The sequence below is a fragment of the Medicago sativa genome, chromosome 2, assembly GCF_051527215.1.
Source record: "Medicago sativa cultivar Bolivia chromosome 2, Bolivia_mono, whole genome shotgun sequence".
Classification (NCBI taxonomy): Eukaryota; Viridiplantae; Streptophyta; class Magnoliopsida; order Fabales; family Fabaceae; genus Medicago; species Medicago sativa.
The window spans coordinates 83,390,417-83,678,774 of NC_140750.1; the positions used below are offsets into that span (position 1 = coordinate 83,390,417).

Genomic DNA, 288,358 nt, shown 5'->3' on the forward strand with positions numbered 1-288,358 from the left:
TTGTTGAAAGAGTTAGAAATTACCGGATGATTATGTTACCAAAAAAATAGGCTAAATCAAAATATATCACATCAATTTAAAATGTATAATATGCATATATTTTTTCAACTCAGCATAACATTTCTGTATTTTTCTATTGTCAAATCCCACCAAAGATTAAAAGCGAAAGAATTTGAAATAATAGAGGTTGAATAAAAAAAAATATGAAAGCGAATGACAATTAATAACTAAAATTTAAGATAAAAAATTAAATAAATGACACCCAAAAACTAACAAAACGAATCATTATAATGTTGCAGCTTCTGTGAGAACCTATATTGGGTTGTATCATCATATTATGCTAAGAGCAACCACAAAAGTGAGATTGACATCACATCTTTACACAAAGTCCTTAGGCATCAAGTATATGGATAATCTCCTTTATATGTTGCTCAACAACGGCCCTTGCATCTAATGTCGAATTTTAACTCATGCTTGACACATTAACATCTCTCTATTAAATATAAGACTCTCTGTGACCGTGATCCACCACCAAAAACCACTCCCTCTCCCCCACAATTATGAATCGGGATACGATATCACTGTTGGGTGTTCCAGGGGAGTGAGCACTAATGTGAATCAACACATTGCATAAAGAGCAACCACAAAAGTGGTAATGATACAACATCTTAATCCAAAATCTGAATTAGTTTTTTTCACTTATTTGTTGTTCAACCTCTACTTTTTAATTCAACGCCGGCTTTAACCGACACTTAATATATCACGATATTTTATCCCTTAAATATGACGAAATTCTAGCCCGTGCTTGGCACGGGTGTCCATACTAGTGAAAGTTAATTTACAAATCGCAATTATATTCTCTATAATTGTGTGAGAAATTAGTTAATGTCATTAACTATTTTTTTAAAGGGTATGACTTACCTAGAAACCACAATTATATTCTTTATAATTTGAGAGAAATAAAAACATTAACTAATTTTTTTTAAATGGTGTGAATTTTTTTAATACGGTTTTTGAGAGAACTATAAAAAAACATACAAGAATTTTTGTTTTGTTGCTTATATATAATAAGAAAGGAAGGTCTTTTGAACTTTTACAATTCTTCCCTAAAAGAGAACCTCATTTCAATTCTTTAATGGTTTAATCGCACCAACTTGAGAGGTAACTTAAGCTTGTACATAAAAAAAAAAAATTGCTATTACATTCTCGATTCGATAATTAATCTCACAATCGATTAAAAAAACATATAATTTACATTATTTTGTCTGTCTGATGTGTTGATTAGATAAATTTGAGTATTGATCGAGAAATTGAAAAACTAATTAAAAATCTCTTTAAGTTTAAAAATCGATTACGAAAAGAAAACTTAATTTGAGGGTGATTCGGACCGGATAAAGAAAGATGGGTGGGTTAATGAACAAGTAGGACATCACTTTGTCTCTTTAGAAGTGGGGTGGTCCTTACAAATACTCTAAAGCTCACACCGGTGTTTGATTTAGTAGGAATGTAGGTTTTAGGGATAAAAAATGTGTATTTGCCATTGTGTCTTGGTCGATAGTATTTATAACCGATCAAATAAATTCCTCTCCATTTGTCTCACATCTTGCCGTGGAATTAAGGTGGGCGAGAAGCCTTAAAGGTCTAAAAGATGTCAGAATTGAAGTCTTGAGTTGTGGTTACTTGCAGATTAGATCTTCTCCCAACTCAAAATAGAGGTGAACGCTCAAAAGTGTGTAACAAAATGAAGAAAACAAGTGATTATGTGAAGAAAAAGCAAATGCTCTAAAAAAAAAAATCATAATTTAAATTCTTTATAAGTAATAGGCATGTTCAAAAAGTTTAAAAGACCGAGCTTAATTAACCATGAATCAAAATGAATTGACTATTGTTGTCGTGCTTGAAAGTTACTTCATGAATTGACTATATACATCTCATAATAGGAGCTACATTTGGTTGGGCACAGACCCAAATAAAAATATTTGAGCACACACATAGAAGCAAGAAAAAATTAACGAAAAATAAAATTACAATATATCAATTGATGTGAATGAATACTTTTTATTTCATTTTGTTACAGTAGAAACTCTTTAATTTAATACTCGGTAAATTAATAAACTCTCTAAAATAATAAATTTGTCCGGTCCCGACTTGGGCCAATGTAAAAAATTGAAAAACTCGATAAAATAATAAGATAATAATTTTTTGGGAGATCCCTTTATAATTTTCGGTCCCAAAAAAATCATAAATTAATAATTCATAGAAACTGAAAAAAATATATTAAGAATACATTGAACACATTTGTTCCTCTTGTATACATTTCCTGTACTTCAAAAGTCATTATTGATTTCCAATGCATATGAACAAAGTAGTTACTAATTTACGTTGAGTCCCAAGATTCGCTGCAACGTAATTCTAAGAGGCATAGACTAATTTGCCTTTTTGTTTGGTATGTACAGTATAATTACTTAAAAACTCTTTAAATTAATAATTATTAATTTATCGATAAATTAATAACTCTCTAAATTAATAAATTTCTCCAGTCCCGACGTTATTAATTTATAGAGTTTTAACTGTAGTTTTATGTGAGTGTGTCCAAATAACATGAAAGACTTTCTCCTCTCAATAGTTAATCTCTTTGTTTTCAATTGATTATACTAAAAAAAGGGGAAAATTACACTAACCTCCCTTAAGTTCTAACCAAGTGTTACTCACCTCCCCTCCACTTTTTTAAAAAGACTTTGACCTCCCCTCACACTAACTCCGTTTAATCACCATTTCAAGAACAACAAAAAAATCTTCCATTCTCAATATTTATTTTTATATGAATATCACTTCCATTTTTCCTGCAATTGTTTGATGAAGAAATAAGTATGTCCAGTTTCTTAATTCGCAATGAGACTTGCCAATCTTGTCATGAAGATCCCATTCTATGGTGGAACGGATACAATAGCAAACCCTCTAAACCTAATTTTTAAGATCAAGGAACATTGTGTGACTATGCTAGACCCTATGTAATCATCAATTTAATTTAGCATTAATCCTTTGTTTATACCGTTAATTCCATTACTTTGATATTATTTTCTTAATTGAAATCTGTTGGAACAAAATGTGTTTAACAATGAACCTTAAAGAGTTTTGATGATAACAAGGTATTAAAAATTGTAAATTGGACTAGCTAATATTTGTTCAAGTGTACAGGACCACAGTTAAAAAGTTACATCATTAATTGGTTCTGAATGAGCAAATAAAGAGCAAAAGAAAATGAAGCTTAGGTGATTCTGAAGGCAATACGCTCCTGAAAGTAAAAGCGCTCCTGAAGTCAAGCTGCTCCTGAAGTAAAGCTGCTCCTGAAGAATAGTGCTCCTGAAGACAAGAGGTCCAGAAGCAACATTATCAGAAGCTGCATCATCAGAAGCTGAAGAAGCTACATCATCAGAAGCTGCAGAAGCTGCATCATCAGAAGCTGCCTCATCAGAAGTCATTTCACCAGAAGCTGAAGATCAACTGGATTTGCAAAACATTCAAAGATTAAAGAATCTACATTGCAAAAGCTGTCTATTGGTTTCGAAAACACAGCAGAAAATCAGTGGAACATTGCAACGGTCATTTCAAAGGTGTTTGAAGGCATGTGCTTGCAATTTGGACGAAAGCGTTGACATTGTACTTTGTACGAATTGTACAACCACGTTCTCCACTACTCTGTTTTGTGTCCACGCTACAAGACAAGAAAACAGCTCCAGAATACGGTCTCGCCTGTGTTGAGGACAAAATCCTTATTTGATGTTTTAAAGATCACAAACATTATATATGTTTTTAACTTGTTATCTACTAATATGTTTTGTGAGAATTGTTTCATGAAAGAATGTTCTTGTTAAAGAGAAGAACATTCTAAGCTTATAAATAATCTCACCAAAAGCAAAGAGCAAAAAGACACGCATACACTTTCTGCTACAGCACTTGCATCATTGAAGGCAAGAAAATATTGTTCCCTTTGTCTCACTAAAAAAGGATAGAAAGATACCTTTGATAAATGACTTTAAGGAAGCAATCTAATGAAAAGGAAAGGCTTGACAAACAAAAAGAATATTCAATGACAAAAGGCCAAAGACTCACGTGAGTCTTAAAGAAAAGAAGAAAGAATCAAAGCTGCACAAGAAGAAGGTTCTGGTGAAGCTTACAACAAACAAAGAATGTTCTCAAGCTGGTCTGCTGAAAGTACAACAAAGATAAAGACAAGTTCACATGGCCACCACATCACAGCTGGTGATCCTTTACGTGTATGCTTGCTGTAAACAGCTGGAACTCAAAGAATGTTCTCAAGAACATTCTGCAACTCACAAAGAGTTCATTTTTTGCATCCTTGCACTTCAAAGAAGAAAACACACGCACATGGGATGTTTCATGGAAGGACAACACAGCTGGTTCTGTCTTTAATTCATGAAGCTCAAAGCTTCTATAAAAGCAAGCATGCCTCCACTTAGTTTCTCAAGAGCTTACAAACAAGAATACATAATCTCTCAAAGCAAAATCAATTGCCTCTCTCACGTGAATATCAATCAAGAATATTCATCAAAGTTCTTCAAGCTCTTCAACTACATACAAACAAACTTCTACTCTTACACTAGATTTGGATCATAATCTTTTAAGTTTGTTTTTATCATAATCTCAAACAAGTGTTGAGAAAATAGGATCCACAACCTAAACCTCTCATAAACAATTTGTATTTAGATCTCAAGTCTATTGGGCTTAATAGTTTGAGATAGGACTGATCTGGTGTGATCAAGAATTGTGACTAGACTGATCTGGTGTGATCAAGAACTGTAGTGCTACTAAGGACGATTTGGTGGCTTGAAACTATAGTGGAAAAATCTCACACTAAAAGTGTGGGGACTAGACGTAGCCCACGTTGGGTGAACTAGGATAAATCTCTTGTGTTCTCTCTCTTCTCTTATCTCTTATATTCTGGCCGTCACATATAACTATAACTAATCATATTAATTTTCCAGAGTGTTCTGGTCCTTAAACTAAAATTAAATAATTAACTTACTACTTAATTAATTATCCAGAACCTTCTGGTCCTTTATCGCTTTATTTATTTCAGTTATATATCCAGAGTATTCTGGTCCTTTACTGCTTTATTTATTTCAGTCTTTTATTCCAGAACTATCTGGTCCTTTTACTTATTTTATTATCCAGAGTTCTCTGGTCCTAATATTATAATATTCTATTATTACTCACGTAACACTAACCAAGAACTTTCTTGAGCATACATATACTTAATTTTCTTTTCAGAATTAAAATTAAAAAGGGTCACAATTCAAACCCCCCTTTCTTGTGACGTTTATTGCTACTTCAATTGGCATCAGAGCCCGGTTCCAAACAAAAAACACTTAACACGTGTTGGAAAAAGATTCAGAAAGAAGCAATGTCAAAAGAAAAATACATACCAGAAGGTCTCTCATGTACTAGACCACCATACTTCAATGGTAAAAACTATTACTATTGGAAAGGAAAAATGGAACTATTCTTAAGATCTCAAGATGTGGATATGTGGAAAATAATAACAGACGGAAACCATATACCTATGACAACTGATGATATTACTAAAACAAAAGTAATTACACCAGAGGCTTCATGGACAAAAGAAGATAAAGAAAAAATACTCTTAAATTCTAAAGCTCGACTCTTTCTATCATGTGCACTAAGCATGGAAGAAAGTGAAAGAGTTGATGAATGCGATACTGCAAAAAAGGTGTGGGATACTCTCAAGGTTCATCATGAAGGAACAAGCCATGTTAAAGAAACAAGAATTGACATTGGTGTTAGAAAGTTTGAAATCTTTGAAATGATTGAAGATGAAAACATCGATGAAATGTACTCTAGATTCACATCTATAGTCAATGAACTAAGATCACTTGGAAAAACTTATTCTACCCACGACAGAATAAGAAAAATACTGAGGTGTCTTCCAACTCAATGGAGACCCATGGTCACTGCAATCACTCAAGCTAAAGACCTAAACACTTTAGCTCTTGAAGATCTCATCGGATCACTAAAAGCTCATGAGACATTACTTCAAGAAGATAAACCAATAAGAAAAGGCAAAATGATCGCTCTAAAAGCTTCCCAAAATGATCAAGAAATTTCACCCACACAAAATGAAGAGATCAAAGAAACCGAAGAAGAAGAAATCATTCAAGAAGAAGCAGAAGATGAACTAGCACTCATCACAAAGAAAATTCAAAGAATGATTAGAAGAAGAGATCAAATAAAAAGATACTTTCCAAATAGAAAAGAAAATCCTAAAGGAGATACAGACAAAAGTCAAGTAACCTGCTATGGATGCAACAAACAAGGACATTACAAAAATGAATGCCCACTAAACAAGAAGAGTCAAAAGAAACCGCCCTACTCAAAATCCATGTTTACATGGGATGATCTTGAAGAACCAAAAGAAGAAGACATTGAAGCAAATCTTTGTCTAATGGCAAACTCAGAAAATGACGAGGTATTTCTCTTTGACAAACCTCTTTTAGATTTTACTATTGATAACGAAGAACAAATTATTACTAACAATAAGGATCTAGAAAATACAATTGATAGTCTATTATTCGACTCAAATTTCTTAACAAACAAATGTCATTCTCTACAAAAAGAAGTTCTTGAGATAAAAGAAGAAAAAGAAAAACTTCAAGTCTTGAACGATAATCAAAAGAAAATCATTCAAAACTTGCAAGATTCATATTTTCAAGCAACTGAAAAAATCAAAAACCTTAGCAAAAATAAATTTCCAGAAACTTCTAAAGTTACTGAAAATGATTTGCTAAAGATCGAAATTAAAGAACTCAGAAATGATCTTAATCATTTTATCAAATCAACTGAAACATTTCAAAATATTATGGGTTCTCAAGCAGGAATATTTGATAAAGCTGGTTTAGGTTTTGATATTTCCAAAAACCAAAAAATATATGAAAATTTCTTTATACCTGAAAAGGATAAAATGAAATGTTCCTTTTGTAACAAAAATGGACATCTTGAAAGGTCTTGCTTTCATAAGAAAAGAGAAACAAGACTAGAACATTCTCATCAAATGAACCCAGAACATTCTCAAGAACATTCTCTTAGATTGAAAAGAAAAGAATGTTTATATTGCAAAAGAATAGGTCACTTAGGAATAAATTGTTTTCTCAAGATTAAAAATCTTGAGCTTAAGAAAACTAACCACAAAGGACCCAATTCATCATGGGTACCTAAGGGACAACTAACTCAAAATGCAGGAATCCTCTCAAAATGCAAGGAAAAAGCCATGGTACTTGGACAGTGGTTGTTCAAGGCACATGACAGGGGATAAACAATGTTTCATCTCCTTCGAAAAGAAAGAAGGAGGACTGGTTACCTTTGGAAATAATGACAAAGGTAAAATTAAAGGTAAAGGTATTATTGGTAAGAAAAATACTGCAAAAATTGAAAATGTTCAATATGTTGAAGGATTAAAACACAATCTGCTAAGCATAAGTCAATTATGTGATAGTGGTTTTGAAGTTAGTTTTAAAACCAACATATGTGAAGTAAAACAAATATCCTCAGGAAAAACTTTTTTCACCGGTTCTAGAATAAAAAACTTATATGTTTTATACTTAGATGATCTTCCAGCCGAATCATGTTTTATGGGTTTTGAAAAAGACAAATGGATTTGGCACAAAAGAGCTGGACATGTAAGTATGAAAACTATTTCAAAAATTTCTCAACTTGATCTAGTTAGAGGGTTTCCAAAAATAAATTTTGAAAAAGATAAAATATGTGAAGCATGCACAAGAGGAAAACAAGTTAAAAGCAGTTTTAAACCTATAAATGATATTTCTACTCAAAGGCCTCTCGAAATTCTTCACATAGATTTATTCGGCCCTGTTAGAACTGCTAGTCTAAGTGGAAAACAATATGGATTTGTTATAGTTGATGATTTTTCCAGATATACATGGGTGTTATTTTTAAAACATAAAGATGAAGCTTTTGAAGCATTTAAAACTTTTTGCACATTAGTTCAAAATGAAAAAGAGTTAAAAATCATTTCTGTAAAAAGTGATCATGGAGGAGAATTTGAAAATGCATATTTTAAAAACTTTTTTGATGAACAAGGAATATCACACAATTTTTCATGCGCAAGAACTCCTCAACAAAATGGAGTAGTTGAAAGAAAAAATAGAACATTACAAGAAATGGCAAGAACAATGATTAGTGAATCAAATGTAGAAAAATATTTTTGGGCTGAAGCCATAAATACTTCTTGCTATATTATAAATCGTGTCTCTATTAGAAAAATCTTGAACAAAACCCCATATGAACTTTGGAAAAATAAAAAACCTAACATCTCTTATTTTCACATTTTTGGGTGTTATTGTTATATTTTAAATGATAAAGAAAATCTAGGAAAATTTGATTCAAAATCAGATAAAGGAATATTTCTAGGATATGCAACAAATTCCAGAGGATACAGAATTTTTAATCTAAGAAACCAAACTATGGAAATTAGTATGCATGTTGTCTTTGATGAATTCGATGATCTAATAATTAACAAAGAAGATGAAGAAGAAATTTCTCAAAAAGAAAATGAAGACAATCAAGAACAGTCTCCACAAGCACCACCAAGGAGTTGGAAGACCATTGGTGATCATCCTCCTGAGCAAATCATTGGAGATACATCTGATGGGATAAGAACAAGACGATCTTTTATGAACAATGATGGTAACATGGCAATGATATCACATATCGAACCAAAAAATATAAAGGAAGCAATATGTGAAGAATCATGGATAAATGCCATGAAAGAAGAACTATCTCAATTTGAAAAGAATGAGGTATGGACTCTTGTTTCTAAACCTAAAGATCAAAGTGTAATTGGAACAAGATGGGTCTTCAGAAACAAACTAGATGAAGAAGGTAAAGTCATTAGAAATAAAGCTAGACTTGTTGCACAAGGATATAATCAACAAGAAGGTATTGACTATGATGAAACTTTTGCTCCAGTGGCAAGGTTAGAAGCAATTCGTATTCTTCTTGCATATGCATCTCATAAAAACATTAAACTTTTTCAAATGGATGTTAAAAGTGCATTTTTAAATGGATTCTTAAATGAAGAAGTTTATGTGCACCAACCTCCCGGTTTTGAAAGCACAAATAAACCTCATCATGTCTTTAAACTAACAAAGGCACTATATGGTCTAAAGCAAGCTCCTCGAGCTTGGTATGAGAGGTTAAGTACATTCTTAATCAAAAATAATTTTTCTAGAGGAAAAATTGACACAACACTTTTTAGAAAAGATGATAAAACAAATTTTCTTATTGTTCAAATATATGTTGATGATATTATATTTGGATCAACAGATGAAAAAATGTGTGAAGAATTTTCCGGTCTCATGCAAAGTGAATTTGAAATGAGTATGATGGGAGAATTAAGATTTTTTCTCGGTTTACAAATTAAACAAGAATCAAATGGAATATTTATCTGTCAAGAAAAATATATTAAAGATCTTCTCAAAAAATATAAAATGAATGAAGCCAAAATAATGGTAACTCCCATGCATCCGTCTTCAAGTTTAGACAAAGATGAAAACGGAAAAACTATTTCTGAAAAAGAATACAGAGGCATGATTGGATCTCTGTTGTACTTAACTGCTAGTAGACCAGATATTGTCTTTGCAGTTGGACTATGTGCACGTTTTCAAACATCTCCTAAAGAATCTCATTTAACTGCTGTAAAAAGAATTTTTAGATATCTAGTTGGTACTACTGATCTTGGCCTTTGGTATAGAAAAGGTTCTTCTTTTGACTTAATAGCGTATTGTGATGCTGACTATGCTGGAGACAAAATCGAAAGAAAAAGTACAAGTGGTGCATGTCAGTTTCTTGGAAATGCACTTATCAGTTGGTCATGTAGAAAACAAAACACAATCGCTTTGTCAACCACTGAAGCAGAATACGTGTCAGCAGCAAATTGTTGCTCCCAGGTATTATGGATAAGAAATCAACTCGAAGATTTCTCAAAAAGGTACACAAATATTCCAGTATTTTGTGATAATACTAGTGCTATAAACTTATCAAAAAATCCCATTCAACATTCAAGATCAAAACATATTGAGATAAAACATCATTTTATTCGAGATCATGTGAATAAAAAAGAAATTGAATTAATCTTTGTTGCCACTGAAAATCAATTAGCAGATATATTCACTAAACCTCTTGTAGAAGATAGATTTAATTTTATTAAAGAAAAATTAAATATTATTCAAAATCCTCATAAAAAATAGGATGTTAACTCTTAGAATGTCTTTAGAACATTTTTTATATGTGTACTTGTGTGGGGCTCACGCTCAAAACTTGTTTTTGTTATAACTCTCTAGTTAAGTGAACTAAATCATCATTAGCCTACTCTAAAAATAAATTTAACACTGCCCAAGGCAAGTTTGATGCTAATCACATCACTAAGTAAGGCCCACCTGAACTCTCTATTGTTCCCAAAACCACTCTCAATCAAATCATGTTGTACTTCCTTCTCTCTTCCCTAAAACGAAACTCTTTCTCTTCTTCTGCAAAACTACCAAACACAAAAAATCCATTATCTTCTATAAAACTCCAAACCCTCTTCCATAAAAAATCAAACTTTTCACTCTTACAACAATGGCAAGAACAAAAGGAAACCATGCAAACTTTCGAACTCCTTCACCATCTCCTTCTCCACCTCGCTCTCCTTCACCACCCTCACGGCCATCTTCGCCGGCAAATCCTCCACCGGCCTCACCAGAATCCTCAGAACACCAAACTCCAACTGAAGCTACTCCTCACACCTCTCCCCAGAACGAATCAAAAAACAAACCTTCTTCAAACCCTAACCTCATTAAAGAACCTTCTCTCCAAAATCCTTCAACCAAACCCTCTCCTCCAGAACAAGCTGTTCCTTTATCTTTCTTCCTACCACCACTCTTCCAAGCCATAGCTCCAAACATAAATCAAACACCCCCACATCTTAAAACTCAGGCAAAGAAGGCAAACTCAGCTCCATCACTTCGTCCACCACTCGTACGAAGAAGATCCAACAGGTTACTATCTGCAAAAGGAACGAAGAAAAAGGGAGAAGCAGATAATACTGTTTATGAAATAAGTGAATCAGATGAGGAAATTTCTCAACAACCAAACCCTAACCCTATTCCTCAGAAAACCGCTCCAGCTGCTGAAACGACTAATCCACCTACAAATAATGAAAACGAACAATATCAGAATGATTTTGTTGAACCAGAACCAATCTCTGCTGAAGTTGCCTCTGAGAAACCTCCTTCTCCAATCGAAACTCCAAAGGAAGTTCCAAAGTCTCCTGTGCAACAAAAGGAAGAAGCTCAAGCTGCTCCAGAACGTTCTAGAGAAAGCGCTCGAATCAGGAATAAGGGAAAGAGAAAGCTCACTGAAGACTCAGAACCTTCTCCAATCAAGCAGTCAGTTTCAAAAAAGGGTAAATCTCATAATCTATCTGTGTCTAAGTCTAGTCGCATTCCTCTAATCAATCCTGACTTAACCAAAACTTTTTTTGACAAATGGGCATCTAGACCTATTGGGGTAGGTAGATACTTTGATTTTGAAAAACTTCAAGATGCTGAAATCTTTGTCAAACAATATCCTGATGCTTTAGGTTGGGTTCCATTCCTACAAATTAGGGAAAAGTATTACCCAGAAGCTGTTCAAGCTTTTTATTATATGGCTGAATGCTATCCAGAAAAGAATTTGATCATTTCTCACATTAAGGGGGTCAAGATTGAAATCAACTTAGAAACAATAGCTAAATTATTGAACATACCTCTAGAGGGTCCAGCTGTGTTTGGTGATGATTGGTATGATATACTTCATCTAGATCGTACTACTGTTTTTGATACAATTTACCAACCAAATGCAACTGATTTATCTTATTCAAATCTGTTACACACCACACAAATCCTTGCAAATATGTGTCACAACAGCCTTCTTCCTAAGAATGGCACTTTCAATCACATCTCTCACAATGACATTCTGTTAATCTATCACATGTTCACTGGAGAACAAGTTAATCTCCCATTTATCATTCTCAAAAATATGATGCTTGCTGCTAACTCCACACACAAAACAAGCACTGTCCCATATGGAATGGCCCTATGCAAAATCTTTAGGTTACTCAAAGTCCCTTTGCATGATGAGATGTCCAGTTTCAAAATCTCAACATTTGGACCTAAAAATGTTCACCAAATGAAAACCAAACCTGAGTCTGTAACTCCTTCTGTTGAAAATGTGTCTCAATCTCATGGTCTCAAAAGGAAAAGTCCAATCTCTATGGAACACCTTTTGAATTGTCTCCAAAATGAAATCACAACTCCTAGCGAAAGTTCTCATGTCTCACAAGAACATGCTAGGCTATTAGACAATTTTGCCAAACATCCCATTCTTCCTAAATTTCAAAATTTGGATGCAATGAAAAGCTTCTTTGCAGAAGCTGCTCCAGCAAATAAATTTCCTGTTGCTGCTCCTATCTTTATCTCTCCACCAAGGCACAATTATTCAGCTCTTTTTCGATCTGAATCAATAGACAAGTTCTTTGCTGATCCACCATTCTATGACTCTTCTGTTCCTATGAAATCTGCCTCTCCTTCCTTTAATGTTCTAACTGGGGCTTCTCTTCCTCCTTCAATGAATGAGCGCCCTCCTAAGCGTTCAAAAATTGAGAAAAACATTAGAAGGATTAGGAAAGACATTCTCAAGCTGTTTGAATTTCTGCATGGTATTATGAATCATATTGTATATGATTCCATGGAAAGAACTTTGATTAGGCAATGGTTCACAAGTCTTGCTGCAAGATGGGGTGTTGATGCACCACTGGCAAATCCATTTCCTCCACCACCTGCCATGCCCATGCCGGTCCCTTCAGAATCATCTTCATCAGATGGATCTTCTCCATCATCTTGATTCTCTGATGCATTCCCTCCTTTTTTATGTGACAAAGGGGGAGAAAAATAAGAAGTACTTTTGCTATTTGGAATGGTATTGCTGCGCACTTAATGTATACAAGGACATAAGAAGTACTTTTGCTATTTGGAATGGTATTGCTGCGCACTTAATGTATACAAGGACATATTTTTTAGGTTGCTAGTTGCTTCTTAGAATATGTTGCTGCCTTGTATTAATATTCCATGTACTTCTGCATTATGCTATGTTATATTTTGTCTTTATGCTATTTTGCTATCTTATGTATTTGAACCTTGTTGGACTTAAAATATGTATCAGCATCATTATATGAATGCAATGTTATTTCGGTTCAAAATTTGCATATATTCTCAAGTTATTTAAAAAATCTTGAATGCTAAAATTGAGGGGGAGCTATTGATAAAATTATTTCACATTATTATCAAAATCTCAATTTCTAAATATCAAAATCAAAAACAAATTATAAATGTTTGTCATCATCAAAAAGGGGGAGATTGTTGAGGACAAAATCCTTATTTGATGTTTTAAAGATCACAAACATTATATATGTTTTTAACTTGTTATCTACTAATATGTTTTGTGAGAATTGTTTCATGAAAGAATGTTCTTGTTAAAGAGAAGAACATTCTAAGCTTATAAATAATCTCACCAAAAGCAAAGAGCAAAAAGACACGCATACACTTTCTGCTACAGCACTTGCATCATTGAAGGCAAGAAAATATTGTTCCCTTTGTCTCACTAAAAAAGGATAGAAAGATACCTTTGATAAATGACTTTAAGGAAGCAATCTAATGACAAGGAAAGGCTTGACAAACAAAAAGAATATTCAATGACAAAAGGCCAAAGACTCACGTGAGTCTTAAAGAAAAGAAGAAAGAATCAAAGCTGCACAAGAAGAAGGTTCTGGTGAAGCTTACAACAAACAAAGAATGTTCTCAAGCTGGTCTGCTGAAAGTACAACAAAGATAAAGACAAGTTCACATGGCCACCACATCACAGCTGGTGATCCTTTACGTGTATGCTTGCTGTAAACAGCTGGAACTCAAAGAATGTTCTCAAGAACATTCTGCAACTCACAAAGAGTTCATTTTTTGCATCCTTGCACTTCAAAGAAGAAAACACACGCACATGGGATGTTTCATGGAAGGACAACACAGCTGGTTCTGTCTTTAATTCATGAAGCTCAAAGCTTCTATAAAAGCAAGCATGCCTCCACTTAGTTTCTCAAGAGCTTACAAACAAGAATACATAATCTCTCAAAGCAAAATCAATTGCCTCTCTCACGTGAATATCAATCAAGAATATTCATCAAAGTTCTTCAAGCTCTTCAACTACATACAAACAAACTTCTACTCTTACACTAGATTTGGATCATAATCTTTTAAGTTTGTTTTTATCATAATCTCAAACAAGTGTTGAGAAAATAGGATCCACAACCTAAACCTCTCATAAACAATTTGTATTTAGATCTCAAGTCTATTGGGCTTAATAGTTTGAGATAGGACTGATCTGGTGTGATCAAGAATTGTGACTAGACTGATCTGGTGTGATCAAGAACTGTAGTGCTACTAAGGACGATTTGGTGGCTTGAAACTATAGTGGAAAAATCTCACACTAAAAGTGTGGGGACTAGACGTAGCCCACGTTGGGTGAACTAGGATAAATCTCTTGTGTTCTCTCTCTTCTCTTATCTCTTATATTCTGGCCGTCACATATAACTATAACTAATCATATTAATTTTCCAGAGTGTTCTGGTCCTTAAACTAAAATTAAATAATTAACTTACTACTTAATTAATTATCCAGAACCTTCTGGTCCTTTATCGCTTTATTTATTTCAGTTATATATCCAGAGTATTCTGGTCCTTTACTGCTTTATTTATTTCAGTCTTTTATTCCAGAACTATCTGGTCCTTTTACTTATTTTATTATCCAGAGTTCTCTGGTCCTAATATTATAATATTCTATTATTACTCACGTAACACTAACCAAGAACTTTCTTGAGCATACATATACTTAATTTTCTTTTCAGAATTAAAATTAAAAAGGGTCACAATTCAAACCCCCCTTTCTTGTGACGTTTATTGCTACTTCAATTGGCATCAGAGCCCGGTTCCAAACAAAAAACACTTAACACGTGTTGGAAAAAGATTCAGAAAGAAGCAATGTCAAAAGAAAAATACATACCAGAAGGTCTCTCATGTACTAGACCACCATACTTCAATGGTAAAAACTATTACTATTGGAAAGGAAAAATGGAACTATTCTTAAGATCTCAAGATGTGGATATGTGGAAAATAATAACAGACGGAAACCATATACCTATGACAACTGATGATATTACTAAAACAAAAGTAATTACACCAGAGGCTTCATGGACAAAAGAAGATAAAGAAAAAATACTCTTAAATTCTAAAGCTCGACTCTTTCTATCATGTGCACTAAGCATGGAAGAAAGTGAAAGAGTTGATGAATGCGATACTGCAAAAAAGGTGTGGGATACTCTCAAGGTTCATCATGAAGGAACAAGCCATGTTAAAGAAACAAGAATTGACATTGGTGTTAGAAAGTTTGAAATCTTTGAAATGATTGAAGATGAAAACATCGATGAAATGTACTCTAGATTCACATCTATAGTCAATGAACTAAGATCACTTGGAAAAACTTATTCTACCCACGACAGAATAAGAAAAATACTGAGGTGTCTTCCAACTCAATGGAGACCCATGGTCACTGCAATCACTCAAGCTAAAGACCTAAACACTTTAGCTCTTGAAGATCTCATCGGATCACTAAAAGCTCATGAGACATTACTTCAAGAAGATAAACCAATAAGAAAAGGCAAAATGATCGCTCTAAAAGCTTCCCAAAATGATCAAGAAATTTCACCCACACAAAATGAAGAGATCAAAGAAACCGAAGAAGAAGAAATCATTCAAGAAGAAGCAGAAGATGAACTAGCACTCATCACAAAGAAAATTCAAAGAATGATTAGAAGAAGAGATCAAATAAAAAGATACTTTCCAAATAGAAAAGAAAATCCTAAAGGAGATACAGACAAAAGTCAAGTAACCTGCTATGGATGCAACAAACAAGGACATTACAAAAATGAATGCCCACTAAACAAGAAGAGTCAAAAGAAACCGCCCTACTCAAAATCCATGTTTACATGGGATGATCTTGAAGAACCAAAAGAAGAAGACATTGAAGCAAATCTTTGTCTAATGGCAAACTCAGAAAATGACGAGGTATTTCTCTTTGACAAACCTCTTTTAGATTTTACTATTGATAACGAAGAACAAATTATTACTAACAATAAGGATCTAGAAAATACAATTGATAGTCTATTATTCGACTCAAATTTCTTAACAAACAAATGTCATTCTCTACAAAAAGAAGTTCTTGAGATAAAAGAAGAAAAAGAAAAACTTCAAGTCTTGAACGATAATCAAAAGAAAATCATTCAAAACTTGCAAGATTCATATTTTCAAGCAACTGAAAAAATCAAAAACCTTAGCAAAAATAAATTTCCAGAAACTTCTAAAGTTACTGAAAATGATTTGCTAAAGATCGAAATTAAAGAACTCAGAAATGATCTTAATCATTTTATCAAATCAACTGAAACATTTCAAAATATTATGGGTTCTCAAGCAGGAATATTTGATAAAGCTGGTTTAGGTTTTGATATTTCCAAAAACCAAAAAATATATGAAAATTTCTTTATACCTGAAAAGGATAAAATGAAATGTTCCTTTTGTAACAAAAATGGACATCTTGAAAGGTCTTGCTTTCATAAGAAAAGAGAAACAAGACTAGAACATTCTCATCAAATGAACCCAGAACATTCTCAAGAACATTCTCTTAGATTGAAAAGAAAAGAATGTTTATATTGCAAAAGAATAGGTCACTTAGGAATAAATTGTTTTCTCAAGATTAAAAATCTTGAGCTTAAGAAAACTAACCACAAAGGACCCAATTCATCATGGGTACCTAAGGGACAACTAACTCAAAATGCAGGAATCCTCTCAAAATGCAAGGAAAAAGCCATGGTACTTGGACAGTGGTTGTTCAAGGCACATGACAGGGGATAAACAATGTTTCATCTCCTTCGAAAAGAAAGAAGGAGGACTGGTTACCTTTGGAAATAATGACAAAGGTAAAATTAAAGGTAAAGGTATTATTGGTAAGAAAAATACTGCAAAAATTGAAAATGTTCAATATGTTGAAGGATTAAAACACAATCTGCTAAGCATAAGTCAATTATGTGATAGTGGTTTTGAAGTTAGTTTTAAAACCAACATATGTGAAGTAAAACAAATATCCTCAGGAAAAACTTTTTTCACCGGTTCTAGAATAAAAAACTTATATGTTTTATACTTAGATGATCTTCCAGCCGAATCATGTTTTATGGGTTTTGAAAAAGACAAATGGATTTGGCACAAAAGAGCTGGACATGTAAGTATGAAAACTATTTCAAAAATTTCTCAACTTGATCTAGTTAGAGGGTTTCCAAAAATAAATTTTGAAAAAGATAAAATATGTGAAGCATGCACAAGAGGAAAACAAGTTAAAAGCAGTTTTAAACCTATAAATGATATTTCTACTCAAAGGCCTCTCGAAATTCTTCACATAGATTTATTCGGCCCTGTTAGAACTGCTAGTCTAAGTGGAAAACAATATGGATTTGTTATAGTTGATGATTTTTCCAGATATACATGGGTGTTATTTTTAAAACATAAAGATGAAGCTTTTGAAGCATTTAAAACTTTTTGCACATTAGTTCAAAATGAAAAAGAGTTAAAAATCATTTCTGTAAAAAGTGATCATGGAGGAGAATTTGAAAATGCATATTTTAAAAACTTTTTTGATGAACAAGGAATATCACACAATTTTTCATGCGCAAGAACTCCTCAACAAAATGGAGTAGTTGAAAGAAAAAATAGAACATTACAAGAAATGGCAAGAACAATGATTAGTGAATCAAATGTAGAAAAATATTTTTGGGCTGAAGCCATAAATACTTCTTGCTATATTATAAATCGTGTCTCTATTAGAAAAATCTTGAACAAAACCCCATATGAACTTTGGAAAAATAAAAAACCTAACATCTCTTATTTTCACATTTTTGGGTGTTATTGTTATATTTTAAATGATAAAGAAAATCTAGGAAAATTTGATTCAAAATCAGATAAAGGAATATTTCTAGGATATGCAACAAATTCCAGAGGATACAGAATTTTTAATCTAAGAAACCAAACTATGGAAATTAGTATGCATGTTGTCTTTGATGAATTCGATGATCTAATAATTAACAAAGAAGATGAAGAAGAAATTTCTCAAAAAGAAAATGAAGACAATCAAGAACAGTCTCCACAAGCACCACCAAGGAGTTGGAAGACCATTGGTGATCATCCTCCTGAGCAAATCATTGGAGATACATCTGATGGGATAAGAACAAGACGATCTTTTATGAACAATGATGGTAACATGGCAATGATATCACATATCGAACCAAAAAATATAAAGGAAGCAATATGTGAAGAATCATGGATAAATGCCATGAAAGAAGAACTATCTCAATTTGAAAAGAATGAGGTATGGACTCTTGTTTCTAAACCTAAAGATCAAAGTGTAATTGGAACAAGATGGGTCTTCAGAAACAAACTAGATGAAGAAGGTAAAGTCATTAGAAATAAAGCTAGACTTGTTGCACAAGGATATAATCAACAAGAAGGTATTGACTATGATGAAACTTTTGCTCCAGTGGCAAGGTTAGAAGCAATTCGTATTCTTCTTGCATATGCATCTCATAAAAACATTAAACTTTTTCAAATGGATGTTAAAAGTGCATTTTTAAATGGATTCTTAAATGAAGAAGTTTATGTGCACCAACCTCCCGGTTTTGAAAGCACAAATAAACCTCATCATGTCTTTAAACTAACAAAGGCACTATATGGTCTAAAGCAAGCTCCTCGAGCTTGGTATGAGAGGTTAAGTACATTCTTAATCAAAAATAATTTTTCTAGAGGAAAAATTGACACAACACTTTTTAGAAAAGATGATAAAACAAATTTTCTTATTGTTCAAATATATGTTGATGATATTATATTTGGATCAACAGATGAAAAAATGTGTGAAGAATTTTCCGGTCTCATGCAAAGTGAATTTGAAATGAGTATGATGGGAGAATTAAGATTTTTTCTCGGTTTACAAATTAAACAAGAATCAAATGGAATATTTATCTGTCAAGAAAAATATATTAAAGATCTTCTCAAAAAATATAAAATGAATGAAGCCAAAATAATGGTAACTCCCATGCATCCGTCTTCAAGTTTAGACAAAGATGAAAACGGAAAAACTATTTCTGAAAAAGAATACAGAGGCATGATTGGATCTCTGTTGTACTTAACTGCTAGTAGACCAGATATTGTCTTTGCAGTTGGACTATGTGCACGTTTTCAAACATCTCCTAAAGAATCTCATTTAACTGCTGTAAAAAGAATTTTTAGATATCTAGTTGGTACTACTGATCTTGGCCTTTGGTATAGAAAAGGTTCTTCTTTTGACTTAATAGCGTATTGTGATGCTGACTATGCTGGAGACAAAATCGAAAGAAAAAGTACAAGTGGTGCATGTCAGTTTCTTGGAAATGCACTTATCAGTTGGTCATGTAGAAAACAAAACACAATCAAAAACTTGCAAGATTCATATTTTCAAGCAACTGAAAAAATCAAAAACCTTAGCAAAAATAAATTTCCAGAAACTTCTAAAGTTACTGAAAATGATTTGCTAAAGATCGAAATTAAAGAACTCAGAAATGATCTTAATCATTTTATCAAATCAACTGAAACATTTCAAAATATTATGGGTTCTCAAGCAGGAATATTTGATAAAGCTGGTTTAGGTTTTGATATTTCCAAAAACCAAAAAATATATGAAAATTTCTTTATACCTGAAAAGGATAAAATGAAATGTTCCTTTTGTAACAAAAATGGACATCTTGAAAGGTCTTGCTTTCATAAGAAAAGAGAAACAAGACTAGAACATTCTCATCAAATGAACCCAGAACATTCTCAAGAACATTCTCTTAGATTGAAAAGAAAAGAATGTTTATATTGCAAAAGAATAGGTCACTTAGGAATAAATTGTTTTCTCAAGATTAAAAATCTTGAGCTTAAGAAAACTAACCACAAAGGACCCAATTCATCATGGGTACCTAAGGGACAACTAACTCAAAATGCAGGAATCCTCTCAAAATGCAAGGAAAAAGCCATGGTACTTGGACAGTGGTTGTTCAAGGCACATGACAGGGGATAAACAATGTTTCATCTCCTTCGAAAAGAAAGAAGGAGGACTGGTTACCTTTGGAAATAATGACAAAGGTAAAATTAAAGGTAAAGGTATTATTGGTAAGAAAAATACTGCAAAAATTGAAAATGTTCAATATGTTGAAGGATTAAAACACAATCTGCTAAGCATAAGTCAATTATGTGATAGTGGTTTTGAAGTTAGTTTTAAAACCAACATATGTGAAGTAAAACAAATATCCTCAGGAAAAACTTTTTTCACCGGTTCTAGAATAAAAAACTTATATGTTTTATACTTAGATGATCTTCCAGCCGAATCATGTTTTATGGGTTTTGAAAAAGACAAATGGATTTGGCACAAAAGAGCTGGACATGTAAGTATGAAAACTATTTCAAAAATTTCTCAACTTGATCTAGTTAGAGGGTTTCCAAAAATAAATTTTGAAAAAGATAAAATATGTGAAGCATGCACAAGAGGAAAACAAGTTAAAAGCAGTTTTAAACCTATAAATGATATTTCTACTCAAAGGCCTCTCGAAATTCTTCACATAGATTTATTCGGCCCTGTTAGAACTGCTAGTCTAAGTGGAAAACAATATGGATTTGTTATAGTTGATGATTTTTCCAGATATACATGGGTGTTATTTTTAAAACATAAAGATGAAGCTTTTGAAGCATTTAAAACTTTTTGCACATTAGTTCAAAATGAAAAAGAGTTAAAAATCATTTCTGTAAAAAGTGATCATGGAGGAGAATTTGAAAATGCATATTTTAAAAACTTTTTTGATGAACAAGGAATATCACACAATTTTTCATGCGCAAGAACTCCTCAACAAAATGGAGTAGTTGAAAGAAAAAATAGAACATTACAAGAAATGGCAAGAACAATGATTAGTGAATCAAATGTAGAAAAATATTTTTGGGCTGAAGCCATAAATACTTCTTGCTATATTATAAATCGTGTCTCTATTAGAAAAATCTTGAACAAAACCCCATATGAACTTTGGAAAAATAAAAAACCTAACATCTCTTATTTTCACATTTTTGGGTGTTATTGTTATATTTTAAATGATAAAGAAAATCTAGGAAAATTTGATTCAAAATCAGATAAAGGAATATTTCTAGGATATGCAACAAATTCCAGAGGATACAGAATTTTTAATCTAAGAAACCAAACTATGGAAATTAGTATGCATGTTGTCTTTGATGAATTCGATGATCTAATAATTAACAAAGAAGATGAAGAAGAAATTTCTCAAAAAGAAAATGAAGACAATCAAGAACAGTCTCCACAAGCACCACCAAGGAGTTGGAAGACCATTGGTGATCATCCTCCTGAGCAAATCATTGGAGATACATCTGATGGGATAAGAACAAGACGATCTTTTATGAACAATGATGGTAACATGGCAATGATATCACATATCGAACCAAAAAATATAAAGGAAGCAATATGTGAAGAATCATGGATAAATGCCATGAAAGAAGAACTATCTCAATTTGAAAAGAATGAGGTATGGACTCTTGTTTCTAAACCTAAAGATCAAAGTGTAATTGGAACAAGATGGGTCTTCAGAAACAAACTAGATGAAGAAGGTAAAGTCATTAGAAATAAAGCTAGACTTGTTGCACAAGGATATAATCAACAAGAAGGTATTGACTATGATGAAACTTTTGCTCCAGTGGCAAGGTTAGAAGCAATTCGTATTCTTCTTGCATATGCATCTCATAAAAACATTAAACTTTTTCAAATGGATGTTAAAAGTGCATTTTTAAATGGATTCTTAAATGAAGAAGTTTATGTGCACCAACCTCCCGGTTTTGAAAGCACAAATAAACCTCATCATGTCTTTAAACTAACAAAGGCACTATATGGTCTAAAGCAAGCTCCTCGAGCTTGGTATGAGAGGTTAAGTACATTCTTAATCAAAAATAATTTTTCTAGAGGAAAAATTGACACAACACTTTTTAGAAAAGATGATAAAACAAATTTTCTTATTGTTCAAATATATGTTGATGATATTATATTTGGATCAACAGATGAAAAAATGTGTGAAGAATTTTCCGGTCTCATGCAAAGTGAATTTGAAATGAGTATGATGGGAGAATTAAGATTTTTTCTCGGTTTACAAATTAAACAAGAATCAAATGGAATATTTATCTGTCAAGAAAAATATATTAAAGATCTTCTCAAAAAATATAAAATGAATGAAGCCAAAATAATGGTAACTCCCATGCATCCGTCTTCAAGTTTAGACAAAGATGAAAACGGAAAAACTATTTCTGAAAAAGAATACAGAGGCATGATTGGATCTCTGTTGTACTTAACTGCTAGTAGACCAGATATTGTCTTTGCAGTTGGACTATGTGCACGTTTTCAAACATCTCCTAAAGAATCTCATTTAACTGCTGTAAAAAGAATTTTTAGATATCTAGTTGGTACTACTGATCTTGGCCTTTGGTATAGAAAAGGTTCTTCTTTTGACTTAATAGCGTATTGTGATGCTGACTATGCTGGAGACAAAATCGAAAGAAAAAGTACAAGTGGTGCATGTCAGTTTCTTGGAAATGCACTTATCAGTTGGTCATGTAGAAAACAAAACACAATCGCTTTGTCAACCACTGAAGCAGAATACGTGTCAGCAGCAAATTGTTGCTCCCAGGTATTATGGATAAGAAATCAACTCGAAGATTTCTCAAAAAGGTACACAAATATTCCAGTATTTTGTGATAATACTAGTGCTATAAACTTATCAAAAAATCCCATTCAACATTCAAGATCAAAACATATTGAGATAAAACATCATTTTATTCGAGATCATGTGAATAAAAAAGAAATTGAATTAATCTTTGTTGCCACTGAAAATCAATTAGCAGATATATTCACTAAACCTCTTGTAGAAGATAGATTTAATTTTATTAAAGAAAAATTAAATATTATTCAAAATCCTCATAAAAAATAGGATGTTAACTCTTAGAATGTCTTTAGAACATTTTTTATATGTGTACTTGTGTGGGGCTCACGCTCAAAACTTGTTTTTGTTATAACTCTCTAGTTAAGTGAACTAAATCATCATTAGCCTACTCTAAAAATAAATTTAACACTGCCCAAGGCAAGTTTGATGCTAATCACATCACTAAGTAAGGCCCACCTGAACTCTCTATTGTTCCCAAAACCACTCTCAATCAAATCATGTTGTACTTCCTTCTCTCTTCCCTAAAACGAAACTCTTTCTCTTCTTCTGCAAAACTACCAAACACAAAAAATCCATTATCTTCTATAAAACTCCAAACCCTCTTCCATAAAAAATCAAACTTTTCACTCTTACAACAATGGCAAGAACAAAAGGAAACCATGCAAACTTTCGAACTCCTTCACCATCTCCTTCTCCACCTCGCTCTCCTTCACCACCCTCACGGCCATCTTCGCCGGCAAATCCTCCACCGGCCTCACCAGAATCCTCAGAACACCAAACTCCAACTGAAGCTACTCCTCACACCTCTCCCCAGAACGAATCAAAAAACAAACCTTCTTCAAACCCTAACCTCATTAAAGAACCTTCTCTCCAAAATCCTTCAACCAAACCCTCTCCTCCAGAACAAGCTGTTCCTTTATCTTTCTTCCTACCACCACTCTTCCAAGCCATAGCTCCAAACATAAATCAAACACCCCCACATCTTAAAACTCAGGCAAAGAAGGCAAACTCAGCTCCATCACTTCGTCCACCACTCGTACGAAGAAGATCCAACAGGTTACTATCTGCAAAAGGAACGAAGAAAAAGGGAGAAGCAGATAATACTGTTTATGAAATAAGTGAATCAGATGAGGAAATTTCTCAACAACCAAACCCTAACCCTATTCCTCAGAAAACCGCTCCAGCTGCTGAAACGACTAATCCACCTACAAATAATGAAAACGAACAATATCAGAATGATTTTGTTGAACCAGAACCAATCTCTGCTGAAGTTGCCTCTGAGAAACCTCCTTCTCCAATCGAAACTCCAAAGGAAGTTCCAAAGTCTCCTGTGCAACAAAAGGAAGAAGCTCAAGCTGCTCCAGAACGTTCTAGAGAAAGCGCTCGAATCAGGAATAAGGGAAAGAGAAAGCTCACTGAAGACTCAGAACCTTCTCCAATCAAGCAGTCAGTTTCAAAAAAGGGTAAATCTCATAATCTATCTGTGTCTAAGTCTAGTCGCATTCCTCTAATCAATCCTGACTTAACCAAAACTTTTTTTGACAAATGGGCATCTAGACCTATTGGGGTAGGTAGATACTTTGATTTTGAAAAACTTCAAGATGCTGAAATCTTTGTCAAACAATATCCTGATGCTTTAGGTTGGGTTCCATTCCTACAAATTAGGGAAAAGTATTACCCAGAAGCTGTTCAAGCTTTTTATTATATGGCTGAATGCTATCCAGAAAAGAATTTGATCATTTCTCACATTAAGGGGGTCAAGATTGAAATCAACTTAGAAACAATAGCTAAATTATTGAACATACCTCTAGAGGGTCCAGCTGTGTTTGGTGATGATTGGTATGATATACTTCATCTAGATCGTACTACTGTTTTTGATACAATTTACCAACCAAATGCAACTGATTTATCTTATTCAAATCTGTTACACACCACACAAATCCTTGCAAATATGTGTCACAACAGCCTTCTTCCTAAGAATGGCACTTTCAATCACATCTCTCACAATGACATTCTGTTAATCTATCACATGTTCACTGGAGAACAAGTTAATCTCCCATTTATCATTCTCAAAAATATGATGCTTGCTGCTAACTCCACACACAAAACAAGCACTGTCCCATATGGAATGGCCCTATGCAAAATCTTTAGGTTACTCAAAGTCCCTTTGCATGATGAGATGTCCAGTTTCAAAATCTCAACATTTGGACCTAAAAATGTTCACCAAATGAAAACCAAACCTGAGTCTGTAACTCCTTCTGTTGAAAATGTGTCTCAATCTCATGGTCTCAAAAGGAAAAGTCCAATCTCTATGGAACACCTTTTGAATTGTCTCCAAAATGAAATCACAACTCCTAGCGAAAGTTCTCATGTCTCACAAGAACATGCTAGGCTATTAGACAATTTTGCCAAACATCCCATTCTTCCTAAATTTCAAAATTTGGATGCAATGAAAAGCTTCTTTGCAGAAGCTGCTCCAGCAAATAAATTTCCTGTTGCTGCTCCTATCTTTATCTCTCCACCAAGGCACAATTATTCAGCTCTTTTTCGATCTGAATCAATAGACAAGTTCTTTGCTGATCCACCATTCTATGACTCTTCTGTTCCTATGAAATCTGCCTCTCCTTCCTTTAATGTTCTAACTGGGGCTTCTCTTCCTCCTTCAATGAATGAGCGCCCTCCTAAGCGTTCAAAAATTGAGAAAAACATTAGAAGGATTAGGAAAGACATTCTCAAGCTGTTTGAATTTCTGCATGGTATTATGAATCATATTGTATATGATTCCATGGAAAGAACTTTGATTAGGCAATGGTTCACAAGTCTTGCTGCAAGATGGGGTGTTGATGCACCACTGGCAAATCCATTTCCTCCACCACCTGCCATGCCCATGCCGGTCCCTTCAGAATCATCTTCATCAGATGGATCTTCTCCATCATCTTGATTCTCTGATGCATTCCCTCCTTTTTTATGTGACAAAGGGGGAGAAAAATAAGAAGTACTTTTGCTATTTGGAATGGTATTGCTGCGCACTTAATGTATACAAGGACATAAGAAGTACTTTTGCTATTTGGAATGGTATTGCTGCGCACTTAATGTATACAAGGACATATTTTTTAGGTTGCTAGTTGCTTCTTAGAATATGTTGCTGCCTTGTATTAATATTCCATGTACTTCTGCATTATGCTATGTTATATTTTGTCTTTATGCTATTTTGCTATCTTATGTATTTGAACCTTGTTGGACTTAAAATATGTATCAGCATCATTATATGAATGCAATGTTATTTCGGTTCAAAATTTGCATATATTCTCAAGTTATTTAAAAAATCTTGAATGCTAAAATTGAGGGGGAGCTATTGATAAAATTATTTCACATTATTATCAAAATCTCAATTTCTAAATATCAAAATCAAAAACAAATTATAAATGTTTGTCATCATCAAAAAGGGGGAGATTGTTGAGGACAAAATCCTTATTTGATGTTTTAAAGATCACAAACATTATATATGTTTTTAACTTGTTATCTACTAATATGTTTTGTGAGAATTGTTTCATGAAAGAATGTTCTTGTTAAAGAGAAGAACATTCTAAGCTTATAAATAATCTCACCAAAAGCAAAGAGCAAAAAGACACGCATACACTTTCTGCTACAGCACTTGCATCATTGAAGGCAAGAAAATATTGTTCCCTTTGTCTCACTAAAAAAGGATAGAAAGATACCTTTGATAAATGACTTTAAGGAAGCAATCTAATGACAAGGAAAGGCTTGACAAACAAAAAGAATATTCAATGACAAAAGGCCAAAGACTCACGTGAGTCTTAAAGAAAAGAAGAAAGAATCAAAGCTGCACAAGAAGAAGGTTCTGGTGAAGCTTACAACAAACAAAGAATGTTCTCAAGCTGGTCTGCTGAAAGTACAACAAAGATAAAGACAAGTTCACATGGCCACCACATCACAGCTGGTGATCCTTTACGTGTATGCTTGCTGTAAACAGCTGGAACTCAAAGAATGTTCTCAAGAACATTCTGCAACTCACAAAGAGTTCATTTTTTGCATCCTTGCACTTCAAAGAAGAAAACACACGCACATGGGATGTTTCATGGAAGGACAACACAGCTGGTTCTGTCTTTAATTCATGAAGCTCAAAGCTTCTATAAAAGCAAGCATGCCTCCACTTAGTTTCTCAAGAGCTTACAAACAAGAATACATAATCTCTCAAAGCAAAATCAATTGCCTCTCTCACGTGAATATCAATCAAGAATATTCATCAAAGTTCTTCAAGCTCTTCAACTACATACAAACAAACTTCTACTCTTACACTAGATTTGGATCATAATCTTTTAAGTTTGTTTTTATCATAATCTCAAACAAGTGTTGAGAAAATAGGATCCACAACCTAAACCTCTCATAAACAATTTGTATTTAGATCTCAAGTCTATTGGGCTTAATAGTTTGAGATAGGACTGATCTGGTGTGATCAAGAATTGTGACTAGACTGATCTGGTGTGATCAAGAACTGTAGTGCTACTAAGGACGATTTGGTGGCTTGAAACTATAGTGGAAAAATCTCACACTAAAAGTGTGGGGACTAGACGTAGCCCACGTTGGGTGAACTAGGATAAATCTCTTGTGTTCTCTCTCTTCTCTTATCTCTTATATTCTGGCCGTCACATATAACTATAACTAATCATATTAATTTTCCAGAGTGTTCTGGTCCTTAAACTAAAATTAAATAATTAACTTACTACTTAATTAATTATCCAGAACCTTCTGGTCCTTTATCGCTTTATTTATTTCAGTTATATATCCAGAGTATTCTGGTCCTTTACTGCTTTATTTATTTCAGTCTTTTATTCCAGAACTATCTGGTCCTTTTACTTATTTTATTATCCAGAGTTCTCTGGTCCTAATATTATAATATTCTATTATTACTCACGTAACACTAACCAAGAACTTTCTTGAGCATACATATACTTAATTTTCTTTTCAGAATTAAAATTAAAAAGGGTCACAATTCAAACCCCCCTTTCTTGTGACGTTTATTGCTACTTCAGCCTGCATATATGTTCCTTTGGATAAGGAATGGATTTCAAATTGGTTCTTCATAGGACAACAACCAAATCAGGCAAAAGATCATTGGTGAAAGATCAAGCTTCAACAACGACTCTTTGGTGTGCTGGCAATTTCACAACGTCTCTTTCACACCTCTATATAAAGGAGTGAAGACCTAGAAATTTGGCAATGCAAGAACGCTGAACGAAAGACTCACAACATTTTTACAAGTGCCAAACCTCTGCTGAAATTGTTCTGCATTCACTTAGAATTTCTGTATCTCAAAGTCATATCTAAGAAATTCTTAAGTCCATTGAGTCTGTATCTGATTTGTATTGTGAGCACCTCTGATTGTATATCAAGTGTTCAACCTTAAACAATTTTCTGTGTAATTTTGTTTAGTTAGGAAGTCTCTTGTAGTTGTGCTTGAGCAGGAAGTCTCTTGATTGTGTTCTTGAGCAAAGGAAGTCTCTAGCTGGTGTGCTTGAGCAAAGGAAGTCTCTTGCTTGTGTGCTTGAGCAATTGTAATCAGATATTACTCATAGTGAAATCTCCTTGGAAGTGCAAGCAGGGGGACTGGACTACTTCCGGATTGTGGAAGGAACCAGTATATTTGCTTTGTGTCGTTCTTCTTCTCTCTCTCTGTTTTATTCCCACTGCATTTAGATTCTGATTATCACTTCAGAAGCTGTCTCACTTAGCTTCTGATCAGTGTGTTCAGTTTTTAGGAGAAACGAAGAATTTTTCAAAACACAATTCAACCCCCCCTTCTTGTGTTTTTCTCACCTTCAAAATCATCTTTCATTGGGTTAATTAAATCAAAATTTCAATGTTGGTAGAAATCAATATAGCAACATAATTGGTGAAAGCATACAAACAAGATCTCAGTGTCTAAACATCCATGGGAATGAAGAGAGCAACGACATGTGACGGAGCAAAGCTTAAAACGAGGGCAAAAATGAATTAGGAAGGTGACGAGACTAGTGATTAGAAGACAATGATTTAAAAGTTAGGAATACACCTATGTTTCAGTTTTGAGAGGGAATGCCAAAATGTTACAAACTCATTACTATTCTAATCTTGTAAGGTTTCTTAAATGTTTGGTTGATGATATTAATGGATTGACTCAGATTCAACAATGAAGGTTTGACTTTGTCCCCACAATGTTAATAGAAGATTCTTTAAGAAAAAGTTAACGGAAAAATTAACTGTTAATAGAGAAGAGGGTGATTGTCTATTTGATTAAAAGTTAAAACTTAAGGGAGGTTAATGTTAGTTTTGAAACTAGAGGGGGTGTCGAAGTCGTTTTAATAAACTTTAAGGGAATTGAATGTAATTTTTCCCTAAAAAAACTATATCCCAAGGCTATAGATTCTTTAACTCTTCCAAATCGTACGAAATGTTGAGTTTTTTGAGAACTATTAAACTAACTAAAGCATATAAGTAAATTATAAACTAGAAACAGAAGAATAACCGTGAGTAAAAGATAGTTTGATTGATTGGTGTGTGTAAAACGATATTTACAATGAGTATTTAGATAAAATTTGTCTCCTAAGGATCGTGGGCCAAACAACACGATGTATTGCAAACACCGTTTGTGTTTTTTTTTTTGCTTTCTTTGGATGCTTTCATTTTCTTTTCGCATGTTATCCATTTTTCGACTCGGTTGTATTAATTTAGGCATCTTCAGTCTTTTATATTTTAATTCTGTGATAAAAAAAAGTTTTTAGTGAAACAATATTATAACAGTAAGGGCTATCCTTTCTCTTCATCGCTATATTAAAATATACAAGTTTGTAAGGATTTGAATATGCATCACAAATATGAGAAACATTTCTGGCTTAGAGATTGAATGATTAATTTACAACATACTGAGTGATAGCAATGACACAAGTGATTTACTAGCTAAAAAGGATGCTCATAATGATAGTATATTGATCTATATAATGAAATAATGAATTCTTAAGATATCTTCTATATATTTAGAAGTGTATAATTGGACTGAACAAATTATTCAAAAGAAAATGTAATAATTGCACAAATTTAATTTTTTTTCTTTTCTTCCTAAAGCATATATGTGAACTGATATTGGAAAATGTAATAATTGTACAAATTTAATTTTTTTTCTAAAGCATATATGTGAGCTGATATTGGAGTAGGGTAAATAACGGTCTAATAACAACAGTACACAAAAAAAGGTAAAAAATAAAGGTGAAACAAAACTTGAAACTAGAGAGAGAGAGAGAGAGAGAGAGCAGAAACAAGAATATTATAGTTCACTATGATAGGGAACACCTGTAGAGGGAATCCAAGAGTCAGCATCCAAGAGATAGGAAGCAGTGAAAGGGAGTGCTTTGTTTGGGTTGCCAAGAACTGTAACACCAGGCCAATCCACTCTACCATCAGTGTTAGATCCAGGTCCAACATTCTCAAACTCAACATAAGTAACTTTATCAGTGGGCAGACCAGACATCCCTTCCCAACCTCTAGGATCAACCATGGAATCTATGAAACAATGCAATATAGCCACTGTAGAATATGCCCTCCAAGGACGACCTAATGTTGCATGCACCTCTGACTTTCTGTTCTCATCTTCAGGTGACATGGTGAATTTACAACGTTGGAATGTGAAACCTGTTTTTTCATATGGACTTTCACGTGACTGTGCGGTGAATGTCACAAACTGTCGATAGCGTGCATAAACCATGCAGTCTTGAAATACAGCGGCAGCGTTGCCGTAGATGAAGTCGACAGTGCCATAGATTTCACAGTTTTTGTAGAATTGTCTACCGGAAACAGCCCATAAGGTGTCTTGGAATCCTTGGATGGAGCATTGGAAAAATATGCTGTTGTTTGCCTCGTTTCGAACAGCCACTGCAGCGCTTGCATCTAGCTCCGCTGTGTTCACAAATCCAATGTTTTGAGCCATGAACCCTTCTCCACGAATGTCTGCACGATTCACACACAGTCTCCAATCAGAGTTTGGTTATGCTTATAAGTATGGATCATCACTAATTTATCCACCTCCTTCTTTTTGTCATGGGGAAAGTTTAAATTTTCCATTAGGAAAATATTTCATAGCCACAATGCCTCTTTTGGTAAATTACTTTTTTTAAGGCTGATATTTTGATATAAAAATGTATTATAAAATATGGATTCCAAGACTAGCGTGGTATAACTCTAGCTTGGAGGGAAATTCCAACAGTAACGTAGTTATGTAACAAAAATATGGATACAGATATTCACCAAAAAAAATATGGATACAATTTAAAAACTACTAAGAGGCAATGCCTGCTTATTTTTAATTTTTATTAGCAAAACTAATTAATTCACTGCAGCTAGGATTCAATTCTCAATAATAATAATCAAGTAACCACATGGATCATGTTTTCACTACAGTCAACCTTCCACACAATCACACATTCGGGATATTGTTTTGTTCGATCAATCAAGATTGGGTTGTTCAAATTCAAGTTTGATATTTTAAATTATAAAATAATAAGTTCAATTTGTTTTTCTTTTAACTGTTTGGTCAAGATATAGTTTGATTGCGTGAATGTGTGTGATCACATCGACTGCAACGAATCAATTCCAACCACATGCATCTAATTGGACCAGGTGGCACAGCTATAAGGTGATCACTTTGGCGGTCACAATCTTAAATAAAAAATATTTCGGCACAAAAAAATACGTGATTTAATTCTTTATTCTCTTGTATAATTTTTATTTGTTTTGCAAGTGTGCCTACTAGGCAAGATTTTTCCAGATGTAAGACCCAATTCGGTTATAGTTTTCCTTGGAGTAGGTTGCCAAATATCCAATTAAAATTATTGTTTTAGGTTAAGTATCACATCTAAGGTAGTTGTTGAGCGTTTGCACTTGTTTTCTACATTTTGGGGTGCGGGGTCAGTAATCTAATTAACATATTTACCAAATGTCTTTTCTTCTATATGATGGACGAACCTGCCACTCCTTTTAAGTTGCTGCATACAGGTATAACTCCCCTCCAACCCTTAATATTTTTCCTTTTAATATAATCTTAGTCTTGGTTTATCAACAAGGACCTCATTGAAATTTGATTAAATTCTTGATTGAAAAATTAATCAACAAAATATGAGTGAAAATCAATGACACCCAGTTTCATATAACGAAAAATCGTAATCATCAATCAAGCTACAAGTAAGCTATGATTTTTCATTCTCCAATATATTGGACACACATGTACTTGACTCTATTTCTCATCCAAAGCTTTGGATTTTGTAACAGTCACACTGTTCACTTTTCTAAATCAAGCTGGATTAGTTGATTTTTGCTAAATGTGTGATATGGTGATACCGTGATACCAATATATATATATATAGTTTTTATCCTATTAATATATACACCTATAAGCAAAAATCTACATTTTAGATTCATTCATTTAATGATGCACATGGTCTTTATTATAGACCACATACATCATTAAATGAATGAACCTAAAATGTAGATTTTTGCTTATATTAGTGACCAGAGGGTGTATTTAGCTACTCCAAAAAAAAAAGTTCAGAGATAAGATATTAAAAAATATTGATGGTATACGTGATATATAGTCAATTATTGATAAATTTAACTTCTTAAAACTCATTGAGCTCAACTTTTTTTTTAGGCAAAATAGAAATATATTAAATAGAAAGAAAGAGATACAAAGACTGAGGGACATCAGACTTGACCCAGAAAAAAGCCAAACAGAAATACTTCGTGATAAAAAAGTCCAACTAGATTAACTCTAATCTATCCTAACAAAAATTTGCTAATTATACATGTGTATCCTAGCGAACCCGCATAACTCTTATACATAACTATTGTTAGTTTTTGTTTTCTTTGTTGTCTTTTCATTTAATATAAGTAAAAATGACTGTGAATTTATTTTTCTTATTGATTAAGTTTGATATTTAATTTTAAAATTATATTTTCTTTTTTTCTTTTTTATAAAAGTTATTTTTTTCTCTTTATATTCGACTCCCTCGTAAAAATTATCATAGCATCGTCGCTGGTACCAAGGAATATCTATTTATTTGAGGGATGTCGTGGCACCTTTGGCTCCTTAAAAGGTTTGCAACACAAGTTAGTGACTTATTGCTATAGGTGTCAAATGGGTTGACCCGGTCTAGCCCGACCTGGCCCGAGAGGCCCGACTGCATAAATGGGCCAGCCCTGTTATAATTGGGCCGCAGATTCTTGAGCCCGACCTGGCCTGTGTGGGCCATGGGCCAGCCCGGCACGACCCGTTTTATTTTTTAAAATTTATTTACTCCTTTTATGTATTTTTATATATTAGTTACTCACAACTATCTTTTGTTAAAATATGATTGGATGGTCATAGAAGTGTAAATAATTTTTATATTAACATTGAATATTAATTAAACTCTAGATTATTCATTCTATTTAATCAAATTAATAATTTATAAACTTTATAATCTGAAAACTTTGAGCTAAATTCATTCATTTTTATTAAGTTTACTTATTTAGATTTTTTTTTATTAATAAGTTTTAAATTAGTTAATATTTTTTTCAAAAATATAGTATTTTTTAACAAAAAATCAAATGGAAATATTGATAATGGACTGGCCCAAAACCCGATGATCCGGTCCGACCCAACCCCTTTTTTAATAAGTTTTAAATTAGTTGATAATTTTTTTCAAAAATATAGTGTTTTTTAACAAAAAAAATCAAATGAAAATATTGATAATGGACTGGCCCAATGCTCGATCAGCCAGTCCGGCCCAACCCTTTTTTATATGGGCCAAATGGGCTTGGGCCAAAAAAGCCCGAGCGCATTTGGGCTAGTTTTTTTCGGCCCGACCCAAAATATGGGCTAATGGGTCGGCCAATTTTTTAGAGCTCTACTTACTGCCTAGGTATAAGATCATGTCCAATAGAAAGTTGACGAATATAGTATATGAAGCCTGCATCCCTCTCTCTACATGGTTTAGGTAGGTTGAGACCCTATCAATTTCTCAAAAGAAATGGAGGTCTCCATTAATTAATGAGAGAGAAATACACATTAAGAAGATTGGTTTGTTTCACGTGGAATCCGTATTTGATGTTTGTTCATCAATATCATTTTTGTATGTCGATGAATATAGTATATGAAGCCTGCATCCCTCTCTCCACATGGTTTAGGTAGGTTGAGATCCTATCAATTTCTCAAAAGAAATGGAGGTCTCCATTCATGAGAGAAATACACATTAAGATTAGTTAAAATTTGATAATAACCACTTATATCTTGCCTAAAATGATGACCGATGGGCGTGTATACTCATTTTTAATCAACAAGCTCTCGTCCAATCCTACTGTGGGGTTCGAGAGAGTTAATTTGTTGGGAACGCTATGGGATAGTTATGTTATGCTCCTTCAAAGGTGATAGTGTTCTCCATGCATGTTCTATGAGTGGTTTGTAATAAACTCATTGGATTGGATTATTAGTTTGTGTCTCTTTTCTATTGTGGGCGTACTACTAGTTGTAATCTTATCCATTATCAATTTATATTAATTTTGCCATTCAAAAAGAACTTGTATACTTTACTCACTCTAAATTAGTATGCAATTAATACAAAGAAGAACTAAAAGGTAACGGAAGGTTTTCGACTCTGCACGTATTATTCATGATTTTAAGAAATTGAACATGAGTAAAGTTCACAAGCAATTAACAAGAAGAATAAATATAAATAAATATAAAAGTAACGTAAGGAAATTAAGTGAGGATAAAAATGATGAAAATATATAGCGTACGTACCTATGGTGGAACCATTTTGGTGAGCAACAAGTATTGTGTGGTTTGAACCATGACCTAGGAGCTTAATATTAATCTTACTCGGTGGAATGAAGATGTACTCTTCATAAATGCCTGCTAAAACGTGAACGATGTGAGGTTGGTGACTCCAATCAGGGGCATTTCTGATAGCTTCACCCACACTTGTATAATCTCCACTCCCATCCTTGGATACGATAATATTAATTGTACCATTGGAACACAATGCTTTAAGGAACAAGATCACCAACACTAACACTGCTGCTGCATCCATGCATATATAGTTTAATTGATTATATATCCATAGTTTTATATGGGAGGTGCATTGTATGTACATATAGCCATATACTAATTAATCAATTAACTTATGTTGGCTCTCCAATTGCATATTGCATTAGTATATATATATATATTAAGGGAAAATAGTTAGCTCAACCTCTCTCACCTTCATAGGGAGCCCAAAGAGCAAGGTTGGCGGCTCTAACCGAATTACACTCTTATCTCTAGAACGGAGATTTTTTTATTTTTTATTGAAGCTATAATGTAACCACTCTTTTTTTCCCTATATATAATTATTAATTAGGGAAGAGTTCAATGAATATATTTTGGGGTGCTAGAATTATCCAATGAATTTGTATCCAATAATGTGGCAAAGAGTTGATGAATGGTGGTGGCTGAAAACTATGTTTTTTTAATTGAGTTTATGAAAACAATGAGCTTAAAAAAATTGAGGAACTGAATAGTTTAATGGTGGTATTAATGAATTAACGTTATTAGTATGCTACAAGTACAAATCAGTTGGTATAATTTAAATGAACTCGATCTTGAATCGTAAAGACGTTAACAAGTAGTATTGACGATCATTCGTTTTCAAATGAACATTCCTATACAACGTTACTTGGCTTCCGTCCTTTGCTAGCTAGTATATATGATCTTCTTCTTCATTTTTCTTAGTTTTGAAATATTCTATCATTATTAATTAATTATTGTTTGTCCTCTCAAAAAAAATTAATTAATTACTTACAACCGTTTGTCAGTGAGGCGTTTGGTCCAATCCATTTACTATTATGATGGAGATCCCTTGTGTGATTTGGATTTGGATTTTGATTATGAAAATTAATCTTCTCAATTTTCAAATTGCTCTTTACTTCAACCGGTGTTGGCTCAATAACAGCTAACTGTCGTTCGACTTTTCAACAATAGTTAAGGGTCATTGAACACTTTTAAAATCGGTTAAACTGATATAAAAAGTAATTGAACTATTCCAAAAAGTCTTCAATGACATTCAGCAGCATTTAAGCGTCATTGAACACTTTTAAGATCAGTTAAAATGATATAAAAAGTATTTGATCCGCTCTAAAAAGTATTCAATGACACTTAACTTTCGCTGAAAATCCAAACTGTATTTAATTACCGTTGGGGTATGTTTTTGAGAAATTTGAGAAGTGAGAAGAGTAATATTTTTTTTTAGATTACGAGCAAAAGGTCTAGCAAAGATCAAAGGCCCATAATGAGATCGGGCCGCAACGACAAAGGAAGAGGCCCTCTAAACAGAGATTGGAAATTGTGATGATGGTGAGTTGTGGTAGGCAAAGAAGTAAAGAAGGATAAGAACAAGGTCCGGTGGGGCTAGCTAGCTGGCTGCAACTTGATTGAGTGAGTTAGTGGAAGATGCAAGTTCCTTTTTTCCTTTTTTTTTGGTGAAAGATGCAAGTTCTTTGGTCATATGAAATTGGGGTAGGTAAATGAAAAGAAAAGCATCGATCGGGTGGGTTTAGAAGGAACCCGGCCTCATAATTTGGATTGATCATCGACCCCACTCACCAACCCCACTCACATACATTGCAATATCAACCAATAAGAAATGGGAATTGCTTTATAGGTCCTTCACATTGCGATTTATCAAATTGTAATTCTTGACCTTATAAAATTTAGGCTTAATTACTCTTTTGGTCCCTTAACTTATTTTTTGGTTTCGTTTTGGTCCCGTAACTATTAAAAGTTTCGTTTCGGTCCCTTAACTTATTTTTAGGTTTTCTTTTGGTCCCTTAACTATTAAAAGTTTCGTTTTGGTCCCTTAACTTATTTTTTTGTTTCGTTTTGGTCCCTTAACTCTAATACATTCATCCTAACATAAAGGACCAAAGTGGTTGACGGAGGAAGAGTTAAGGGACCAAAACGAAACCAAAAAATAAGTTAAGGGACCAAAATGAAACTTTTAATAGTTAAGGGACCAAAAGAAAACCCAAAAATAAATTAAGGGACCGAAACAAAACTTTTAATAGTTAAGAGACTAAAACGAAACAAAAAAATAAATTAAGGGACCAAAAGAGTAATTAAGCCTAAAATTTATTAAGAATTACAATCCGATTGTTTTTTATCTTCATCAAAGCTTAACTTTTGATCGATTTATGTCAATTTGAGGATCTATAGAGGGAGGTGTATCAACAATTTCAACGTCCAAAGTCCAAAGCTAAAGTAAATATAACCACTCATATTGTACCTCACCTCACCTCACCTCACCTCACCAACTATCTTCTAATCTCCCCTTCACCAACTTTTTTGGGTATAATTGTTTTCATTTTCCATCTCTACCCCCAACACATTTCCATAAATCTCAAATTTGCCCCTCACCAACAACAATTGCGGAGCCGTAATCCTTTGCTATTATAAATAAACAAACAAACATTATTAAACTCTAAAGCAAAACATTGGTTGTTTACTAGTTCTGTTCTGTTGTGTCGGGTTTCCAATATTTCAACAAGTTTGATTAGATACATTTCACATATTCCTCCTCCTTCTTCTTCATCTCCTAATCTTCAATTCAATTAAATGGCATCATCATCTAAACAAGAAACAACGGAAATAATATTCAAGTCGAAACTTCCAGACATATACATCCCCAACCATCAACCTCTTCATTCTTATTGTTTTGAAAATCTCTCCGAATTTGGTTCACGTCCATGTCTCATCAATGCCCCCACCGGAAAGGTCTACACCTACCACGACGTCCAACTCACCTCCCGTAAAGTTGCCTCTGGTCTCAACAAATTGGGACTCCAACAAGGTGAAGTCATCATGATACTCCTCCCCAATTCCCCTGAATTTGTCTTCTCCTTTCTTGGCGCTTCTTATCTCGGCGCCATAGCCACCGCAGCCAATCCTTTCTTCACGGCTGCTGAGATTGGAAAGCAAGCAAAAGCCTCCAACAGCAAGTTGATCATAACACAACAATGTTACTACGACAAAGTCAAAGATTTGTTGAACAACAATGATCATCATAAGGTGGTGGACGTGGTGTTGGTAGACTCTTCTTCTTCTTCTGCCATAGATGATAATAACAATGATCATGTGCATTTCTCAACGCTGATCGAAGCAGATGAGAATGATCTTCCTGATGCAAAGATCCAGCCAGACGATGTGGTTGCGCTGCCATATTCATCAGGAACAACAGGTCTACCAAAAGGGGTGATGTTAACACACAAAGGTTTGGTGAGTAGCATAGCACAACAAGTAGATGGAGAGAATCCAAATCTATATTACAGCAGTGAAGATGTGATACTTTGTGTCCTTCCTCTGTTTCATATTTATTCACTAAACTCTGTTTTGCTCTGCGGACTCAGAGCAAAAGCTACCATTCTCTTGATGCCAAAATTCGACATAAATGCATTCTTGAATCTTGTTAACAAACATGGAGTAACAGTTGCACCGGTTGTTCCTCCGATTGTATTGGCAATAGCAAAATCACCAGATCTTAATAAGTATGATCTGTCTTCAATTAGGATATTGAAATCAGGTGGTGCTCCACTTGGTAAAGAACTTGAAGAAACTGTTAGGACTAAATTTCCAAATGCAATTCTTGGACAGGTAACTACCACCTAATTCATTCATTTCTTTCTTGTTTTTACATTTCTTATTCATTCCCTCACGCCACGCATTTTAATTCTTTTTCCTGCACTTATACGTTAGGGGATATTTTATTACTTTTCCATCCTATACTACAAATTAAACGAAATTGTTGCACCGAGATATCAGATTTTCATGATTATGACACAATCAATGAAAATGAGTAGCTAGCTCTCTATAGATTGCCTTTCTTCATTCATGTTAAAATTTGCATTTTCCTTTAAATTATTCACTGTGATATAATTTTACTGTATTTTTTAGAATTAAATAAATGACAACATAGTATTAGTATATATGACAGTAAATATTTTACGTTTTCTTACATCAATATCATATAGGATATTCTCATTCTTAATATCAATAAATTTACTCATATGACCAGTTGTTTGTTGTTTTTTATGGTTACATGTCAATGCCAACGCCTGGTTACATCTTTATGTTTCACATCAGTTTTGACCTCAAAAATCATGTCTACCTAAATTATATTGTGTGTGTCTTTAATATGAAACTGATAGCTCACCAACGAAATAATATATGAAACTAATATAAGTTCTTATGCATATTTTTTCCTAGATTTCTGTATGATTATTTAGTACTAGTTTGTGATCATGCTCGTGTATAATATTTTCGATTTAGATCATCTAAAATGAATATTGTGTAAAATGAGAAAAATCAAAATGATTGTTAATTTTACAAACTTGTTATTTTTTTTTTGTCCGGAATTCGAACCCCAGACCTTGTATATATTATGTATTGTCCTTACCAACTAAGCTAAACTCACGGGGACAACAAACTTGTTATTTGTTATGACGTAGGAATATCTAAAATAACAAACTTGTTATTTGTTATGACGTAGGAATATCTAAAATATTTACCGATAATGTGTGTTATACGAAAACTTCTATGGTCCTGACCTCTATGGTTCTGATTTAAAAAAAAAAAAAAAAACATGTTTCAAAGCATAGTTTCAATGATTATTTTTATTTTTTTCATTTTTTATCGGGAAACAACAACTATTTTGTAGTTCTTTTTATAATTTTTTTGAAAGGATCGACTTTTTAGTTTTTAGTACTTGAAATCACTTCTAAATATATTTTTGAGTTTATTGTGAATATTGTAACTGAATATATATAAATTATGTAGAAAATGCTGAAATTGACTAAAAAAAATTATTTCATATCAAGATAATTTTATTTAATGAGAAATGCTAATGAATGTCTTTAGGGCATTCTTTAAAGGTTTAAAATAGTAAGTTAAGACTATCTTCAATGGTGAGGCCTTAACCATTTAATACCCGATATCTAATAGGTGCCTATAAGACCCAACAATCTTAAGTGGGACTCACACCATTTTAATACTCCCTCCGATCCTTTTTATAAGAAGAAAAACCAAAAATCATCAAAACCAAGACAATCATTATTTGTTATACTTTTTTGAATGTTTTTACTAATATACCCTCATAAAAATTTGTGAAGTATTAAATAGACCCACTAATATTGAAAAGACCAACATTAAATGAGGGCTAGAAAAGTTTTTTAAACAATAAATGTACCTTAAAAGTTGTGACCTTTTCTTATAAATAGTACCAAGATTTTTTTTGAAAATTTTCTTATAAATAGGACTGGAGGGAGTATTAAAAAATTTATATGTACTAATATAAAGTTATTGATAGTTGATTTGTGCGTCCCATTATATTTAGGAAATTTGTGTGAGATGTTGTTTTGGACGGGTTGAATGCTTATTAAGTACTACTATTAAAAAATTATAAATGAGTGATGTGTACACGTGAGATCCATTTAAGTAACAAAAAATGAGGTCTCCATTGTGGATGCTTTAATAATCTTAAAACTTTGGAACTTGTGTATTCAATGTCTTGAAAATTGAACTGTTTGACTTTTTAGTTAATAGTAATTTATAATTGGGAATCCTGAATAGTGCCTTTAGGGCACTCATTAACAAGACATTTATTCAATACTTCATCCGGTCACTATTATAAAAAAAAATAAATTAAAATATACATGATTAAATTTAATGTACACATTTCAATACATTATTTTACATTTGAATTATTAAATTGTGTCTTAAGGCACAAAGTTAGCATTTTCCTCGTTTAAATATAATAAATGGAACATTACAGGGATACGGAATGACTGAGGCGGGGCCAGTGTTAACGATGAGTTTAGCATTTGCTAAAGAACCAGTGAATGTAAAAGCAGGTGCATGTGGAACTGTTGTAAGAAATGCAGAGATGAAGATTGTGGATCCTGACACTGGTAAATCTTTACCTCGAAACCAATCTGGTGAAATCTGCATAAGAGGCGACCAAATCATGAAAGGTGATGTATATATATCATTCTATTAACATTATTCATCCACTTTCCAAATTTAATCATTTCCTTCTTTTAAATTAATTTAATATACTTTGGGCTTTATTATAATCTTGTTTTAATCTCGTTTTTAATAATAGGAAAAGGGGTGCTATCACAGAATGCACTGTTAATCACCTAATATACTTTACTTAATTAAAATTTATCTCAATTTATCATTTTTTACACAATCACATTTCATCATATATAGAATATAAATATAAATTACTTAATAACTTTTTTGAAAAAATGTATAGAATATAAATATAAATTACTTAATAACTTTTTTGAAAAAATGTGCATAATGTTTGACAACGGTATATATGAGAATGAGGTACAAAAAGTACCTTTTAAATTATCTCATCCAAATTGGCACCACAAGAAATCGAACCTGCGATTTCGAGAGGTCTCAAACCAATATCATCAGGTCAACCCAAGTGGATTTAAAGTACATTTTACTTAATAGCTAAATCATTCCTTTAGAACGAGTAAAAATTGACTAAATTAGGAAGAAAGATAGCACTCAAAACTACCCATTTCGCCTCTTTTATAAACACCTTTTGAAGAAAAACAAACTATATAAAATGGATTTTTTTTTATAAAATTAGTTCAATTTTTTAAAAAATCCTGTAAAAAAAATCTATTTTTTGAGAAGCTGCTCTTAACAGCTTCTCATTTGAAGTTGTTTTTAGATTCTGATTTTTTTTTAAAAAAAAAATTGTAACAAACATATGCAAAACTCTTAAAAGTGATTATTTTTTTTAAAATAAGTGATTTTTTCTTAAAAAAGCTATAACAAACGGACTCTAAGTCCCAAAGGTATAAATAAGGCTTTCGCTGACGGATACCTGTATTAATTATATTTTACAACTGCTCTGGAGAGTTTGAACTCAACACATTGATATTATTAGACAAAGCTCTTACCAAGCTAGCACTTTGAAATATTGGAAACAAAGGTTCTTTTTAGAGGCGTGAGAAATCAAGGTTAGCCAATTTGGATAAATTAGGCACATTAAATAAGCTATCTATTTTATATATGTTAACACATTTAAAAGTGTTAACCAATTAAATTGTTATTATAAATTTTTATACTAGTTAACATGACACAAGAAGTATTTAAGGGTTGCCGAATATTGAAAGCGTGTAGTTAGATTAGAGCGCAACATGAAATGATTGATTGCAAAGGTAGGTTGAAGTGTCCTCTCTTCGTGGGATGTTGTTGACTCCAAACAAAACAATTCAGCTCCACTTTCATGTAATGTAATAACCAAAAAAATGTATGTAGACACATACATACCAATCTTTTTTTTAATAAATTAATTATGAAAAATTTGTATTAACTATATATGAACAAGTGAAAATTGATTAATTAAATAATGAAATGATGCAGGTTATCTAAATGATCGAGAGGCAACAGAGAGAACCATAGACAAAGAAGGTTGGTTGTATACAGGTGATATTGGGTATATTGATGAAGATGATGAGTTATTCATTGTTGATAGATTGAAGGAATTAATCAAATACAAAGGATTTCAAGTTGCTCCAGCTGAACTTGAAGCTCTTCTTCTCTCTCATCCCAAAATTTCTGATGCTGCTGTTGTCCCGTAAGTCTAGTCTTTTCTTATGCTATGAAATTTCCATTCATATTATTAATTCAATTCAATTCAATTCAATTCAATGTTTATTTATTTACCATTCATGCATGCATATGCATAAATTTAAATTTTAGAATGAAGGATGAAGCGGCTGGAGAGGTACCTGTTGCATTTGTGGTGAGATCAAATGGTTACACTGACTTAACTCAAGATGAAATTAAGCACTTTATCTCCAAACAGGTTCTTTTTCTTCCTTTTAACTTTTACATGAAAATACATAATTTTTGGGAGGTAAGGTCTCGTTGAATAAACTTAAATTGCATAATGAATTGACTAACAAAACAAAAAGTTAGTAGGAAAAATTGATTAAATATAAGGACATGAGCTTGTGAGTTAAGATCTTAGAGCGGGTGCATTAATTACCTACTTGTCACCTAATTTATGTATGTACTTCTCACCTAAATGTTGTGTGTGAGGTATAGCAACTTTCTTACACTACATGTTGTGTGTGAGGTATAGCAACTTTCTTACACTACAAGTTTAGCAAATTAATGTTAATAATTGAGGTGTTTGGGTTTGATATTACAGGTGGTGTTTTACAAAAGAATAAATCAAGTATTCTTCATTGATGCAATTCCCAAGTCACCATCAGGCAAAATCTTGCGCAAGGATTTGAGAGCAAAGCTAGCAGCAGGTGTTCCACATTGAAAATGTTCCTACACAACAAACGTGTAAAATGGGAGATTCATGTGGCGCTTGATCGCTTTACGTATATTCATAAGTCAACCATATCATGTATAAGTTACAAGTTCCTTCAAAAAAAAATGTATAAGTTACAAGGGTGTTCTTCTTATCTTATTTTAGAAAGAACTATTTTGTAATATGATTCAATCATATTATACGTCCATAAGCGGAAAATTTGGGGTTCGAACCTCCGTCCCAACACATAATGTTATTGGTAATTACTAATTGAGTTGCATTTACGAGACACTTTCATTTCTATGATGTCAATATATATATATATATATATATATATATATATATGGGTTAATTAAGTAAATGGTCCCTGTAAATATTCAGAATTTTGTTTTTAGTCCCTACAAAATAAAATCACATTTTTAGTCACTATAAATTTTCCATCAGCATTTTTAGTCCCTATAAAATTTTTCCATCAACATTTTTAGCCCCTGTCAAAAATTTCCATGGTCCCTGTAAATATTCAGAATTTTGTTTTTAGTCCCTACAAAATAAAATCACACTTTTAGTCCCTATAAATTTTCCATCAGCATATTTAGTCCCTATAAAATTTTTCCATCAACATTTTTAGCCCCTGTCAAAAATTTCCAACAACATTTTTGGTCCCAAAAATGCTTAAGGAAAATGTCACAAGGAGTAAAAAGTGTGATTTTATTTTGTAGGGACTAAAAATAAAACTGTGAATATTTATAGGGACTAAAAACTTAATTAACCCTATATATATAGTATATGTGTTTTGCTAGAAGACACCTTTTATGAAGGCGTCTTTTAGCAAGTTATTCTATGAGCAGACACCAACTAATTTTTATGAAGGTGTCTTTTAGCAAAGTTATAACTAAAAAGTGGAAATCACACCTTGAGGTGTGGCTTGCTAAAAGATACCTTCATGGGTGGCTTTTAGCAAAACCATATATATATTACAAAAATAAAAAGGTTTTTCCTTGAAATTTTTTTCTTCTCTCAAATCTTTTAGGCTAGCGAATTTGACCAATTAGAAAATCCCTTCCCCAGTGACTTTTCATTAAATATCTAAGCATACATCATGCACACCATACCAATTTATATCTAAATTCTGGTATTAATTTAAAAAGGGTAGTGTTAACTTGTGCCCTTAGGGCACATGTTAAGAAACCTAAAAGAAGAAACTTTTTATAAAATTTTGTGCATTTAAATGATTAAAAAGTTAAATATTAAATGTAATGCACACATTCCAATAAGTTTTTTCTATATTTGAATCATTAACTTGTGCCTTGAGGGCACAAGTTAACATTTCCCATTTAAAAAATGTTAACGAGTGTCTTCAAAATATTTTTGGTAGTAACAAATTTTGTAAGGTTGTTAGGGTCTCATGTATAAATAAAGTCTCTTGAATTCATTATCCATTGAATGATCATGTTATCAATCAATGAAGTATTTCAATAGTATCTGATAACTAATTCTTAAAAAGAAGTGCTAGCAACCCGTTCATCATCTTATCTTATTAATTGAAATTTAATCAAGTTCCACTTAAATATCCTACATAAATTTTTAGGATCTATATACATTTTACCCAATAACCTAATAAAAAAAATGAAGAAATCACACCATTCACCACCAAAAATTGTAAGGGTCGGACATTTACCCCGATTGCGAATAAGCATAAAATACTCTTATTTTGTATCACGTCAAGCAAGTTTCACGGTCGAATTAACTATATTACTTACTAGCATATTAGTCCTAGAATTAAATCACTTAATAGAAAATTAGTCTCTGACTTGTATCACTTACTAGCAAATTAATCCCTAAATTGTCCTCGTGAGCTTAGCTCAGTTGGTATGGACAATGCATAATATATACAATGTCGGGGTTCAAACCCCGGCCACCACAAAAAAAAAAAATCCCTAAATTATATCATGATTGACAAAGCATTCCTTACAAGTTAACACACGGACCAAACTGACCTACATCATTCAAAATCAGGGTCTATTTACCTATTGGTAAATTTCAAGGGGGTAAATGCTCGACCCCTACAATTGTATGGATGAATTGGCGATTTACTCAATAAAAAATAGAGTTGAAGCGCATGTTGCTAGCATTTCTAAATCTTAATAAATGTGTGAGAAGTCTAATCATTTCAAAATAGACACTACATAGCAAAAAAAAAAAAAAAAAACACTTTGCAATGATTGGTTACTTTGCCGAAAAGGCTGAAGATAAAATTTTATGTTAAAATGAATGAAAACTATGGAGATGAAAATAATACAGATTAAATCATCCACTCAAAATTCAATATAGTATACAATGCTAGACACTTCCAGTACAGAGCATTGCCCCTGATCACTTCATGGTTTCACATGCCATGTTGAATGCTGAAAGCAGGCTGAAGATTTTTTTTTGGGGAAATCTTACAAACACACTGCTTATTACTATTCCAAGTATATAGGAATAGAAAGGCAACATGTACAGATGCCATTGCCAGGCCAGCACGCTATTTAGTCATCACCTGCATATATATCAGTAGATTTTCTAAAGATCAATAAACAGTTCAAATTTTATTAGTAAATTTCCTCAAGTAGAACTACCATTCATCTAGTATTCAGATTGAGTGTTGCAAATTGACAGTATCAAAAACGTGGACCGGCACTTGACCAAAAAAAAATAAAGTGGACCGCCTAGCTTAGGAATACACTATATTTACCAAAATGTAAACTCCTGTCTTTACTATTAAGGCCTAAATGATGGAAATTGCTGAAGAGGCCCCATGCATTGCTTAAAAAAAAAACTATCCAGAACTTACGTTCCGATAGGTTGGGCAATTTGGGGGGCCTGCACAGTGAGAACCCTAAATGATTAACACCAACGCAAAGTTACATATTCTACAAACATAGGTAGATTATATCATATAGGAGCACGGATTTGGGGAACAAATTTCCATAGGCATGGTGCATGGATGTGTAGGGGTTCAAGTGACTCCAGTCTACCAAAAGTTGGAGATACGATTCTGATTCTATCTCTAATTCTAAATGTGAACATAGGACAAGGAGGAGGGGGGGATGTATCTATTCAGCTCAAGCGTTTGAAAAGAAATCCCCCCAACTAAAAGATAAAAGAATTTCGTGTTTTTTTAAATCCATTTATCTTCAAATTAGTTGGGCAGTAATTAAATATTTCAGTTCATAACTATCCAAGTTTTTACTAAATTCATCCCTTGTTCCTTTCTGCTAGTTCTTGCTTGTTCAGTGATCAAATGACATCATACCAAATCTACGTTCTCTATAGTATACACGAGCTGCGCTGATGGTGCAGCATGTTTCCTAACAGACTAAATCCAAGTACAGAAAGTTCATACCAAAGTCCAAAGAGAAAAATATATGCATATCTTGAAAGGTGATAAGGAAAGAATCAGGAGATAACAAACTAGGCATTCTAGTTGTTGAAAGATATCTTAGCCATAGGAGAATTAGAGATTCATCTATAGCTTCTGTCCCGTGATAAAGTCTACACTATGAATCTAGGCAGTATATAATCAGTAAACTCACCACTTTTAGGGTCTACATGTACGAAAAAACTGGCAGCAACTATAAGATAGCATAGAATAAGCATCAAGCCTTTAAAATAATTTGAGGTTCCTTCCTGTAAGGATAAAAGCAATGTAAAGATGGTTGTCGCAGACATAAATAAAAGTGGTAAATTTGAAAAAAAATAAATAAAATATACAAGACATAGACGAAGAAAATGCAACAAAAAGCTTATGCATAGACTGAAAAGTTACTTGACCCTTGACAACGAAGAGTGAGAAACAATCATATATAACCCATTTTAAAACCAAATTGAAAACCAACATTGATGCTTCTGGACACATGTACTAAATCTACGTCACAAGATATTTGCATTTAAAAGGACAAGATGCAGAATGAAAATACCAGAGCAAGAGAAATAAGATAATATTCCATATAATTAAATGAGATATTGAAACACTAAACATGCATTCTCATGGGAGATGTTGCTCCATTTTCCTGATATCCAAAAAGTAATGCATTTTTATATAGATTATTCTATTGAAGTATCTGGTCTATTCATATATCACTTTGTTTCAAGTATCTATCGAATACCGAAGAGATATCCAATGCAGAAAGCAAGTAATGATACAAAACAGGTTTTGAGAAGAAAATGAATTCAGAAACATGTGAAGGAATCCAATGTGTGTGAATGCCATTCAAAGAATCAACAAACGAGTGTCTAACGCATGTGCATAGAGAGGGCATAAGGTATTAACTAGTCAACTTAATCCATTCTCTCACTGGATTATGGAATTCAGTATCACACTGAAAGCACAAAAGCAAAAGAGTAATAATTATTACTTTTGCCTAATTTTTGAATTAGGTTTCATAAGCAATAAGCATGTAAGATACTTCATATGAGTTTCCTATCGAAGACATGATAAATAATCGAAGACATGATAAATAATTGAATGAACTCAGAATTTTCTTAGGCCCTCTATATCTCTAGTCTGTTAAATAAGCTTGGATCTCATCCCAAAAGCTAGCTCAAAGGAGGAGGGTACTCAAGCATATTTATACACTCGACAGCCCAAGAACCTAAGCGATGTGGGACTAACAACAAACTACAAACAACTTCAAAACCAACTTCAACATAGTCATTTGGAATTAACATTCTACTTCAATATGTAAGACATGAATTTTTTGGTTTGGCTAAACAAGTTAGACGAGAACTAACTAATATCCATTAATTCCTTATAAAGTGAGGAACATCAACAATTGCTGTCAAGAAAATTTCATAGGGGTCAATAAGAAAGCAGCACATACCTGCATCATAAATGCAACTACCAGCACAGTGATAAAAAGCGTGGCAGTCTCAAAAAGTTGGAAATTCAAGTCCATTTCTTTTCCCATGCACCATCCAACAACCACACAGAAGGGGATCTACAAATTCAAAGAGAACAAGAATCAATTTTTTTTCCAACAACCATCATCCCGTTTTAAGAAGTTAATTAATAAACTTGAGACATTTTCCTGTGAGATGGATAAATACAGGCCGGTTTATTCACATAATAGTATAATAAATTAATAACCCCCAAAGAACTATTTGTAACAGTTCAAGGCCATACCACAAACATCGATATCTGGGTTGATGATCCAACAGCAACTCCAATTGTGATATCCTGTGGAAAAGTTGAATCCATTAACGGATTAAACAGTATTCATGGAATAAAATATAGGCTATGAAAGCCACTTACTAGCTTGTCCTTTACAGCAAACATGATAGCACTTGCATGCTCTGCGGCATTTCCTACAATTGGAAGCAAGATGACGCTAATAAAAGCCACTGACATATTCAATGATTCAGATGCTCCCTGCAATAGACCAGTAACACAAGATGCTTATGGATCAACAAGGAGTTCTTCATTGTCAACAAGGACAAGAATGAATAGATGTTTCAGTGGTATATAATCTCGAATCAAAAAGCAAACATAGCTCGCAAAGAAATCATTAAATTTCTGTTGCCGTGTAGTTTTTGGGTGGGTAAGGTTTATGGGCAAGGATTAAATTAAACTGTGTTTAGACCCTTCCTCCTCTGTTTCCATATTTCCTTTTCATGACTTTAGAATCCTGCCTCATGATTTCCAATAATACTCTGTTTTATAGCATGGGCCAATGTGGATGTGGCAGGAGTTGCTTCCCTTGGGAATGGTCCAGAGTCCATTCATACCAGGACCAAAAATAAAAGGCTGATAAGGAGAAGAGGTTATCTATATATGAATAGTATAATTGCAATATTAACCAAAAGCAGCTTAACCAACAACAGATTAAATTTACGAGTCGAAATACAATGTGTGGTTCATAAAAAACAGTAAACAAATGACCACAAATACTTTCTGATAGATCATTAGGATTTTCTATGTTGGATAGTATAATAGAATTAATTTATTGAAATCTTAGTGAGCTGGCCTAGAGCTGCTAGTCCTTGATCTGATCTAGATCTAGATTTTAGTACAATTATGAGTAAAATGTCGACATTTATATCAGCATCATTTGATAAATGAAACTGATTAGTGAATAAATACCACTCTCCACTATTTCACCCAATTCTTAAAAACTCAATGCCATATCAAAAGTCATCATCACTCTTATGAACCAATCCCATCGTTTCTTCTGAATAGTACCAAAAATATGGAACTCCCTTCAACTGGTGTAAATGGTTAGTTTTATTGTATCATGTAACAGTGTGTTAGGTGATGTTGAGCTGGCCATACATGCTTCTTTTATTTACCCAAAATTATGGGTATAAATGAGTTTTTACTTTTCTTTATTTGATCTTTGACTTTGACCAAGGTAAACCCATAGACATTGCACCGACACGATTCTATGGTGTAATTGGACATGTTCTATGATTGAAGTTTTATGCTAAAATAAAATAACATGAAGCGAACACTAAAAGGAAAAAATTCAACATTCCACGAGAATAACAAAAGCTTAATGATTGAGAAATTCTGAAAGTGACTGTACAGCTATACCTCTATGGCATCCACAAGGTATCCAGACAACACTGATACCCATACCGTCAAAATTGCAAGCCAAATTATCGCTTCCGATTGAGTTAACTCAAGTTCTTCCTCCTCGTCAGAGTTTTCACTTGTATCAACTTCCTGTAAAAGTTTAAGGAGATTAACTGTGAAGGGACTATTGTATAATAGAGAAAAATGGCATGCCATAGGCACAAATTCACTTGCATAAACTTCTATGTTTTGAAATATATATATACAATAATAATAATGTTTTAGTGTTTTTCTTTTGTACTAAATGCAACACAAATCCACTCACACTGACATCCATCAAAATGCAAAGTCGCATACGAATTAGTGATACTATGTAGTGATAATTTAGGAGAGAGACATAGGGGTTGGACTGATATTATGTAGTGACACATGGGTTTAACTCCCTCATTAACAAAATAACAACTAAATTTTTTTTATAAGCAAATATTAGTGGTTAGCTTGTCAGGGGAAAGGGCAAATTGTTGGCAGCAACGATAAAACCCTGGACCTCCTTCAATATCCCAAACCCATACCATTGGGCTACACTTTCAGGAACAGCAACTAACATTTGTCATTAAAAATAAAACTATGTAGTCTGATTTGAGTAAACAAAATTCAAAAAAAAAAAAAAAAAAAAAAAAAAAACTATGTAGTCTGATTTGAGGAAACAAAATTATATGATAAATGATTATGGCCTTAAGGTTTCCCCGTATCTTCAAGTCTATCAACATTCACTTCGAGTACTAACCGCCAAATAATGCATCTGTATCACTTCTCTCATTTTCATTAGTTTTACATCATTCATTTGGTCAAACTCTCATCAACAACAGCAACAACCAAGCCTTATACCACTAAGTGGGGTCAGCTACATAGATCAAATTACGCCATAATGTTCTATTATAAAACATATTTGGATCCAACTCATTAACCTCTAAATCTTTCCTAATAGTTTCTCTTATAGTTTTTCTAAGTCTTCCTCTACCTCTTTTGGTCAAACTCTCATCAACTAAATAAATATATAGATGAGAAATGCTAGGGTGACACACTCCAGTTAGAATTCGCCACATCATCTATTTATTTTATTATTTTACCTATTAACCGGTTGTATAGGTTGAGAAAATACATCTTGTTTTGGAAATTTATCCACACTATTCACACACAAAAAACTGCAACGCTCATCACTCTCAGATTCCATGGCCCCTTCCAATATTTCTCACACTCATGCTGCCATTGTCTCTGTCAAGCTCTTATGGTCGATTTCTTAAACATCTTTAGTCGTCGTCGTTGATCTCAAAGAACCCATTTACAGTCCATATCAAATAGAAATAAAAGATTCAAAATATACCCAAACCTATATGCAAACAAGGGTACCCAGATCAGAAGTCTTTAATGGGAACCTTTTAATGGGATTTAATGTATCAGATTTTTTATTCATCCCTAACTTTCAACTGAAACATGGCTGTAGTAAGCGAATCAAAATCTTAGTTGCATAGCAGCCGCCGCCAGATTTTCCGTCCTCACCTTCTCTCTTAAATTGGAAAAGATTCAAACATGTTTGAATTGAAAAATGATGTGAAGAAAGATTGTGGAAACTGAACTTCAAAAATGGGGTAGTGAATTTTTTCAAAAGTAAACAGAACGTTTCTTCTGGATGCAATTTTTTTACAGGTCTCATCTCATTGTTGAATCCTTGAACTTGAAGAGATGGTGGTGGGAGGTTTAAGTGCACAGGAAGATGAAAAACTTTTTTTTTTAGTTAAAATCAAAAAATAATGATTGATGGTTGAAACCGGTACAAATTATGGAGTAAAAAAAGTGAATAACGTGTCGAATTACAGTTTCAGTTTGTTAAGAGAGTGTGACCTTAGCATTTCTCATATCTGGATATAGTGTTCCAAACAAAACCTCTCAAAAGGCATCCTTAACTATTGACCCTATTTTAATCCTTTGTTTGTGTTTGAGGGCAGGCAGTAAGTTTTAACATTGTTGACATACACACATAATGCATCCTTAACTATTGACCCTATTATGATAGTGGCCTTAAGGTTTCCCCTTATCTTCAAGTCTATCAACATTCACTTCGAGTACTAACCGCCAAATAATGCATGTGTATCACTTCTCTCATTTTCATTAGTTTTACATCGTTCATTTGGTCAAACTCTCAACATCAACAACAACAACAACAACAACCAAGCCTTATCCCACTAAGTGGGGTCGGCTACATGGATCAAATTACGCCATAATGTTCTATCACAAACCATATTTGGATCCAACTCATTTACCTCTAAATCTTTCCTAATAGTTTCTCTTGTAGTTTTTCTATGTCTTCCTCTACCTCTTTTGGTCAAAATCTCATCAACTGAACATAGATGAGAAATGCTAGGGTAACACACTCCGATTATAATTCGCCACATCATCTGTTTATTTTATTATTTTTACCTATTAACCGGTTGTACAGGTTGAGAAAATACACCTTCTTGGGGAAATTTATCCGCACTATTGACACACAAAAAACTTCAACGCTCATCACTCTCCCAAATTCCATAGCCCCTTCCAATGTTTCTCACACTCATGCCGCCGTTGTCTCTGTCAAGCTCTTATGGTCGATTTCTTAAACATCTTTAGTCGTCGTCGTTGATTTCAAAGAACCCATTTACAGTCCATATCAAATTGAAAGAAAAGATTCAAACTTTACCCAAACCTATATGCAAACAAGGGTACCCAGATCAGAAGTCTTTAATGGGAACCTTTTAATGGGATTTAATTTATCAGATTTTTTATTCATCCCTAACTTTCAACTAAAACATGGCAGTAATATGCAAATCAAAATCTTAGTCGCATAGCAGCCACCGCCGGATCAGATTTTTCGTCCTCACCTTCCGTCTTAAACTGGAAAAGATTCAAACATGTTTGGATTGAAAAAAGATGTGAAGAAAGATTGTGGTAACTGAACTTCAAAAATGGGGTAGTGAATTTTTTCAAAAGTAAATAGAACGTTTCTTCTGGATGCAATTTTTTTACAGGTCCCATTGAATCCTTGAACTTGAAGAGATGGAGGTGGGAGGTTGAAGTGCACAGGAAGATGAAAAGCTTTTTTTTTATAGTTAAAATCAAAAAATAATGATTAATGGTTGAAACCGGTACAAGTTATGGAGTAAAAAAAGTGAATGACGTGTCGAATTATAATTTCAGTTTGTTAGAGAGTGTGACCTTAGTATTTCTCATATATGGATATAGTATTCCAAACAAAACCTCTCAAACGGCATCCTTAACTATTGACCCTATTTTAATCCTTTGTTTGTGTTTGAGGGCAGGTAGTAAGTTTTAACATTGTTGACATACACACATACAAAATATATCTTTCATTGTCCAACTCTACTTGGACTTGTACCTTGAATTTCTCGCCTGTAAAATAAGGCCTTACTAGAAAAATGGATACCAGTAAATGCGCAACGCTTGTTAACGCACAGGAAAAAGACAGGATTAAATAATAAGTTAATACCTCACAAATAGCATATATACAAACAATTTCTTAAAAGGAACAAAAAAATTTGTTAACAAATATGAATGGCTTCACCTCAAGTACGTCATCACGAAGTTAATTGTACATGACAAACCTAAGATACAGTTGTAGAAAGCAAAGTAAAATGTGGCAAAAGAAGGAACCTGGTCAACTGGAGTATAAAAATTGTGTTGACTTCTAAGTTGAAAGTAAAGGTAGCTTGCATAGGCCACTAGCATTATGCAGCTGCTAAATCTTGATAGAGATAAGACGGACTTCCCAAGATGAACTTCGGAGTGAGTGAAATGAAGCACGGCGGGAAATAGTATTCCCATTACAGCCATCAACAACAACCCTGAGTTGACAACAGCAGCTGCCTGTAGGAAAGAGAAGTCTGTGAGTAAGCATGGCATGCAAAGAAACAATAAGATAGATAGATAAATACCTTGTTGAAAACCTGAAGTTTATTGTAGTGAACAATCCCACCAGTAAAGAATGCACATCCAAGGACAAGAAGCATATTGGACAAGATAGAACCAAGTAAAGATTGCTGAACAACACGAATCATATCGCTTTTCAAAGCATAAATAGATATAATCATTTCAGTTGCATTTCCAAATGTTGCATTAAGTAAACCCCCAAGTGTTGGTCCGGTGTAGAAAGCAAGTTGCTCGGTAGCATAACCTAGACGTTCAGCCAAAGGAGCAATACCCAATAAGGCGAAGGAAAAGACCCAAACATGTTTTCCGCCAGAGAAATAGTGCAGGAAGATGGCCAAAGGACCAAAGGGTAGTAAGATGTTGATCTTAGCTTTGATTAAGACGATATATATACTTTTGCTGATTCGTCTGGTGAGGGAATGGTTGAAGAAAGAAGGAGAAGATGATGATGATGATGATTTAGGTAAAGAAGAAGAAGAATCGAAATGAAAAGAGTGTGGTTTAGCAGAAGAAGAAGAAGATGTAGCAGTATTAGCAGATGAAGGTGAAGTTGAACTGAAAGGAGTCTCTTCATCGAAATCAGCGTCCATCTTGTCACCAGCAGATACAGAACCCATCTGGTCAGTGAATAAGAAGATGAAGTATGTTTAAAATTCAAACAACAGATCAGATCAGATCAAACCTGTGAAAGTGTAAGCCAGGGTAGGGTAGGGTAGGGTAGTCTATTAATTGTGATACAGATGGAGCCCACAGCAGCAGCAGAAGTATGTATCTCGATGAATCTAATCTATCAAGCACTTTCTGTGTTGTGTTGTGTTGTGTTAATAGTGTGAATCTGGGAATGAATGAATGAATGAATCAATCAATCTGTGATTTAGGGGAAGAAAGAAAATCCAAACTAATTAGCGTTGAATGGCCTGCAAGTGGGAAGGAAGTCAGTCGGTCACACCTGCGATGCGATGCGATGCGAACCGAGGAAGCTTCGCCGAAATATCACTCAACCATTTTTTTTCTTTTTCCTTTTTTCTTTCTCTAAATTATTATTACTCCGCTTAATTTTCTTTCTCAGTCTCATCTTTTTCCTTTCTTCTCCTCTTCTCTTCTCTTCTCTTCTCTTCTATTTTTTTTTATTTTTTAATAATAATTAAATCCACATACCCTTCTTTCTAAATCTAAACCACTTCAATTTTATTTACTAGTACTAGTACTCGTACAATTTAGGGAGCCTTTTTATCTATTACTATATATAATAACTAGAAACATATATGTGCTCTTCTATTTGTATGTGTCGATAGAATATAGGATAATATAATTTTGAAATTCTTTTTCAAAGATAAGCTAGTTAATTGATTATGTGCATAGTTGTAAGCTGCAAACTCTTGTAAAAGTTTTTTCCATTCTAACTACCAACATTGTCACTTGTATGAACTCATCTTATTTTAGTATTCTTTACATGGATAATAATGAAATAAGTTTTCCTTGATTTACATTAGGAACAAGATCATTCAAATAATTCTTGTTTGCATTACAAAAAAAATTGGATTATTGAAATTGTTAGATTGATTCACTAGTAGTATGAGTGACATTTAACATGAAAGTTTCCTGCGGGAAAGTTAATTTTAACTATTGATCAAATAAAGAACACTCTTTTATCATACACCCACAACACTGGATTTGTTTCCGCACCACTATTCTCCCCCACCTCAAAGACTTCGGTTACGGCAGAAAGAGACAACTCACTTCCATAACTGATTCACAATTTGCCATCACCCCCAACAAACACTCTTTTTTTTGTTGTTGAAAAAAGACAAAAAAAATTGGGGGAAACATTAGGATGACGGTAATGGTAAAGTGTGTAGATAAGAAGAAAGAACTTAAATAGGTATTCTAATAAAGATTGATGAAAAGGGGGAAAATTGATTCCTGGAAGAAAAAAAATAAATTCATATTTGATTTATGTTTTAATTGTTAATTTTACTAGGAATTTATTTTAGGATCTGCATTCAAATTGGTTACATGATTTTGTTTTCATTCTATTGATTTTGAAAGGAAATTACTAATAATTCTATCAATGTATATGTTTAAGGAACTTTTTTTTGGGATGTTAGATGTAATGGGATCAACATGAGGGGAAGAAGCTGAGGTAACGGTCTATGGTTTCTCTAAATGAGAACTGCTAGGGGAAGTCGCTTCAACACACGCTAAAAAACACTCACGCATACAGGTTGCCACGTCACGCTTTTTGTAAATGAGTAAACCGGCAACCGACTCTCCTTTTTGTAACACCCCGTTCTCCCAACAACGTAATATTAATAAATAAAATCAGAGTAATCACACAACGGAGTGTCACACTACTTTTCAAAATTTCATAAATAGGAAATATCTATTTATTTAAATACCAACGTTTAGAATATCTTAATAAACTGCAGCGGAATAGTTCTTTAAAAATATAATTTCAACCAAATCCTACGTCAACGAAATTATTGGCACAAAGGCCTCAACGTAATAGACATTATCCTCAACAATAATAAATCCAACAACGAGGTCTTTTCAAAATATGATACATAAAAGAAATGAAGAAGACATTCGCGACGATCCCCATCCTAATATGTATCAGAGCCCTAGACACTTGAGCCAATCAACCTACAAGCCATCATTACCTGCACATTACTCACGGTCGAGGCAACATATACGCAGAAGGGGTGAGAAACTTATCCAATAATAATAATATATAATTCATTATATTAATGAAAACAACAAAGCATATCACAACAGACATCATTAATAATGTATATAAATAAATACATAAGCAACAACATAATTATTTTCAGCAACAAGGTACAACAACAACAACAACATTATCCACAACGACACCGACAACTCGACAAATTCGACAACGACAACAACTCGACAATGCTACAACGACAACAACAACCCAACAATGCTACGACAACAACAACTAATGCATCATGCAGGTGGTACCAATCTACGCGCGTTGAATGCTAAGCATTCCAGGGCATAAGCCCCCAACAAATTGGATGGTTAAAGCATCCCAGGGCATAAGCCCCCAACAAGTGAATGATAAACATTCCAGGGCATGAGCCCCCAACGGGTGAATGATGAACATTCCAGGGCATAAGCCCCCAACAGATGTGAGTATGCAAATGGACTCAACTTGTGTATATCAACATACAACTTCAACAGCGACAACAACAACAACGACAACAACGTATGTGCCTAAAACAATTATGACACACTCCCCAACTTCGACATTAGACGATACAACAACTTCGACAATGGAACAACAACTTTTATTATACAAAAGTGCTTACACATACATTTCATATAGTACAACCTTCGATAATAATATATTCACTTCATAAACATGGCTTAATAAATCAAGGGAACCTATTAAAATAATTAGAATAGACCCCTAGTGCTCTAAACAAAATTCAAAAAATGGCCGTACAGGACCAGGGACGCTTTCGCGACAGAAGGACGCTTTCGCGTCCTCTACAAAAAGGGGTAGGACGCTTTCGCGAGCGAAGCACGCTTTCGCGTCCAAAATGTCGTAACTCAGGATGAGGACGCTTTCTGCACGCTAATGGGACGCTTTCGCGTCCTCAACAATTTGGTAGGACGCTTCGCATCAAAAGGACGCTTTCGCGTCCTCCACAAAAATTTCTGGGCAGCTACAAGGTGTGGACGCTTTCTGGACGCTAATGCGACGCTTTCGCGTCCTGCTTCAGGTTTCAGAAAAATTGCGATTTCAACATAGTTTCACCCCAAAAATCCTAGCTTTGATCCCTTAATCACCCAAATTGGTTTACAAACATGTTTACAGGTTTAGTATACATCATAGGGGTAAAACAACCTATATTCATACAATTAAACAACATGTTTTATTATAAATCATCATCTAACATAACCTCTCAAACCCTAAACTCAAGAACAACAATTTCATCAATTTTCAAATTATATATCAAGATTATTGAAAGGAATCCCACCCTTACCTTAATTCAGCAACACCAAACGACAAGCTACCGCAATCGATTCCTTCCTAGCTCTCTCTTGGCCTCTTCTAGGTTTTCTCTCCAAAACCAGTTTTCTTCTAATGTTTTTACGTGAAAATGTTTCTCTCCCTTTTTCTTTCTTTTACTTCAAAAATATCTCTCTTTTCTTTTCTCACCCAACTCCCTTAATTTCTATTAATTTCCACTTAATTCTCATTAACCAAAATAAATACTATTTCTATAATATTTCTATTTCTCATATTATTTCTATCAAATAATAACAACATTCATTTAAATAATACACAACCCCAATATTCATATAATAAAATAGCATCATAACATATTTCATATAAAATCATATAAAACATATATTTCACATAAAATCATATATATATATATATATATATATATATATATAGCAATTAAAGTCATATAAAAATATTCACACATCTACTAAAATATTAGAATAAAAATGGGGCGTTACACTTTTCACTCACTCTCTCTCTTTCTAAGCACAAACCGCTGAAATAACCAGTGACTAATATGCAAAACAGAAACACACAATTCCATAACGATGGCAAAATTGAATCTTGTTTATCAAATCTCATGTTGTCAAGTGGAACAAACACACTCAACTCAGTTTCTCCCATATTTCCTCAACACAACCAACGTCATCATCAACTATTTGGGTTATTCTAATTCTAATTTTGAACATCTAGGTTCCTCTTTTTGCCTTTGCAAAAGAGATGTCTTTCAGAAGTTCTACGAAGAAAGTCAATTAAATGGCTCTTTTATTCCTTTGGCACTTAACTTAAGTATGGAACCATTGCGACCATGATAGAAAGTCGCTTGCTTGTTGCCAAACCCTTGTCCTTTCTTTGTTTCATCTTTATTTGAAAATCAATCTCTAAACCCATCGTCTTTATACACAACAAATTCAAGTTCTAATTCGTTCACTTCTTTGGTGAACCCTTGTCAGAAGAGTAAGAGATAGACACAACCACGACAGATTAGAAATGTTTATTTGATTGGAAATATCATCAAAAAAAATTTTAAGGTATCCTTAAATCATAGTTGGAACAATTATTAAAAGAATGGGGATTCAGGTTACATTGCAAGAACTGTTAGATTTTCATTGAGTATGAGAAGATGGAAGTGGTGGGGTTTCTTTTTTTTGGGACAGAAAGAGGGGAAATTAAAAGGGGTGAGCTTTTAGATTTTTTGTTTTTTTATTAATTTAATAATAATAATAATAAAGTTAAGACAGATAGAACCAGTTATCTGGTCAAGAATTTAAAAGAATGGGTGACGTGCCTTTGATATATAATTGAGTGAGTGCTTCTCCGCGTGTGTTGAAGCGACTGCCGCTAGGAGTTCTCTTCTCTAAATTTCTCTAAAAAGGCTAAGAGTTGAGGATAATGTGGGGGAGAGTAGTGGTGGAAGATGGTGAGGAAACAGATCTAGTGCTGTAGGTGTGTGATAAAAATGTGTTCTTTATTTAATCAAATGGTTAAAATTAACTTTTTTATTGTGGGAAACTTTAAACCTTTTCCATGTTAAATGTCACTGGTAGTATGCAAATAATCAAGGCATAAAAAGATTCACAATTGTCAAATTTATATAACATATTGAAATTCTTGATAGTATAAAGATTGCAACACTAGTTGATATAAGTCTTGCTGCAAATTGGTTCACCTTCCATACAAAAAAAAAGTTGGTTTTATTAATGTTGATTAAATGATTGATTCACGATAGAATGATAATGAATATATAAATGGTTAAAAATCTGACTGACTTGTTATAGTTTTCAAAAACCTCTTTGTGGACAACATTGGTTGTTGGTTTTGATGATCACGAATTAACATTCGTAATCCCTCCTTATTTTTCACTCTTAAAAGTGCCACATAAAGTTTATTGTCGCTGAAAACTGATCCAGGGAAACAAAGACTGACATTGTAAAGTGATTGATCTTAAGATTTGTTGATTGTCATGTCATATGGTAATATAGTTGAAAACTGTATTCGGTTGAGTTCAAAAGGTCATGGTGATTGTGAACGCGACATAGACATTCTTGAAATGTCGACTACATTTCAACAATTTTTTCTAGTTACTATTTTTGTCTTGGGAATATGTTTTGTTAGTCTTTTTACAATCAATCGAGTACCATTGCATAACCATGTTGTCTAACGTAAATTCCTCAAAAGCGTATTGGTGCTCCCGTTCATCCATCATCTTGTGATTAAAGAGACCTGATATCCCAAGGGAGTTGTAAAATTCAGGTGTAAGTACTTTTAAACCTTTATTTCTTTCAACCTTATCAAATGAGTCAAAACGGATGGATTTATTCCTTTTCGTTGTCTACTTATAAAATAAAATAAAAATCAATAAGTAATTCATAATTACAGTGTATAAAAATGGCTTAATGTAATTTCAATTATCCGGCATTGATGATAGTACATAATCATTTATTTGTTCTAGTTGTTCAATGGTTGATACCAAATATACATCTACTTTGCAAGAAATCCACATTATTAAAATTTGTCGAGAAGTTGGGATATGCACATTGAAGTATGCCTTTTATTGGGTAATTAAATTGTGAAATTAATTGAGGCATATAAGTTTCAGTTTATTATCTTGAGGCATATCAATTAAGTTGGAATATGCACATTTGACGTCCGTATGGTGTTGGATTGCGTTTATTTAAGCCTTCATCTTGATTGACTAATGGTGAATGCATTCTACGAGAGGGGAATCTTGGATTCTCGTTTTTCCCCTAAGGCAAATTTTAGAGTCTAGATCATCCATTGCTGTAATTGTTAGAGGGTTTTCTAGTTTCAATGTTATTGTTGGTTGCATCACGGTTGTCACATCTGAGTTAATTTGGGAAGTTATTTGGTAGACGTTGTTTTTTAGTTACAACCATGTTATGAAATCTTAAGGCCCGGGTATTTGTTTTAGTGATATTATTATTATTAGTATTATTATTGTAAATAGTGTTAATTTTTTTTGTAATTTTAAGTTTGAAATTGACGGTTAAGATTTAAAATCAAGATTGTGGTAAATCCTATTATTTGCATTATATATAATTTTGTGATAAATCTTATTCAGATAGCTTACCCTCCACTAAACACTAGAATGTGTTGTGGTCATGTGCAGATTTTTTTTAGTAATTTTCTAAATGATTCGTCACGGTTCAATAGGTTACCCTCCACTTAAGTTTTTCTCTACCTGACTTGCACTATATGAAGGGAGAATAACACGGGGGGGGGGGGGGGGGGGGGGGGGTTGGATTGTGTTGGTTTTTTATGTTTTCTTTTACTTGGTGTTTAATATTGGTCAGGTTCTGAGGGGTTCAAATTCAGGCATAGAGTCTGAGTGCAGCGGAATAACATAACACAAAGATAAAAGACGGAGAGAGAGAGAGAGAGAGTAATTTATACTGATTCCTCCCACAACACATGAGTGGTTCAGTCCCCTTGCACTTCCAAGGGATTTCCTTATAATCTCACAGATTACAATTGCTCAAGGACTCTTCCAATAGACTTCCAATTACTCAAGCTCACTTACATATTAATTGAGGCATATCAGTTTCAGTTTATTATCTTGAGGCATATCAATTAAGTTGGAATATGCACATTTGACGTCTGGATGGTGTTGGATTGCTTTTCTTTAAGCCTTCATCTTGATTGACTAATGGTGAATGCATTCTACAAGAGGGGAATCTTGGATTCTCATTTTTCCTTCAAGGCTAATTTTTTAGTATGGATCATCCATTGTTGTCGTTGTTAGAGGATTTTCTAATTTCAACGTTATTGTTGGATGCATCACAGTTGTCGTATCTGAGTTAACTTCGGAAGTTCTCTGGTGGACGTTATCTTTTAGTTATAGCCATGATGTGAAACTATAAGGCCTAAGTATTTATTTTATCGAGGTCTCGTCTCTTTAAAATTGTCTTTCATCGAGGTCTCGTCTCTTTAAATTTGTTTTTGACAAACTTTAATCTAATATTATTATTGTAAATAGTGTTAAGAAAACATGTCATTTTAAGTTTGAAATTGATATTTAAGACTTAAAATCAAAATTGTGGTAAATCCTATTATATTTTTATACAATTTTGTGATAAATCCTATTCGGATAGGTTACCCTCCAGTCAACACTAGAATGTGTTGTGTAATTTTTTTAGCAATTTTCTAAATGATTCATCACGGTTTATTAGGTTACCCTCCACTTAAGTTTTTCTCTACCTAATTTGCACTACCACCTTGAACCACCAACCCACCGCCGTGTCCTCCTCCACCGTTCCAAATAACATAATTATTTCTTGGATTTTCCTTTCTTCCCATCCAGATCAAAGCATTATTCCCACCAACAATTACTAATAAACTCTAGATACCCAACAAAAAACATTTGCTCAAGTTTTGAACAATGTTTGTGACATCTTGGAATTCTGGCACGTAGTGGACATATGTCGTATACGATGTCAAGACATCAGAAATGTCGAATGTAATGTCCCGACATCGTAACAACACAAATAACAATAAACAATAAAAACATAATGTAAGGTGCAGGAAGGAAATTACACAATGTATTTGTTAACCTAGTTCGGTGCAACGTCACCTACATATGGGGGCTCCAAGCCAGGAAGGAAATCCACTATAATAGTATTAGTTTGAAGCCGGCATAAACAACCTCTGGTTTAATAGCTTCGCACCTAATCACTACCCGTGATATTTCTATCGAAAACACTCCTAGATACGAGACCCCTCTCACTTCTCTCAACCACTCACTAGTGATAACAACAAATACAATCAAAATGGAGACACCCTCCGAGAAACAGAATCCACTCTTGCTTAAAAGTTTACAAGTGATTCACAAATACAACTCAACTATCAGTCCAACTCAATGCATCAAGATGATACAAAGAGAGGCTCACAAATAAATAGGACAAACATGAAACCTTAAATGGCTCTTTTCTCAAATGACGGTTTCAGTCCTTTTACAACTCAACTAAACAAACCATCTATGTGCTTTGAGAAACAGTGACAGTAACCATAGGGGTACACAATAAAGTGTAACAGCCCGTTTTTTGCTAGAATTATTTTAAGGCTTAATTACATAAATGGTCCCTTAACTTATTTGTTGTTTTCGATTTGGTCCTTTATCTTTAAAAAATTTCAATTTGGTCCCATATGTACACCTCTGTTACTACTCTTGGTCCTTTCCGTCAATTGCCCGTTAGTGAGGCACACGATGCGAATCCCACGTGGCACATATATAAGGAATTTTTTTTTGAGATTACAGATCTAGTTTTTTTTTCCTTCTTCCTCCTTCTCTCATCGTTTTCTCCTTCAAACACAAACATATGCACAAATCAAATCAGCTTCAAACACAAATTCAAATTCGAATATGAGAGATTAGGCCCTGCTTCATTCACTGTCCATACAATTCTTCATCTTCACAATTGTTCATTTTCTGTAAAAAAAATCATCTTCGTTCCTCGCCGGAAACCGCCAGATCTGGTACTGCTTCTTCTTTTCCGTCATTCTCTTTCGCTTTCTCTTCCTCTAATCTCTTCATCTACACCCACCACCGTTTTGTATTCCCATTTGAAGCAGAATCAGATATGAATTAGGGTTTATGAAATGGGAAAAGGGTTAAAGGTGAAAACTTTTAAGACCGCCATGAAAATGGGTTTTGTTTTCCAATTGAAGCAAAACATCTCCAAGCATTCCTTCGATACTCCTCTCAAAGACTCCTTTGAATCTTCAACAACCAAAATAAGAAGAAACATTTGGAACACAACAACAAGACAAAGAAACACAACAACACAAATCCATTGAATGTAATCTAGCTTCTTGTTGAATAACAAAAGCATGATCTAAACCTCTGTGAAAATGGGTGCTGCTCTTTTTTATCAAACAAACTCCTTTTTTCAATGGGATCATTGATTTGAGTGAGCCCATTTACAGTCCCATCAAATTTCAACTATGAACTTTAAAAAAAGGGTCAAGCTTTACCAAACAAAATGGAAAATTGCATGCAAATAAAAGACATCCAGATGAGAAAACTTTAACGAGGCTTGAATGCAAAGGAAGTGGAAGTGAAAAAAAGAAGATAAAGATTGAAACTTTGAGAAGGGTAAGGGAGTGAGGATTGAAGAGATTGGTGGCGAATCAAAAACATATATAAATGAATCTTCATCTTCTTACCTTATACTGTATCTGGTTTTTTTTTCTCCTTTTGAGTATGGGTTGAGTAGATCCATTGTGTTATGGTTATTGGTTAATTTCGAAGAAGAGAAAGAAAGGGTGGGTGAGATTAGTTGGCCAAATGTGTTAAATTTGTGTGTACAATACAAAGATTTTGCAGAAAAATAATTTAGGGTTTGTAATTGGAATTTTGATTGAAAGGGGAAGAAAATGAGCAACTAAATCTGGGTTCCAAAAAAAACTGCCTTATATAAGTGCCACGTGGGATTGGTCACGTGTGCCTCAGTAACGGACAATTGATAGAAAGGACCAAGAGTAGTGACGGAGGTGTACACGAGGGACCAAATTGAAATTTTTTAAAGTTAAGGAACCAAATCGAAAACAACAAATAAGTTAAGGGATCATTTATGTAATTAAGCCTTATTTTAATTATTTATTATGTTTGTTTATATGTGCTTGCGTATGATTATTTTCCTCCGTGTGTATTTTAAATGAACATATGTACTCATAGTAAATTATTATATTTCTATCTTTGCACAACAACTTATGATGATCAGATTAGGCAAGAGTATCAAATCGTTTACCAAGTAATAAAGTGATAGGTAAAGTATCGTATCCACAGGGATTTCTGTTTCGTCAAAACAATTCGTGTTACTTATTTGAGAACAAAATAATATAAAAGAGTTGAGGGGTTAAAGATTTGCAATTTTTATCTGTTTGCAATATAGCAAGTTACCTGTTTTGGTTGCAGAATGTTAACAACTATTATGATTCTTTGAATCCCCCTATTCATTTGTTGGAATTAATTAAGGGTTAATTAGTCCTTATAAATATTCAGAGTTTTGTTTTTAATCCCTACAAAATAAAATCACACTTTTTAGTCCTTGTGACATTTTCCTTAAGCATTTTAGGGACCAAAAATGTTGATGGAAATTTTTGACAGGGACTAAAAATGATGATGGAAAAATTTTATAGGACTAAAAATGTTGATGGGAAATTTTATAGGGACTAGAAAGTGTGATTTTATTTTATAAGGATTAAAAACAAAATTCTGAATATTTACAGGGATCATTTACTTAATTAACCCATTAATTAACAATCAAGTCGCGTTCAGTTATTCTAAGTAGACTATCTAAGTGATGAGTTCTTCGGGACGTGGTAACCTAATCGGTTTATCAAGTTGCACATGATGGTCGCATGATGATCCTTACGTGCAGGCCGAGTCTTACTCTCTCGGTTGATTTCAGTATATCCCTCCGCCTGTTGAGTTGCACCTGTTGGTCACACGGTGATCCTTATGTGTGGGGTCTTACTCCCTTAGAGGCAATTGAAACATAAACTTAATATGATGTTCCTAAATTTCCAAAGGTACGATGTCCAGTGTTCCTAAAGGTTTTTCGATCTATGAATCTTAGGAGTACATAGCGCACTCTCTCTCTCTCTCTCTCTCTCTCTCTCTCTCTCTCTCTCGGTAATTCTACAAATGGGCAGCCATATCAGCATCTACCTTAGCAAGGTGCGAGGAGAATGGAGTTACTGGGCTCATTTAAGTCATGAAGTAACTTGTTTCCTTAATTACTAAATTTTACTCAATATTAGTAATGTCACCTCCTAAGTACTTACTACCAGGGTCCACTCGCTTTCGGTTTCAATAGTTACTAACTAATTACTTCCCAGTTATACACATATTTTTAGTAACATCTTAGATATACATATATAAATATCACGATATAAATATCAATATTAGGCACTGTCACTACCTAAGTGCCTAAACTAGGGTTGCGCTCCAGAGGAGACAAATCTTACACACTACTGTAAAACTAAATAGCGAACAGTTGCATAACTCTCAGGAAGATTGGCCCATTCTTTTGAGAAGTAAAATCTTCAGAGGCAAGAAACCTATTTCTTATCATGTATTCTCATCCATTTGGAGCAATGTCAAAGTAGAAACTCAACAATTTTAGCTAATTCTTGTTGGAATGATACATTGTGTGGTCCTCCTCTTTCTTCTATTGATCCTTCCATCAGTCAACATTTGGAATCAAAAGTGTGTGACTTCATCTCTGATTATAAATGGAATATTCCATTTTCTGTTTTACTTGCCTTTCCCAGCCTGCCTCAATTTATCAATCACATTATTATTCCTAAGCTTCAATTGCAAGATGAACTAATTTGGAAAGGTGCTCCTTATGGCAGTTTATCATTTAAAGAAGCTTTCACATTCAAATCTCCCTCTTCTCAAAAGCTGCAATGGGCCAAAACAGCATGGTCCCCTGACATCACCCCTTCAAAATAATTTTTGGCTTGGAGAATAATGCAAGACCGAATGCCTATTGATGAGAAATTAATGTCTAGAGGATGTTCCATGGCTTCTGTTTGCAGCAATTGTTTCAGAGAAGTTGAGTCAACAATGCATGTTTTCTTCAACTGTCCATACGCTTCAAAGCTGTGGACCTGGCTTGCCTCCATCCTCAATGTCAATCTGCATTGCAATTCAATAGAAAACCTTTGGAAGATTGAGAAAAAATTCACTAATGCTCAATGTCAAGTAGTGGTAACAGCTGGTATTATTAATGTCCTAAATGCGATCTGGCATTCTAGGAAACAAGAGAGATTTCAGGATAAGCATTTTTCTTGGCAGATGGCTATCAATATGGTGGTCTCAAATGTCTCTTTAACAGGAAACAAAACCAAAAGGGCTGCTGCTATTAATATGGCAGAATTTGAGTTGTTGAAAGCTTTTAAAATCCAAATTCATCCTATGAAGCCCCCCCTTGATCAAAGAAATACTCTGGCTGCCCCCTTGTTTGAATTGGATCAAAGCAAATATAGATGGGGACATGACTAAAAATCCTACTAAAGCTTCGTGTGGTGGTATTTTTAGAGATTCATATGTTGTACTTAGGGAGTTTTGCACAGAACCTGAATACAACTTCCTCCTTCAATGCTGAACTGATAACTGCTATTATTGCCATTGAAACTGCTCACTCAAAAGGTTGGCTCAACTTATGGTTGGAAACCGACTCCCAATTGGTCCAGCATGCTTTTGGGAACAAAACTCTGATTGCTTGGGAGTTAAGAAACATATGGTGCAATTGTATAGAACTAATGAAAGATGTGAATTTTGTTGTTAGTCATATTGATAGTGAGGGGTACTCTTGCGCAGATGGTTTGGCTAATTTAGGACTATATCTATCTGCTTTTGTTTGGTCCCCCTCTCCTCCTGACTCTATTTGCTCAGAAATTTTGAAGAATAGGCTAGGTCTCCCTAGCTTTATGTATGTTTCTTCTTGAAAAGGTGTAGACCTAGTTCCCCTTTTCCTTTGTTACTTTTTTCTTTTATCAATGAATTGAGTAGTGCTTTTTGCACTACTTTTACTTAAAAAATAAAATAATAAATAGCGAACAGAAAATAACTGAATAAACGACTTTAAATTAAATAATAATTATCTAAATAAAATAGAGGTTCATCTTAAAACCCTAGCCTAAAAAGATTTAGTTACCTATGGTAATTAAAAGCAAATTACAAAAGAAATAAAACATACCCTAGAAAAATTTGGAGAGAGAAGAGAGAAACTCCTCCTTGAAAGCTCATAGTGCTCGCATTCTTCTTGAACAACCTCACTTCTAAACGAGAAATTGTGAATGAAGAATGCAGTATTTATAGGGAGAAGTTGGCCAAAAAACTGGGATTTTTCCCACAAAAAAGTAGGAAAAAACAGTTTTGGCCCGCAGTACTCAATGCTCGAGGCGCACAGCTCATGCCCTAGGCGCATGAGTGTGCAGCCCTAGGGGCATGGCCTGCCCTAGGTGCATTTGTGATTTTCAAATGTAACAAAGACAACAAACCATATTTTCCTTTAAAAAAACATATTTACATTTTTCAATGACAACAATAATATAACAAAAAATTTATCGTTTTTAATAATATCAACAATATAAAATTATTATTCAATTTTTTTTAAGGGTATAATTGAAATAACAAAAAATTCAGCCCAAAATCTCCCAAAAGGAGCTATTTTCTTTATATATAGTATAAATATATATAGTACAGAAGATAATATAATATTATATATAAAGAAAGAACATGGATTTGGATTGACTTTTCCCATTTCCAATTTTACCTTTCATTGAAATTATTTTATTCACAATTTTATCCTTTTTATAAATATTACTTAAATTATTAATTAAAATACGAACAACCTCACTACAATAGGAACAATATTATTTTTACTGGTGTATCAAGAAAATATGATATTTTAGGTAGATTATTTATTATTCCAATATTTTTGTTGATACCATTTAAAAATATAAAATTTTATATTAGAGTTGTTATATTGTTAGTGTAATTTAAAAAGATAAGCATGTTACAATTTGAAATCACAAACATCTATATGTATAATTTTAATCAAAATCGAACTAATTTTATAAAAAAATATTGATCATAATATACACGCATTAGCGTGATAAAAAAGTGGACAAACACGTGCCCATTTGAACGCTAATATAGTATAAATAAAGAGAGGTTTAATAGGTCAATTGGTCCCCTAATTAATTTCAAGTTTTCATTTTGATTCCATAATTCATAAAACTCATGTTTTGGTCCCTCAAAATTGTCTCTGTTAGTCAAATAAATCTTTTATGTTAACTTTAACCTCAAATGTCTATGGTGGACCAACATTATAGATAGTCCACCATAAACATTATTAATTTTTTAGTTTTAACTCTTTGATCTTTTTTAAGAGAGTTGACTGTTAGATCATGCAAGTCTATTGCATCATCTAGTGAATAATCAATAGTTAATTTTTTTCTCCATTTCTTCATCTTTTTCCCCAACTTCTTCATACAATCTTCAAGAACATTAAAAAAAATAATCCAGAAATAAAATACCCAGAAATGCAGTACACAAATACTCAAATTCAGAAATGCAGTACACAAATACTCAAATGCAGTCAACTGTCATGTGGAGTTTATGGAAACACCGCAATCTCAGGGTTTGGGACGATGTTACAGAAACAGGTGCTGTGGTTGTAGAGCGTGCTAGGAACATGGTCATCAATTGGCAAATGGCGAATGCTCCGGATGTCCTTGCATCCACTTCGCCGTCTCAGCATGCAATGGCTGCGAATATGGGAGGCTCCTCCTCACACCAACATAACAGAATCTTGTGGCAGCCCCCTACATCAGGTAGATATAAGTGTAATATTGATGTGGCTTTCTCTTCTCATCATAATCGTACAGGTATTGGCATCTGTGTTCGTGACTCGGAAGGTAGTTTTGTTCTGGCTAAGAATTTCACATATCCTTATATAGCTTCGGTGGATGTTGGAGAAGCTATAGGGCTGCACTCTGCTTTGCAATGGCTGAGTGATATGCAGCTTGATAATGTGAACTTTGAAACAGATTCTAAATTTAACAGTTGATGCCTTCCTCTCTACGTGGAACGACTTGTCTGAATTTGGTTCTATTATTTCTTCATGTCGTTCTTTATTTCGTAATTTATTCTCTAACTCTAGGGTGGAGTTTGTTAAGCGACAAGCCAATGCGGTGGCTCATACTCTTGCACGAGAGGCCACGTGTTCAGCTAGTTCCGCTGTTTATTATGAAATACCCACTTGTATTGAATCTATGATTATCAATGAAATACTATAAGCACGTTTCTTTCAAAAAAAAATACTCAAATTCAGAAGAAAAAAAATTATCAATCCATAACCATCATCAACCTTTGATCGTAACGCAAACACACTATTATATTCAATAACATTATAAAAAGACCTTTGTACCAAAAAAAACATTATAAAAAGAGCCATAAACCTCTGCACGAACAGAAACGTAACTTGTGATGTTTCGCTATTGATTTTCGAGAAACCCACAACCTTGGGCATGAGAAACCCTTCATTGATTTTTCAGATTTTTTATTTTCATGTCCATTGCACCGTTGCAATTTGTGATGTGATTTTTTCCTTTTAATTGATTTTTTGTGGATTATAAATAGGATGAATGAATATTTACAAAATTCGGTATCCTTTTCAAAATTTCCTTTTCCCAAATTGAGTGAAGCTAATAGGGTTTGAGTGAAAAGAAAATGACACATTGAAGAAAGGTGAAAGTCATAATAAAGGTTTCAGTGAAATCAACAAGAATAAAAAAAAAGGGGATTGATTACAGAAGGGGTTTAGAGAGAGAAAAGGCGAGTGGTTTTGGTGTGGTGGTAATGATGTTGAAATGAAGGATGAAGATGAGATGATCAACATATTGAACATTAAAATTTGAAGATAATGAAGAAATCTGAAAAATTATTGTTTTAAAATTGGGAATCGAGGGTATTTTGGAAAATTAATAGGTGATTTTTGAAGAGGAAGAAGAAAGGAATTTAATGGTGGTTTTGGTTTGGCCATATGACCTCGGATGACAGCTCTATGGCCTCTAGAAGGGGGTAGCACGGTGGCAATAATGGTGGAGAGAAGAAAACTTCTCTCTATGGTTATGTTTTGAGAGAGAGAGAGAGAGAGAGAGAGAGAGAGAGAGAGAGAGAGAGAGAGAGAGAGAGAGAGAGAGAGAGAGAGAGAGAGAGAGAGAGAGAGAGAGAGAGAGAGAGAGAGAGAGAGAGAGATAGATAAAGGAACCTATGGTGTAGTGTGCGTTTTTTTTTGAAGAAAATAAATTAAACAAAATTTATGAAGGTCTTTTGTGAAAGTGTGAAAAATAGTGTGGAAAAAAATGGGTAATTTTTTTAAAGAAGTTGAGTGATTGGGATGTTGTTGAGATTTAAGTCATGTTTTTTGTTTGGGTTTTTCTGGATATTTTATGAAGGTTGATGATGAAGATGATATGAAGATTAGGAAGAAGATGAAGAAATGGACAAAAAAATTAGCTACTGATGGTATACCATAAGAGACAATGGACCTTTACGATCTAACAGTCACTTTTTGATAAAAAAAAAAAATTGAATGGTTAAAATTAAATGAATTAATAAGGTATATGGTGGACTATCTATAATGTTGGTCCATCATAGACATTTGAAGTTAAAATTAACAATAGGGATCAAAACATGAGTTTTATTAATTATGAGACCAAAATGAAAACTTGAAATTAATTAGGGGACCAAATGATCCTTTAAGCCATAAGATATAGACATAATAAATTATAAAATAAGGATAAGGGTTGTTTGTGTTGCATCCAATTAGGTTCCAACATAAGGCCCACGGATGGAGACGGGTGGACCATGTGAATATCTCCATTCTCCACAAGCTAAGCATCTATCAAGCTTGATATTGTTTTCTAGAGTACAAAATTTGCAAGACCAAACTTTAAACTTTGAAACATCTTTTTGCTTCTTTGTTCCACAGGCTTCACATAGCAATAGCAATGGCTACAATAAACCAAGTCATCAGCAGGCAGTAGCAGCAACATTCAATTCTATTCAATGAATAGGAGTGCCATTTTTTAAAAATAAATATCTTAATTACTAGCTTTCTGATTATCTGTTGGACATTGTTTTAGGGTCCAAACGTAGTAAATTAACCAAAACAAAAAACAGTTAACATAATAATGTTTAAGAAAAGGTGTGAAGGGCAAAACAGAAAAACTAGTACTTGACAACTTTATTCTTCCATGGTCACAAGACCAAATCAATAGTGTTTGCACACACACACATAAAAAGATGGTCATTAAAATATTCAATTATTTTTTTTATCAATTTCCTCTTTATCATTAAAAAAATATTTCTTTATGTGTGTGTGACCAAACACTTTTTATTTGGTCATGTGACCATATTAGAATTTCTCACTTTCAAGTATTTTATAGATAATAACTGTCACTTGATATGGTTTTCAACACCGTCTATGATCAAGTTTCTTTTTTGTTTTTATTATGTCACTCAGCAACCCTAAAGTAAAAATATGGAGAATCATGCGACTTCTGCAGCAGTTGGAAGTATTAATAACAAAACTGATATGCTAAATTGTTTGCATGGAAGAGAAGAAGAACCTTACATTACATCCCAGACCATGAGACTCTGTTACCCTTTTACAGCTTAATTAAGATGATAGAATCTTGGGATTGGGGGTTTGGGCATGTACTAAAAAGACTTGTGGTAAAGTATAGATCAAATCAAACCATTATATTATGAGAGATATGATTTATATGCAAATGGTTTATCTTTAGTATACAATGGTTATTGTTGTATCAATCTCATAATTAAACAAATAAAATATACTGTACCTCATTTAACAAAGTGCAAGTACTGCACTGCCATTTCGCTTCCTTGGTCACTGCAGGTTGAACATGTAGAGTTTGATGACTAGGTCTCTCATAAGGTCCGCAGGAACTTCTACCCTCCGGAATGTAAGTGTCGCCGCTGAACCCTTTGACAATCAGTTCTTCACATTCCTGCGGTCAAATAGGATCTGACTGAACTAACTATATATGCAATCATCTAATATGAATATGATCAATATACCAATAAGAGTATGCACACACACACACACACACACACATATATATATATATATATGAAAAGATACCAAAGCATCAATATTATCAAAATCGGGACTTTACTTCAAGTCGAAAGGGAGTAGCAAAATCGGGACTCGTAAAATCGCAATCAAAATCGAAGGATTTTACAAGGACTTTTGTAGAATCGATATAGGATAGCAAAGTCGGGACTCATAAAATCGCAATCAAAATCGAGGATTCTACCAAAACAGAAATAATGTTAAATATGTTATATATTGCATATAGTCATAAATGACTAAAGTTCAAAGTCCACAAAATACATATACATAAATGTGGGGGGAAGTGAAAGAATGAAAAAGAAATTGCCTTTTGGGTATTTATAGAACGGGTCATGGATTCAAATCGGGTCAATTTACGAATCGGGTCAAAAATTGACCCTTATAAAAAAAATGAACAAAATCCTTCAAAATCCTGCGATTTTGAATGGATTTCACGATTTTGTGCGATTTTGTGCGAATTTGATAGGATTTTGCCTGTTTTTGGGACTTTGCTATGGATTTGAGTCGTTGAAGCTACGCAAAGTCGCAAAAACCAGGATTTTGGGACTTAAGTCGCGTTTTTGATAACAATGAATATTATTACCTTCCTGATTTCATCCCAAAGGTTATAAAAGTGAGCATTGTGAGGACCGTATTCATTATGGCAAAGCTCATGTAACATGGTATCGAGAACCTCTTCATATGGGAAGAAATCCCAGTCCCGATCAGGCCTCCGCAGTCTGAGCCTAACTTCTGCACCCGCCCCTATATTTTCCCCTAAGAGGGATGGATCGGCAGGACTGTATTCAAAAGTAGGGTAAGCGTGTAACAAAAAAAACATGAAGTTGAAAGCTAAGGAGGTAAATAAAAGAGCAAGTACCAGAATTCAGAAAGAAGCTCAACTTTCCATCTTCTTTCAGCCATAATTGGTTGCACCTGTTTAGCTACTTTTTCAAGAATCTTCCTGGCTTCATCTTCACCAATTTTGTTGAGAGACTTAATTTCCCATACTTTGTTAAAATCACTAAAATCCATGTTAGCAGCTGGTATGAAAAAGCTTATTATAAAATCAATTTGTTATAAACCTAAGAATGAGTTATCATAGTATAGTATACTGCTATAAAAAGAGGTTCGCGAGTGATGGGAGTTTGATTCTATTCTATTTCTATGAATTACATCCAATTTAATTCAAGTCATTGTTATCTAAAAGTGGTTACGTGAATTTCTTAATTTGTTACGTTGAATTTGGTGAGATTTGTTACTAAAACAAACAAAAAAAACACTAAAATCAATGTAATTGTTATGAATATAATAAGTGGATGTCCACAAACCCTTATACTTATCTCTTTAATGACACCATATTACTTATCCGTTAAGTCACACTTATTTGTACTTATCCGTTAAGTCACACTTATTTGTACTTATCCCCTTAAGTACTTAACTCTTAAGTCATATCATTGTACTTCTCTGTAAATAGAGACCACATGTAACATATTGTACAATACAAGAGAATAATATAATCATCTATGTTTCTCTCTTCTTCTCTACTTCTCTTTATTCTTGTTCTTATTCTAATAGTTTCATAATAGTAATCATTTAATTAAATTAACAAAACTTTTTTTAATATTTTTTTAAATATATCCTTGGACCTTGTAGGAAATTGTAAAACATTAAACACACGCATTATTAATATTAAAATGAGAAAGAAGGTAGAAAAATATATTTTAAACAGTAACTACAACTTTTTTTTGACAAGAAGAAACTTATTGCATTTCATTCATAATAATAGTAGAGATACAAGATGGAATCCTAATATGAATATGGAAACTAGCATGACGCAACGCCACTCTAGCAAAGCTATGAGCAACTTCGTTGGCTTGTCTCCGAATGAACCTAACATCAGAGGTTACTAAATCAGAAGCTAACAGACGTCTACAATCATTAATAACTGCGCTAAAGTTAGAGACGCCACTTTTACTACCATAAAGACTCTCTACCACAGTTTTAGAGTCAAGCTCAAAGTCCACAATTCCTAGTTGCAGATCGTGAACCCAATACATTGCTGATAATAAACCCAAAGCCTCACCCAAGTCCACATCAAGGAGCGGAGTCATCCATTCAGTCTTGGCTAAAACAAAGCGACCTTCTTCATCTCGAATGCAAACACCAATACCGACCCGATTCTGAGCTTGAGAGAAGGACGCATCAACATTACAAGTAAACCTGCCGGGACTTGGTTTGATCCACTTCGAATCATTCGGGGTGTCAGGATTCTGAGGGATAGGATGTCGAATATTCTGAGCATTCCTCCAGCTAGTAAGAAGAGAACCTGCACAAGCACAAATAGCTTGAGCTGTTTCAGTAATGTTGTTCCATACCTTATTGTTTCGATGCTTCCAAATACTCCAAAGGGTCACACTGAAAACTTGCTTTTGCTGCTGATCCAAGTGTTGTAGGATAGCAAACACATTGGTTGGGAAGCTGACATTAATATCAAAAACAGCCATCAAAGGGCTCCATAAGCCAATACGTTGCCAACAAAGCATACTTTTACTGCACATAAAGAACAAATGAGTGCTATCCTCTCCAAAATCATCACACACTGCACACCTATCAGTACACTGAACTCCTTTAGATTGCAAACGGATTCTCGTGGGCAAGCAATTACGGCAAGCTCGCCAAAGGAAATTCTTAACTTTTGGGGGCAATTTTAAACTCCAGATACAATTCCATTTACCCGGCACACGATGTTGAACAACTGCCACATCATGATTCAGAATATCCTTATAAGCACTTTTAACTGAATAAGTACCATCCCTTTCAAACTTCCAAACAGGCACATCATGAGTTACCGAAGGAAGCAACGGAGTGTTAAAAATATTTCTAGCAGTAACAGTGTCAAAAAAAGTATTAATGAGCTCCATATTCCACTGTTTCATGGGTGTAATCAACAAGTCAGAAACATTAACTACAACTTAAAACTGTGGTCCTTTAAAAAATCATAAAAATTGTAACATTTTCTTATAAATATGACCAAATTTTACTTTTTTTTTTAGAATAATAAAGACAGGAGGGTGTATCATTTAAAAATTGTTGATTTTTCTTTTTATATAAATTAGGTATCCTTCATACGCAATTGCGAAGGCTAATCCCGCAATGTGGGGCCCAAATAGGCTTATAAAGATAATCTACTCCTATAAATATTAAAACTAAAGTCCACTGCTTTGCCTAAAACATCACCCGATCTGACTCTTAATCTCACTAATTTGATCGGTTTCATGGTCAATTTGCTATTAAATAATAAGAAAATAAATAATATATTATGACATAATTATAAGAAAACATTTTATTTTCTTCACTTAATCTCACCATTTTTTTCCTTATTATATCCTTGATTAATTTCCTAATCTCACTAATTTTCCTATAAAATAAAAAATATTTAATAGAAAACACTACATTAATGTTAATATATATTTTTAAAATAGTTACGAATTTTTAAAATTTAATCATATCCATACGTGAATGCAAATATTTAACGATGTTTCACAGATAATATAAAAAAAATATTTAATAGAAACACCACATGAATGTTCATATTTTAAAAATAGTTACGAGTTTTCAAAATTTTATCACATCAATTTTCTCATATCGACACATAAAAAATTGCTTCCACAAATAATAAAATAAAAAATTTGCAACACGTGCAATGCAAATATTTAACAGATTTTTGCATATAAAAGAAAAAAAATATTTAATAGAAATATTACATCAATGTTGATAGCTTTCAATATCTTTAAAAAATTCACAATATTACCATTACAATTTTTTTTTATAATCAACGCAATGTCACGCGACATGTGCGAATGCACGACTCTTATATCCAGTATGCAAGTAAACTACTCCTTACATCTCAAATTATAAATCGTTTTGGAGAAAAAATTTGTCGCAAATTATTAGTCACTTTACAATATTAATTAAGTATCAATGTTATTTTTTCAAGGAAAATTCTATGGTGAAGTCATGAGAATGACTTTTTTGGTGAAGTTAACACCGTAACATAAAAAATGTAATAAGTAACACCTCACTGTTTGTACAATGACATCAAAAGTTCAGTCCTCGTAGTATCATCAATTCATCAGATTAACAAGACTACACTTAATCTAATTTTATCCTACCTTGTTATAAGCGTAACACCCCACAAAGTATAACAGTTAAGACTATCACATAATATCATCAACTATGCTTGCATATTAAAGATTCCGACAATAAAATAGTACTTGTAAGTCCAAGATGTTGCAAGCATTACTAGATGAATTACTATTGATCATTAATCAGTAATCAACAATTTAAAAATGAATCAAACATTAAGAACAAAATTAACTTTTTCAAAAAAGTCAGTTGTCTGACTGCACCATAGAAGCTCTCTTTTTTCAATTATACTCTTAACTATTTAATACTCTTTCTTCTTTCAATTATTTAAGCTATCTTTCCAATACCATTAAAGAAAGATAATTTTGTAAAATTACTCATAAATTCTCTTCAATATACACAATTGATTATATTTGTTAATCTTTATGAAAATGTCAAATCAACTTTTAATTTATGACCGAAACAGAACTAAACTATTTATGGTGTTTTCCAAGAACATCACCCCCTCAATAAGTTTCGGATCAAACCCCCATGGTTGAAGTTTGGATTCTAACCAAGTGATCTCTCGTTAAGGGTACCTACTAGACTATTTAAAAACTTAATTCATATTAATGTTTTTATTTTACGAGCAATCATATTAATGTTTTTAAATACCTGATCTTACTTGTATTTCAGTATTTGTTTTTATAATAATACGTTTAAATTTACTAAAAGTAAATGTAAGTTAACAATGTATTAAAAAATACGCTTCATTTTGAACCTTTATTTAAAACGTTTTTTTTTTTTTTGAGGGAAACCTTTATTTAAAATGTTGTGAAGAGACATGTTACATATGTACTAGACTTTTCACCCGTGCTGCCGCACGGGCCGTATATAGTTCAAAACATTACTTGCACTTTTTATTAAAAAATATAGGTGTGATATATCATAAGGTATAAGGTATGTTAAAAGAACTCATGTTGTACATATGTAAGTTAATTTGTTTAGTATAAATAAGCTTTTCCCTATCAGTATGTATTGTTTGAAATGAGCGTATATGAGTCTGAAAGTTAGTACATACTTGGAATATAAGGGATTACATGAGTGTAGGTCTTAACATGCTTTAGATTAGAAAGCTGCTAATTAATACATACTTGGAATATAAAGGATAACCCCAACGTATCTGTCAAACTGGTAAGATGATAAAGTTGCCAATTAATTGACCAAATACTAATATATATATTAATTGGTCTAAGGTGTACATGTTTTCAGCAAGAAAAAATCTGTCACGGAATGGCAGAACTAACTTAGAGTAGACATGAGAGAAGCAATGTGATACTAAATGCATTTCAAATCACCTGCGAATAATTCAAAATCAAGTTTGAAATCTCAAATCCTAACTGATGAAGATTTTCTTTTATATTTTGAGTGAGTAATCTAGGCCAAGTGGACTTTTATTGACTATAAGCTTTAGGGCTCAACTTGAAGCAACTTGAATAAGTTTATTTTACAAACAAAAAAGAATAGACTGCAAAAATGTTGTGCACTGTCAAATCAGTGAGCCTAGAATTGGCAAAAGTTACAACCCATATATAGTTGATAGGTACAAAAAATACAGACTCACATGATAACTACCAGAAAACTACAAAATCACATCCAACATCATTTGAATTCAAAAACCAAAACATGCTAACACCTAAAAACAACACCATATTGTCAACTAAAAAACCAATGCCAAACAAATCTGCAGCAGGACCATAAAGCAACCTCATCAATAATTGATGAAGAGAACATGAACTACAACCATGCAAATCAAAATGGTAGCTGCACAGACTGCCGGAAAACCTAAAGTGCACAACATGCATAAAACAACATGAAAGCCAGCCAACACCCAAAAAACTCAAAGATACCTGCAGCCGAAACAGAAAAGTGTGAAATTCACCAGCATTCCAAAACAAAAACCCAGTAGCTACCTCAACGTATTTGATATCAGAATAATACGTGCAATAGAGATTAGTACTTAAGGATGAAAAGAATGGAAAAATTAGACAAATTCAATGAACAATCTCATCCATAATTCAAGAATCGTACATTGAGTGGTTAAATACACATTTCTCAACCAAAAAAATGTCATACTCAGTAATAACTAATAACAGCCACACCCTTGAATATTAGATTTTAGAGTTAAACCCAAACATTTGTGTTTTCTGTCTTAAAATAATGAGGAATATTCATTTAACGTACTTGTGCACATACACCATTTTCATGTTGAAATCGCAGTGAATATCACCAACGTGTATATTACCTGATGTACACTCGTTAATGCAAGGATATATTCAAATTGGGGCTGAACAGAGACCTCTTTAACAGATGGGGCTGAAACATGTTGTCATTGACTTATGCAGCCTGAAATAAAGCAAAATGAGACTATTAGGTTTCTATTTCCTCTGAAATAGAAAAGGTAAAAACGAAGAAGCACTAAAAGAATAAGAGAAGCTGTAATAAAGAAAAACAAATTCTTAATCAAAACTTTTTAGAAAGTTGTCGAATATTAGCAAAATAATATAATTAAACAAACATCATAAAAAATAATGGATGAGCAAGGTTATATCATAATTGCACAATTCTTGTTATTTAGCCACTCACTGGTTCCGTATAGAAAAATTCACTCCCAAGGTTATATTATAATAGGAGGCAAAATTTCTTTAAAAAATCAAAGCAATTATAATAGTACTATGATTTTAGGTACTTACATGTCACTGGATATCAAATTTATAGATATTATAAAACCATCCTTTTTGATCAGTGGGAATCAAATTAATTATTAAGAGGAACCATCTTATTTTTACCTTAACTCTTAATCTCTAATAACAACAAATTATTTTCTAAAGAGTTGTATGTGGTAGGCTGCAAGCAGATTATTTTGTATAAAAAATAATCGCATGTAACTTGAAATGTAATGAAAACTTTATCTCAAAGTTGTTGGGTTCTAATAAAGCTACAGACTACATGTGCACCTTAAGCAACATTTAAGTAAAAACCAACACCCAAAGTATAAGTTAAAAACACATAGTGCATAAGCAATTTTATGGAAAACAAAACATTACTATGGAGTAGTATTTTAGGTAAAACTCATCTGCCAATTCTTTTTCCTTTGCCTCTGCTAGCGATGGAGCATAAGAAAAATAAACTCAAATGCAGATACTCAACAGCCAGCATCTCTACGACAGTTTCTGCTAAAAAGTATCAGTTATTGCATCAATTCTACAAAGCTACTTCTCCCTGTTGACTTCAGAGAAACAATAAAACACAAAACATTGTAGGAAGAATCTTCATCCAATAAACTCTGCTTAGATCCATATCAATTCTTTCAAAGGAAAAATCCAGAACATGGTATATCTAAAAAAAGTTACCCAGATAAAGAAAATAATTTCAAGGTCCATATTTTATCTCTTCTCAATCTATCGAATAGTAGTGCTGAAAGTTGAATTCAGAACCTAAATAAAAGAAAAGAATTCATTGAACAAAAGAATTCTTTTTGTAACCCAAAAAGAAATAAGTTGTAAAAGTAAAATCAAAATCCAATGATGCATTCAATCAAACATGTAAAAGAAGAAGTGAATATAGCCTTAAAATGATACAACCAGCAAATCATTTTCCAAGATACCAGATGCTACAATTTGTTTCTCTCTCTTTTTAGAAGAAACAGTAGTCTTAACCTAATCCTGATAAATTTCTCGATGGCTTTAAGCAACCTATTGATGTCCAGTCTTATTAACATATATGAATAACTCATAAAATCCATAATGTTTCAACTATATTTAACACAAAGATCAGATTTGATGCTTAAAATATACTTGCAATGCCTATGTCGAATTCCAGTGGTATGTGTCAGTTTCATCAAATCATTTCGTACGGTCTTGCACACATCTGAACTGGTGATGTTATAACAACGGGATAGAAAAGTAAGTTTACGCAAAAAAGTAGTCTATAATAACAGAAGTATGAAAACTGCTGCAGCTTTGATAGGAATATGGAAACAAAACAGAATCTGACAATAAACAACCTTTCAAGTTGATAAGGGCATCAAGAGAATCTTGGTCTTTTGCAAACATAACAAAGTTTTCCAAACTCGACATAATGATCGTGAGAGAAAGGCTTGATCATTTGTTTCAAAACAGAAGGTATGTATGTTAGTATGAAACACATTCACCCAAAGTAACATAAGTCAAGCTTTGCTCATTTAAATAGCATGAGCTTTCTCTAATAATTAAATGAGTTAGTTGGGAAAGTATACAAATGAGCTTTCTCTAAGCATTCAATGCAGGCGTGCTATCCCTCTTTAACCTAGGTGTGCTATTGCTTTGCTAAATCATATAGATTCACATATAATAAAGGAGAAACAACAATAAACATACTAAGGACATATTAGAGGTTGTGTGAGGCATGATTCCAAATTCCTAAATGAAAAATAATTAGTACCAAACAATTAATCATTATCATCGCATATGAATTTGAAGAATCTCTACTCACAGGGAAGAAAGGAATGTGATTACCATCACCAAGATGTGTTTCATCATCATCATCAATCCTCAGCATTTTCAAAGGTATTACGTCCGAGTGATCTCAAAGTCGTAATTCTACAAACAGAGGCTATCCTCTTTATAAAAACTCAAAATTTGAGCACTCTGCAACCAAAACACTCAAATCACAATATAAGCCAAAAAAACAAAGCAACAAAAAAAATACAAAAAGAAATAAAATATTAAAATGTTTAGGTTTTTCAAATTCACACCATGGTTTGAACTTAGTGGAGGAAATTGAAACCTTATAAAACAAAATTAAGACTCTATCATATGAATACGAATAATTCTTAGGACCATCACAAAACCTTTTGGTAGCAGAAACAGTGTCCAGCATGGAAGATAAAATCCTATAACTTCTCAGCAATTTTATGTTCTCATCTACATACTTCGACAACATACTCAGATAGCTTTTCTCATCAATGTCCAATTTTCGTTTAAGAAAAAATAAATAATGATAAATCGAAGCTTCCAGAATGAATCAATCCACTGAAGTAATGAAAAGGGATAATAAAGAAAGATCAAATGATTGAAGCAGAAGAAATCAAACCTGTAAAGATTGATTACCATGTGTTAATGAGGCTGAGAAATTGTTGGATGGCCAAGCTAGAACCTATCTCCCTCCGTTAACTCCACACCGCGATTCCCTCTCTGTACCACCGCAATCCATCGCGATCTCCTCTCACTGTTATGTTGCAGTATCACATAAACTAAATTGAAGAATTACAATACAATAAATTGAAGAATTACAATACAATACTGAATAATCATACACAATTCAGGAAAGAAAAGGAAGAAAAAAGAGTTTCCTTACCAAATTGCCGCCGCGTTTGGCAGAACTGCTATCGGAGCAACGACACCGCCATGTCTAGAACCACCGTGTCTAATCAATAAGTGTATGCCCTAACTTCACTGCCATGTCTGATCGATTAAGATGAAGATATTTTCGCTTCTTTCTTCCGCCGCCATGTCTGTTTCGGTTTTCCTCTTCCGCCGCCGTCGGATTCACGTTTTCTTTCGCTACCGATCGAAGTCTATATTCACCGCATGCCATCTCAATTTTCACGTGATGCACTTTGTAGTGAGTAGGGAGAGAGTGAGTGTTTGGATTTGTGGAGGAAAAATTTGAAAATGGGAAGAGGATGAAGAAGATACAGTTCTCAGAGAGAGAGAGAGAGAGAGAGAAAATTTTAGGGTGGAGGTTAAAATTTCAACAATAGGGTTAAAACAGTAAATTGTAGCCATTAGGGTTTTGGAAAAATTAGGGCTTCAAAATTGGCTTGGGACAACTTTTATATATAGATAGATAGATGTCTGATCGATTAAGATGAAGATATTTTCGCTTCTTTCTTCCGCCGCCATGTCTGTTTCGGTTTTCCTCTTCCGCCGCCGCCGGATTCACGTTTTCTTTCGCTACCGATCGAAGTCTATATTCACCGCATGCCATCTCAATTTTCACGTGATGCACTTTGTAGTGAGTAGGGAGAGAGTGAGTGTTTGGATTTGTGGAGGAAAAATTTGAAAATGGGAAGAGGATGAAGAAGATACAGTTCTCAGAGAGAGAGAGAGAGAGAGAGAGAGAGAGAGAGAGAGAGAGAGAGAGAGAGAGAGAGAGAGAGAGAGAGAGAGAGAGAGAGAGAGAGAGAGAGAGAGAGAGAGAGAGAGAGAATTTTAGGGTGGAGGTTAAAATTTCAACAATAGGGTTAAAACAGTAAATTGTAGCCATTATGGTTTTGGAAAAATTAGGGCTTCAAAATTGGCTTGGGACAACTTTTATATATAGATAGATATTTGAACACTTTACATATGTATATTTGAACACTTGAAAATAATTTATATTTAAATACCATTTTGTTTATTATATATATTTATGGAATTAAAAGTTGTTGTTTATTGAAAAAAAATCATAAATAAAGTGATTCTATATTCAATTGAGAGGCTTTGATCCGCTGCTTCCATCATTCCATCTTCTTCATGTAAACCAAGTGAAGAGAGAAAAATAATAAAAAACAGAAAGTTGGAGATAAATTAGCGGAGGAGATGGTCCAAATTCTTCAATTGAGTGCGGGGATGGCAATGGGTACCCTATGGGTAGAGTACTATAGTGCTCATCCCCATATCCATGGGTAGAGTACTATGGTGCTCATCCCCATATCCGCATTTGTAAAAAATACCCGTACCCGTGTCCGTATCCTCGTGAGCAACAACTTTAGTGCCCTTCCCCATACCCTATGGGTACCTAAAGGGCCCATACTCGCACCCATTACCAGCACTTTAACTATGAAAAGACAATAAAAACATCATAATTGAAATAAAACTACGGTCTAAATTTTTTAAAATTTACTCAAAAAATAGTTCGAATCGTAGTATTTAGTGAACTAAAAAACATCCAAAATATCCCTAAACAATTGTACACCGGCATGATGGAGTTGTCATTATATTAAGTACTCCCTCCGTCTCACAATATTAGTCGTTTAAGGTTTGTGCACGGTTATTAAGGAAATGATTAATTGTGTTGATTTCAATGGTAAAATTAGTAACATTTACTAAAACACCCTTATTAATTGTAGTTAGTGGAGTAGTTAAGTTGGATGAAATTCAATAAATAAGGGTATAATAGTGGAAAAAAGTAATAAATGCTGCATTGGTATTGTAAAGTGACAATTATTTTGAGAAAAAGAAAAAATGCTAAAGAGACAATAATTGTGAGACGGAGGGAGTAGTTTTTTTTGTTTAAGTTTAGTTATAGGCTTAAATAGCTAAATAAATTAATTAATTATACACAATAAATAAATAAATTATTTATGATATTATATAAATATGTATATGCGGGGTTGCGGGCCTGGGCAATATAGTACCCTTACCCGTGCCGTGCCCATACCCATTAAAATTTGTGGGTATTACCCGGACCCGTGCCCATACCCATTAAAGCGGGGTTTTACCCTGCCCATCGTGGATATTTTTTGCGGGTATCCATTGGATCTGGGTCCAATTGCCATCCTGAGTGCATCACACACATCTGAGCTAGGTCTGTGAATGAAAATTTGTCTTCTATCAATCACCAAATTTAATAGGTCAGATGACATCGTATTTTTCTATATAAAAAATGGGTCTTGTTAATGAGTGTTTCCGGAGCACTCTTTAAGCATTTCTTATTAGAAAATTATTTTTTAAAAAAGTTAATAGTTTAATTTTCAATACATTAAATACATATGTTTTTATAAAAAAGTTACTATTTAAGACTGTTAACAGGTGTCCCAGAGGCACTCGTTAACATCTCCCATAAAACATTTCACTTGTCTCATAAGTCTCTCATAAAGTCATAATTTTTTTTTATAACAAATGATTAATTATGTTGATTTTAATGATAAAATAAATTATTTTAACTAAAACACTTTTATTAATTATTACTAGTTAGTGAAATAATTAAGCGAATTGAGATATACTAGTAATAAACAATTGTATATTAGTGGAAGAAAATAAGATGGTTGAAAATAATTATTGTTTCATCGATATTTTAAAAGTATATATAATTTGAGATATATAAATGTTAAAAATAAGACCGTAAGAATCCATTTGAATTGGTCTGATGGTGTTAACTTGAAACTATACTCTTCAAGATATAAGATTCGATTATCTCTTATGTTGATTTGAGTGACTTAGTTTAGCTTTCTTTTATTTAAAAAGAAGAAGAAGAAGAAGAATGAAAGATAATAGTACCTTTGTCAATAAAAGAAAAGGAGTGAAAAAGTACCTAACACTTTTGTCGCCTTTATTTATGTTATTAATCTTCTCAAGTTACAAAATGCCAAAGTAGGCTTGAATCATCATCCATGGATGCAATTGTGGTAAAGTTTGTACTTAAATGAGTAAGGCTAACATTAGCACAACTTTTTAACCACTTACTTATATTTTATTCTATATTAGAGACCAAAGTGCAGGACACGGTTCATGTGACAAAATTCTTTGTTTAATATTTTTTCTTCAAAGGAAGTCTTTGTTTAATTAATAAATTAATGAAAGCAAATCTAAGAAACTGGAAAATGCAACATTTGAAGAAATAATATGGGCTTTCTTTCTACTAAAAAAAATCGAAAATCCACCCAACTTGTTTTTGTTTGGATGTAAACATAAAGAAAGGTCCGCATATGACTCTATTATGGTCTTTCCCACCTGACTTGACTTGACCCAGTAGGAACCTGGTTGGTTTAGTGGAATAATAACTCCAAACAAATTGAGAAAGTGAAGTGTGGAACCGGGAAAAAGGAGGAGTAACTAATACTAATAAATACAGTCAAAAAGTTAAGAAGAGAACAAGATATGAATGTGAATGGCAATGCATGTGAAGAAGTATAGTAGTAAGTGTGAACTCAGAGAAATAAGTACTACTCCCTCCGTCCCAATTTATTTGACCCTTTGGCTCATTTCACACAGATTAAGAAAAATATATAAATAAAGGGAAAAGTGAAATATATTGTATTGGGAATGATAAAAGTAGTATTATTTAGTGTTATATTGTATTGGGAATGATGAAAGTTGTATTGAAAATTGAAATGAGTCAGTTATTTTGGAACACTTTTTTTTAGAAAATGAGTCAGTTATTCCGGGACGGAGGGAGTAGCATTTATGAGAGTAATGACAAACCAATGAGACAGATACAAATACTGACACAAATACAGACACAGACAGACACCACCGCTTCATACAAATTATATTATTATTAACACTTCTGCTCTTCTCTCTCTCCCCCTATTGCATTGCAAAAAAAAACCATGAGACTTGTTGTTCTCTTCTTATTGCATGTGTATTCTGTTTGTGCACTCAACTCAGATGGGGTAGCACTCTTGTCATTCATGTCCCACTGGACATCAGTAGTTCCTCCTTCCATAAACTCAACATGGATTCCATCTCATTCAACACCATGCTCATGGGAAGGTGTCAAATGCAACCCTTCCACTCACCGTGTAGTCTCTCTCAACCTTTCCTATTGTGACATTCATGCTCCACTACGACCTGAAATTGCTAATTGCACACACCTCACCTACTTAGACCTTACTTCTAACTACTTTACCGGCCAAATACCTTACTCATTCGCTAACCTCCACAAACTCACCTATCTCAGCCTTTCTGTTAATCTACTCACTGGTCCATTCCCCCATTTCTTAACTCAAATCCCTCACCTTCACTTTCTTGATCTCCATTTTAACCAACTTACTGGTTCCATTCCAACTACTATTGCCAACATCACTCAACTTCGCTACTTGTATCTCCAAGAAAACCAATTCTCCGGTATAATCCCATCATCCATTGGGAACTGTACTCAACTGCAAGACTTGTATTTCAATGAAAATCAGTTTCAGGGTGTCATCCCCCACACTAGTCTAAACCATCTTCTTCGGTTAAATCTTGCCTCCAATAAACTAACAGGTATCATTCCATTCGGTTCTAGTTCCGCTTGTCAAAATTTACTGTTTTTGGATATTTCATTCAATGCTTTTAGTGGAGGCATCCCCTCAGCCATTGGGAATTGTACTGCTTTATCACAGTTTGCTGCTGTTGAGTCTAACTTGGTTGGAACTATTCCATCCTCCATCGGTCTGCTCACCAACCTTAATCATCTACACCTTTCTGAGAACCATTTGTCCGGTAAAATACCTCCTGAAATAGGTAACTGCAAGTCTTTGAATGGATTGCATTTGTATTCCAATCGACTTGAGGGAAACATTCCAAGTGAATTAGGAAAGCTGAGTAAACTGCAGGACCTTGAATTGTTTTCCAATCAATTGAGTGGTGAAATTCCACTTGCCATATGGAAGATTCATAGTCTTGAGTATCTGCTTGTGTATAATAACAGTCTTTCCGGAGAACTTCCTGTGGAGATGACAGAGCTCAAGAACCTCAAAAACATCTCATTGTTTAACAACATGTTCTCTGGAGTCATACCTCATAGTTTGGGAATCAATAGCAGTTTGTTGCAATTAGACTTTATAAATAATAGGTTCACCGGCAACCTCCCACCCAATCTTTGTTTTCGCAGAAAGCTAAGCGTTTTGAATATGGGCATCAATCAACTTCAAGGTCGCATACCTCTTGATGTTGGAAGATGCACAACTCTAAGAAGGGTCATTCTTAAACAAAACAACTTTACTGGGCCTCTTCCTCATTTCGAAACTAATCCCAATCTGTTATTCATGGAGATCAGCAACAACAAAATCAACGGAACAATTCCATCAAGTTTAGGAAACTGCACAAATCTAACAGATTTAATTTTGTCAAGGAACAAATTTAGTGGGCGCATACCACAAGAGTTAGGAAACCTTGTGAATCTTCGGACTTTGATTCTTGATCACAACAACTTAGAAGGACCTTTGCCATTTCAGCTGTCAAATTGTACCAAAATGGACAAGTTTGATGTGGGATTTAACTTCTTAAATGGTTCATTGCCATCAAGTTTGCAGAGGTGGACAAGGCTAAACACATTAATTTTGACTGAGAATCATTTTAGTGGCGGCATTCCAGATTTCTTGTCGGCATTCAAAGATCTTTCTGAACTAGGGCTTGGTGGCAATATGTTTGGTGGGAGAATTCCTAGATCGGTTGGGGCATTGCAGAATTTGATCTATGGTTTGAATCTAAGTTCTAATGGGCTGTTAGGCGACATTCCTGTGGAAATTGGAAAACTGAAAACTTTGCAATTGCTGGATCTATCTCAGAACAATTTGACAGGAAGCATACAAGTTCTTGATGACCTCCCTTCATTGGTTGAAATCAATATTTCATACAATTCTTTTCAGGGTCCTGTTCCGAAGATGCTAATGAAGCTGCTCAATTCTCCCCTGTCATCATTTTTGGGGAATCCTGGGCTATGTATCAGTTGCTCACCATCTGATAGCTTGGTTTGCTCCAAAATCGGATATCTAAAACCATGTGATAACAAAACAGTTAATCACAAAGGCCTCAGTAAAATTGCAATTGTGATGATAGCTCTAGGATCCTCAATATCTGTTGTTTTGCTTCTTCTGGGATTAGTTTATATCTTTTCTTATGGCAGAAAATCTAAGCAGCAAGTCCATTTCACCGATAATGGAGGTCCTTCGTACCTTCTTAACAAAGTCATGGAGGCTACATCGAACCTAAGTGATCGGTATATTATTGGAAGAGGAGCCCATGGAGTTGTTTATAAAGCCCTTGTAAGTCAAGACAAAGCGTTTGCTGTAAAGAAGCTGGCATTTGCTGCCAGCAAAGGTAAGAACATGAGTATGGTCAGAGAAATTCAAACCCTTGGACAGATTAGGCATAGAAATCTTGTCAAATTGGAAAACTTTTGGTTGAGACAAGATTATGGTCTTATTCTGTATAGCTACATGCCAAATGGAAGCCTTTATGATGTATTGCATGAAAACAAACCAGCACCGTCCTTAGAATGGAATGTACGATATAAGATAGCCATTGGAATTGCGCACGGCTTAGCATACCTCCATTATGACTGTGATCCTCCCATAGTGCACCGAGACATCAAACCAAACAACATACTTCTAGACTCTGATATGGAGCCTCACATTGCCGACTTTGGTATTGCCAAACTTCTGGACCAGTCTTCTACATCAAACCCTTCCTTGTCTGTGCCGGGCACAATTGGTTATATTGCACCAGGTAACTAATTATTGATTGAATGTTTCTTTTCTTTTCTAAATTCTCATATGGATGATTAACATGTTTGTGTTGGCTTGTGACAGAGAATGCTTATAGAACAGTAAGTAGTAGGGAGTGTGATGTGTACAGCTATGGAGTAGTTTTGCTTGAGCTGATAACCAGAAAGAAGGTAGCAGATCCGTCATTTATGGAGGGTACTGATTTAGTAGGTTGGGTTAGATTGATGTGGAGTGAAACAGGAGAAATTAATCAAATTGTTGATTCAAGCCTTGTAAATGAATTTCTAGATACCAATATAATGGAAAATGTTACCAAAGTGCTTATGCTGGCTTTGACATGTACTGAGAAGGATCCACGCAAGAGGCCAACAATGACAGATGTTACCAAGCAATTATCAGATTCCAATCCACAGAAAATAAGTAAGAAGGGCTAGTTTTTCAAAACATATCTAATTTCTATCTATGATCATGATATTGATAGGGATAGTCCTTTTGTTGTATGCACTGTGCTTCAAATTTTGTCGGCTGGCCCTTTATCTGGTGAATACTATCATAATACTAGCTCTTGTTGAAACAATGTTATGATCTTGAGTTGAGATAACCTTTATTTATTAAACCATGTTTTCGTCCATTCAAAACAAAAAAAAATCTCATTTTAGCATTATCATTAGAAACTGCAGATATGTAAATCCATATCAGCATCGCGCGTAAGAGTGATATTGCTCCTGTTAATTAATTCTTTAAATTTGTAAGTTTATAAACATGTTTGTCAATTAAATAATTGAATAGAAATATGAGACATCGCACACAGTTGTTTAGTGAATTGTGTTTTAAGTCTAATATATTACGAATACTGTATTTGTATTGATAAATTGCAGAAAGAGTTACCTTATTTGAACACACAGAATGCAATAGTATATCAACCTTCGTACAAAATACACTCGGGATCTAATTATTTTTCAAATTAAGGTGAGAGAAAATAACAATGTTTACACTGTTGAATGTCAAATTGTGTGTCCATAAAACATTTCTCGTGAAACTTATGAGTCCGTTAACTAGAATTAATTTGAACAGAAATGGAAACTCATTTCTCAATGTACAGAGATACCAATCGCACAACAAATGGTATGAAAACTCATTTGATTCAGAAAAAAACATAACAATTCAAATTTTAACTATTGGAATTTTGACAACGATCCACTCCACCCTACCCAAAAAAAAAAAAGGGGGAAAAATGGTAAATGCATTTCAGAACTTGTCAAAAATTTATATGATTGTATATATGTTGAATATACAGTATATTAAAGTCTAAAAGTGACCTGATTGCTATATATGTTGAATATCCAGTATGTTACAAGTTCTAGAAAGAAGACTCAGCTCGGCAATATGTACGGTCCTGTCAGTCGTTAGTTAGCTTACTATGAATTGCAGGTTATAAGTTCTGCAACTCATTATGCAGTACGAGACTTCTTCAAGCGCCTAAACACCCTCAAGATGGACCGTGACATTGGTGTTTTGGGAACTGGAATTAATTTTCCAATAACCGCAAGTGGCCAGCTGTTGGAAGGAAAAATCAGCCGGTTAGTAATATCATATGAAGCTAAGATATATTGAGAGGGAAGAATGACTATTAATTTGTGATTGTAAAATGATTATCAATATGGATAATCAACCTTCTACAGTTGAGTGTACTAACCTGACCAGCCCAATACCAATACAAGCAAGCCACTGCTGCCAATTCAGCCTCACTGTTGTTGCAAACTTCCCAAGGAACTCGATGATGATTATCTATCAATTTAACATAGAGACATAGATGCATTCAAAATGTTGCTAACTAAGAAAATAAATAAAATAATGAATGATATGCCTATTTACCTGAAGTACAAAAGTCACTCCCACAATTCCGACGAAGAGATGGTTCTGAGTCACTCCTTTGAAGACATTCATCCCTTCTGGCTTTCGAGCATTGAATTCATTGAATATCTGTCAGTTGAAACATTATAAAACTGTTAAATAAGAGTTTGATGAACTAACTAGATTATAAGGTTCTTGAAATTGTATAGGGGGAGAATACCACTTGATGATTCCAACTAGCCTTTATTAGATATCTAATAGTGGAATAGAATGAAATGGAATAAAGTTACCATTTCATTTGTTGGATATTTTTGTGAAAAATATAGACAGAGAAAAAAAAACGACTCCACCCCTTTCATTCAAATTTAGGAGGACAATGGATAAAATGCGATGTAATACAATCCATAATGTTCCATTTCACTCTTTTTAAACGATCCAAACAATGGAACATACTATGATTACATTTCATTTATTTTTACCAATCCAAACATAGTATAAGAGAGTCTGGTAGATGAGAGAATGAAGAGGGGTTTAATCCATAAATCCCTGAGAAACCCAATTACACAATAATAAGCAAGGGCATGACCAAATATCTCAAATTTTCATTAACATGTACTAACTTGGCACATGACGAATGCGTTGAAAATTATAGTATTCTTCAATTTTAAGTCATGTGTCTCAGATTCTTCATGTAGAATACTTTCACCAGCAAAGTTAAGAACCAGAAGAACAGTCACTTGATAAATAGCCTGCAATGCCAAATTGATTATCGTTAAATAGTAAGATCTTTAGTTTCTTCTACTTCCAATTCACTGATGATTTTAAAAGGTGTCTGAGGAATCAAATATATTTTACCTGTACGAGCAAGTTCCTCCACATGATATTTGTTATAAGAGGTTCCCTGCAAGCCAAACATAAGATCATACTAAAATTGCGCAAAAGGTTAGTTCAAAGCCCAAATCAACTATAAGCTCAGTCAGCAGCACCTCTATTATATAGAAATGCCATCATTTTAAATTCAGTCGATTGAATAAACGTAAAAATGGAGGGAGTTTCACAATAAACATGAGGAAAAACAATTCAATTTACTCAAAAATAAAGATGAAGACACAAGGGTGCACGGTGTAAACTCAGATAATCACATGCTTTATTGGTATGATGAAGAACAGTGAGTTCCTTTCTTCTCACTCTCACTCATTATCATGCTTTTTGGAAATAAAGAGTTCAGGGATTCATGGAGAATGGCCAAATTTTCTGTGATGTATTTCGTTGGACTTGTCACTATCAATACTATTTTATGGGGAAGAAAGATTGTTTCATTGCATTCTCTGTGAAAAACTCATAATGTTTAATAGAGCGAGCAACAAGTGATAGATTTGTGTGTTTTCTTTTATGTGCTAGCCAGCACCGTGCAGGTTCAAGAGTACTAACTATTAAGCTTAAGCTGCAAATATAGTGAGGAAGCCAATCAATCCAAACCTTCGGCCAACTGGTGATCTGTGCATAAGACTGTCAGTTGGTGGTTCAGTAGCCAGAGCAAGAGCCCCAAGTGTGTCCATAATAAGGTTGACCCACAGAAGCTGTACCAAGAACATGTACATCAGATGTGACTCTTATTTTTAGTTTGAATCATACACACAACAAAGCTCAACAAAAGAGGGTGAGGTACCTGTACTGCGGTTAAAGGAACACCACCAGAAGATATAGCTGCCACAACATTGATAGTAAGAGCAGCAACATTTACAGTGAGCTGGAACTGAATAAATTTCTGAATATTTGCATAAACAGAACGTCCCCAACGAACAACCTATACAGAGTGAATGGCACATCTTAGACAATGAATAAAGTGCATATGACTCCCCATTTTTATTTGTTTAAAAATAAAAATAAAAATGGCACGGCTGTGTCACTTTTTGGTGCTCCAGGTCCATTGATCCAAGCACATAACTACAACTCCGTTTGTCTCATATTAAGTGTCTTTTAAAGTAATGTACACTTCTTAAGAAAATCATTGAGTGTACCAAAATGAGTTTTTTTTTTTAACTAAAGTACCCTTGTTAATATACTAGTAAAAGTTAGTGGAGTAGTTGTGTGGATTGAGGTGCAATAAAAAAGGTAAATTAGTGGATAAAAAAAATTAATGCTTATAGTGATGCTAACTATGCGGGGTTGATTTTTGTTGATAGGAGATCCACTAAAAGGTACTAGTACTACACATTTCTATGAGGAAATTTTGTGACTTGAAGGAGTAAAAGTCAAAATGCAGTATCATATCACCTTCTGGTACTAAAGCTGAATTTTGAGTCATAGTACACAGCATTTGTGAATTACTTTAGCTTAGAATTATTTAAGAAGACTTGAAAATCAAATGGTAAAGACCTATGAAGCTCTACTGTGATAACAAGTCAGCAATCAATATAGGATGTAATCCAGTTCAGCATGAACAAACTAAGCTATCAAGGTTGATAGACACTTCATAAAGGAGAAGCTCGATAGTGGGCTGATTTGCACTCTGTATGTGTGCTCACAAGGTCAACTTGAAGATATTCTCACCAAACGAGCGAGTAGCTCAAATTTTTAAAACACATATTCATTCAACTTAAACGGTAGTTTTGTAAATAGCAGATTTATGTATGTTTCCCATTCGAAATAGGAGCACTCTAAGTCTTAGGTTCATCTATGTTAGAGTCATGTACTTGGGGAGTTCAGGAAGTTGCACTTGTAATTATTTCTCCTTATAAACATAACATGTAATTAATCATGAAGTGTATATAAATATCATGGTTACTGAGTTTATTTACTCACTCAAACATAATCAGAAAAATCTGTTTTCTTATTTTTCCTAATTAACATATAAGTGAAGGTAAAGAAACAACTGCATAAGAAATCCATATGACGTTTTACTTGTGCATATGAAGTGGTGTACCAATCACAGACAGAAAAGAAAAAAATTAATTTACTACTGCTGCTAAACCGAATAATTCATTACCTTCACTACTGATGCAAAGTTATCATCCAGGATTATAATATCTGAGCTTTCTTTTGCAACTTCAGTTCCTTGGATGCCCATAGAAAGACCAATATCTGCCTAAAATGCAAAATAGTAAAACAAGATATCAATTTTTTTTTTTTTTTGAAGGAGAACAAGATATCAACTATAATAAGAACAATAGTATCATTGTAGATATTTTAATTTGTGAGCCCATTTTAAATAATTTGATGATTTGTATTTTAGCATGTCTACATATATTTTAATTTGAATGCAGCGGTGTTTTTTTTTTAGGTGAACCGCAAATTAACTAGAAGATAGATCTCTTAATTGTCTGTCAACTGTGTCGAATCTTGTTAGTATATGATATTCTTCGTAATAAAAATTCGCTACTATAGTTTATATTGTAGTATGAATTTATAATTTATACATTTTTTGAAATAAGATACGGCAAAATATCCTCATCAAGTGTATGATTTGGTCGACCTTTATAATAGAAATAGTTGTCTATCTCTTTATGACCATACACTATGAGATAAATATCTCTTCAAAACCAATATCTTTATTTTCCTTACATCATTTGAATAATTGAAGCCTTATATCCCGATATCGAGCTACTCTCTTTAGCTTTGAGTCATCACACCCAATTGTTTTTCAAGGCTTGTCTCCCTTTTAGTAGCTCAATGAGATCATATGTATGGTTCTTATGCAAAATATTGCATCTCCTCTTGCATAGTGTTCACTCATTCTTTCATATCATTGTTAGCCGTAGCTTCTACATAGCTTTGAGGTTCTCTTATTCTTTAAGTGTTGCATATTCATTGAAAAATATTTAGTAGATGGTTGTCTCTGTCTGGTTTACCATTGTAGTTGAGGTTAACTAATATGATTTTCCATAATAGTTGTGTATTATTAGTCTTTGATGATTCCTATACCAAACTACTCAAAATTGTGTTTGAACACATCATTGGCTTCAGTATGATTTCTCTGGACAGATTGCCCCCCTAAATCATCATGGCGTACCATAGGGGACGACTTCTGATTACAACTACTGTTTGACCTTTGACTAAGTTTTCTCATACTGTTTGGAATATTTAGCTGCCTGATCCTAAAAAATATAACATCTCTACTTCTAAAAATCTTCTTCTTCACAACAAGGTCCCAAATCGCTAATCAAACTTGTACCTTTGATAAATCGACTTTTTGGTCTCTGCATCGAACATAAATTATTCATAAAATGGAGGTACTTTTTCTTTACAAGGCATTATCAGTTTTCATTTTCTTTCATATTTCCATTGGTGTTTGAGTCATAACTCCAAGTTTGAGTCACCATGTACAACATTAGCCTCACCTTTGCATTATGCATAATCTGTCGAGTAATGGGCCAAGCAACAAACAATAGAGAATGAACATAGCACCATGCATATTCTTAACAAAATCAATATGGCTTTTCTATATATGCATGTTTCTAATTCTATCATCTTCACTTAGCTTATTTTGAGCTAATGTGTACTTTTTCATCACTCACACTTGACAGACAGTTAGGCTTCCCCCTAGGTTGAAGTCTGAGTACTATGCTTTATCTCAAAAAATTGGGTCAATACTCAATATCTCTCTCTCAGGGTAAAACGTGTTCGAGTACTCAACTTCATCACTAGATACCCAGCAGTTAGTTAACGCTATTTTGTAAAATATTGGATTTAAGAATTAAAATTGAATAAAATTCAAATATAATCTTAAAAACATTGTATTTTTAACCATCAAAAACTTAATTAAGTCAAAAAAATAAATTAACAAAAATTCATCGAAAAAATTGTAATATTTCTTTACACTAGTATCAAGTAACTTATTTATTCTTTGGAGTTTTCAATCTGAATACTGTACATCCAAGAAATATACAGACCTCATGAAGAGCAGGGGCATCATTAGTGCCATCTCCTGTGACGGCAACAACTTCACCTCCTTTTTTCAGTGCTTGCACGAGCAAAAGCTTGTCATTTGGAGATGATCTTCCCATCACCTATATATATTTTGCAAATAAAAAGTGCAGACAATCAAACCCGAGGGATTAAATATATAGTATGGATCACTAGCTTGAACGGTATTCCTTGTGTAGGATTGATTATTTAATGGATGAATAACACTCTATAGTACATATATCTTATGAGTATAACGAGAAATCAAAATGAAAGAATCATACAGTTATTTTCTTAGCAACTTGTTCCCTTTCCTTTTCAGAGAGTTCACGGAATGTCTTTCCTTCAATTATATTTGGCTCAACTGCATCTTCAACTGAAACCAGTATTCCACACTCCAAAGATATTGCTTTTGCTGTTTGAAGATTATCCCCAGTAACCATGCGTACCTATGGGTTCACAGTTCACACACATACGATGTGTTGGGATTTCTTGATTTTAGATTTTCGAGAAATACTCATGCAAGTTATGAAGTCAAAGCCATGTTCTAACACTGTCCTTAATGATTTCAATGAAATGCAATCTAAATATGACGATATCTAGTTGTTTGATTCGATCAATATGAAAACTTAACCTTAACACCAGCCTCAGTGCATAATCTCACAGCCTCTTTGACTCCAGGGCGACAAGGATCCTGGACATTCAGATGAAAGAATTTTAGAAGGAATATACAGGATTAATTTGAAAGAATAAAGACAAAGCGAGCTACAGAACATGATACTTAACAACAACATATTCTGTACTAAAGAATAATTTCAACCTCACAACTTGTGATATTAAAAACTATCTTAGTAGCTACCTACTATAATGATTGAGGACTAAATTGTTCATAAAGTTGCAAGTTATGGGGGAAACAAATTTGTAACACATTACAGGTGAAAGAAACTTGTGTTTTACCTTTATTCCAACAATAGCAAGCAAAACAAGTTCATGATCGGGTAAGGACCACTGGTCTAAATCCTCCTCCTTGGATGGAATTTTGTCCAATTCGTATGATCTGTATGCAATAGCAATACAACGCAAGCTCTGGGCAGCCATGTCATCAATTGCCTTTCTGAAGAATGCCTGAAGATTATTAAATGAATATTACACATTTAGAATAGTGCTGAAAATATTATGAACTGCTATCAGTTGCTATATTTTAGGTACTGATATATAATTGCATACAATCAGATTAACTTGACACAACACTATAACCTCATTGATATTAATAAAGTTGTTAGGTGGTAGCCTTGCGTGTCGGTGTTTAAATTTGGGTTAGCTATCAACCAAAATAAAATGTTTTTCATATTTCCATTTTGTTCGGTTCAATGATATTAATTCCCTCAAACTTTCTATGACTTGAAGCTGCTATTCCTAACCTTCTCTTCTTCAATAGATTGCCGCTGACCATTTGAATCAAGATATTGGGTACATGTTCCTAGAACTATCTCAGCAGCTCCTTTCCAATGTATATGCACTTCAGAGTCCGCCTGCCAAGAAGATTACAACAAACGTTTCTGATTAGCACATGAAAGCCGATGGAAACCAAAAAAAATGCAGGTGCGGAGACTAAATAGGTTCAAAAGTGAGAGCAAAAATATCAAAAGCACAAAGCAATGGATATTTATGTCTGATAAATATACATTTAATCAAAGGATGAGTTGGTAAACAATTTTATCAAGTGATTACCAGTTTCACAGCAACACCACCTCGCTTTTTCTCAGAATTAAAGGGGAAGACATGGAGAATCTTTGATCTTGATCTGACAAGTTCAAAATTCATTCCCAACTGCCACGAGAATTCAATAAGTTTAACTTCAAATCAATACGTTAATCAAGGAATGGAGAAGAAAATAAAAAAGAAATAAATGAAAAAAACAGGGAGGGTACCTTCACAGCCCAAGATAGAATTGCCTTCTCTGTAGGAGATCCTGAAATCTCTGTCTCTCCACCATCCTGCCAAAGCAAGTACACCACAGTCATAGATAGCAATGCTAATAATTCTATGATGCAAACATTCATGAAATAAGAATCACAATAATCAAGATTCTCAAATAATAAATCCAACCGACCAAAAGAAACTGTTGGTGTTGGACAATAACGAGATCCTTAATTGGGGTAATCAAGTGCCAAATATCACAACATAATAGTTGTTAAAATTAAGTACAAAGGCAAGACATACCTTAGGAACGAAAATATTGCCTGTTGTATTTTGTGCTATGCCTTCATTTATCAGAGATAAAACTTCTGGATGCAATTTTGACGAGTCATCTGGTGGATTTAATTTCTCCCTCCCAGCAGCATATGCCTCAACTACAGTCATCTACAATTCCAAGATATAAGCCACTGTCACATCCTGATAATTCAAGGATTCTAAATAAATAAAAGCCTATTAGATATATTAAGCATGTAACAAAATTATGGACATTGTTAACTAGTTTGTAGCTCATTAGGCATTGGGTGAGTTTCAATCCTTTACTATGCCATCTTTCTCTTATACCTATGTGTTTGCACCTCTAATGTAACCAAATGAAAAATTGAATAATTCATTCATTGACCAGTAGATCTGTGACGAGTTCCTTATCTTTCTTTTTCTTTCCATATTATATTTAAATAAATTAGGTTTTTAAATTGAGCCTAACAATTTATAAACGCATTTCAGGCCTTATCTTTATTCTATGTGGGACTTGAGTTTTCCCCAATAAAATACATAATGTATGCTTCTCCCGACCATATAGAAGCCCGAAAAACGCCAACGGTATTAATCTTTGCAGTGATACAGTGTTTAAATTTTCGGAAATCTAAAATTTGTTTGCTCAACAAAAACATAAATGGACCACATGTAAGCTGAAAATTCTAGAGAGAAGAGATTATCAATCTATAATGAATCTGTTGAAAATATATTCTGATATATGTACTTATTGTATAGGCATATCATATCAAGTAAATAGGGATAGAATCGCCTGTATTTATATTTGTAATTTTTGCTTTGAGCCTATAAAAAAAAAAAGACTTCGCTGTGTAGTTCAGACACAAGGTTTAACCATATGTCTGTCTCATTTTCACTCTATTTCAACAAAATCCAATACCAATGTGAGCTGCATCAATTAAATAACTCAAAGCATTTGTTCACAAGAAAAAATCTAAATTATGGCATGAGTCCTCTTGGACTATCCAATCCTCCGATCACAGAACCCACCTGGTTTAAGGTCAAAGTTCCAGTTTTATCACTGCAAATTGTCGTAGCAGAGCCCATGGTTTCGCAGGCTGATAGCCTTCGCACCTGTATCATTGTTAGGAAATGTTTTAACGCTAAATATCACAAATTGTTACAAAAATTACAAGAGTATTGGAGAAAATAAGATACTTACCAAAGCTTTGTCTGCCATCATCTTCCGCATCGAGTATGCCAGGCTGTCATTAAAGTTGATGAGATTGTAAATTACAGAGATTAGAATAAACGTCAGCCAGGTTAGTTTTTGGCTACATCTTGCATTGTACAACGAAATAAACTAGCAACATGTACTCACGTTAAGGTAACTGCTAAAGGTAAACCTTCTGGCACTGCGACAACCACAATTGTTACCTGCACGACTCTATTTAGTTGAGAAAAACTATTACAAAAAATTAAAGAAGAAAAAAATAATGTATTTAACATTAGTTATAAATCACACTTACAGCAATGGTAAAAATTGCGATGAACCCTTCTACAACTTTGTCGATCTTAGTCACCTTATAAACAAATTGCACTTTTCCATCTGAACCCGTTGTATGGCCAGAAAAGTATCTAACATTCCAAAATCATTACAGAGCTGATCAAAGTTGTCATCGAGCTTGCATCAATAAGTTAGTACATCGAAAAGATCAATCTATGTTTACCTTCCCAAGAGAATTACAAGAACAGCTATAGCTACAGTAAGCCCAACAATACCAACAAAAGTTGCTACTCCATTCAATCGTACCTATTACATACCAACAAAAATAAGTTTTAACATATAGGTGAAGTAGGTTTCTTTAAGTACAGCCAAAGCAACAGCTTTTATCCTTATTTGTTTTGTATAGGGCAGGGGAAACCTGTAGTGGAGTCTCTTCTCCAGTGTCCTCTGAGATAGTTGCCATCAACAATCCCCACTCAGTATTTATACCAACACTAGTTACCTACAGATGGAAGCATAAAAGTGTCAAGGTATAAGAATTGTAAAAGAATTTTGTGCTTGTGCTTAAATACCATAAAAACATAACAACAAAGTCTTTTTCTGCCAATTAAGAGTAAGTCGCATGAATCAAATGACGCGATGATGCCATGTAGTAAGTCATGTTTAAAGATAAACTTCTAAAGAAAATATTAGCATTCATGCAGCTAAAGAATAAAATGAGCAGCAACAAACTTTATAAGTCAGAAACCTGTCGCACTATAGTTATTCAAATACTGAAAATAATCATGCCTTTACTCATCAAATAACAAGCAGACTAGCAGAAAGAATATAATTTCATATTATACCAGCATAGAACCAACTCCATCTGCTACTTTGCAGCCTGACATAAAAAATGGTGCTTTGTGATCCTTGTGAACCTACAGAACACTCGATGCTTAAAACTCAATAAGGATTAAAAACTAGTAATTAGGTCAATAGAAGATACCAGGAACATACAATCTTGCTTTCACCAGTCATGCTGGATTCATCAATGGCAAGTGAGTGACCAGTAATTAAAACTCCGTCAGCAGGAACCTGAGATATCAATAGAGTAATTAATGTAGAACAAAAATAATTCAATTACCAGAGAAAAAAACTAAGATTTACTCAAATTCACCTGATCTCCTATTTTAAGGGGCAGTACATCACCAACGACAATTTCAAATATCGATATTTTTATTGTTCTGCCACCTCTTATGGCCTGTAGCAAGTTTATGAGTACATGATCGATCAGTTCAGCTTCCACGTGATGTTATTTTTTAATAATATAATAATTTTACACACCTCCAATTGTATATTTTGTTTTTCTGCATTCAAGTTCTGAAACTGAAGAGATTGCCGATAATCACTGACAGCTGACAGACAAAAGTAGCAACATAAAGTTAATATAAATAAAGTAAGAACCTTCCAAACCTCTTCCTTAGGGATTTTAATATTCTTTATAAATAAATCATACCAATCACAAAGTTGTTTCATACTTGTCCCTTTTAATTGTTTACACACTATCAAATTAAAAGATGTGATCAAAAGTATGACGCGATTCACTCAAGTGATACATTTAAAATGTCTTACATTCGTAAATTAATTGATGCATGAGGTTAAATATAACATAAGTTGTTAGGGGAAGGGAAAGGTGATTTTGACTTCTATAGAAGTGGAAGTAAAAAGTTTATCAAGAGAACATTGATTAATAAAAACAGTGTTTCTTTTATAACGGTAATGGTTCATGCAAGACACCAACCAAATGTTGGTCAGGATTAAATACATATATATATTCATTAAAATGTTGATTCCAATACCTGTAACTACAATGACAAGTAAAACTGCAAAAGCAATGCTTCCTCCATCCAACCATCCATCTTCCCAACCCTGGCCATTACAAAAAAAGATAAAGGTAAATCTTCAAGGAGGAAATAAACTTAAATAGAATGAAAGAATAATTGCAATGAAACCAAGCACTGCCAAGACAGAAAGAAGGCAAAGATTCCAAAATAAAAGAAGTAATATATACAAATAACAAAATGAAAAATTAAAAAATACAGTGAATATCTATTGTGAACAAAATACAATCAGTTCACTTTTTCGTGTTATGTATATGCAGTTCACCTTTTCATATGCTCCAAGCACTAATGATACTACAGCTGCTATAATCAATATTATAAGGGTCAGATCCTGCCAAGCTTCCCATAGAAACCTCTGTAAAACAACTGTAAAGAATTAGTACCAGCACAGGAATTAACTCAACAATGTTAACTTTTTTAAAAGAAAAAAAAATTAAAAATATCACATACCCAAAGACTTCTACCCTTTTTCCGAGGATATGTATTAGTTCCAAATGCATTTTTCCTCTTTGATAGATCATCGTCATCTCCACTAATCCCTTTATTCAAATCTGACTTTAGAAAACCTGATAAGCCTTTAACCTGAATAAGACATCACTACATTATATTATCAGAAAACCAGACGGCTTCAACAAAATACGACACAAAATTACGTTGAAGTAGACCTACCCCTCCATATTGTTGTAAAGCAGAAATGTTTTGATTCTTGGACATTGAAACAAGTTGTTCGAGTCCAACTTCATAGTCACCACCTGGAGTTATTGTGGATGCCACTGATGTACCTGTTACTGCAATTCAAAATATTAATTTAATGTTATAAGCAATTTGAAAAGCTCTTCATAACTCAAAATAACTAAGCTTTAACCGAAACTAATTATATAAATTTAGATTTATTCGTAAAACAATGAACCAAAACAAGTAAAGGAACAAATCGTTCTTAGCATAAACAGAAACTATTTAAGGGTTAACCAAGATTCAATTTGATAGAGACTTACGAGTATAGGGCAAATACCAGGCAGGACCTAAAAGCAAGTCATATTACATTAATTATATAACGGTGATTGCTGGATGACGTTCACTAGTTAACATATATATCCAGTTCTGTGAGCAAGTCCATATAGAGCAAAAAGCTTTACTCTAGCTTTAAATTGACCGCCCATTGGTGGATGGTGGAAATTGTCCCCAGGATTAGTTGATCTTTGGACCACATACCGAGTTTTTTTTTATTTTAAAGAAAACATATATATCCACTTATCCAGCGCAAGTATCTAGATTCTAGACCACATATCTATCTACGAATGACAAATATATACAATTGAACATTTTATAACGATAAAGAAAGCGAAATAATTTCCTAACAACTAGTTATGCAGATACCGCCTGGTACTAGTGCTAGTTTCCAATTTGGTAAGTTTAAGAAAAATGGAAATAAAGTGAATGCAGGTGGTGAAAAAGAGAGATTGTAAAAAGTTATACCTAGTTCGCGTTCACCGGCCATTCTGAAAAGCAAAGCAGCCTAATAGAAGAATTGATGATGGATTAGAAAATAAGATTAGCAATAAAGAATTAAGGAATTTGTGGCAATAATTCATTACTCTGATGACTTGTGCATGAGCTCTAATCATGCTTTTCTTTTGTTCTTTCTCCTCTTCCTTTTTCAAGTCGAGAGTATATCTAAAACGCCTCGACGCATTGAGAACAAATGCTGCTTGCTGCAAAATCAATCAGATTGAAAAATGAATGAATGAAACAAGCACACATTGAAATGGAAATGCAAATGCAAATGGAGAAGAATTAATTGATAATAGAAAAATGCATGCATACTCGCCAACGCTTGAGGGTCTCGGGAGGAGCATTTTTGGTTTGTGTAATATCAAAAGGATCGTCGGGATCAACGAGGAGGTCGTCGTCATCGTCATTGGCAGCAGGGCCGTGAGGGTGAGTGCTGCTGGCAATGGTGACGGTGAGGAGACCATTGGAGGATGAGGATGAACCATGGGATGTGGAACCTGTAGTAGTCTTCATGTTTTGCATGCTATTGCTCATCTTCCTCTTCTTCTTATTCGCATGCAAATTTCTTAAATTCTAGTTAGTAATTAATCAATCGGAATCATCACAACTCCCTCCCATTCTCAATGCCTATTGTTGGCAAATACTATTATTAATTAACTGCTAGATGGAATGTTAATACATTCTCTTTCTTTCTTTCTTTCTTTCACCAAAAATAGATAGTCATCCCAAACAAAACAAACACCATCTATCTATCTACATTTTATTTATTGAATGAAATCTATGCATAATCATCTGCCTAATAACTAGGCACACGCTTGCGTGCACGTGCACTCTCATTTATCCTCCTCCTTTATACTTTCATTTTGTTTCTCCTACCATTTACTTGTATTACTTTTTTACGACATTAATATTTAGACACCATTTATTTTTCTGCACTCATTAAACACCATAATATCGTCAATCTATTACACATATCATATTACTATTTTTTTTTCTCTTTATCTCAATGTGTATACACCCCCCATTGAGGTGTACACAAAAGATTTTCCTATTTTTTTCCGTGCCTTATTTGTATTATATATTTGCAGTTTTGTTTATATAATGTATATTTGTAAAATTATACTGAACAAAAATCATATATTACTCTTCCAAAACTCACACACAACCACGAGATCTCAAGTTCGAATTTGGATAAAGACGATCAATCTGTTCAACCTAACAATTTTGGTATGACAAATTGAACTAGACTTTATGGACCATATTTTGCTTTTAGTCTTTCTAAATTGTATTTTTTGTTTTGTTTTTGTTTTTGTTTTTGTCTTTACAGATGTATAACTTTTTACTTTTACTCCTAAGGTGTTTCGATTTAGTCGTTGAAAAACCATTTCATATTAAAATTTGTGTCTCTATATATAATATTCATTTTACTTCTTATTTTAGGGATTAAAATTAAATATCTTACATCCATATAGGGTAGGATAATTAGAATAGTTTAGAAGTTGCTTTTATGACGGTAATTGATTAATATGTCTAGTTTCTAATTAACTTTGTCAAAAGACAAGAATCATAGACTATAAACATCTTAAACCCCGACACATTAGTCACCTTGAAATTCCAAAACTCGGCCAATTTCAAATTTGTCTCCTCATATGAAACAAATATTACGTGGAGCATTACATCAGTGTTTCGTTTTGATCATAATTATTATTCGATCAATAAATTCGTGTTTCAAATTTGTTTATGTTATTTTTCATACAAAACAACTTTTTACTCGGATACATTTCCATTATGTGTGTTTTCTTAGGTGTGTTTGTGTCAAGTTTACCAAATTTATTCTTAGGAATAAATATTCTTGTAGTATAAAGATGAAAATTTTATTCTAATATATTTAGAGAAAAGATGGTTGATTAACATTATAATATTATCATAAACCATAAAAATAAGGATTATAATAGGTAGTTATACACGCATTTATTTCCATCTTCATGGAACTTTATTCCCACCTTATTCTTTCGAGAAAAATTTCTATTCCCAGTAACATTTTATTCTCGGAAATAAAATTTAATAAACATGGACGTGATCATAATATTTTTATTATTTTATTTCTAGAAATCTACAAATATAATTTGAAACAAACGCACTTGAAAACCGTGGGGTCATTCTCTCCGTTAATCTATTAAAGTACTCCCTCCGGTCCTAAATATAAGAGAAGAATCTTTTTTTAGGTTCATTGAATAATTAATGTATTTAGACCATAATATGAACTAAATACATCATTTATTCAATGTACCTGAAAAAAGAATCTTCTCTTATATTTAGGACCAGAGGAAGTAATCAAGTATCCGTCAAATTAAGGTACAAATGGTGTTCGATTCATTGTTACAATGGATATTAAGTAGGTTCATTAAATATGGATATGGATGTCTCATGATCCTTATGTCTCCCACGAACATTGTTTTACTTAAAAGTTAAAATCTATGGAGACAACAGATTAGACTACATGCTTTGATGATCCCTAATGTCGTGTCATCTTTGTGATGTAAGTTGCATAATATGATGAGTAAAATACATGTTCCTCTCCCTTGAGTAATTGTGATATTACACGTTCCTCTCCTCTTTTTTTTTTTTTTACAAAATATTCATTCACGCAAACAAACTCACATCATCCATGTTAATAACATAAAATGACAAAATGCATGTGCCTACAAATATGATTATATTCAAGTCTCCGGAATACTCATGTTTTCAGATCGGCAACGTTGACGACGTCAAAGTCATTGATTGGATCTGCGTTTGATCAAAAATAATCTTTCAACCTGAATTAAAAAAACACCTCACTAAGATGAAAAATCAAAAACCACATCGCACAAAAACGGAAAATCAAAACAAACAAAATCGTGCAAAGATGTCGAAATCACAAAAACAAATGATAGAAGACTAAAAATATGTGAAAATCACTTGTTCAATTAGAAAAGAATAGAAAACAATTCGGATGAGTGATTTTGAGTCAAAATTGACCCTAAAACACTCATCTTTAGTTGACAATAAGAAGAAAGGGGTGACGACTAGAATTTGGAAAGTAATCCTCCCCTCTTGTTTTAAAAAACACACTTAATAATTTGATATACTTAAACCATTTTAAAATTGAGCATTGCTATATTTCATGACAGGAAACCTCTTCAGAGTATCACAAATACAAGCTTAGCCAATGAAAATGAAGTACCTGATGGAATACACAGCGGAATGGCATAAAACACGAAAGCCAAAACCATCAAAATGGGCCAACTATCTCGGGAACTCATTTGATATGCATTCTTTCGTTACACACACATATCATTATTGTTTAAAAGTTTCAATTAAATTTTGTAGTCAATCTCCATTAGACACCGAGTTTATTACTATAATACCCTTTTCCTTGCACATGTCTTCATGTTTCATTCGTTTGTTTACATCACCTTAATTGCCATTGTTGAGATTAGAAATTTCAAAACTTTTGCCATCAATTGTTGTCAATAGACGAGGCGGGAACTGTGAAAGAGGATTCAGTGAAGAAAGATGTGTGTTTCCCAATTTCAATGCCTGTCCAAGTAATTTGAAGAGAATACATGCCACAATTTGCAATTGCCTTCAATTTTAGTGGGTTGCGTGCCTTTTTTTTTTTTTTTACAAAAATGGCCACGAGATATTTGGATTCTATAATCTGAAATGAGTTTTCCCCATGTTTTGGTGGAAAAATGAGTTTTTTTCACTAATACGAATTCTATAATCCGAACACCCCAAAAAATAGGGCACGTTCTATTATTAGGACAACAATTGAATGTGATTGGCAACAACGAAGTCAATAGCTTAAAACACTTGGTAATAATTATTATTGGGACAACAATTGAATGTGATTGGTAACAATGAAATTAATGGGTCTTGTTAACGAGTGCCTCGGGGAACTGAGTGTCCCGGGCATTCTTTAAGCATTCTAAATTAAGTAATTATTCTTTAAAAATGTCAAAGTTTTCAATTTTCAATGTACTTTATTACACAAACTTTCATTAAAAGTTGCTATTTAAAAGTCCTTAACTAGTGCCCGGGGCACTAGTTAACATTTCCCTTCATTAATTAAAAGACATACTACTTGTTAATATGTTGATGATTAATATGATGATGGATGGTGATGATGATAAGTTAATGGCAAATGTTAACTTGTGCCCTCAAGGGCACATGTTAAGGAATTCATTATAGAAATATACGTATTAAAAGTCGTGCAGTCAACTTCTTAAAAGTTAAATTATCATGTTTTCCAATGCAAACTTGCTCATTTTAGATTCCTTAATATGTGCCCTTAGGGCACAAGTTAACATGACCCTAAGTTAATTTGTAGGGGTAGCAAGTGGCTTCTCTTACCCGAATCAACCTGGAGTTAGAAGGATTCATGTGTGAGAATTATTTGAAGATTAGGATGCAAAAGTTACCGCCATGCATAATGATTGTCGATTATTGTAATATATATGATGTGCAATTAAACTACAAATATCTCTCTGATGCAGCTACAGCAATGATTCAGAAGAGTGTTTTTCTAGTTGAATTAGCATATTTTATAAGTTTTCAGTGAATGCAGCCATTAAATGATGTGGAAAGTCAACATGCTGATATGCAGCGTCATACTATTATTCTGTAATGGGAAATGTTATCTTGTGCCCTCAAGGCACAAGTTAAGAAGCCAAAGATAGAAATATTTTATTGAAAATTGTGCATTCAATATTCTTAAAATTTGAAATCTTATCTTTTCAAGACAAAATTGATTATTTAATTCCATTTTTAGATTCTTAACATGTGTCCTGAGGACACAAGTTAACACTACCCTTCTGTAATATAAGTTTTCTTAGATGAGTTGTGTGATTTGAATTTGAGGATTTAGTGATTTTTCCCTAGTTAGTTTTTATTCAATCTAATTATTTTTTACATAGTTTTAAAAAAGTTACAGATATCCGGTTAATATATTTAGTGATGTAAAGATAGTTTTATAAAAGTGAGGGTGAATGAAAACTTGTTATACCGTATATTTAATACGAGGGGTGGCTGTCGCCCGTGGGTCTGTCCCTGCAACAAACCCCGAGGTGACGAAGCAGAAGATGAATCCATAATGCACAAAAATGTAACAGAAGATGAATCCATAATGCGCAAGAATGTAACAATGGTGAGTTATTTGATGAAGAAGCATGGGGACTTCGACAACTGCATATTCTTTTATGGTGAAATTAGGAAGACAAAAAGCATGCAATTTTTACCTTCTATGCATTGCTATAAATAAGTCCATATCCATAAAAGGATAATAGGTACACAAAGTCTCAAACTTAAATCAACAACAACAACACCAACCAAATCTTTTTCCACTAGGTGGGGTATGCTAAATGGATCAAATGACATCATAATATTTTGTAAGAGACTGATTTCACAGATAGTCCACTTAATTATAGATATCATTTAATGGTTTTGCCTATATTTTCGTTGGTCTGCCTTTCTCTTTAGAATGTTTCTAATTTAACATCTAAAAGTGGAAGACCGGAAACTTAAACAAGAAAGAATGGGATATACATATACCAGCTAGTAAAGGCCCAACATCCTTAGTTCTGTCACATGGCTGGGGTCGAGTTCAGGCACATCCTTTACATGTTCTCGATCTTCTACCACATACTCCTGACGTCAAAAAAGTAAACAGCAGAGTGAAGAGTTGAATACCTTAAATTTTTATAAAAAAGGAATATAGTCCTTATATGACTCAGAATCAATTATAATCCTTAAACAATACAATACAAGAACGGGTAGTTAAATGATTGTTTTCCCGAAATTGCATATCTTATGACCAAAGATGTGTTTTGCAGCAAGTATATCTTATGACCAAAGACGTGTTTTGCAGCAAGCATATTACTAGTTTTGAGTAACATGCTTCACTTTTATGTGGATTGGATTGTAAGTCAAAGTAATTTGAAAGCATTTATTACTATTACATAGCAGACCTTTGTCAATTCTTGTTTGGCAAGAACATGGTAGTGGCGTTCATTGATTCTTTGCCCACATATTATTGCTATAAAGAAGCCATAGAGCAAACCCACCAAAATAATGGCGAGAACTGCAAAACAAAGCAAAATTATCAAGTTTCCATTGCATGTAATAAGTTGGTTGTTACACATTGAATTTACGAAAAAGTCAGAAATGAGTGGAAAAGCTGCAAACAAACATTGGGCATGAATTTGAGAGTGGTGAATAAATGGGAATACCAGCCATTGTGTAAAATCCGTATGGATGTTCTTCATAACCAAACATTTCTCTAAGTTCATCTCCATAGAATTTATAAATAAGCACTCCCAAGAAAGCAACAACCTGTGCAATTAGAAAAGGAAAAGGAAAAGAAATTAACAGACATATTCTCTGAATGAAATACATAGAGGATAGATACATATACATACGAGTTGAACAATGATGAAAATGAATGCATGATCTCTGGCAACAAGAAACTGAAATTTCAATCTCAACCACCATCGATCTTTAGGGACATTTGGTCGAATTATGAAGACAGCTCTGCATTCTGTACAGTGAGAAAAAGCAAAGCCCTCCTTGGTAGACCTCCAGTTATCGAGACATGATCTGTGGACATACTTTTGGGTACCTTTGCAATGGCAGGGGGCAATTAAGTCTTCTCCTCCAAGATCAAGGCATATCCGGCATTGTGGGTGATCAGCATTTACAACAACAAGACGAGAAGACTCATTCTCTATATCATGATTGTCAGACGTGGCAGAAATAGGAATAATTTCACAGAGGTGATTCAATATGGGTTGGGTTTCTGAAGAAGAAGAATCTTGGTTGTCGGTGTTTGAAGCTAATTGCATTTCGGGAAATGTATAAGTTGGATTACAGAATGAGTTTCATTGATCATTTCCTGCAAAAGAAAAGAAAAGAATCAAACTATCTTAGTTGCCAAACCCCCAAACAAGAAATAGATAGATTAGATAATCCATCATATGATGCTGCTATGCAATTTGTTTTGTTTGTTACCTGCCCTGCCCTGCCCTGCCCTGGATGATGATGAGAGAAGAAAGAGGATTGATTTGATTTGATTTGATTGATTTCAGGAGAATGAATGAATGAATCTAGGGTTCGTTCGTTCGTAGACGAGAGCGGCGACCGATAGACAAACAAAATTATTCTCAATTGGACGACGGACGGACGGACGGACGGACCCACTTACCAATTTTCAATCTAATAATAGAGGGACGGACGTTGTTGGATCTCTCCACCACACATCACTCCCCCTCGGGTAACTAGGACAAACACATATTACTCTACTACTTCCTCCGTCAAAATACATGTCCAATCAACCACTTCACACATATCTCACCGTTAATATCTTTAATTATCTAAAGTAAATAAATTATAAAAATTTAATATTTTAAAAATATTTGTCGAGACAAATCAAACAACATCTTACATACTAATATTTGTATTTATACATTAGTTAAATAGTATGGTCAAAGTAAGTCAAGTGAATAGTGCACATTGCAAAAATTAGACATGTATTTTAAAACAGAGGGAGTACTTTTTTAAATAAAAGATACTCCCTCCGTCCCGGAATATCTGACCCATTTACTAAAAAAAAGTGTCCCAAAATAACTGACCCATTTCAATTTTCAATAAAACTTTCATCATTACCAATACAATATAACTCTAATTAATACTACTTTCATCATTCCCTATACAATATATTCCACTTTCCCCTTTATTTATACATTTTTCTTAATCTGTGTGAAAAACCAAATTGGACCAGATATTCTAGGACGGAGGGAGTAACATTTCATTAATCAAATATTTTTATCAATATTTGTAAACTATCTCAAACTATGGGTCAATCTATGGTTTGTCCCCTTTGTTGTCTCCTCACAAACTCAAAATTATAGTAACATAGTATTGTTTGAGAATATGTACAATTTACCAAACAGTAAAAATTAATTGATTCGAAAGATCTTATCATTTTAATCTTTGATAATTTCCAAAAACAATTTATTTTTATTTTTTTAAAATTAATTTATTTTTATTTTATATATATATATATATATATATATATATATATATATATATATATATATATATATATATGTGCTTTGCATGCCCCCTATTTGTTAAATCTTCTTATAATTAAATTATCGGGTTGAGATTGAAACAATCCATGTGAGGACGAATTTATTTTATTATTTCGATGCATTTTTTTGCTAAAAGTCTATCAATAGAGCTTCACCAATATATACCTCAAAAATTAGACTAAATCATTCAGTTTTAGCCACACAAAAAAAAACATGTATCATCCCTTATGCATCCTTCTGTTACATCCCTATTAGTTTGTTTGGAAAAAGAAACATAAATACTGCACTTGAATCTTTCTGTAGTTGGTTTTGTCCACTTCACATTACTTGCTTGCTTTGGGAGGGACGTGTTGCGCATCAAACAAGCAACTAGCCATTCATAGAGCATGGTTTTTACTTGGTTTACTACATAGGTTTGAGTATCAACCACCCCATTCCAAAGTTTATTGTTTCTTTGTTTCCAAATACTCCAAAGCACGCAACCAAACAAAGTCGCATCTTCCATTAACAACACCTACAACACCTTAAAATTAATATCTATGTTGTTCATCCCCTGATGGTTTAGATTGGAAACTAAAATTGATGTTGATGCTGACAATATAGTCCAAACATTTAAGTAACTTGGGCATTGAAAAAATAAGTGGAGATTATCTTCATTGTCTGCTTTACATAAAACATAATTTGCAAGACATGTAACACCTTTATCTTTTAGTCATATATGAGTCAGTAGACAGTTTCTACAAACTCGCCACATGAATTTTTTAACTTCCCGAGGAACCTTGAGCTTCCAAATTACATATTATGATCCTTGCACCTTTATCAAGTAACTCTTGCATACATAACATATATCCACTTCAGATCAAGTAATTCCCATGATTTTTATTTTTCCAAATTAAACGATCTTCAATCACAGTTGGGAACAACGACGTGTTCACAATGTGATCAACTATTTGCTGCTAAAAAATTGATTGCAATAATGGCACATTCCATTCCTTTTTCCCATGAAGCATACAATATGATACTCTTAGATTAGCTAAAGGGACATCACCAACCACCTGAGAAATAAGAGGTACATCATCGAAATCTAGCTGTAATTCCAAATTGGAATGTCCACACCATCACCTATCCTCCACCTACTTCCCGCTTTTAGGATAAATTTTGAATTACATATACCTTCCCCTAATGTAGACTCAAAGAAATTACATCGAGGATAATATCTTGCATTGTAAAGTTTAGCTATAAGTGAATTTGGATATATCATGATTCTCCAATCCTACTTGCCTAACATGGCTAGATTAAAGGAATATAAATTTTTAAAACTCATATCTCCATTATTTTTATGTATAGACAATTTTTCCCAGTAAAGCCAATTAATTCCTCTATTTTGGACTCATGAATGCCCCCATCAGAAGGAATTCACAATCCTTTCAAAAAAAAATCATAAAGAGATACAGACAAAATGAATATTTATTTCTGTCTTGATTCACCGCTCTCAAAACTAGGGTTTATAGGTGTATAGTTTTGTTTTGATTTGAAACACAATTGATTGATTACTTGATTTATAAAATTGTGGATGAAATATTTATTTTTAAAATTAAGCTTGAATTTGAAAACAAGAAGAAGAAAATATGCGTAAGTTATCATGTTTAGTGTCATGAGCTCTTTTCGGACTTGTCACTTCAATGCTAAATTGTTCGTAAGCACTTATTAATTAAGTTTGTGAAAAATGTAATATGTTATGATTAAAGGATCAATTTATAACAAAAAACTAACTTGTTACAAATATCTAACTTAAATGATCGTAGATTGTATTTGACCAACAAAATATAATGAAAAAATGTTTTGGGATGAAATTAAGCACTATAACTCAAGGATGTACATTGAAAGAGAGGAAAAAATGGAAGGAAAAAAAAAACTCCAATATCAATTAGTGAAAATTTAAATATATGTCTAAAAGGAGGAAAATGAAAGAAAAAGTGTTACCAACATTAGAGTAATGGGTAATATGGTTGAATTAATTGGTAAGGGGTTGACTTACCTATAATGTCATGGGTTCAACTTTTGATTCAAACATGATGATCGCTTTGGTGGATGATCTGTAAATACATTTGTTAACGATGATCGAGTTTTGAGGTCTTTCCTAACCCAGTGAGCCTCCGAATTATAACTCACCTAATTTATTTATTTTATCAAATAAAGGAGTAGTGTCCAATATCGAAGACAAATTTACTACTCTCCCTCTCCCAATCTCTCATCTCTCTCTAGTTTCTTTATTTTATTCAGTTTGGCAATGTACTTCCTCATTCTTATTATATATGTGCAGATCTATTTCTCAGCTATATTTTTCACTTAACTACTGCTACAATTTTCTTCTTTTCTTTAATCAAGAAAATAACAAAGAAAGAAACCAATGTTATTTAATATGTTTCTGTAACTGGTCTAAAATAAAAATTGATAAGGGTGCTGTAAAATACCTCTCATGGAAAAAAAATGATGCTAACTTATTTGCTGTAAAATACCTTATTAAAACATTCTTTACAAAAGAACAACTATGGTATTTTAAAATAGAATGATGCTAACTTATGTCCTAATAAAACATATTAAATAACTTAAAAATAGAAATATTTTCTAAAATTTTGAGCATTCAATTTACTACAAATATTCTCTTTATGGCATATGTAAGGATATGACAAGAAAAATAAAATGAAAATATTATGACATATCAATAAGTGATGGTAAGTTATAACCCCTATTATATTAAGTTTCTTTAAAAAATAATAGTTGTGGTATTTGAACACTATTGTTAGGTTCAAAAAATTACTTGTTATGAGATACGGAATAAGGTGCTGTAAAATCAATCTTATGTGTTGATTATGTTTGTTAAAATCTAATCTAATGATGGAAAATCTAATCTGAGCGGAAGGACACGCTTTCACAGCTCAAATTATACATGTTGAAAAGAAAGAAGGAATAAAATTAGAGGACCTCCTTATACCTCTCATGAACACAACTCATTTTTTGATGACACCTAAAAAATTAGCGCACTCTTAGTTTACTCCTTTCAATTGTTTGTTACCAATATTTCCTTTCTTACCATATCACGATATTCTCTTTCTTATCCCCTAACAACACCATCACTCTTGGCCCTTTTCGGCCCTTAATGGTCAGAGATGGTGCTGTTAATTATTAATAATAATAATAACAATAATATTATTAAAAATAATAATAATAAGGAGAAAAGGACAGAAGAATTACACTTGTGTGGAGGAATCCAACCAATAACAATACCCTCCTAATAAGAATAAGAGACATCTTGCAGATTTTTGCTCTATCGTCGTCATCATCTCCTCATAATTAGTGTTAATGGGCGCGCACTCTTATTTAATTGTGCGCGCACCTACTGCATTTAATAATGTCAAGTTCTTGGTTGTTATTATGGTATTATTACTACATTCATGCACAAACATGTCAATGTCATCTTCAGATGCCGATGCGCTATTGAAGTTCAAGGGTTCATTGACAAATGCCGTGGCCCTCAGCAGTTGGGATCCATCCATAAACCCAAAACCACCTTGTCAAGGAAACATTCCCAATTGGGTGGGCTTGTTTTGTTTGAATGACAGGGTGTGGGGGTTACGCCTTGAGAGCATGGGATTAACCGGAAATATTGATTTGGCATCTCTTGCTTCAATGCCAGCATTGCGAACACTTAGCCTAATGAACAATACATTTGTTGGTCCCTTGCCTGACATAAAGTTGTTGCCCAATTTGAGGGCCCTTTACCTGTCCTATAATCATTTCTCAGGACAAATACCCGATGATGCATTTGCAAGTTTGCCTAGGTTGAGGAAAGCGTATTTGTCTAATAATGAGTTCACTGGTAAAATTCCATCATCTATTGCTACCTTGCCTATTATTGTCGTCCTTAGGCTTGACTCAAACAAGTTTCAAGGTGAAATCCCCAATTTTCAAAACAAGAGTAGTTTGAAAATTATCAACTTATCTAACAACGAGTTAGAGGGTCCTATACCACCTAATCTAAGACACTTCGACGCCTCCTCATTTAGTGGAAATGCACTTCTATGCGGGCCTCCTTTGATGAATCAATGTCAATTACCTGCAGTAGGAAAGGAGACTGGTACTCTAGCCAATCTTTTCGTTATGAAAACTTCACTTATTGTGATTACGATTGCATTTTTAGTAGTCATTGTGGTTTCAATATTTGTTATCTTTCGTTTGAGGTCCCAGAAGAAGCAGTTAGATGATGAACATCATTCTTCTATGATTTCAACATTCCATGCGCAGGCCTCCAAAAAATATGTTAAGCCTCCTGTAGTTTATGTGAAAACCAAAAGCTTGGCCGAACATTATGATCCCAAAAGTCCTAAGCATGATCACCACGGTCATGGACATTCCAAAAAGGGGGAACAAGGCAAGCTTATATTCCTTAAGCAGGATGGAATCACGTTTGATTTACAGGATTTGCTAAAGGCATCTGCTGAAATTCTAGGCAGTGCCTCATTTGGGTCATCCTATAAAGCCGTGATTTTGGACGGACTTAAGTCTGTGGTCGTCAAAAGGTACAAGCAGATGAACAATGTACCGAGAGAAGAGTTCCACGAGCACATGAGAAGGTTAGGAAACCTTAACCACCCCAATGTTCTACCTCTCATTTCTTATTATTATAGAAGAGAAGAGAAGCTTTTGATCTCTGGCTTTGTTCACAACGGTTGCTTGGGTAGTCATCTTCATGGTATGTATGTATGTATGTATGTATGTATGTATGTATGTATGTATGTATGTATGTATGTATGTATGTATGTATGTATGTATGCATGCATGCATGCATGTATGTAAATAACTAAATCCATATGAATTATTAATTAATGTTGGTTGCTTACATTACATTACAGGTAACCACAACTATGAAAAGCCAGGACTTGATTGGGGAACCCGTTTGAAAATTGTGAAAGGTGTAGCAAGGGGTTTGTCTTATCTATACAGTGCACTCCCAAGTGTGATTGTACCTCATGGTCATCTAAAATCTTCGAATGTACTTTTAGATGAATCTTTTGAGCCCTTACTCACTGATTATGCCTTAAGTCCTGTTATAAACCTTGACCATGCCCAACAAATCATCATGCCTTACAAATCCCCGGAGTATGCTCAACTAGGTCGTATTACAAAGAAAACTGATGTGTGGAGTTTTGGGATTCTAATATTGGAGATACTAACGGGTAAATTCCCAGAGAACTATATTGCACCCAGGTATAATAGTGATTCTGACTTAGCGAGTTGGGTAAATATGTTAATTACTGAGAAGAGGACAAGTGAGGTATTTGACGTAGAGATGGGAGGAATTGGAACTAGTAAAGCTGAATTACTCAAACTCTTAAAAATTGGACTAAGTTGTTGTGAAGAGAATGTTGAAAGAAGGTTGGACATCAAAGAAGCTCTTGAACAAATTGAAGATTTGAAAGAAACAACAACTGAGGGAGGAGGAGGAGGAGAGTACTCCTCCTCTCTTATCACCACTACCGAAAGGGATGCTTACAGAGCTGTGTGATTTCCTCATTAACATCAATCAATATATGCAATTAATTAACCTTGAATTAATTCTTTCAATTTATTATTTAATTAGGTTATTTTTTATTTTTGTCTACATCTTTTTCTTGTTAATATATAGCATAGATATTTGCAGTGATTTTTCAAACTCATTCAACCCCACATTTGTATTATTACTTTTGTTAGTTAGGTTTAGTAAATCGAGTTATGTCGTTTTCTCAGCTCTCTATATCAAACATTTTACGAATTCATTTTAAAGTCTTAGTACATGTCATTTGTACAATACATGCATGTATTCATATAAATATATTGTTAATATATGATAAAAAGTTAAAATCCAAATAATATATTGATTGAGGGAATGTTACCAAAGCACAAGATATGCTAAAAGAGTAGCAAAATAGAACAAATTAACAAGAAGTAGCACAGAAATACAATTACATTGCATAACATATAAAACAATTGGTTACAGAAAGAAGAATAAAAAAAAAGCTTCTCGTAGCAACATATTAGAAGGATTTTTTAAACAATAAAATTGATAGACTTTATTTATCGTTTGAACCATAGTTTTAAAACTTGGACTGGACCGGCCGGTTGAACTAGTAACCGGACCCCTACCCGGTTCGGTCCAAGCTTTGGATCAGTTGTGCAGTTGGCTCGGTGTGAACCGCTGCAACTCGGTAAGAACCGGTGAAAACCGGCGACCCGACGGTTCTATGAACCGGACCGATTTTTTTTTTTTGTCAGGTAGGCTAGTGGCCAGAATTCACCTCATAAGGTGAATAAGTGTGGTGTCCAGAGTTCAAACCCCGGCCCTGCATATAATAATGCATTGTCCTACCAACTGAGCTATGCTCATGGGACAACCGGACCGGTTTTATCAACCGGACCGGTTTTATAACAAACTAATATTTTATTAAACAAATTTTATTAAAAAAATGGTATGCTCATGGGACAACCGGACCGGTTTTATAACAAACTAAAATTTTATTAAACATAACATTTTATTAAACATAACAAACTAATATTTTATTAAACAAATTTTATTAAAAAAGTGGTATACGTGAGGATCACACACGCGACCTTTGCTAGCCACCCACAATTTATTACCACTAGAGCACAAATTCCATTTAGTTGTAGTTTACTTATGGACACTAATATATGATGATAATCATATCATTAAATAAAAATGAGTGTTCCCATCACATTAAATAGCAAATGTTTAAAGAAAACAAAATCTCATTTAAACATATTTGTCATTTATATATTTTAGGACTTTTTTTTATTCCTTTAAAAAATTAATTTTTTTAAGACATTTTTAATATTTATTTAAATATTGTATGATTTATTTAGATATAAAATATTCATGTTATGATCAATGAGTTTGAATTTGAAGATTCAATTTGTGAAATTATATATGTTTGTTTAATGATTTTTGACATTTTATAGTTGTCATAGTCTCTCCCTTAAAAAATAATAATATACATATTACATATCATATTTTGTTTAGAAAACCTACATATATATTATATTAATAGATATCCAAAATAAAATCTATTTCCTGTCAACAAAATATAGCTATACTCTTTAAAAAAATAATATAGCTATACAAATATTAATACACATATTACTTGTCAGTTTTTTTAGTTTTTAAGTGTCCGAGTCATCGGTTCAATCCGATCTAATATGGTTTAATACCTATAAAAATTTAATCTGAAGACCGAGTCATCTAACCGAGTTGTTCGGTTTAATCCGATTCAGTCATGCGGTTCAACCATTGACCCAATGGTTCAACCATTAACCAAATGACCCAGTACCCCTGCCGAGTCGATGACCGAGCCGAGTTTTAAAATTATGGTTTGAACTATAAATTACTAGGTTTTTTCGCTTGAGAAAAAAATGATTACATTGAAAACAATTTATTTTGATATGTTAGTTAATAAATCACAACCAACTATATATTCGACTTAAAAATAATATGACGAAATTCACACATTTTTAATAATTTAAATAATTGTCTTTAAAAAAATAATAACTGATTTATTGTGTAAAAAATCTTAAATCAATAAAAATAATTAAATTCTAATTCTTTGGCTAATTAAAAGTAGGCTTTATTGCTATTTTAGTCCGTTAAGTTTTTTTTAGTATCACTTTGGTCCCATAAGTAATAAAAAGTTTGTTCCGGTCCTTTAGTAGTATCTCCGTTAAACATTTTAGTCTATTCCGTTAGGATTAATAAAAAAAACGTTAATTGTTGTACACATGTCGTTATGACATTGGCTTTGGTAATTCTTATTATCTTTTTTCGTCATCTTCATCAAAACTTTCGTCATATTCATCAACTAAACCCAGAAGAAGAAAAAAAACAGAAAAGCTAAAAACAAAAGTTGAAATTGAAATTGAAAGAAAACAAATTGATTCTTAAACATTAATACAGAAAACCAAAATTTCATCTTCATCCCTAAATTTCATCTTCTTCCCACTTCAAATTCTTAAGTTTGGTTCAAAACCAAATCTATTGTAACTCAACCGCACCATAAACCCAAGACTCGTCTTCATCTTCTTAATTCGCTTCTTCTTCACATCAAAACCTGCCAGAATCAGCAACAACAATCACACAACGAGAAAATAAAAATTCATTACAGTAACATAGATTTGAAAATTTGCAGCGTCGTCATTTTTGTGATTGTGATTTGATTTGATTTAGTTTCTGCATTTGAAAAAATAACTCATCAATCCAAAATCACTACAATCCTAACCATGTTACTTAGATCAGAAACGGGGTAACAAACAACAACATTCCAAAGTTTAAAATTTGAGATACACAAAATCATATATGCAAGAACAAAACAAATGCAGTGTTACTCTTCAACAACTCCAGCACAACAGAAACCTTTAATGGTAGAAGACGAATCAGAAACATTAACGCGGCAACCACATCAGAGGAGGATGGGTTGGTAAGGAAACTTTTTTTTTTTTTAAGACATGGGTTAGTGAGGAAAGTGATTAGCAATGGGATGAAAGTATGAAAGGAATATGGGTTTTTGAAACCAAAGTGGTGTTGGGTGAATTTTATTTTTAAGAAGTATTGGGTGAATTTAAGAATCAATTTGTTTTCTTCCAATTTTAATTTTTACGTTTGATTTTAGCTTTTCTGTTTTTTTTTTCCTTCTTCTGGGTTTAGTCAATGAATATGACGAAGGTTTTGATTATGATGAAGAAGATGAGGAAAAAGATAATAAAAATTTTCAGAGTCAATGTTATAATTACAGGTGTACAACAATGAACGTTTTTTTTATTAATCCTAACGGAAGAGACTAAAATGTTTTTATTAATCCTAACGGAAGAGACTAAAATGTTTAACGTAGATACAATTAAAGGACTTGAACAAATTTTTTATTACTTATGAGACCAAAACGATAATAATAATAAAAAACTTAAAGAAGACTAAAACATTAACTTACTATTAGGTCTCTGACTGTGCATATTTACTATCAGTTAGATTCCTGACAGTAAACATGTGCTCTTACTAAGGTGGTAAATTGTTACTTTCAAATTGTAAATAAATTGGGTAGTGCATGAGTCCAAATTGTCGAGATGTATTGAACATTAAGACAAATCTCAAGCTTGTGATGGACCTTCCTAAAGCAAACATATGAATTTTTATGCATTCTTTAATAAGGGTTAAAATCTGATTATTTAAGGGTAAAAAAAAAAACAGTGATTTTTATATTGGTGAAAAACATTACTTTCAAAAATGTTATGTAAAGTAAAAAATAATTGTGTTAAATGGAAGTAAACATGGACCTAACTGATAGTAAGTATGCACAGTCAGAGACCTAACATTAAGTTGATGTTTAATGGAAGATTGATTTTGAATAAAATAGAGAATTAGATGACATTTAGGGATTTGAAATTTAGAGATTTAGGGATTTGAGATTCAATTTGAGGATATTGATTGTGATCATTTTCAACTCTCACTTTAGTCTCTGTGACACATCATATGTCACATCATCACTTAACTAACAACATTTATTTAACGTCAGAGACTAAAGTGATAGCGTAAGTGCAAGATTTCTTTGCATTTAATTCTAAGTCAGGGACTAAAGTGACTATTGCTCAAATTTTAACTCTATAGGCTTAGAATTGAAAATTGATGTTGACACATTTGATAAAGCTGTGACACACATGTAAAATACGATTTTGCCCCCTCGGTAGTTAACTACCGAGGAAAAATAAAACCGGCTGCAGTTAACTACCGAGGAAAACCTCGGTAGTTAACTACCGAAATCTAATGAAAATCACAAAAGCACCGTAACAGTTATTGGCTTCCTGATGTATCTTATTGTTTTATTTTAAGAGAGACAAAGAACCCCAACCAAACCTTGCTTCTTCTTCTTCTTCTTCTTCCAACAACATGCTAATAGTCCCACTAAGCCCCATCAACACAATCAGGATCACCATCACAACAGCCTTCTTTCAAAATTCAGGGGAAAAACAAATGGGGTTTCCTTAAATCAATCAAAGGTTGTTTCTTTGCAAGATTTTGGTTGTGAGGAAAATTGTGCGGGGATTTTAAATTTAAGTAGCCTCTAAAAAATTCTTCTCTCAGATCCTTTGTTCTCTTTGTCCAATTATATGAAAATAGTGTAGAATGGATTTAAAAATTAAATTGAAATGTTTAAAGAAATTTCCAGAATCAGAATAAGAAAAAATCAATTGAAAATAACTCTAAAATTAATGTGGATAAAACCCATCTTATGAAATTTTCAAACACAATGATGTTTAATTTTCTTCGATTGATAAAGCTGAAAGATGATGAAAACGCAGTTTGTTGTTTTGACACAAAGCTGGAATCAGAGATACATCAAGAAGCCAAAACTGTTACGGTGCTTTTGTGATTTTCATTAGATTTCGGTAGTTAACTACCGAGGTTTTCCTCGGTAGTTAACTGCAGCCGGTTTTATTTTTCCTCGGTAGTTAACTACCGAGGGGGCAAAATCGTATTTTACATGTGTGTCACAGCCTTATCAAATGTGTCAACAGCAATCAACGACCTTTTTTTTACCGAAAGGAGGGCTAACACTTAACGCCAAAAAAATATAAAATATTATAGGATTTAGTAATCGTCGTCTATGGCTGGTAGAGATCTAGATCAATAATCTATTAAAATATGAAAATATTATAGATGTTTATTATTATATCTGAATAGTGAATATTTGGTTGACGGTTGCTCCATTAGGAAAGAGAAGGAGTAGAAAACAATATTTTTTGTGGTGTTAGTTATGCTTGTTTTGTGATATGCCCTTTAACGAATGAATATAGGACAAGAAAAGAAAAAATTGATTGATTGCCCATGAATTAGGGGTAAGTTTCTATAAACTGATTTCAACATTCGGTTAATAACAATTTTTTAGTTAGTTAATTAATTAATTAAATAATTAATAGGATTGTAGAAGAAAAATAGAGGGTTGTGGCGTAGGTAATGTCCTTCCTTCTTGAGATAGATGTTGAATAGGAAGAAGAGAAAAAGAAAAAGAAAAAGAAAAAGAAATGTGGAAAGGGACTAGAAAGGGAGGAGGGGGAGGAGGAGGAGGAAATGGATTGATAGCAGTGGCTATTGACAAAGATAAAGGAAGCCAATATGCTCTTAAATGGGCTGCTGATACTCTTCTCACCAGAGGCCAAACCGTTATTCTTATCCATGTTTCTCATGCTCTTTCTTCCAGTAATAATCCATTCATTGTTAATCTTTTTTTTTTCTTCATTTATTTATAATTTTAAGAAGAATTAATTTCTGCATGCATGCATGCATGCATGCATTTCCACCAAATTGCAGGAGGTAGTGAGGGCGCGATTGTATGTAACGCCAACAGTACTTCAGCTGCATCATCTCCACAGAGACACCTAATTGATAATGTTGCCAAGGATCTCTTTCTTACTTTCCATTGCTATTGTACACGCAAAGAAGTATGTATGTAGCTCTCATTAATCCCTTGATTAAATTAATTAATTAATTCATATAATGTACTACTATTGATTAATTAACTGGTTGCTTATATATTTTGTTAGATACAATGCCTTGATGTCTTACTTGAAGACACTGATGTTGTCAAAGCAATAACTGAATATGTCTCTTATGCTGCAATTGAGAACTTGATCGTTGGTGCACCATCAAGGCATGGATTTATTAGGTGACTCACATTGCTCTATCACTAAATAATATCCAATCCTACATATCTACCAATTACTAATTGTTTAAGAATATTGCACCAAATCTCTAGAGAATATTTGCAATTATGTTAATTGCAAATTTTGGGTCCATTTGGGAGAACATGTGGAAATAACTTATGTCATATCCATGAGTTGTTTTCATCTTATTTCTTTCTAAGCTCTCAGTGATAGCTTATATGAAAACAATTTGACTGTATCTTATTTTTTGTATGAAATAACTTATGCATAGGTGCTTATTTTGTAAGAGTTTTTGCTATTTATCCAAACAAGGCATATTTCTTCTTAAACTTGAGTGACTTTTTTATGTGCAGATCCTTTAAGTCATCAAGTACACCAAGCGGCATATCAAAGGGGGCACCAGACTTCTGTACTGTTTATGTCATATCTAAGGGGAAAATCTCTTCAGTTCGGAATGCTTCTCGTGCAGCACCACATACCTCTCCACTTCTCAACCATATACATAACAATCTAACTAGTGAGGATGTAAATCAACCTGCAGAGCAGATATGCTCTAGACGTATGAATATGAGAGGTTTGTTTGCTTATGTAAATTAAAAGAACTAAGCTATTTACTTATTGCAGTTCTAGATTAATAATAATCATGTTTTGATCACAATATATATGTATGTATGCGACAGACAGGACGTCGATGAAACCTAACAGCTGGCAGGACGAATCTATGAAGTAAGTCTTTTTGCTTGGGGGTGGGTACGGGGAGGTGTACTTTCTGTTCTTAATAATGGTTGTATTGTATATATATGAAGCAAGTCTTTCCAGCAGGTCTCCATTTGGAAGAAGAGCCAGAGGCACGAGTGGAATGTTATGCGTAGACTTCACAGATTCAGATACAGACATATCATTCGTAAGCTCTGGGAGGCCAAGCAGTGCTTGTTCGTCCTCTATTTACGACTACATGGACTCTGGTCGAACTTCAAGAATTTCTACCAGTACAGACCGTAGCTTTGGATCCCACCGATTGGGAATCAAGTTCACTGAACCCAGTTCACCAGATACCTCTTTTTCACTGGATAGCAGTAGGACATCATGTTCATATTCAAACATGGTGAGCATAACATGTAGATATATACCTGTATGATATGATGTATATCTAGAGATCAATTGATTCTAAGCAGAAACAAGTAGTACCCGACCACTAATGATATCCACTTCCTTTTGCTAAACCACTTAGGATGAAACAGAAGCTGATATGCGGAGGCTGCAGCTTGAGTTAAAACAAACGATGGAAATGTACAATACAGCGTGCAGAGAAGCACTTGCAGCACAACACAAGGTATGTATTATTTATAATAGACGTGTTACTAATTGTTGTGATTGTAACCGATAACACTACTCTTTTGTTTGCTACATTTATAGTTAATGGAGATGAGCCACTGGAAAATTGAGGAAGAAAAGAAATTAGAAGAGGCACGACTGGCCCAAGAAGCTGCGCTAGCAATTGCTGAGAGAGAGAAAGCAAGAAGTAAGGCAGCTATGGAAACAGCTGAAGCAGCTAGAAAAATCGCAAATGTGGAATTAAATAAAAGATCAGGTGTTGAAGTTAAATCTCTTAAAGAAACAGAGGAATTGAGAAAGCTATTGGATAATTTAGCCCAAACTGATCTAAGATATAGAAGATACAATATTGAGGAGATTGAAGCAGCCACAAACATGTTTTCTGAAAAACAAAAAATTGGGGAAGGTGGTTATGGACCTGTTTATAAATGTTACCTTGATCATACTTCAGTGGCCGTCAAGGTTTTGCGTCCAGATGCGGCTCAAGGGAAATCGCAATTTCAACAAGAGGTGATCAACGAGTGCATGTACATCAGTAATTGAAGTGTATACTACTTAATTTTGTATTAGTTTGTTTGACACTAGCATAATAAGTTGAGCATGACATGTTAATTTCCTTCAATCATTCTGTTGAGTATTCTAATAGATAGTATCCTCCCACAGGTTGACATACTAAGTTGTATTCGTCACCCAAACTTGGTGCTTCTTTTAGGAGCGTGTCCAGAGTATGGCATATTGGTTTATGAATATATGGCGAATGGAAGCTTAGAAGATTGTCTGACTCGAAAAAAGAATGATAGGGTTCTATGTTGGCAGCTGAGGTTCCGGATTGCTGCAGAGATAGCAACGGGTTTGCTATTCCTACATCAGACAAAGCCTGAACCTTTGGTGCATCGTGATTTGAAACCCGGAAACATTTTGCTGGACAGGAATTATGTATGTAAGATAAGTGATGTTGGTTTGGCAAGGCTGGTCCCTGTGGTGGCTGAAAATGTAACACAGTGTCGCATGACATCAGCAGCGGGAACATTCTGTTATATTGATCCCGAGTATCAGCAAACAGGAATGCTTGGTGTGAAGTCGGATGTTTATTCTTTAGGGATCATATTTCTACAGTTATTGACTGGCAGACATCCAATGGGATTGGCTCACCATGCTGAACAGTCTATTGAGAATGGCACATTTGAGGAAATGCTTGACCCATCGCTCTCTGAATGGCCCCTTCAACAAGCAATCTCCCTGGCCAATATAGCTGTCAACTGTGCACAACTTAGACGAAAAGATCGGCCAGACCTTGCCAAAGAAGTGTTGCCTGAGCTTGTTAAACTCAGAGAGTTTGCTGAAGATAATATGGGTCCCATCTTTTTAGGAGGAGGCATTACATGTAGTAGCAGTAATGAACCTTCCCCCAACCACAGTGAAGCTTCTATGCAGCAGGTTTCTTTTATTTCTTTATTATATTTAATTGAATTGCTTGAAAAATCAATTATATAACTTTTGAGATGATTGATTTTGCAGGACGTGATGAGTGACCCACAGATTGTAAATTCAGGAAGCTCAATAAGTCCACCACCAGAAGAAGAAAATCCTTAAGTGTATGTATATTAATCAAATAGACAAGATGACCTACACAGAACTAGCAAATGGTAATTGGAAATTTTTGTATTGTTATGTAAATTAATAATATGTTAGGGATTTGGATTGTCTTCAGTTTGTAACACAAGCTTTCTTGTAATTATACATACTAGATTTAGACCCGGCGTTGCATTGACCAACCTTTAATTTTGAAATCTGCATTATGTATAGTTTATGAGAATATACATGCAAAAACCGGACTTTACACCAATTCACATCTAACACATGCGCATTCGTGAATTTTCCCGAGCCATTTGTTCGCTCTATATAGCACTGCTGTTATTTTATATTGTATAAAAAAATTTATCAGCAATGTTATATAGAGCGAACAAATGGCTCGGGAAAATTCACGAATGCTTATGTGTTAGATGTGAATTGGTGTAAAGTCCGGTTTTTGAGGAATACATGAGGTAGTGGTGCTATATATTTTTGAGCAATGCTATTTATCAAGAAAAGTTTTATCAAGAAATTGTCCCGAAATTTATGTTAGCCAATAAAATCTCAGCCTGGCCGGAAATCATGGGGTGGTGGGTGTTAAGTATTTTTTTTTTCTGAAACTTTAATAAATAAGATTAAAATCTAAGGGTGATTATTTTGCCATGTCATTCTTGAATTTATCAAGAAAATCCATTCTTGATATCTAACATTTTCCTATATTTTTTTGTTTCAACAAGCCACTTGCATCGTGAATTTATAGCTATATGTTTTTCGGGAAGTTAAGCATTTTCCATGTTTCAAAGAGTATTTTAAGGTCAAAATACTAAACTCTTACCACCGAATTAATACCTTAAATACTGTATTTTTTGGTGTTAAATATAATTTTAACCCCACAACATTATGAGTTTTAAAGTTTAATTTCTATAAATTTTAGTCATCCATAATATTGCAGTTGGTAAGAATAATTTCTATTTTAATTTTTTTTATAAAAATGGATAAATTTCGATTTCAAAATAGTTTCTATAAAATATAAATAAACACTAAAAGGAAATAACTTTCTTTTCCTGACTACATTTAATAGCACATATTTTTCTAATGATGAAAAACATATCGAACTTTTATTTACATTGATAAACAAACTTTAGTTATTTAATTAAAATAAAACTATTATCAAAGCAGCGTTGTTTTGAAACCGAGAGGTAGAATAGAACGGTGTTAGCGGAGGGTTCGCTTTCATGAACACTTTGAAACTAAGTAGGAGGAAGATTGTGGAGAGGTGAAGATGAGATCAATAATCGGTGTTCATCTGTTGGTGTTTTTTAAACGAGGCAAATTAAATGAAATAGTAAAGGAATGAAGAGTGGCATCTTAGTTATCTCATTCAATGTTATTATTGCTTATGTAAGAGGTTTCAATATTAATGGAGGAATAGGATGATGGTGGAGCTAATTCGTAATAGGGTATGTTCGAGGGAGAGATGAAATTGAAATGGATGAAGGACAATTATGATTTTTTTTTTTTTAAATTGATTCTATTTTAGAAAGAGCACATGCCACAAGTTGTACTATTAACACCATCTCCAATAGCCCTATTGAATGCATATTGAGACTTGTTGGACCATTGGAAGCAAGCCTATTGAAAATGACATGGAGGAGAGAGTAGATGAATACATTCAACATGTTGAATGTGATACGAGCAAGGATAGTGGCTACAATGACTTGAGATTGAAGATTGAGTCCAATGAATTAGTGAGGCCCAAAAGGATCTTACTACACCTAACAAGTGGAATTACTATGTTGCCATTTAGTAGTGACTCATTAGTTCTAGAAGATTGGTGACTCACTAGTTTGTTAGGAAGGATCTAGAATAACTTTGCCTATATAATATCTTGTATTTCCTCTCTTACAATAATCAATGAAAAATATAATGAATTTCTTTTCTTTTATCTCTAGTTTTCTCTCTTAATTTCTGGAGTGTGATCCCTACTCGAATTGGGTCGTATCATTTGGTGCTTTCATTCTCGATCTCATTCCCGCTGAGATGGAGCTCTCTCTATTCGACGGAGATGAAGATGCCTACTGGTGGATCCTCTCTACTGAAAGTTATTTCAGGGAAACCGGAAAATCCGAGATGGCAAAGATGATGGTGGCTGCACTGGCCATGCGTGGTGAAGCTCTCAAATGGTGGCTATGGCGGTCACACCGTCACTCACAATCCAATTGGGACATTTTTACCACTGCTCTTTTGTGGCGTTTCAAGCCTGAATGGCGTCATCTCTTACCGGTGTTAGAGGAGGAAACAGAGGAAGCTTGTGAATTATCACAGTCGGCAGTGAAGCTCGTAACTGACATCGCAGGTGCGAACAATCTAAACTCCTCACCATGCTCCAAGCTTGATGAGAATCCTCCCGTCACTTCCGATTTGGTTGATTCCGTCACTACCGATGCCGGAGAACATGATCTGGATTTTCCACTAAAATTAGAAGTGCCTCTTGTACAACTGGAAATCACAACCTCCATTGGTCAAATGCAGCAAAGAAGTGTCAACATCGTGATGGAAAACAACAAATTCTGCAATCGATCTCTCAGTCCACCTTCGCCGCCGCCGAAACCGCCGGACCCTTGTGTTGCTACAGATTCCGACAGGGATTCAGATTTTAACGTTGATTCGAATTCCTTCGTTGTTCCTCCCGACGACGCCACCAACCATTATTCATGTTCCTTACAACCACAGCCAGCTCCAGGTACCGAACCGCTGTATGATTTTGTTAGGTCACAAATATCACCACCGCAAGCACTGGAACTGCTCCTAACTCATTCACCAACATCGCCATTCTCTGTTTTACCTCCGGCGTCGTCTCTTCCACCAAAACCACCAGATCAAAGTTTAGCCACAGACTACACAAAATTCCCAATACATATCTCCTTTTCTCTTCCCTATTTTGACCCTCCAACGTTGAATCTTCAACTGACTACCAAAGCACAGTCGTTAATTGAGGAAGGAGGATATTCGAATCCCCAAAGCACGCTGTATCTTTCCATCTCCACCATTCAAACATCTTCAACAGAGATGAAGGGGTTTTCGTCGATGACCAAGCATGGGAATCTTGACTACCCCGTCAAACTAGCCTTGGAAGCGATTCCCCCACCGAAACCGCCAGACAGAAGCGACATTCCGGCGATACAACTCAAACTGTGGAACTCGAGTGCTTATATTGAGAAGAATGAGCTCTGGCACATGTTCAATCTGCCACATCGTCCGCCAGCAAAACCGCCGCATTACAGCCGTCGCATTGAACTCAACGAATTGAGTGCTGATTGGGTTCAGTTCAGGTTTTGCCATAAATCTTTTGGTAAAGGTTATTATTTTCTTCTGCAGTTACATTGCAATTTTTATTGTGTGAAATCCCTTTATGGGAATTCTATTGGTTATGGATTCCATGTTCTGAAAATTATGAAAAGTTTGAGGTATTGGTTGGGATATGTATGTGGAAAATTGTTTGCAAAGAGGAATTATTATTTTATTGGTTGGAAGGTTTACAAAGGTTTAGAAAGAAAAACTACAGTTTGTTGTGTCAATTTTCATGAGGCTTTTTCAACTTTTAAATGCAAGCTTGAGTTTGAGAGTGCTAGTGTGAAGATTGTGACCATTATTCATGAGGATTATGAGTGCTGCATCTATCTAATTCACACTGTGATTCACCACTTCGTTAGTCAAAGTATGTTTTCTTTGATTTTTAACCTAATTACCACCACATTTTTATATGTTTTTGATTGTTGGGTTCTGAGATTTCAAAGGGGGATGATTCATATTGAAGCCACATTTTCCATTGATTTTTCTTGTTGGGTGATAGCAGTCCGAATTGGTATTCTCAAGAGAACTTATTTTGCTTTGATTACTTATGGGAGAATGTCTAAAAGTTTTATTGAGTTTTTCAGCAAAAGGCTCCTCTCGGCAGCCTTATCACTTCAAAGTTGTGTTTTTGTCTTGTTTACTCGTATAGTTGGAAACTATATTATGGAACCTAACTTGAAAGATATCATCTTCTTTAATTACTCACTTGATCCTTTTCAAACTTTGATGTTTGAAAATAATAATATTTGTGAAGTATTGGATGAATTGTTGACTTTTTCTGAGAAGCTACATGTGTGGAATTCTTTTGTTGTGGGTTTTGACAGAAGTCTCATTGCAAATCTCAAGCTCAGTTCCTTCATGAATTACAATCTTGCTGGTTCAAATGATTTGATAAAGGATTATAGCCACCAATTTCCATTAGTGCTGATCTTTGGTCTTTCTTGCCTTAAAAATGTAGTTGGTGGCAGCAAAGAGTTTCATCATGCTGAACAGAGTTTAAAAAAAGGGTTGAAGGGCATCAGGCATTGAGAATTGGCAATGTGTGGTTGACAATAACCTTTACTGTTACCAAATTTTTAAGGCATCCATATTTTAGAGAGTATGATATGTTGGTGATGCCTCTTGTTGTCATGGGAAAGGATACTAACATGCCTATTTCCTTTAATTTTTCTCGTGCTATGGTTGATGGGCTTAAAGGAAGTTCTCAGATATATGACCATCTTGTTACTTTTGTGGCTCCTGATAGTGTTTTGACATATTCCCCTGTTCAAAAAGTGCATTGCTTCATCTTGCCTCAGAAACTTGGACATGTGGGAGCTGCATTATCCATTGCAATTTCTTGTTGGTTGCTTATGCTTTGTCTAACAATTGTCAAGAGAACTTCATTTGCTTGGATTAATTGTGGCAGCAATCTCTTCAAATTGCATTACTTGTCATCTGTACTTCCAATCAATTGTGCTAGATATGTCTATTTCCCTCTATCCTATCCAAAATCAAATTTGATGGCCACAACTCCTTGCCTTGATCTATTCAATTGTTGTTTGCAAGGTCAAAATGTTGTTTTATTAGTTCTTTGGCAGGAGTGGAGTATTGTTGTCAAAGCATATGAGAACTGGAAGTATTGGCTGCCATTTTACAACCTTGAGGACAAGCTTGGTCTTCATGGGGTAGAGAGTGACACCATTTATGTTTTTTGGGTCCAAAGCTTGTTAGAATGGATGTTTTATTATGAGGAAACTATAGAGGAGATCAAGGTTGTTGAAGTTAGAATGATGGAAAGAACTAGGCGCATGAAAATGCTTCCTTCATCATGGGTACAATTCATTTATGTGCTTCAAGACAAAAATGTTCTCGGATTGATACACTTGAATTTTCCCATGTTCAGATTATAGTGCCACTTGATGTTGATACTTTGAATTCTCAAGTTTTCCTCACTCAATACCATGACTATGGCCTAGTTGGTGCACTTGATGTTACTGGCAGAAGCTCAAACATGTTGACTAAGGTGGGGAAGACATTCATTTGTGATAGGTTTGCAATTCCTTGTGCCTTCTTTGAGCAATGGGACCCCAGTGATTATTTGGATGTGTTGACAGAAAATAGATCCTCTCAATTCAAGCAATGGGATCCGGGTAAATTTATTCGCTCATGCAACTTTTACAACCTTGAGGACAAGGTTGGTCTTGATGGGGTCGGTATTGATACGAGCAAGGATAGTGGCTACAATGACTTGAGATTGAAGATTGAGTCCAATGAATTAGTGAGGCCCAAAAGGATCTTACTACACCTAACAAGTGGAATTACTATGTTGCCATTTAGTAGTGACTCATTAGTTCTAGAAGATTGGTGACTCACTAGTTTGTTAGGAAGGATCTAGAATAACTTTGCCTATATAATATCTTGTATTTCCTCTCTTACAATAATCAATGAAAAATATAATGAATTTCTTTTCTTTTATCACTAGTTTTCTCTCTTAATTTCTGGAGTGTGATCCCTACTCGAATTGGGTCGTATCAGAATGTCTGTCCCGCATGCCACGCGTCGGTTTCTGGTTGGCTCAAACTAGCGCGTGCAATACACGCGCAGACAGGGGCGCGTGCGGCGATAGAGTTAGCAGAAAGAGAAACTTTTTTGGATAATGGAGGGCCACGTGTTGCAACATGATTGGTTGCATAGATTTTTCATTTTCTTAATGTTTTGGGATCAATTATTTCATTGCAAATAATTATTTTATTTTTTTTATTTTTTTTACTAAAATTCGTGATTTTTTTTTCTCTACAGATAGAGACTTGGATCATTTCATCTGGACACAGAAAAAAACCAAATTTTTCACTCTCTTAATCTTATTATTAGCTTTTCTTTTGAAGTTTTAGTTTTTACTTAGTGAAATTGATCCCAATAATAATCAATTCAACATCCAAAATTTTGTTTTTCAAAAAAAAAACTAAAAAATAAATTGTTAATTGTATTATTTAAATTTAATTATAATCGAATTATGTAATTAAAAAAACAAAAATTAAATAAGAATAAGAATAAGAAATAAAAAGTGGTGGGGTAGGGTGTTGAATGAAAACCATTGGAGAGGTAAAAATTGAATGAGTGTTGAATTAAGAGAGAGAAAATGATGTGGAGTGTTGGGAATTGAAAAGGTGAGTGTTGAAGGTTGTTGAAAGTGTTTTACCATTGTACATGGTCTAAGACGTGTACGGTTAATCTTATCCAACAATTTTTATTCATGGGACATTGATGGTCAAATCTTTGTATGTGACCAAGCTATCTGTCACCGGAATACAACTCCATTATGCAACAATTGGAAAAGTTTCCCCCATTGTTTTTCTTTGAATGGTGATGCGTGTACCACCTTATGTGGGATACCTCCTTTATACACCCCTCCACATGTCAAAAATATATATAAAATATTCAAAAAGACTGCCAGCTCAAAAAAACAACAACTTCTTTCTTGCCTCTCACATGTCGTCTCTCTTCCCATCTCTATTGTTTAGCTATTCCTCGTCGCATCTTTTGCCGTCATATTTCACAGTCTCTCTTTCATCGTTGTGGTAGCCCCACCCTGCCACTCACTCGTTGTCATCAAACCAACGTCAGGGAGGATCCAGCCTCAAGGTCGTTGAAAGAGGAAGCGTCAGACTCGAGAGTGGATCTCGCTGCCGTCATCACCATCTCCATCACAGAGGGAGATCTTGGACAAAATAGGTGGCGAGGTTATCCAGGTCGGTGAAGGAGCGACAGAGACGAGATCGTCATCCTGATGTCGTCGTTACCTTCGTGAATCGCGACATATTCGCCGTGAGTACCAAATCTGGACGGTGGTGGTGAGGAAGAAAAGAAGAAGAGGAGGTTGTGTTGCAAATCTGAACTGTTATGGTTGTATTGCAGAGAAAAAAAGGTTATGTCGTAGATGGAAAAGAAGATGACATATGGTGGAGTAGAGGTGCGACAATGGTGACAATGGTGCTGGTGGTGAAAGGTGGAGGTGTGGTTAGTGGCTCTATGTGTAAAGAGAGAAGATAGAAGATGAAAGAGAGAGTGGTGATGAGATTAAATTACTTAAATATCCTTACCACATAGGGGTGTGTATTTGAGGTATGATAATAAAGGGTGTCTATGAAACATTACTCGGGGTGGAATATGTGGGAGTGGAATTGGTATGCACATGACTCACTTAACATTTGTTTTAATCTTAATCATATACTTAAATATCCAAACTAAGGCGTGTAGAAAAGCTTATTATACTTATCAAGCTGGTTCATATACGTGCAATTAAAAATTCTCCATTATATTAATAAATTTCTGGTTCCTTCAAATTTTCAATATCAATATTTGTTTAAACAGAAAATATATCCTTATGTCTAGAAGTCCTAGCTTAACTGGCAATTACAAGGCCGGACGTTGTGACTTGGATTCGAACCCAGAACCTCACAGTTGTGTGTGAATTTAATTTCAGTGGATTACCACTTCATCTAAGACCAGAAAAAAAATTATATCCTTATAAAGTGAAAAAATAAATAATGCACATGGTCTACCAAACTTTATTGACCTATTAGCCTTTCAAGAACTATATGCTTATTAGCATTTTTATAAATATGTCAAATATTATATTTAAAATCCTAGCATAAACTAAGCTTTTAGACATGCTAATAGGTCATGTCAGACTTTTTAAAAGGTCAGGCCAAACTTAAAATAAAGTCTTTGATAGACTAATATGCCAGACTTAAGCTTTAGTATTTTAAATTAAGTCCGATCTATTTAAGCAGAGTCCGACTCTATCTGATATATTCTCACCCCTATCTAACAATTTGATCCTTTATTTTTATTTTTATTTTCATTTCAATTCTGGGTCCTTTTGGTCCATTTACATTTTGATTTTAAAACTTCAAATCTAATATTCATACGCAAACATAGATGAAAGACCATATATTTAAAGATTAAGAGGCCATAAAAAAAAAATAAAAACATGAATTTTAAGCTTGAAAATCTATATGCAAGTAACCTAAAAGGGAAAAACTGAAATAAAATAAAAAATAAAAGATTAAATTATTATCTGAAATTAAGTTAAGGGACAAAAAAATGCAATTTTCCAAAAAAAAGTGTTATTTAAGAGCTTTTTTTTAGAGGAGTGTTATTATTTATGATGAGAAAATTAAAGAATTTCCCATGATGAGAAAATTCACTTTTTACATACAGATGCCAATTTTCTTGGTTGTGAAACCACTTCTTTCTCCTTTCAAAAATAAATAAATAAATCATTTCTCTCTCCTTACTCCAACCCAAATTCATTATCTCACGACGTCCCTACTCCTTCACATTGGTGCACCTCTTTCCTCATCCTCTTAGGCTTGTGTCAGAACCTCAAAGGCATATCTCCTCCTCCATGGTTGAAATCTTTTTCATCCTTAAATATGAAGTCCCAACGACAACAATTAGAGATTAGAGCACATGCAAAGAGAAGAACCAGCCCTTAAAAGAATGAAAAATTCTCTTTGATGATAACAAAATATTGAAGGAAACTTGGATATGCTAATATTTGTTCAAGTGTGCGAGACCATAAAATATAATCTATTGATGAATTGAACATGTATTAGAGCATCAGAATCACAAGAGAAGCTTAAAACACTTTGGTAGAAGATCTGAAGAAATGTTAATAAGGAGTCAACGTCTTGGATCAGAAGAAAGCATGCTACTCAGATTCTAAAGGATCACATCAGACTCTGAAGGATCTCATCAAACTTGGAAGACCCCGTCAGACTTAGAAAATCTTGAGGAACCCAGACTCCACGTCAGATTTGTTGTCTTTGAAGTGGATATAATAGTCACAAGGAAGGGGGGGTTTGAATTGTGACCCTTTTAAAATTAAACCTGTAACTTAAAATTGATTCTCAAGTTGTGAACTTGGAATGGTTAAGTTTGGAGACTGACTTCAGAACGTTCTGAAGTGTTAGTACAAAAACAGTTTAAATAAATAAATAAATGTGTTTGTGTGTGATGTGTATACTGTAAATAAAGAGTATAGGGAAGAGAAAGAACACACAGAAATTTATAGTGGTTCCCCCAATGTGGGTTAGTCCACTCCTCACAATCTTGTGAGAGTTTCCACTATGATGTTTGAGATAACCTCTCAAATCCTGCACTTTACAATCTTGTTCACCTGAACAATTACATCAACTGTATTCTCTTAGCCTCAGCAGGCTTGCACTTTCTTGCTAAGTTACCCACTTAGACTTTTGCACCTTTTGCTCAAACTAACACTTTAGTACCCCTAAAGCTAGATGAGACTTTCTTTTCTTCTTGCTAAGTTACCCACTTAGATTTTTGCACCTTTTGCTCAAACTAACACTTTAGTACCCCTAAAGCTAGATGAGACTTTCTTTTCTTCTTGCTAAGTTACCCACTTAGACTTTTACACCTTCAACTCAAACTAACACTTTAGTACCCCTAAATCTAGATGAGACTTTACAAGATGTTTGGAGTTTGAATGTTTGTGAAACAAACAGAAGAAGAAGAAGAACTTATCTTTGAAAAGATAAGAGAAAGAGAATTGATTTACACTTAAAAAGACTTCTTGGAATCTTTGTGATGATCAATTTTTTGCTAAAGCTTCACAACAATGTTCATGTTGTTTTTCTTGTTGTTTTGCAATGGTGCGTGTTATGATGAGGTCTTGATCTCTATTTATAGAGTTTCTTGAACCTTTGTAGCTGTTGGAGAGTGTCCACTGGTCTTGTGCCACGTGTCCTGGGACCCACCAACTTACACTTGAATTCTGGGCAAAACTGATATACTTCAGAATGTTGTTGTGTTCTTGAGAATACTTCAGAATGTTGTTGTGTTCATCATGATATTGTTCCTGGGTTCATGTGGATGAAGGCCAGATGTGTTTCTGGGTTTCATCATATGAATATCACATGAATTTCTGGGTTGTACTATGAAGATTGTTCTTGGACGTACTTCAGAATGTTCCTGGGTCAGATCTTCTTTGAAATCTGTCTTGGAACTAGTGCAGAATTGATAAAGTGGAACTGTCACTTCAAGCCCATGCTTTAGGGGATTTGGTTTGCTTTGTATAGTACCAACTCCCTTATGTGTCGAAATCCTGTTGAATCAGACTTGATCTTGCTTTTGGATTTGCTTTTTACTTTTCAACCACTGTACTGTTCATGTCAGAAAAAGCATGGAGCAGGATCGAACTTTCTGAACTCAGGGGACTTCAGAATGTTCCTTTTGTTTCACTTATGATGATTTGTAAGACTCTTATTTGATGTAATCAAATCCTAATAGTGAAACATCTATGAAGTGCAGTATGAAAAACATCTAGGATGATATTCTTAATGGAATATTCCTAATGTTTTGTACTTCAAATGTTCATAGTCTTGAATGAACATTGAAGATGCCCTTTTTTACTTTAATCAAATAAATGCCTTTATTCCTTGATTGATCTTAGTCAATGTACTTTACTGGGCTTTTATTTAAGTCACGTGAACCTTGCATGTTCTTAATTTGGTTCATGAATTTCTGGGCTTGGTTCTTGATGTTCATCATGAATAACTTTCTGAACTCTGTCCAACCTTCTGAACTCTTTTAACTTTCTAAACTCTAACTGAGTTCTTAAGTCTTTATGTCCTTTGATTTCTTGTTTCTTGGTATGATTTAAACTTTGTTTGTGTCTTGGTCAATCATTCGAGAACACACAAATACCAAGAACTATCAAAGTCCATTAATCCTTTAATCATCATATATGCCTTTAATGATTTCTTGATCCAAAGTCAAAGTCATTGTATGCATAAGATATGTTCACGTCACATCTGTTCTTGCATGTTCTTGGTGTGGACATTGATTTATGGGTTTGCTCTAATGAACCTTCTGAGCAACCTTCTGACCAACCTTATGAACTTCTTATGGGTTCATACATATGAACTTCAGAATGTTTCTTCTGGGTTCATTCCTTTATGACGGTTGTACTTTGTGCTGAACTTTTTGATGTTCATAAACATACTAATGTTCTTCAACACTTTGAACCTTATGAAGGTTATTCCTTTATTCCATTCAAAAACTACTTGAAGCATATAAAAGAGAGATAATTTGTTTTGACAAACAAGATGATTCTTTCTTTGAAGTCCAAAAGAATATTTCTTTGCATCATTGCTTGTAACCGATGACTTGAAATATTCTTGTTTGTCCATGAAGTAATCCTTTAATATTTATGGATATATTCAGGGTTAATGTTCATGATTATTATGAACTCCATTCATATGAACATTCTGAACTCTGTTCATATGAACATTCTGAACTCTGAACTTCTTATCTTCAGAAGCTTTGGAAGTGTGATACTTTGAGGAGGTTCTGAGAATCTTCCTAACTTGTATGCATATTTCCTTTTATCTTGTTTACCCATGGAGGATCTTCAAATCATATAGCACAAAACTCAATGTTAGTTTTGTCACATAACTTCAAGCACATTCTTGTGTAGCTTATGATGTAAGTTCTTCCATCATGATTCAAGTTCTTTCATCATGATTCTTGAGCTATGAATCTTCATGGAGATATGATCTTGTTGTTTCAACTGATGATATACTCATTCTTTCATTGTTGAGTAGATATGATGCACTTATCAACGTGGGTGGCTTCTAGCTTATCCACTTATGTGATTCCTGTTCTTTTAACAAAAACTCAAGTGCAAACATCAGTAGATCACCATTCATAAAACTTATCATTTATTCCACGAGGTTTGTTATCATTAAAACATTCATCAAAAAGATTTTTGCTTCAACAGTCTTATGTAGCTGTCTCTATCCAGGATCTGATAATACAATTTTGTCTTCTTATGAAACCATGTAGAAACGGACAAAGACGTTCAATGACAAAGAGAATGAACGGACAATTTCAGTTTTAGCAAAGAAATTTCAAATGACTATTCAATGGAATTATTGATGACATGTCATCTTACGTTAATCTTAGCATGTTTTTTAGTCAATTTCGGTAGGTTTTACCAGCATAACATATGAGTATTAGAACAATTGCCTATGATTTCGGGACATTTATAATGTTTTCTAGATTTGAGCCTGTAGTTCTATTCTTTCCTAAATATAGCAATTTTAGGATGTTTTGTTGTAAATTTACGAAGAAATCATGCATATCGGCAAAACAAGATATCTGAAGACACTACAACATTTTTGAGTTTAGGCCACACTTAACTTGCCCACGGCAAAAAAAGGGTGTCTTATAACAAGAATAAGCCACGGATATTGAAAGTGTGGCTTTAAAATTACATATATAATACACTTAATGACTTCCAATAAAACAACCGTGCCCATTACATTATAGGCCACAATTTAACCACGGTTCAAAGTTGTGGATATTTGTGGCCACGAAAAGAACCGTGCCCTATTAAATTATAAAACCCTCCTTACTTTCATTTCTGGCGCTATGTGAACAAAAAGTTCCCCCAAAAAAGTTTCAAATTAAAAAATATATATATCAATCAATAAAGGAAAAAAAATGACTTTATAAGAAAAGAAGAAAAAAAAATTGGTCAAACAGATCTGAGTACAAAAAGGATTCTCTTCTTCTTCTCTTGCGAAGCTCTCTTCACTACCGCCAATCTCTCTTCCTCTTCTCTCTTCACTCGCATCCACCATCCTCCATCCTCGAGACCTTCTCTCTTCACTCTATTTGAGTCATTCTCTTTCCAGGTAAGTTGTACTTCTCTCAAATTTGGATTTATCTCAAATTTGACAAACCCTAAATTTTCAAAATCCCCAAAAACGTGAAACTGATGATTAATCTTTTATTGCAATTAGGTTTTGTAGTGAATCTATTCAGTTGTCCCCTTTCAATTCAGTAACTAAGTCACAAAACTCATTTGGTTTATTGTTCAATTTTTACTCTATTTATCTTTAATTCAACAAAGTTCATGTTTATGAGTTGTGGATTGTCTTCAAAAGTTGTATCCAGATTGAGTTCATGTTGATGTTGGATTTATTGATAATTGGGTTTTTCATATTTTCTAAACCATATTTTATCATTTTGATTATATGTTTTGTACCCATATTAGCATTGTTGTTGTTGATGATTCTATTTTTTTATTTTAGCATTGAATTTGTTCATTGTATTTTTTAGACGGTTTGATGTTACTTTCTAGAGTGTGATTGTGAGGGACTAAGGTATTATTCATTCTGCTAACGTGATAAAAGTAACAAATTTCTTTGTGATAGCTTCGATAAAAATTAAGAAAGAACAAAGTAGAGTTAGATGAAAATTACTACTGATACAACTTTTAAGATATTTACATGAATGATTAGAAAGTATAAAAAAAAATGTACATAGTTGCTTTTTCAGCCATAGAAATTAACTTATTAGAAATTAATTTAGGGATTTTAGATAGAAATACTAGGATAACACGATTCACGTTGTCATACTTATAGAAAAACTCTTAGAACTGTGTTTGCTTTTGTATGCTTGTAGTTTTGGTTCATAGATATGATTAGTTTCAATTAACTCATTTTTTTCTTTCTTTCTTTCCAACATGTCCATATTAGAATCGTGTCCGGTGTCCGTGTCTATGCTTCATAGATTACTACGGGTGATCAACTTTGTTTGTTGTGTTTGTCAACAAAATAATCTGTTTTTTATGTTTTTCTTTGTTGTAATCTATGCAGCACGGATACGGACACCGGACACAACACGAACACCGACACGCCGACACTACTAATAATTTAAGAAAATCACATAATTGAGTGTAGTTATATATGTCCATGTCAGACACGACACATGTCCAACACCGGGACACACCTAATCCGAGGAGTGTTCGTGCTTCATAGATTGTAATTGTCACGTCTTACTTTTAGCCGTATACTCCTTTGTTCTATGTATATTTGATTCTCTTAGTCTATACTAAATTTTAGCCATATACTCCTTTAGTGTTTTGATGCACTAGTTTGTACTGGCCACTTTATACTTCAATTGTATCTTAATTCCTTTTACCATATTTATACTTCTATGAGAATTGTTGGACAAATATGGGGACTGTTTGGTACCACTAGTGTACTAAATACGTGATTTAAGATATGAAGGTTGAGCCAAGTATTTTATTTTAATTTTTATGAAGGCTGTTTTATCATCATTTTTTGAAAATACTATACAAAGTTATACAAAATTCTGCATTTTCATGCCAACGTGATTTTTTTAGAAACCAACATATGTATAAGGCACATTGTGGGTATGCATCTTGTGACATTTATTATATTATATATAGGATTTTTGGTACTAGTATCAAAAGTCAGTCTCAGTTTGCAACACATCTTAACAACAACTTAGGGGTATCATGTAATACATTAGTTGTTAACTTCAATGCTCTCAAGTTGCCTCAACTATCTCTTAGATACCATGATTTGTTGTAGTGTATTCATAATATTCCTAGTCTCAACATGTTAATCACAGTTGCTTTTGTTTGAAAGTTATATGTACTAGGTGTTCACGAGTTATTGCATTGTTTTGCTCTTTGTAGTAGCCTCTATTTGAAAGGGTCATTGGAAACCGATATCACTTAATTATGAAAATCTCAATTCAAACTAGCAAAAAAAAAAACAGTTACATAAATTGGATAAGTGGATTTAAATTAAATGTTTGCACTAGAAAGTGCACTTGAACTTATCCTGTTTTGATCCAAACATAAATTCTCAAATAAAATCTCCTTTTTATATTTAGTTTAAAAAGTGATGATGGGTAGTCAATTTTAAACACAACACCATTAATCCACTATACTCTAGCTTTTGATTCTTTTTTTTTTTTTTACGTTCACCTTTATGTTGTCCTGATGTCATATGTTCATTACTGCTAGTGCATATTTATTGTTAATTTTTCTCCATTCGGGTACGACTTGTGCTCGGATATGAGTGTATCAGTATATGTTTGGTACCTGCCACTTTAGATAAGGCGTATTTGTTTGTTTTGTGACCCAGGAAATTGTCTTGTAGAAATTTTTTCTTCGCATGGCCATGTTTGATTTCAAGTTGCATCAACTATCGCAATTCATATTCAAAACGTCTTCTTCAATTTCGAAACCATCTTCGGTCAGTAACATTCTCTCAATCTAATTCTCTAGTTTTCTGAAAATTGCTTATGATGTTTGATTTCCAATTGGTAACGAATTGAGATTTATTTTGTTATTGTTGTATTTAAAACAACAATTTTTCTTAATCAATATTTGTTACTTTTTTTTTTATCTCTTACCAATAAAGCGTGCAAAGAAGGATGACGGAGGGTAAGTCACCCAAGCAGAAATGTTTATCGAACACTATGAAGGTGAAATGACTAGCATGAAGGAGAGGATGGAAGCATATGAGTCATTGACAAAGAAGAGGATGGAAGCATATGAGTCACTTCTAAAATGTGTATTAGTGCAACAAAATCCAAATTTAAGTGAAGATGATGTGGATAACATGATGGGACATGCTTTGGGCATTGCAAATAGTGTAGCACACCATTCGTCTCCATCAATCCATGTTCCTTAAAAGGTATGATATATTAGTTTAAGTTTCTTGATTTTAAGATTAGATAATTGTTTAGTAAAAGAATGATAAAAGACATTACTTATAGAATATTAGTGTTTTGGGATTGAGAATGTTGAATCTTGGACATGCTTTAACCGTTAATGACATTCTATGTAGAAGGTTAATTAACTAAGTGAATTGAATAATTTTGTGCATGATAGTATATGAGTTGTCTTGAATACCAGTAGATGAGTATTGGAGGAATGATGTTAGTTAGTGAAGCGTTTGTTTGTTTCAGTTGTTTTCTTCTGGCTCTGGTGCAATTTATGTTGTTCTGACATTAAAATGAACTAATGTCTTTATTATGGTCTTTGACACGACTATATCTATGATATTTTGCACTATACTCTATATCAAATTGTAAATGTCAACTAAAATGCAAATAAAATACCAATTAAAAGATATAAAATAAATTAGTAAAAAAATTAAAAGATTTTAAAACATTGTGCATTTATTATGTCTTTATTTTTTGTTTTGTTTTTATTAACGTAATTTTTTTGATTGTTACAGTTTGGACCCGAAGATTATCTTCAAGAGGAATGAAGCTAGTGGATTGCACGTAATACTTGTTTTATGTTTTGGAAATGCAAGACTTGGTCGTATTTTATTTTTTGTGGATGCTACCGGATTTTGTCAAAGACGACTTTGTATTTCCTTAGTTAAATATATATTTTAAGACACTATCATGTTAATTTATGTTCCTTTTTTTAATGAATTTTTTAATTATGTTTGTGTTATTTTAAGAAATATTAGAAAATATGGAATAAAGGCACAAAAATAAATAGACAATGTTGCGGCCTAAAAGTATGAGCAACGCTCAAAGTTTAGTTTACGAATGAGTATTGTAACTAAAAATGCAATACCTAGAACTAGAAAAGGTATTAAATCCAATATTCTGACTCTGAAGCTTAGGCAACAGTTAAAAAACAGTAGCCACGGTCATAAAAGCGTGGCCTAATGTTCAGGGGACACCTAGCCTAAATCAAATGCCAAAATCCGTGGTTTAAACTAAGCCATAAAACCGTGCCCTATTGATGTACCTTAAGCCACGGTTACTACAATTTCGTGGGCTAAGGAAAAAAGCCGTGGCCATAGGGAATAGGCCACGGGCGCATAGACCACACTTGAAAAATAGTGGCCAAACCGTGGTGTAAGGCTTTGGCCACGGATTTTCTGGCTTTGGCTACCCTTTTTGAAGTATGGCCTAAGTTCAAAAATGTTGTAGTGAGATTTGTGAAGACCTTGAGAAGATGAACAAGGAAGATTCAAGAAAGCATTGGAAGACTTTACAAAGGGAGGAATTTTGTTCCCAAGTTCCAAGACATCTTACATAGAAGAAAATACCTAAAAAGGCGAAGAAATAGGCGTTTTCAACACCGGACGACACACACATGCTCCCAATGCACAGAAGGAGGCGCCAAGCGCCCAAAAACTTACAACTGGGGCACCTAGCGCATGGATTGGGGTGCCTGGCGCCTGACATGCCTCTCACATGCACCTAGCGCATGGTATTAGGCACCTGGCGCCTGTGCCTTGCGGCCCAAGGCGTTGTTTTATAACTTTTTCGTGAAGAAAGCCCGCGTTTTTAGCCCAAAATCAGTGGAAACTTTCCCTATAAAAACCGTCTTCCTCATTCACAATTTTTCATTCAGAACGAAGTGGTTCAAGAGGAAGACAAGCACTTGGAACTTTCAGGGAGGAGTATCTCTCTCCTCACTCTAAGTTTTTCTAGGGTATGTTTGATTTCTTTTGTAATTTGTTTTTAGTTAGCACGGGTAACTAATTTTTTTTAGGCTCGGGTTCTAAGATGAACCTTTAATTTATTTGTTGGATAATTATTTAATTTAAAGTCGTTTATTTAGTTATTTTTAGTTCGCTGTTTAGATTTATTGTAGTGCGTAAGATTTGTCTCCTATGGAGCACAACCCTGATTTAGGCACTTAGGTAGTGACATGGCCTAATATTGATATTTATATCTTGATATCTGTCTAACTAGAAAGTAATTAGTTAGTAACTAGCGATACAAACCGAAAGCGAGTGTACCCTAATAGTAATTACATAGGAGGTGACATAACTAATATTGATGCAAATATGTTGAAATCATGTAGAAAGTAACTAGTTAGTAATTAAGGAAACAAGTGACTTCACGACTTAAATCAGCCTAGTAACTTCATTCTCCTCGCATCTTGGTAAGGTAGACGCTGATAGGGCTGTCCGTTTGTAGAACTACCGAGAGGAAGATTGTCTTATGTACTTCTAAGATTCATAGATGGGAAATTTAGGAAGGCCAATTTAAGTCTATGTTTCAATTACCCTGAGGGAGTAAGACCCCACACGTAAGGATCACCGTGTGACCACCCGTACTCAACAGGCGGAGGGATAGACCAAAATCAACCCAGAGAGTACGACCCCGCACGTAAGGATCACCGTGCAACCAGCAGGTGCAACTTGACAAATCGATTAAGTTATCATGTCCTGAAGAACTCATCACTTAGATAGTCTACTTGAAATAATTGAATGCGACTTGGCTGTTAATTAATTCCAACAAATGAATAGAGGGAATTCAAAGAATCTTAACCGCCGCTAACATTCTGCAATCAAAACAAGTAAACTTGTTATGTTGCAAACAGATAAAAATTGCAAACTCTAAACCTTTATCATCTTTTATTTTATTTTGTTCAAAAAATAAGTAACACGAATTGTTTAGACGAAACGACAATCCTTGTGGATACGATACTCTGCTTATCACTTTATTACTTGGTAAACGATTTGGTACACTTTCTTAATCCGACCAATGTGAAGCCCAGATACGAGATACGATACGGATACGATACTGCACCGATAAGCCGATACGGAAAAATTTCAAAAATCAAGATACGATACGGCTGGGATACGTTAATAAAAAAAATTATATAGTTAAATGTACAATATAATTATAACCATTTTTTTAATATGCAAATATATTAACAAACTATAGCACATTAACATAAATATAAATAATACTCCCTCCGGTCCTATTTACAAGAAACAATTTACTTCTTAGATACATTAAATAGTTTATGTATTTGGTTTAGGTTCTTGATTAGATACATACATTATTCAATGTATCTAAAAAGTCAACTTTCTCTTGTAAATAGAACCGGGGGGAGTATTGACGATTAAGAGAGTGGTCATTAGTCAATTACATACGCAATATATACAAAAAAGAGCACCATCAGTGCTATACATCAATGCTACACTATATCCAAAATGAACATTGTTAGTGCTATACTATTTCGATCCAAAAAAGAAGCACTATATCCAAAAAAGAACACATCAGTGCTAAGAGTTAACACTAACATGTAACTAACTTTTACATCTCCTCTCCTCCATTCCCATCATCAAGATACAAATCAGCTTCCAAATCCGGTTCATCCAAAGACAACTCTGCTAACTTAATTTCAACATCATCAAGCGGTTCATGCGCATCTCTACTAATGTCCCACATTCTTGATTGTCCTTTCTTATATCCATCTTCTTTCCTTGACAAGAAAATGGCTGAGCTGTTCAACGGTGGCCAAAGTGGACGACGACCACTTTGGAAGAAAAAGTTGAAACCCTATTTTTTTAGAAAGGGGAAGATGCAATTGTTTGTGTGGTGTGGTGTGGTGTGGGTCGTACTGGCACCAAAGAAAGATAAATGAAATGTGTATATATTATAGTAATATAATATTTTTATTCTTATTTAAAAAAAAACAGAAATCAAAATAATATAAAAAAACACAAGTATCTGTGCGTATCGGGAAGTATCGGATAATTATTTTTTAAAAAATTAAAATTTAATATTTGGATACTCTCCGGATATGTATCGGGAAGTATCGGGCAGGTATCGGTGCAGGATACGCAGGGGATACGGTACGTCATCTATTTTGAAGTATCGGGGCTTCACAGACTCTTCTCCAACGTCTCTTAAATCCCTGCCTATAAAATGAGCTGAATGTCTAAAGAAGATTAACAAGACTCGGCTATTTTCATTGTGTCATTACTTTGTTAAAATCAAATAGCGCAAAAACACTTGAAAATCATACATCATTTACTGAATGAATCTAAAAAATGAATTTTTGCTTATAATAGTGACCGGAGAGAGTATCTTATAAATTCTAAGTTGTAAAGAGTCTACTCTAAATTGTATTGTGTACAATGCAAAGGTGGTGTCGCAGTGGTGGTGCTCACAATGAGGATAATTCGTAGATGGAGACATTGAGTTTTTTGTTTTGTTTTGTGTGTCAAAAGTTGCCAACAAGTAGCCAATTTAAAATTTGAGCCATTGAATAAATTTAACCATATATCAATGACTATGATTCTTTCAAAAAACGTGGCAGTACCCCATGAATGGCCTTGGCGCAGCTTTCCCATTTTAGATGTTGGCCTTGGCGCAGTACCCCATGAATTAAAGAACGTGGCATACATACATACATGTGCATGTGCTACACCAAAACACAAATGGCTCTGGTCTGGAACGTGTCTCCCCAGCTAAACGCCACGGTAAGTTTTTCATTTCACCTACGTGTTTGTTTTTTAAACTGTACTCTCTCCGTTTTAAAATGAGTGTCGCTTTAGACTTTAGCACACAGATTAAAAAATAGAAGGAAATAATCATTTGATATAACATTTTTACTAAACTGCCCTTACTTTATATAAGAAAAAGATAAAATTAAAGCTGCATTGAAAATTGTGTGAGAGAAAAGTTGGAGTAATTTATTGAGGGTAAAGTTGGAAGATAAAAATTAAATTTGTATTGAAAATGTAAAGTAACATTCATTTTAAAACAATTTTTTTAGCTAAAGCGGTACTTATTTTGAAATTGATGGAGTAATAAATAAATAAATTGTGGAACTAAGATTGTTTCGACTTCTCATCCATCCATTTTGTAGAAGAACTAAAGTAAGTAATGGGACAAGGTCAAGAGCAGAAGATCCGACCAGAACCCCAAATTGAAATTCAGGTACGTACGTTCTTATTTTCATATATATTATATAAGGGTTTTGTTAACCAGTGCCCCCAGGTACTGTTAAGGAATTCAAAAGTAGAAAAATTGTCTTGAAAATATAAACTGTTACTTTTGACTAACTAATTATTACACCACTTTTTAATAAAATCTTACCTCTTTTAACTGTTTAACCAATGCTCCGGAGGCACCTGTTAACATTCTCCATCATATAATTAGAGGAAATTTAAAGTATCCATCAATTCATTTCATGCATGCAGGAAAGGGGTGAGATATTTTTCTTCTATCGGCCCAAAGTTAACATGGAAGAAGCTCATAGTGCTGATGACGTACAGCGTCTCTACATCATCATGCGACCAGAGTCTGGTGAAAGGGCCGTCGAAGTGAAGCAACACAAGGACGGTGGCAGCCAGGTCATAATTGTTCTTTCATTTTTTTTTTTTTTTGAAAGATAATTGTTGTTCTTTCATGTTGGTAGTAAAATAATAATTAATTAATGTTGGTAGTAAAATAATAATTAATTAGCTTTGTCAATATTTTTTTTTTACTACAATATATGCTATACCCTCCGGGAAAAATTTCCCTTTTTAGGTTAATATGTGATCTATTTAATTGACCACATACATCATTTCTTGAATGAACTTAAAAAGATACTCTCTCCAGTCACTATTATAAGCAAAAGTTGATTTTTTAGATTCATTCAATAAATGATGTATGTGGTCTATATATAGACCACATACATCATTTATTGAATGAACCTAAAAAGTCAACTTTTGCTTATAATAATGATCGGAGGGAGTAGATTTTTTTGTTTATAAGAGTGACCGGATAGTGTATTGTATAAAACATCACCCAATTAATTAATCCCTATCGTAAGTGGAAGTAGGTGGTTGGATTGCATTTGGAGGTGTAATTTGAAACTTATTTATATTTGTGGTTACGGATAAGTGCCCAAGACACGGATTTTAAAATAAAAAGAGAAATGTTATCGAGTGTACCCGGGCACTCTTTAAGCATCAAAATGGATAAGATTTTATGAAAATTCAATGCATATGTTGCATTGAAAATTGAAGTCTTTAATTTTTAAAGAATAATTTCTTCATTAGGAATACTTAGAGCACTCATTAACAAGATCCAATAAAAAATTATTCTATAGAAAAAGTCAAATATTTTAATTTTGCACTTATATTCATTAAAAGCTACAAGTACTATTTAATTTAAAGCCTTTTTTTTTTACAAACTACTATTTAAAGGCTTTAAAATAATATTTCATTAGCATTTTTTCTTTATTTTTTTCGTTTAAAAATATGTTTTGAATCTGAGAGCTCTTGGGTTCGAGCTTCACAGGTGCCTTTGGTGGCAGATAAATTTAAATACTATTGTAAGTGTTATTTTAGTCTAAGGTCTATCCACCCTTGGACTAGGGTGTCATCCATTCACCTTAAATTTTCTATTAAAAAGAAAAAGAAAATAGAGGATTTTGGTCTAGCTTTTTCAATGTTCAATTATATCGTTAAATAAATTTGTCTATAATAATGTTATATTTTTAGTCTTATTAAAAAAAAATAAGAATTTTACACCAAAAGAATATGAATTTATAGTCACAAACATTTAAACTTATATTTTAAATCAAAACCAAAATTTCATTAAAAAAACATTGTTTACATGCATTAGTGCATTAAAAAAAGCGTAATTGATTGCTCGTCTGAGCACTGGTTAATCATAATCATTTTCTACAAAGTCACCCTCTTAGATAAGGTTATATGTTCTGTCAAAAAAAAAAAAGATAAGGTTATATGTTTTTATCTCTTTCTCGCCCTCCAAAAGCCCCACTTCCCTCCTCTCTGAACGTCCAAAAGTCGAGAAATTAGTCTATAGTTGTACACCCAAATACTTGTAAATTAAAAAACTTAGTGATGTACTTGTATTAGGTATATTATCAATCAATATAGATTTGTAGACTCGATATTAATTATTCCCTAACATGTAAAATTAATGTATCTTTCTTGGTTTTTGCTTTTAATTCCACGGTACTTGTGTAGGAAGTAAACATTGAAGAGCAACCATTGTTTCGTTTTACTGTAATGGGACGAAAAAGCCTCCCTGATCCAAACGAGAAAAGCAGGCCATATTGGGGTTTTGTAGAAATGGTTAGCACAAATGCAGATCATGTGAAAAATGCTCTTAAAGGAGGTGAAAAGTGCTTATTTTTACTTTTCATTTTAATTATTACAATTCATCTATTTTTTGTTTTATCTTTCTATAAATGGATTGGCAGGAGAGTATGAAACTAAAAGTAGAGGAAAGAGACATACTAGTGATGCCAGAGCATTGGGAGAAGGCATATACCGCATTTTAAGGCACAAAGCAGAGAGTGGGAAAAGAAGCCACACCCATTTAATCTACAAGTTAGAATTTCCAGGTGAAGATGAGAAGAATGAACCCCAGGAAGCACTCAACATTGAACGTGAGGGATCGTTCATAATTCAAATAAAGAACCCTGAAGAAAAAGTTGGTGCAGGTGGAGGTGGTTTGCAAAAGAAACGCAAGGCGGTGTTCCCGGCTCACCTACAAGGACAATTGGGTCATGTCAGATTCGCCCCAGCTGACCCACCAGACTTTCTAAACTATGAAGGATGCGAGTTTTTGCTCATATCTGCTTCTGACCATATTGAAGATGAGTTGGGTCTTGAGCTTCTGACTGAAGAAGGGGAGCACGATGCATCCTGCTCTGATCTCCTCGACACTTTTAAATTTGAAGGCACTGCAACTCCCTCTACTGTTCCCCTTCTCAAGGGAATTTGGACCTGAAATCAAATCAATATAAATATAGCTTTCGAGTAGTATAGTCATGTATGTTAATATTGTTAGATGCGCATATCTATCTTTTGTAGTAGTTAACAAATGCTACGTACTCTCTTCACTAGCTACTGAAATTACTATTCCGCGTTCAGTGTATAATGTATATATTGTCCACCAATATATTATGAACTGCATGTCATGTAACCTGTGAATTACATGAGATCAAGCTAATTTACCAAAATCAAGATACTGAGTGTAAGACTCCTTTTTTTCATTTAATCCGTTATTATAACTCGATATCACACTAGTCATCCACTCTTAAATTACAACATAATTTTCTTCTCTTAAGCTCAAGGATGATGCCTAGGTTGCCATTTATTAGTCATATGTTAGTTCATAAATGCAAAGTGTATCTTTACTCATATGGTTAATTTCTTTGAATATTGATTTTACATTCTCTTTTATTGTGGAGGTTCTCTTGTTTGGGTTTACACGTAACACCTTTGGCCTTTGGGTGAGATGGTTATTCGTTCAAGACTTTGGTGTACTACTCTATTTACAAAAAATGAAATGTTTTAATGCATGAAATAGTAAAATGTTTTTATGGATCAAATCCCATGAATTTAACTTTCTTGCTTTAAAGGAATTTTTACATATTAAAAATTCTAGTGTATGATATCTATCTTTCTGCTATTGTTATTGTGCTTGAGTTACATTTTTTTTTGAAGGAAATTGACAAGTGTATAAAAAATATTTTATTTTATAGAAATTGTTAGAACCCGTGTTGTACGACTGCAACAAAATTATGAACATGATTAAGAATGTATATAAATTTTAAAACGTGAGTCAACACACTAAGTTTTAGTTTCGATTTTCCTCCATCAGTTTATCTCAACCGGATGCAATGAATATACAAGCGAATCCCATTTAAGATAATTTTGAATTTTACATAACTTTCAAATTTACATCTAACGTATCGATTATTGATATTTTACAAAAAAAAAAATTTCCTCTCATTTACGATAGAATATTTAGTATTATTTTCGATAGAATTTTGACATTGCTTATGAAAAACCTAATAGTATGTTTGGATACACGCTTCTCTCTTTTCTCACGTCCCAAGCCAATATTGTCATGATTTTACAACTCCAAAATTCCAAGCTTCTTCTTACCATTCGTGTGTTTGAAAATTGTTTCACCGTCGAAACAAATGGACACTGTCTTTTGGTAACACTAAACAACTTTTTGAAAGAGTTTGTTCATGAATGTACACAATTGTTACATTGCTTTGATGATCAAGCATTACACCTTTTCATTCCAGGGTCCCTATTTAATCATTGCAACTTTATAAATTTAGTTTAAAAATTCCTTTCACATTTTTCGCCAACAATTACTAATATAACTTTAGTTAACTCTATAACAAATATAACAAATACGTTTCCAACAAGGTAAGGAATTAGGGACACCACATAGGATAGGACAACAGAATCAAAATAAGAATGTGAATCAAATTTACAATAATATTTTATAGAATAAACAAATATGATGGTGGATTTTTTAATGAATTGATTATATATGTTTTCCTGTTTCGAATTGGAATCTAAATTCACTTGGGAGCTATATCTCTTTATGTTAACATCTTCGTCTGTCCACTTTTTTAATTACACTAATGCATATAAACTACCAACAATAGCTTTTTATAAAATTTTAATTAAAATTATATTTAGAGATATTTTGTACTTTTATATTGTAACAAACTTATAAGTTCTTATGTTTTTAAATGACACCAACAATATAACATTTTTAAATGCAAGTATGTTTAAGGGTATATTGAAAATAAATAAAAAAAAAGGGTCCTGCTAACCGGTGCCCCCGGGGCACTGGTTAAACATACCATAAAAGGGAATTATTACCATAAAAGGAAACTGTTTTTGACTTTAATATAAATTAATTATACAATTTCAATGCATTAACTACTATATAATTTCCTTTTTCATATCCTTAACCAGTGCTCCGGGGCACCGGTTAGCATTTCCCATAAAAAAATCACCCCAAAACCATGTATTCTTTATGTGTATAGTATAGATTCTATTTTTTTTCCTTCTTATTTTGTTATAGATTGATTGGTTTGTTCAATATCGATGTGGTGCCACTGACATGTGGATTTTTTTGTCTTTTCTCAATGTAACGGTTGTAAATTTGATATCAAAGAAATGAAATAAAAGAAGAAAACCTAACTAGGGTTAGATAACTCGTTAGTTCTCAAATGTTTGAAATTTCTTCCAATTGGATGAAAACTCAACGAATCATTTGATTCAAATGTGATAATAAAAAAGGGTTGTCTTGAGGGCACAAGTTAATAAGCTAAAATTAGAATTAAAAAATAATTCTTATATTGAAATGATAAAAGTTTGAACTTCCAAAATAAGTGGGTGCTTAATATATTTAGCACCACATTAAAAAGGCACCACTATTGTAGGGTAAACTATATGGGTGCCTATGGAGAAGGGTGGTTATGGAAGCACCCTATCTCTCTTCATTTTTTTGTTGGTCCTATTTAATAAATGTTAATAACTTAAATAAATTTTGTTGAAATGTAATGATATAGAATTATTTGTTGGACCTACTCCCTCCGTCTCACAATATTAGTCGTTTAAGGTTTATGCACGATTATTAAGGAAATGATTGTGTTGATTTCAACGGTTTAGTAACATTTACTAAAACATCCTTATTAATTGTAGTTAATGGAGTAGTTAAGTTGGATGAAATTCAATAAATAAGGGTATAATAGTGGAAAAAAATATTAATAAAGGTTTATTATGGTAGCAATGTCCAACAACCTATACAGTATACTATCACAAATATTTTGGGGGTTAGAGTTGACCTAATAAAACTGCGTGGAAATATCAATGGCGGCTGTTTCTTTGACTGCAGTGAATGTCAACGCAGGTGAATCTGAATCCTAATAGAATACTCCATGTTGCATGGACAGGCTTAGAGGTGGTAATAGACTAGATCACTAGACTAGATATGGAAAGACTTGAGCCTGGGCTACTTTGATAAAAGCTTAACAAGTATAAGGTGATATACATAATTTTTCAGAAAAAATGGAGAGAAAAAAATCTGAACTAATGCAGTAAAGTTATCTGTTTAAAATGTTTAATGAAAATAAAAGGAAAATTTGTTACAGATATTATGAGGGAAAACTAAGTATTAAGTGCTACAGAAAATCTAAATTTTCACATGTATGCAAATGAAAAGTTGTATATTGCAGTAAATTATTCCATTTTATTCTTATGAAGAAAAATATTTTTCCATTTTATCATTTTGAAGAAAAGGATATAGGTATTCCACTATGAACAAAATTTCTTGTATTTGCACAAATCTGCCGCCATGTATACAATACATCTTTTGTTCCACGTTTTAGCCAACATCCATCAGAGTAAACTAAACCATTTAAGTTTCTAGTGATTTCATGTTTTACAGTAATAAAAAACTCACTAACCAATTAGATTGTAGATAGAAAAGCATCAGCGGAGCAGGAAAAAAACGCCTTCATCCAAGTGGCAAGTCAAAAAGGTGATCACAACAGGATCAGGGAAAAAGCTTCAGCCTAAACCCTCATAGAAAAGTTGCTTCTTCCATAATTCTGTGCTCATTCATCGGGTCTCACTGAAAAAAATTTCAAAATTAGGGGGATATCAAACAACAAGCACATAACCAGCTTTTACTACTCTATATATTCATTTGCTTACAAAAAAAGGCGATAACCATCTTTAAATTGCAATGTGAGTTTCTGGCAGAAAATATTAGAAATTTTTGCAGCATAAATTGTGATTATTGTTGATGTAAAGATTGTAGATTTATGTGAATGGTTCTGTAAGAAAGGCTGTCGGGAGTTGAGGAGGTGGTCTTAGTGGCATGGTTAGTTATTAAAAAGGCCACCGGAGTGGACAGCGATGGACGTATGTAACCAAAAATTGAAAGTTGTGCAAGCCGAAAGTGGTTGTGAAGCACAAGGACAGGTCACATAATCAGAACCTACTCCACTCTGATACCATGTTAAACTTTGGGTTGGACCTAACTCAATCTTACAAAACCTGCTTTGAAAGGATAAATTAAGTACAATATAAAAACCTAAGATGGTATAAGAAATAATGGTTCGACCAAGTCTTTGTGTCGAAAGTCTTCTGGGCAATGGTGGTCAAGCGACGTGTCATGTTGATGTAGTGGATATTAGCGATGTTGCAAGTATATATGGATAAAAAAGCTTCCATTTGAGGGGAACATATACCCAAATGAATGAATGACTCAACTTGAGGGGGACATTGTTGTGTACGAAGTGTGAGATGGATGAAAAGGTGAATGATGAGTAATAATATATAAGTAAGTGTAAGGACCCATAAACCTAATGTCTTAACGTTTTGGGTTAAGAAGTGGTGTCTAACACACTTGTGTTGTTGCTGCTGGCCCAATATGGATGAACCCCCCAAACTCCCCTCATGACCCAATAGAAGCAGCACAGCGGGGGCAAAGCTTTTATTCACCCTACAACTAAAATTCACATCGGCCTCCAGATACAAGAGTATCAGTTTAATAACACATCAATACTACCACAAGTAGCAGCAACCATCAGAGGAGTTTTATGCTCAACCAATATGCCCAAACCCATTTTGCCGACCATACCAAATCCCCGCCTCATTAATTGAAGGTGCTCCTTCCCTGCCTAAAAGCAATTTGAAACCTTCAATATCATTGTTAGAAGGAAGTTACAGTAAACCTGGGAAAAGAATCTTCAATATTCACAGTTAGTGTATTCATATCCTTGTTTTTGATTTCTCTGGGCCACCACACATGCTTCGGTTAATGGTTATCATCAGTGGAAGTTGAAGCCCATGTGGTGGCCCAGAGAAATCAAAATCACGGTTTTCAATTTCGTGTTGTCAGTTGTAGAAGTTTCAATTTTCAACTAACAACGAGGATATGAAAACACTAATATTGAAGATTCTTTTTCCAGTTTACCTGGAACTTGCTTCTAACAATGACATTAAAGGTTTTAAGTTGCTTTTAGACAAGGAAGGGGCTTCTTCAATTAATGAGGCAAGGATTTTTGATACAATCGGTAAAATGGGTCTAATCAAATGTTTGTGAGCATAAAACTTCTTTGATGGTTGATGTTACTTATGGTAGTATTGATGTTATTAAACTGATACTCTTGTGACCGGAGGCCAATGTGAATTTTGCTTTTCACATGAATAAAAGCACTGCCCTTAACTGTGTTGTTTATGGTGGGTTTGTTGGTTCATGAGGGGAGCCTGGAGAATCGTCCTCATTGGGCCAAGAGCAACAATACAAGTGTGTTGGACACCACATCTTAACTCAAAGACACCACATCTTAACTCAAAACCTTCGGGCATTAGGTTTATAGGTCCTCACATGTATATATTGCTCAACATTCACGTTTTCATCCAATGTGGGACTTTTATCTCAGACTCTCTACACCACTATCTCTCCCTAATGTGAGTCACACACATATATTTCCCGACATTCTTTTTCCATTCAATGTGAGACTTATATCTCACACTTGGTACACAACAATCTCCCTCTCAAGTGAGTCATCCATCCATTCATTTGGGCATATGCTCCCCTTCAAACAAGAATTTTTTCATCCACATATACTTGCATCATCGTTGACACCCACCACATCAATGGGACACGACACCTGACCACCATTGTCATGAAAACTTTTGACTCAAGGAACCGATTGAATCCTTCGTCAAACCATAGACTCTGATACCATCTTAGGTTTTTATATTAGGTCTAACTCATCCTTAGAAAACCGACTTGTAATGTGAGAGTTGCTCGTGCTTTATAAACACTACACAGGCCATATTTATAAGCAGTGTCGTAAATCCATCCCTTCATACCCAACACAATGAAGGTGTTTGAGACTGCAAATCAAGGCACCCCAAATGCCACAATAAGGCGTCTAGGGTGGACCACAATGATGGAGGAATTTCCAACAGGGTCTTTACTAACTTCACCCTCATCCATCCATAGTCAGTGGTGTTTATGCATCTTCGGATATCATTCGTCGTCGTTGGATAAGTTAAATGTGTTGGTTCCACATCTTTCACTTTTGAAGTCCTTGAATTGTAAGGTGTGCCAGCTTTACAAACATGTTAGAGTATCTTTCCCAAGCAAAGCTAGTAAAAGATATTTGTTTTCATGTGATATTGTTTGTTATGATATTTAGGATCCTAGTTGTGTGCCATTTATTTTGGGATACATATACTATTAATATGTCACTTTCATTGATGATTACTCAAGATGCACGTAGATTATTTTATTGAAGGATCATTCAAAATTATTTGATGCCTTTCAGGCGTTTTGTTCAAAGATAAAAGACCCAAAATTGAAAGAAAAAAAAATCGAATTTTGGGGAGTGACAATGCAAATGAATATTTTTCTGCATTATACAACTTCATGGCTTCTCGTGGTATCATACATCAGTCAAGCTGTACAACACACCGCAAAAAAAATGGTGTCGTTGAAAGGAAACATCATCACTTAGTCGATGCACCTTTAAAATTTTGTGGTGATGTTATTCTCTCTTCCTATTATTTGATAAACTGCATGCCATCTTTAATATTTAGGTAATTTTGGTGTGTTTAAAACTTTGAGTTATCACCAATTGTCTCCTCCCTACCTTTCTTTTGCTTCTGCTCTTTTATTTGTCTCTTATTCCCAAGACAGTTCGGGAAGCATTATCTTTACCTAGGGGGGAAACATGTCAATACTGATGAGATTATAGCTTTAGATTTTAGACTCTAACCATACTTGGGAACTTATTCCACCTCCTCCTGGAAAATTTGTTGTTGGTTGCAAATGGGAGTTTAATATCAAAGTGGGACTGATGGACAGGTTGGTCGATTAAAGGCTTGATTAGTGGCGAAAGACTTTACTTAGGACTATAGTCAAGATTACAGTGAAATCTTCTCACCCATTGCGAAGATGACATTTGTTAGTCTCTTTATAACTAGTTATGCCTGTTGTGAAATGTTGGCCCTTATTTCAATTGGACATCAAGAATGCTTTCTGACATGGTGACCTAGAAGAGGAGATTGGTCAAATGGAACTTGTATGTGATAACCAATAAGCTTTGCGCTTCTCCAATCCACTTTTTCACGAGAGGACAAAGTTGGTTGTCACTTCATTAGGGAAAAGATTCTCTCTGGAGTCATCAGAAGTTCCTTTGTCAATTCTAAGGATCAACTTGCCAATATTTTTATTAAATCTCTAGAGTCTTTGAATGACTTACATGTGACAAGATGGATTCATGTGATATATATGCTCCACCTTGAGGGGGGTGTTGAGAGATTGATATTTATTTATTATAATATGATATGGTTTGTTAGTATCCTTCGGGATTATGATAGGATTACATAATTTACATTCCTATTTAGATTATATCTTGCATGTACAGTATATAAATAGTTGTTCAAACCTTTTCATTGATAATGAAAAATATTCATATTTAAGAATCTAAAATCTGGCACTTCACATATATTCATGTACAGTCAAGAGAAAAATACGATGGAAAATGATGCCAAAGATGAGGAATTGATGACATCATCACTTTTAGGATGACAATTGATGATCATGTAATGATTAGAAAAAGACAGGAATATAGGAGCATGAGGGAAAATATCACTTGATTTTATTTAGAGATAAGAGAGTTGAATAAAGATAAGAAAAAATCCTGAAAAACTTCGTTATCATGGCACCAAAAATATTGTTTTCATGGCATCATCACATTCCCATCAACAAAAGGGAAACAACATCTAAATCATCAATATTAGTAAAGAGCAAAGATGAGGAAGTTTACCACTTCTTTTCTTAGGTGGTTTCATATTCCCGTTTGCAACAGATGAGGAAAAGGACCTTTTTGCAGAAACTTTTGTTGATCTCTCATCCTTCTTCGTAGATATCAAACATGAGTTAAGAATAGCATCAACAGCTTCACGCTGCTGTTTCCTTTTTGAAATTTCAGCACCCATACTTTGATTAGAAGCTCTATCTTGATTATTCGCAACTCTCTCTTTGTGGCATCCTTTCATTGAGGAAGCAGTAACTTCTGTAGAACTGCTCATATCCCCTCTGGAATGCATAGCCAGTTTTTCTGACTCAGAAGGTTTTGATGCCTGTCCACCGCCTAGTTTTTCCACCGGATGATCTAAATCAGTCCTTGAATTTTGAAATTTGGATTGCCTTTTACTCAATGGTGTCTTTCCCAAGCGAATCTTCATTCTATGTTTTCCTTCTCTTCCACCATCTACACATGTATCCTTCTTTACGGAAATATGCTTATTTTTGGAATATCTTTCCTTGGCCTGAGGATTTTTTCCCAAAACTGAAAAGTTATTCTCATCACGACTATCATTATTCCTGTCCTTGACTTCAGAAACAGATTTATTTTTCTTGACAAGGGTATCGTTGTCGTTGACCAATTTTTTTGGTGCGTTGTGGCCACTATCCTTAACCTTCTTCTCATGCTTCGACGGCCTTGCGTGATTATCAGAATTTTCAAAAACACGCTTATTTTTAGCTGTTTTGAACAATGATTGATATGGCATCTTAGCCGTCATGATCAAGTTTCTTTCTTTAGCATCTTTAACAAGAGCTGCCCAGTTATGGTTTGTCTGCAAAGTTCTTGCATTACCCAAAATCCAAAGTGATAACTTGGCCCTTGTCAAGGCAACATTCATCCGTCTTATATCAGCAACAAATCCAATAGAGCTTGAGTTTATTTCAGATGCAGCAGTGCCTGAATGAGCTGCTCTTACAGTGGAAAGCAACAATATATCCACCTCTCTACCTTGGAAACCATCCACGGTGTTAAATTCAATGTCAGCTATGGTCGAAGATCCAAATGCATTAAGAAAACGAGACCGCAGAAGAGAAAGTTGGCACTTGTATGGAGTAATAATGCCAATTCTTCCACCAATAAATTCAGCTGGGTACCTAAGGAGGCATACATACATAGTTTTGTAAGAAGTCATCATACATAAGAGAGAGTGAGAGAGAGAGAGAGAGAGAGAGAGAGAGAGAGAGAGAGAGTACATTGGTACCTTTTCTTGAAAAATCTTAGTATTTCAACTGCAGCATCAGCTTCATGCTCATTACAAAGTGACATTGCACCAGAGTTTTTCCCATGAGCCTCCCGACCATCAATAATATCATAGAATGCATAAGGCCCAAGACCCTCGGTCTCATGAAATGGTGCTGATTTGCTAGACATTTGGCTACCATTTAGTAATTTGTTGTCATAGAAATGCAACGAAGGAAACTTGCATATCTCTGGATGCATTCTATACTGCCATTGTGAGAAAAGCCAAAGGGAAGGGATTCAGCTCTTTAACATAAAACAGGGTAACAAATATATAAGGACAAGAATATACAATAAGAACAAGACTCTGTAGGCAGTGGTGGATAGCAGAGCGTAGCAGCAGGCCTCTAGTCATATAATAAGCACACAACAACAACCAAGCCTTTGTCCCACCAAGTGGAGTTGGTTGCATGGATCAAACACCACCATAATGTTCTATCATATTCCCACCCAACTTATTAATCTCTAGATCTTTCTTAATAGTTTCTCTTAAAGCTTTTTTGGGTCTTTATCTGCCTCTAGTGATTGGAATACTCTCCTTACTTCCAAATCTACAGGTCTTCACTCTACATGCCCAAACCATCTAAGCAGTTATCGCATAACAAGATATCCCCCCCGCCCCCCCTCCTCCTCCCTCCCTCCCTCCCTAAAAAAATATATATATTCCTTAATTCTGTTTTTATTAGGAATGCTTTAGTCTAGATTTATTGCCTTAATTAAGGAATTCTCTTTGTACAGTTTTCATTAGAAATACAACAAGTTGAGAGCTAATTTCTCGAGTCATTCAGTACCAAAACCCAACTCTCAAGTTGAAACCAGAGCTCACGGTCAGTGGGCCTGTCAAGAGTGTGTGAGACTTGGGAATAATGATTGAAAATCCTATTGGATCAAGGGGGGTCCTTTCCAGATCCAGAAAGGTGTTGGAGAATCCGTGTGACTCTTTCCTTTCTTATTTAGTGCAGATTTTCTATTGTATGTTATGATTTTATTTCCTAACATCTCTCCTTAATTCAATGAAGAGAATTGATTGTAATCTCTCTATATAAATAGTCCTTGATTGATGAATAAAGCATAACAACATTTGCATCACTATTTTCTACTCCCTCCGTCCCTTAATGTAGCCACCCATTGCATTTTTCACATTTCTTAAGAAAAGTTATCGGTGTAATTAATGTGTCTGTTTTGTGTGTTAATATTACGAAATTGTCCTTTGTTTGTATGTGTATTAAATTTGACTTTTCATATTTCAAGAAAAGATAGTAGTATTAATTAGGGGTATGCTTAGGAAAAAAAATAATAAATGCATCTAGTAATTTGAAAAGGGGTTTACATTTAGGGACAAAAATAAAATCAAATGGGTGCTTAGATATAGGGACGGAGGGAGTACATGGTATCAGCAGCACTGGATTTCTTTTTATCCTTTTTTGATAGAATCTTCATTCCTCTAAGGGAGGCTGTTTATCCTTCTTGATTTCTAATAACAATTCCTAGATCTGAATAATGTCTGGTAAACCTTCCTTTTGGTTTCCATGGCACTCACCATTGTGATCCGGCAGGTTGGACCAATTGTTAGAGTTCTATGGAAGAACAATAGGGGAAGGAGAGTTTATCCATACCTGGTAGTTTTATTCAAGGTAGTCAAAATCTAGATTTTACGCATGATCAGTAAGGGGAAGTAAAATCGTAAATCCTAACAGTAATCGTAAGATTATACAAAACTCATAAATCTCAAATATAAATTGATATGTATGCATGTAAAATAACATAAGACAAAAAAAAAAACCTTAAAACACACTTGAAATACTTATGTAAATTTAAATTCATAAGCATAGCTCACATTAAAACATAGTTGCATAACACTTATGTAACTTAAACTTGAAATACTTATGTAGTTATAACACTAACACTAACACTCACATAACAGCAGCATAACACTTGAAATACTTGTGCAATTCAAACGTTCAATCAAACTCATAAGTCACAAACAAAACAACAACTACAATAGCATTCTGTAGTTACACTGCGACCATAATCGTAGAATTATTTTAAAGATCCGTAGATTATACAAGATATCACCAAGTATAATCACAAAATCATAAGATTTTACGATTCAAATCGAGATTTTGACTACCACTTTTATTGATTGAAAAGATAAAAGGTACACAAGAAAGAATGTTCTCTAAGATCACTCTTAAAGGAAAAGGAAGCCTTATATATAGGCATTAGGCTTCCTATACAACCATTGCTAAAGGGATCACAACCACCCTAATTAACTAACAAAACAGCCAAACCAGACGAACACAAACTAACTTAATACAAAAATATTAATTCATATACCTTCTGAGGCTTAGTATTAGGATTCTTATCTACTTCCTTTACAAAAGCACAGTTTTGGATGATATCCAGAAGAAAAAAAAGTACCTGTTCAGTAAGCATAATAACAGGATGCCCAGCCTTTTGTAAACGCTCAAACATGCTGCACTCAAAACGAAATTTACTTGCAATATTTGATAGGACAGTTGCAGGAAGCTGCTTTGGGTCACCAACCTTGAATAAATAACAAAGGTAAGTCAAACTACTTACCCTATCTCAGAACGTCAAAAGTTTGAGTGAGTAACTCTTACCATAATGCATTGGGTTCCACTTGATTTTAAAAGCTGAAGAGGAATTAGACTAGCTGGCTCAAGAGCCTGTAACAACAGAAATAGGTCATAAGGCAAAATGGAAACTAGAAGATCACGGACAAATTATTTATAGCAGAGCAGAGATGTATATACTTGGGCAGCTTCATCAATTACAACAGCATCGAAAAGAGTATGTTCAGAAGGACCCCGAAACTTTGAGCATAACATTGTCTCAGTGCAAACTCCATAAAGGTCCCCACCACATCCACTCAACGTAGTTACCACAATTTCAGCTTCCCTTAGTATAGACTTCCGCAGCTTATTCCTAAGAGTTTTGGTTTCTTCATTGGCTTTCTTTTCCTGAGCCTGAACATTACGAAGATCTTTATATAGTTGCCTTTTTTGTTCATACAGCTTCCCTAACTTCATTTCAATTTCAGCATCAGACATTTCTGTCTTATCCCCCATACCACTTTTAACATCAGAATCCACATCCCTTAAGTTAGCACGCTTGGTTTCATAGAATCTGATAGAATCAACCAGTTTCTCCAAATTAGACCGCAACACTGCTGATGAATCTACCCTCAAATCATTCCTCCCATCTTTTGAATGCATCCTCTCTTCAGCTACACGATGATCAACAATTGTATCAATAAAGAATGGCAGTGAATTTGGATGGACTGTTTTAGCATTTCCAACCCTCACAAGATAAGGCTTGTACATTTTCCCATTACTTCCATAAAGACCGTGGCTAGAAATTCTTGATACCAATTCATCTACTGCAGCATTAGATTGAGCACAGATAAGAACCCTTTGTCTAGCACAGTTTCCGGAAGATTTTGATGAACTCTGGACATCATCATTTAATTGTCTAGCCACAGCAGCATCCTGCCATGCCCTCGCAATAGCAGCACTCTGGTCAACCTTTGGTCTTGAATAGGTAGATAAAGAATTTTGGGCCATGTTTTCATTTAAAGGATTTTTTAAACCATTTATCTTATGTGGAGGAGAAGCTAGAAGGGCACTGACAATTGCAACAATAGTACGCGTCTTCCCAGTTCCTACATATACATAACAAACATGCAAACTTCTTAATAAAAAACATTAGTAAAAAGTTATAAGATCTACAAAGTCAAGAGATAGCTCAGGGTGGATCACATACCTGGAGGACCCTGAACAAGAGATAATTCAACAGTTTTCTTTTGCTTAGCCCTTCCAATAGAAACACTTATTGCTCGGAGCTGAGTGACATTAAACGAGGACCTCAAAGTTTGCTGCAATGACTGGCACAACTTGCTGAGATCTGCTTCTTTACACTCATCAAGACAATAGGAATCCTTGACAGGATTTAAAATGAGTGGAAGTAAGGGAATGTGTTTTATGGATGACAATGCATGAAATTCTCGAATTTGTGAGGTAATGCTCATTATTCGGCATCCATGCCATTTACTTCGTTCAGTGAGATTTCTTCTAGCTTGATTTAAACGTGACGAACCATTTTGAAAATAGAACCGGATGCAAACAATATTTATACTTCTTTTGTTGTCTTTCTCACGCCTTTCAACCTGCAAAAATATACTGACTGCTTTAGTAGGAAAAAAAAAAAACCACATTGGCTTTAGGGTAATGTACATTGGGGAGCCAGCTATTTCAGTTCATCAAAAACAAATGCACATCACTTAGAAAAGTCTTACCAGTATGTAACTGATCTTACCTATAGCTCACTCATCTATAAATATGAAGAGACAGTTATGTCAAGTGGAGACATAACAATTTATATTCAGATTTCTTCCTAACTTTATCTTTTACCTCTTCTCTCAATTCTTCTTGAACCTTCAATCTCAATACTTAGTTACTAGAATTTAAAGTGAAAAATTCAAAGTGTGTTGGATTGGCAATCAATTATGAGAAAAATGGGCATGGCTTACCACATGTGATTAAACAATTTCTCATGTAAGTTAAAGCTCTCAACAAAACGTGATAATGCCAATAAAGTGGATCCATGTGCCAAACTGCCGAAATATATATATATATTTGTAACTTCAGCAAAAGAAGCGTATGGCTTCCGCCTGAGTAGAAGCAAGACGGAGTATATGGAATGTAACTTCAGCAAAAGGAGAAGTGGGTCTACATTGGAGGTGAAAATTGGAGATCATATCATACCCCAAGTTACACGGTTTAGATACCTTGGGTCCATGGTACAAAATGACGGAGAAATAGAAGCTGATGTACATCATCGTATTCAAGCTGGGTGGTTGAAATGGAGGAAAGCCTCAGGTGTTTTGTGCGATAAGAAAGTACCACTTAAGCTGAAAGGAAAGTTCTATCAAACAGCAGTCAGACCGGCAATGTTGTATGGTACGGAGTGTTGGGCGGTTAAGAGCCAACACGAGAGTAAAGTAAGCGTAGCGGAGATGAGGATGTTGCGTTGGATGAGTGGTAAGACTAGACAGGATAGGATTATGAATGACACCATTAGAGAGAGAGAGAGTGGGGGTAGCACCTATAGTAGAAAAGTTGGTAGAAAATAGGCTTAGATGGTTTGGACATGTAGAGAGAAGACTCGTAGATGCCGTTGTAAGAAGAGTAGATCAAATGGAGGAGAGTCAGGTTAAAAGAGGTAGAGGAAGACCTAAAAAAACCATTAGAGAAACCATTCGAAAAGATTTCGAGGTCAATGAGTTGGATCCAAATATGGTTTTTGATAGAACACTATGGCGTCATTTGATCCATGTAGCCGACCCCACTTAGTGGGATAAGGCTTGGTTGTTGTTGTTGTATATATATATCATTATTTGTAAAAAACAGTACTTGCTTGGGTGGGAAGAAAACAGAGAGGAGGGTGAAAATGGAGTGGGGTAAAAAAGTTTTAACCTGCATTTTGATTGTACAATGCAAATATCAAGAGATTTCCCCTTTGTTTCAATATTTACATTTTGCACCTACTCTATCATGCATAGCCCAAAACAATCAAATGCAGGACTTCATAGATTAGTGAGAAAACTTCCTAGATAAATCATACCTAGAGAACAGTATACCTTTCCCACCATATGAACATCGTGATTAGATTTCTGTGGAGGATCTTTCGTTAGCAAAACTAGGTCGTTTTCTGAAAAGCTCCAGCATGTTGCAGAATCACCATCATCATGGACAAAACGAACAATATGAAAATCGTCAATTCTCTCTACTGACATCACAGAAAGGCTTCCATGAAACATCTCCTCCCACGAAGACATTTCGAGAAAAGAATTTTGAAGTTGTGCTTTAAACTCCTCCAAAACTAATGGCCGAAATATCTCCACATACTGTTCAGCTGATTGAAAACATACAGGAACTTCCTTTAATTTGTTAACAGCCCGGCTTTCATCTTTTCTTGCAGATGACAAACCAACTATTGCAAAATAATCTATTTCAAGAATAGGTTTATACCAATCATCCAAACTTGGTGGCTTGAATCTTCTCGTTGGGTCCTCTACCCTATGAAGACAAGCAGATCTGTTTTCAAGAGTAGTTTTTAGTTGAATAACTTTTCTTTTCAAAATTGAAGTAGGCTTTGGTAAATACAACTGGGTACGTCCCATGGATTTCAAAGCAGTCTCTAGCGGATCATCTTCAGAATCCTGAAAATCACGTAAAATTTTGTTGGCAGTACTTGACACAGTGTTGCTAATTTTGTTCAAATTTTTAGTGCTGACAGCTTCAGCAGAAGATTTTATCAAATTGACCCTATCCTTGGATTTTGAGATTATTTCCCTCTTACAAATCTCTGGGGCCTTTGAATCAATATCTGGAGTAACTGCAAGCTTATTCCGTAAATTAGCAGAGTCTCTCTTCTGAGAAGAATGACTGAAAACAGCAGTAGTATCCTTTTTCTGGAAGGTCTCCTCTGTTTCCTTAGAAGTTTTCATGTACGAAACATTCTGGGTTTCATGGTCAGAAGCTGGTAAACTATTACCAGCAGCGTGAGGGATTGTGTTGCCATCAGATATGTTCTGACCTGTCTCACTAACTGGTAAAATGGCATTGGAAAACACTTTTGGTTCAGCTTCATCATCTGAAAGAATGACTATAGTTTCAATATCGTTTTTGTCGGTCATCGCTTCAGAATCCAAAATTTGTAAAGCTTTATCCTCCATGGATGAAGAATGAATATCAGCACTTAAAAAGTTCTTGTCAAAAGGTAAGCTTTTAGATACTAAAGATTTGAGCTTCACATTTCCCTCCTGAAAATTACGAGAGTCTTCGCTAGATAGAGACATGGACAACCGAGAGACCTGTTCTGTCAATTCTTCCAAAGTATAACCATCTAAGTTGCCAATGCAAAACAAAAACAGAACATATTAATGGCATAGAACTTTAGAATCATGGGGGGAAACAAGTAAAGGAAAAAGAGGGAAAAAAAAAACTCACCGCTCATAATAAGATTTTCAATGGTCATGATTGCTGATGCAGAAGTGCTATTACAAGAACCTTTGAACAGATTCAGTAAATAAGTAAGTGCTCTATTCCAGTAAACGATTACAACTTTTAGTGATGACTTTCCCCACTCCATGAGATTTTGAAGCCATTTGAAACCCAATTTATTTTTTACCAGCATTGTGAAATTTCTAAGCTCTTCTTCACCAAATAGGCAGAGTTTATCAACAAGAACAGGGAGAATCTCAAGTAAACGAACACAAGTCATCTGAAACAACAAGGAACTATAGAGGTGAACTTCCTGCTTCTACAACCAAGATGATCTAGAATCGCAGAAGTAAATATGCTAGCTTTTCTTTTGTAAAAGAAGAAACTTATTGATATTAAGAGAAAAATTCAAAGGGTGAAGTGGGAAAAGCTAAATTAAACCCAAATGTGATGGAATCTCAATTACTTATTTTAACCTGAACTCGGAAATCAGAAGACAACATTGACTTATAAAATCATTTATGAAAAACGTTCATTGATAAATTATGGACAGTAGCCAAATTTCACATTTGCATGTCATCAAATGATGACAGCATTATAAAAGCACCATGCTGAATATTCTTTGGGTTTGAAATAACAAAGTATTTTAAAATACCACAACATAGCCAGAAAAAGAAAAAGAAAAAGAAAAAGATTTCACTTAAAAAAATAGACTACATAATACCTGGCAGAAATTGTAATCAATAAATTCCTTGCCTTTTACCAGGCACCTGCAGAAAACAGGCCATGCCATTTCAGATAGTAAGCAACTAAATTTTTCCTTTATTTTTCGTTCAACGTTAATAACATGTTTATCAGTATCGACGTTCAGAGAATCAAAAGCTGGCTGCTTCAAAAACCCGCCTTGTGAAGAGAACTTTGACACCCTGGATTCACCGTGTCTACTTTCAGGCAACTCTGGGCCAAGTACACCCTCATCTTTGAGTAATTTGCATAAAAGAAACCAAAAATGATGTAAAGTATGAAACTTCAACAGAACAGAATCCAGTCGGGCCTAGCATGGAAACACAATGATATTAGTAAAATTGAAAAAATAAAGGGCAGTCGGTCAAATTATCACTAAACCAAGGATGCCAAACTTTAGAATTTGTGCTTGTGGAGTCTCTTCAAACTCGACTCGTGAACTTGTAATAGATTGCTTAATACAAAAGCTATGTTTACCTAAGATGATTTAATACTATGTGCATAGTAAATATCCAACAATCTAATAAATACCAAGTGACCATATCAGACAATTATAGTTCAAAATTAATAAACAAATTCACAAATCACAAAATAGCTTTACGACTAAGCACAGAAAAAAAGCATAACAAGTTCAAAATCAATGTTCAAATTGACAAATCAACAGATTCAAAATCGCTAGAGTGAAGAACAGTGGGACTGTGTCTTGGTGATGCTAAACTCAACACAGTAGATCCCAGTGTTAAGCTCATCAAAGTTAAGTTATAAGAAAACATGCAATGACGGTTTTGTTTTTGTTTTCTAGTTCATGACTTTGTCTATGTTGGGCAAAGATCACTGGTAGTTGAGGTGCTAGCATATCTGATATGTCATTTATCATGATGATGCTTGGGCATATCAATTTTGGATTAAAAGAAGATTCTGTCTATGTTGGGATCTATGGGGTATGGGCTCAATCCAACATAGTTCACCACTTTTGAAGACGAGTTCTTGTGGAGAAATTAGATGCATTGGTAGTGTTTTGTGCACACTGTAGAGAATTATAATAAAATTATTGCATTTAGGACTTCGAAAAAACATATACTGAACCACCATCAGTTTAGGCATGTGTGGGGGGACATAATCATTACGTTGTAGACTCGCTCAATCATCCTCAAACTCACGATTCTAAGCGAGGTTATACAAGTCTGTAAGTTTGCTAACACAACCAATTTTGTAAGTTAACTAAATTTTGAGGCCTAAAGTCATAAACGTGTATGCTTCTACGAATTAAATCAGGAGTTGGACAACCACGCACAAGAAAAAATTCAATTTAAAACAACTCATTATTTCCCAAGCACAAAGAAGCATGTCCATAAAATCTAAAGATCAAATTGGACACTGAAAGAACTTGTAGCGCCAGTGCAACATTTTAAAGGTTGTTGGAAGAATAGGGAGCCCAGAATTCTGATGCAATAATAACTTTTGCAATTATCAATCAACCCCGTCCAACAAATGCTACAAAAGATTGGTTGTCTCTGGGGGGACATTTTGAGTATGCAAAAACAATGGATAGTTCTGCAGCTTTTTTGAGCTATCTGTCTTCTGTTTCAGAGAATCTGTATCCTTCCTAGAAGTTGAATTTTTGTATTCTCTAATGAGCTTTCCTCTTTTGCATAAACGCAAAGAAAGGATAGATAGAAACACATTATTATTCAGTAAGATTTGCTGAAAATATTACCAGTTTCATAGCATGTTTTAGGCCCAAAATAGTTGCACACAATGAGGGTCTGTAAGAACAAAGAAACTTCAATCCACAAGAAAGACCACGAGTTTCTGAAACTTGCTCCAACATAGACTTTCCAAACTGTCTAACATCCTGCATGAAAAAGCAAAGTGCGTACCTTAGGCTGCATTCCACGAATAAGAACAAAATTCATTACATTTGGACAAGAGCAATAACACATGATCTATAATTCTAGATAATTTGGGCATATTACATCATTTGGATCCAATAGCGAAAGGATCAAGCTTTGACTCATCAGTGGTTCCCAAATCCACCGACTTCGAAATTCTTCTTGCCTCATCTGAACTAGAAAATGCGTAGTGAACCTGAGGTGCAACTCCAAATTATTTAGTCAAAAAAATTAAAAACCTACTTCTAATTTAAAAGCACAACCTCTCGAACTTCAATATATCATAAGATGAATATGAAGTCAAGCTGGTGTTTAACCTGTTAAATGTTCTTATTAAAGGAAAAGACATAGTCAACACTTCAACTGAGTTATTTGATTTGTTTCCATCTCCACCATCATCAGATCCAGTTGGAACCTTCCACCCATATGAAGATGATATTTCTGCAGCAAAAGATGAAAGGCAAGATCTGACTGGAAGCATCATTTCAGCACTGCTCTCATGTTCTACCATTGGAAAACGAGACCGTGCCCAAAAAACAGCTTTGGAAAATGAAAGTGGAAGAACTGAGGGACTGGTATCAACTAAAACATCAGCCCATAACATTGGAATGCACATCCACTCTCTGCACTCTTGAGAGGCTATGTCACTCTGCACATTGAATTCACTCCAAGAACTTTTACAATCCTTCTCTTCACCATCTCGAATAGACGGCAGCCAAATATCATCACTTTCATCATCCAACTTAAGGAACTCACATTCCATGCTACTATCAATGCTCCGAGTTGTGCAGCAATTCAGCACTGGATATATTAAAGCAGTAGCATCTGATACTATGATTGTCTGTATAAGATCAAAAGCAGGTTGCCTCAAAGAACTGTGAAGCGAGGAGTCCTTCAGAGATGAGACGAGCGAAGGTCCCCTGTCCAACACAAATGTTGAGAAATTATCAAGTAATGAACAGAAGAGCAAGAATATCATAAACATGTTACCATACATTTAAGCTCATTTGTATTATATATGCAGAAGCTGTTTTGTATAAGGTCTCAGACAGTTCACTATGTGCATTAACTTTATCTATCCTTTCTTTATCTATCCTCTTTTGGAAATGAAGCAATCAACAAGGCATGTTATTGTGCCTCAACTCATTAAAACTTAAAATCACTATTTGAGTTTTTCCTGACTTTTTGAGCAATAGGTATAATGCTGTAACATGACTAGAGTGTGCGACATGTGTGTTTTTCTCAATCTCTGTTCTATGAAGGTGTTTCTGCATGTGCAATAATTGTAACAGTGCACTGCTGACGCTGTCAGCTGAGTTATTTAGAGTCTGTTATGGTCTGAGATGGTCGGTTACAATTCTGTGAACTAGAATAGAGCTAAGCTAACAGATATTGTGTATAAATACTAGAACTTCTCATAAAATTCAGTAACATTTTTCATAGTAGATCATTTTCTCAGAGATTCATCTATGATTACTATGCTGATATTTTCTATCTCATTCTCAATTACACTTATTTTCCTATTATGGTATTGCGAGAGGTCTCTTGGGCCTGAACCATTGCTTTCTTTTTAGTTTTTTTAACAGTTACACAGGAAACAACTCCTTGGTACCTACATCAGCACCATTTACCTTCTCTCATTGTCTCTATTAGCCAAGATCAGAAAAAAAAAATCTTTTCTGGAAGCAACAGATTGAATCAGTAACTAAAGGATGCAAAGATTTGTTGTTAATCCAAAGTTTTTATTGTGCTTTGAATCAGAAGAAGATTGTGATTGGTGAGCTTGGCAGTTAGTGCAGAGTACCTTTTCTGGGAACAGCAGGATCAATGCTGGTGTTGAAGTTGTGAGATTTTAGATAAAAGGATGAGACTATTCAGTTGAATAACTAAAGATATTCTAATAAAATATAGGGATACATAAACTCAATCTTAAATCAAAAACAGATAATAATATTAATAATAATAGAAAGTGATATAAAATATAATCCTAAGAGATACTCTAATATAAACTAATCCTAGGAAACTACTTGAAGATATTCTAAAATAATATAATAGATACCTCAGTGACTTATTATAAGAGACAATTAACTTTTTAGGTTTATTGAATAACTGATGAATCTGTTCTATAATATAGACCAGATACATCAATTATTCAATGAATCTAATAGATGAATTGTCTCTTATAATAAGGAATGGATGTAGTATTATGAGATGTTTTCTTACATTCTAACAGCTGCGAACTAGATAGTAGATTCAAAGGATAAAGCCTTATAGGGATATTTACTGTACAGATTAAGAAACTCAAGACAATTTTTAGCTTTTCATTCAGTTTTAAAGTACCTACAAAAGGATTATATCATATATGTGAATACGACAAACTTACATTTTCAGTAACAAATATATCATTGAAAGGGTTGCCTTGTGTCCTGGAAAATAGAATTTCCCTATCCAAAGCATGACTGCGTTCTAAGTTATTCGATAGAACAATATGTAGAGACTATTTCTTATATTTGTCTTGCTTTCATACTTAAAGATGACAATGAGTAATAGATCCAACGGATAGTTACAAAAATTATCCAACACAAACTCTATCACTACAGAGCCGTTCAATTTTCCTTTCCTGTAAAGTTCTATCCTTTTAAGTCAATTTGTTTAGTCCCAAATCTCTGCATTGTTAAGCTGAAGGTAGGTAAACTTACTTCTTTTTCAATTAACAACATCTTAGTTTCAGATTTTAAATTTAAATTTAAACCCAGACAGACAAGAGGGAGAGTAGAATTACATACCACATATGTGCACATTCAAAAGGAGGGCATGGTGGGTTCATCTTGTAACCTCGGTGTACAATAAGAAGTGCTATCTGAAAATATAGCAACTAAGATAAGCCAAAACATTTTGCATTCATCAATTACTAAATCGACACAAGCCAGACAACAGCAATTACACAAAAATCTAAATGTAAAAACCTGGCATGCCAATTTTCTTGTTAGAATGCTGAAGTTACTGCTCACTGGCACTTGATGGAGGAGAAAATAGAGAAAATGCCTACGTTGCTTTTCATGATCCCCATCATGCAAGGCTTCAAGAGACTGGAAAATATGATCATTCAAATAATGTCAACAGCAGAACAAGCCCTTCTTCTCCACCCCCAACCCACCAAAACACACACAGAGCAAGCAAACAAACAAACACCAAATCAATATGCACGTGCCTGTAGAAAGGGTTGGAATAGACCAAAAATATCTTTATGGATTTTCTCATTGCGGATATGGAAGCATTGACCAAGTAGAGTGTTGCGCATTACACTTGGAGACAGTGTAGAACTTAGCCAAAGCTTACAGCCTTAAGCCAAAAGAACAAAATAAAATGTCAGCCAAACAAATATACATTAAAATTGAAGAGAAAAAAACAACTAAAGGAAAATGCATACCGAGCATTTCAAAAAGCAGTCTCAAGCAAGTAACAGCATGTGAAAATTCAAGTGAATCACCGCTAATATGATTGAGTACGATGTCAAGAAAAAAGGGATAATTTTCCAATATCCCTTCTTCAAAAGCTGGAGGATCCAAGAAGCCAAGTCTTCAAAAAACACATGCATCAAAATGTAACATGTAAATTTGAGAAAATAGCTGACTAGGCTAAATCTTGATACTATAAAAGAGATAAACACTTCTTACAATGATTTGATACCAATCCATACGGACATGCGATCCAGTGGAGTTCTTGGTACTGAAGTCTCCACAACCAATGGCAAAGCATCTGCCTCTAAACAGCCAATAAATTTCTTAAGCAGCGGTTGCAGAGGTTCCAAGACTGCTGCAGTCCTAAGCGCACGTACACAATTATTAATCGTTACAAATTAGACAGAAATACTTAAAATTTCTCGATGGAGAAAAATATATTTGAATACAGTAACGAATAAAAGATAAGCACAATGTATATTTCCATGAATCTATCAATGGTAATTGGTAATTATAATATCTACCATGCATAGAAAAACTATGGGTTCACCATTCACATCTTCATATCTTTTTTGAGTCAAACAAAATTGTTGAGATAACATAATATTAAAAACTTTTTCTGGGATTTATACACAGAGAAATTGCTTTCAGGTACAATATGAAATCACAACTAGTGTAGCTTAAGCTGTTTCATGCCAACCAACAATGAGTACCTTACTCTTCCCATTGATCCAGCTAGACGGTATCCAACCGAACGAACGCTTCTCTTGCAAAAAAGTAATGCATATACTCCCTAGAAGAAAATAGATTCAATATGTAAAAAAATATATATATAAAACAAAAATTATATTTCAAATCAGCAGAAATATGCAGCAAGGAAAGCAACAAAAATTACTGGAAATTGTTGATGCCCAGACAAAGCCAGTTCGTGCTTATTATCAATAGCTTCCACAAACAACTCAAACTCGGTGAATAGAGGCTGATAATCTAAGAGAATTGGGAACATCAATACCTGTTTCAAATTACGGAGATAGAAAAAACCAATGAATAGAGGTGATAAACTCTGAACTTAGGATTAGAAAATTCATACACAAACAAGCAAACAACCAAACCTTATCCCACTAAGTGGGGTCGGCTAGAAAATGCATACACAAGCAAAATAAAATGATATTAAGATATAAATAAGAGCAGTTATGATAACATGAACAGAGTAACTGTTTAAGCACTGAATAAATTTCTTTAGTTCCCAGTCTAACAATATTCAATTTGCAGTTCTCCTTGAACATCTCATTGCAGCCAGTAACAAAAACTTCAATATAAAATAAGATATGTAATAGCATACTAAGGGAAACAGAAAACAAATGTGGACATGATAAATAATACAATCAACTATTTCTATTACAGGAGAAACATAAAAACTGTACTTATAAATCAGACTATGCAATTCCAATTCCAATAAATAGATGTAAAATAGTATATCAATCAACTATACTAAAAGAAAAGCAAGTACCTCATACAAAACAATAACAACTTGAGCATTATCACGAGCAGAATCATATTTTTGTGCTGTTATTCTTGCATTGATATCACTGAGGTGTGATGTGACCCTCTCGTGATCAAGCTTTTGCAAGATATGGAGAAGAGGACCGATAGAGGTAGACTCGTACTCGGTGTTATACATGTCTTGGGCTTGATGATGCTGAGAAATGCACTGAAGACAGTGGTTCATTTCATGAGAAATTCTGTTCCACAGCCGTCTGAGAGGTGAATCGTGGCGGTCATCTTTGTAGTAGTTGTAAAAAGTCTCCAAAAGAGGAGCCATTATATCCCAGAAACCACACCAAATATGATTTTCAGTAGGTAAACAGATTAGAAAATTATATGCATCTGCAAACCTAACAGTAATTAAAACGATTTTCATTAATTAATTAATTAAATTGGATTAAGACATAATAGTAATATGTGAAAGAGGGAAGGAACGAACCATTGCTCTTTGTGGAGGTGGATGCGACGATGTTTAGAAGGATCGAGATCAACAACATCGACATCCTCATCGGCGTTCTCTTCTTCTTCTTCTTCTTCCTCGATGCATCTCCACCGTTCGAGTAGCTCCTGTTTAGTAACAACTTTGTTCGCCATTGAAATTGAAATTGAAATTGGTAGCGGTAGGTTTAGGGTTTTACACGAATAAGAATGAATGCGGAAATTAGGTTATTAGACTTCTAACATTTCTTCCATTTCGCGCGCTTCATTATCAGGAATTTTATTTACAATTTGTCTCCAAACTAGTGTTCTGCCCGTGCGATGCACGGGTGGAAAACGGTCAAACATTCGACTACACGTCGTCCACATTCTACACGACACATCGTTCAGAAATTAATATAGGTGAAATACAACCGACGACAGGCCACATACAGAACGATGTGCACGCCACACAAACACAAAGTGTAGAACACTAAAGCTTAAAATTTTTATACGGTATATTCTTGCATCAATTCTCATATTTTAAACGTGAAATCCAACAGTAGGTTTGACATTGTATGATCACAAAATTGAACTATGCATTCAATACATTTGATCGATTATCAACAATGTTAGGATTAATTTCCGCATACAGAAATAAACAATGAATACACTTACGGACCAATTTGATCATGATGACCAAATTAAAGGTTACGACCAGCAACAAATTCATAAAAGATTACAATGGTAAAACTATGAAAATACTACATTAATATATGTGACACTTGGGTGGAATCACCGTTGGCCACATACTACACGACATAACCGCGACACATGAACAAATATCATCACAATGCAAGAAATATAAACAAATCACCTTCACCTTCAATTCCTAAAACGAAATCCAAAACATAAAAAAAATTGTACAGAGCACTTAAAAAAAGTACTGCATTAATATTAATATATGCAACGCATGGGTGGAATTACCGATGGCTACAGACCACGCGACCTCACCACGACACATGAACAAAAACTAAAACTAAGAAAGTTATAAAGTTCTTGGATAATTTTTTGTACCGATTCTTTTGGGATAACAATTACATTTTACGACATTCCTCATATTATCCTTGATCCATTTCAAGTTATTAAAATTAATTTTAAGTTTTCTACTATGATACCACCACTACACAGGATCACAAACTAAACCTAAGAAAAAGAAACTTGTTAGTCCATCTTATTAAGATTATTAATTGTTAATTAGTATAATTAAATCTTGACTGGGCATCGAACCGAATAAAGTAGACATTGAATTTCAAAAATAGTAATTAGTATTCGATTATTTTTATTCTTTGAAATTTGATAAGAAAAATTGAAGGAATATTTGAAAATAATTTATCCAACAAAAAAAAATATTTCGAATAAGTTTTTCAAGAAATATTTGAAGATGAGGATACTTTGAAAATTAAATGATATAAGGCCCATTTGTTAAGGATTAAAATAAAAGTGATTTTGACATAAGTCATTTTTTTTAAACAAATAATTTTGTTTGTTTGGAAACAACTATATAAAAGGGATTTTTTTGTTACGAAATTAGTTCAATATTTTAAACCATACTTTCTCTCTTCTCTAAAAAAAATCTATTTTTTGTGAAGGGAAAAAAATCTATTTTTTGAGAAGCTGCTCTTAACGGCTTCTCATTTAAAGCTGTTTTTAGATTTTTTTTAGATTTTAATTTTTTTAAAAAGCTGTAAAAAACAGATACAAAACTCCTAAAAGTGATTATTTTTTTAAAAAATTGATTTTTTTTATTAAAAAAACTATAGCAAACTCATAAATTCTAGGTTTGAGATTGTTTTAGTAAATAAGTTTAAAATGAAAATTTGAACATATTGCTATTTACACCACCGTTATTGGCATACACCGTCCTATGAAAGTAATCAGAAGTGGGCCAGGCCCAACCTTCTTCATCAAACCCGGTCCGACCCTCTTCTCCCACTCTCATTTCTGATTCTTCTCATTTCAAACCCTAAAACAAACAAACCACGTTTTCTCCATCTTCCTCATCAAACCCTTACTGTCGTCGCCGCCACCTTTTCTCCCCTGAAACACCCCGAAATCGGCCTTGTTTTGCCAAACAAACCATGTTTTCTTCATCTCCTCAACCTTCTCTATCATTTTATCGGGATAGAATCACAAAAAGAGAATATCTAAAAAATGGGTATCTCTTTTGAAGGAGTTTTCTGAGCAACCTGAGGTCGTTTCATCAATCGAGTTTCGTGTCTTTTATTCTCTACTTCTCCTTAACAAAACTCGATGGAAGAATCTCACTAAAATGGGTATTTTTTTTCATTTTTATTTCAATAGACAGTTCTGCATGTCTTATTTTTGCTTTATTTATATTATCCTTTTGCAAAATCTTGCGTTTCATATTTTTTCTTCATTTTTCGAAATTAAATACTTTACCTTTCTGCTATGTTAAGTTTCTATTCTTTTTGGTTGTGTTAGATTTGAATACCAACTGATGTTATTTGATGTGTCTGTTAAATTGATATGGTACCCAGTACCCACTTTAGGTGGTGGAAAAAATTGTTTTGATCCCTCACTTGTGGAAACTAATGTATTTATTACTACTTTTCAAATTGATATTATCATATGATCGATAATACTGGTGGCATGCCTCCAGAAATATTTGGCATCTAGAAACATCGTATTCATGGTGTTAGATGTATATTGATATTTGAAAAAACATAATCTTGCAGAACCTGTAAATTCAGAGAATTGATGGTATGTTGTGTTATTTTCAATTATTTTGAGCTAAAAATATTTACAAATCTTGCCATCTTAATTGTTTTTGTGAAACTTTTAGCAGGTTTGCATAATACAAATACAAATGGAAAGAAATAGTGAGTCAAGCTTATCAAAGTTCAATCGAGTGTTTTTTGTTTTAATAAATCTGTAGAATGAAAATAATGATAGCTAGAAATTTGTCCGTTAATCACTGTGCACATCATATTTCTCATCAATTTTTGTGTGTGCAAACGTAGTTGGTTATTGGTTATGCACTTATGCTTGATTCAATTGTTCAGTTATGTAATCAGTGTTGAAATTTATACTTAACCAAATTGCCTTGTGATGAATTCAAGTTTAATCTTGTATTTGTTTTGTTGATAAAATTTCATTCAGGAATAGAGCCTTTTCAAAGCTTGTTGAAAGGAAAATCATTGTGAGGGATGCAAACTTATTTCATGATTATAAAGATGATTTGTGCTCCTAGAGTATATTCTTCTTCTCGTGCAGCCGAGATAGTGTGGATCAACTGATGAAAGAATGGGTCGGTGATCAGTTTAAAAATTTGTCGAGGCCAGTTTCAACCATGTGGTAAATTTCATCCATTCTCAAAGTATTACTAAAAAATTTGTCTGCTGGGCAAGTGTTTGACAGTCAAGTCTTAGTGATTTAAATTCGTTTTGCATATAAATTTTTGTCACAAGAAGCATTGCTTTCTGTATAATTTGAATGAAGTTTGTTTATGATAGTTTAGCATCTCAAAGAGAAACTAATTAAATTTAAAGCCCATGAGCTGAATTTTTTTTTTTGCAAAATTAGGATGCATTATGCAGATTTTTTTAGCAACGAACAATCATGTATGAGAATAGACTACAATAAATCAGGTCTTTCCATCTAAACCAGTCAGTGCCTTAATCAATCTATGAGTATGATTGGGTTATGCAACACTACAATATATAATAGAAAGGAAAAAATGTGAAATCATTATTATTAATCAGAAAAGGTAATGTTGTCAAAATTTGGGTTGTTACTGGCTTCCTACATGACTACGAAGGCATTGCATTTGAATTTCATCTTATAGTTTATCTATGTCTATGAGTTGAATTGATTTATGGCTTGATTTGATTTTTGGATTGATTTATTGTTTATTTTATTTCATGTGATGCTGTTGTGTTAAGAGGGTTATAGGCTAAAGGTACTGCACTATCCTCACAATATTCTGCATGTGCAGCATATATTGAGAATAATCAACCTGTCATTTCCACTTTTAAATTTGAAAATAATCAACTTGCAGCAACTATTGAATAGTATGCAAGTTGTACATAGTATACTCCCTATACCAGTCATACGGTTCTTTCTTTGAGAGGTTATCTATTATTTTCCCTTAAATGCGTTTTTTTTTTTTTTTTTTTTGTAATGGCAAGCCTGCTATCCTACTTTGTTCTTATTTTTGCTTGGCTTGCGCTTTGGGTGTTTGTAGCTTTGTATTATAACTAAGTTGCATCCAAACAAACTCAAGTGCTTATGAGAAATCAACCTTGTATTTATTATTTGTTAGTTTTGAATGCTAAATTTAGAGGCTCAAAAAGTATTATTTATAATTGGTACCCAAGCACTTAAAATAGGGAGCAAATTGATTAGTGTAAAAAGTATCAAGTGCCTTAGGTAAGTTTCAAGTACGATGGTGAAGTCTAAATGTAAAAAATATGAAGATACTCTCCAAAATATAGAAATATACATATTAGTGTAAGTAAAAATATGAAGATTATATCTTATTGCTACTTTCTTAATCTACACAAATATGCAGGTGATCATGTTCTTGTGGACATGCTTGCTTGGCTCTTTACAAACACTTTGAGATATTGTGGGATGAGGACTTGTTTACATGCTTGCTTGCTGCTATCCAAATACACATTATCACTGTAAGTAAAAATAAATGAAAACAATTGTGTACAACTTGTTCTAACGAATCTCTTGTTTATATAAACAAAGTGTTGACCTTAGATCTTTCTCATTCAATCACTTTATTATTAACTCTAAGTTGTTATCAATTTGGAGAAAGTTTATTATTTTTATCTAGCAACTGGTTTTTGTCACTGTCAATGTAGAAAATATGGTAGACTCTTGGGCGAGATTTGGTTATGTGGGGGGGAGGAAACCTGTAGAAAAAAAAGAGAGAAATGAGAAAACTATCATTAAGAGAGTTAACAATATATGTCCAAGAAAAAGGAGTCAAGAGTTATTATACCTTAAACATGTCTTTGCTTTCATATTAAGGGCTTCCAACTGAAAAAAATGAATAGCATAATAGAAATTTATTAATGAGCACCATGAAAAGATGTATCCCTGTAATTTGATGAATACCTATGAATATAATTAAAATGAAGATGTTAAATATGCAGTTGGCAGTAGTAAACAATCTCACCATGAGTTTTGTGAACTAAAATTCAATTTTTCTTCCCCACACTAACTTGGTTCTTTTGACTTGCCTTGTTGCTGCTAGCTTGGTTCCTCCTTCAAGAATTCCTTGAGTTGGCTGTGGAAACCTATGGATGGGAGACAAAGAAGAGGCAAAAAGTTGCATGATGGAGAATGACATAAAGATGTTCATGTACTTGTACTTACATTGTAAAGAAGAATAAAAAATAATGCATACCAATGAGATAAGTTAGATGAAATGGGAAGGCAAGGCAGAGATGAGGGAATGTGATGGCAAGGCAAGGCAAGGCTCTTTAAATACTACTTAAAGAGAAAGGGCCTTGGAGAGCAAGAAAGGACTTGGAGCGTGAGAGAGAGAAAGATCCTTGGAGAGAAAGAATATGTCCAGTCCAGCTGGAAAGTGTTTTTATTTGTTGAGAAGCAACCTATGCACATGTGCACATCCACATTTTTAGGCTTTATTGTTTTTTTTTTGCTTTTACCATGTGAGGGAGCCGCAAACTTTGACAAAGATGTGAACACACTAAAAATAAATCAAAACTCTGAGAAAATTGCATTCCAAAATTGCATTTCAACAGTAAAGAGAGAGACTATTCTCTTTTGTAAGAGTTATTGATTAGTTGTATTTATCTTTGTATTTTTTTTTGAGCAACTTTATCTTTCTATTTTTTTAAAGGAAAATTGTGTTAGGCTTAGAAACACGAGTAAAAGACTTAAATGTCCCTCGATGATTAACTGCCGATGCGTCCTGATGCTATTGCAGAGGCAGAAGCTTCTGCTTCTGATCCTGTAACGTGTTAAAAACACAAACATAATATCATCACAAATATCACAACTTAAGTGGCACATAATGTGTTCAAATGGCAAAAGAAAATTGGCTCAATCAAGCATTGATTAAACGAACAAACTAATGAACCAATGTCATCAAAATACAAACAACATAATGTCATCAAAATACAAACATAATGTCATCAAAATCCGAAAAGTAAAAAACAAGTCCTAATCCTACTACTGGTCCTGGTCCTGCTGATGCTGCTGGTGCCTCCTCCTCGGCCTCTGGCCTCTCCTCCTGGTCATGATCGACGCGGTCTGCTCCCTAACGGTTTGCAAGGCCGCATACAATTGCTGAGGGGTCATGCTCATCACCTCCTGACCCAAATACTCATCAGCATAGGCAACAACGCCAGTAACCATGTCATAGGTATCAAGCGAGCTTCTCGCCTCGTACCGCTCCCACTGCTTTACAATGATCCGCTCCTCATTTGCTGGCCTCGGAAGATCTCCTAGAAGAGGTGGCAAAATCTGAGGGTGAGACACCTTAGTGTACCATAACACATAGCCCTCCTTCATACGTCATGTCTGCTCTTGTGCCGGCCCACCCCAATCAGGCTCCTTAAGCGTGCAAGTGTTGAAGTCAATGAATGCCTGCACAATCTGAGGCGGTGGCAGCTCTACAACATCCGTCGGAGGTCTAGGGACGCTCTGGACATATCCGTACTACCTCAAAACCCTCTCGGGCAAGTGACAGTACACCCTACGAACACCGCACATAATCCAGTTTGAATACCAGAAAACCTCCTCAAAACCCTGGATCTCCTTGTGCTCTTCGTACGACCTCCAGCATACGTCATCAAACTGAATACGATCAAGCAATGAGCGATATGTCACCCCCTCTCCATGACCCTTATGTGGCTTCCACCTCGCCGCAACTGGATTGTTTTCAATATGGTCGGTGTTGGGATCAACACTGTAAAACTTAGGAAAACGCGCCAAAAACCATGTCTGCATAAACCAAACAAAACACATATATAAATTATTACGCACGAAAAATATAACAAAAAAAGAAAAGTTAAGGTTCACATTTATAAGCTTCTTACAGTCTTTGATTATCGTTTGGACGTCCGAGACTCAAAATCTTAGCCATCGGTTTTACAACACGCGCCTTACGAACCTGAAATAGTAGAAAAATAAACATAGTTTAAACAATGTAAACATTTAACTAAACAAAATAAAACTTAACAAATGCAAACATAAACATCACAAATTTAATTTGCCGCACGTATTTTAAATTTAAGACATAACACATGTAAAACTTAAAAAGACACATAACAAAAACAATTTAAATCATAATTAAACATAAAGAAAACAATAAAAGTTGAAATAAAGAAAATATAAAGAAAAGAATTAAACATTAATTTGTGTTGCATATGATAATTTAAGATAATTAAAAATAACACTTACGTTATCTGAATTATACCAAAGCGGCAATGCCACATGCTTGGCATAAGAGTGCAGCAGAGATATATTTTCCGGTCCTCCAGGAAAGGGAGGCTCCAAAGGTTACACTGCTGGGGCAGCCGCTGCTGCAATGTCATCATCGTCTGGTATATGATGCTGCTCTGGTATATGATCCTGGTCATATCCACCATCAGTCACATCGTGGTGTACCTGATCCTGATAATTCAGGTACTCCACCTCCTGGGTTGGGTCAACCACCTGCGACTCTTCAGGCTGTGCAGCCTCAGAAGCCTGAGAAGTCCCTGAACCATCCCCCCTCCGACCTCTTCCCCTATTTGGGATATGTGCGTTTCTCCTATCCTTCTCCTTTCGGTAGCTTTGTGTCTGAGCACGCCTACCACCAATCATCTTAGATGGATCAATCGGGTCCTGCTTAGACATATCTACACAAACAATTAAAAAATTTACATCATTTCCATAACCTAATCTGTAACGCCCTACTTTTATTATTTATTATTTTATTGAGATTAGATGTCTTTTTATAATTTAGTCGACTTATTTTGATGAGTGATATTTTGCTATGTTATACGCTGGTATTTACTAGTATAATATATATGTTATTTGGTGTAGAAATATATTTGTTATTTTGTGTGGAAATATATATGTTATTCGGTGTAGAAATATATTTGTTATTTTGTGTGGAAATATATATGTTATCTGGTGTAGAAATATATTTATTAGTAGCCTCTATTGTATATATTTAGTGGAAGAATATATTTAGTGGAGAAATATATTTAGTGGAGAAATATAATTATTAGAATAAGTAGATTTTGTAACGCCCGTCTTAATTATTTGATTATTTAGAAAATATATTTATATATATGATTTAAATGATTTTCATGATTGATATGTGTGAATTTTATGATTCATGAAGTTGAGTGGTTTATATGATTTATAAATAAATTATGTGGGGTATATGATGTTGTGAAGTTGTTTTGTTGTTATGACTTATTTTATTATTAAATAAAATAAGATATGAAAATAAAATAAAAATATTAGAATTTGGGCTGTGATGTGAAAAGAGCATTTTTAGAGGTGTAAAGAGAAATTAGAGTGAGGTTATAAATAGAAGGAGTTAGGTTGAGAAAAGTTTTTAGGCAGAACGTACGTTTTTGGAGAAAAGGGAGAAAAAGTCAGAAAGAGAGAAGAACAAGAGGAGGCTGTCGATTTTCTTCAATTACCAGGTAAGGGTGGGACTAACATTCAATATTATTAAGGATATAATTCTGTAGAATGAATTTAGCATGATTAGGTTGAGTTTCGGTGAGAATTGGGAATTAGGTTTAAGACCGATTTGATGATTGAACCATGAAAAGATGTTAGATTGATGCAAAATTAGTGTACAGACCTTAAATATTGCCTAAGATGATAATTAGATGCTATTTGGATGAAAGAATCATGAAGATAGGTGAAAAGTTGTAATTTTTAGGTTTCTGGCCGTACTGACATTCATCGCTCGCAACTGCGAGCAAGAACACTCGAAACTGCGAGCTAGGAACCAGAGCTCGCCACTGCGAGCAACACAACTCGCAACTGCGAGTGACCAGTAAGCTCGCCATTGCGAGAAGGATAGCTCGCCATTGCGAGCAAGGACTTAGGAATCCCAGAGTGCACGCTTTGCTCGCCATTGCGAGCAAAGTTACTCGCCACTGCGAGTTAGGCTGTTAGTTGCCCAAAATTGTCCCGATGCGATCCTTTCGCACGTGTAGTCGTGAGTTGACCTTAGAAGTAAGAAAGAGGGTTGTTTAGGGTACTTCCAGAAGTGCCAGAAGTCTGTTCATGTGACTGAGATTAGTAGCGATGATGCATGAGTGATATTATGATGTTTTATGATATTTATGCTGATGTAATCCATTCCTTAGATTGTGTTAATGCATTCAAGTATTATTGTATGATGTATCTTGCTGCTGTTTTCTGCTCTTGACGGTTAATGTCTTGAAGTTGCATGAGTCGGTCTAAGTCGTCAAAATTTGAGAAGTTGTCCATAATTATGAGTTGTATAAGATGTTCACGTTGTTGTCTAAGTTGTTGTAAGATTGAGTCCATTGCATACTCATTAAAGTTGGGGGCTTTAGGCCCGGCAGCCTTTGTGCTCACATGTCGAGAGCTTAATTACGCTCGTTTACGTTGCTGAATGGTACCACATGCATTTGCATATCAAGAAGTTTCACGATGGTTTAAAGTTGTTAAGTTGTTAAGTTGATAAGAGTTGCATTGTCAAGTTGAGTCGTGTTGTCGAGTCAAGTGTTAAGTTGAACATGATATTTAATGATGATGATATATGACGAAGGTATTTGATTATGAAATGATAATATGTTAAATGATAAATGTTTGATATGTTAATAATGTTTTATGTTGCTAAATGTATTTTAATGAATTACATGCTTAATTTATTGACTGTGAAATCTCACCCCTTCTGCTTGAAAATGTTGCCCTTCGTATGGGTAACTTGCAGGTAATAAAGACTAGAAGTGTTCGTAAGTGGACTCCTCACTTTGTGTCTAGGTGCTCTGATACGTAACGGGATGGGGCTTGCTTTCATATCTATTCCTTACGTGTCTTTTATGAACCCTTTTTATGATTAAGTATTGAACTATTTTATGAGATTTTTGATAAGGCCTGCTTGCCAAGACTTTAGTATGCTGAATTATTTTTCCGCTGCATGGTTTTAGAATTTGATGTTGAATTTGAGAGATAATTATTATTATCCATTTTATGATTTTTCAAGAAGTATGTGACACTCTGTTATGATTTAAAATACTCTGATTTTTGATGAAATTTTTATGTTGGAAAAACGGGGTGTTACAATTGGTATCAGAGCAGGTCGGTCCGTCCGGCCAAGTTGAGAGTCGAGTTGTGTCTTCAGCAGTTGGGATATCATTATTATGTTATTCTAATTGTTATATGTTGTGCAGAGAAGAGACCTGGAGGCTGCTAATTTTATCTGTTATAAGAGAACTATAATGGCTGGAAGGAATGATACTGCGGTGGCTGCTGCGTTGGAAGCTGTGGCCCAAGCTATAGGACAACAACAAAATGTTGGTGCTGGTGTTAATGCCGACGTGAGAATGTTGGAGGCCTTTATGAGAAACCATCCTCCCACTTTCAAAGGAAGGTACGATCCTGATGGAGCACAGACATGGCTCAAAGAGGTTGAAAGAGTTTTCAGAGTTATGCAATGTATAGATGATCAGAAGGTGCGTTTTGGTACGCATATGCTCGCTGAGGAAGCTGATGACTGGTGGGTGAGCCTCCAACCTACCCTAGAGCAAGATGATGCGGTCATTACTTGGGCTGTGTTTAAAAGGGAGTTCCTGAATAGATATTTTCCTGAGGATGTTCGCGGCAGAAAAGAAATCGAGTTCCTTGAGCTTAAGCAAGGAAACATGTCGGTGACAGAGTATGTAGCAAAGTTTGTGGAGCTGGCTCAGTTCTATCCACACTATACTGGGAACAATGTTGAGTTCTCTAAGTATATCAAGTTTGAGAATGGTTTGCGTGCTGATATTAAGCGGCCATTGGTTACCAACAGATCCGTGACTTTTCTGCTTTGGTGAGCAGATGTAGAATCTATGAAGATGACAGCAAAGCTCATTATAAGATTATGAGTGAGAAGAAGGGTAAGGGCCAGCAAAGTCGCCCAAAGCCTTACAGTGCTCCTGCTGACAAAGGAAAAGGAAGAGCTAATGATGAGAGAAGGTCAAATAAGAAAGATGTTGGTGCTGAGATTGTTTGTTATACTTGTGGCGAGAAAGGCCATAAGAGTAATGCTTGCACTAAGGATATTAAACGGTGCTTTCGTTGTGGCAGTAAAGGACATACACTTGCAGAGTGTAAGCATGGGGACATTGTGTGTTTTAACTGCAAGGAAGAGGGTCATATTGGGTCTCAATGTACGAATCCGAAGAAGACTCAGACTAGAGGGAAAGTTTTTGCTTTGACCGGTACTCAGACTGATAGTGAGGATCGCTTGATCAAAGGTACTTGTTATATTAATGATACTCCTTTAGTTGCTATTATTGATACTGGTGCTACACATTGTTTTGTTGCTTTTGATTGTGCTTCTAAGTTGGGTCTTGCTATGTCTGATATGGGTGGAGAAATGGTTGTCGAAACTCCAGCTAAGGGTTCGGTGACTACTTCTCTTGTTTGTTTACGATGTCCTTTGTCTATGTTTGATCGTGATTTTGAGATTGATTTTGTTTGTCTGCCTCTGAGTGGAATGGATGTAATTCTTGGTATGAACTGGTTAGAGTACAACCATGTTCTCATTAATTGTTTTAGTAAGTCGGTGCGTTTCTCTTCTGCTGAAGAGGAAAGTGGAGCGGAATTTTTGTCTACTAAGCAGCTGAAGCAATTAGAACGTGATGGGATCTTGATGTTTTCCTTGATGGCATCCTTATCTTTGCAGAATCAAGCAGTGATTGATAAGTTGCAAGTGGTGTGTGATTTTCCTGAAGTTTTCCCTGATGAAATTCCTGATGTACCACCGGAGAGAGAAGTTGAATTTTATATTGATCTTGTTATGGGAACGAAGCCTGTGTCTATGACACCTTACCGTATGTCAGCTTCTGAGTTGATTGAGTTGAAGAAACAGTTGGAAGATTTGCTAGATAAGAAGTTCATAAGACCGAGTGTTTCACCTTGGGGAGCGTCGGTATTGTTAGTTAAGAAGAAAGATGGAAGTATGAGGTTGTGCATTGATTATCGACAACTGAATAAAGTAACTATAAAGAATAGATATCCACTTCCTAGAATTGATGATTTGATGGACCAGCTTTTGGGTGCACGTGTGTTCAGCAAGATTGATTTGAGATCGGGTTATCATCAGATTAAAGTAAAAGATGAAGATATGCAGAAGACACAACATTCACCAAATTTCACAACATTCACCAAATTTCACCAACACACAAATTCACCAAGTCACATATTCAATTATGACACGACTCATCAATTAATCAAATGCATATGATGCTCTAGACTCTTCTCTAGATGCATGTGGTACCAAACTCCTCCAAGGTCGTCACCTTATGATGCAACAAAAACATCATTATCAACGACTATAATCAACGGCAATATGGATACAAGTATCCGGTCAATGGCAATATGGATATAACATCCGACACGACATATGATGCATGAACATATGACTCAATCCACAATGCATATGTTCACCACGATTCAACGGCTATAATCAACGGCTATAATCAACGGCTATATGTATATACACGCATTCATCGCTAATCACATCAAAACTAGCATGTATAAACTCACCACCAACAATCAACGTCATTTAACATGTTCAACAAATAACATAACATAAACATGTTCATCACCATTCAATTAGTATATATGCATCAACAACAATTCACCACCACTTGACAAATATACAATCACCAACAACATCCACAATTCAATCAACATATAGTTGTCACACATACACATCATCAATCATCTCCACATAAATCAACATATAGTTGCCACATTTCCACATAATTCCTTACAATCCAAATAGAGGAACAAATACAACATATGATCACAAACATCATATTCATCACCTAACAACCATTCATACATCATCTCATAATCATATCAATCTAATCCATAAAGGATTCATAAGCAATTGGCCCTCAATGATCATTTTCAATCAAGTTCGTCTCAAAAAAAATCACAACATTGAAATTAATTGAGCACCTAAGCCAAAACCAAGTAAACGAGCTCAATCGCCTATGCCATGTATCCTCACAAGTCACATATACGTGCAGTAGAGGTTACATAAACATTTCATCGGCCACATATGGAGAATTAACAAAAATTCCGAAGTTCGTCTCAATTGATCACTTTTACAAAAGAATTCCATTTTCAAAACAAAACAAGTTAAAACTTGGGGAAACCATTCACAACCATTTTTATAAGTCATATAAACATCATACATACTTAACCCTACTTCATTCTTTTGAGAAAACAAGTTTTCAGAAAATCAGCGTTCTTGAACATTCCTTGAACAATCAACAATAAGCTTGATTAAATCCAAGGAGTCAAGTTCAACTCAATTCTTTTGATGTTTCCATAGGTTTAGAAAGTCTAGAAAATAGTGAAAACATCGAAAGAATCGGTTTTGGAAGTCCGGAATTGGCCCCAAAGCACCCCAGCACAACACAACAAGGCAGGCACCCATGAGGGTCTGCCAAGCTGCGCTCAGGCATGGCTTCCTGCGCCCAGGGGCAAATGGGCAGCAGCCAGTGTCCTGAGCTGCGGTTCTGTGCAGTTCCAGTTTTCCGGTTTCGCCATTTCGTTCGTAAAATCTCGACCGTTAACCCAAATTCAATTCCGTTTTCGCCTATATTCTCCTAACACTTAGCTCTATCATAATGTATAGAAAAATTCAAGTTTCAACCATCCCAAAAATCACTTTCCATAACCTCACATCACACTCATTTTTCAAAACGGTTAACGCTCAATCTCATATGAAAATCCCGATTTCTCCCAAACCATTCCTCATTACCAAACAACAACCAAAAACAGAAAATCATTATTCCATAACTCATCATAATCAACTTGTTTCATTCATTAAAAATCATTGACGCTACAATTCAACTTAATCTCATCAAAATTCACCAATTCATCAATTTCCACAACCTTCAACAACAACAACATAATCATCACCAATTCACCATTTTAATGATACCCATTGCATCAATCCAACAACAACATATGTCAAGATAACAACAACAACATTTGAACATAAATTCATGCACAATTCAACACTACAACTTCAATTCTCATCAAACTTGCTCAAGAACACAAAGCACCAACAACTATGCATTTAAACATGTTAATTCACATACTAACATACAATTATCATGTAAATCATGTTCACAAACATAACAACAACAATCATGCACGAATTTTACAACAATTAGATTCGATTCATCAATTTCACAAGAATGGGTAAGAAAGAAAAAGTTATGAATTATGGTTGAATTCTAACCCTCTTACCTCTAGCACCCAGATTCTCTAACCCAAGCTTCAATTTAGCTCCTAGATGATGAATCCCTCTTGCCTCTAACCCTTGCACTTGTTCTTCCCTCTTGCCTCTAACTCTTCTATTCTCAAATGAAAAATGTTGTGAAGGAAAACCCTATTTCTCTTCTAACATTTAGTTTATATAGGCTCCCCTAATTGGGCTTATCTCACAACCTTAATGGGCCTAACCCATTTCTATTTAAACCTCAAAAATGTTACTACTCACTTAACGGTAAAATATGACACTAACGGTCACTTAACTGTAAAATAAAATAATTACTATACCTTCTAGTAACTTGGTAAAATAATACTCTTACTAAGCACTAAAAATAACTTCCGGCAAAATTACAAAATTACCCCTGCTCTCAAAATGACCAAAATGCTCCTATGTCCAAAATGACGAAAATGCCCTTCTAATACCGAATTTTATGATTCCCAACCAAAAATACCCACAGAGGCAATAATCACATAAGAGCACATATAACACACATAAATAAATAATAAAATAAATCTAGCGAAAATCGGGCTGTTACACTGTCGATTTTCTTCAATTACCAGGTAAGGGTGGGACTAACTTTCAATATTATTAAGGATATAATTCTGTAGAATGAATTTAGCATGATTAGGTTGAGTTTCGGTGGGAATTGGGAATTAGGTTTAAGACCGATTTGATGATTAAACCATGAAAAGATGTTAGATTGATGCAAAATCAGTGTACAGACCTTAGATATTGCCTAAGATGATAATTAGGTGCTATTTGGATGAAAGAATCATGAAGATAGGTGAAAAGTTGTAATTTTTAGGTTTCTGGCCGTACTGACATTCATCGCTCGCAACTGCGAGCAAGAACACTCGCAACTGCGAGCTAGGAACCAGAGCTCGCCACTGCGAGCAACACAACTCGCAACTGCGAGTGACCAGTAAGCTCGCCATTGCGAGAAGGATAGCTCGCCATTGCGAGCAAGGACTTAGGAATCCCAGAGTGCACGCTTTGCTCGCCATTGCGAGCAAAGTTACTCGCCACTGCGAGTTAGGTTGTTAGTTGCCCAAAATTGTCCCGATGCGATCCTTTCGCACGTGTAGGCGTGAGTTGACCTTAGAAGTAAGAAAGAGGGTTGTTTAGGGTACTTCCAGAAGTGCCAGAAGTCTGTTCAGGTGACTGAGATTAGTAGTGATGATGCATGAGTGATATTATGATGTTTTATGATATTTATGCTGATGTAATCCATTCCTTAGATGGTGTTAATGCATTCAAGTATTATTGTATGCGGTATCTTGCTGCTGTTTTCTTCTGTTGACGGTTAATGTCTTGAAGTTGCATGAGTCGGTCTAAGTCGTCAAAATTTGAGAAGTTGTCCATATTTATGAGTTGTATAAGATGTTCACGTTGTTGTCTAAGTTGTTGTAAGATTGAGTCCATTGCATACTCATTAAAGTTGGGGGCTTTAGGCCCGGCAGCCTTTGTGCTCATTAAAGTTGGGGGCTTTAGGCCCGGTAGCCTTTGTGCTCACATGTCGAGAGCTTAATTACGCTCGTTTACGTTGCTGAATGGTACCACATGCATTTGCATATCAAGAAGTTTCACGATGGTTTAAAGTTGTTAAGTTGTTAAGTTGATAAGAGTTGCATTGTCAAGTTGAGTCGTGTTGTCGAGTCAAGTGTTAAGTTGAACATGATATTTAATGATGATGATATATGACGAAGGTATTTGATTATGAAATGATAATATGTTAAATGATAAATGTTTGATATGTTAATAATGTTTTATGTTGCTAAATGCATTTTAATGAATTACATGCTTAATTTATTGACTGTGAAATCTCACCCATTCTGCTTGAAAATGTTGCCCTTCGTATGGGTAACTTGCAGGTAATAAAGACTAGAAGTGTTCGTGAGTGGACTCCTCACTTTGTGTCTAGGTGCTCTGATACGTAACGGGATGGAGCTTGCCTTCATATATATTCCTTACGTGTCTTTTATGAACCCTTTTTATGATTAAGTATTGAATTATTTTATGAGATTTTTGATAAGGCCTGCGTGCCAAGACTTTAGTATGCTGAATTATTTTTCCGCTGCATGGTTTTAGAATTTGATGTTGAATTTGAGAAATAATTATTATTATCCATTTTATGATTTTTCAAGAAGTATGTGACACTCTGTTATGATTTAAAATACTCTGATTTGTGATGAAATTTTTATGTTGGGAAAACGGGGTGTTACAGATTTGGGGGCTGAAATAGAAAGAAGAGAGTTATTGGCCCTAATTAGATTTAAGAAGAGAAGTTAGTATTATAAATAGAGGAGATATTAGGTTGAAAGATGCAAAAAAAAAAAACAAGGATTTGGAGAAAACAAAGTTTAGAGAGAAGAGAACAAGAGGAGAGAAGAGAACAAGAGGAGGGCTGCCAATCGATAATTCTAAGGTAAGGGTGAGACTATCAATCGGTAATATTAAGTCTGTAATTCTGAATTTGCAATTCACATGTTCTAGGATTAGTTTGTGAGAATTTGCGAAGTTTTAGATATTACATTGTTGGATTTTGAAGGATAAATTATTATTTATTCCATTTATGATTTTTAAGAAGTGTAGCATTCCGTTTAAGTTGTTAAACTCTGATTTTTATTAAGAAATTTTTATATTGGGAAAACGGGGTGTTACAATTGGTATTAGAGCAGGTCGGTCCGTCTGGCCAAGTAGAGGAGTCGTTGTGTCGTGTGACGGTTGAATACCGCCGTTGTGTTTTCTAATTAATGGTTATGTTTTATTATGTGGTCATGTTTGACTGACTAACTTTAATGTGGTTTTTGTGTAATGTTTGAAGTTACTATTTTGTTATATATTGTTTAAGATATTTAAGCAATAATTAAATTCATTTTTCTCTTGTGCTTTGAATTTCGAGGACGAAATTCTTTTAAGGGGGGTAGAGTTGTAACGCCATACTTTTATTATTTATTATTTTATTGAGATTAGATGTCTTTTTATAATTTAGTCGACTTATTTTGATGAGTGATATTTTGTTATGTTATACGCTGGTATTTACTAGTATAATATATATGTTATTTGTTGTAGAAATATATTTGTTATTTTGTGTGGAAATATATATGTTATTCGGTGTAGAAATATATTTGTTATTTTGTGTGGAAATATATATGTTATCTGATGTAGAAATATATTTATTAGTAGCCCCTATTGTATATATTTAGTGGAGAAATATATTTAATGGATAAATATAATTATTAGAATAAGTAGATTTGGGGGCTGAAATAGAAAGAAGAGAGTTATTGGACCTAATTAGATTTAAGAAGAGAAGTTAGTATTATAAATAGAGAAGATATTAGGTTGAAAGATGCAAAAAAAACAAAGATTTGGAGAAAACAAAGTTTAGAGAGAAGAGAACAAGAGGAGAGAAGAACCAAGAGAAGGGTTGCCAATTGATAATTCTAAGGTAAGGGTGAGACTATCATTCGGTAATATTAAATCTGTAATTCTGAATTTGCAATTAACATGTTCTAGGATTAGTTTGTGAGAATTTGCAAAGTTTTAGATATTACATTGTTGGATTTTGAAGGATAAATTATTATTTATTCCGTTTATGATTTTTAAGAAGTGTAGCATTCCGTTTAAGTTGTTAAACTCTGATTTTTATTAAGAAATTTTTATGTTGGGAAAACAGGGTGTTACATAATCAAACACATTAAACCTAGACTAAACATAAACATTCACAATAAACCTAAACTCAACATAAACATAAACATAATCAAACACATAAAAAGTACAATGAACATCATTTCCATAACTTAAAACCATTCAATATAATTTGTGAACATCATTACAATATAATTTGTGTCCATTGTAACGCCCTCCTTTTATTTAATTTTTTTTATCAAGTTAGAATTTATTTACGTGATTTAATTATTTATATGAGGTGTTAGTATTTTATTATGTGGCATCATTCTATTATTTAGAATATGAGAATTATTAGTGTGAGTGGAATTGGGGGTTAGAATAGAAAGAATAATAAGTTGTTGGGCCTAAATAGATTTGGAAAGAATATTTTAGTATTATAAATAGAGAAGCTTAGGTTAGAAAGAGTTTACCTTAAACCGCTTTTTGGAAAAGAGGAGAACAAGAAAGAAGATAAGAGAAGAGAAAAGTCAAGAGAAGATGAGAAGACCTTAGGAAAGAAGAACGCTGCTGCTGATTCAGGAATTAATCTAAGGTGAGGGTGAGACTATCTTGCATTAATATTAAGTTGTTAAATCATTAGATTACATCTAACAAGTTGGGGAGAGTTTGTGAGATTAAGAGGATTAGGGTTTATGAGCGATTTTGATGATTAGATGTTAAAGAACCGTAGAATTGATGAGAGAATCATGAACAAACCTTAGATATCCTATAGGAATGTTATTAGAAGTAGTTGGATGATAGAACCAAGAGATTTGATGAAAATTGAGATTCTGAGAAAAAGTGATTTTAAGTGTTTTTGAGAAATAAGTGATTCTGGGATAAGCTGTTTTGGAGATTTGAAAATATGATTTTTTTTCAGTAAAATATAATAGGATTTGTCGAATAGAACGCGTAGGCGAAAACGAAATCGGATTCGGAGTAATGGTTAGGTTTTTATGGACGAAACGGTGAAACCGAAAAAATGGGACTGCACAGAGCTGCGTCGCAGGTGGGCTACTGCCTTCCCACGCCTGGGCGCAGCTTTCCACGCTTGAGCGCAGCAAGGCAGCCCCTCATGGGTGACTGCTTGTTGTGTTTTCGTTGCGTGCTGTCAGAACTTCGATTGTTGCGTTCTTGTGTCTTTTTCACCCGTTTCCGTGTTGAATTAGCTTTCGGTGTAAACATGGAAGTTGTAGATAATTGAGTTAGCTTTCTAATGGCTTTGGAGTGACTAGAAAATTATGTGTAGATTTTGAGTTATGATTAAAATAGTCCAAGTGAGTCTTCAGAAAACTTTAAGAAAACTTAGCATAACTAATCCTAAGTTAGTCCAAAAACTTATGGTGGGTTTCCCAACTTCAACTTAAGTATTAGGGATTTAGTTGAGGTGTTTTATGAGTATTTGGCTTATGTCTCATTGATCAAACTTGATTTGATTTTGAAGAATGTTTTGGACTTTGATATGAATGTAATTGATTAATGTATATGTGGTTATTGTTGTTGATATGTTGGAATACATTATGTGAGTATTGTATGATACATAATAGTATGATGTTCTATGATGTTAAGTTGATATGATTCATTTCTTATTGATGATATGATATTCAAGCACTGTTATATGCTGCAATTGTTGCTGTTTGTTGCTGCTGAATCATAGTGAAGATGTATAAGTCGGTCTAAGTCGTAAATATCTAAGAGGTTGTCCACATTAATGGAATTATGAGAGATGTTCATGAAGTTGTCTAAGTAGTAGAAAGTTGAGTCCATTGCATACTCATATACGTTGGTTGGGGGCTTGATGCCTGGAATGCTTAGTCATTCACACGATGGGTGAGGGCTTGATGCCCTGGAGCTTTTGCTCACTATGTTGGGGGCTTGATGCCCTGAATAGCCTATTTACGCTCATATAAGTTGGTTGGGAGCTTGATGCTCTGTATTGGTACCAAATGCATTTGCATATCAAGAGGTTTTTAAGATGATTTAAGATGTGAAGTTGTCGAGTGTCAAGTTATTAAGTTGTCAAGATGCTAAGATGCTTTGAGATGTTAAGAGTTGCATAGTCGAGTTGAGTCGCATTGTCGAGTTAAGTGATGTTTGATTATGAAGTGTGATTGTGATTCGATGATTATGATTTAATGATGATGTTTGTTTATGAAGTTGATTATGAACTTGATTATGAAGATGTTTTTGATAAATACTATGTGTTGCTCATGAATATTATTGATGTTAGATGTTGATGCTTATGATTATTATTGATGTTAGATGTTGATGCTTATGATTATTATTGATGTTAGATGTTATGTGATTTATGATAAGATGTTATATGATTATGATAATGCGTTTGTGACTATTATTTGATGACATGTGATGATGTTTTATGATTAATAATTGAGGTTATTGATGAAGTATATGACTAATGTAGGAAGAATAATGACACTAGTTAAGGAAGTTTAAGTTATTAGATATGATTAATGAATTATAAGATGTTTAAGTTGTTGAATGTACTTTATATGATTTATATGTTTAATACTATTGTTTGAGAAATCTCACCCCTCTGCTTGGAAATGTTGCTCTTCGTATGGGTAACTTGCAGGTAATCAAGGTTAGCTGCAGTCGTGGGTGGCTATCTCTCACAGTGTCTTTAGGTGCTCTGATACGTAACGGGATGAGATTTATGAACTGTTTTCTATTCCTTTGCGTATCATTTTATGAAGCTTTGATGAACACTGATGACTATGATTTATGAGACTTTTATAATAAGGCCTGCGTGCTAAAGACCTTTTATGTTGAATGAACTAATTCCGCTGCGAAGTTTTGAATTACTTATGTTTAATGATTTTGAAGAATAAATTGTTAATTATTCAGTTTAAGAATTTTTAAGAAGTGTAGCATTCCGTTTAAAGTTGTTGAACTCTGATTTTACATAAGAAATTTTCTTGTTGGGAAAACGGGGTGTTACATCCATCATTTCCATCATAACCTAAACATCATTCAATATAATTCTCATAACCTAAACTAACTAAAAAATCAATAATCAATATACACTTAATCAAACTAAAATTAACATCATTTCCATAACCTAAACCAACTAAATAATGAATATAATTGTCATTGAGACATTTTATCAAACACTTTGTGTGCAAAGTATAAAACATATTCAAATTGTGTTCATTTGCCACCATTCAAAACCACATTATCATTAAACATCATTTAAACAGCATAGGCAACAATTATATTCATTTATCAATTCATAAACTACACATGCAATCATCAAAATGTCAATTTTAAAATCAACCCTAACCACATGCAAACTACTCTAATTTTTTTAAAAATTAAACCTAAACAAACTAACATTATCATTAAAATGATTGATACAACTTACTTGTGATAATGTGTGGTTGATTTGCTTGCAATTCGCGAAAATGGCTTTGGTGAGAATTGGAGAGAGTTTGAGAGAAGTTGGGAGAAGTTTTGAAACTGATATGTTTGTGTTTCTGTTTCTGTTTATGTTCAACACGCATCGGCAGTTAACTGCCGTCGGTTCACTTTTTCCTCGACAGTTAACTGCCGAGGGCATTTTTGTCTTTTATATGTGTTTCTCAGCCAAACCAAATATGTCAACATCAATTTTCTTTTTAAAGCCTGCTTATTACGCATTAAAATAAATGTGATGTGATGTGATTTTGATATAAAATTATTTATAGATTATTTTTTATAAATGTTATAAAAAATCAGTAACTATTTTGCGTTTGTTTACGATAATAAAAATTATTTTTTTAAACAAATAATTTAGTTTGTTTGAATACAACTACATAAATGAGATTTTTTGTTACAAAATTAGTTCAATCTTTTGAATCGTATTTTCTCTCTCCTCTGAAAAAACCTATTTTTTAAGAAGCTACTTTTAAGAGTATTGCGTACGTTTGTTACGGATTTTTAAAAAATCAGAATCTAAAAACAAATTCAAATAAGAAGTTGTTAAGAGTAGCTTATCAAAAAATAGATTTTTTTAGAAGAGAGAAAGAATATGGTTTAAAAATTGAGCTAATTTTATAACAAAAAATTAAATTTATATAGTTGTATCCAAACAAACTAAATTAAAAAATCTCATTTATATAGTTGTAGCAAAACAAACTAAATTATTTGTTTAAAAAAAATGATTTTTTTCCGGTTGTGTTCAAATGTTATTTATTTGAAGTTGTGACATAAAAGACTTGGTCAAATTTGCATATCCTATAAGTCTCATTGTCATTGGTGATACAAATCCTTTTCATTTTATAATATCATTGTTGTGGCAAATGACTTTTTTAATTTAACTTCTATTTTATTTCTTAACTGAAGCATCTTCTTCATAAAATATTGGTGGCATTTAACATGGGAAAGCATAAAATTTTCCCACCATGGGAAAGTTGTATTTGGCCAATAGATCATATCAAGAACATACACTTATCATACTCTCTCCACACTAGATTTGTTTACCCACTTCCACCACCATTTTCTCCTCCATGCCTTAGTCATTAAGACTTGCAAGGATCACACACCCTCTTATGTTGCTAATTTTTTTCACTGCCATGAATGATTTTCTGCTGGCATATAGTGGTGAATCTAGTGGTAAAAAGTAGAAGAAGCATGATAGTGTCAGGTTCCATTAACAAAAACCTTCCTTGCTAACCCACTCATCTAATAATTAACTTCAAGCATTCATACTATTAAATAAATCTCTCAGCTGAAACTATCCACTTCGTTCAAATCATCTAAAATTTATAATAACAGAGTATATTCAGAAAATTATTTTCTTGGCTTGGTCTTAGCCGCAAAAAATCACTCTTGAGGGAAATGAAAGCACATCGATTTGTTAACTCAAAAAATATAAACCATAATGTTTCAAATGTTTTTAATTGCTTCTGTAAAATTAACTAACTAAGAATACCACCTCCATCACCAAATCAATCTTTGATTCTGATCGGAAGTGGTGACCGGAAACTTGCCGGCGGAGGTGTGTGGTGGTTCTCCGGCGAATGTGTCCAGAATGCAAGAAAAAGTAGAACAATAGAAAGATCTCATGAAGAAGAACACAAATCTGGTGTATATTTTTCTTGAGCATGTTCAAAGTGGCTGGAAATGGCATTTAAATGCAGTGATCTAAAAACTCAAAGTACTCCAATTTAAAAATAAACTAGTGGATTTTGTAGAGGATGAAGAGATGAGTCCATCTGTGGTGGCAGCGTCACTATTGGTGGCCGGAAAGGCTCTCACAAGGTGGAAGTAAGCAAAGAAGAAGAAGAGAAAATGAGGAGTTGAGACCGGAACAGTAAAGAGGAAAGAGAAGAGGGAGAACACATGGTGTCAAAAAATCTAGTGTTGAGAGTACATGATAAGACTATGTTCTTTGTTTCATCAAATGGTTAAAATAAATTGTCCCATGATGCGAAAGTTTTATGGTTTCCCATGTTAAATGCCACCTAAAATATTGGGATAAAAAGTAGTAATATAGCTACAGAGTAGGTATGTCAAATGAGATTCAGACTGAGCCATGGAACACAAGACAAGTAAACGATCCTTATCAAGGTAAAATATATCTTTATATGATTAATTGCAATAAGAGTTGGATATCCAAATAAGTTAATGTTCATCTTTCCATGTATCAGCGCAGTTGGGAAAGACAATACATCATTATATATAAGGGTTGTGGTTTGAATCTGAAACATCTTATTTATTCATCTTAAAAATGTGAATTTTAGCTGTTACGATACTTAATAAAATAAAAATAAATAAATACATTTGTAAAAGAAAAATACAAGTGTCATGGAGACACATTCCACATAGAATGAGATGTCAGCCAATAAAATATAAAGTATAAAGAATAACAGATAGATAGAACAATAGATAGAGAAACGACTCTTGTTATATAAACAAAGCTTCTTATTCATTGCTGTAGTTGGTTAAAATTAAAAAAAAAAAAAAAGACAAACCATATAAAATTTAAAAAATAATAATGAAAACCATATAAAAAATAAGAAATAACATTGCTTGATACAATACAATTACAATGAAAATTGTCTCTTATCTATTTGTTGAAAATAAACTAAAATAACAGCGCTGCTAATTTTTAAAAGAACATTTCTTTCTATATAAATTACAAGACGATAATTTAGTCACTGATCACTTGTGTGTGTGCGTCCAAATATTTTTATTTTGGGGTTGTGACTACGTAAGAAAAAGAATGTGTTGGAGAGACACACTTGGTTGGACACAAATCCAAATAAAAATATTTGGACACAAGCACAAAACTAAGAAAAAATTAAAAATAAAATAAAATTACAATATATCAATTGATGTGACTAAATACATTTTATTTAATTTTGTTAGTTTTATGTGAGTGTGTTCAAATAATATTTATTTGGGGTTGTATCATGAATGACTTTTCCCCTATTGGAAATGTATAATCAACCACCATGCCTAAAAAATGATGAGCTGCAATGCAACTCCTTACAACCGACACCATCACCGTCACCATAGATAATAATGTCACGCAAAGCTATAAGCTTTTCAGTAGTGTTTCGTGAGTTCACATGCAGCTCATCATATTTGAAATAACGCAGCACATTTGTTACATACTCCAAATAAAAATAAAAATAAAAATAAAAATAAAAATATAGACAAAATTAACTCGTATTTTTTTAACTATCAAGTATTTGCGAGAACAATTTAAGATTACGAAAACAATTCATAACATGTTATACGCGTACATGGATACAAAATAAACAAATATGAGCTTACATTATATCACAAACTAGAAAAATGGGATAGAAACTTCCCATTGATCTTACTGGCATTTATTATTTTCAAATTAATCCCAACGCGGACTCTATCACAATGTCAACCAAACCATATGCGTATATATGTATATAACTCTGCACTGGCCGGCCACCGTTGAATCTTCCAATCTAAAATTTCTTGTTTGACTTGCTTTGCTCACATATATATCCAATCCTCCTTCCCTTTGATTGAAAAACACTTGTTTCCAAATATATATAGCTTCACATCCTATAGTTTACTAAATTAGAGTATATTATATTATACATAACATATGGGGAACTACATTTCATGTAGTCTATCAGTAGGAGGAAACAACAAGCATTGGAGAGGCATAAAGGTGATATTCCCAAGTGGAGAGATACACAAGTTTGAAGAAGCAGTGAAAGCAGCCGAACTTATGGTTGAGATGCCAGGTTTCTTTGTGGTAAACACTCGTTCACTGCAGATTGGAACAAGGTTTTGCGCCCTCAATGCGGATGAGGAACTAGAGTATGGTAATGTTTATGTGATGATTCCAATGAAGAAGCTTCACCCTGCTGTCACAGCAGCTGATATGGGTTCCTTGCTACTTACTGCAAAAAGGGTCTCTGCAAAAATGAACAAGATTCTTCCTTCTGCAGAATCTAATTTGGAAAGGGAATCACAACCAAAGTTGGACTTGGATGACATTGATCAAGACTTGTCTATGCACAGGTTGTCCTTATGCAGCAGGTCAAAGAAGCCTTTGTTGGAGACCATAACAGAAGAAACAGTGTGCTGAAGCTGAATTCAAATTCAAAGCTTTCTTTCTTCTCATCTGAGCTACCAAGCGCCAAGTCCAGCGTGTGGCTTTCTTGTTTTCTTTTTGATTGATTTGTGTCATTCTCTATTTTGTTATGAGTTACACGGGCACATCATTTATATTTATTATATATGATATGATTGGATTTGTATGTATGTACTATGTACTATACTCAACCAAACTAATTCAAAACATTATGTAATAGGATTAGGCTATTCTTTTATTCAATTCTTAGACTCCAAAAGTTTCAATACATCAGGTTCTGGTACTGGTGTCTAGTATTTTAAATTTTAAAGTAGTTTCTTATTCCATACTTTGAAATACATCGCACTAAATCAAATCATACAAATGATGGTACATGATAGCAGAGTTAAAATATAAATGTTAAATTGATAGTAGAGTTAAAATATAAATGTTAAACTATATTTCTAAATGGCGGTGAAACAATTACTTAACATCAAAATTCGACGGGCTTCCTAATTGGAAGACGTTTAATGCAAATGATGGATTCTACAGCCAAATTATCTTCAGTCACTGATCAAGAGTTCTATCCAAACAAGATGTTTTATAAGGTACAAAAACATTCCCCCAAAATTTACTCACATGACCAACAACAAAATCTTTTGTTTTCTGGACAGACAATGACAAACATCTATTCAATACTTACTATGATTTAACTGTTCATACGGCAGGTTAAATGTAATGTAACCGCTCAAAATTTAAGGGGTATTATGAATTTATGATATTTACATTATCTACAAAAATGGCAGCAAGAAGTTAGAAAATTAAGTGCACCATTGCTCTTCCTGAGAAGAAATATCATCATCCCTAATATCACAAATAATGGTTAGTCTGGGATCTAGATTCCTTTCAGTAGAGATTCCATGCAGTCAACAAGTTCGGATCCATATGCACAATCCTAAGTTTTGATCCGTTAAAGTTCATTCTGTATTATCATTTCAGCTACCTCACCCATGAGGCTCTTCCCTCGGATTTCTAGTAACTGAAGAGCCAGGTCGTCTTCATTCATCTGTCTTAATCCCTTGCTCACTCTCTTCAACATATCCACATCAAGTTCCTCAATCCACAGTGGTGTGCAACTCACCATCAAGCTCATAAACCCGGACACATAGGCACGCCACGTTGCACAATCACAGCGAAGTGAAATTTTCCCATCTAGAGCATTTGCAAGAAATTCTAGATGAATCCCAATAATCTTTGGTCTCCGTTTTGATGCTGCTGATAAAGAGTCGATACCCCAAGCAAATGTCCCACTAAGTACAGCAAAACATGCCAGTGCATAGCCTCTAAGAATGGCAACCACAACCCCAGATTCTCCCACTTCCTGCTCCAACCCTGGGGATGATAAAAACCATGAAGGTAGAGTTTCTGTTATCAAAGATTGAATCAAACTAGAACCACCGGATATCCAAAGAAAAGAAGCCCCAAGAAGCGCAGCATGCTTGACACGTGTCATTGATGCAGCAAGAGAAACCTGTCCGTATCTCATTCCATATTTAGTCTTCTTTAGCTTGTGCGCTTCACCGTTGGGCAACCCACCACTTGCTATATCTCTAACTGAAAGCATTAGAAGAGATACAATTTCTTCTGTCAAGAACATAGCATCCCTAATAGACCTGTAAACTCGCAAGTAGAGAATTCCAGGAGCAACTGGAGAGATCCCTCCTAAGAAGTGAGAACCAAATCCATGACCAAGGAGAGCACCAACACCACCGTTGTTATAAATACAGGCAGAACCAAGCCCAAGGGTGGACGTGAAGCAACTTTTTAGGAGCTGAACTACAGCATCCCTGCTATGGTGGAAGACAGTTCTGGAAGCAGAGAATACAAAAAAGTCACTCCAGCGCTTAACCTTCTGAGCCCACAAAGAACCTACAATGGGCATGCAAGGCCAGGGGCAACCAGCAGAAAGGTTGATCATAGATGGGCCAATCAAAACAAGAAAGCGCTCAGAAGATTTATCAAGCTTATAGGTTATTGTGAGACTTAGGAAAGCCGCCAAAGGCAAAGGAAGTGTAGCTGGAGCATTCCCATCTGCTTGCAGCAGTTCAAAATGTAATGTCAACAGATTGATTTTATAAACCTTGTGCATGTAAATATATAATGTAAAAAAAAAAAAAAAAAAAATCAGTCCACAAAAAACAGCATGCATTCAGTAAAAAAAAGGTTAAATATGTTTTTAGTCCTTACAAAATCACAAGTTTTCAAGTTTAGTCCCTATAAAATTTTAATGGTAATTTTAGTCCTACATAATTTAGTAATTTGTAAGAATAGTTCCTATTTTGAAAACTTTTTACAAAACATGGACACTTTTAGTCCTCCAAAATAGTCCCTATAAAATGCAACTGGGGACTAAAAGTGAATAAAATTTTTGTAGAGACTAAACTTGTTGTAATTTTGTAGGGACTAAATACATATTTAACCCAAAAAAAATACAGTGGATATTTCCAGGTCAATCTTTGTAGGGACTAAATACATATTTAACCCAAAAAAAATACAGTGGATATTTCCAGGTCAATCATATATCTGGTTGTCAATATTATCATATATCTGGTTGTCAATATATTATCATATATCTGGTTGTCAATATTAATTATTGATTGTTGTTTTGTAATTTTGTAGGGACTAAATACATATTTAACCCAAAAAAAATACAGTGGATATTTCCAGGTCAATCTTTGTAGGGACTAAATACATATTTAACCCAAAAAAAATACAGTGGATATTTCCAGGTCAATCATATATCTGGTTGTCAATATTATCATATATCTGGTTGTTGAAATTTGGGGCCTAACTCATCCTTACAAAACCGGCTTGTAAGGTGAGGAGTGCCTCCTCTTTATAAACTCTGATCAAGCTTCCTATCTAACCGATGTGGGACTAAATCCACCCCCTCAAAGACAAGCCAACATAAGGCAACTAGGGGCAAATCACAATTAAGGTGGAATTACCAACACACCTCCCTCCTATCGCAATTAAGGTGGGATTTCCAACACACCCCCTCACGCTCAGACCCAATGGGCATGAAGCGTGGCAATGCGGAATCCCGACAACGGTAGATCTTGGATAGGCTCTGATACCATGTTGAAATTTGGGGCCTAACTCATCCTTACAAAACCGGCTTGTAAGGTGAGGAGTGCCTCGTCTTTATAAATTCTGATCAAGCTTCCTATGTAACCGATGTGGGACTAAATCCACCCCCTCAAAGACAAGCCAACATAAGGCAACTAGGGGCAGATCGCAATTAAGGTGGAATTACCAACACACCTCCTATCGCAATTAAGGTGGGATTTCCAACAATTATTATTATTTTTGACAGTAAAGTCAAAAGAATTACAAATATGTAAAACACAACAAGTTATTGGCCTACAGAATTAAAATAAAGTAAATGCAGCAAGAATCATATACGAAAGGATAATTTGATCTTGTAAAGAGGGCCATCTCTAACCATTTGAGTTCAATTAATATTCACAGAACCAAAAAAAGTGAATTTGCAAACCTATTGCGAGGCTTGGGACATCAACACCAGTGGCTGCCAGAATTTTTTTGATTTGTTGCTCGACAATGGATAAATTAGCGGCAGGACTAGGCCAATCAGTTCCGTTCATAAAAGCTGGCTTCCACACACCACGTGTTACTTCAGCTGATAAGTAGCTTACAATAGTTGCCAAAGATGCTGGAAGAAAATCAGCAATATCTTTGAGACCTGAGATAAGAAGCAAGCACATAGACTTACTATTAGGCAAACAACTTGAAAAACAAATAATTGGTATCCAAAATAGCTTGTTTCTGCAAAAGCAACAGTCAACAGTGGAACTAAAGGTACAAAATTGATAAAATCATGTTTCTGTGTTTCTGCAATTAATTGGTTCTTCGTTTATACATTTTTTCACTTCTTAGTTTGTGTTTCTGCATTTCTACCTTTGCTTTCACCCAGTTTCTACGTTTCAGGCTTAGTTTTTGTGGTTTTTTGTTTCTGTGTTGCATTAGCTTGAGAATGACCCCCCAGGAACTAAGTTTTCTTCCAAAATGTCATGTTCAATCTTCTTTAATTCTTTTGTAGGACATTCTCTAGTTCCGACATTCTCTAGTTTTAATTTTAAAGCATGAAAGCCTCAATACAATCCCGAGATAATTCTTAATGATACACAACGATAATGCAAAATAAAAATGCACCCATGAGGAAACTAGGCAAACCTGTAGCCAGTTCACGGGGACTAAGTCTTCCATGAGCACAAGCTGTAAGAGCGGCATCAAGAACAAATGGAGCTGCTTCAAGGATATCCCATGCTGGCACTTTGAGTTTCATCAAAGCGTCATCCAATGAAGAACCAGATGAGTTGCTGCTTCCTGAAGTTGTAGATGTCAATGATTGAGCACTTCTATTTATTTTCCTGCACATCATGCTTAGCAGTGCATCAACAATCTGAAGAATAGGCCCTCCAGGAACAAGAGCACATCGAGTTGATGCAAGACATTCTTGATGTTGCTGATACCAAGTGTTTAGTTTTGGAAAGGAATCCATAAACACAGGCTCTGTAGAAAAACTTATCATTTTTGAAAATCTTCTGCTTTTTATTCTATCTCTTGGTGATTTCCCAAAGGATGCTAACGTGTTATTCCGAACCAATAAAAGGTACTCAGGACCTAACTGTGAGCCTAATGCTGGAGTTGCTGCACCTCCCATCACATGTTCAACAGGTGGATGATTAAACTGCCATAATCTCAGCAGGAGAACAAATGCATTAGAGAATACCACATGGCAAGAGAGTTTTTCACCAGTTGCAGCAGTCCATGACACACTAGGAACACATGATCCAAACGCCTCACATATAGGCATTAGTGCAGCAGCAAGTAGTGGAACCTGAAAAAAGATGGTAAAATGAATTCACAGAATCAGGAAACAAACTGGATGCAGAAATAGTGAAGTGAATTGAAGATGCAAACTTTTATTGTGCATGTACAAGCATGCGTACACATTAAATGAACATACCGCACCATGTAGGGAGAAAATCTGAACACTGTCTACAGATGAAATTCCAACCAGTAGGACATTCAAAAATGGAGCATAGCTAATCAAATGGTTTTCTGTCCCAGCGTATTTAGGAGGAACCGGAGGAGAAAGCAATTTTATGATGAAAAAAACGACGTGTTCCTGCAAACAGCAATAGAAAAGTAACGAAGGAGGAGGATAGAGACAAAAAATGAGCCAGACAAAGTTTTGATATTATGCGAAAGTCAAATGATATTGTTGATGTTGAGATCACCTGCACATTCCACCCACGTACTAGAGATGCTCCACAAAGAATGGTAGCAGCAGATATCTTTTCTTCATCAGAGCCATTGATTGCAAATTCAAAAATTTTCTCAATCTCTGCTAAGCTTCCATCAAATTCAAAAGCTTAAAATTCAGTTGCATTACCACTTAATATAAATAATAGAGCATTGATACACCTTACTTCAGGAAACAGAAAGGGGAAACTGAAGCCAGATATTAGGCAAAACTACAACCAATTAGACATCTGCCACTTTCAAACACAGACATCTCTATTAATGCATGTGTGGTGTCTGTGTCTATTTAAAATCTATGAATCCATCTCTATTTTGGCTAAAAAACAAGTAATTGCTCTTCATTTCCAGATGAAAGGAGTCACTTTATTCCATATTTATAGGAGTAAGTAATAAAGCCCATCATAGACTAAGTACTAGTACCACCCTTCCCGGTCTGTAATAAGACAAGGTGATATGCAAAACCTTTATAATATTAGTTAGGGTATAATATCTATGATACCTAGATACACATTCTATATAATGTAGTTTACCTACCACATTAACTTATCAGCGTCTTAAATAGAAGCACTGAGTATATTTTACAGATTCATTTTTTTCTAAAAAGTATTTATTGAAGAATAGAGAAATACAGAAGAACACACAAGCATCAGCTTAAGAGAGCTTTCCAGTTCCACTGAATGGCCAAAAAAAAAAAACCACTTCGGAAACAAAAAAAAAAAAGCACATGTTCATGAAAACAAAATGAAATAAGGAAAAAAATCAAACGGAAATAAGATTTGCATTCTTTCATGAGTTTTTCTATCCTGTGCAAATTTGCACATGTTAAGAAGTTTAAAAAAGTAAGTTTGCATTGGAACTTGTGCATTTAGCATAAAATATGTATCTTTTTAATAAATAATTGTTGTTTTTCAATAAAAAATTTCCACTTTTAGTTGCTTTAACATGTGCAATATTGCACATGTTAGACAAACCCTTATTACATCCATGCAAGAATAGCCCAATACTAATACACAGAACTGGACAAAAGGGTAATGCAACCAAGGGCACTAGACAAGAAACATCAAAGTTGCTATTTCATTGATGCAGGATGAATACTGTAGTTAAAATTAGAGGATGCTGAGACATTTCTAGACTCTAGAGATCAGTTTAGCGAGTAAGAGAGTAAAGTACAACAGAAAGGAGGGTGATCTTCAAGTCTGAATGAACTAGGAGTGATAAGGAATTCCTCCAAAAATTTGAATCTGGACTACCAGTTATTGCCTTAAAACATTTACTTCATATATGACAGAAATGATGAGAAGTTAAGTTAAATATCCAATTATAATCCAAAAGAAAAAAAGAAAAGAAAAAAAAGCATAATCTTGATCGTTCAGAGTAACTCTAGTAAAGGATACACAATCCTACAATGAAAAGCCCAAAATAGTCACTAGTAACGATACTAATGCACTAAGAGTGATCTAAGTGAGCAGAGTGAATGGCAGCAACCAAGGGGTATTATTTACGAACTAGAAATTTGGAATGTCCAAAGTTATACCAAAGGTTGCTAATGGAATTAATAATGCAATTTAATCGATTTAAAGCATAGAAGCTTTAGAGTAAATCAACAGCTAAAAAGTCCAAGGAAAGAACACGGCCAAGAGGTGGAAGCTGTATAGAAAAGGAAAGAAAAAGATAAATAGAAACACTGCGCCAGATAGTATTGTATGATATTCATCACTGTTACTTTACCATGTAGGAAGCAACTATCACAGAGAGCATGTGGCATATTAAGGAAGCAATGACATACGAGGCAGCAGCATACCTGGAAGCAGGAGTTGCAACTAAGACATTGACCCATGGAGGATTTAGCAGTGAACCCTTCATCAATGATGACCAGCTAGGTAAATGGTTGGGAATACCACGAGGTAGCTGATTGGAAGGTGCACTCACATAACCAGGCCAAAAATAAGCCGAGGTATCAATCAGATGTCTTGCAATACAAGCCTCAATAATCAGATGCCGCAGGTTACCAGCTGCAGTGAATCATAAAAGAGGTATGATTAGGAGCTCAAGACTAACATGAAAAACCATCAAGAAACCACCAAATCTGAGAGCAAATCAGGAGAAGAAAACAGAAAACTAGATCACTTACTGACTTAAAAAAAGATCAAATCCGATGGAACCAGACTAAATTGAAAACGATAAACAATGGATGATTAAAATTATGATGGCCAAGATAAAGATAGAGAGAAGGGCCAGGTCGTCTGCCCCAGAAAATTCATTAAGGAACAGCTAACATGGTAAATGAATGCATATACATATACGATGGACCGTATTAACTATTTGAAATCGAGAGTCCGGAGTAGGCCTACAGTGTTCTTTCTTGGTTTTTGGTTTTAATTTGTCATGAAGTTTCCTTACATAATAGTATTGGATGAAATTTGTTTTGAATTGTTCATAAAACCCATCCATTAATTTAAATTTTGGGCCCCCAACATATTAATTACATTCTTCCCATATCTGAACATATCACCCAAAATAAAATGAATACATGATCAAGTGAAAATAAATAATAATGAGCGGGGTTACTTCCGTAACTGATCGTAACTGACACTTAAGAGATTCACAAAAGCCAGTCACTTACAGCAGTTTGTGGGTAAGTCATTCACATTCATATATTCCAAGTATCCACTATGTCCCGATACAAACATAGTAGCCTTGGCAGCAGCCTGATTAGCCACCCAAATAACAGGTTGAGGGGGATTGAGTAAATCCTCATAATCACCCAATAACTGTAAGCTTGCAACCAATTCCCCACGACGCTTTCCCATAGCCGGCTTGTCCTTCCTTTGATTTCTAGGGCTACGTTCAGCTTCTTCGATCAGTTCACCTTCCTCTTCTTCAATAAGATTAGCAACTACAAGGGTCGTGATGCACAATAACATACACAAGCAGGTATCAAGGCGAGGTACAGGACCCTCACTTGGATCTCTCTCCTAAAAGAACAGGAAATAAATGTCAAGTCTCAAAACAAGGTAATAGAGTCCAAAAATATGCAAGCTTACAAAGAAGGTAAATTGACATGCTATATTTTCTTTAATTTTTATGGCTAAAAAATCTGCATTTGACCACATGTTACAAGTTTGTAAGCTCGTGGACAATGCAGTGTCTGGCACATAAATGAGCAACCAACCAATCAGAACAAATTTGAGTTAATCAATTGCTTGAAACAAGTTAGTATTTCTTACCCGTTGAACGAGTCGCAGTGCAGCAAACCATAAACCTAAAAAAGCATTGTGCCATGCAGTAGCATTGACTGCTTGTAAAGCCTTGACCAAGTCAGTAAGAAGTTCAACAGCACTGGCAGCCATGACATGATGATGACCATCCATTGCATCCTCCAGTATTAGATCAATGGGAAGCCAAAGAGAACTATCATTATGAGATTGGTCCGCACTTCCACTCCCACTTGCACACAACACTGAACTCAACTTCATCTTCTTGTTCGATTCACAAGACAAAGGCCAATTCAATTTTAAATTCAAAGGATGAAACAACTCAGGAGATACATCATGTTTCAAGCTCCTCAAAATCAACGAGTTCGCCGCAAGCTGCTCTAGGTCATCAACAAAAGCACCCCAATGCGTTGACCTACATATAAACAAGAAATTGAGAGAAATAAACAAATTAATTACTACCCCCTCCAGTCCTATTCACAAGAGACATTTGGGTCAACAAAAATTATGAGGGGACTGCATGTTTTTCTTTTTGTTTTTTTAAAAAAACTAAACTAACCCACCCAAGTTGAGGCAAAACCACAAAGCCAACCCAAGTGGGTTTGAGGGGACTACATGTTAAAACAAATATAGTAAGTATTGTTACATGTTTCGTTGAACCAAGGAGAGAATCCTTGAAGTGAGTTTGTTATGAAGAAAGTGTGCAATGAATTGAATAGCTGTTGCAGTATTTTTGGCGTGCAGAGGATGGTGGTGGTGATTATCCAATTCCATAGTGAGATCGGGATGATCGAGGAATAATAAGGAATTCTTATGTTGGAGTAAAGCTTCGTCTTGTAAGGATGCTTGAAGTAACTGCCACACAAGAGTGAAAAGAAATTGAACAAGAACAAGGCCAGGGTGAGGAGGAGGAGGAGGAGGAGGATAAGAAGAATCATGATAGAGTTGGGAAAGGCGAAGAAGTTGATGAATGGAGTTCATGAGAGAAGGGTAATTAGGAGAATTGATGAGAGAAGAGAGAGAGAAAGCGTGTGTGTTAAGAAGATGAAGGTAGAGTGAGTAAGCCGGAGGGTGGAGAAGAGGGTGTCTGTTGGGTACTACTTTTGTGGAGAGGAGAGCCAAGACAAGGAAAGGAGGAACCATTCTTGATTCCATAGCTTTCTCTAAGTATTTCCATGTCACAGCAACGTTGTTGTCCCAACAGATGTGAGACACAAGACGGTGTGCAAGCTCCACCGACGGTAACGACACACCCGCCGTCTTCAGCCATGAGGTTACCTCAATTGACCATACTTCAGTTGAACGTCCACACTTTGTTATCTCTATTACCCTCTCCCACACCACCGCCGTCGTCATCTTCCGTTTTGCTTACCTTTTCTCTTTCTTTTTTTTGACTAATCAACTCACTCGCTATGTATTCTTCCTTTCCTTTCTTTTTACAAGGGTTTGACCGTATTATATGGATGGATGAGAATATGGGATTGAAACCCGTGCCTTGCACGGGAAATATTTTGCTGATTTTTTGTTTATGTATTTTAATTTACGTTGATAATATTTGAAGTATATTTTAAAATGTATTCATTTAAATTATTTTATTATTTTGGGTTCCAAAGACAAAGAGGTAATTATGGTGATAACGAAAGTTGAACACACGACTTTACGGGTGTGTTAACTCTTTACCAAATAAGCCAACCTTCATTGACTATTTTTATAACATTGTTTAAACTATTTTATTATTTTAATGACATCTATTGATCTTATTTGCCAAAAAAAATATTTTTTTTTTATATTTGAGTGCAATAAAATGAAGTGCGCTCTATTTAAACATGAGTTATTTTTCATAAAAAATATATATCTAAACATGTCTTATTCACGGTTAGAAATGAAGATCTTTGATCAAAAAACTAATGTGTTATACATGTAAAGGAATCTATTAAAAAAACACCTAACTTTAATAACCTAAATCAATTTAAATAGGAACACAACATGTGTTCAAAGAAATGAAAAACTTATGTTTCATCGTAAAACTAACTTAAGAACAAATTAAAAAACTCACTTCATCTTTGAAGATATCAACCCGTGAAGTGAAATGATACATATTTGATGGTAAATCATCTTTACCAACCCATGTAAATTTAGTGTGATACACTTTGTCTATCTTGAAATTGTGCCTAATGATCCACTAACTTCAGAGCTAAGTTTGTAATTTATCTTTTGAATTGCATGTTTGGTGGATAAATCTCTTGGTTTAGCTTTGTGATCCCTGTGTTCAATTTTTTCTTTGCTATCCCTTGCACATCTTTAAAAAAATCAATTTTTCATTTTTGACATTTTTTATTAAATCCTTGTTGTTCCAACATTATCACACTATTTTTTTTTGACAAATCACACTATTTTTTTATTAAATGCAAAACTCTTTCCTGTATTGAATTAACTTTATTCGACTAATAAATGAACATTGCTTAAAAGAATACATAACTCTATTTCATATTTCATCCTCCTTCAACTAATATTTAGGAAAATAAATACTCTCTCAGTTTTAAAATACATGTCGTAGTTTTAAAATATGCAATGTTTATCTAACTTTGACTATTATTTTTAACTAATATGTAAATACAAAATGTTAGCATGTAAGATGTTGTTCAATTTGTCTTAGTGAATATTTTCAACAAAAAAAACAAATTTTCATAACTAAAGATATTAATATTCAAATTTGCGTATTGACATGTGTAAAATGGTTGACGGCGACATGTATTTAGAAAAGGAAAGACTACAATATTAATGTTAAAACTCCATCCAAGAAGTGGAGGAAAAAAAAAAGACAAAGTCAATTATGCTAGTTGGATGAGACGACATGGACATAGAAAAATGTGTACCTAAATTCAATGTAATCTTGTTATACATCGAAACTTTTCTAATGAACATATGAAAACTTCATTCTTATATCAACAAACTGCATTAGGAACTACTCGTCATTTCGGATCATTTCTCTAAAAAAACACATTTATGGATCGACTATAATGTTATATGAGAATCGAGAATGTCATTTTGAATTTTGAAATTACACAATATAAGCAAGCTTTATTGATCATTTACTCAATTTTAGGGAGAAGAATGAGTAACTTTTGTGTATAAGACCCAATTGATTCATAATTAATGTATATATATATTGATAGACTTTTTAGTCTTAATTATTGCATTCAATATTATTTTTAGTACTCCCTCCGTTTTAAAATGAGTGTCACTTTAGGTGTTTACACACATATTAAGAAATGCAATGATTAAAAGAAAGAGAATGGTTATTTTACCAAATTATCCTTATTAACTATTGATTAGTTTTAGAAGTAATACTTTGGAAGTAGTGTGCAGAGTATTAATTGGAGGGTACAATTGAAAAGAAAAAATTATTATTGCATTGGAAATTGAAAGCGACATTCATTTTGAAACAATTTTTTTTTGGCTAAAGCGACACTCATTTTGAAACGGAGTGAGTATAAAACTATTATAAACACTCAGTGAAACTTGAGATTCATTTTTTTTTTATTGAGAAAAATAAAAAACAATTTTTAGTATTCGAAAAAATATTGGATCAACTTAATTCATGCTTGAACCATCACCAAAAAGGAAGTTAAACAATTAGGCGTATAAAAAAATAGATAAGTTCATATCGTAAATTATTTTTTCTTAGATAAATTATACGTTTTGGCTTTTTTAGTGTCATAGAAATCAAACAAAATCATTTGACAATGTGTAGTATGTGGTCTTTATTCTTTATTTTTTGTCAAATATGTGGTTTTTATTTGTCATTTCGACTAAACTGAAGAAAAAAAAAACAAACAAAATAATTCAATAGCAATAATCATTTAAATAAATATGAACATTAGCTTTCTTTTAACAGAAAATATCAACAAAACTTGATAATATGAAAATTTAGATATATGATTAAAGCTAATTAGAAAAATTAAAAATAAAAGTAATAGAACATTTTTAATTGTGACCCCTTGCTAGAAACATACCATAGGAGCATGACACCACTATGTATACAGATGAAAAGAAAGAAAACCGAATTGGATCCAATGAATTTTTTTTTACAAACGATCCAAAATAGTTGTTTATTGGTAAAAAAAAGGTATATACCAATTTTAACATATGAAAATAAGCATGTTCTTTTGCCCTAGACATTGTTAAATATTTCATGGTAAACAATTTTCGTAGTTGATGTACTTACTCTTTGTTCATCGTTTAGAATCAATATCATAAGACCCTTTCTGGACCTCATTCTTGATAACGTAACATATAATTGACTATGGATGAATACAAATTATGGAAGATAAATCATTACATAAGAAGAGATGTGAAATATCAAGCTAACGGAAATTGTCTCCGCTAAAATTAAAAGTCAATCCTGATTAACTTGACACCAAAAATAATTCTCGCAACTAAAATTTTATCTCGTATGTTTTTTTTTGTAATATCACTTGTGTCAATGACTTTTTTCTTCCTATTTTGGTGGCATAGTGTCTAGCTTCATTACATATACCATCAATCAATGTTCCTCATCAACATTAGGAAATATATTTAAATGAAGATCACAACATTTAAGCCTTACAACTATTTAAATGGAATGATAATAATTATCACTGACCCAAAACAAAAGACACGTTGAATTAGAAATCACAACTTTAAAACTTGATTATCTCCATTGAAAATTCTCTCAAGTCTTCTCCATTTTTAATTTCTACCATTAAAATACAACATTCACTTTTCTTTACAATTTAATTCTCACTTTCTCTCTCATATTTGATGGTTTTGATTCTACTTGAAAAAAGTTGAGAGAATTTTCAACGGAGAGAATCCAAATCCATTTTTATATTCAAATGCACATTGAATTATTTAAATGGAAATCACAACATTTTATTCCTTAAAGTATTAAGCCTTTTTTTAATTACATTAGGCCATTTTATTAAATCATATTATGAAGAAATACATGTGAAATTGATCAAAATAATTATAGCAGAGTTGTGGGTTGAACGTTGGGAAAGAAAAGCAAAAGTGAATTATAGTAGAGATTTGGTCTATAATTTTTGAATGAAATTAAATTTCTATATTTGAAATTGCTATAACTCATGTATATATTTTTTTAACATTAGAATAAAATTAGAGTTATTACAGTAGATATATTATAATGCTTTGCTTTTGGATATGCAGTATAATTTTTTTTGTTCTAGAATAAAAAAAAACAATAACATTAAGAATATACTTAGACAAAGATTTATCTACACTAAAATACACAACATATGTATAAAAAACGTTAACATATATATGAAACCAAGGAAACAAAACACTAATTTTTTATCTGAACAACCCATTGTTGTCGAGCTCAATGACATTAATTTTTGAACTCACGACATCCTTGACATACTCCCTTTCCTTGCCAACAGCGGTTAAGACCCCCAATCACATTTGATAAACAAAACCAAGTTAATACAAAATTACAATTAAAATGTATATTTTTAAAAATAGACAATAGACAAAATTACTAACTGACTAAATAGTCACGGTCAAAACCATCTTCAAATATATCAGCAGGTGTTGTGAAATTATAGATAGTTAATGGAACAACACCATTATCAACTCTCTCAAACTTAGTATCGCAAATAATATCAATCTTAAAATTGTGATGTGTGGTCTTATATTCCCCCGTGTTTTTTACAACATTAAAGAGAGAAACATTATAAACGACACCCTCTTTGAGCTGTTTTTGAAACCTATAAATCAGTGTCTTCTTGGCAGTTGCATGAATTCTGTTACCCTATATGTATACATTAAATCGAAACGATTTTAGTGCAAGTAATAATATATGGAAAAAAAACACAACAAAAATGCATAATATTTTAATCAACCTCACGATCTTGCAAAACCAACTCGAGTGAGTGGGATTTATGAGGATTCGAGAACTCAGACACAAGCCACATTCTCACAGCCCTCACGGTTAACACCAAATTGCGGGCTTTTTCAGTAACATCGGAGATCAAGGCGTTTTTGGCCATTTGAAAAACAAACAAAAAAACCAAGTCAAAAAGCGTGTTTTCAAAACTTGTAATTGTGAAAAAGAGACAGAAAAAGATGTGATGGAAAGTGAATGAAGAATCATCCTATTTATAGTACAATTGGGAACGCGGTCTTGTTAAACATATCAATTATTGTAATTATTGTCTTGTCTATTGATTTTTCTAAGGTCAAAATAATACCATAAATAAAAGATTCTATGTTTTTTGATAATAGAGAGAATTCACTTCCATTTGTATTATTCCTAAATGCAAATTGCAGGTTTCATTTTAGTCTATAGTCCTTTGTTTTTACGACAAAATGGTCCTGATTTAGTATGACCTATTTTATTTTATCTAAGTGATTATAATGTATTGTTAGAATATGTGTCTTTTTTTTTGTTCAAATAAAAACTTACAAATGTACAAATTGTTATATAGTAATGGTGTTATTCCAAGTGAAAATAATATAGGAGTTTTTTCCTTTTTTTCTCCAAAGGATTATAAGGATTCTTAGAACTACTATTTCTTGTTTGATCAAATAAAAAAAAATTAAGAAATTTAAATGACGATGTAGAGAAGCCATTAATAAAATTAGAGAGAAATATAGACACTCTTTTAGAGTAGCAGTAGTTATTGATGGTCCATTTTGTTTGACGCTATAGTCAAGGATGGTCTTAATTGTCAAATAATCAGTATTAAATTGGTATATATGGTACATCATTGTTAAAATGTTAACTTTTAATCACAAAGAGGACTAAAACCACGGTATTGTTATAAAACTAAGTAAATAGAAACAATAATAGAGAGAAGGAGAAGAAGATAGAATAGAGAGAAATATTATTATTCTTTGGTGTAGTTGAGAATGTTACAAATGAGCTCTATTTATAGGGAAATAGAATTGCTTATGGACTAAGCCCAATGATCTAGTAGTATAGCCCATTAACCCATTTGCTATTTGGACATCCACTATTAATATTTATAACACTCCCCCTTGGATGTCCATCGAGGATATGCCTCATTAAAACCTTACTAAAATAAAACCCAGTGGGAAAAAATTATAGTGAAAGAAAAAGAGTACAATATCCTTTTGAGTGTGAACTGCCTCGTTAAAAACCTTACCAGGAAAACCCAATGGGACAAAACCTTGGAGAAGGAAAAAAGAGTGCAGAACACATTTATTTCTCCCCCTCATGAAGACAAATATACGGAGAAGACCAATTTTTAATACAAGTTTCTCAAAAACTTTACTTGGGAGTGACTTTGTAAAATCATCTGCAAGATTATCACACGAACAAACTTGTTGAATGCATATCACCATTCTTCTGAAGATCATGGGTGAAAAAGAATTTGGGAGAAGTATGTTTTGTTTGGTCTCCTTTAATGTATCATTCTTTCAGCTGAGCAATACATGATGTATTATCTTCATAAATGATTGTTGCATCCATTCTTCTAGAAGATAAACCACAATTATTTTGTATATGTTGAATCAATGACCTTAATCAAACACATTCTCTACTTGCCTCCTGAAATGCTAAAAGTTCTGCATGATTTGATGATGTTGTTGTTATGGTCTACTTTACAGATCTCCATGAAATGGTTGTATCTCCACTTCTAAACAAGTAATTTGTTTATGATCTACCATGATGAAGATCTGACAAATAACATGCATCGGCATAACCAATTAATTCTAATTTGAGTACTTTGGGATAAAACAATCCCTTATCCATTGTACCTCGAAGGTAATGAAGTACATGCTTGACCCCGTTCCTATTGCTTCATGTGGGTGAAGAACTATATCTTGATAATAGATTGACAAAAATGATATATCAGGACGTGTATTATCAGCAAGATACATCAATGCTCCTATTGCACTGAGATATGGTACTTCAGGACCAAGAAGTTCTTCACCTTCTTCTCGAGATCTGAAAGGATCATTCTCCACATCCAAGGATCTAACAATCATTGGAGTAGACAATGGATGAGATTTGTCCATGTAGAAACGCTTTAAAACTTTTGCTATGTAAGCTTCTTGATGCACAAGAATCCCACCTTTTACGTGCTCAATTTGTAATCCAAGACAAAACTTTGTCTTTCCTAAGTCTTTCATCTCGAACTCTTTCTTTAAGCAATCTATGGCTTATGGAAGCTCTTCAGGAGTTCCGATAATGTTTATGTCATCAACATAGACAACAATTATAGCAAATTATTTTACAGATATTTTCATAACAATATATGGACAAATGGAGTCATTTTTATATCCTTCCCTTAGCAAATATTCACTGAGGCGATTGTACCATATGTGTCTTGATTGTTTTAGCCCATATAGAGACTTATTTAATTTTATGGAGTAGTCTTCCTGAGTTCTTGAACTATTTGCTTCAGGCAAATTAAATCCTTCAGGGAGTTTCATGTAAATGTCACTATCAAGTGAGCCATACAAGTAGGCTGTAACGACATCCAACATGTGCAAATTGAGCCCTTCATGAGCTATAAGGCTAATTAGGTATCTAAAAGTAGTTGCATCAACTTACATCAACTACAGGTGAGTATGTCTCATCAAAATCAATTTCGAGTCTTTGGGAAAACCCTTGAGCAACAAGCCTGCTTTGTATCTTGCAACTTCACCATTCACATTGCGTTTTCGCACAAACACCCATTTGTATCCAACTGGCTTCAGGCCTTTAGGTGTTCGGACAACATGTCCAATACCTTTCTCTTATTAAAAGAGTTTAATTCTGCTTCAATTGCATCTTTCCATTTTGGCCAATTTTCGCTTTGTCTACATTCTTTAATAGACCTTGGTTCTTGATCCTCGTTATCATTTATCACATTTAGCGCTATGTTGTTTGCAAAAATATCATCAACGTTGATTTCATGTCGGTTCCATTGAATTTCAATAGTGACATAATTTACTGAGATCCCTTTATTTTCGGGAATTTCAGGTACCTGATCAGTTTCTTCTGAAACTGAAATATCAATTATGTCAGAACACTCTTTTAGAGTTTCTATATCCTCGTTTGGGTTATCTTTCCTTTAAGCTCGTTTTCTTATTCGAGGTTTTTTTTTCTATATATTTGGAACCGATTGGTCTACCATGCTTCAGGCACAGTTGAGACTCATTTGCAATATTAGAATATCCTACAGGGATATCTATTTCGTTTGGAGCATTAGTAGCTGATATTCAATTTGTTTAACTTTGCAAATGAGTTATATCTTGAGGATCATGATGAGACAATAATATTTCCTTTCAAATAATTATTTGAACTTCAAGTTCACATTTTTTAGCTGCTTATCATCTCCCCCTAATATTGGGAAAACTAATCCATCAATCTATAATCAACCTACTGGGTTGTAAACAAGTTGACTTAATAAACTTATGATAGATGGAGATTCATATCAAAAATGTTTTCCCAATATTCTTTCAAGATTTATCCTAGTGTATTATATTGGAGCAATTGCGATATACACAACACATCTAAAAATTTACTAAGATGAGAAATATTAGATTGTTAACCTAAAATTAATGATGAATTAGAGGGAGGACTTACATATAGTAATAAGTTGGCTTGATGCAAATCAATATATCAACATAAAAGATTGTTGATTCCCAAAATAGAGTTTATAATGTATGGTTTCATAAGTATCAAACATACAATTAACTTTAGACGTCTAAAGAATGGATCTTCAAGTCCATTTTTTTATGAGCATATGCTAGCAATTTTTCAATATCAATTTTAATTGACAAATGATACTTATCAAACGCTTTCTGAAAAGTTCAGAAAATAAACTCATTGTCAAATTTGTTGACAAAATAATCTCACATACTTCTGGTTTGTAAGTTAACAATAATCATACATTGTTGGTCGAATAATCTCACAAGCTTCAGGTTTGTGAGTTAACAATAACCACACATGTCATTTAGTTGATCCATATTTTCGGTGTATTTATTCACAAATATCACCTTATACCCATTTACATGTATTGAAGGACTAAAATCCTCAAATTTTCTACTTCCTTGAAGAAAAAAATTATTTGATTGAAGAATCTACTAGATCTTCAATACAAATCCATTAAAATTTATCTATTTTTGCATCATAATAGATCCGGGATAACCCAACCGGTCTTGCCAACGACAAACATCATAGACAATAATATGTAAACATATATTAGCTCGTAATAGAGATGTTTAACATATATTTTTCAATAGGGTTAATATGTGTTTACCCCCCCTGTAATATAGGCCATTTTCGGTTTTACCCCCTGTAAAATATTTTTTTTGGATTTCGTCCTCGTAATTTGTAGATTTTTGGTTTTGGACCTTCATGAGTTTTGACAGTCCAAAATCAAAGATATGGCAGGGGGTAAACCGAAATTTGCTCAAATGAACAGGGGGGTAAACCAAATTTTTTTCAAATTACAAGAGGGGTAAACCTAAATTTGCTCAAATTACAGGGGGTGAAATATTCAATGAAGGTCTAAAACCAAAATATTTTCAAATTTCAAGGATGAAATTAAAAAAAAATATTTTACAGGGGGAAAACCGGAAATTACCTATATTACAGGGGGGTAAACACATATTAACCCTTTTCAATATGATATCCATTTAGATGGATATCTTAAAACTCAATAAAATTATATTAAATGTAACCTCAATGTGTAATTTTGTTACTCTATGTAACAATACATTAGCTCTTCAGGAGCTTTGAGTAATCTTTATAGTTATTCAGGAACTATATCATAAATGATCAAGAAAAATCATTTTGAGCAATCCTTCAGAGATTGTTATATATTTTTAAGAATTACCATTTGAAAGATGATTTGTAAACTTATGGTTTACAATAATATGTGTTTCATTTGTTTTTATCCATTTGAGGTTTGAAACATGATTTGTAAACTTCTGGTTTACAACAATGTGTTTCATTTGTTCTTATCCATAATGTTTCCAAATAAAACTATATAATAAATATGATAAAGTCTTGATTTATCTCTTGTATTACTATAGATATAAAAAGAGGTAAACTCAAAATTTATCCAAGAAAAAAAACTTTATAAATCATATGTATTTTTCAGGTGAATAATTACGCAACAAAAATTTGTCCATAAGATATATTTCAAAAGTTTGATATCTTCACAATGTAAATTACATGTGAGATCACGAGAAAATATATATATCTAACATGTAATATTTATGAGATAATAATCTTGAAGAATTTGTGCTTACCTTGTAATCCAAGCCATATAGAAGAAAATCATAACCAAACTTTGATCAATACGGAGACAATCTTGCAAATTTCAATCCATATAATAGAAATATGATCATATCAATAAAATCTTTGATCACGTAGTAATTTTTCAACTGATCTAAGTTCATACTAAAGAAATCGTACGACCTTGACATGTATCATATCAATAGTAATCTTTACTAAATCAATTACCATAACTATGATATTAGTTATATAACACAAATAGCATGAACCATTCACTTCTGGGAATGACGTTCAAAGTGACCTTTCACCATTTTGATCAAAAATCACTCATTATTCAATTACAAATGCGAGTAATTTTTCAAAAATACTTTTGAAGATATTCACTCATTTTGCTACTTCAGGAGCATATTCGAGTGGTATAAAAACATGTATTGTCTCACATTTTCCTCCTTTTTTTTTTTTTATGATCAAATAGATCTTATAAATTTATGTTCTGTTATGATTTAAATGTGTAGTTCTTCAAGAACTCAACATCAAATTTACATAAACGGTGACCAAGAAAAATCACTTTTTTTATGGCCCACAAGGGTGTTTGATACTATGGTATTAGTTCTTCAGGAACTATGCCACGAATCTTCATGAACAATGATTGAGATGATTCATTCCTTAAGTAGTCCTTCAGAATGTGTTCGATTTGCATTGAATCATAGCAAGTGACAATTCGTTGGATAGATAAACAACATAGCTACAACTTCCATGGTTTATTTTTACATTCTCTAAAAATTCGACCAAAATGGATGTTAAGAAAATTTCCTCGTCAATTTAGGGAATTTACTCGTTTTCAACCGTTTTTTCCTAGGAAGCCCATAAAGTGGCCGCTTTGAATTGAATCTTAGCATGTGACAATTCGTTGGATAGGTAAACAAAATAACTACGACTTCCATGGTTTATTTTTACATTCTCTAAAAATTCGGCCAAAATGGATGTTAAGAAAATTTCCTCGTCAATTTAGGGAGGCCCAGAAAGTGGCCGAATTGAATTGAATCTTAGCATGTGACAGTTAGTTGGATAGGTAAACAACATAGCTACGACTTCCATGGTTTATTTTTACATTTTCTAAAAATTCGGCCAAAATGGATGTTAAGAAAATTTCCTCGTCAATTTAGGGAATTTACTCGTTTAGCGTGTGACATCCATTTTGGGCCATCCATTTTTACCTATCCAACGAATTGTCACACGCTAAGATTCAATGCAAATCGGCCACATTATGGCCTTCCTACTAAAAAAGGGTCGAAAACGAGTAATGTCCCAAATTAACGAAGAGATTTTCTTAACCTCCATTTTGGCTGAATTTTTAGAGAATGCGAAAATATCCCATGGAAGTCGTAGTTATGTTGTTTACCTATCCAATGAATTGTCACATGCTAAGATTCAATACAAATCGGCCACTTTATGGCCTTCCTAGTAAAAATGGGTCGAAAACGAGTGATGTCCTAAATTAACGAGGAGATTTTCTTAACCTCCATTTTGGCCGAATTTTAAGAGAATGCAAAAATATGCCATGGAAGTCGTAGTTATGTTGTTTACCTATCCAACAAATTGTCACACGCTAAGATTCAATGCAAATCGGCCACATTATGGCCTTCCTACTAAAAAAGGGTCGAAAACGAGTAATGTCCCAAATTAACGAGGAGATTTTCTTAACCTCCATTTTGGCTGAATTTTTAGAGAATGCGAAAATATCCCATGGAAGTCGTAGTTACGTTGTTTACCTATCCAATGAATTGTCACATGCTAAGATTCAATACAAATCGGCCACTTTATGGCCTTCCTAGTAAAAATGGGTCGAAAACGAGTGATGTCCTAAATTAACGAGGAGATTTTCTTAACCTCCATTTTGGCCGAATTTTAAGAGAATGCAAAAATATCCCATGGAAGTCGTAGTTATGTTGTTTACCTATCCAACAAATTGTCACACGCTAAGATTCAATGCAAATCGGCCACATTATGGCCTTCCTAGTAAAAAAGGGTCGAAAACGAGTAATGTCCCAAATTAACGAGGAGATTTTCTTAACCTCCATTTTGGCTGAATTTTTAAAAAATGCAAAAATATCCCATGGAAGTCGTAGCTATGTTGTTTACCTATCCAACGAATTGTCCCATGCTAAGATTCAATACAGACCGGCCACTTTATGGCCTTCCTTATAAAAAAGGGTCGAAAACGAGTAATGTCCCAAATTAACGAGGATATTTTCTTAACCCCCATTTTGGCTGAATTTTTAGAGAATGCAAAAATATCCCATGGAAGTCGTAGTTATGTTGTTTACCTATCCAACGAATTGTCACAAGCTAAGATTCAATGCAAATCGGCCACATTATGGCCTTCCTACTAAAAAAGGGTCGAAAACGAGTAATGTCCCAAATTAACGAGGAGATTTTCTTAACCTCCATTTTGGCTGAATTTTTAAAAAATGCAAAAATATCCCATGGAAGTCGTAGCTATGTTGTTTACCTATCCAACGAATTGTCCCATGCTAAGATTCAATACAGACCGGCCACTTTATGGCCTTCCTTATAAAAAAGGGTCGAAAACGAGTAATGTCCTAAATTAACGAGGCGATTTTCTTAACCTCCATTTTGGCTGAATTTTTAGAGAATGCAAAAATATCCCATGAAGTCGTAGTTATGTTGTTTACCTATCCAATGAATTGTCACACGCTAAGATTCAATGCAAATCGGCCACATTATGGCCTTCCTACTAAAAAAGGGTAGAAAACGAGTAATGTCCCAAATTAACGAGGATATTTTCTTAACCCCCATTTTGGCTGAATTTTTAGAGAATGCAAAAATATCCCATGGAAGTCGTAGTTATGTTGTTTACCTATCCAACGAATTGTCACACGCTAAGATTCAATGCAAATCGGCCACATTATGGCCTTCCTACTAAAAAAGGGTCGAAAACGAGTAATGTCCCAAATTAACGAGGAGATTTTCTTAACCTCCATTTTGGCTGAATTTTTAAAAAATGCAAAAATATCCCATGGAAGTCGTAGCTATGTTGTTTACCTATCCAACGAATTGTCCCATGCTAAGATTCAATACAGACCGGCCACTTTATGGCCTTCCTTATAAAAAAGGGTCGAAAACGAGTAATGTCCTAAATTAACGAGGGGATATTCTTAACCTCCATTTTGGCTGAATTTTTAGAGAATGCAAAAATATCCCATGGAAGTCGTAGTTATGTTGTTTACCTATCCAACGAATTGTCACACGCTAAGATTCAATGCAAATCGGCCACATTATGGCCTTCCTACTAAAAAAGGGTCGAAAACGAGTAATGTCCCAAATTAACGAGGATATTTTCTTAACCCCCATTTTGGCTGAATTTTTAAAGAATGCAAAAATATCGCAATGGAAGTCATAGTTATGTTGTTTACCTATCCAACGAATTGTCACACGCTAAGATTCAATGCAAATCGGCCACATTATGGCCTTCCTACTAAAAAAGGGTCGAAAACGAGTAATGTCCCAAATTAACGAGGAGATTTTCTTAACCTCCATTTTGGCTGAATTTTTAAAAAATGCAAAAATATCCCATGGAAGTCGTAGCTATGTTGTTTACCTATCCAACGAATTGTCCCATGCTAAGATTCAATACAGACCGGCCACTTTAAGGCCTTCCTTATAAAAAAGGGTCGAAAACGAGTAATGTCCTAAATTAACGAGGGGATTTTCTTAACCTCCATTTTGGCTGAATTTTTAGAGAATGCAAAAATATCCCATGGAAGTCGTAGTTATGTTGTTTACCTATCCAACAAATTGTCACACGCTAAGATTCAATGCAAATCGGCCACATTATGACCTTCCAACTAAAAAAGGGTCGAAAACGAGTAATGTCCCAAATTAACGAGGATATTTTCTTAACCCCCATTTTGGCTGAATTTTTAGAGAATGCAAAAATATCCCATGGAAGTCGTAGTTATGTTGCTTACCTATCCAACGAATTGTCAGACGCTAAGATTCAATGCAAATCGGCCACATTATGGCCTTCCTACTAAAAAAGGGTCGAAAACGAGTAATGTCCCAAATTAACGAGGATATTTTCTTAACCCCCATTTTGGCTGAATTTTTAGAGAATGCAAAAATATCCCATGGAAGTCGTAGTTATGTTGTTTACCTATCCAACGAATTGTCACACGCTAAGATTCAATGCAAATAGGCCACATTATGGCCTTCCTACTAAAAAAGGGCCGAAAACGAGTAATGTCCCAAATTAACGAGGATATTTTCTTAACCCCCATTTTGGCTGAATTTTTAGAGAATGCAAAAATATCCCATGGAAGTCGTAGTTATGTTGTTTACCTATCCAACGAATTGTCACACGCTAAGATTCAATGCAAATAGGCCACATTATGGCCTTCCTACTAAAAAAGGGCCGAAAACGAGTAATGTCCCAAATTAACGAGGATATTTTCTTAACCCCCATTTTGGCTGAATTTTTAGAGAATGCAAAAATATCCCATGGAAGTCGTAGTTATGTTGTTTACCTATCCAACGAATTGTCACACGCTAAGATTCAATGCAAATCGGCCACATTATGGCCTTCCTACTAAAAAAGGGTCGAAAACGAGTAATGTCCCAAATTAACGAGGATATTTTCTTAACCCCCATTTTGGCTGAATTTTTAGAGAAAGCAAAAATATCCCATGGAAGTCGTAGTTATGTTGTTTACCTATCCAACGAATTGTCACACGCTAAGATTCAATGCAAATCGGCCACATTATGGCCTTCCTACTAAAAAAGGGCCGAAAACGAGTAATGTCCTAAATTAACGAGGCGATTTTCTTAACCTCCATTTTGGCTGAATTTTTAGAGAATGCAAAAATATCCCATGAAGTCGTAGTTATGTTGTTTACCTATCCAATGAATTGTCACACGCTAAGATTCAATGCAAATCGGCCACATTATGGCCTTCCTACTAAAAAAGGGTAGAAAACGAGTAATGTCCCAAATTAACGAGGATATTTTCTTAACCCCCATTTTGGCTGAATTTTTAGAGAATGCAAAAATATCCCATGGAAGTCGTAGTTATGTTGTTTACCTATCCAACGAATTGTCACACGCTAAGATTCAATGCAAATCGGCCACATTATGGCCTTCCTACTAAAAAAGGGTCGAAAACGAGTAATGTCCCAAATTAACGAGGAGATTTTCTTAACCTCCATTTTGGCTGAATTTTTAAAAAATGCAAAAATATCCCATGGAAGTCGTAGCTATGTTGTTTACCTATCCAACGAATTGTCCCATGCTAAGATTCAATACAGACCGGCCACTTTATGGCCTTCCTTATAAAAAAGGGTCGAAAACGAGTAATGTCCTAAATTAACGAGGGGATATTCTTAACCTCCATTTTGGCTGAATTTTTAGAGAATGCAAAAATATCCCATGGAAGTCGTAGTTATGTTGTTTACCTATCCAACGAATTGTCACACGCTAAGATTCAATGCAAATCGGCCACATTATGGCCTTCCTACTAAAAAAGGGTCGAAAACGAGTAATGTCCCAAATTAACGAGGATATTTTCTTAACCCCCATTTTGGCTGAATTTTTAAAGAATGCAAAAATATCGCAATGGAAGTCATAGTTATGTTGTTTACCTATCCAACGAATTGTCACACGCTAAGATTCAATGCAAATCGGCCACATTATGGCCTTCCTACTAAAAAAGGGTCGAAAACGAGTAATGTCCCAAATTAACGAGGAGATTTTCTTAACCTCCATTTTGGCTGAATTTTTAAAAAATGCAAAAATATCCCATGGAAGTCGTAGCTATGTTGTTTACCTATCCAACGAATTGTCCCATGCTAAGATTCAATACAGACCGGCCACTTTAAGGCCTTCCTTATAAAAAAGGGTCGAAAACGAGTAATGTCCTAAATTAACGAGGGGATTTTCTTAACCTCCATTTTGGCTGAATTTTTAGAGAATGCAAAAATATCCCATGGAAGTCGTAGTTATGTTGTTTACCTATCCAACAAATTGTCACACGCTAAGATTCAATGCAAATCGGCCACATTATGACCTTCCAACTAAAAAAGGGTCGAAAACGAGTAATGTCCCAAATTAACGAGGATATTTTCTTAACCCCCATTTTGGCTGAATTTTTAGAGAATGCAAAAATATCCCATGGAAGTCGTAGTTATGTTGCTTACCTATCCAACGAATTGTCAGACGCTAAGATTCAATGCAAATCGGCCACATTATGGCCTTCCTACTAAAAAAGGGTCGAAAACGAGTAATGTCCCAAATTAACGAGGATATTTTCTTAACCCCCATTTTGGCTGAATTTTTAGAGAATGCAAAAATATCCCATGGAAGTCGTAGTTATGTTGTTTACCTATCCAACGAATTGTCACACGCTAAGATTCAATGCAAATAGGCCACATTATGGCCTTCCTACTAAAAAAGGGCCGAAAACGAGTAATGTCCCAAATTAACGAGGATATTTTCTTAACCCCCATTTTGGCTGAATTTTTAGAGAATGCAAAAATATCCCATGGAAGTCGTAGTTATGTTGTTTACCTATCCAACGAATTGTCACACGCTAAGATTCAATGCAAATAGGCCACATTATGGCCTTCCTACTAAAAAAGGGCCGAAAACGAGTAATGTCCCAAATTAACGAGGATATTTTCTTAACCCCCATTTTGGCTGAATTTTTAGAGAATGCAAAAATATCCCATGGAAGTCGTAGTTATGTTGTTTACCTATCCAACGAATTGTCACACGCTAAGATTCAATGCAAATCGGCCACATTATGGCCTTCCTACTAAAAAAGGGTCGAAAACGAGTAATGTCCCAAATTAACGAGGATATTTTCTTAACCCCCATTTTGGCTGAATTTTTAAAAAATGCAAAAATATCCCATGGAAGTCGTAGCTATGTTGTTTACCTATCCAACGAATTGTCCCATGCTAAGATTCAATACAGACCGGCCACTTTAAGGCCTTCCTTATAAAAAAGGGTCGAAAACGAGTAATGTCCTAAATTAACGAGGGGATTTTCTTAACCTCCATTTTGGCTGAATTTTTAGAGAATGCAAAAATATCCCATGGAAGTCGTAGTTATGTTGTTTACCTATCCAACAAATTGTCACACGCTAAGATTCAATGCAAATCGGCCACATTATGACCTTCCAACTAAAAAAGGGTCGAAAACGAGTAATGTCCCAAATTAACGAGGATATTTTCTTAACCCCCATTTTGGCTGAATTTTTAGAGAATGCAAAAATATCCCATGGAAGTCGTAGTTATGTTGCTTACCTATCCAACGAATTGTCAGACGCTAAGATTCAATGCAAATCGGCCACATTATGGCCTTCCTACTAAAAAAGGGTCGAAAACGAGTAATGTCCCAAATTAACGAGGATATTTTCTTAACCCCCATTTTGGCTGAATTTTTAGAGAATGCAAAAATATCCCATGGAAGTCGTAGTTATGTTGTTTACCTATCCAACGAATTGTCACACGCTAAGATTCAATGCAAATAGGCCACATTATGGCCTTCCTACTAAAAAAGGGCCGAAAACGAGTAATGTCCCAAATTAACGAGGATATTTTCTTAACCCCCATTTTGGCTGAATTTTTAGAGAATGCAAAAATATCCCATGGAAGTCGTAGTTATGTTGTTTACCTATCCAACGAATTGTCACACGCTAAGATTCAATGCAAATCGGCCACATTATGGCCTTCCTACTAAAAAAGGGTCGAAAACGAGTAATGTCCCAAATTAACGAGGATATTTTCTTAACCCCCATTTTGGCTGAATTTTTAGAGAAAGCAAAAATATCCCATGGAAGTCGTAGTTATGTTGTTTACCTATCCAACGAATTGTCACACGCTAAGATTCAATGCAAATCGGCCACATTATGGCCTTCCTACTAAAAAAGGGTCGAAAACGAGTAATGTCCCAAATTAACGAGGATATTTTCTTAACCCCCATTTTGGCTGAATTTTTAGAGAATGCAAAAATATCCCATGGAAGTCGTAGTTATGTTGTTTACCTATCCAACGAATTGTCACACGCTAAGATTCAATGCAAATCGGCCACATTATGGCCTTCCTACTAAAAAAGGGTCGAAAACGAGTAATGTCCCAAATTAACGAGGATATTTTCTTAACCCCCATTTTGGCTGAATTTTTAAAGAATGCAAAAATATCCCAATGGAAGTCATAGTTATGTTGTTTACCTATCCAACGAATTGTCACACGCTAAGATTCAATGCAAATCGGCCACATTATGGCCTTCCTACTAAAAAAGGGTCGAAAACGAGTAATGTCCCAAATTAACGAGGAGATTTTCTTAACCTCCATTTTGGCTGAATTTTTAAAAAATGCAAAAATATCCCATGGAAGTCGTAGCTATGTTGTTTACCTATCCAACGAATTGTCCCATGCTAAGATTCAATACAGACCGGCCACTTTAAGGCCTTCCTTATAAAAAAGGGTCGAAAACGAGTAATGTCCTAAATTAACGAGGGGATTTTCTTAACCTCCATTTTGGCTGAATTTTTAGAGAATGCAAAAATATCCCATGGAAGTCGTAGTTATGTTGTTTACCTATCCAACGAATTGTCACACGCTAAGATTCAATGCAAATCGGCCACATTATGGCCTTCCTACTAAAAAAGGGTCGAAAACGAGTAATGTCCCAAATTAACGAGGATATTTTCTTAACCCCCATTTTGGCTGAATTTTTAGAGAATGCAAAAATATCCCATGGAAGTCGTAGTTATGTTGTTTACCTATCCAACAAATTGTCACACGCTAAGATTCAATGCAAATCGGCCACATTATGGCCTTCCTAGTAAAAAAGGGTCGAAAACGAGTAATGTCCCAAATTAACGAGGAGATTTTCTTAACCTCCATTTTGGCTGAATTTTTAAAAAATGCAAAAATATCCCATGGAAGTCGTAGCTATGTTGTTTACCTATCCAACGAATTGTCCCATGCTAAGATTCAATACAGACCGGCCACTTTATGGCCTTCCTTATAAAAAAGGGTCGAAAACGAGTAATGTCCTAAATTAACGAGGGGATTTTCTTAACCTCCATTTTGGCTGAATTTTTAGAGAATGCAAAAATATCCCATGGAAGTCGTAGTTATGTTGTTTACCTATCCAACGAATTGTCACACGCTAAGATTCAATGCAAATCGGCCACATTATGGCCTTCCTACTAAAAAAGGGTCGAAAACGAGTAATGTCCCAAATTAACGAGGATATTTTCTTAACCCCCATTTTGGCTGAATTTTTAGAGAATGCAAAAATATCCCATGGAAGTCGTAGTTATGTTGTTTACCTATCCAACGAATTGTCACACGCTAAGATTCAATGCAAATCGGCCACATTATGGCCTTCCTACTAAAAAAGGGTCGAAAACGAGTAATGTCCCAAATTAACGAGGATATTTTCTTAACCCCCATTTTGGCTGAATTTTTAAAGAATGCAAAAATATCCCAATGGAAGTCATAGTTATGTTGTTTACCTATCCAACGAATTGTCACACGCTAAGATTCAATGCAAATCGGCCACATTATGGCCTTCCTACTAAAAAAGGGTCGAAAACGAGTAATGTCCCAAATTAACGAGGAGATTTTCTTAACCTCCATTTTGGCTGAATTTTTAAAAAATGCAAAAATATCCCATGGAAGTCGTAGCTATGTTGTTTACCTATCCAACGAATTGTCCCATGCTAAGATTCAATACAGACCGGCCACTTTAAGGCCTTCCTTATAAAAAAGGGTCGAAAACGAGTAATGTCCTAAATTAACGAGGGGATTTTCTTAACCTCCATTTTGGCTGAATTTTTAGAGAATGCAAAAATATCCCATGGAAGTCGTAGTTATGTTGTTTACCTATCCAACGAATTGTCACACGCTAAGATTCAATGCAAATCGGCCACATTATGGCCTTCCTACTAAAAAAGGGTCGAAAACGAGTAATGTCCCAAATTAACGAGGATATTTTCTTAACCCCCATTTTGGCTGAATTTTTAGAGAATGCAAAAATATCCCATGGAAGTCGTAGTTATGTTGCTTACCTATCCAACGAATTGTCAGACGCTAAGATTCAATGCAAATCGGCCACATTATGGCCTTCCTACTAAAAAAGGGTCGAAAACGAGTAATGTCCCAAATTAACGAGGATATTTTCTTAACCCCCATTTTGGCTGAATTTTTAGAGAATGCAAAAATATCCCATGGAAGTCGTAGTTATGTTGCTTACCTATCCAACGAATTGTCAGACGCTAAGATTCAATGCAAATCGGCCACATTATGGCCTTCCTACTAAAAAAGGGTCGAAAACGAGTAATGTCCCAAATTAACGAGGAGATTTTCTTAACCCCCATTTTGGCTGAATTTTTAGAGAATGCAAAAATATCCCATGGAAGTCGTAGTTATGTTGCTTACCTATCCAACGAATTGTCAGACGCTAAGATTCAATGCAAATCGGCCACATTATGGCCTTCCTACTAAAAAAGGGTCGAAAACGAGTAATGTCCCAAATTAACGAGGATATTTTCTTAACCCCCATTTTGGCTGAATTTTTAGAGAATGCAAAAATATCCCATGGAAGTCGTAGTTATGTTGTTTACCTATCCAACGAATTGTCACACGCTAAGATTCAATGCAAATAGGCCACATTATGGCCTTCCTACTAAAAAAGGGCCGAAAACGAGTAATGTCCCAAATTAACGAGGATATTTTCTTAACCCCCATTTTGGCTGAATTTTTAGAGAATGCAAAAATATCCCATGGAAGTCGTAGTTATGTTGTTTACCTATCCAACGAATTGTCACACGCTAAGATTCAATGCAAATCGGCCACATTATGGCCTTCCTACTAAAAAAGGGTCGAAAACGAGTAATGTCCCAAATTAACGAGGATATTTTCTTAACCCCCATTTTGGCTGAATTTTTAGAGAATGCAAAAATATCCCATGGAAGTCGTAGTTATGTTGTTTACCTATCCAACGAATTGTCACACGCTAAGATTCAATGCAAATCGGCCACATTATGGCCTTCCTACTAAAAAAGGGTCGAAAACGAGTAATGTCCCAAATTAACGAGGATATTTTCTTAACCCCCATTTTGGCTGAATTTTTAGAGAATGCAAAAATATCCCATGGAAGTCGTAGTTATGTTGTTTACCTATCCAACGAATTGTCACACGCTAAGATTCAATGCAAATCGGCCACATTATGGCCTTCCTACTAAAAAAGGGTCGAAAACGAGTAATGTCCCAAATTAACGAGGATATTTTCTTAACCCCCATTTTGGCTGAATTTTTAAAGAATGCAAAAATATCCCAATGGAAGTCATAGTTATGTTGTTTACCTATCCAACGAATTGTCACACGCTAAGATTCAATGCAAATCGGCCACATTATGGCCTTCCTACTAAAAAAGGGTCGAAAACGAGTAATGTCCCAAATTAACGAGGAGATTTTCTTAACCTCCATTTTGGCTGAATTTTTAAAAAATGCAAAAATATCCCATGGAAGTCGTAGCTATGTTGTTTACCTATCCAACGAATTGTCCCATGCTAAGATTCAATACAGACCGGCCACTTTAAGGCCTTCCTTATAAAAAAGGGTCGAAAACGAGTAATGTCCCAAATTAACGAGGGGATTTTCTTAACCTCCATTTTGGCTGAATTTTTAGAGAATGCAAAAATATCCCATGGAAGTCGTAGTTATGTTGTTTACCTATCCAACGAATTGTCACACGCTAAGATTCAATGCAAATCGGCCACATTATGGCCTTCCTACTAAAAAAGGGTCGAAAACGAGTAATGTCCCAAATTAACGAGGATATTTTCTTAACCCCCATTTTGGCTGAATTTTTAGAGAATGCAAAAATATCCCATGGAAGTCGTAGTTATGTTGCTTACCTATCCAACGAATTGTCAGACGCTAAGATTCAATGCAAATCGGCCACATTATGGCCTTCCTACTAAAAAAGGGTCGAAAACGAGTAATGTCCCAAATTAACGAGGATATTTTCTTAACCCCCATTTTGGCTGAATTTTTAGAGAATGCAAAAATATCCCATGGAAGTCGTAGTTATGTTGCTTACCTATCCAACGAATTGTCAGACGCTAAGATTCAATGCAAATCGGCCACATTATGGCCTTCCTACTAAAAAAGGGTCGAAAACGAGTAATGTCCCAAATTAACGAGGATATTTTCTTAACCCCCATTTTGGCTGAATTTTTAGAGAATGCAAAAATATCCCATGGAAGTCGTAGTTATGTTGTTTACCTATCCAACGAATTGTCACACGCTAAGATTCAATGCAAATAGGCCACATTATGGCCTTCCTACTAAAAAAGGGCCGAAAACGAGTAATGTCCCAAATTAACGAGGATATTTTCTTAACCCCCATTTTGGCTGAATTTTTAGAGAATGCAAAAATATCCCATGGAAGTCGTAGTTATGTTGTTTACCTATCCAACGAATTGTCACACGCTAAGATTCAATGCAAATCGGCCACATTATGGCCTTCCTACTAAAAAAGGGTCGAAAACGAGTAATGTCCCAAATTAACGAGGATATTTTCTTAACCCCCATTTTGGCTGAATTTTTAGAGAATGCAAAAATATCCCATGGAAGTCGTAGTTATGTTGTTTACCTATCCAACGAATTGTCACACGCTAAGATTCAATGCAAATCGGCCACATTATTGCCTTCCTACTAAAAAAGGGTCGAAAACGAGTAATGTCCCAAATTAAAGAGGATATTTTCTTAACCCCCATTTTGGCTGAATTTTTAGAGAATGCAAAAATATCCCATGGAAGTCGTAGTTATGTTGTTTACCTATCCAACGAATTGTCACACGCTAAGATTCAATGCAAATCGGCCACATTATGGCCTTCCTACTAAAAAAGGGTCGAAAACGAGTAATGTCCCAAATTAACGAGGATATTTTCTTAACCCCCATTTTGGCTGAATTTTTAAAGAATGCAAAAATATCCCAATGGAAGTCATAGTTATGTTGTTTACCTATCCAACGAATTGTCACACGCTAAGATTCAATGCAAATCGGCCACATTATGGCCTTCCTACTAAAAAAGGGTCGAAAACGAGTAATGTCCCAAATTAACGAGGAGATTTTCTTAACCTCCATTTTGGCTGAATTTTTAAAAAATGCAAAAATATCCCATGGAAGTCGTAGCTATGTTGTTTACCTATCCAACGAATTGTCCCATGCTAAGATTCAATACAGACCGGCCACTTTAAGGCCTTCCTTATAAAAAAGGGTCGAAAACGAGTAATGTCCTAAATTAACGAGGGGATTTTCTTAACCTCCATTTTGGCTGAATTTTTAGAGAATGCAAAAATATCCCATGGAATTCGTAGTTATGTTGTTTACCTATCCAACGAATTGTCACACGCTAAGATTCAATGCAAATCGGCCACATTATGGCCTTCCTACTAAAAAAGGGTCGAAAACGAGTAATGTCCCAAATTAACGAGGATATTTTCTTAACCCCCATTTTGGCTGAATTTTTAGAGAATGCAAAAATATCCCATGGAAGTCGTAGTTATGTTGCTTACCTATCCAACGAATTGTCAGACGCTAAGATTCAATGCAAATCGGCCACATTATGGCCTTCCTACTAAAAAAGGGTCGAAAACGAGTAATGTCCCAAATTAACGAGGATATTTTCTTAACCCCCATTTTGGCTGAATTTTTAGAGAATGCAAAAATATCCCATGGAAGTCGTAGTTATGTTGTTTACCTATCCAACGAATTGTCACACGCTAAGATTCAATGCAAATAGGCCACATTATGGCCTTCCTACTAAAAAAGGGCCGAAAACGAGTAATGTCCCAAATTAACGAGGATATTTTCTTAACCCCCATTTTGGCTGAATTTTTAGAGAATGCAAAAATATCCCATGGAAGTCGTAGTTATGTTGTTTACCTATCCAACGAATTGTCACACGCTAAGATTCAATGCAAATCGGCCACATTATGGCCTTCCTACTAAAAAAGGGTCGAAAACGAGTAATGTCCCAAATTAACGAGGATATTTTCTTAACCCCCATTTTGGCTGAATTTTTAAAGAATGCAAAAATATCCCAATGGAAGTCATAGTTATGTTGTTTACCTATCCAACGAATTGTCACACGCTAAGATTCAATGCAAATCGGCCACATTATGGCCTTCCTACTAAAAAAGGGTCGAAAACGAGTAATGTCCCAAATTAACGAGGAGATTTTCTTAACCTCCATTTTGGCTGAATTTTTAAAAAATGCAAAAATATCCCATGGAAGTCGTAGCTATGTTGTTTACCTATCCAACGAATTGTCCCATGCTAAGATTCAATACAGACCGGCCACTTTAAGGCCTTCCTTCTAAAAAAGGGTCGAAAACGAGTAATGTCCTAAATTAACGAGGGGATTTTCTTAACCTCCATTTTGGCTGAATTTTTAGAGAATGCAAAAATATCCCATGGAAGTCGTAGTTATGTTGTTTACCTATCCAACGAATTGTCACACGCTAAGATTCAATGCAAATCGGCCACATTATGGCCTTCCTACTAAAAAAGGGTCGAAAACGAGTAATGTCCCAAATTAACGAGGAGATTTTCTTAACCTCCATTTTGGCTGAATTTTTAAAAAATGCAAAAATATCCCATGGAAGTCGTAGCTATGTTGTTTACCTATCCAACGAATTGTCCCATGCTAAGATTCAATACAGACCGGCCACTTTAAGGCCTTCCTTATAAAAAAGGGTCGAAAACGAGTAATGTCCTAAATTAACGAGGGGATTTTCTTAACCTCCATTTTGGCTGAATTTTTAGAGAATGCAAAAATATCCCATGGAATTCGTAGTTATGTTGTTTACCTATCCAACGAATTGTCACACGCTAAGATTCAATGCAAATCGGCCACATTATGGCCTTCCTACTAAAAAAGGGTCGAAAACGAGTAATGTCCCAAATTAACGAGGATATTTTCTTAACCCCCATTTTGGCTGAATTTTTAGAGAATGCAAAAATATCCCATGGAAGTCGTAGTTATGTTGCTTACCTATCCAACGAATTGTCAGACGCTAAGATTCAATGCAAATCGGCCACATTATGGCCTTCCTACTAAAAAAGGGTCGAAAACGAGTAATGTCCCAAATTAACGAGGATATTTTCTTAACCCCCATTTTGGCTGAATTTTTAGAGAATGCAAAAATATCCCATGGAAGTCGTAGTTATGTTGTTTACCTATCCAACGAATTGTCACACGCTAAGATTCAATGCAAATAGGCCACATTATGGCCTTCCTACTAAAAAAGGGCCGAAAACGAGTAATGTCCCAAATTAACGAGGATATTTTCTTAACCCCCATTTTGGCTGAATTTTTAGAGAATGCAAAAATATCCCATGGAAGTCGTAGTTATGTTGTTTACCTATCCAACGAATTGTCACACGCTAAGATTCAATGCAAATCGGCCACATTATGGCCTTCCTACTAAAAAAGGGTCGAAAACGAGTAATGTCCCAAATTAACGAGGATATTTTCTTAACCCCCATTTTGGCTGAATTTTTAAAGAATGCAAAAATATCCCAATGGAAGTCATAGTTATGTTGTTTACCTATCCAACGAATTGTCACACGCTAAGATTCAATGCAAATCGGCCACATTATGGCCTTCCTACTAAAAAAGGGTCGAAAACGAGTAATGTCCCAAATTAACGAGGAGATTTTCTTAACCTCCATTTTGGCTGAATTTTTAAAAAATGCAAAAATATCCCATGGAAGTCGTAGCTATGTTGTTTACCTATCCAACGAATTGTCCCATGCTAAGATTCAATACAGACCGGCCACTTTAAGGCCTTCCTTCTAAAAAAGGGTCGAAAACGAGTAATGTCCTAAATTAACGAGGGGATTTTCTTAACCTCCATTTTGGCTGAATTTTTAGAGAATGCAAAAATATCCCATGGAAGTCGTAGTTATGTTGTTTACCTATCCAACGAATTGTCACACGCTAAGATTCAATGCAAATCGGCCACATTATGGCCTTCCTACTAAAAAAGGGTCGAAAACGAGTAATGTCCCAAATTAACGAGGATATTTTCTTAACCCCCATTTTGGCTGAATTTTTAGAGAATGCAAAAATATCTCATGGAAGTCGTAGTTATGTTGCTTACCTATCCAACGAATTGTCAGACGCTAAAATTCAATGCAAATCGGCCACATTATGGCCTTCCTACTAAAAATGGGTCGAAAACGAGTAATGTCCCAAATTAACGAGGATATTTTCTTAACCCCCATTTTGGCTGAATTTTTAGAGAATGCAAAAATATCCCATGGAAGTCGTAGTTATGTTGTTTACCTATCCAACGAATTGTCACACGCTAAGATTCAATGCAAATAGGCCACATTATGGCCTTCCTACTAAAAAAGGGCCGAAAACGAGTAATGTCCCAAATTAACGAGGATATTTTCTTAACCCCCATTTTGGCTGAATTTTTAGAGAATGCAAAAATATCCCATGGAAGTCGTAGTTATGTTGTTTACCTATCCAACGAATTGTCACACGCTAAGATTCAATGCAAATCGGCCACATTATGGCCTTCCTACTAAAAAAGGGTCGAAAACGAGTAATGTCCCAAATTAACGAGGATATTTTCTTAACCCCCATTTTGGCTGAATTTTTAGAGAATGCAAAAATATCCCATGGAAGTCGTAGTTATGTTGTTTACCTATCCAACGAATTGTCACACGCTAAGATTCAATGCAAATCGGCCACATTATTGCCTTCCTACTAAAAAAGGGTCGAAAACGAGTAATGTCCCAAATTAACGAGGATATTTTCTTAACCCCCATTTTGGCTGAATTTTTAGAGAATGCAAAAATATCCCATGGAAGTCGTAGTTATGTTGTTTACCTATCCAACGAATTGTCACACGCTAAGATTCAATGCAAATCGGCCACATTATGGCCTTCCTACTAAAAAAGGGTCGAAAACGAGTAATGTCCCAAATTAACGAGGATATTTTCTTAACCCCCATTTTGGCTGAATTTTTAAAGAATGCAAAAATATCCCAATGGAAGTCATAGTTATGTTGTTTACCTATCCAACGAATTGTCACACGCTAAGATTCAATGCAAATCGGCCACATTATGGCCTTCCTACTAAAAAAGGGTCGAAAACGAGTAATGTCCCAAATTAACGAGGAGATTTTCTTAACCTCCATTTTGGCTGAATTTTTAAAAAATGCAAAAATATCCCATGGAAGTCGTAGCTATGTTGTTTACCTATCCAACGAATTGTCACACGCTAAGATTCAATGCAAATCGGCCACATTATGGCCTTCCTACTAAAAAAGGGTCGAAAACGAGTAATGTCCCAAATTAACGAGGATATTTTCTTAACCCCCATTTTGGCTGAATTTTTAGAGAATGCAAAAATATCCCATGGAAGTCGTAGTTATGTTGTTTACCTATCCAACGAATTGTCACACGCTAAGATTCAATGCAAATCGGCCACATTATGGCCTTCCTACTAAAAAAGGGTCGAAAACGAGTAATGTCCCAAATTAACGAGGATATTTTCTTAACCCCCATTTTGGCTGAATTTTTAAAGAATGCAAAAATATCCCAATGGAAGTCATAGTTATGTTGTTTACCTATCCAACGAATTGTCACACGCTAAGATTCAATGCAAATCGGCCACATTATGGCCTTCCTACTAAAAAAGGGTCGAAAACGAGTAATGTCCCAAATTAACGAGGAGATTTTCTTAACCTCCATTTTGGCTGAATTTTTAAAAAATGCAAAAATATCCCATGGAAGTCGTAGCTATGTTGTTTACCTATCCAACGAATTGTCACACGCTAAGATTCAATGCAAATCGGCCACATTATGGCCTTCCTACTAAAAAAGGGTCGAAAACGAGTAATGTCCCAAATTTACGAGGATATTTTCTTAACCCCCATTTTGGCTGAATTTTTAGAGAATGCAAAAATATCCCATGGAAGTCGTAGTTATGTTGTTTACCTATCCAACGAATTGTCACACGCTAAGATTCAATGCAAATAGGCCACATTATGGCCTTCCTACTAAAAAAGGGTCGAAAACGAGTAATGTCCCAAATTAACGAGGATATTTTCTTAACCCCCATTTTGGCTGAATTTTTAGAGAATGCAAAAATATCCCATGGAAGTCGTAGTTATGTTGTTTACCTATCCAACGAATTGTCACACGCTAAGATTCAATGCAAATCGGCCACATTATGGCCTTCCTACTAAAAAAGGGTCGAAAACGAGTAATGTCCCAAATTAACGAGGATATTTTCTTAACCCCCATTTTGGCTGAATTTTTAAAGAATGCAAAAATATCCCAATGGAAGTCATAGTTATGTTGTTTACCTATCCAACGAATTGTCACACGCTAAGATTCAATGCAAATCGGCCACATTATGGCCTTCCTACTAAAAAAGGGTCGAAAACGAGTAATGTCCCAAATTAACGAGGAGATTTTCTTAACCTCCATTTTGGCTGAATTTTTAAAAAATGCAAAAATATCCCATGGAAGTCGTAGCTATGTTGTTTACCTATCCAACGAATTGTCCCATGCTAAGATTCAATACAGACCGGCCACTTTAAGGCCTTCCTTATAAAAAAGGGTCGAAAACGAGTAATGTCCTAAATTAACGAGGGGATTTTCTTAACCTCCATTTTGGCTGAATTTTTAGAGAATGCAAAAATATCCCATGGAAGTCGTAGTTATGTTGTTTACCTATCCAACGAATTGTCACACGCTAAGATTCAATGCAAATCGGCCACATTATGGCCTTCCTACTAAAAAAGGGTCGAAAACGAGTAATGTCCCAAATTAACGAGGATATTTTCTTAACCCCCATTTTGGCTGAATTTTTAGAGAATGCAAAAATATCCCATGGAAGTCGTAGTTATGTTGCTTACCTATCCAACGAATTGTCAGACGCTAAGATTCAATGCAAATCGGCCACATTATGGCCTTCCTACTAAAAAAGGGTCGAAAACGAGTAATGTCCCAAATTAACGAGGATATTTTCTTAACCCCCATTTTGGCTGAATTTTTAGAGAATGCAAAAATATCCCATGGAAGTCGTAGTTATGTTGTTTACCTATCCAACGAATTGTCACACGCTAAGATTCAATGCAAATAGGCCACATTATGGCCTTCCTACTAAAAAAGGGCCGAAAACGAGTAATGTCCCAAATTAACGAGGATATTTTCTTAACCCCCATTTTGGCTGAATTTTTAGAGAATGCGAAAATATCCCATGGAAGTCGTAGTTATGTTGTTTACCTATCCAACGAATTGTCACACGCTAAGATTCAATGCAAATCGGCCACATTATGGCCTTCCTACTAAAAAAGGGTCGAAAACGAGTAATGTCCCAAATTAACGAGGATATTTTCTTAACCCCCATTTTGGCTGAATTTTTAGAGAATGCAAAAATATCCCATGGAAGTCGTAGTTATGTTGCTTACCTATCCAACGAATTGTCAGACGCTAAGATTCAATGCAAATCGGCCACATTATGGCCTTCCTACTAAAAAAGGGTCGAAAACGAGTAATGTCCCAAATTAACGAGGATATTTTCTTAACCCCCATTTTGGCTGAATTTTTAGAGAATGCAAAAATATCCCATGGAAGTCGTAGTTATGTTGTTTACCTATCCAACGAATTGTCACACGCTAAGATTCAATGCAAATAGGCCACATTATGGCCTTCCTACTAAAAAAGGGCCGAAAACGAGTAATGTCCCAAATTAACGAGGATATTTTCTTAACCCCCATTTTGGCTGAATTTTTAGAGAATGCAAAAATATCCCATGGAAGTCGTAGTTATGTTGCTTACCTATCCAACGAATTGTCAGACGCTAAGATTCAATGCAAATAGGCCACATTATGGCCTTCCTACTAAAAAAGGGTCGAAAACGAGTAATGTCCCAAATTAACGAGGAGATTTTCTTAACCTCCATTTTGGCTGAATTTTTAAAAAATGCAAAAATATTCCATGGAAGTCGTAGCTATGTTGTTTACCTATCCAACGAATTGTCCCATGCTAAGATTCAATACAGACCGGCCACTTTAAGGCCTTCCTTATAAAAAAGGGTCGAAAACGAGTAATGTCCTAAATTAACGAGGGGATTTTCTTAACCTCCATTTTGGCTGAATTTTTAGAGAATGCAAAAATATCCCATGGAAGTCGTAGTTATGTTGTTTACCTATCCAACGAATTGTCACACGCTAAGATTCAATGCAAATCGGCCACATTATGGCCTTCCTACTAAAAAAGGGTCGAAAACGAGTAATGTCCCAAATTAACGAGGATATTTTCTTAACCCCCATTTTGGCTGAATTTTTAGAGAATGCAAAAATATCCCATGGAAGTCGTAGTTATGTTGCTTACCTATCCAACGAATTGTCAGACGCTAAGATTCAATGCAAATCGGCCACATTATGGCCTTCCTACTAAAAAAGGGTCGAAAACGAGTAATGTCCCAAATTAACGAGGATATTTTCTTAACCCCCATTTTGGCTGAATTTTTAGAGAATGCAAAAATATCCCATGGAAGTCGTAGTTATGTTGTTTACCTATCCAACGAATTGTCACACGCTAAGATTCAATGCAAATAGGCCACATTATGGCCTTCCTACTAAAAAAGGGCCGAAAACGAGTAATGTCCCAAATTAACGAGGATATTTTCTTAACCCCCATTTTGGCTGAATTTTTAGAGAATGCGAAAATATCCCATGGAAGTCGTAGTTATGTTGTTTACCTATCCAACGAATTGTCACACGCTAAGATTCAATGCAAATCGGCCACATTATGGCCTTCCTACTAAAAAAGGGTCGAAAACGAGTAATGTCCCAAATTAACGAGGATATTTTCTTAACCCCCATTTTGGCTGAATTTTTAGAGAATGCAAAAATATCCCATGGAAGTCGTAGTTATGTTGCTTACCTATCCAACGAATTGTCAGACGCTAAGATTCAATGCAAATCGGCCACATTATGGCCTTCCTACTAAAAAAGGGTCGAAAACGAGTAATGTCCCAAATTAACGAGGATATTTTCTTAACCCCCATTTTGGCTGAATTTTTAGAGAATGCAAAAATATCCCATGGAAGTCGTAGTTATGTTGTTTACCTATCCAACGAATTGTCAGACGCTAAGATTCAATGCAAATCGGCCACATTATGGCCTTCCTACTAAAAAAGGGTCGAAAACGAGTAATGTCCCAAATTAACGAGGATATTTTCTTAACCCCCATTTTGGCTGAATTTTTAGAGAATGCAAAAATATCCCATGGAAGTCGTAGTTATGTTGTTTACCTATCCAACGAATTGTCACACGCTAAGATTCAATGCAAATAGGCCACATTATGGCCTTCCTACTAAAAAAGGGCCGAAAACGAGTAATGTCCCAAATTAACGAGGATATTTTCTTAACCCCCATTTTGGCTGAATTTTTAGAGAATGCAAAAATATCCCATGGAAGTCGTAGTTATGTTGTTTACCTATCCAACGAATTGTCACACGCTAAGATTCAATGCAAATCGGCCACATTATGGCCTTCCTACTAAAAAAGGGTCGAAAACGAGTAATGTCCCAAATTAACGAGGATATTTTCTTAACCCCCATTTTGGCTGAATTTTTAAAGAATGCAAAAATATCCCAATGGAAGTCATAGTTATGTTGTTTACCTATCCAACGAATTGTCACACGCTAAGATTCAATGCAAATCGGCCACATTATGGCCTTCCTACTAAAAAAGGGTCGAAAACGAGTAATGTCCCAAATTAACGAGGAGATTTTCTTAACCTCCATTTTGGCTGAATTTTTAAAAAATGCAAAAATATCCCATGGAAGTCGTAGCTATGTTGTTTACCTATCCAACGAATTGTCCCATGCTAAGATTCAATACAGACCGGCCACTTTAAGGCCTTCCTTATAAAAAAGGGTCGAAAACGAGTAATGTCCTAAATTAACGAGGGGATTTTCTTAACCTCCATTTTGGCTGAATTTTTAGAGAATGCAAAAATATCCCATGGAAGTCGTAGTTATGTTGTTTACCTATCCAACGAATTGTCACACGCTAAGATTCAATGCAAATCGGCCACATTATGGCCTTCCTACTAAAAAAGGGTCGAAAACGAGTAATGTCCCAAATTAACGAGGATATTTTCTTAACCCCCATTTTGGCTGAATTTTTAGAGAATGCAAAAATATCCCATGGAAGTCGTAGTTATGTTGTTTACCTATCCAACGAATTGTCAGACGCTAAGATTCAATGCAAATCGGCCACATTATGGCCTTCCTACTAAAAAAGGGTCGAAAACGAGTAATGTCCCAAATTAACGAGGATATTTTCTTAACCCCCATTTTGGCTGAATTTTTAGAGAATGCAAAAATATCCCATGGAAGTCGTAGTTATGTTGTTTACCTATCCAACGAATTGTCACACGCTAAGATTCAATGCAAATAGGCCACATTATGGCCTTCCTACTAAAAAAGGGCCGAAAACGAGTAATGTCCCAAATTAACGAGGATATTTTCTTAACCCCCATTTTGGCTGAATTTTTAGAGAATGCAAAAATATCCCATGGAAGTCGTAGTTATGTTGTTTACCTATCCAACGAATTGTCACACGCTAAGATTCAATGCAAATCGGCCACATTATGGCCTTCCTACTAAAAAAGGGTCGAAAACGAGTAATGTCCCAAATTAACGAGGATATTTTCTTAACCCCCATTTTGGCTGAATTTTTAAAGAATGCAAAAATATCCCAATGGAAGTCATAGTTATGTTGTTTACCTATCCAACGAATTGTCACACGCTAAGATTCAATGCAAATCGGCCACATTATGGCCTTCCTACTAAAAAAGGGTCGAAAACGAGTAATGTCCCAAATTAACGAGGAGATTTTCTTAACCTCCATTTTGGCTGAATTTTTAAAAAATGCAAAAATATCCCATGGAAGTCGTAGCTATGTTGTTTACCTATCCAACGAATTGTCCCATGCTAAGATTCAATACAGACCGGCCACTTTAAGGCCTTCCTTATAAAAAAGGGTCGAAAACGAGTAATGTCCTAAATTAACGAGGGGATTTTCTTAACCTCCATTTTGGCTGAATTTTTAGAGAATGCAAAAATATCCCATGGAAGTCGTAGTTATGTTGTTTACCTATCCAACGAATTGTCACACGCTAAGATTCAATGCAAATCGGCCACATTATGGCCTTCCTACTAAAAAAGGGTCGAAAACGAGTAATGTCCCAAATTAACGAGGATATTTTCTTAACCCCCATTTTGGCTGAATTTTTAGAGAATGCAAAAATATCCCATGGAAGTCGTAGTTATGTTGCTTACCTATCCAACGAATTGTCAGACGCTAAGATTCAATGCAAATCGGCCACATTATGGCCTTCCTACTAAAAAAGGGTCGAAAACGAGTAATGTCCCAAATTTACGAGGATATTTTCTTAACCCCCATTTTGGCTGAATTTTTAGAGAATGCAAAAATATCCCATGGAAGTCGTAGTTATGTTGTTTACCTATCCAACGAATTGTCACACGCTAAGATTCAATGCAAATCGGCCACATTATGGCCTTCCTACTAAAAAAGGGTCGAAAACGAGTATTGTCCCAAATTAACGAGGAGATTTTCTTAACCTCCATTTTGGCTGAATTTTTAAAAAATGCAAAAATATCCCATGGAAGTCGTAGCTATGTTGTTTACCTATCCAACGAATTGTCACACGCTAAGATTCAATGCAAATCGGCCACATTATGGCCTTCCTACTAAAAAAGGGTCGAAAACGAGTAATGTCCCAAATTAACGAGGATATTTTCTTAACCCCCATTTTGGCTGAATTTTTAGAGAATGCAAAAATATCCCATGGAAGTCGTAGTTATGTTGTTTACCTATCCAACGAATTGTCACACGCTAAGATTCAATGCAAATCGGCCACATTATGGCCTTCCTACTAAAAAAGGGTCGAAAACGAGTAATGTCCCAAATTAACGAGGATATTTTCTTAACCCCCATTTTGGCTGAATTTTTAAAGAATGCAAAAATATCCCAATGGAAGTCATAGTTATGTTGTTTACCTATCCAACGAATTGTCACACGCTAAGATTCAATGCAAATCGGCCACATTATGGCCTTCCTACTAAAAAAGGGTCGAAAACGAGTAATGTCCCAAATTAACGAGGAGATTTTCTTAACCTCCATTTTGGCTGAATTTTTAAAAAATGCAAAAATATCCCATGGAAGTCGTAGCTATGTTGTTTACCTATCCAACGAATTGTCACACGCTAAGATTCAATGCAAATCGGCCACATTATGGCCTTCCTACTAAAAAAGGGTCGAAAACGAGTAATGTCCCAAATTTACGAGGATATTTTCTTAACCCCCATTTTGGCTGAATTTTTAGAGAATGCAAAAATATCCCATGGAAGTCGTAGTTATGTTGTTTACCTATCCAACGAATTGTCACACGCTAAGATTCAATGCAAATAGGCCACATTATGGCCTTCCTACTAAAAAAGGGTCGAAAACGAGTAATGTCCCAAATTAACGAGGATATTTTCTTAACCCCCATTTTGGCTGAATTTTTAGAGAATGCAAAAATATCCCATGGAAGTCGTAGTTATGTTGTTTACCTATCCAACGAATTGTCACACGCTAAGATTCAATGCAAATCGGCCACATTATGGCCTTCCTACTAAAAAAGGGTCGAAAACGAGTAATGTCCCAAATTAACGAGGATATTTTCTTAACCCCCATTTTGGCTGAATTTTTAAAGAATGCAAAAATATCCCAATGGAAGTCATAGTTATGTTGTTTACCTATCCAACGAATTGTCACACGCTAAGATTCAATGCAAATCGGCCACATTATGGCCTTCCTACTAAAAAAGGGTCGAAAACGAGTAATGTCCCAAATTAACGAGGAGATTTTCTTAACCTCCATTTTGGCTGAATTTTTAAAAAATGCAAAAATATCCCATGGAAGTCGTAGCTATGTTGTTTACCTATCCAACGAATTGTCCCATGCTAAGATTCAATACAGACCGGCCACTTTAAGGCCTTCCTTATAAAAAAGGGTCGAAAACGAGTAATGTCCTAAATTAACGAGGGGATTTTCTTAACCTCCATTTTGGCTGAATTTTTAGAGAATGCAAAAATATCCCATGGAAGTCGTAGTTATGTTGTTTACCTATCCAACGAATTGTCACACGCTAAGATTCAATGCAAATCGGCCACATTATGGCCTTCCTACTAAAAAAGGGTCGAAAACGAGTAATGTCCCAAATTAACGAGGATATTTTCTTAACCCCCATTTTGGCTGAATTTTTAGAGAATGCAAAAATATCCCATGGAAGTCGTAGTTATGTTGCTTACCTATCCAACGAATTGTCAGACGCTAAGATTCAATGCAAATCGGCCACATTATGGCCTTCCTACTAAAAAAGGGTCGAAAACGAGTAATGTCCCAAATTAACGAGGATATTTTCTTAACCCCCATTTTGGCTGAATTTTTAGAGAATGCAAAAATATCCCATGGAAGTCGTAGTTATGTTGTTTACCTATCCAACGAATTGTCACACGCTAAGATTCAATGCAAATAGGCCACATTATGGCCTTCCTACTAAAAAAGGGCCGAAAACGAGTAATGTCCCAAATTAACGAGGATATTTTCTTAACCCCCATTTTGGCTGAATTTTTAGAGAATGCGAAAATATCCCATGGAAGTCGTAGTTATGTTGTTTACCTATCCAACGAATTGTCACACGCTAAGATTCAATGCAAATCGGCCACATTATGGCCTTCCTACTAAAAAAGGGTCGAAAACGAGTAATGTCCCAAATTAACGAGGATATTTTCTTAACCCCCATTTTGGCTGAATTTTTAGAGAATGCAAAAATATCCCATGGAAGTCGTAGTTATGTTGCTTACCTATCCAACGAATTGTCAGACGCTAAGATTCAATGCAAATCGGCCACATTATGGCCTTCCTACTAAAAAAGGGTCGAAAACGAGTAATGTCCCAAATTAACGAGGATATTTTCTTAACCCCCATTTTGGCTGAATTTTTAGAGAATGCAAAAATATCCCATGGAAGTCGTAGTTATGTTGTTTACCTATCCAACGAATTGTCACACGCTAAGATTCAATGCAAATAGGCCACATTATGGCCTTCCTACTAAAAAAGGGCCGAAAACGAGTAATGTCCCAAATTAACGAGGATATTTTCTTAACCCCCATTTTGGCTGAATTTTTAGAGAATGCAAAAATATCCCATGGAAGTCGTAGTTATGTTGTTTACCTATCCAACGAATTGTCACACGCTAAGATTCAATGCAAATCGGCCACATTATGGCCTTCCTACTAAAAAAGGGTCGAAAACGAGTAATGTCCCAAATTAACGAGGATATTTTCTTAACCCCCATTTTGGCTGAATTTTTAAAGAATGCAAAAATATCCCAATGGAAGTCATAGTTATGTTGTTTACCTATCCAACGAATTGTCACACGCTAAGATTCAATGCAAATCGGCCACATTATGGCCTTCCTACTAAAAAAGGGTCGAAATCGAGTAATGTCCCAAATTAACGAGGAGATTTTCTTAACCTCCATTTTGGCTGAATTTTTAAAAAATGCAAAAATATCCCATGGAAGTCGTAGCTATGTTGTTTACCTATCCAACGAATTGTCCCATGCTAAGATTCAATACAGACCGGCCACTTTAAGGCCTTCCTTATAAAAAAGGGTCGAAAACGAGTAATGTCCTAAATTAACGAGGGGATTTTCTTAACCTCCATTTTGGCTGAATTTTTAGAGAATGCAAAAATATCCCATGGAAGTCGTAGTTATGTTGTTTACCTATCCAACGAATTGTCACACGCTAAGATTCAATGCAAATCGGCCACATTATGGCCTTCCTACTAAAAAAGGGTCGAAAACGAGTAATGTCCCAAATTAACGAGGATATTTTCTTAACCCCCATTTTGGCTGAATTTTTAGAGAATGCAAAAATATCCCATGGAAGTCGTAGTTATGTTGCTTACCTATCCAACGAATTGTCAGACGCTAAGATTCAATGCAAATCGGCCACATTATGGCCTTCCTACTAAAAAAGGGTCGAAAACGAGTAATGTCCCAAATTTACGAGGATATTTTCTTAACCCCCATTTTGGCTGAATTTTTAGAGAATGCAAAAATATCCCATGGAAGTCGTAGTTATGTTGTTTACCTATCCAACGAATTGTCACACGCTAAGATTCAATGCAAATCGGCCACATTATGGCCTTCCTACTAAAAAAGGGTCGAAAACGAGTAATGTCCCAAATTAACGAGGATATTTTCTTAACCCCCATTTTGGCTGAATTTTTAAAGAATGCAAAAATATCCCAATGGAAGTCATAGTTATGTTGTTTACCTATCCAACGAATTGTCACACGCTAAGATTCAATGCAAATCGGCCACATTATGGCCTTCCTACTAAAAAAGGGTCGAAAACGAGTAATGTCCCAAATTAACGAGGAGATTTTCTTAACCTCCATTTTGGCTGAATTTTTAAAAAATGCAAAAATATCCCATGGAAGTCGTAGCTATGTTGTTTACCTATCCAACGAATTGTCCCATGCTAAGATTCAATACAGACCGGCCACTTTATGGCCTTCCTTATAAAAAAGGGTCGAAAACGAGTAATGTCCCAAATTAACGAGGATATTTTCTTAACCCCCATTTTGGCTGAATTTTTAAAGAATGCAAAAATATCACAATGGAAGTCCTAGTTATGTTGTTTACCTATCCAACGAATTGTCACACGCTAAGATTCAATGCAAATCGGCCACATTATGGCCTTCCTACTAAAAAAGGGTCGAAAACGAGTAATGTCCCAAATTAACGAGGAGATTTTCTTAACCTCCATTTTGGCTGAATTTTTAAAAAATGCAAAAATATCCCATGGAAGTCGTAGCTATGTTGTTTACCTATCCAACGAATTGTCCCATGCTAAGATTCAATACAGACCGGCCACTTTATGGCCTTCCTTATAAAAAAGGGTCGAAAACGAGTAATGTCCCAAATTAACGAGGATATTTTCTTAACCCCCATTTTGGCTGAATTTTTAAAGAATGCAAAAATATCACAATGGAAGTCCTAGTTATGTTGTTTACCTATCCAACGAATTGTCACACGCTAAGATTCAATGCAAATCGGCCACATTATGGCCTTCCTACTAAAAAAGGGTCGAAAACGAGTAATGTCCCAAATTAACGAGGATATTTTCTTAACCCCCATTTTGGCTGAATTTTTAGAGAATGCAAAAATATCCCATGGAAGTCGTAGTTATGTTGCTTACCTATCCAACGAATTGTCAGACGCTAAGATTCAATGCAAATCGGCCACATTATGGCCTTCCTACTAAAAAAGGGTCGAAAACGAGTAATGTCCCAAATTTACGAGGATATTTTCTTAACCCCCATTTTGGCTGAATTTTTAGAGAATGCAAAAATATCCCATGGAAGTCGTAGTTATGTTGTTTACCTATCCAACGAATTGTCACACGCTAAGATTCAATGCAAATCGGCCACATTATGGCCTTCCTACTAAAAAAGGGTCGAAAACGAGTAATGTCCCAAATTAACGAGGATATTTTCTTAACCCCCATTTTGGCTGAATTTTTAAAGAATGCAAAAATATCCCAATGGAAGTCATAGTTATGTTGTTTACCTATCCAACGAATTGTCACACGCTAAGATTCAATGCAAATCGGCCACATTATGGCCTTCCTACTAAAAAAGGGTCGAAAACGAGTAATGTCCCAAATTAACGAGGAGATTTTCTTAACCTCCATTTTGGCTGAATTTTTAAAAAATGCAAAAATATCCCATGGAAGTCGTAGCTATGTTGTTTACCTATCCAACGAATTGTCCCATGCTAAGATTCAATACAGACCGGCCACTTTATGGCCTTCCTTATAAAAAAGGGTCGAAAACGAGTAATGTCCCAAATTAACGAGGATATTTTCTTAACCCCCATTTTGGCTGAATTTTTAAAGAATGCAAAAATATCACAATGGAAGTCCTAGTTATGCTGTTTACCTATCCAACGAATTGTCACACGCTAAGATTCAATGCAAATCGGCCACATTATGGCCTTCCTACTAAAAAAGGGTCGAAAACGAGTAATGTCCCAAATTAACGAGGAGATTTTCTTAACCTCCATTTTGGCTGAATTTTTAAAAAATGCAAAAATATCCCATGGAAGTCGTAGCTATGTTGTTTACCTATCCAACGAATTGTCCCATGCTAAGATTCAATACAGACCGGCCACTTTATGGCCTTCCTTATAAAAAAGGGTCGAAAACGAGTAATGTCCTAAATTAACGAGGGGATTTTCTTAACCTCCATTTTGGCTGAATTTTTAGAGAATGCAAAAATATCCCATGGAAGTCGTAGTTATGTTGTTTACCTATCCAACGAATTGTCACACGCTAAGATTCAAAGCAAATCGGCCACATTATGGCCTTCCTACTAAAAAAGGGTAGAAAACGAGTAATGTCCTAAATTAAAAAGGATATTTTCTTAACCCCCATTTTGGCTGAATTTTTAGAGAATGCAAAAATATCCCATGGAAGTCGTAGTTATGTTGTTTACCTATCCAACGAATTGTCACACGCTAAGATTCAATGCAAATCGGCCACATTATGGCCTTCCTACTAAAAAAGGGTCGAAAACGAGTAATGTCCCAAATTAACGAGGAGATTTTCTTAACCTCCATTTTGGCTGAATTTTTAAAAAATGCAAAAATATCCCATGGAAGTCGTAGCTATGTTGTTTACCTATCCAACGAATTGTCCCATGCTAAGATTCAATACAGACCGGCCACTTTATGGCCTTCCTTATAAAAAAGGGTCGAAAACGAGTAATGTCCTAAATTAACGAGGGGATATTCTTAACCTCCATTTTGGCTGAATTTTTAGAGAATGCAAAAATATCCCATGGAAGTCGTAGTTATGTTGTTTACCTATCCAACGAATTGTCACACGCTAAGATTCAATGCAAATCGGCCACATTATGGCCTTCCTACTAAAAAAGGGTCGAAAACGAGTAATGTCCCAAATTAACGAGGATATTTTCTTAACCCCCATTTTGGCTGAATTTTTAAAGAATGCAAAAATATCCCATGGAAGTCGTAGTTATGTTGCTTACCTATCCAACGAATTGTCAGACGCTAAGATTCAATGCAAATCGGCCACATTATGGCCTTCCTACTAAAAAAGGGTCGAAAACGAGTAATGTCCCAAATTTACGAGGATATTTTCTTAACCCCCATTTTGGCTGAATTTTTAGAGAATGCAAAAATATCCCATGGAAGTCGTAGTTATGTTGTTTACCTATCCAACGAATTGTCACACGCTAAGATTCAATGCAAATAGGCCACATTATGGCCTTCCTACTAAAAAAGGGTCGAAAACGAGTAATGTCCCAAATTAACGAGGATATTTTCTTAACCCCCATTTTGGCTGAATTTTTAGAGAATGCAAAAATATCCCATGGAAGTCGTAGTTATGTTGTTTACCTATCCAACGAATTGTCACACGTTAAGATTCAATGCAAATCGGCCACATTATGGCCTTCCTACTAAAAAAGGGTCGAAAACGAGTAATGTCCCAAATTAACGAGGATATTTTCTTAACCCCCATTTTGGCTGAATTTTTAAAGAATGCAAAAATATCCCAATGGAAGTCATAGTTATGTTGTTTACCTATCCAACGAATTGTCACACGCTAAGATTCAATGCAAATCGGCCACATTATGGCCTTCCTACTAAAAAAGGGTCGAAAACGAGTAATGTCCCAAATTAACGAGGAGATTTTCTTAACCTCCATTTTGGCTGAATTTTTAAAAAATGCAAAAATATCCCATGGAAGTCGTAGCTATGTTGTTTACCTATCCAACGAATTGTCCCATGCTAAGATTCAATACAGACCGGCCACTTTAAGGCCTTCCTTATAAAAAAGGGTCGAAAACGAGTAATGTCCTAAATTAACGAGGGGATTTTCTTAACCTCCATTTTGGCTGAATTTTTAGAGAATGCAAAAATATCCCATGGAAGTCGTAGTTATGTTGTTTACCTATCCAACGAATTGTCACACGCTAAGATTCAATGCAAATCGGCCACATTATGGCCTTCCTACTAAAAAAGGGTCGAAAACGAGTAATGTCCCAAATTAACGAGGATATTTTCTTAACCCCCATTTTGGCTGAATTTTTAGAGAATGCAAAAATATCCCATGGAAGTCGTAGTTATGTTGCTTACCTATCCAACGAATTGTCAGACGCTAAGATTCAATGCAAATCGGCCACATTATGGCCTTCCTACTAAAAAAGGGTCGAAAACGAGTAATGTCCCAAATTTACGAGGATATTTTCTTAACCCCCATTTTGGCTGAATTTTTAGAGAATGCAAAAATATCCCATGGAAGTCGTAGTTATGTTGTTTACCTATCCAACGAATTGTCACACGCTAAGATTCAATGCAAATCGGCCACATTATGGCCTTCCTACTAAAAAAGGGTCGAAAACGAGTAATGTCCCAAATTAACGAGGATATTTTCTTAACCCCCATTTTGGCTGAATTTTTCGAGAATGCAAAAATATCCCATGGAAGTCGTAGTTATGTTGTTTACCTATCCAACGAATTGTCACACGCTAAGATTCAATGCAAATCGGCCACATTATGGCCTTCCTACTAAAAAAGGGTCGAAAACGAGTAATGTCCCAAATTAACGAGGATATTTTCTTAACCCCCATTTTGGCTGAATTTTTAGAGAATGCAAAAATATCCCATGGAAGTCGTAGTTATGTTGTTTACCTATCCAACGAATTGTCACACGCTAAGATTCAATGCAAATAGGCCACATTATGGCCTTCCTACTAAAAAAGGGTCGAAAACGAGTAATGTCCCAAATTAACGAGGAGATTTTCTTAACCTCCATTTTGGCTGAATTTTTAAAAAATGCAAAAATATCCCATGGAAGTCGTAGCTATGTTGTTTACCTATCCAACGAATTGTCCCATGCTAAGATTCAATACAGACTGGCCACTTTATGGCCTTCCTTATAAAAAAGGGTCGAAAATGAGTAATGTCCCAAATTAACGAGGATATTTTCTTAACCCCCATTTTGGCTGAATTTTTAAAGAATGCAAAAATATCCCAATGGAAGTCATAGTTATGTTGTTTACCTATCCAACGAATTGTCACACGCTAAGATTCAATGCAAATCGGCCACATTATGGCCTTCCTACTAAAAAAGGGTCGAAAACGAGTAATGTCCCAAATTAACGAGGAGATTTTCTTAACCTCCATTTTGGCTGAATTTTTAAAAAATGCAAAAATATCCCATGGAAGTCGTAGCTATGTTGTTTACCTATCCAACGAATTGTCCCATGCTAAGATTCAATACAGACCGGCCACTTTATGGCCTTCCTACTAAAAAAGGGTCGAAAACGAGTAATGTCCCAAATTAACGAGGATATTTTCTTAACCCCCATTTTGGCTGAATTTTTAAAGAATGCAAAAATATCCCCTGGAAGTCATAGTTATGTTGTTTACCTATCCAACGAATTGTCACACGCTAAGATTCAATGCAAATCGGCCACATTATGGCCTTCCTACTAAAAAAGGGACGAAAACGAGTAATGTCCCAAATTAACGAGGAGATTTTCTTAACCTCCATTTTGGCTGAATTTATAGAGAATGCGAAAATATCCCATGGAAGTCGTAGTTATGTTGTTTACCTATCCAATGAAATGTCACATGCTAAGATTCAATACAAATCGGCCACTTTATGGCCTTCCTAGTAAAAATGGGTCGAAAACGAGTGATGTCCTAAATTAACGAGGAGATTTTCTTAACCTCCATTTTGGCCGAATTTTAAGAGAATGCAAAAATATCCCATGGAAGTCGTAGTTATGTTGTTTACCTATCCAACAAATTGTCACACGCTAAGATTCAATGCAAATCGGCCACATTATGGCCTTCCTACTAAAAAAGGGTCGAAAACGAGTAATGTCCCAAATTAACGAGGAGATTTTCTTAACCTCCATTTTGGCTGAATTTTTAGAGAATGCGAAAATATCCCATGGAAGTCGTAGTTATGTTGTTTACCTATCCAATGAATTGTCACATGCTAAGATTCAATACAAATCGGCCACTTTATGGCCTTCCTAGTAAAAATGGGTCGAAAACGAGTGATGTCCTAAAATAACGAGGAGATTTTCTTAACCTCCATTTTGGCCGAATTTTAAGAGAATGCAAAAATATCCCATGGAAGTCGTAGTTATGTTGTTTACCTATCCAACAAATTGTCACACGCTAAGATTCAATGCAAATCGGCCACATTATGGCCTTCCTAGTAAAAAAGGGTCGAAAACGAGTAATGTCCCAAATTAACGAGGAGATTTTCTTAACCTCCATTTTGGCTGAATTTTTAAAAAATGCAAAAATATCCCATGGAAGTCGTAGCTATGTTGTTTACCTATCCAACGAATTGTCCCATGCTAAGATTCAATACAGACCGGCCACTTTATGGCCTTCCTTATAAAAAAGGGTCGAAAACGAGTAATGTCCTAAATTAACGAGGGGATTTTCTTAACCTCCATTTTGGCTGAATTTTTAGAGAATGCAAAAATATCCCATGGAAGTCGTAGTTATGTTGTTTACCTATCCAACGAATTGTCACACGCTAAGATTCAATGCAAATTTTCCACATTATGGCCTTCCTACTAAAAAAGGGTAGAAAACGAGTAATGTTCCAAATTAACGAGGATATTTTCTTAACCCCCATTTTGGCTGAATTTTTAGAGAATGCAAAAATATCCCATGGAAGTCGTACTTATGTTGTTTACCTATCCAACGAATTGTCACACGCTAAGATTCAATGCAAATCGGCCACATTATGGCCTTCCTACTAAAAAAGGGTCGAAAACGAGTAATGTCCCAAATTAACGAGGAGATTTTCTTAACCTCCATTTTGGCTGAATTTTGAAAAAATGCAAAAATATCCCATGGAAGTCGTAGCTATGTTGTTTACCTATCCAACGAATTGTCCCATGCTAAGATTCAATACAGACCGGCCACTTTATGGCCTTCCTTATAAAAAAGGGTCGAAAACGAGTAATGTCCTAAATTAACGAGGGGATTTTCTTAACCTCCATTTTGGCTGAATTTTTAGAGAATGCAAAAATATCCCATGGAAGTCGTAGTTATGTTGTTTACCTATCCAATGAAATGTCACATGCTAAGATTCAATACAAATCGGCCACTTTATGGCCTTCCTAGTAAAAATGGGTCGAAAACGAGTGATGTCCTAAATTAACGAGGAGATTTTCTTAACCTCCATTTTGGCCGAATTTTAAGAGAATGCAAAAATATCCCATGGAAGTCGTAGTTATGTTGTTTACCTATCCAACAAATTGTCACACGCTAAGATTCAATGCAAATCGGCCACATTATGGCCTTCCTACTAAAAAAGGGTCGAAAACGAGTAATGTCCCAAATTAACGAGGAGATTTTCTTAACCTCCATTTTGGCTGAATTTTTAGAGAATGCGAAAATATCCCATGGAAGTCATAGTTATGTTGTTTACCTATCCAATGAATTGTCACATGCTAAGATTCAATACAAATCGGCCACTTTATGGCCTTCCTAGTAAAAATGGGTCGAAAACGAGTGATGTCCTAAAATAACGAGGAGATTTTCTTAACCTCCATTTTGGCCGAATTTTAAGAGAATGCAAAAATATCCCATGGAAGTCGTAGTTATGTTGTTTACCTATCCAACAAATTGTCACACGCTAAGATTCAATGCAAATCGGCCACATTATGGCCTTCCTAGTAAAAAAGGGTCGAAAACGAGTAATGTCCCAAATTAACGAGGAGATTTTCTTAACCTCCATTTTGGCTGAATTTTTAAAAAATGCAAAAATATCCCATGGAAGTCGTAGCTATGTTGTTTACCTATCCAACGAATTGTCCCATGCTAAGATTCAATACAGACCGGCCACTTTATGGCCTTCCTTATAAAAAAGGGTCGAAAACGAGTAATGTCCTAAATTAACGAGGGGATTTTCTTAACCTCCATTTTGGCTGAATTTTTAGAGAATGCAAAAATATCCCATGGAAGTCGTAGTTATGTTGTTTACCTATCCAACGAATTGTCACACGCTAAGATTCAATGCAAATTTTCCACATTATGGCCTTCCTACTAAAAAAGGGTAGAAAACGAGTAATGTCCCAAATTAACGAGGATATTTTCTTAACCCCCATTTTGGCTGAATTTTTAGAGAATGCAAAAATATCCCATGGAAGTCGTACTTATGTTGTTTACCTATCCAACGAATTGTCACACGCTAAGATTCAATGCAAATCGGCCACATTATGGCCTTCCTACTAAAAAAGGGTCGAAAACGAGTAATGTCCCAAATTAACGAGGAGATTTTCTTAACCTCCATTTTGGCTGAATTTTGAAAAAATGCAAAAATATCCCATGGAAGTCGTAGCTATGTTGTTTACCTATCCAACGAATTGTCCCATGCTAAGATTCAATACAGACCGGCCACTTTATGGCCTTCCTTATAAAAAAGGGTCGAAAACGAGTAATGTCCTAAATTAACGAGGGGATATTCTTAACCTCCATTTTGGCTGAATTTTTAGAGAATGCAAAAATATCCCATGGAAGTCGTAGTTATGTTGTTTACCTATCCAACGAATTGTCACACGCTAAGATTCAATGCAAATCGGCCACATTATGGCCTTCCTACTAAAAAAGGGTCGAAAACGAGTAATGTCCCAAATTAACGAGGAGATTTTCTTAACCTCCATTTTGGCTGAATTTTTAGAGAATGCAAAAATATCCCAATGGAAGTCATAGTTATGTTGTTTACCTATCCAACGAATTGTCACACGCTAAGATTCAATGCAAATCGGCCACATTATGGCCTTCCTACTAAAAAAGGGTCGAAAACGAGTAATGTCCCAAATTAACGAGGAGATTTTCTTAACCTCCATTTTGGCTGAATTTTTAAAAAATGCAAAAATATCCCATGGAAGTCGTTGCTATGTTGTTTACCTATCCAACGAATTGTCCCATGCTAAGATTCAATACAGACCGGCCACTTTAAGGCCTTCCTTATAAAAAAGGGTCGAAAACGAGTAATGTCCTAAATTAACGAGGGGATTTTCTTAACCTCCATTTTGGCTGAATTTTTAGTGAATGCAAAAATATCCCATGGAAGTCGTAGTTATGTTGTTTACCTATCCAACGAATTGTCACACGCTAAGATTCAATGCAAATCGGCCACATTATGGCCTTCCTACTAAAAAAGGGTCGAAAACGAGTAATGTCCCAAATTAACGACGATATTTTCTTAACCCCCATTTTGGCTGAATTTTTAGAGAATGCAAAAATATCCCATGGAAGTCGTAGTTATGTTGCTTACCTATCCAACGAATTGTCACACGCTAAGATTCAATGCAAATCGGCCACATTATGGCCTTCCTACTAAAAAAGGGTCGAAAACGAGTAATGTCCCAAATTAACGAGGATATTTTCTTAACCCCCATTTTGGCTGAATTTTTAGAGAATGCAAAAATATCCCATGGAAGTCGTAGTTATGTTGTTTACCTATCCAACGAATTGTCACACGCTAAGATTCAATGCAAATCGGCCACATTATGGCCTTCCTACTAAAAAAGGGTCGAAAACGAGTAATGTCCCAAATTAACGAGGATATTTTCTTAACCCCCATTTTGGCTGAATTTTTAGAGAATGCAAAAATATCCCATGGAAGTCGTAGTTATGTTGCTTACCTATCCAACGAATTGTCACACGCTAAGATTCAATGCAAATCGGCCACATTATGGCCTTCCTACTAAAAAAGGGTCGAAAACGAGTAATGTCCCAAATTAACGAGGATATTTTCTTAACCCCCATTTTGGCTGAATTTTTAGAGAATGCAAAAATATCCCATGGAAGTCGTAGTTATGTTGTTTACCTATCCAACGAATTGTCACACGCTAAGATTCAATGCAAATAGGCCACATTATGGCCTTCCTACTAAAAAAGGGTCGAAAACGAGTAATGTCCCAAATTAACGAGGAGATTTTCTTAACCTCCATTTTGGCCGAATTTTAAGAGAATGCAAAAATATCCCATGGAAGTCGTAGTTATGTTGTTTACCTATCCAACAAATTGTCACACGCTAAGATTCAATGCAAATCGGCCACATTATGGCCTTCCTAGTAAAAAAGGGTCGAAAACGAGTAATGTCCCAAATTAACGAGGAGATTTTCTTAACCTCCATTTTGGCTGAATTTTTAAAAAATGCAAAAATATCCCATGGAAGTCGTTGCTATGTTGTTTACCTATCCAACGAATTGTCCCATGCTAAGATTCAATACAGACCGGCCACTTTAAGGCCTTCCTTATAAAAAAGGGTCGAAAACGAGTAATGTCCTAAATTAACGAGGGGATTTTCTTAACCTCCATTTTGGCTGAATTTTTAGTGAATGCAAAAATATCCCATGGAAGTCGTAGTTATGTTGTTTACCTATCCAACGAATTGTCACACGCTAAGATTCAATGCAAATCGGCCACATTATGGCCTTCTTACTAAAAAAGGGTCGAAAACGAGTAATGTCCCAAATTAACGAGGATATTTTCTTAACCCCCATTTTGGCTGAATTTTTAGAGAATGCAAAAATATCCCATGGAAGTCGTAGTTATGTTGCTTACCTATCCAACGAATTGTCACACGCTAAGATTCAATGCAAATCGGCCACATTATGGCCTTCCTACTAAAAAAGGGTCGAAAACGAGTAATGTCCCAAATTAACGAGGATATTTTCTTAACCCCCATTTTGGCTGAATTTTTAGAGAATGCAAAAATATCCCATGGAAGTCGTAGTTATGTTGTTTACCTATCCAACGAATTGTCACACGCTAAGATTCAATGCAAATCGGCCACATTATGGCCTTCCTACTAAAAAAGGGTCGAAAACGAGTAATGTCCCAAATTAACGAGGATATTTTCTTAACCCCCATTTTGGCTGAATTTTTAGAGAATGCAAAAATATCCCATGGAAGTCGTAGTTATGTTGTTTACCTATCCAACGAATTGTCACACGCTAAGATTCAATGCAAATAGGCCACATTATGGCCTTCCTACTAAAAAAGGGTCGAAAACGAGTAATGTCCCAAATTAACGAGGAGATTTTCTTAACCTCCATTTTGGCCGAATTTTAAGAGAATGCAAAAATATCCAATGGAAGTCGTAGTTATGTTGTTTACCTATCCAACAAATTGTCACACGCTAAGATTCAATGCAAATCGGCCACATTATGGCCTTCCTAGTAAAAAAGGGTCGAAAACGAGTAATGTCCCAAATTAACGAGGAGATTTTCTTAACCTCCATTTTGGCTGAATTTTTAAAAAATGCAAAAATATCCCATGGAAGTCGTTGCTATGTTGTTTACCTATCCAACGAATTGTCCCATGCTAAGATTCAATACAGACCGGCCACTTTAAGACCTTCCTTATAAAAAAGGGTCGAAAACGAGTAATGTCCTAAATTAACGAGGGGATTTTCTTAACCTCCATTTTGGCTGAATTTTTAGTGAATGCAAAAATATCCCATGGAAGTCGTAGTTATGTTGTTTACCTATCCAACGAATTGTCACACGCTAAGATTCAATGCAAATCGGCCACATTATGGCCTTCTTACTAAAAAAGGGTCGAAAACGAGTAATGTCCCAAATTAACGAGGATATTTTCTTAACCCCCATTTTGGCTGAATTTTTAGAGAATGCAAAAATATCCCATGGAAGTCGTAGTTATGTTGCTTACCTATCCAACGAATTGTCACACGCTAAGATTCAATGCAAATCGGCCACATTATGGCCTTCCTACTAAAAAAGGGTCGAAAACGAGTAATGTCCCAAATTAACGAGGATATTTTCTTAACCCCCATTTTGGCTGAATTTTTAGAGAATGCAAAAATATCCCATGGAAGTCGTAGTTATGTTGTTTACCTATCCAACGAATTGTCACACGCTAAGATTCAATGCAAATCGGCCACATTATGGCCTTCCTACTAAAAAAGGGTCGAAAACGAGTAATGTCCCAAATTAACGAGGATATTTTCTTAACCCCCATTTTGGCTGAATTTTTAGAGAATGCAAAAATATCCCATGGAAGTCGTAGTTATGTTGCTTACCTATCCAACGAATTGTCACACGCTAAGATTCAATGCAAATCGGCCACATTATGGCCTTCCTACTAAAAAAGGGTCGAAAACGAGTAATGTCCCAAATTAACGAGGATATTTTCTTAACCCCCATTTTGGCTGAATTTTTAGAGAATGCAAAAATATCCCATGGAAGTCGTAGTTATGTTGTTTACCTATCCAACGAATTGTCACACGCTAAGATTCAATGCAAATAGGCCACATTATGGCCTTCCTACTAAAAAAGGGTCGAAAACGAGTAATGTCCCAAATTAACGAGGAGATTTTCTTAACCTCCATTTTGGCCGAATTTTAAGAGAATGCAAAAATATCCCATGGAAGTCGTAGTTATGTTGTTTACCTATCCAACAAATTGTCACACGCTAAGATTCAATGCAAATCGGCCACATTATGGCCTTCCTAGTAAAAAAGGGTCGAAAACGAGTAATGTCCCAAATTAACGAGGAGATTTTCTTAACCTCCATTTTGGCTGAATTTTTAAAAAATGCAAAAATATCCCATGGAAGTCGTAGCTATGTTGTTTACCTATCCAACGAATTGTCACACGCTAAGATTCAATGCAAATCGGCCACATTATGGCCTTCCTACTAAAAAAGGGTCGAAAACGAGTAATGTCCCAAATTAACGAGGAGATTTTCTTAACCTCCATTTTGGCTGAATTTTTAAAAAATGCAAAAATATCCCATGGAAGTCGTAGCTATGTTGTTTACCTATCCAACGAATTGTCCCATGCTAAGATTCAATACAGACCGGCCACTTTATGGCCTTCCTTATAAAAAAGGGTCGAAAACGAGTAATGTCCTAAATTAACGAGGGGATTTTCTTAACCTCCATTTTGGCTGAATTTTTAGAGAATGCAAAAATATCCCATGGAAGTCGTAGTTATGTTGTTTACCTATCCAACGAATTGTCACACGCTAAGATTCAATGCAAATCGGCCACATTATGGCCTTCCTACTAAAAAAGGGTCGAAAACGAGTAATGTCCCAAATTAACGAGGATATTTTCTTAACCCCCATTTTGGCTGAATTTTTAGAGAATGCAAAAATATCCCATGGAAGTCGTAGTTATGTTGTTTAGCTATCCAACGAATTGTCACACGCTAAGATTCAATGCAAATCGGCCACATTATGGCCTTCCTACTAAAAAAGGGTCGAAAACGAGTAATGTCCCAAATTAACGAGGAGATTTTCTTAACCTCCATTTTGGCTGAATTTTTAGAGAATGCAAAAATATCCCATGGAAGTCGTAGTTATGTTGTTTACCTATCCAATGAATTGTCACATGCTAAGATTCAATACAAATCAGCCACTTTATGGCCTTCCTACTAAAAAAGGGTCGAAAACGAGTAATGTCCCAAATTAACGAGGATATTTTCTTAACCCCCATTTTGGCTGAATTTTTAGAGAATGCAAAAATATCCCATGGAAGTCGTAGTTATGTTGCTTACCTATCCAACGAATTGTCACACGCTAAGATTCAATGCAAATCGGCCACATTATGGCCTTCCTACTAAAAAAGGGTCGAAAACGAGTAATGTCCCAAATTAACGAGGATATTTTCTTAACCCCCATTTTGGCTGAATTTTTAGAGAATGCAAAAATATCCCATGGAAGTCGTAGTTATGTTGTTTACCTATCCAATGAATTGTCACATGCTAAGATTCAATACAAATCAGCCACTTTATGGCCTTCCTACTAAAAAAGGGTCGAAAACGAGTAATGTCCCAAATTAACGAGGATATTTTCTTAACCCCCATTTTGGCTGAATTTTTAGAGAATGCAAAAATATCCCATGGAAGTCGTAGTTATGTTGCTTACCTATCCAACGAATTGTCACACGCTAAGATTCAATGCAAATCGGCCACATTATGGCCTTCCTACTAAAAAAGGGTCGAAAACGAGTAATGTCCCAAATTAACGAGGATATTTTCTTAACCCCCATTTTGGCTGAATTTTTAGAGAATGCAAAAATATCCCATGGAAGTCGTAGTTATGTTGTTTACCTATCCAACGAATTGTCACACGCTAAGATTCAATGCAAATCGGCCACATTATGGCCTTCCTACTAAAAAAGGGTCGAAAACGAGTAATGTCCCAAATTAACGAGGATATTTTCTTAACCCCCATTTTGGCTGAATTTTTAGAGAATGCAAAAATATCCCATGGAAGTCGTAGTTATGTTGCTTACCTATCCAACGAATTGTCACACGCTAAGATTCAATGCAAATCGGCCACATTATGGCCTTCCTACTAAAAAAGGGTCGAAAACGAGTAATGTCCCAAATTAACTAGGATATTTTCTTAACCCCCATTTTGGCTGAATTTTTAGAGAATGCAAAAATATCCCATGGAAGTCGTAGTTATGTTGTTTACCTATCCAACGAATTGTCACACGCTAAGATTCAATGCAAATAGGCCACATTATGGCCTTCCTACTAAAAAAGGGTCGAAAACGAGTAATGTCCCAAATTAACGAGGAGATTTTCTTAACCTCCATTTTGGCCGAATTTTAAGAGAATGCAAAAATATCCCATGGAAGTCGTAGTTATGTTGTTTACCTATCCAACAAATTGTCACACGCTAAGATTCAATGCAAATCGGCCACATTATGGCCTTCCTAGTAAAAAAGGGTCGAAAACGAGTAATGTCCCAAATTAACGAGGAGATTTTCTTAACCTCCATTTTGGCTGAATTTTTAAAAAATGCAAAAATATCCCATGGAAGTCGTAGCTATGTTGTTTACCTATCCAACGAATTGTCACACGCTAAGATTCAATGCAAATCGGCCACATTATGGCCTTCCTACTAAAAAAGGGTCGAAAACGAGTAATGTCCCAAATTAACGAGGAGATTTTCTTAACCTCCATTTTGGCTGAATTTTTAAAAAATGCAAAAATATCCCATGGAAGTCGTAGCTATGTTGTTTACCTATCCAACGAATTGTCCCATGCTAAGATTCAATACAGACCGGCCACTTTATGGCCTTCCTTATAAAAAAGGGTCGAAAACGAGTAATGTCCTAAATTAACGAGGGGATTTTCTTAACCTCCATTTTGGCTGAATTTTTAGAGAATGCAAAAATATCCCATGGAAGTCGTAGTTATGTTGTTTACCTATCCAACGAATTGTCACACGCTAAGATTCAATGCAAATCGGCCACATTATGGCCTTCCTACTAAAAAAGGGTCGAAAACGAGTAATGTCCCAAATTAACGAGGATATTTTCTTAACCCCCATTTTGGCTGAATTTTTAGAGAATGCAAAAATATCCCATGGAAGTCGTAGTTATGTTGTTTACCTATCCAACGAATTGTCACACGCTAAGATTCAATGCAAATCGGCCACATTATGGCCTTCCTACTAAAAAAGGGTCGAAAACGAGTAATGTCCCAAATTAACGAGGAGATTTTCTTAACCTCCATTTTGGCTGAATTTTTAGAGAATGCAAAAATATCCCATGGAAGTCGTAGTTATGTTGTTTACCTATCCAACGAATTGTCACACGCTAAGATTCAATGCAAATCAGCCACATTATGGCCTTCCTACTAAAAAAGGGTCGAAAACGAGTAATGTCCCAAATTAACGAGGAGATTTTCTTAACCTCCATTTTGACTGAATTTTTAGAGAATGCAAAAATATCCCATGGAAGTCGTAGTTATGTTGTTTACCTATCCAATGAATTGTCACATGCTAAGATTCAATTCAAATCAGCCACTTTATGGCCTTCCTACTAAAAAAGGGTCGAAAACGAGTAATGTCCCAAATTAACGAGGATATTTTCTTAACCCCCATTTTGGCTGAATTTTTAGAGAATGCAAAAATATCCCATGGAAGTCGTAGTTATGTTGCTTACCTATCCAACGAATTGTCACACGCTAAGATTCAATGCAAATCGGCCACATTATGGCCTTCCTACTAAAAAAGGGTCGAAAACGAGTAATGTCCCAAATTAACGAGGATATTTTCTTAACCCCCATTTTGGCTGAATTTTTAGAGAATGCAAAAATATCCCATGGAAGTCGTAGTTATGTTGTTTACCTATCCAACGAATTGTCACACGCTAAGATTCAATGCAAATAGGCCACATTATGGCCTTCCTACTAAAAAAGGGTCGAAAACGAGTAATGTCCCAAATTAACGAGGAGATTTTCTTAACCTCCATTTTGGCCGAATTTTAAGAGAATGCAAAAATATCCCATGGAAGTCGTAGTTATGTTGTTTACCTATCCAACAAATTGTCACACGCTAAGATTCAATGCAAATCGGCCACATTATGGCCTTCCTAGTAAAAAAGGGTCGAAAACGAGTAATGTCCCAAATTAACGAGGAGATTTTCTTAACCTCCATTTTGGCTGAATTTTTAAAAAATGCAAAAATATCCCATGGAAGTCGTTGCTATGTTGTTTACCTATCCAACGAATTGTCACACGCTAAGATTCAATGCAAATCGGCCACATTATGGCCTTCCTACTAAAAAAGGGTCGAAAACGAGTAATGTCCCAAATTAACGAGGATATTTTCTTAACCCCCATTTTGGCTGAATTTTTAGAGAATGCAAAAATATCCCATGGAAGTCGTAGTTATGTTGCTTACCTATCCAACGAATTGTCACACGCTAAGATTCAATGCAAATCGGCCACATTATGGCCTTCCTACTAAAAAAGGGTCGAAAACGAGTAATGTCCCAAATTAACGAGGATATTTTCTTAACCCCCATTTTGGCTGAATTTTTAGAGAATGCAAAAATATCCCATGGAAGTCGTAGTTATGTTGTTTACCTATCCAACGAATTGTCACACGCTAAGATTCAATGCAAATAGGCCACATTATGGCCTTCCTACTAAAAAAGGGTCGAAAACGAGTAATGTCCCAAATTAACGAGGAGATTTTCTTAACCTCCATTTTGGCCGAATTTTAAGAGAATGCAAAAATATCCCATGGAAGTCGTAGTTATGTTGTTTACCTATCCAACAAATTGTCACACGCTAAGATTCAATGCAAATCGGCCACATTATGGCCTTCCTAGTAAAAAAGGGTCGAAAACGAGTAATGTCCCAAATTAACGAGGAGATTTTCTTAACCTCCATTTTGGCTGAATTTTTAAAAAATGCAAAAATATCCCATGGAAGTCGTTGCTATGTTGTTTACCTATCCAACGAATTGTCCCATGCTAAGATTCAATACAGACCGGCCACTTTAAGGCCTTCCTTATAAAAAAGGGTCGAAAACGAGTAATGTCCTAAATTAACGAGGGGATTTTCTTAACCTCCATTTTGGCTGAATTTTTAGTGAATGCAAAAATATCCCATGGAAGTCGTAGTTATGTTGTTTACCTATCCAACGAATTGTCACACGCTAAGATTCAATGCAAATCGGCCACATTATGGCCTTCTTACTAAAAAAGGGTCGAAAACGAGTAATGTCCCAAATTAACGAGGATATTTTCTTAACCCCCATTTTGGCTGAATTTTTAGAGAATGCAAAAATATCCCATGGAAGTCGTAGTTATGTTGCTTACCTATCCAACGAATTATCACACGCTAAGATTCAATGCAAATCGGCCACATTATGGCCTTCCTACTAAAAAAGGGTCGAAAACGAGTAATGTCCCAAATTAACGAGGATATTTTCTTAACCCCCATTTTGGCTGAATTTTTAGAGAATGCAAAAATATCCCATGGAAGTCGTAGTTATGTTGTTTACCTATCCAACGAATTGTCACACGCTAAGATTCAATGCAAATCGGCCACATTATGGCCTTCCTACTAAAAAAGGGTCGAAAACGAGTAATGTCCCAAATTAACGAGGATATTTTCTTAACCCCCATTTTGGCTGAATTTTTAGAGAATGCAAAAATATCCCATGGAAGTCGTAGTTATGTTGCTTACCTATCCAACGAATTGTCACACGCTAAGATTCAATGCAAATCGGCCACATTATGGCCTTCCTACTAAAAAAGGGTCGAAAACGAGTAATGTCCCAAATTAACGAGGATATTTTCTTAACCCCCATTTTGGCTGAATTTTTAGAGAATGCAAAAATATCCCATGGAAGTCGTAGTTATGTTGTTTACCTATCCAACGAATTGTCACACGCTAAGATTCAATGCAAATAGGCCACATTATGGCCTTCCTACTAAAAAAGGGTCGAAAACGAGTAATGTCCCAAATTAACGAGGAGATTTTCTTAACCTCCATTTTGGCCGAATTTTAAGAGAATGCAAAAATATCCCATGGAAGTCGTAGTTATGTTGTTTACCTATCCAACAAATTGTCACACGCTAAGATTCAATGCAAATCGGCCACATTATGGCATTCCTAGTAAAAAAGGGTCGAAAACGAGTAATGTCCCAAATTAACGAGGAGATTTTCTTAACCTCCATTTTGGCTGAATTTTTAAAAAATGCAAAAATATCCCATGGAAGTCGTAGCTATGTTGTTTACCTATCCAACGAATTGTCACACGCTAAGATTCAATGCAAATCGGCCACATTATGGCCTTCCTACTAAAAAAGGGTCGAAAACGAGTAATGTCCCAAATTAACGAGGAGATTTTCTTAACCTCCATTTTGGCTGAATTTTTAAAAAATGCAAAAATATCCCATGGAAGTCGTAGCTATGTTGTTTACCTATCCAACGAATTGTCCCATGCTAAGATTCAATACAGACCGGCCACTTTATGGCCTTCCTTATAAAAAAGGGTCGAAAACGAGTAATGTCCTAAATTAACGAGGGGATTTTCTTAACCTCCATTTTGGCTGAATTTTTAGAGAATGCAAAAATATCCCATGGAAGTCGTAGTTATGTTGTTTACCTATCCAACGAATTGTCACACGCTAAGATTCAATGCAAATCGGCCACATTATGGCCTTCCTACTAAAAAAGGGTCGAAAACGAGTAATGTCCCAAATTAACGAGGATATTTTCTTAACCCCCATTTTGGCTGAATTTTTAGAGAATGCAAAAATATCCCATGGAAGTCGTAGTTATGTTGTTTACCTATCCAACGAATTGTCACACGCTAAGATTCAATGCAAATCGGCCACATTATGGCCTTCCTACTAAAAAAGGGTCGAAAACGAGTAATGTCCCAAATTAACGAGGAGATTTTCTTAACCTCCATTTTGGCTGAATTTTTAGAGAATGCAAAAATATCCCATGGAAGTCGTAGTTATGTTGTTTACCTATCCAACGAATTGTCACACGCTAAGATTCAATGCAAATCAGCCACATTATGGCCTTCCTACTAAAAAAGGGTCGAAAACGAGTAATGTCCCAAATTAACGAGGAGATTTTCTTAACCTCCATTTTGGCTGAATTTTTAGAGAATGCAAAAATATCCCATGGAAGTCGTAGTTATGTTGTTTACCTATCCAATGAATTGTCACATGCTAAGATTCAATACAAATCAGCCACTTTATGGCCTTCCTAGTAAAAATGGGTCGAAAACGAGTGATGTCCTAAATTAACGAGGAGATTTTCTTAACCTCCATTTTGGCCGAATTTTAAGAGAATGCAAAAATATCCCATGGAAGTCGTAGTTATGTTGTTTACCTATCCAACAAATTGTCACACGCTAAGATTCAATGCAAATCGGCCACATTATGGCCTTCCTAGTAAAAAAGGGTCGAAAACGAGTAATGTCCCAAATTAACGAGGAGATTTTCTTAACCTCCATTTTGGCTGAATTTTTAAAAAATGCAAAAATATCCCATGGAAGTCGTAGCTATGTTGTTTACCTATCCAACGAATTGTCACACGCTAAGATTCAATGCAAATCGGCCACATTATGGCCTTCCTACTAAAAAAGGGTCGAAAACGAGTAATGTCCCAAATTAACGAGGAGATTTTCTTAACCTCCATTTTGGCTGAATTTTTAAAAAATGCAAAAATATCCCATGGAAGTCGTAGCTATGTTGTTTACCTATCCAACGAATTGTCCCATGCTAAGATTCAATACAGACCGGCCACTTTATGGCCTTCCTTATAAAAAAGGGTCGAAAACGAGTAATGTCCTAAATTAACGAGGGGATTTTCTTAACCTCCATTTTGGCTGAATTTTTAGAGAATGCAAAAATATCCCATGGAAGTCGTAGTTATGTTGTTTACCTATCCAACGAATTGTCACACGCTAAGATTCAATGCAAATCGGCCACATTATGGCCTTCCTACTAAAAAAGGGTCGAAAACGAGTAATGTCCCAAATTAACGAGGATATTTTCTTAACCCCCATTTTGGCTGAATTTTTAGAGAATGCAAAAATATCCCATGGAAGTCGTAGTTATGTTGTTTACCTATCCAACGAATTGTCACACGCTAAGATTCAATGCAAATCGGCCACATTATGGCCTTCCTACTAAAAAAGGGTCGAAAACGAGTAATGTCCCAAATTAACGAGGAGATTTTCTTAACCTCCATTTTGGCGAATTTTTAGAGAATGCAAAAATATCCCATGGAAGTCGTAGTTATGTTGTTTACCTATCCAACGAATTGTCACACGCTAAGATTCAATGCAAATCAGCCACATTATGGCCTTCCTACTAAAAAAGGGTCGAAAACGAGTGATGTCCTAAATTAACGAGGAGATTTTCTTAACCTCCATTTTGGCCGAATTTTAAGAGAATGCAAAAATATCCCATGGAAGTCGTAGTTATGTTGTTTACCTATCCAACAAATTGTCACACGCTAAGATTCAATGCAAATCGGCCACATTATGGCCTTCCTAGTAAAAAAGGGTCGAAAACGAGTAATGTCCCAAATTAACGAGGAGATTTTCTTAACCTCCATTTTGGCTGAATTTTTAAAAAATGCAAAAATATCCCATGGAAGTCGTAGCTATGTTGTTTACCTATCCAACGAATTGTCACACGCTAAGATTCAATGCAAATCGGCCACATTATGGCCTTCCTACTAAAAAAGGGTCGAAAACGAGTAATGTCCCAAATTAACGAGGAGATTTTCTTAACCTCCATTTTGGCTGAATTTTTAAAAAATGCAAAAATATCCCATGGAAGTCGTAGCTATGTTGTTCACCTATCCAACGAATTGTCCCATGCTAAGATTCAATACAGACCGGCCACTTTATGGCCTTCCTTATAAAAAAGGGTCGAAAACGAGTAATGTCCCAAATTAACGAGGATATTTTCTTAACCCCCATTTTGGCTGAATTTTTAGAGAATGCAAAAATATCCCATGGAAGTCGTAGTTATGTTGCTTACCTATCCAACGAATTGTCACACGCTAAGATTCAATGCAAATCGGCCACATTATGGCCTTCCTACTAAAAAAGGGTCGAAAACGAGTAATGTCCCAAATTAACGAGGATATTTTCTTAACCCCCATTTTGGCTGAATTTTTAGAGAATGCAAAAATATCCCATGGAAGTCGTAGTTATGTTGTTTACCTATCCAACGAATTGTCACACGCTAAGATTCAATGCAAATAGGCCACATTATGGCCTTCCTACTAAAAAAGGGTCGAAAACGAGTAATGTCCCAAATTAACGAGGAGATTTTCTTAACCTCCATTTTGGCCGAATTTTAAGAGAATGCAAAAATATCCCATGGAAGTCGTAGTTATGTTGTTTACCTATCCAACAAATTGTCACACGCTAAGATTCAATGCAAATCGGCCACATTATGGCCTTCCTAGTAAAAAAGGGTCGAAAACGAGTAATGTCCCAAATTAACGAGGAGATTTTCTTAACCTCCATTTTGGCTGAATTTTTAAAAAATGCAAAAATATCCCATGGAAGTCGTAGCTATGTTGTTTACCTATCCAACGAATTGTCACACGCTAAGATTCAATGCAAATCGGCCACATTATGGCCTTCCTACTAAAAAAGGGTCGAAAACGAGTAATGTCCCAAATTAACGAGGAGATTTTCTTAACCTCCATTTTGGCTGAATTTTTAAAAAATGCAAAAATATCCCATGGAAGTCGTAGCTATGTTGTTTACCTATCCAACAAATTGTCCCATGCTAAGATTCAATACAGACCGGCCACTTTATGGCCTTCCTTATAAAAAAGGGTCGAAAACGAGTAATGTCCTAAATTAACGAGGGGATTTTCTTAACCTCCATTTTGGCTGAATTTTTAGAGAATGCAAAAATATCCCATGGAAGTCGTAGTTATGTTGTTTACCTATCCAACGAATTGTCACATGCTAAGATTCAACGCAAATCGGCCACATTATGGCCTTCCTACTAAAAAAGGGTCGAAAACGAGTAATGTCCCAAATTAACGAGGATATTTTCTTAACCCCCATTTTGGCTGAATTTTTAGAGAATGCAAAAATATCCCATGGAAGTCGTAGTTATGTTGTTTACCTATCCAACGAATTGTCACACGCTAAGATTCAATGCAAATCGGCCACATTATGGCCTTCCTACTAAAAAAGGGTCGAAAACGAGTAATGTCCCAAATTAACGAGGAGATTTTCTTAACCTCCATTTTGGCTGAATTTTTAGAGAATGCAAAAATATCCCATGGAAGTCGTAGTTATGTTGTTTACCTATCCAACGAATTGTCACACGCTAAGATTCAATGCAAATCAGCCACATTATGGCCTTCCTACTAAAAAAGGGTCGAAAACGAGTAATGTCCCAAATTAACGAGGAGATTTTCTTAACCTCCATTTTGGCTGAATTTTTAGAGAATGCAAAAATATCCCATGGAAGTCGTAGTTATGTTGTTTACCTATCCAATGAATTGTCACATGCTAAGATTCAATACAAATTGGCCACTTTATGGCCTTCCTAGTAAAAATGGGTCGAAAACGAGTGATGTCCTAAATTAACGAGGAGATTTTCTTAACCTCCATTTTGGCCGAATTTTAAGAGAATGCAAAAATATCCCATGGAAGTCGTAGTTATGTTGTTTACCTATCCAACAAATTGTCACACGCTAAGATTCAATGCAAATCGGCCACATTATGGCCTTCCTAGTAAAAAAGGGTCGAAAACGAGTAATGTCCCAAATTAACGAGGAGATTTTCTTAACCTCCATTTTGGCTGAATTTTTAAAAAATGCAAAAATATCCCATGGAAGTCGTAGCTATGTTGTTTACCTATCCAACGAATTGTCACACGCTAAGATTCAATGCAAATCGGCCACATTATGGCCTTCCTACTAAAAAAGGGTCGAAAACGAGTAATGTCCCAAATTAACGAGGAGATTTTCTTAACCTCCATTTTGGCTGAATTTTTAAAAAATGCAAAAATATCCCATGGAAGTCGTAGCTATGTTGTTTACCTATCCAACGAATTGTCCCATGCTAAGATTCAATACAGACCGGCCACTTTATGGCCTTCCTTATAAAAAAGGGTCGAAAACGAGTAATGTCCTAAATTAACGAGGGGATTTTCTTAACCTCCATTTTGGCTGAATTTTTAGAGAATGCAAAAATATCCCATGGAAGTCGTAGTTATGTTGTTTACCTATCCAACAAATTGTCACACGCTAAGATTCAATGCAAATCAGCCACATTATGGCCTTCCTACTAAAAAAGGGTCGAAAACGAGTGATGTCCTAAATTAACGAGGAGATTTTCTTAACCTCCATTTTGGCCGAATTTTAAGAGAATGCAAAAATATCCCATGGAAGTCGTAGTTATGTTGTTTACCTATCCAACAAATTGTCACACGCTAAGATTCAATGCAAATCAGCCACATTATGGCCTTCCTACTAAAAAAGGGTCGAAAACGAGTGATGTCCTAAATTAACGAGGAGATTTTCTTAACCTCCATTTTGGCTGAATTTTTAGAGAATGCAAAAATATCCCATGGAAGTCGTAGTTATGTTGTTTACCTATCCAACAAATTGTCACACGCTAAGATTCAATGCAAATCAGCCACATTATGGCCTTCCTACTAAAAAAGGGTCGAAAACGAGTGATGTCCTAAATTAACGAGGAGATTTTCTTAACCTCCATTTTGGCCGAATTTTAAGAGAATGCAAAAATATCCCATGGAAGTCGTAGTTATGTTGTTTACCTATCCAACGAATTGTCACACGCTAAGATTCAATGCAAATCGGCCACATTATGGCCTTCCTACTAAAAAAGGGTCGAAAACGAGTAATGTCCCAAATTAACGAGGATATTTTCTCCCCATTTTGGCTGAATTTTTAGAGAATGCAAAAATATCCCATGGAAGTCGTAGTTATGTTGTTTACCTATCCAACGAATTGTCACACGCTAAGATTCAATGCAAATCGGCCACATTATGGCCTTCCTACTAAAAAAGGGTCGAAAACGAGTAATGTCCCAAATTAACGAGGATATTTTCCTAACCCCCATTTTGGCTGAATTTTTAAAGAATGCAAAAATATCCCATATGGAAGTCATAGTTATGTTGTTTACCAATCCAACGAATTGTCACACGCTAAGATTCAATGCAAATCGGCCACATTATGGCCTTCCTACTAAAAAAGGGTCGAAAACGAGTAATGTCCCAAATTAACGAGGAGATTTTCTTAACCTCCATTTTGGCTGAATTTTTAGAGAATGCAAAAATATCCCATGGAAGTCGTAATTATGTTGTTTACCTATCCAACGAATTGTCCCATGCTAAGATTCAATACAAACCGGCAACTTTATGGCCTTCCTTATAAAAAAGGGTCGAAAACGAGTAATGTCCTAAATTAACGAGGGGATTTTCTTAACCTCCATTTTGGCTGAATTTTTAGAGAATGCAAAAATATCCCATGGAAGTCGTAGTTATGTTGTTTACCTATCCAACGAATTGTCACACGCTAAGATTCAATGCAAATCGGCCACATTATGGCCTTCCTACTAAAAAAGGGTCGAAAACGAGTAATGTCCCAAATTAACGAGGATATTTTCTCCCCATTTTGGCTGAATTTTTAGAGAATGCAAAAATATCCCATGGAAGTCATAGTTATGTTGTTTACCTATCCAACGAATTGTCACACGCTAAGATTCAATGCAAATCGGCCACATTATGGCCTTCCTACTAAAAAAGGGTCGAAAACGAGTAATGTCCCAAATTAACGAGGATATTTTCTTAACCCCCATTTTGGCTGAATTTTTAAAGAATGCAAAAATATCCCATATGGAAGTCATAGTTATGTTGTTTACCTATCCAACGAATTGTCACACGCTAAGATTCAATGCAAATCGGCCACATTATGGCCTTCCTACTAAAAAAGGGTCGAAAACGAGTAATGTCCCAAATTAACGAGGAGATTTTCTTAACCTCCATTTTGGCTGAATTTTTAGAGAATGCAAAACTATCCCATGGAAGTCGTAATTATGTTGTTTACCTATCCAACGAATTGTCCCATGCTAAGATTCAATACAAACCGGCCACTTTATGGCCTTCCTTCTAAAAAAGGGTCGAAAACGAGTAATGTCCCAAATTAACGAGGATATTTTCTTAACCTCCATTTTGGCTGAATTTTTAGAGAATTCAAAAATATCCCATGGAAGTCGTAGTTATGTTGTTTACCTATCCAATGAATTGTCACATGCTAAGATTCAATACAAACCGGCCACTTTATGGCCTTCCTTATAAAAAAGGGTCGAAAACGAGTAATGTCCTAAATTAACGAGGGGATTTTCTGAACCTCCATTTTGGCTGAATTTTTAGAGAATGCAAAAATATCCCATGGAAGTCGTAGTTATGTTGTTTACCTATCCAACAAATTGTCACACGCTAAGATTCAATGCAAATCAGCCACATTATGGCCTTCCTACTAAAAAAGGGTCGAAAACGAGTGATGTCCTAAATTAACGAGGAGATTTTCTTAACCTCCATTTTGGCCGAATTTTAAGAGAATGCAAAAATATCCCATGGAAGTCGTAGTTATGTTGTTTACCTATCCAACGAATTGTCACACGCTAAGATTCAATGCAAATCGGCCACATTATGGCCTTCCTACTAAAAAAGGGTCGAAAACGAGTAATGTCCCAAATTAACGAGGATATTTTCTCCCCATTTTGGCTGAATTTTTAGAGAATGCAAAAATATCCCATGGAAGTCGTAGTTATGTTGTTTACCTATCCAACGAATTGTCACACGCTAAGATTCAATGCAAATCGGCCACATTATGACCTTCCTACTAAAAAAGGGTCGAAAACGAGTAATGTCCCAAATTAACGAGGATATTTTCTTAACCCCCATTTTGGCTGAATTTTTAAAGAATGCAAAAATATCCCATATGGAAGTCATAGTTATGTTGTTTACCAATCCAACGAATTGTCACACGCTAAGATTCAATGCAAATCGGCCACATTATGGCCTTCCTACTAAAAAAGGGTCGAAAACGAGTAATGTCCCAAATTAACGAGGAGATTTTCTTAACCTCCATTTTGGCTGAATTTTTAGAGAATGCAAAAATATCCCATGGAAGTCGTAATTATGTTGTTTACCTATCCAACGAATTGTCCCATGCTAAGATTCAATACAAACCGGCAACTTTATGGCCTTCCTTATAAAAAAGGGTCGAAAACGAGTAATGTCCTAAATTAACGAGGGGATTTTCTTAACCTCCATTTTGGCTGAATTTTTAGAGAATGCAAAAATATCCCATGGAAGTCGTAGTTATGTTGTTTACCTATCCAACGAATTGTCACACGCTAAGATTCAATGCAAATCGGCCACATTATGGCCTTCCTACTAAAAAAGGGTCGAAAACGAGTAATGTCCCAAATTAACGAGGATATTTTCTCCCCATTTTGGCTGAATTTTTAGAGAATGCAAAAATATCCCATGGAAGTCATAGTTATGTTGTTTACCTATCCAACGAATTGTCACACGCTAAGATTCAATGCAAATCGGCCACATTATGGCCTTCCTACTAAAAAAGGGTCGAAAACGAGTAATGTCCCAAATTAACGAGGATATTTTCTTAACCCCCATTTTGGCTGAATTTTTAAAGAATGCAAAAATATCCCATATGGAAGTCATAGTTATGTTGTTTACCTATCCAACGAATTGTCACACGCTAAGATTCAATGCAAATCGGCCACATTATGGCCTTCCTACTAAAAAAGGGTCGAAAACGAGTAATGTCCCAAATTAACGAGGAGATTTTCTTAACCTCCATTTTGGCTGAATTTTTAGAGAATGCAAAACTATCCCATGGAAGTCGTAATTATGTTGTTTACCTATCCAACGAATTGTCCCATGCTAAGATTCAATACAAACCGGCCACTTTATGGCCTTCCTTCTAAAAAAGGGTCGAAAACGAGTAATGTCCCAAATTAACGAGGATATTTTCTTAACCTCCATTTTGGCTGAATTTTTAGAGAATTCAAAAATATCCCATGGAAGTCGTAGTTATGTTGTTTACCTATCCAATGAATTGTCACATGCTAAGATTCAATACAAACCGGCCACTTTATGGCCTTCCTTATAAAAAAGGGTCGAAAACGAGTAATGTCCTAAATTAATGAGGGGATTTTCTGAACCTCCATTTTGGCTGAATTTTTAGAGAATGCAAAAATATCCCATGGAAGTCGTAGTTATGTTGTTTACCTATCCAACGAATTGTCACACGCTAAGATTCAATGCAAATCGGCCACATTATGGCCTTCCTAGTAAAAATGGGTCGAAAACGAGTAATGTCCTAAATTAACGAGGAGATTTTCTTAACCTCCATTTTGGCCGAATTTTTAGAGAATGCAAAAATATCCCGTGGAAGTCGTAGTTATGTTGTTTACCTATCCAACAAATTGTCACACGCTAAGATTCAATGCAAATCGGCCACATTATGGCCTTCCTACTAAAAAAGGGTCGAAAACGAGTAATGTCCCAAATTGACGAGGAGATTTTCTTAACCTCCATTTTGGCTGAATTTTTAGAGAATGCAAAAAAATCCCATGGAAGTCGTAGTTATATTGTTTACCTATCCAACGAATTGTCCCATGCTAAGATTCAATACAAACCGGCCACTTTATGGCCTTCCTTCTAAAAAAGGGTCGAAAACGAGTAATGTCCTAAATTAACGAGGGGATTTCTTAACCTCCATTTTGGCTGAATTTTTAGAGAATGCAAAAATATCCCATGGAAGTCGTAGTTATGTTGTTTACCTATCCAACGAATTGTCACACGCTAAGATTCAATGCAAATCGGCCACATTATGGCCTTCCTACTAAAAAAGGGTCGAAAACGAGTAATGTCCCAAATTAACGAGGATATTTTCTCCCCATTTTGGCTGAATTTTTAGAGAATGCAAAAATATCCCATGGAAGTCGTAGTTATGTTGTTTACCTATCCAACGAATTGTCACACGCTAATATTCAATGCAAATCGGCCACATTATGGCCTTCCTACTAATAAAGGGTCGAAAACGAGTAATGTCCCAAATTAACGAGGATATTTTCTTAACCCCCATTTTGGCTGAATTTTTAAAGAATGCAAAAATATCCGATGGAAGTCATAGTTATGTTGTTTACCTATCCAACGAATTGTCACACGCTAAGATTCAATGCAAATCGGCCACATTATGGCCTTCCTACTAAAAAAGGGTCGAAAACGAGTAATGTCCCAAATTAACGAGGAGATTTTCTTAACCTCCATTTTGGCTGAATTTTTAGAGAATGCAAAAATATCCCATGGAAGTCGTAATTATGTTGTTTACCTATCCAACGAATTGTCCCATGCTAAGATTCAATACAAACCGGCCACTTTATGGCCTTCCTTCTAAAAAAGGGTCGAAAACGAGTAATGTCCTAAATTAACGAGGAGATTTTCTTAACCTCCATTTTGGCTGAATTTTTAGAGAATGCAAAAATATCCCATGGAAGTCGTAGTTATGTTGTTTACCTATCCAACGAATTGTCACACGCTAATATTCAATGCAAATCGGCCACATTATGGCCTTCCTACTAAAAAAGGGTCGAAAACGAGTAATGTCCCAAATTAACGAGGAGATTTTCTTAACCTCCATTTTGGCTGAATTTTTAGAGAATGCAAAAATATCCCATGGAAGTCGTAATTATGTTGTTTACCTATCCAACGAATTGTCCCATGCTAAGATTCAATACAAACCGGCCACTTTATGGCCTTCCTTCTAAAAAAGGGTCGAAAACGAGTAATGTCCCAAATTAACGAGGATATTTTCTCCCCATTTTGGCTGAATTTTTAGAGAATGCAAAAATATCCCATGGAAGTCGTAGTTATGTTGTTTACCTATCCAACGAATTGTCACACGCTAATATTCAATGCAAATCGGCCACATTATGGCCTTCCTACTAAAAAAGGGTCGAAAACGAGTAATGTCCCAAATTAACGAGGATATTTTCTTAACCCCCATTTTGGCTGAATTTTTAAAGAATGCAAAAATATCCGATGGAAGTCATAGTTATGTTGTTTACCTATCCAACGAATTGTCACACGCTAAGATTCAATGCAAATCGGCCACATTATGGCCTTCCTACTAAAAAAGGGTCGAAAACGAGTAATGTCCCAAATTAACGAGGAGATTTTCTTAACCTCCATTTTGGCTGAATTTTTAGAGAATGCAAAAATATCCCATGGAAGTCATAATTATGTTGTTTACCTATCCAACGAATTGTCCCATGCTAAGATTCAATACAAACCGGCCACTTTATGGCCTTCCTTCTAAAAAAGGGTCGAAAACGAGTAATGTCCCAAATTAACGAGGATATTTTCTTAACCTCCATTTTGGCCGAATTTTTAGAGAATGCAAAAATATCCCATGGAAGTCGTAATTATGTTGTTTACCTATCCAAAGAATTGTCACATGCTAAGATTCAATACAAATCGGCTACTTTATGGCCTTCCTAGTAAAAATGGGTCGAAAACGAGTAATGTCCTAAATTAACGAGGAGATTTTCTTAACCTCCATTTTGGCCGAATTTTTAGAGAATGCAAAAATATCCCATGGAAGTCGTAGTTATGTTGTTTACCTATCCAACAAATTGTCACACGCTAAGATTCAATGCAAATCGGCCACATTATGGCCTTCCTACTAAAAAAGGGTCGAAAACGAGTAATGTCCCAAATTAACGAGGATATTTTCTTAACCCCCATTTTGGCTGAATTTTTAAAGAATGCAAAAATATCCGATGGAAGTCATAGTTATGTTGTTTACCTATCCAACGAATTGTCACACGCTAAGATTCAATGCAAATCGGCCACATTATGGCCTTCCTACTAAAAAAGGGTCGAAAACGAGTAATGTCCCAAATTAACGAGGAGATTTTCTTAACCTCCATTTTGGCTGAATTTTTAGAGAATGCAAAAATATCCCATGGAAGTCGTAATTATGTTGTTTACCTATCCAAAGAATTGCCACATGCTAAGATTCAATACAAATCGGCTACTTTATGGCCTTCCTAGTAAAAATGGGTCGAAAACGAGTAATGTCCTAAATTAACGAGGAGATTTTCTTAACCTCCATTTTGGCCGAATTTTTAGAGAATGCAAAAATATCCCATGGAAGTCGTAGTTATGTTGTTTACCTATCCAACAAATTGTCACACGCTAAGATTCAATGCAAATCGGCCACATTATGGCCTTCCTACTAAAAAAGGGTCGAAAACGAGTAATGTCCCAAATTGACGAGGAGATTTTCTTAACCTCCATTTTGGCTGAATTTTTAGAGAATGCAAAAAAATCCCATGGAAGTCGTAGCTATATTGTTTACCTATCCAACGAATTGTCCCATGCTAAGATTCAATACAAACCGGCCACTTTATGGTCTTCCTTCTAAAAAAGGGTCGAAAATGAGTAATGTCCTAAATTAACGAGGGGATTTCTTAACCTCCATTTTGGCTGAATTTTTAGAGAATGCAAAAATATCCCATGGAAGTCGTAGTTATGTTGTTTACCTATCCAACGAATTGTCACATGCTAAGATTCAATACAAATCGGCCACTTTAAGGCCTTCCTAGTAAAAATGGGTCGAAAACGAGTAATGTCCTAAATTAACGAGGAGTTTTTCTTAACCTCCATTTTGGCCGTATTTTTAGAGAATGCAAAAATATCCCATGGAAGTCGTTGTTATGTTGTTTACCTATCCAACGAATTGTCACATGCTAAGATTAAATGCAAATCGGCCACTTTATGGCCTTCCTAGTAAAAAAGGGTCGAAAACGAGTAATGTCCTAGATTAACGAGGGGATTTTCTTAACATCTATTTTGGCCGAATTTTTAGAGAATGCAAAAATATCCCATGGAAGTCGTAGTTATGTTGTTTACCTATCGAACAATTCTAGGATTCAATACAAATCGGCCACTTTATGCCCTTCCTAGTAAAAATGGGTCGAAAACGAGTAATGTCCTAAATTAACGAGGAGATTTTCTTAACCTCCATTTTGGCCAAATTTTTAGAGAATGCAAAAATATCCCATGGAAGTAATAGTTATGTTGTCTACCTATCCAACGAATTGTCACACGCTAAGATTCAATGCAAATCGGCCACATTATGGCCTTCCTAGTAAAAAAGGTTCGAAAACGAGTAATGTCCCAAATTAACGAGGAGATTTTCTTAACCTCCATTTTGGCTAAATTTTTAAAAAATGCAAAAATATCCCATGGAAGTCGTAGCTATGTTGTTTACCTATCCAACGAATTGTCCCATGCTAAGATTCAATACAAACCGGCCACTTTATGGCCTTCCTTATAAAAAAGGGTCGAAAACGAGTAATCTCCTAAATTAACGAGAGGATTTTCTGAACCTCCATTTTGGCTGAATTTTTAGAGAATGCAAAAATATCCCATGGAAGTCGTAGTTATGTTGTTTACCTATCCAACGAATTGTCACACGCTAAGATTCAATGCAAATCGGCCACATTATGGCCTTCCTACTAAAAAAGGGTCGAAAACGAGTAATGTCCCAAATTGACGAGGAGATTTTCTTAACCTCCATTTTGGCTGAATTTTTAGAGAATGCAAAAAAATCCCATGGAAGTCGTAGTTATATTGTTTACCTATCCAACGAATTGTCCCATGCTAAGATTCAATACAAACCGGCCACTTTATGGCCTTCCTTCTAAAAAAGGGTCGAAAACGAGTAATGTCCTAAATTAACGAGGGGATTTCTTAACCTCCATTTTGGCTGAATTTTTAGAGAATGCAAAAATATCCCATGGAAGTCGTAGTTATGTTGTTTACCTATCCAACGAATTGTCACACGCTAAGATTCAATGCAAATCGGCCACATTATGGCCTTCCTACTAAAAAAGGGTCGAAAACGAGTAATGTCCCAAATTAACGAGGATATTTTCTCCCCATTTTGGCTGAATTTTTAGAGAATGCAAAAATATCCCATGGAAGTCGTAGTTATGTTGTTTACCTATCCAACGAATTGTCACACGCTAATATTCAATGCAAATCGGCCACATTATGGCCTTCCTACTAATAAAGGGTCGAAAACGAGTAATGTCCCAAATTAACGAGGATATTTTCTTAACCCCCATTTTGGCTGAATTTTTAAAGAATGCAAAAATATCTGATGGAAGTCATAGTTATGTTGTTTACCTATCCAACGAATTGTCACACGCTAAGATTCAATGCAAATCGGCCACATTATGGCCTTCCTACTAAAAAAGGGTCGAAAACGAGTAATGTCCCAAATTAACGAGGAGATTTTCTTAACCTCCATTTTGGCTGAATTTTTAGAGAATGCAAAAATATCCCATGGAAGTCGTAATTATGTTGTTTACCTATCTAACGAATTGTCCCATGCTAAGATTCAATACAAACCGGCCACTTTATGGCCTTCCTTCTAAAAAAGGGTCGAAAACGAGTAATGTCCTAAATTAACGAGGAGATTTTCTTAACCTCCATTTTGGCTGAATTTTTAGAGAATGCAAAAATATCCCATGGAAGTCGTAGTTATGTTGTTTACCTATCCAACGAATTGTCACACGCTAATATTCAATGCAAATCGGCCACATTATGGCCTTCCTACTAAAAAAGGGTCGAAAACGAGTAATGTCCCAAATTAACGAGGAGATTTTCTTAACCTCCATTTTGGCTGAATTTTTAGAGAATGCAAAAATATCCCATGGAAGTCGTAATTATGTTGTTTACCTATCCAACGAATTGTCCCATGCTAAGATTCAATACAAACCGGCCACTTTATGGCCTTCCTTCTAAAAAAGGGTCGAAAACGAGTAATGTCCCAAATTAACGAGGATATTTTCTCCCCATTTTGGCTGAATTTTTAGAGAATGCAAAAATATCCCATGGAAGTCGTAGTTATGTTGTTTACCTATCCAACGAATTGTCACACGCTAATATTCAATGCAAATCGGCCACATTATGGCCTTCCTACTAAAAAAGGGTCGAAAACGAGTAATGTCCCAAATTAACGAGGATATTTTCTTAACCCCCATTTTGGCTGAATTTTTAAAGAATGCAAAAATATCCGATGGAAGTCATAGTTATGTTGTTTACCTATCCAACGAATTGTCACACGCTAAGATTCAATGCAAATCGGCCACATTATGGCCTTCCTACTAAAAAAGGGTCGAAAACGAGTAATGTCCCAAATTAACGAGGAGATTTTCTTAACCTCCATTTTGGCTGAATTTTTAGAGAATGCAAAAATATCCCATGGAAGTCGTAATTATGTTGTTTACCTATCCAACGAATTGTCCCATGCTAAGATTCAATACAAACCGGCCACTTTATGGCCTTCCTTCTAAAAAAGGGTCGAAAACGAGTAATGTCCCAAATTAACGAGGATATTTTCTTAACCTCCATTTTGGCCGAATTTTTAGAGAATGCAAAAATATCCCATGGAAGTCGTAATTATGTTGTTTACCTATCCAAAGAATTGTCACATGCTAAGATTCAATACAAATCGGCTACTTTATGGCCTTCCTAGTAAAAATGGGTCGAAAACGAGTAATGTCCTAAATTAACGAGGAGATTTTCTTAACCTCCATTTTGGCCGAATTTTTAGAGAATGCAAAAATATCCCATGGAAGTCGTAGTTATGTTGTTTACCTATCCAACAAATTGTCACACGCTAAGATTCAATGCAAATCGGCCACATTATGGCCTTCCTACTAAAAAAGGGTCGAAAACGAGTAATGTCCCAAATTAACGAGGATATTTTCTTAACCCCCATTTTGGCTGAATTTTTAAAGAATGCAAAAATATCCGATGGAAGTCATAGTTATGTTGTTTACCTATCCAACGAATTGTCACACGCTAAGATTCAATGCAAATCGGCCACATTATGGCCTTCCTACTAAAAAAGGGTCGAAAACGAGTAATGTCCCAAATTAACGAGGAGATTTTCTTAACCTCCATTTTGGCTGAATTTTTAGAGAATGCAAAAATATCCCATGGAAGTCGTAATTATGTTGTTTACCTATCCAAAGAATTGCCACATGCTAAGATTCAATACAAATCGGCTACTTTATGGCCTTCCTAGTAAAAATGGGTCGAAAACGAGTAATGTCCTAAATTAACGAGGAGATTTTCTTAACCTCCATTTTGGCCGAATTTTTAGAGAATGCAAAAATATCCCATGGAAGTCGTAGTTATGTTGTTTACCTATCCAACAAATTGTCACACGCTAAGATTCAATGCAAATCGGCCACATTATGGCCTTCCTACTAAAAAAGGGTCGAAAACGAGTAATGTCCCAAATTGACGAGGAGATTTTCTTAACCTCCATTTTGGCTGAATTTTTAGAGAATGCAAAAAAATCCCATGGAAGTCGTAGCTATATTGTTTACCTATCCAACGAATTGTCCCATGCTAAGATTCAATACAAACCGGCCACTTTATGGCCTTCCTTCTAAAAAAGGGTCGAAAATGAGTAATGTCCTAAATTAACGAGGGGATTTCTTAACCTCCATTTTGGCTGAATTTTTAGAGAATGCAAAAATATCCCATGGAAGTCGTAATTATGTTGTTTACCTATCCAAAGAATTGCCACATGCTAAGATTCAATACAAATCGGCTACTTTATGGCCTTCCTAGTAAAAATGGGTCGAAAACGAGTAATGTCCTAAATTAACGAGGAGATTTTCTTAACCTCCATTTTGGCCGAATTTTTAGAGAATGCAAAAATATCCCATGGAAGTCGTAGTTATGTTGTTTACCTATCCAACAAATTGTCACACGCTAAGATTCAATGCAAATCGGCCACATTATGGCCTTCCTACTAAAAAAGGGTCGAAAACGAGTAATGTCCCAAATTGACGAGGAGATTTTCTTAACCTCCATTTTGGCTGAATTTTTAGAGAATGCAAAAAAATCCCATGGAAGTCGTAGCTATATTGTTTACCTATCCAACGAATTGTCCCATGCTAAGATTCAATACAAACCGGCCACTTTATGGCCTTCCTTCTAAAAAAGGGTCGAAAATGAGTAATGTCCTAAATTAACGAGGGGATTTCTTAACCTCCATTTTGGCTGAATTTTTAGAGAATGCAAAAATATCCCATGGAAGTCGTTGTTATGTTGTTTACCTATCCAACGAATTGTCACATGCTAAGATTAAATGCAAATCGGCCACTTTATGGCCTTCCTAGTAAAAAAGGGTCGAAAACGAGTAATGTCCTAGATTAACGAGGGGATTTTCTTAACATCTATTTTGGCCGAATTTTTAGAGAATGCAAAAATATCCCATGGAAGTCGTAGTTATGTTGTTTACCTATCGAACAATTCTAGGATTCAATACAAATCGGCCACTTTATGCCCTTCCTAGTAAAAATGGGTCAAAAACGAGTAATGTCCTAAATTAACGAGGAGATTTTCTTAACCTCCATTTTGGCCAAATTTTTAGAGAATGCAAAAATATCCCATGGAAGTAATAGTTATGTTGTCTACCTATCCAACGAATTGTCACACGCTAAGATTCAATGCAAATCGGCCACATTATGGCCTTCCTAGTAAAAAAGGTTCGAAAACGAGTAATGTCCCAAATTAACGAGGAGATTTTCTTAACCTCCATTTTGGCTAAATTTTTAAAAAATGCAAAAATATCCCATGGAAGTCGTAGCTATGTTGTTTACCTATCCAACGAATTGTCCCATGCTAAGATTCAATACAAACCGGCCACTTTATGGCCTTCCTTATAAAAAAGGGTCGAAAACGAGTAATCTCCTAAATTAACGAGAGGATTTTCTGAACCTCCATTTTGGCTGAATTTTTAGAGAATGCAAAAATATCCCATGGAAGTCGTAGTTATGTTGTTTACCTATCCAACGAATTGTCACACGCTAAGATTCAATGCAAGTCGTAGTTATGTATGGCCTTCCTAGTAAAAATGGGTCGAAAACGAGTAATGTCCTAAATTAACGAGGAGATTTTCTTAACCTCCATTTTGGCCGAATTTTTAGAGAATGCAAAAATATCCCATGGAAGTCGTAGTTATGTTGTTTACGTATCCAACAAATTGTCACACGCTAAGATTCAATGCAAATCGGCCACATTATGGCCTTCCTACTAAAAAAGGGTCGAAAACGAGTAATGTCCCAAATTGACGAGGAGATTTTCTTAACCTCCATTTTGGCTGAATTTTTAGAGAATGCAAAAAAATCCCATGGAAGTCGTAGCTATATTGTTTACCTATCCAACGAATTGTCCCATGCTAAGATTCAATACAAACCGGCCACTTTATGGCCTTCCTTCTAAAAAAGGGTCGAAAACGAGTAATGTCCTAAATTAACGAGGGGATTTTCTGAACCTCCATTTTGGCTGAATTTTTAGAGAATGCAAAAATATCCCATGGAAGTCGTAGTTATGTTGTTTACCTATCCAACGAATTGTCCCATGCTAAGATTCAATACAAACCGGCCACTTTATGGCCTTCCTTATAAAAAAGGGTCGAAAACGAGTAATGTCCTAAATTAACGAGGGGATTTTCTGAACCTCCATTTTGGCTGAATTTTTAGAGAATGCAAAAATATCCCATGGAAGTCGTAGTTATGTTGTTTACGTATCCAACAAATTGTCACACGCTAAGATTCAATGCAAATCGGCCACATTATGGCCTTCCTACTAAAAAAGGGTCGAAAACGAGTAATGTCCCAACTTGACGAGGAGATTTTCTTAACCTCCATTTTGGCTGAATTTTTAGAGAATGCAAAAAAATCCCATGGAAGTCGTAGCTATATTGTTTACCTATCCAACGAATTGTCCCATGCTAAGATTCAATACAAACCGGCCACTTTATGGCCTTCCTTCTAAAAAAGGGTCGAAAACGAGTAATGTCCTAAATTAACGAGGGGATTTTCTGAACCTCCATTTTGGCTGAATTTTTAGAGAATGCAAAAATATCCCATGGAAGTCGTAGTTATGTTGTTTACCTATCCAACGAATTGTCCCATGCTAAGATTCAATACAAACCGGCCACTTTATGGCCTTCCTTATAAAAAAGGGTCGAAAACGAGTAATGTCCTAAATTAACGAGGGGATTTTCTGAACCTCCATTTTGGCTGAATTTTTAGAGAATGCAAAAATATCCCATGGAAGTCGTAGTTATGTTGTTTACCTATCCAACGAATTGTCACACGCTAAGATTCAATGCAAATCGGCCACATTATGGCCTTCCTAGTAAAAATGGGTCGAAAACGAGTAATGTCCTAAATTAACGAGGAGATTTTCTTAACCTCCATTTTGGCCGAATTTTTAGAGAATGCAAAAATATCCCATGGAAGTCGTAGTTATGTTGTTTACCTATCCAACAAATTGTCACACGCTAAGATTCAATGCAAATCGGCCACATTATGGCCTTCCTACTAAAAAAGGGTCGAAAACGAGTAATGTCCCAAATTGACGAGGAGATTTTCTTAACCTCCATTTTGGCTGAATTTTTAGAGAATGCAAAAAAATCCCATGGAAGTCGTAGCTATATTGTTTACCTATCCAACGAATTGTCCCATGCTAAGATTCAATACAAACCGGCCACTTTATGGCCTTCCTTCTAAAAAAGGGTCGAAAACGAGTAATGTCCTAAATTAACGAGGGGATTTCTTAACCTCCATTTTGGCTGAATTTTTAGAGAATGCAAAAATATCCCATGGAAGTCGTAGTTATGTTGTTTACCTATCCAACGAATTGTCACACGCTAAGATTCAATGCAAATCGGCCACATTATGGCCTTCCTACTAAAAAAGGGTCGAAAACGAGTAATGTCCCAAATTAACGAGGATATTTTCTCCCCATTTTGGCTGAATTTTTAGAGAATGCAAAAATATCCCATGGAAGTCGTAGTTATGTTGTTTACCTATCCAACGAATTGTCACACGCTAATATTCAATGCAAATCGGCCACATTATGGCCTTCCTACTAAAAAAGGGTCGAAAACGAGTAATGTCCCAAATTAACGAGGATATTTTCTTAACCCCCATTTTGGCTGAATTTTTAAAGAATGCAAAAATATCCGATGGAAGTCATAGTTATGTTGTTTACCTATCCAACGAATTGTCACACGCTAAGATTCAATGCAAATCGGCCACATTATGGCCTTCCTACTAAAAAAGGGTCGAAAACGAGTAATGTCCCAAATTAACGAGGAGATTTTCTTAACCTCCATTTTGGCTGAATTTTTAGAGAATGCAAAAATATCCCATGGAAGTCGTAATTATGTTGTTTACCTATCCAACGAATTGTCCCATGCTAAGATTCAATACAAACCGGCCACTTTATGGCCTTCCTTCTAAAAAAGGGTCGAAAACGAGTAATGTCCCAAATTAACGAGGATATTTTCTTAACCTCCATTTTGGCCGAATTTTTAGAGAATGCAAAAATATCCCATGGAAGTCGTAATTATGTTGTTTACCTATCCAAAGAATTGTCACATGCTAAGATTCAATACAAATCGGCTACTTTATGGCCTTCCTAGTAAAAATGGGTCGAAAACGAGTAATGTCCTAAATTAACGAGGAGATTTTCTTAACCTCCATTTTGGCCGAATTTTTAGAGAATGCAAAAATATCCCATGGAAGTCGTAGTTATGTTGTTTACCTATCCAACAAATTGTCACACGCTAAGATTCAATGCAAATCGGCCACATTATGGCCTTCCTACTAAAAAAGGGTCGAAAACGAGTAATGTCCCAAATTGACGAGGAGATTTTCTTAACCTCCATTTTGGCTGAATTTTTAGAGAATGCAAAAAAATCCCATGGAAGTCGTAGCTATATTGTTTACCTATCCAACGAATTGTCCCATGCTAAGATTCAATACAAACCGGCCACTTTATGGCCTTCCTTCTAAAAAAGGGTCGAAAACGAGTAATGTCCTAAATTAACGAGGGGATTTCTTAACCTCCATTTTGGCTGAATTTTTAGAGAATGCAAAAATATCCCATGGAAGTCGTAGTTATGTTGTTTACCTATCCAACGAATTGTCACACGCTAAGATTCAATGCAAATCGGCCACATTATGGCCTTCCTACTAAAAAAGGGTCGAAAACGAGTAATGTCCCAAATTAACGAGGATATTTTCTCCCCATTTTGGCTGAATTTTTAGAGAATGCAAAAATATCCCATGGAAGTCGTAGTTATGTTGTTTACCTATCCAACGAATTGTCACACGCTAATATTCAATGCAAATCGGCCACATTATGGCCTTCCTACTAAAAAAGGGTCGAAAACGAGTAATGTCCCAAATTAACGAGGATATTTTCTTAACCCCCATTTTGGCTGAATTTTTAAAGAATGCAAAAATATCCGATGGAAGTCATAGTTATGTTGTTTACCTATCCAACGAATTGTCACACGCTAAGATTCAATGCAAATCGGCCACATTATGGCCTTCCTACTAAAAAAGGGTCGAAAACGAGTAATGTCCCAAATTAACGAGGAGATTTTCTTAACCTCCATTTTGGCTGAATTTTTAGAGAATGCAAAAATATCCCATGGAAGTCGTAATTATGTTGTTTACCTATCCAACGAATTGTCCCATGCTAAGATTCAATACAAACCGGCCACTTTATGGCCTTCCTTCTAAAAAAGGGTCGAAAACGAGTAATGTCCCAAATTAACGAGGATATTTTCTTAACCTCCATTTTGGCCGAATTTTTAGAGAATGCAAAAATATCCCATGGAAGTCGTAATTATGTTGTTTACCTATCCAAAGAATTGTCACATGCTAAGATTCAATACAAATCGGCCACTTTATGGCCTTCCTAGTAAAAATGGGTCGAAAACGAGTAATGTCCTAAATTAACGAGGAGATTTTCTTAACCTCCATTTTGGCCGAATTTTTAGAGAATGCAAAAATATCCCATGGAAGTCGTAGTTATGTTGTTTACCTATCCAACAAATTGTCACACGCTAAGATTCAATGCAAATCGGCCACATTATGGCCTTCCTACTAAAAAAGGGTCGAAAACGAGTAATGTCCCAAATTAACGAGGATATTTTCTTAACCCCCATTTTGGCTGAATTTTTAAAGAATGCAAAAATATCCGATGGAAGTCATAGTTATGTTGTTTACCTATCCAACGAATTGTCACACGCTAAGATTCAATGCAAATCGGCCACATTATGGCCTTCCTACTAAAAAAGGGTCGAAAACGAGTAATGTCCCAAATTAACGAGGAGATTTTCTTAACCTCCATTTTGGCTGAATTTTTAGAGAATGCAAAAATATCCCATGGAAGTCGTAATTATGTTGTTTACCTATCCAAAGAATTGCCACATGCTAAGATTCAATACAAATCGGCTACTTTATGGCCTTCCTAGTAAAAATGGGTCGAAAACGAGTAATGTCCTAAATTAACGAGGAGATTTTCTAAACCTCCATTTTGGCCGAATTTTTAGAGAATGCAAAAATATCCCATGGAAGTCGTAGTTATGTTGTTTACCTATCCAACAAATTGTCACACGCTAAGATTCAATGCAAATCGGCCACATTATGGCCTTCCTACTAAAAAAGGGTCGAAAACGAGTAATGTCCCAAATTGACGAGGAGATTTTCTTAACCTCCATTTTGGCTGAATTTTTAGAGAATGCAAAAAAATCCCATGGAAGTCGTAGCTATATTGTTTACCTATCCAACGAATTGTCCCATGCTAAGATTCAATACAAACCGGCCACTTTATGGCCTTCCTTCTAAAAAAGGGTCGAAAACGAGTAATGTCCTAAATTAACGAGGGGATTTCTTAACCTCCATTTTGGCTGAATTTTTAGAGAATGCAAAAATATCCCATGGAAGTCGTAGTTATGTTGTTTACCTATCCAACGAATTGTCACATGCTAAGATTCAATACAAATCGGCCACTTTAAGGCCTTCCTAGTAAAAATGGGTCGAAAACGAGTAATGTCCTAAATTAACGAGGAGTTTTTCTTAACCTCCATTTTGGCCGTATTTTTAGAGAATGCAAAAATATCCCATGGAAGTCGTTGTTATGTTGTTTACCTATCCAACGAATTGTCACATGCTAAGATTAAATGCAAATCGGCCACTTTATGGCCTTCCTAGTAAAAAAGGGTCGAAAACGAGTAATGTCCTAGATTAACGAGGGGATTTTCTTAACATCTATTTTGGCCGAATTTTTAGAGAATGCAAAAATATCCCATGGAAGTCGTAGTTATGTTGTTTACCTATCGAACAATTCTAGGATTCAATACAAATCGGCCACTTTATGCCCTTCCTAGTAAAAATGGGTCGAAAACGAGTAATGTCCTAAATTAACGAGGAGATTTTCTTAACCTCCATTTTGGCCAAATTTTTAGAGAATGCAAAAATATCCCATGGAAGTAATTGTTATGTTGTCTACCTATCCAACGAATTGTCACACGCTAAGATTCAATGCAAATCGGCCACATTATGGCCTTCCTAG

The 288,358-nt window shown here is 34.7% G+C and overlaps 16 protein-coding genes, 5 long non-coding RNA genes and 3 pseudogenes across 35 annotated transcripts; 13 read left to right on the forward strand and 11 right to left on the reverse strand.

The window, feature by feature from the left end:
* The first annotated feature begins 5,425 nt into the window (after nucleotides 1-5,425).
* On the forward strand, nucleotides 5,426-7,551 carry LOC146951618 (uncharacterized). The gene has a single exon (XM_085741613.1). The coding sequence runs from the start codon at nucleotides 5,426-5,428 to the stop codon at nucleotides 7,349-7,351; it is 1,926 nt and encodes a 641-aa protein (XP_085597739.1). The 3' UTR covers nucleotides 7,352-7,551.
* Nucleotides 7,552-9,575: 2,024 nt separating this feature from the next.
* Nucleotides 9,576-10,304, forward strand: LOC146951619 (secreted RxLR effector protein 161 pseudogene; annotated as a pseudogene).
* A 4,856-nt stretch (nucleotides 10,305-15,160) lies between these two features.
* On the forward strand, nucleotides 15,161-17,286 carry LOC146951620 (uncharacterized). Its single transcript, XM_085741614.1, has one exon. It carries the CDS (start codon nucleotides 15,161-15,163, stop codon nucleotides 17,084-17,086), a length of 1,926 nt encoding a protein of 641 aa, XP_085597740.1. The 3' UTR covers nucleotides 17,087-17,286.
* A 12,801-nt stretch (nucleotides 17,287-30,087) lies between these two features.
* On the reverse strand, nucleotides 30,088-35,425 carry LOC146951621 (pectinesterase-like). Its single transcript, XM_085747633.1, has 2 exons — nucleotides 34,826-35,425; nucleotides 30,088-30,999 (listed from the first exon to the last, which is right to left on the reverse strand). Exons 1-2 carry the CDS (start codon nucleotides 35,175-35,177, stop codon nucleotides 30,320-30,322), a joined length of 1,032 nt encoding a protein of 343 aa, XP_085603759.1. The 5' UTR covers nucleotides 35,178-35,425; the 3' UTR covers nucleotides 30,088-30,319.
* A 2,115-nt stretch (nucleotides 35,426-37,540) lies between these two features.
* Nucleotides 37,541-43,676, forward strand: LOC146951622 (4-coumarate--CoA ligase 1). Of its 2 annotated transcripts, none has more exons than XR_015027956.1 (5): nucleotides 37,541-38,707; nucleotides 40,884-41,082; nucleotides 42,503-42,716; nucleotides 42,842-43,183; nucleotides 43,221-43,676. XR_015027956.1 is itself a non-coding variant. In XM_085747629.1 (5 exons), exons 1-5 carry the CDS (start codon nucleotides 37,673-37,675, stop codon nucleotides 43,413-43,415), a joined length of 1,674 nt encoding a protein of 557 aa, XP_085603755.1. In that variant the 5' UTR covers nucleotides 37,541-37,672; the 3' UTR covers nucleotides 43,416-43,676. The 2 variants fall into 2 exon arrangements, 1 of the variants encoding a protein (XP_085603755.1); XM_085747629.1 differs by having other exon boundaries at nucleotides 42,842-42,947; nucleotides 43,296-43,676.
* Nucleotides 43,677-45,632: 1,956 nt separating this feature from the next.
* Nucleotides 45,633-54,994, reverse strand: LOC146951623 (vacuolar cation/proton exchanger 2-like). Of its 3 annotated transcripts, XM_085747632.1 has the most exons (10): nucleotides 54,890-54,994; nucleotides 54,623-54,775; nucleotides 53,946-54,530; nucleotides 53,665-53,877; nucleotides 49,978-50,109; nucleotides 48,700-48,816; nucleotides 48,571-48,624; nucleotides 48,269-48,385; nucleotides 46,982-47,075; nucleotides 45,633-45,945 (listed from the first exon to the last, which is right to left on the reverse strand). In XM_085747632.1, the coding sequence occupies exons 3-10, from the start codon at nucleotides 54,528-54,530 to the stop codon at nucleotides 45,935-45,937; spliced, it is 1,323 nt and encodes a 440-aa protein (XP_085603758.1). In that variant the 5' UTR covers nucleotides 54,623-54,775; nucleotides 54,890-54,994; the 3' UTR covers nucleotides 45,633-45,934. The 3 variants fall into 3 exon arrangements, with proteins under 3 accessions (XP_085603758.1, XP_085603756.1, XP_085603757.1); XM_085747630.1 differs by having other exon boundaries at nucleotides 53,946-54,775; XM_085747631.1 differs by having other exon boundaries at nucleotides 54,623-54,994.
* Nucleotides 54,995-56,351: 1,357 nt separating this feature from the next.
* LOC146951624 (uncharacterized) lies at nucleotides 56,352-58,159 on the reverse strand. The gene is made up of 2 exons (XR_015025521.1): nucleotides 57,954-58,159; nucleotides 56,352-56,600 (listed from the first exon to the last, which is right to left on the reverse strand). It is a non-coding gene; the product is annotated as an uncharacterized LOC146951624 (long non-coding RNA).
* Nucleotides 58,160-71,129: 12,970 nt separating this feature from the next.
* LOC146951625 (DNA-dependent metalloprotease WSS1-like) lies at nucleotides 71,130-73,839 on the reverse strand. Its single transcript, XM_085741615.1, has 4 exons — nucleotides 73,538-73,839; nucleotides 73,262-73,457; nucleotides 72,386-72,553; nucleotides 71,130-71,534 (listed from the first exon to the last, which is right to left on the reverse strand). The coding sequence occupies exons 1-4, from the start codon at nucleotides 73,690-73,692 to the stop codon at nucleotides 71,346-71,348; spliced, it is 708 nt and encodes a 235-aa protein (XP_085597741.1). The 5' UTR covers nucleotides 73,693-73,839; the 3' UTR covers nucleotides 71,130-71,345.
* A 4,470-nt stretch (nucleotides 73,840-78,309) lies between these two features.
* On the reverse strand, nucleotides 78,310-82,960 carry LOC146951626 (uncharacterized). Of its 3 annotated transcripts, none has more exons than XR_015027954.1 (7): nucleotides 82,183-82,960; nucleotides 81,936-82,078; nucleotides 81,342-81,473; nucleotides 80,199-80,282; nucleotides 79,893-80,115; nucleotides 79,091-79,191; nucleotides 78,310-78,695 (listed from the first exon to the last, which is right to left on the reverse strand). It is a non-coding gene; the product is annotated as an uncharacterized LOC146951626 (long non-coding RNA). The 3 variants fall into 3 exon arrangements; XR_015027955.1 differs by having other exon boundaries at nucleotides 81,919-82,078; XR_015027953.1 differs by having other exon boundaries at nucleotides 81,342-82,078.
* A 3,022-nt stretch (nucleotides 82,961-85,982) lies between these two features.
* LOC146951627 (uncharacterized) lies at nucleotides 85,983-89,597 on the forward strand. The gene is made up of 2 exons (XM_085747637.1): nucleotides 85,983-89,021; nucleotides 89,105-89,597. Exons 1-2 carry the CDS (start codon nucleotides 86,141-86,143, stop codon nucleotides 89,452-89,454), a joined length of 3,231 nt encoding a protein of 1,076 aa, XP_085603763.1. The 5' UTR covers nucleotides 85,983-86,140; the 3' UTR covers nucleotides 89,455-89,597.
* Nucleotides 89,598-90,266: 669 nt separating this feature from the next.
* LOC146951628 (calcium-transporting ATPase 9, plasma membrane-type-like) lies at nucleotides 90,267-103,666 on the reverse strand. Of its 3 annotated transcripts, XM_085747634.1 has the most exons (33): nucleotides 103,181-103,666; nucleotides 102,952-103,068; nucleotides 102,833-102,872; nucleotides 102,026-102,144; nucleotides 101,807-101,938; nucleotides 101,622-101,711; nucleotides 101,315-101,384; nucleotides 100,800-100,870; nucleotides 100,633-100,716; nucleotides 100,473-100,550; nucleotides 100,322-100,393; nucleotides 99,895-99,978; nucleotides 99,700-99,782; nucleotides 99,499-99,607; nucleotides 99,351-99,406; nucleotides 99,192-99,234; nucleotides 99,020-99,103; nucleotides 98,003-98,143; nucleotides 97,711-97,776; nucleotides 97,511-97,609; nucleotides 97,201-97,311; nucleotides 96,737-96,904; nucleotides 96,414-96,473; nucleotides 96,064-96,228; nucleotides 95,767-95,883; nucleotides 93,864-93,962; nucleotides 92,544-92,681; nucleotides 92,354-92,454; nucleotides 91,730-91,775; nucleotides 91,495-91,623; nucleotides 90,896-91,003; nucleotides 90,717-90,808; nucleotides 90,267-90,577 (listed from the first exon to the last, which is right to left on the reverse strand). In XM_085747634.1, exons 1-33 carry the CDS (start codon nucleotides 103,400-103,402, stop codon nucleotides 90,472-90,474), a joined length of 3,300 nt encoding a protein of 1,099 aa, XP_085603760.1. In that variant the 5' UTR covers nucleotides 103,403-103,666; the 3' UTR covers nucleotides 90,267-90,471. The 3 variants fall into 3 exon arrangements, with proteins under 3 accessions (XP_085603760.1, XP_085603762.1, XP_085603761.1); XM_085747636.1 differs by lacking the exons at nucleotides 102,833-102,872; nucleotides 102,952-103,068; nucleotides 103,181-103,666 and adding an exon at nucleotides 102,369-102,419; XM_085747635.1 differs by lacking the exons at nucleotides 102,833-102,872; nucleotides 102,952-103,068; nucleotides 103,181-103,666 and adding an exon at nucleotides 102,352-102,419.
* Nucleotides 103,667-108,063: 4,397 nt separating this feature from the next.
* On the reverse strand, nucleotides 108,064-110,100 carry LOC146951629 (RING/FYVE/PHD zinc finger superfamily protein). Its single transcript, XM_085747638.1, has 5 exons — nucleotides 109,916-110,100; nucleotides 109,327-109,799; nucleotides 109,138-109,240; nucleotides 108,877-108,989; nucleotides 108,064-108,556 (listed from the first exon to the last, which is right to left on the reverse strand). The coding sequence occupies exons 2-5, from the start codon at nucleotides 109,747-109,749 to the stop codon at nucleotides 108,464-108,466; spliced, it is 732 nt and encodes a 243-aa protein (XP_085603764.1). The 5' UTR covers nucleotides 109,750-109,799; nucleotides 109,916-110,100; the 3' UTR covers nucleotides 108,064-108,463.
* A 3,977-nt stretch (nucleotides 110,101-114,077) lies between these two features.
* LOC146951630 (pollen receptor-like kinase 4) lies at nucleotides 114,078-116,783 on the forward strand. Its single transcript, XM_085747641.1, has 2 exons — nucleotides 114,078-115,750; nucleotides 115,911-116,783. Exons 1-2 carry the CDS (start codon nucleotides 114,361-114,363, stop codon nucleotides 116,561-116,563), a joined length of 2,043 nt encoding a protein of 680 aa, XP_085603767.1. The 5' UTR covers nucleotides 114,078-114,360; the 3' UTR covers nucleotides 116,564-116,783.
* Nucleotides 116,784-121,700: 4,917 nt separating this feature from the next.
* On the forward strand, nucleotides 121,701-125,879 carry LOC146951631 (kinase with adenine nucleotide alpha hydrolases-like domain-containing protein). 2 transcript variants are annotated; one of them, XM_085747639.1, is made up of 10 exons: nucleotides 121,701-122,290; nucleotides 122,402-122,532; nucleotides 122,635-122,756; nucleotides 123,108-123,328; nucleotides 123,435-123,480; nucleotides 123,577-123,859; nucleotides 123,986-124,087; nucleotides 124,171-124,599; nucleotides 124,753-125,526; nucleotides 125,608-125,879. In XM_085747639.1, the coding sequence occupies exons 1-10, from the start codon at nucleotides 122,116-122,118 to the stop codon at nucleotides 125,680-125,682; spliced, it is 2,358 nt and encodes a 785-aa protein (XP_085603765.1). In that variant the 5' UTR covers nucleotides 121,701-122,115; the 3' UTR covers nucleotides 125,683-125,879. The 2 variants fall into 2 exon arrangements, with proteins under 2 accessions (XP_085603765.1, XP_085603766.1); XM_085747640.1 differs by having other exon boundaries at nucleotides 121,912-122,290; nucleotides 122,402-122,536.
* A 1,003-nt stretch (nucleotides 125,880-126,882) lies between these two features.
* Nucleotides 126,883-131,472, forward strand: LOC146951632 (uncharacterized). Its single transcript, XM_085747642.1, has 2 exons — nucleotides 126,883-127,456; nucleotides 127,489-131,472. Exon 2 carries the CDS (start codon nucleotides 127,702-127,704, stop codon nucleotides 130,042-130,044), a length of 2,343 nt encoding a protein of 780 aa, XP_085603768.1. The 5' UTR covers nucleotides 126,883-127,456; nucleotides 127,489-127,701; the 3' UTR covers nucleotides 130,045-131,472.
* A 6,890-nt stretch (nucleotides 131,473-138,362) lies between these two features.
* Nucleotides 138,363-142,273, forward strand: LOC146951633 (uncharacterized). Of its 2 annotated transcripts, XR_015025523.1 has the most exons (4): nucleotides 138,363-138,722; nucleotides 140,991-141,101; nucleotides 141,270-141,545; nucleotides 142,092-142,273. It is a non-coding gene; the product is annotated as an uncharacterized LOC146951633 (long non-coding RNA). The 2 variants fall into 2 exon arrangements; XR_015025522.1 differs by having other exon boundaries at nucleotides 138,363-141,101.
* Nucleotides 142,274-146,424: 4,151 nt separating this feature from the next.
* On the forward strand, nucleotides 146,425-149,615 carry LOC146951634 (uncharacterized). The gene is made up of 4 exons (XM_085747645.1): nucleotides 146,425-146,565; nucleotides 146,829-146,981; nucleotides 148,611-148,761; nucleotides 148,847-149,615. Exons 1-4 carry the CDS (start codon nucleotides 146,512-146,514, stop codon nucleotides 149,377-149,379), a joined length of 891 nt encoding a protein of 296 aa, XP_085603771.1. The 5' UTR covers nucleotides 146,425-146,511; the 3' UTR covers nucleotides 149,380-149,615.
* Nucleotides 148,753-173,933, reverse strand: LOC146951635 (P-loop containing nucleoside triphosphate hydrolases superfamily protein). Of its 6 annotated transcripts, XR_015027960.1 has the most exons (24): nucleotides 173,649-173,933; nucleotides 173,175-173,559; nucleotides 172,560-172,676; nucleotides 172,378-172,457; nucleotides 171,881-172,027; nucleotides 171,634-171,782; nucleotides 171,415-171,545; nucleotides 171,170-171,292; nucleotides 170,990-171,063; nucleotides 168,521-169,123; nucleotides 168,288-168,399; nucleotides 168,029-168,166; nucleotides 166,292-166,621; nucleotides 165,574-165,847; nucleotides 164,202-165,469; nucleotides 162,326-162,728; nucleotides 161,317-162,224; nucleotides 161,164-161,229; nucleotides 160,961-161,086; nucleotides 159,927-160,155; nucleotides 158,502-158,746; nucleotides 157,259-158,394; nucleotides 152,876-153,042; nucleotides 148,753-149,375 (listed from the first exon to the last, which is right to left on the reverse strand). XR_015027960.1 is itself a non-coding variant. In XM_085747643.1 (22 exons), exons 1-22 carry the CDS (start codon nucleotides 173,801-173,803, stop codon nucleotides 153,026-153,028), a joined length of 6,987 nt encoding a protein of 2,328 aa, XP_085603769.1. In that variant the 5' UTR covers nucleotides 173,804-173,933; the 3' UTR covers nucleotides 152,719-153,025. The 6 variants fall into 6 exon arrangements, 2 of the variants coding, with proteins under 2 accessions (XP_085603769.1, XP_085603770.1); XR_015027957.1 differs by lacking the exon at nucleotides 159,927-160,155; XR_015027959.1 differs by lacking the exon at nucleotides 148,753-149,375 and having other exon boundaries at nucleotides 152,719-153,042.
* Nucleotides 173,934-175,642: 1,709 nt separating this feature from the next.
* Nucleotides 175,643-179,416, forward strand: LOC146951636 (uncharacterized). Its single transcript, XR_015027962.1, has 4 exons — nucleotides 175,643-175,962; nucleotides 176,810-177,004; nucleotides 178,221-178,335; nucleotides 178,917-179,416. It is a non-coding gene; the product is annotated as an uncharacterized LOC146951636 (long non-coding RNA).
* On the reverse strand, nucleotides 178,030-178,959 carry LOC146951637 (uncharacterized). The gene is made up of 3 exons (XR_015027961.1): nucleotides 178,839-178,959; nucleotides 178,662-178,699; nucleotides 178,030-178,572 (listed from the first exon to the last, which is right to left on the reverse strand). It is a non-coding gene; the product is annotated as an uncharacterized LOC146951637 (long non-coding RNA).
* Nucleotides 179,417-179,773: 357 nt separating the features above from the next.
* Nucleotides 179,774-181,531, reverse strand: LOC146951638 (uncharacterized; annotated as a pseudogene).
* A 2,582-nt stretch (nucleotides 181,532-184,113) lies between these two features.
* On the forward strand, nucleotides 184,114-187,330 carry LOC146951639 (uncharacterized; annotated as a pseudogene).
* An 11,473-nt stretch (nucleotides 187,331-198,803) lies between these two features.
* LOC146951640 (uncharacterized) lies at nucleotides 198,804-199,598 on the forward strand. Its single transcript, XM_085747647.1, has one exon. It carries the CDS (start codon nucleotides 198,934-198,936, stop codon nucleotides 199,420-199,422), a length of 489 nt encoding a protein of 162 aa, XP_085603773.1. The 5' UTR covers nucleotides 198,804-198,933; the 3' UTR covers nucleotides 199,423-199,598.
* A 439-nt stretch (nucleotides 199,599-200,037) lies between these two features.
* LOC146951641 (mediator of RNA polymerase II transcription subunit 33A-like) lies at nucleotides 200,038-209,398 on the reverse strand. Its single transcript, XM_085747646.1, has 9 exons — nucleotides 208,618-209,398; nucleotides 207,984-208,386; nucleotides 207,380-207,731; nucleotides 206,558-206,768; nucleotides 204,732-204,846; nucleotides 204,458-204,619; nucleotides 203,662-204,328; nucleotides 202,964-203,170; nucleotides 200,038-201,498 (listed from the first exon to the last, which is right to left on the reverse strand). Exons 1-9 carry the CDS (start codon nucleotides 209,325-209,327, stop codon nucleotides 200,378-200,380), a joined length of 3,948 nt encoding a protein of 1,315 aa, XP_085603772.1. The 5' UTR covers nucleotides 209,328-209,398; the 3' UTR covers nucleotides 200,038-200,377.
* Between the last annotated feature and the right edge of the window lie 78,960 nt (nucleotides 209,399-288,358).

Excerpts from the sequence above, each read along its gene's own strand:
- LOC146951618 (XM_085741613.1), top strand. The coding sequence starts at position 5,426 with ATGTCAAAAGAAAAATACATACCAGAAGGTCTCTCATGTACTAGACCA.
- LOC146951640 (XM_085747647.1), top strand. The coding sequence starts at position 198,934 with ATGGGGAACTACATTTCATGTAGTCTATCAGTAGGAGGAAACAACAAG.
- LOC146951635 (XM_085747643.1), bottom strand. The coding sequence starts at position 173,803 with ATGGCGAACAAAGTTGTTACTAAACAGGAGCTACTCGAACGGTGGAGA. Across the intron at positions 172,677-173,174 it reads TTGTTATTGTTTTGTATGAG|GTATTGATGTTCCCAATTCT; the intron begins GTACTTGCTTTT and ends AATTTGAAACAG. Across the intron at positions 171,064-171,169 it reads CAAGAAAATTGGCATGCCAG|ATAGCACTTCTTATTGTACA; the intron begins GTTTTTACATTT and ends CTATATTTTCAG.
- LOC146951630 (XM_085747641.1), top strand. The coding sequence starts at position 114,361 with ATGGGCGCGCACTCTTATTTAATTGTGCGCGCACCTACTGCATTTAAT. Across the intron at positions 115,751-115,910 it reads CTTGGGTAGTCATCTTCATG|GTAACCACAACTATGAAAAG; the intron begins GTATGTATGTAT and ends ATTACATTACAG.
- LOC146951629 (XM_085747638.1), bottom strand. The coding sequence starts at position 109,749 with ATGCAATTAGCTTCAAACACCGACAACCAAGATTCTTCTTCTTCAGAA. Across the intron at positions 109,241-109,326 it reads TTTTCATCATTGTTCAACTC|GTTGTTGCTTTCTTGGGAGT; the intron begins GTATGTATATGT and ends CTAATTGCACAG. Across the intron at positions 108,557-108,876 it reads CCAAACAAGAATTGACAAAG|GAGTATGTGGTAGAAGATCG; the intron begins GTCTGCTATGTA and ends TTTTGACGTCAG.
- LOC146951621 (XM_085747633.1), bottom strand. The coding sequence starts at position 35,177 with ATGTACATACAATGCACCTCCCATATAAAACTATGGATATATAATCAA. Across the intron at positions 31,000-34,825 it reads CCAAAATGGTTCCACCATAG|ACATTCGTGGAGAAGGGTTC; the intron begins GTACGTACGCTA and ends TGAATCGTGCAG.
- LOC146951627 (XM_085747637.1), top strand. The coding sequence starts at position 86,141 with ATGAGACTTGTTGTTCTCTTCTTATTGCATGTGTATTCTGTTTGTGCA. Across the intron at positions 89,022-89,104 it reads AATTGGTTATATTGCACCAG|AGAATGCTTATAGAACAGTA; the intron begins GTAACTAATTAT and ends GGCTTGTGACAG.
- LOC146951622 (XM_085747629.1), top strand. The coding sequence starts at position 37,673 with ATGGCATCATCATCTAAACAAGAAACAACGGAAATAATATTCAAGTCG. Across the intron at positions 38,708-40,883 it reads CAAATGCAATTCTTGGACAG|GGATACGGAATGACTGAGGC; the intron begins GTAACTACCACC and ends GGAACATTACAG. Across the intron at positions 41,083-42,502 it reads AGGCGACCAAATCATGAAAG|GTTATCTAAATGATCGAGAG; the intron begins GTGATGTATATA and ends GAAATGATGCAG.
- LOC146951623 (XM_085747630.1), bottom strand. The coding sequence starts at position 54,557 with ATGGGTTCTGTATCTGCTGGTGACAAGATGGACGCTGATTTCGATGAA. Across the intron at positions 48,817-49,977 it reads ACCTTGTGGATGCCATAGAG|GGAGCATCTGAATCATTGAA; the intron begins GTATAGCTGTAC and ends GGTCTATTGCAG. Across the intron at positions 48,625-48,699 it reads TTGCTGTAAAGGACAAGCTA|GATATCACAATTGGAGTTGC; the intron begins GTAAGTGGCTTT and ends ACTTTTCCACAG.
- LOC146951641 (XM_085747646.1), bottom strand. The coding sequence starts at position 209,327 with ATGACGACGGCGGTGGTGTGGGAGAGGGTAATAGAGATAACAAAGTGT. Across the intron at positions 204,620-204,731 it reads TACGTGGGTGGAATGTGCAG|GAACACGTCGTTTTTTTCAT; the intron begins GTGATCTCAACA and ends TGCTGTTTGCAG. Across the intron at positions 203,171-203,661 it reads TCCCCGTGAACTGGCTACAG|GTCTCAAAGATATTGCTGAT; the intron begins GTTTGCCTAGTT and ends TTCTTATCTCAG.
- LOC146951628 (XM_085747634.1), bottom strand. The coding sequence starts at position 103,402 with ATGAGCAATAGCATGCAAAACATGAAGACTACTACAGGTTCCACATCC. Across the intron at positions 101,712-101,806 it reads AAAAGGGTAGAAGTCTTTGG|AGGTTTCTATGGGAAGCTTG; the intron begins GTATGTGATATT and ends GTTGTTTTACAG. Across the intron at positions 99,235-99,350 it reads CCTTTAGCAGTTACCTTAAC|CCTGGCATACTCGATGCGGA; the intron begins GTGAGTACATGT and ends CTTTAATGACAG.
- LOC146951632 (XM_085747642.1), top strand. The coding sequence starts at position 127,702 with ATGGAGCTCTCTCTATTCGACGGAGATGAAGATGCCTACTGGTGGATC.
- LOC146951625 (XM_085741615.1), bottom strand. The coding sequence starts at position 73,692 with ATGGATTTTAGTGATTTTAACAAAGTATGGGAAATTAAGTCTCTCAAC. Across the intron at positions 73,458-73,537 it reads GAGCTTCTTTCTGAATTCTG|TCCTGCCGATCCATCCCTCT; the intron begins GTACTTGCTCTT and ends TTTTGAATACAG. Across the intron at positions 72,554-73,261 it reads TTTGGGATGAAATCAGGAAG|GAATGTGAAGAACTGATTGT; the intron begins GTAATAATATTC and ends ATTTGACCGCAG.
- LOC146951620 (XM_085741614.1), top strand. The coding sequence starts at position 15,161 with ATGTCAAAAGAAAAATACATACCAGAAGGTCTCTCATGTACTAGACCA.
- LOC146951631 (XM_085747639.1), top strand. The coding sequence starts at position 122,116 with ATGTGGAAAGGGACTAGAAAGGGAGGAGGGGGAGGAGGAGGAGGAAAT. Across the intron at positions 123,481-123,576 it reads TGGCAGGACGAATCTATGAA|GTCTCCATTTGGAAGAAGAG; the intron begins GTAAGTCTTTTT and ends TCTTTCCAGCAG. Across the intron at positions 124,600-124,752 it reads AATCGCAATTTCAACAAGAG|GTTGACATACTAAGTTGTAT; the intron begins GTGATCAACGAG and ends ATCCTCCCACAG.
- LOC146951634 (XM_085747645.1), top strand. The coding sequence starts at position 146,512 with ATGGGACAAGGTCAAGAGCAGAAGATCCGACCAGAACCCCAAATTGAA. Across the intron at positions 146,982-148,610 it reads ACAAGGACGGTGGCAGCCAG|GAAGTAAACATTGAAGAGCA; the intron begins GTCATAATTGTT and ends GTACTTGTGTAG. Across the intron at positions 148,762-148,846 it reads GAAAAATGCTCTTAAAGGAG|GAGAGTATGAAACTAAAAGT; the intron begins GTGAAAAGTGCT and ends ATGGATTGGCAG.